Source organism: Patagioenas fasciata, chromosome 2, assembly GCF_037038585.1.
Source record: "Patagioenas fasciata isolate bPatFas1 chromosome 2, bPatFas1.hap1, whole genome shotgun sequence".
NCBI lineage: Eukaryota > Metazoa > Chordata > Aves > Columbiformes > Columbidae > Patagioenas > Patagioenas fasciata.
In genome coordinates, this window is record NC_092521.1 from 36,750,053 (window position 1) to 36,959,960 (window position 209,908).

Sequence of the window (209,908 nt, forward strand, 5' to 3'; positions counted from 1 at the left end):
GCTTCTCAATACTTCTCAAAAATTCCATGCTGCCTTCCTTCGCGAAACAATGGAAAGGGGAATACTTAGGACAGAAGGCGGGGGGGAAGTAATCTGTCTCTTGAAATCTACTTTTCCAGAAATACTTTAATCCTCACCCTCCTCCCTGCTAGCAGAAGACTGAAAACAAAAGGGATTTTACAAAACCATTTTAGCTGCTTTTGGTTCTACCTCCACTGTTCCTCTTGGTCTTCATCACGACCGTGTAGAAATCAGAACTTCCTTCATGTACAGACAACTGCTCAGTGAGGTCTAATATTCCATCAGCTTTCAGTCCTATGAAAGAAACATTCAGTGCAACTCCTCAGACCTTTGGATCCCAACCGTAGCCAGGAGCTCTAAAAGATCAGGTGGGGTGGGGTGGGGGGCTGTTTTTTTGTTTTGTTTTTTGTTTGTTTTGGTGTTTTGTTTGGGTTTTGGGACACACACACACGCACGCACGCACGCACAGAGGGGAATGTGAGAAATGATGAATGTTTTGGATCTTCTTGGGGCAGTAACAGCACCGGGGCCCAGAAAGGGATTTTAATGCCTGTATTTGTTCCAGCATTCACAAAATACAGCTGCCAAAAGCCGGAGACTACTGCTCATGCAGGTTTCAGTTTTCCACTGGTTATAAAGATAGACTTGTCAGCAATGAACCTAGACTTGTGCCTGCATTCTCAGCAGAGATTCTTATTATAAACATTTATTTCTAGAAGTTTAATTTCTGTTCTCTTGCAGCAGCATATGTAGGGCAGCTGCACTAAAAGGGTCAAAGATGCCCAGCCCCCTCCTCCCCAATTTACTTCTTGCTTACAATAAAGAGATTTGGAGTGGCCATATTATGAAGGGTTTTATTGCTGACATTTTGTAATACATTGTTACCATTCCAGTCTTTAATATGTAGACTAAAAAAATAAACCATAGATCTAGAAGTACACAGTATTAGTTTAACCCATAATCAATATAGCAACTGATCCAAAGGCACCCAGGCACTTTACAAAAAAAAAAAAAAAAAAAAAGAAAATGTAATTTAAATCCATGTTTCAAGAATATTTAACATTAAATTCCAAAGGTTACTTCTAATAAACTCAACTATCCACAGAGCTGTTAGTTGGTTTTCAAACAAAGCTCACTGAGAGATTCTGTGTATGGCTGTATTTATATGTAGTATTTCAAAGCAGTAATGTTCTCTTGTGCTTTATGAGACGTTACAAACAATATATCCTTCATTTGAAACACGTGTGCAATACTCAATGCAGAAATTAAGTTCATTTTTAAAGTGTAACACAAGTATAACCGTATACATACACTATATACAGGGTGTTAAAAAGTTAAAAAGTGTTAAACCTGGTGCATGGTACAGAGAGGAGACACACACCCACAGGAGATGTTGTGGATATTCCAATGAAAAGTCCAAATCCGAGTACTTGGCAAAAATGTCCCAGCTACTTTGAATACTCCATTGGACTTTCAAATAGAAGCAGACATTATTTCTAAAGAGTTCCACTCTAGCCATATAGGATTGCTAGCATGGAGGTGTTATTTCTGGAGAAGAATGTAAGAAACTACTCCTTGACTGGCCCCTGGACAATCTGACATTTCTTGCTGGAGTGAGCATCTGCATGACCGTGCATGCTGTATATTCATTTATACATACAGAACAGGAAAACATAAAAACACATCTTCTAGCAGGAAAAGGGAAACATTCCTAATAATACATTTATCTTGAGGAAAACTTGATTGGTATGTACAGTATATACATAAAAAACCCTACACAATTGTCAGCATATAAAAATATGAGTTCAGTATCTTTTTATACTTCAAAACCTAATGATGAAAAATCCAGGTATCCTGAGACACGTATGTACTGTGCATCTAACTGACCAATGCCAGTGTGCTGCTGGAGTACAATTAGAAAAGCACTACCTGCATTTATCAACAAGTACAGAGATAAAATACATAAGGCAACGCATTAGCTTGAGAAACTCTCCTCTCTCCATAACGTTAAACAAAAATGGTGCAAAATATGCGTAAAATGCTGGCAGACGTATGAAATAGCTGTAAAGGAAGGAGTACGGAACAATATGTATATATACTACAGCTACTGATTTCACAATTTAAATGAAAATAAATGAAAGATACTTTCCTTTTCTAGCATCATGCTTTACCATGATGTATATAGTCACACTCAGGCAATTGTCTTAAATATATATATATACACTACATCTGACAATGAATTAAAACCAAAAAAATCACTGTTGTTTGCTTGTGAATTTCTCTGGGTAAAAACAGATCAATAAAACTGGTTCATTTTTTTCCATTAGGGGATTCTAACAAATGAAATGAAGTATGATTACTATGAATTCTCACCAACTTAAGGCTAATTGTTTTGGCTCTAAAACACAGAACAACAGTTCTGACCACTATTCACTGCATTAAAACAAACAAAAACCAACCCGAAAATCTGATGCATTTGCTAAAATCCAGTGAAAATTATCTACAAAGGCCAGTAAAGATTGCAGCTCTCTCAGTGGATGTAAAATTGGTTGGTTGGTTCAGCTGATAGCAGGAATATTTACTTTCAAATGGATCCCTAAACACAAAAATGTTGAACATTGAGAAACTAGAATGTCTACATTTTTGTATTCATTTACATTTACAATCTACAAGCAAAATAAATGTTACAGAACACTTAATTTGGGGAACTGGACTGAATCAGTGGCCATTTTCATAGATTAAAGACTGTTTAGCATCCTATTGTCCATAGCTGACAGTTACAAAGACAGGCCAAACATCACCAGCTCTACCTTAAAATCAAAATCAAAGTTTTCTCCAAGTATGAACCCTATGGAAACTTCGCTGTTCCTTGGCCCTTAACCCTCCCTTCCCAGCTGTTAGATCTCCTATACAGGCCCCACAGACCACCAGTGAATCACAATAGTCAGTATTTGGTAATGTACGTCTCTAAATCTTTGAATTTATTCCCAGAAGAATTACACTCATCTTGGATCAGAAAGTAGAAATTACATAGAAAATGCTTTCCCTGAATGGGTACAACACATTGTCCTAAAACCAGGCTGCAAAATCTGTTGCTGTAGAAGCAAAGATGTAACAAGTTATGGGTGTCACAGTTCTTGTAAATCATCAGTCTTGGTCATCTCTTCTTGTCATCTGTAAGTCTAAAAATTTATGAGAGGATACACATACTGTAGTGAGAATTGATTTTTTTTCACTCTGCAAGTGCACCTTGCATAAGGAACAAATACATCGTCTACATACATCAAACAAGATAAACAGCTTTAATACTGAACAGATGTAAATTTATAATTTAAGAATGGGATTCTCAGAGGTCTGTCTGATGTCATCAGAAGCCAGCTGTGTTAGAATGTGCAATGCGCTCTGAAAACAGAGGGGCGAGAAAAGCAGCTTGAAAAGCTGCATAATGTTTCAAGTGAACACTGTTTTTTGAAGGAAAATTTGAGAAATTAGGCACCCACTTTCCATAGACTGTCTGTGGGACATTTATGACCATTTTTCTCTGGAAATCCTATCTTTACATACTACCTGTGATCCCAGAAAACCAGAGCTTGAGCTTCTCAGCCCCTTTGATACCAGGCTAAAGAGATACTTCAGTTTGTAGTATGGGTCACCAAGGAAGCTTGTAGTGCTGAGCAAGTTTTTGAAAACTGCCTCTATGGGGTGAAAAAGAATAAAGAGCTAAAAATCAGATACAAAAACAAGAGGTCAAGATTTCTGATGCACAATCATGAAACAATAGCCAAAGAATTTGGTCCAGTGACCAGCTCATAACTATTTGTTCTTCAGTGTTTATAAATGACTATTACACCATGTTTTCAACAATGAAATTAATTGCAAATTACCATATTATATAGGGAAACAATTTGGCATATTTGCACTCCGACCATTTTCAATGCAATTAAAAAGTGATGACTAGTTGCATGTGTGCATGCAAAAGATCTTGTCCTCTACTTTATATTTTACAGGATTAGCAGCTCCATGCAGTTGACTTGCCTTGTTGTAAAAAAACAAAACTCATGTGGGCAAATCTCAGAAGAAGATGGGAGCTTGTGGCCGGGGCTGACACCGGCGCCATCCTCGGCACAAAGAGGTTGTGGCTTCTCTGGGCTCCCAGCATCTGAACAAGCAGAAAATGAAACACTTTTGCTGCTTTTGGCTGGACTGGGAATTCCCCTCATCAATACTGCCTCTTGGAATAAAACACATCCAGAAATATGAGATCCTGACTAGAAGACCAATTACAGAAATTCTGACTCTTTCTTAGGTACAGGAATTAGGTCATCCTCGACAAAAAGAGTAAGCTTCTAAAGAGTAAAACTTCGTTTTCTAGGTTTTTTGTTTGTTTAATAAAACCATTGTAGTCCCACAGCTTCCAGTAACTATGAAAGAGTGTAAACTTCAAAGCACAAAGGTAAAACTGTTACTGAAGAGTTCATTATTGCATGTCTTCATTATAGTTTAAGGCAAACGTTCAACATTTAAGGATGCACAGGTAACTGATTTGACAATATAAATATATACATATTGAAACTCATATATATGCACAGACGTATGTATCTGTGGATATATAAAAATATTTATTTTCTTAGCAAAGTTAAAGTCTGTGTAAAAAACATTAAGAATACTGAAAAAGGTAGGAGCTCTAATTCCTCCTTTGGAGAAAAGTAACAAGTCCCCTAAATTTCCTATATATGAACACTCTCTGCAAGAGTACAGCTCATTTTGAACTCTCATGTATTTCACTGTGGATTGATATACTTGAAGATTTCATAAATAATTAGATAACATGCAACAATTATGTTGTGAGGTTTGGTTGCTACAACATAACTATAGGCTGCTGTTGTACAAAAAATACATTTTATTCAGACAGTGTATGTCCTACTTTAATAGAATGTGTAGCTACTGCTACAAGTAGAATTATTTGAGAATAGTTTTTGTTTTCATGTGTTCATAAATGAAACCTCATTTGGGGGCATTTTCTGTGAAAATTCTTTGGCCAAAAGAACAGCCAAATGCAGACAGATTTTCCCTGGGCCCTCTAAATACTCAATACAATGCCAAAATAAATCTACGACAATTACCACTCCAAAGAACTGTGCTATATGAAACAATTCTGGCAAAATATGGGAAATGGTAGCATAAAACATCAAACCCCCAAACTGTGCTGCAACTTAAACCACAGACATTTCCAGTTAAACATAACAATAGTGCCTCATCCTCGCCTTGAGTAGATTTGCTAGTATAGTGTTATACAGGAATATACACAACTCTGGAAAACTCGGAAATGCAGAGGAGCAATAATGTAAAACATCCATTAGACAGAGTCTGAAATGCAGCCTAACTATGAAGATCAGACTTATACTTCTTCTCCTTCATTATAATGGCAACTGAAAAAGGGCAAAAACTTCACGTCATATGCCATATATTAATAGGTTCCTCTCTAACAAAATATGACAGAGGTTGCTTAAGACACAGCTGAGTTTACTAATTACAAGCACAGGTTCATCACAGCAGTCTGCCTGCAGCCTCTAAACACAACTGAGATGAGCTTTCCACTTTTAAACCTCACTTATCATTGAAACAGTAAAGTCATCGTTCTGAGAAATCATGATGGTGACAGGAAAAAAGGGATTATCAGTGCAAAGGGCCCCATATGAAGTGCATGCTCATTTTTGAGCCTAGTTTATCTAGCCTTTTATTCCTTCCACAAGAACGCATTCTGTCGAGTGTACAACTGAATTAATTCTCTCTGAACAAAACGTTTCCAAGCTGGTGGTTATAGCTATCGTGTGGCTGAACAAGATACATCAAATGAATCAGATTCCAGTGTAAAATTCCCAAGGAAGACTCCTGTCCTACTAGTGTAAGGCCAGAGTGCACAGATTCCAGAAATGCTTTTTGGAAGTCATTTCTCAGTGCCAATAGAGAACATTTACGGTATTTCTTTCTTTATCCTGAGTAAAGTTGTTTTGTTTGGGTTTTTTTTTAAATTTATCAAAGCCCAAGGCAGATGCTGCTATCATGCAGTTCAATTTCATCATATAGTCCCAGTATCCTGAAGGCCATTACTGGATTATTTTCTGGAGCAATTCTCCTCATTCTTCTCCAACAGGTGGTGGTGGCTGGCATAGCTTGTATAATCTGCCAATGACAAAAGAACAAAGCAATTGTTATACTGAGAGTTTGGTCATTATTAAAATTGGTAAACTTAAGAAACACAAACTAAATCTAAGTCTTTCTGCATTGCAAAATAAGAGGCACTGAATTCGGTTTGGTAACATTGGTGTGAGCCCAGTAAAATCTTGTTTGTGAGCATGAATGTTTGTCTTGAAAGTGGTTACCATTAAAACACACATCTTTAAGTAATCTTATAAAGACATTCCATTTAGTCAAGTTCTCACATTTCTGCACTGAAGACTCCCTTCGGGAGAAAGTTAAGTCTCCATTAATCCAATTAAGAGTTGCTGCTCTGAATTTCTAAACTGGAAATGCTGCTTGAATGCAATTGCGTCCATTTTTGTTTTGTTTTCGCACAGTCTGACCTCATACTAACACAGTTCCCCGTAAAGCTGATGCTGTTTGAAGAACCTAAGACAAATGTCAGACATGTGACATGCCAGCATAAAGATTTACCCTCTCCCCCTGCCCCATTTCCACATGTATGAAGTCAAGATCAGCAAGATTAAGTTTAAATGATTACCTGACTGAAATAGCCACTCCTTCATTTAGAAAGGCTTCTGAACTTCTGTTAAACCCTTTTACATGGACTTGATTATTAGCAAGCGTTTGAAATTTTAATGTTAGGAATACTGAAAATGAGCAGCAATCATTCTGACCTCAGGCTTTCTCTTCAGTAAGTGTATCTCCCCTGCAACCACAGCAATTAGAACCAGCAACAGACATGATCTCATTTGGAGATTACATATTTTCCTCTGTATCATTGAAGGAACAGCAAAGAGAAGAGACCAAGTGTGTCACGGGAAGGAGAAAAAGCATCAGAATCCAAAAATGAAGAGACACAGCATGTGCATCAGCAATTAACATGAAGAATCTCTGGTACTAAAATACCAAAGCAATTGAGATGGCAGTTTTGGTAGGTCTGGCTACAGGCAGGGTGGTGAATCACCCAGTGCCTTTGGTGCTAGGAATACATAAGGTGCTCAGGGTTTCTGAGTTCTCCAAGGGTATTTTGCAAATTTGCCTGCTAAACGTATTAGTTTATATTACTCCATTTTAACTAATCATAAATTTCAAAATCATACTGCAAGTCAACACAGAAAACAAAACTCTGTAAATGTGGCTGGGCTCCACAAACAATCCACAATCAACAGGCTGGTGCCTTCTTACCACGATGCTCTGCTGCTGAAATTATGTGAGGCACAGTATATACAGCTGCCCCGTGAGTATCGAAAGCCTCTTCAACATCCAGGCACATCTTGTCAGAAAAAGCCTCCTGTGGCTATGCAAGAGTAGGGCAGGATCGCTGCTGTTCAGTTTTCAGTTCCCTTAGGAGTTAAAACCCATAGGACACTGACAACACACAATGGCTGTGGGCTAAATAACTTGTCTCTGAATCTCACTGGAAGCAATTACGAAGCAGTAGGAATGGGGAGCATCAGTTCTGTCAGCCAAACAGCAAGTGTAAACCTGCTTTCAAACCTCCACCATATTGTCTTCTGAACATCACTGGGCTCTTCCACATTGTCATCCAGCAGATTCAGAAATGTGATCCTTTAAGGTCACATTGTGTAGACACCATGTATTTATTCGGAGCCATACATCAGCCAATACACACATATCTTGTATTTGCATACCAATGAGAGAATAAGAAGGCCTGATCTTTATACAGAAAAGTATGCAGAGGAAAAATAAACAGGGACTATTTGAGTTATTTGATTCTGCTGGTGCAATAAAACAGTAATATTCAAAGCTGGCAAAAGGCAGATAAAATTACTGTCAGAATCTCATCTAAATAATTGCAGTGGGATTAGTTCTTGATGGTGTTTTAACAAAATCTAATTTCTATGGAACAATGAGTAGAAAAACTCAGCGCCAAGTACCAAGGTCCATGTATGCTTCAGGTTAAACGGTAACCATTGGATTACTTGTCTTGGTATTACTTGTCTGGGAATTCTGAAGCAAACTAATAACAAGGTTGCATAAACCCCTAAGGAGCTGCAGTTGCTGAAGATGGTACCGAGCAGAAGCAGTTCTGGGTCAACATATACGGAACATCTATTTGAGACTGTATGAACAGATCAGCTGAAAAAAGACAGAAAACAGCGGCAACTGCAGAGAACTGAGAACACTGCCAAGTGACGTTAAATGGAACCAAATGTAATGGCAAAATTATTTTCAAGGCAAAGAATTGAGCACCCACAGTATTGTTTACCTATAAATCAAAAATATTGTTCCTGCTGATAACAATTCTGACTTGTATGACTTATCTCTCCCATGGAACACCAAATGCCCCAAACACTTTGCTCAATGAGATATTCCTGTGACACTGCTGTGGCTGCTGACTGGCGAGCATGCTGAGTGCATCTGGATGTCTATTCTATGTTCTAGGAGCTCTCTCATAACTTTTCTTTAGCTTTGAATTGCAACGTTGTAGGAGTGTCAACTGGAAAGAGGCAATCTTTTCTCAACTGGTGCAAAACCAAAAAATATCTCATGGCTATAAGAACTTGGATTTTTCCTATATCACAAAAGCTCTGAATCTAGATAAGTGCTTTTTCATTTAGAGGTGGGAGAACCTTCATTTGCAACAGTTCTGTGTCTGTCTCCAGAATTAGGTCATGAAAGAGGAGTCCATTTAAGGCCAAAATCATACAGTTAAAAAATGAAAAGACTTCTCACAGCTTTTACTGTAATAAAATGTTATTTTACTGTCAGAGGTTCCCACAATGCAAGACAGTTGCTTGGGCAGTTTTGGTCCTGGATCTGCTCTAGGCTAATCATTGCTGTGAGAAGGGACGGTTTCATCTGCTGGTAAAAGCCAAGTCTTTATTGTTGATGAGTTTACTTCAGCCCCGGTACTTCAGTTGGATCTTATTTAATCTCCTTTATGGGTCATGCAAGATGCATATATGCTCCAACAAATGCTGCTACTCAGCAACTGAACAGCAGCCACTACTCAGATTTACACCTTGTACTCTTAAGGTACACCCTTTTCTAGAGTGAGATTGAGCACGGGCATGAACAACGTGCAGTGATTTATCACAAATTATGAGCAGTAGCCTGACTCCCTACTGGGGGAAACTGGGACACCTGAGAAAAGAGGGACAAATAGTGAAAGAAAAAGTTCAGACTGTAAATGGTCAGAACCCAGCAGACAGACTCTCTGTGAGGCTATGGATAGCGTATGTGTTCATTCACATGGTTACCTCTATCAGAGATTACTAATTCACTGTTTCCCTACTGAAATTTAAACACCACAGTGGGTCTGTTATGTATTCCACATAACTGTTTAGCATTCAATGTGTTATTGTTAGTCAACAAAAAACATTATGTTTTAAATTGGTAAAAAAAAGTTTAAATTAGAGTTAGATTAATAAAACCTCTTCAAGATAAATCTGAGAACATACTTGTTTATTTTCATTTATAAATACTGGGCTTGTTAAGAAACATTTCAGGTAACTGCAATCCATCACAGCATTAAGAAGCTGGATAAATATAGAACAGTTGCATTTTTCATTCCAATGGATGTTTCAGAAAGAGACAAAGAAAGGCTACATCATCTCTAAAAGCAACCAGAACACGATTTTGCTGAGATACTGCAGTACACTATTTCATTAAAATGGCGTTATTGATTTAGTTCCGAATATTTCCCCAAAACCACTAAACATCACAAGTGATAAAGGACTTACTCCAGTGTTTTCATAATTAACACGAACAAGGCTTCATTTTTCAAAACTGGGCACATTTTGAAGTGCTACAAAGCCTGAACTTCTGCAACTAATTAAGTAAAATTGTATGGCTGAAAACACAGTGGATTTTATATACATTAAAACTCAAGTCCTACCAGTTAGTGCACCATACAGTCAATGTCTCCTGTTAGGTTTTGAGCAGCTAGGACAGAATTTGGCACAACTAGACAAAATCAAGCTCTAGGACACAAGCAAGCAGTTACCTTGGGACAGACTGTGGCGTTCGATCTCTCACTCCTAAATTCTTGGCTGTGTTTTGCACTCTCGCACCCTGTGAAAGAAAAATAACAGTTTCGCTTCATTTATTCCAACACAAGTTAGAAAGTTTTCTGAGCTTTCTAGATGAACATAACTGTGATTATAATTAATACATACGCTCCATGTCCCGAAACAACTCTCTTCTAAGGTGGGTAACAAGAGAGAAACATGCAGAAGAGAGACAAAGATCTTTGCACTTGTCTTTAAATAAATGCATATATGTAAATCTTATTAACATAAAAGACATAATTTGAAAAAACACATTCAAGATTTAAAACAATTCTTGCTTCAATTTGTTTGATTTTTGTCACCATTCTTAGTAGAATGACATGGATAATAAAGTTCTTTTCTGAAATGTCATTTATTTCCTATGAACTTTGGAACAAACAAATTCTACAGATTATTTCCTGTGAATAGCTTTCTAGATAAATCTAAAAAAAATGGCCTAAATTGAGCCACTAAATTAGGATTATGAAAATGCAGGTCCTGATCTTCCTTTATAATCACAGGATCACAAAAAAGTCAAGTTGGTAGGAACCTCCTGAGATTGTTTAGCCCAAAGGTAATGGAACTACTCCTACATTTGTACAGTCATAAAATTATTTCAGCCCTTTGAAGGCAACTGCGAGGCTGATGAGGCCCCGGTGAAAAATGAGCTTGACACCCCTGGTTTAGTCCAACACCCCTGCCTAAAGCAGGGTCAACTAGAACAGCTGGTCTCTCTGTACCTCAGTCGATCCTTTGAGAAACAATAGTGAAAACACTTTTACCTGACTCATCCAGTAAGGAGGAAGTTGATAAAACATGCACAATATTCATATACCGTGATGGTGCAAAATACAGACTTCTGCAAACAAATTAACTTAGACATATGAAAGAACTTTGTAAATCTAAAATTGCACTTCAAAAGCTAGACCTCATGATTTAAAAACAAATTTTACTATCTCTTTATGTTTTCTAACATTTTAAAGGAGATGGAAACTACTTGTTTCATCTGTAATCCATACACTAATGCTCCCTTTATTTCTCCTTCTGGACTACCTACATTCAGGACAAAGTAACAGAGAACAAAAAAAGACAAACTCAGAATTCTTACTGTGAGATCTTAGATTGGTGTGAAACACCAAAGATCATTTACATTCTAAACAGAGCTGCAATGGCAGCTGCTCATGATGTAAAAATGAGGTATAATAATTGATTCAATAGGTAGAGAAAGACCAGACCTTGCATTTGACTGAAATCTGGTACCCAGGTAATTTAGAAGGTATTAGCTCACTGTTCAAGGCTCAAACAAAAGATGAAACAGGCTGCTTGGTTACACACAGGTGAGTTCTTACAGTTCATGTAAATCAACGTGTGCCACAAAAAATACTGTGTCCTTACATTTCTTTTAGGAATAAAACAGCGGTAAAGACAGAGAAAATACCTAGAGTACCTACAAAACCAAAGGCTAAATATAAAGGTGATTTTACTAGCTTTAAATCTAGCCCAGTAAGCTTGACTACAACAGTTGCAAAAGACACATGACTACAGACCATCACAAACATGTCTTTCCCCACAAAGTCCCCCAGAATTCAATCATTAGTCACTCAATATTTCCTCTGTTTAGCAGTGAGTATGTATCTAATCAATTTCAGTGATTCTCTTCTTTCCCATCTCATCTTGAATCCCCTAATAATTTCCCATCACTAACCTTGTGGAAGGAGATGTACATCTTGGGTACAATCTTTGCTTGCTGTGTCAAGAACCACTATTTTCATTTGGTTTGAATCTGCCAGTTTCATTTGATGCCTTTACTTCTGCACTGGAGGACAATGGTCAGTCCCCATCCATGCCATATGTTCTTCAGATCTCTGTCATATCCTTCTTCACTCATGAAGCTGAACAACCCCGGAGTATTTTGTCCTGTCTATAAACCATTCCCAACCACTGATTTTTCTTTTTTCTGACCTTCTCTGTACCTTTTCCATTATTCTATATCGTTATTGAAGGGATCAGAACATCAGACAGTTCAAAATGAAGGGTCATGACAGCACCTGTCATAACCTAAACCATTATAACTTCTGATTTGCTTTCTTGACAGTTACTGAGAATTGAGCTGATGTTTTCTATCATGTCCTGAGGTCTTAAAGATGAGATGCAATGGCTGACTCACAGTCAATTATTTTGAATGTGAACTCAGAATTTGGTTTTTTTCCCCCATGTACATCACTAAAGAGTTATCTGCACTGATTTTCATCTGCCATTTTATTGCTCAGTCATGAAGTTCTGTAAGATCTTTGGTAAGTCTTCACAGTTACTTCTCCTCTTTAATAAAAACTTCAAAAGAGTTCAGAAGAGAACAGGGAGAATGATTAGATAAGAAAATAAAACTGAAAAGATCAGATGAACTGATGTTCTTCTACCTACAAAAGTGATGGCTTACCAGGGAAATTCTCATAAAATTTGGGACAGACTTTTTAGCAGGGCCTGTTGCGATAGGACAGGGGGTAAAGGTTTTAAACAAAAAGAAGGTATATTCAGACTAGATATAACGAAGAAAATTTTTACAATGAGGTTGGTGAAACACTAGAGCAGGTTGCCCAGAGAGGTGGTAGATGCCCCATCTCTGGAAACTTTCAATATACTAAAAGGCTACTGCTAAAAAGGGAGCAAAATCTGGTCTCCAAGTCTACAGTATAATGGACAGAAAACATAAAACTTACATTTAAGGGGAAAAAAAAAAAAGAAAAAACCTCAAATGAGGCATTAAGTAAAACATCCTAAGGAAAAGGTTAAGAAAACTGTGAAACAGACCATCTGGGCAGCACTGTGCAGGCATCTCCACTACCGGAGGTCTGGGAACAGGTAAGACAAGTGTCTGTCAGGAACTCCATAAGGAGAGCTGATCTGTTGTTGGTTACAAAGTTAGACATGTTGAGTCCAGACCTTCATCACCTTCAGTGTCCTTTCTTCAGTGCCATTTTCTAAAATTTTATCATAATAAAGAAACCTCATCATGACAAGACTGCTGAGACTGACATGTGATTAATGTAACTGAGAGCCAGAATATGCATATACATGGGAAAACTACCTAAATTAATCACATGTAGATCCTGGATGTCAGTGCTGTGATTACTTCTGAGAACAAAACCAGTCTATTTTTACTTGCATCACTCACTAGACAAATTAATTTTAGTATCCTGCTCACACAATAAATCAAATGCACTGATAGAAAAAGTAGTCTCTCTTTATACAACCATGTAATTTATTGTTTAGCAGGAGAACAAATTAGACTTTACTTACAGGCACTAAATTCTAATTTCTTTTGAGGAAAAGCCCCCAAGAATTCATAGCAACTTGCTACATGACATCTCTTTGTCTCCACTGAGCACCACTATGCTATTTCTATTTCAATATACTGTTAATTCATAGTTCTCCAATACTATTCTTATAGCTATGGCAATGTAAATATTGACACTTTTTGTATCATGTAGGCCACAAGGGGCAGTTGTGCTATGCGGGTCCAGAATGATTCCGCCTGCGTACCAGTACTGCCAGGGCACTGGAGAAAGATCCTGGCAGCTCTGAGGAGGCACCACCATCCATCTGGACTCTTATATATGAACTAGTATTCTCACTGCCATGAGGAAAAAAATGATAGGTTTATTTTCAAGCTACACACTAATTTAAGGATAGCAAGAACCAGTCACATAAAGAAAACAGATTCTCTTTATGTCCTGCTCAAAGAGCTGTAAATCAGTACAATTCTTATGAGAATTATGCAAAATGTAGGGCTGTTATGACACTCATGAAAAGGCATGAAAAATGATTACTCAGAAGACAACACAAATTCTCTCCTAGCCTTTTCTGTCTACCAGCTTTTTAGTTACGCTTCTTGCTCGGATCAGAGCCCTGTGCCCTCCTGCAGCTCCCTCCCCAGGCCTCTGTCCCCTCCACACTTTGCTGTATCCTGAAGACACGCTCCTGTCAAGATGCTTTACACAGTATTTTGTGGGTACAGAAGTTTATGTGAATAAACATATATGAGCAAGTAAAGTTACTTAAAGACAGTGGGGCATTTTCTCAAAATTTTCATTTTAAAAATCAACCTAGACTCAATTAGCAGATGAAAAACAGAAACCACTTAAATATAACCATCCTACAAACCCAAATTCATTCCAACTCTCACAAGTTGGTCTCTTTAGTTCTCAAAGAACAGGTGCTTGTGAATACCTAATTACAACTGACAGAGCAATTACTTTGAAAACTATTCCAACAATAGAGTCAGGGCTATTATGAGTCTTGTTAAGCATGATCATGACCTCATTCAATTGAAAAAACAAAAACAACAAAAAGCCCCACAACACTTCCTGGGGCCATCCATTCAATCAGGTGTCTGCAGTTACTCAGCACTGGTGCCCCAAGCTGGAGGAGGTGTCAGCTTCCAGATGATTTCCCCTTGTGGAAAGCTGATGCTGGTAGGAAACAACTGTTCCTGACTTCTCCAGAAAAACAGGTGGAGTAGATGTCCTTTAATGTGCACCTCCCTGTGGCTACTATCTTTATTCCACAAAAGATTCAGGGTGTAAATAGGATAATACAGTTTTTGTTTGGTTGTTTTTGTTGTTTTATATTAAGCCAGGTAAAAGATACACTTACTGCCCTTAACTAAATGTTCCACATCAAACTCCAAGAAGCACTTTTTCTTTTTCCTCTCCAAGTTTTATGGCCTGCATTATGCTTCTCACAGTGAAATCCCACAGATAATTTAAACATTAAAACCGGAACACGTTTCTAGAAAATACCATAGTGTGTTGTTGAAATTACTCCAAAACATTTAGAATTTAATGGAGGGTTATATTTCTACTACAGAACTTCAAGACTAATTTAAAATTACAACAAAAGATTATTACTCTATTAAATGCTGTACTGGTTTCCTGCAAGAGGAAAAAAGTGTGAAAAAAGTCCAGCTTGATACACCAGCAGACTTTTTTGCAGTGTCTGTGGGTGGTATTGAGATATTGGTATCTTTACCAGCTATTGATCACCTGCTGTTTTACTTCAGAGAATGCAGCCTCACTCGAGGCTTCTTTCTACATCTCTATTTGAGCAAGTACAGGAACAGCTGCTCAAAACTGTGCAAGGTACTTTCATTTTGTCTTTCATTTTCATTTAAGAAACTGCAGAAAATCCACAAATGAATCAGCATTTTTGAAAAGGGTCTAGAACTGCAGATTGAAAACGTACCCTTTGACAGCATAGATCCCGCAAGCAGACCTATGTGAAACTCTACGTCCATCTTTTTTGATTGCAAAATGCCCAGATCCTCCTCTTGTCTAGGAATTCAGGAGCAGACATATCAACCCACACAAGCAGTATACTCCTTATACAGCAGTAGCTTTCTTTTCAGGTCAAGTAAAAGCTGTGATTTCTGAGCAGACCTACATGATCCAGTTCAGGAACCTTGAGGGTATCGATTCACCACATAAACTTAATTTATGCACTGAACAAAGCGAAAGTCCGATATGAAAAGGAATAAGACTAACTACTCTCATGTATCCATGTTAGGCAGAGCACTTTAATTGATCCGAATCTATGGCTTGAGAATATCTACACAATTGCTTTAACAGACTAAAGGTTTGATCTAGCATATGTGTATTTTTATCTACAGCATGTTACAAGTAAAGTACAGCTGCTTAATCATTTTCATAACTAAACCGTGATTGCTGAACAGAACATGTAGCAGAATTAATGAAAACAATAAAATTAGATGCAAACTAAAAACCAGAAATTATGAGCCTTGTCTTATCTGTGATAAATTGTTTCAATAATTCATTATCTTTTTTTCCACGTCAAGATTGAGTGCCTCCTGTATCTTGTTTATGCTTTTGTCATGAGGTTGAAAGCTTCCACAGGCTGGGATATATGTTCCATATGCACACAGAGTGATGAAGCCCCCCACTCAAACTCTCTTTGATCAAATGAATAGGTTGAGCTCTTTAATCTTCACTTCATGAGCCTTGTCTAACAACCTCTGCATGTCGTGCTCCTCCTCTGAACACCTTCCAAGATTCCGAACAGCTTTTTCAAAGTATTTATCTGATAACAAGATACTCTAGGAAAAGTTGTGCCAACAGATTGTATCCCTCATTTTCAGCTGTTACTGTCTTTTAATCCAGCATTTTTTTGTCATACCTTAGCACTAAGAGTACATGTTGAGATGGTTATCTATCCACAGCAGTCTCTAAATCCTAATATTCCATTATGACCAAAGAGTGAAAAAAAACCATTTTGAAATAAGTGTATTGTCCTCAAGAATCTTGCCTGGAAAGTTAAGAACCACGGTATTTATTTTTCCCTTTCCCTCCTACACATCCCCTTCATTCAGTATATGAGTCACCTTTTATGAACAATAGTTAATAATCTTAAATTATTTTTATGGATACTATATATTAAAATAAAGATTGTCAGACTATTCTGATGTAAGGTGATGCCACAGCAATTACTATACAAAAATCATTAATTAAAATCATAAAATCATACCCCTGTAAAATTTATGATCCATGCAGGGAAAGAAAGAATCTGGTTAAAAACAGTCTGTCCATTATTAAAAAATATGAGCAAACAAACAAAAACACAACAACAACAAAAAACCAAAACCAACAACAAAAAAACAACCAAACAAACAAAAAAACCCACAACAACAACAAAAAATAATCACAGAATCACAGTATGTTTGGGATTGGAAGGGACCTTGAAAGATCATCTAGTCCGATCCCCCTGCCAGAGCAGGAACACCTGGATGAGGTTACACAGGAATGTGTCCAGTCGGGTTTTGAATGTCTCCAGAGAAGGAGACTCCACAACTCCCCTGGGCAGCCTGTTCCAGTGTTTTGTCACCCTCACTGAGAAGAAGTTTCTTCTCATATTTAAGTGGAACCTCTTGTGTTCCAGTTTGAACCCATTATCCCTTGTCCTACCATTGGTTGTCACCGAGAAGAGCCTGGCTCCATCCTCGTGACACTCACCCTTTACATATCTGCAAACATTAATAAGGTCACCCCTCAGTCTCCTCCAAACTAGAGAACAAGCTCCCTCAGCCTTCCCTCGTAAGGGAGATGCTCCACTCCTTTAATCATCTTTGTTGCCCTGAGCTGGACTCTCTCCAGCAGTTCCCTGTCCTTCTGGAACTGAGGGGCCCAGAACTGGACACAATATTCCAGATGTGGTCCCACCAGGGCAGAGTAGAGGGGAAGGAGAACCTCTCTTGACCTACTAACCACCCCCCTTCTAATACACCCCAGGATGCCATTGGCCTTCCTGGCCACAAGGGCACAGTGCTGGCTCATGGTCATCCTGCTGTCCACCAGGACCCCCAGGTCCCTTTCCCCTACACCGCTCTCTAATAGGTCATTCCCCAACTTATACTGGAACCTGGGGTTGTTCCTGCCCAGATGCAAGACTCTACACTTTCCCTTGTTATATTTCACTACATTTTTCCCCGCTCAACTCTCCAGCCTGTCCAGGTCTCGCTGGATGGCAGCACAGCCTTCTGGCGTGTCAGCCACTCCTCCCAGCTTGGTGTCATCAGCAGACAGTGCACTCTAGTCCCTCATCCAAGTCATTGATGAATATATTGAATAGTACTCGTCCCAGTACTGACCCTTGAGGCACTCCACTATATACAGGCCTCAAAATATCACAACAACAACAACAACAAACCCACACAACACCTTTCAGTCAAGAATAAAGGAAGAGAATTTAAAAAATAATACGCAAAGAAAACTCACATAGACTTTACACAACATTAAGATGAAGGTTAAAAAATACTCAGTCATGCCACTGAGAGTTTGATGCTAAGCCAGGAAACATCCAAATCTTCCTTCCAGGGAACACCTTACCTGTTTGCGCATGACATCTGTGGCCTGCATGATGTACCGCGGGGGCAGCCCGTGGCTGCGAGCCAGAATGATCGCCTGCTCCAGGGTGACGCTCAGAGTGCAGCTGCAATGGAGGACGGAAGTCAGTGATCTGACAGCAGTCATTTCCTTATAATAACTGGTTTTAGACAATTAACTTTTTAAAAAATGTTATTAATAAAAAGATTACAGAATAGACCTGCCCCCATCCTTCTTATGCAGGCATCAGTCTGAACACTAAAATGTTTCTTAAGCAGAAAGGGTTAAGGACTTTGAATGTAACAAGTGTTCCTGCTGACTTACAACCAAATGCATTTGCCTTGATTTACTGGGGTTTTTTGTGGTTTGTTGTTGACAAGCGCAGAGAGAATGACAACTGAATGACAATAATTTTTTTTAATTATATGAATCCCTTCCCAGGTGGTTTCTGCAGATGTTATCTCTCGTCCTCCACTGTTAATGCAGACCCAAGCTTTGGTACCATTATTCTGACTGCTTGCCATTAATTTAGCTTTGTTATTCTCATGGCCCGTTAGTGCAGTTGAGTCGAAAATTTAGAGACATTTATCCCTTTCAAAAAAGAAAATGAATACGGCATTCCTTCAAATAAACTGTCCTCCCCTTCTTTGCCAATCTTTTTCAAGCAAAACACTTGAGGATAAAAACTGATCATGGTACCACATCCTAATGAAAATGCTGTAATTGCTTTGTCAGAGCAACGAGGAAAGTTTCAGAGCTAAAGATCTTGCTGGAAGACAACCTGTCATCATAGCAGACAAGAAGTAGTAAGGAAAGTAATTTTGGACATGCCATCTGATTTCAGCTGTCATGGGGTGGACAAGGTGGAGAGTTGGTTTCCCATACAATCAAGACCAAAGCTGTAGAAGACTCATAGATAAAGGTAACACAACTGAGTAGAAAAAGGTATTTTTGGGGAAGTACAACATGTTTGAGGGCTGCTATCATCCAAGCGGTGAGAGGGGCTCCATTTGGCACCAGTAAGCTGCTTGATGGTTTTTCTGTTCACAACCAAAGTACCGCAACATTCAAATCTCTTCAACCAGAAACATGAGGTGGACAGAAAATGATCCTACCTCACCAGAACCTGACAAAGGCTGCCTATTTCAGGTTCAAATAATTAAACTAAGAGAAGTGGTTAAAATAGACTTTTGAGTAGCCTTTTGGCAAAATCCCGACCAAAAGATTCTCTATAGCTTCTGTTAAGCGCACAGAACAGTGTGTTTCAATCACAGACTCATCTTGCTGAGAAGATCTGTAGGAGGAAAAATGTGTCTGCACTTATTTTCTTATGGAAAAAAAAAACCAAACCCTGACACGTTTTAAATACCGCTTAAGTAAATTTATGGACTGTAAAAAGTTTCACACTAGTGAATGCAGAAGATATTAAATTTGATCTGTAGCCTTATTAATGGCCTTTCATTAAAAATTTATAAGCTAAGTGATTTTCCTTGGTAATGAAAAAAATTTTATTCCCCAGTTTCTTGTATACACTGACCTCAGAGTTAACTTGAAGCAAAAATCTATTGCTCGTTTGTGTTATACGTTTGATTAAGGTGCATGAGAGTTAAATATTAGACTAGAAATTCCAAACACTGTGTTTTCATCTTGTCTTTGAAAGGTGAAATATTGCACAAATAAAGTACATGCTCATAATATTTGCTGGAATCAAAATCTAACCATCTAACCTTCAAGAGCAGACTGCAAAGGCAGCTTTGTTCCATTGACAATGGGAAAAAGCAAAAATATCTGAAATCTAATTTGACAAGTGTAACCTAAGCCAGAGAAAAAGGGTAAAAAGTCTCTCTGCAGGTATAACAGAGGTTAATGGGCTCAAAGTACAGCTTTCAACCAACTAGTTACTCAGCCAACTTTCCCATAAATCCCATCTGCCTGGAACAGAAAAGACTGAAAGAACAGCAAAATCATATTGTGCACGTATGAATCAAAACTAACAAAAGAACCTCCTAAATGAAGGTCAGCTTAAAGAATTAGGTGCAAATGCTGATCTTGTGATCGGAAAAGACTGACAGACTGTTCTCTGTCCAGAACCTGAGGAAATGGCTGCTGATCATGAACACTATGAGCCACCCACATTTTGACAACGCCAACCATGATTCAGAAACGAGGTTGCCAAGTGTGTAGATAATGACATAAGCACAATGGAAAAAGCAGATAGAGAAATAGGAGAATTAGGATTTCCTTAATAGGCTGTTATGGAGGTAGGCAACGACGACAATACAATCCTGAACGATATAAGCTAAAATTTAAGATCTCACCTCAAGGCAAAAGAGAAGAGTAATCTTAAGGACAATATTTTTAACATATCCCTAGGAAATTAGTAGCAGAGACACTCAAGCAGACAGCAGTGATGATGTTAGCTATTATCACACCTCTTAATAAAACATTTTACATCCACGGTGAAGTCCTACAGTGATGCTGGTTAGATACATCCACTGTGTCTTTTAAAAAACATTCTTACTTGTTAACATGTTAAAAAATGTTAAAAGAGTATGAGTGGCATGATTGCATTTCAATACAATATCACTAGATTTCAGGTTCCTCTTAAGGCATGTAAAAGGTCTGATGAATGGCAGAATTAAATATAAGTCACTGCTATGGCTTTTGTCATGTAATAATGAAATAAGGCTATTACTTTCTACATGCAAACAACAAAACCACTCAAATAGCTTCATTTTAGTTGAATACTGAATCAATGAGATGGCATGTCTAATAAAACTGATCATATAAACCTTCCACAGTCCTATGCTAAACTGACTCACGAGTAAAGACACATTTACATGCTAGTGCTTTCTTTCAGCTCTTCAAATACAGTTTTTTAATTACTACATATTTGTTATCACAATCAAACTGCCCTGGAAAACAGCTGTGAAAGAAACAAATGCACACACAGAACATCAGATGGAAACGTGGAAAAGTCGTAACTGGAAGTACTTCAGCAACAGGACAGCCAAGCACAGAGAGATCAACCAAACGCAAATTTAAACCAACACAACTTGTACAGTTCTATGAAATGATGCAAAAGCTGGGAATTCCTCATATGGTAAGACTGTTCTAGTGGTCTGAGCAAGGTTCAGTATCAAGGATTGTCAAGAAATGTGAGCAAAATGTAATCATCCACTCTTCTTCCCCGTTTTGAGAGCTGATAAGCAGGTAGTATTGAAGTTCACAAAGCAATCTGGAAGCAGTTCTGACCACTGAAAGTATCTGGTCATTTGGATGCAATCAGTCCAGACAAATCAAACAAGGAAAATATTAGGGGAAAAACTCCTTCAGTTCTCTCATAACATTCTGTTATGGGAAACATAAACCCCAAATCCATATATTTTACTGTGTAAACAAATAAAAATCTGTTCTCATTCCCTCTCTTTTACTCTCATCCCTCCTTTTAAGTCAGAAAAACAAAAGACCCAAATTCATCATCTCAGAATTTATGTCAAAATCACAAATTCCTTGCCTTGACAGATTACCACAGCAAGGCAGCACAGACGTTTGGCTTTCCCAGCACAACTGGGCTGAGAATTCCTCATTTCACCCAGCTGGTTTCCAAGGAACAGAAGGGGCTGCAGCTGCTCCCAGCCCCTGCCTGCTACCCCCAGTCTCCCATCAGTCATGACAGTATTGATGTGAAGATTAAATACACACTTTCAAACATTTTCTGCATCATACCACCCTGAAAAAAGAGGTTAAAATATTTTCTATCACCAGTAGAGTCCATTTGTTTCTGACTGGATGTAATTTTTACTAAAGGGCAGCAAATCGTCTGGATAGACGTACATTGACACTGAAAAATAGGGTTGTGAAAGAGGAAAACAGACTCAAATTTTCTATGAAATGGATTATTTTGTGACAGCTTATTTAATGTCACCTGAAAGGAAACATAAGCTGAGTTCATGAGCGCTACCTACAGAGCTGCCACTCAGTGAGCTGTACATCTATGTTAATAGCATAAAAAGAATATAAATGATTCAATTCATTCCCAGCTTTCAATTAGGATTCCAGCCATCCTGCATCCAGAGATGCATCAAAAAAATTAGAAAAATGCCCTGAACAGAAAAGATGAGGTGAAACAAATTGGTTTAGTAGTTACCACAGTAAGAGGTGCTGAAATGAATTATGTTCTGACTATGTGAATAGGAGAAAAATATGAAAAGGATGCATGTACAGTTAGTCTAATTAAAATCTAAAACTTCCACTCAAAAGGTAATTAAATGCTGTTGTCTTATTTTAATTACTTTTTTCCCATGCATCATAAGTTAATCATACCTACATTTGATCATCTTTTAAACAAATTACACTATTTAGTATTCATTTGTTTCTGCTGTCATTTAAATTAATGCTTATAGAGCAGCTATCATTTATGTCAGTGTATGCAGCAATTAAAAACTTAGTACTAAGTTGAGTCACTTTGGGATAAAAAGTTTTGGGGGTATTTCTCTATAATTACAAGTGATGGCTGGGTAATAGGTACTGATTCTGGAGAGCAACCCGAAGAAGGAAGTAGGCTATGATGAACGTAAAAAAGAGAGGAAATGTTGTTCAAGACTATAAAGAAATAAGCATTAAAAGTGTAGGCTTGTCTGACTGAAGACTCTCCCACACTTTCTAAGCTGTTTTCATTGTGGGAATATGTCTCCAGGCAATTAAATGGAAGTTTGCAGTCCCTGTGCCCATATACTGAAGCCTTTGCTGAACAGAATTTCATCTCTGAGAGAGAGAGGGAACTTGGGCTAGTCGACAGGTATTAGAGAGAAAATAAGCAAGAATTTTGTACATTAAACTACAGTATTGTGTTTCACAATTACAACATAACTCTAGTGGAGTTCAGGACAGTTTCAGTTCCTTTATGAAAGAACTTTCAGTTCCTTTATGGGCTGAACCCACCCATGAAAGGTTAGTCCAAAACTTCTCTTATTTTTGCCAACATATAGCAAGCTGTTACTCTGCATGTGAAATATATTTATTCCATTATGATGGTTCAGCAATCATAAACAAGGCTTCAAAAGTTGACTGTGAAAGATACTAGACCACAACACAGAAATACAATAGATAGTCCATGGGACTATCTGCCTTTTATCCATTAAGCATCAGCATCAAGAGGTTTCCTTCATTAGAGGCACCACTGTGATTACAGTATATCAGTATATCCCAACTCCTGTCCCCTGACAGGATGTTCAAACCCAGCCCTACCAAGTATTTTTGAACACAAGCTACCAGCAGAGCTCTGACTTGCTAAAGTAGATGGCACGATCTTCTCAAGCTAGAGAATCAGTCTTGGGAGCTAAGTATACATCAGCCATATTTCAGACCTAACCTTGGTTAATGACTTCTTTTGTAGTTTACAAACACAGTTTTAATCAGGTTTATTCAATTCAAAATTAGTAATTTTTAATCCTGAAGCATGCAACATGCAGTAGGTATTGATGATTCTTTCCATAGTTTATTTGGAAGATTACTATCATCCAATCTATTTCCAGAAATAAAAGGTGACTGTTCCACCTTTTCCAAGACAGAGAGCTTTTCAAAGAATAATGAAAAAATAAACTGATTTTCACCACACATCTTCTGTAATTGTTAAAATACTGCACAGAGCATCTTTACAGCAACATTATTTCTGTAAGACCTTGCCACCTTTAATCAGCTGGAAATGTTGCAAGGAAGCACTTCTACCATTAAATGTTCTCTTTTTTGGACGAAAGAACAGCGTTTCCAAAAGGCCTTTTGTTTGCTCATTCTCAGTCATACTTTCAAAACAAACAAACAAAAATCTAAAGTAATCTGAAAATCCAGCTTTGGCCATTATCTTTTGTTCTGTGCAGAAAGATTTTCACATTAAAGGCTTCTTCCCATTTAAGAAGGTAAGTCAATCTGCTAGAAAACTGCAATTTATTTCCTGTCTAGTACTTGTTAAGGTTATTCAGGTAACTCTCTTCCACCTCAGAATTCAAAGAACATTTGGGTAAGTTTTTAATGTTAGATTGTTCGAGAGGACCTATTCTATTTTTCTCAGATTCTACCAAAGACCTGGACTGCAGATAAGGTAATACTTCAAGAACTGAAGCGTGAGAGAATGATTTTACATAGCAAGGTGATTGAGCTGTGTGTCAGCCTTGGTGCTAAATGTCTGTCCTGGTCCATTATGTTAAAAGGAATCCAAATAGGAAAAAAGAACACGTTGAAATCCATACTAGCAACAAATTAGATCCATCTTATCTGTCTCAGTGCACTTTATGCACTTCTCTGCATTTTCAGATTGCGTTTTAAACAAAATAAGTGTCTCAGAATTCAAAACACGCAAGAGAACTCTAAGACTATAGTCCTTCATGCACATATTAGAGATAAACAAAGCAAACGTGCCAGATTGGCTATGAAAGGCAAACATAAATAAAAATAAAATTATCATCACTGTAGAAATAACCTATTTGTGCTAAATGCCTTGTTTATATTGTTTTAACACAAATTATCACATATTTTACAAGTAAATAACTGTTTGCAAACAGTAACCAGCACAGAAGGAAGTATGCCAGTATCTTAAATTATTTTATGAAAACAGAAGTTTATGTCTCAGTAGGTAAGGTATCAGAAAAATACACTAACTGTAGACAGACACAAGAAAACTGTCATTAAGAAAAAAAAAGAAGGGAATCTTGACTAAATGGGAAGGTAGCAGGATTAAAAGCATGGTTTAGACCAGAAGGCTGGAGAGGAGTAAGGCTTAGTCCTGCAACCTGTGCTGACCTGCCTCCTGAAAGCTGTCCCATCAACCTCAGAAAGCCTTCGTACTTTGGAGCTAATACTCAGCCCGAATACAGCTGCAAAACTTCAAGGAGACTTTTTTTTTATTATTAATATCACACAGTCATTGAGCTCAGAACTAAATTCACAGAATTACAGAATCGACTGGGTTGGAAAAGACCTCAGAGACCATCAAGTCCAACTCTTGGTCCAACTTCAGTCCTCTTACTAGATCATGGCACTAAGTGCCATGGCCAATCTCAGTTTAAAAACCTCCAGGGACGGTGAGTCCACCACCTCCCTGGTCAGGCCATTCCAATGCCTGATCACTCTCTCCCTTAAAGAATTTCTTTCTAATATCCAGCCTGAATTTCCCCTGGCAGAGTTTAAACCCACGCCCCCTTGTCCTACTGCTAACTGCCTGGGAGAAGAGACCAGTTCCCACCTGGCTATAACTTCCCTTCAGGTAGTTATAGAGAGTGATGAGGTCACCTCTAAACCTCCTCTTCTCCAGACTAAACAAGCCCAGCTCCCTCAGCCTCTCCCCATAGGTCTTGTGTTCAAGTCCCTTCACCAGTCTTGTTGCTCTTCTCTGGACCTGCTCCAGCACTTCAATATCTTTCCTGAACTGAGGGGCCCAGAACTGAACACAATACTCCAGGTGTGGCCTCACCAATGCAGAGTACAGGGGAAGGATCGCTTCCCTTGTCCAGCTGACCACGCTATTTTTGATACAGGACAGGATACCATTGGCCTTCTTGGCCACCTGGGCACACCGCTGGCTCATGTTGAGCTTCCTGTCAATTAGTACCCCCTACAGATAAGTTTCTAAAATAATCTAAAAGGAAGAATTTTTACTATAAAATGTCTTGAATAGCCAGAATTCCTAATATTCACCTGGTTTTATCTGATGCACAGACAGGCAGCTGGCCGTGCTGGACAGCTTATGGCGTTACTCTGCTTCGCTGTGTGGAAGATGGAGCAGGTTTAGCGGGATGGCAGGAGCGGTGCCAGCTCCAGGAGACGCATAATCAACCCTTGGCAAAACCTGCCTCATCATTCAGCCGAGCTCCTGCCAGCCAGAACCCCACTGCTGGAGGGATGGCCACACTAAGAGGAGACTTTTTGCAAGGGAAATTAAAATTCAGAAAAGAAAATAAGACAGTGATTTTTCTGGGGCTCATCAAGCTTATGAAAGACTTCTTTTCTCTCGATCCTCCAGGAAATACAAAATTTTAAATAAACTTGGGATTTGTTTCATTTGGATGCTTTAAATGATTGCTTTGAGCCTGTAAGGCCTATGGTCCCTGAATAGACTTCTGCAGCTGCTGCACCTAATTTCATTTTGGCATGGAAAGAGGCTAAGGCATGTCTGTGCAGTGCAGTCTCGCTCTTCTCCCTCAAGCAGAAGCAGCATCATGACTCAATAGAATTTAAAAGTGCCTTTCATCACCTACATTTGTGCAGAGTGATTACAACTTCAAACAGAAAGAGCACAAGTAAAGAAAGCAGAACATTGTTTACAGGGTGACAGCTGAGTGGCAGGCAGAAATATAATTATGGATGATAAAAAGGGGAAAACAGAAATCCGAACTATTGATTTCTTGGATTAATTTAGAGCTCTGTTCCTGATGTTGATCAACAAGGCATGTTCACTTATGATAACCTAAGGGGAGTTCGTATTCACATATCACTTAGGACAGTGAAGGTTAAAGGGACTCATTTTTTCGCCCATCCTTGTTTTTCTGGACATCAACATATATTTGAAAAGAACTGCTGTCTGAAATAGATATAGGATTTCAGGCTCTAAAGTAAATTGGTAAACATATTGTCATAATAAAAATCAAAGCAAAGCAATCACGAGCAACTCAAAATCCCCAGTATTATCTTGGATATAGGGATGAAAATATGAACTCTGTCAAGCTGTTTTAGCCTAGTGCAGTGTAAAAAGCAATTTAATATGGATCACAGAGAAGTCAGAAACCAAGACACTGCTGATCCAGAGATCAGCCATCACTGTCAAAGCAGACAAAGCTGCTGTTTCATAGTTCTTGGCCTCTTCTGCACTGGACTGCCACCAAGCACCTCCCTCCCAAGCTATATCTGGGATTTGCTCCTGGTTAGAAGGAGAGGAAAGGTGGCAGAAACCTCCCGCTCTGTCAACCTAAGTTGAGAAAACACAAAAAGGGCTCTCCAGGCAGTTCAGTGAAAGACAAAGAAATTCAGTGAGGGATGGTTCATCTATATTTCGATTATATTAATTATATCTAAATTCTGACAGATTAATGGTTTGCTCAGTTCCCACTCCCCATGAACGAAAGGAAGATGCTGACCAGCAGAGCATCCTGGGCTCTTCCCCAGACTCAGGGAGTCTGTCCCAATAGACAAGCACAGAAATTAAGCAAAGACGAGTTAGTTTGTTTTTAAAAAAAGCATACACAAATTTTGCTCTGAGTCAATTATTCTTCATTTTTAGGATGATAAGATGATAAATGAAGAATATGCTTTCAAAGTTTAACCTGCAAGCACAAATCACATCTTTCCCCCATTTGCTTGTCTGGTAGTATCTGTATAATACCAGTTTTCAACTCATTTAATATCCATAACATTGTGTCTAAAAACAGTTAGGGATCCTTGGGCCTGGGCCTCCAAAATGTTGATTTCTGCCACTGATCACAATAAAACACTTCACGGCATTTCGTTTCTAAGAACACAGGAGGCCAGATACAATGCTGAACGCAGAGATAAATATCCTCTCTTGCTGCAGATCAGTAGCTTGAACTCTACAGAACTGACTTACATTTTGCGTGAGAAAAATAAGCATTAGTTTGCATTTGCAAACGAGCATTATTTTGCATAATTATCTGCCCTGATTAAATAATATTCCATCCACCAAGCAGAAGAATTAAGCCTTCAAGATTGCAGGCAAGAGGCAAAACCATCCGTGTCTACAGGACTTGATCCAGCATCTTATTCTTCCCTCTTCTGTCCTCCTGACAGAATTTCATGGTGCTGCAAGACAGTTTCACTCTGCAGAGCAGCAAGGGGAGCAGGTTGACAAAAACACAGCGGAATTTGGCAGCAGACATCTCAGGAACAAAATTCACGCAGCAAGCCTACTAGCAGGAGACAAAACACCCTTTCTACCTGTGCAAAAGCAATTTCAGAATGCCAAAAAGCAGAGTCTGCTTAGTGCTGGACTGTAGAGATGTGGTCTGGGAGGTCAGAAAGAGAAAACCAGCACTCAAAGTGACTTTATGTGACTTTTTATGAATTTGAATTCTAAGGAAAAACTTCCTTATTCATTGAGTTTGTATGCACAAAAGTAATTTCAGGAAAATGTTGTTAAAAATCTCCCTCAACTTTCACCACTTCGAATAACAGTGGAAGAATCCCTTCCAGTCTCTCAATGCATGAGTTTTCTTTTGAATTTATGGAAATTCAGGGCAAAAACTCTTTGAGTACCTATAAAAATCTCAAGTAATGCATTCCTTTTTCCTGAAGGGCCTATCATAAAATGTTTCTGATAATGCCAAGAGTTGATGTTTCTTTCTCTGAGCAGATGGTAGCCACAAAGGCAGTTTTAATACACAAGTGAAGTAACAGTATTTTGTATAATAGCTCAAATGGACTCTCTGTAGAGCAGAACTAGTCAGGCTTGAGAGAAAAGTGGTTTGGACATTTATGTAAATAGGTGATGTTGAACACTTTAACATCTAGATCAAAAACCACACAGAACACATTTAAACACTACTCCTGTTGCTTGAAATTCAATGTGTTGGTTTTCTGCTATTTTGGGAGGGTTTTTTAGATATATTAAATAGACGTTTAATAGTTGATACCTGCCCTAGTTTTGTGCAGAAATGTGCTGAAGAAATTACATTCATCTAAGAACAGCTCACACTCAGAATCAAGCATACCAGCATACCATCTCTTACTCAATCATCAAATTATTCTGAATACTTTGTGACCAAACACACTGTGGGTAATAGTTTACTGCAGCTATTAAAGTTGCTCTGACTTTATTCTTGAACTACAATAATTTTTTGCTCAAATATACTGGCAAATTCAGAACCTAATCCATGAAATCAGAGTGAAACCCAGAGGTAGTCTTTTTCAGCTTTATAAAAAATGGCAAAATTAAGCCCAAAGTCTCTTCTGATCACACAAGATGTTAAACTGAAACTGAGACAAAGAGCCAGAGAAAAGCTGTATAGCTTCATGGTCTTCTGAAAGGACAACTTCATGTCAGCCCATGCTACATAGTATTTCCATCTTCACTTGATACAGTGACTAGTGTTCAATAATACAGCCTTTTTCTGTTGCTGCCTAAAATCAAGTACAGTATAGAGCATGATATATAGTTGTATCAGGGATAGAGAGTAATACAAATAGTCTGTTGCAAACTTTGTTAACTCTTAACAAAGAAATAGCAAGCACTGTTTTCATACAACCTAATTGTGTTGGCTATATACAGAGCTTTTCCATTTTCCATAACTGCATTGCAGTTATGTTGCTGTTCCCCCGCCCCCCACCTCCTTCTCAAAGCTCTTTTAAAGAAAGGGCATTACTTAAGTGAGGAGAAAGTAATGCTCATTCTAACACGATGTACCAGGTAACCAAGTCTGCTAAAATAAGGATTTGCATAGATCAGAAACTAAGCAGCATATTTTTAACATAATGCTACCTATAATCCACAGTTTGGAATTCTTATAGGAAGAGCAGATATTTAGCATCAGATTCTTGGTTATGTTTATTTTTTATTTGTTGTGTTTTTTCTCCCCTCTCCAATTGTAGTTGTGCTTTTTTGGTAAAATGTACAAAAAATTATCTGCTCGGCTGGAACATAAACATATTGCTGCCTTTGATGAATATCATTAAGTACTAGAGAAGTCTATAATGACACTGTTGTCATATATTCACGTCTATTAAAATATCTTAGCATTGACAAAGATCGGTTGATTACAGCTCAGTTCATTTTTTTAAATTATATTAATCACACCAACTGTTCTACAGACCGAACTTCTACTTATCATAAGGTACACCTGCAAAAATTTGTATCTCTTCTGTTTCATTTTTTTCCTTGAATCAAGCTCTTCTACAACTCCCCTTAGTATCTGAAGCAGATAAAAATTTCAGCATTTTTTGCCTGTATTAGGAATTTAATATAGTATGTTATTCACCTCGGAAACCTTCCTTTTTCTGCTTCAGCAATTAAGATTTCTGCCTTTTACTGACTTGAATGAGGAACAATCCATTACAAGTGCACAAAACAAAACTGCGCTGCTCATTTCTGTCAGTCACTGCAAATACAATTCTACATTTTCCCTACAAATCATTCAAGTGCACCAGATATTTAGTCTAAGATTATTTAGTGTGAGACCTCTCTAGAAATAAAAAGCAGCAGCTTCCAACCTGCAATGACTGAATGAAACAAAGGGAGGGAAAGAAATGGTCATACCGGTGAACTCCGCTGTTGCACATAATGATGTGACAAGCTCCAAGCCTGCTGCAGAGCTCGGAAGACACGGAGAGCAATCCCACGCCGGAGGCGCTGCAGGCGGTGTAAGCGCAGGCAGCCGTGCGCTTCGATCGGATGAAGGACCCGATCAGTCGGTAAAGCTCATCCAAGCAGTTGAGAGGCCTCATCAGCTGCAAGAGAGGAAGAGAGATTTGAATATTTGGTACTGAGAGCACATGAAATGGTCTTTTAGGGCAGCTCCTCACAGACACAGATGAAACGGCAGGGCTGGCTGAGAAAGCAGAAGCCAAATTCCATAACAAATACAGAGCACACAGTCTTCTGTTACATGACCTATGACAACTTTTCCAGACTTTTAAATTCTTACCATCACTGACTGTTTCATTCCCAGTCCTGCCCACAGAAATGTTTTTCACTTCAACAGACCCATCCATCATTGCCATTTCCATTACTGGTATTGACAAAGAAGGGAAGCCATGAAGAGGCAACCTAGTAACTCACTGATAAAATCAGCTTATAACTAACGTAACACTGTCCTTTATTCGTGCAAATGTCTAGTTCCTAATTCTGACTAACAACATGGAAAAGTAAAAATGAACAAAAGTGACAAATATATACTACAAAACAAGAACAGTTAACTGTAGTGAGATTTAAAATAAACTCAGCAGTACTAGGGAAAATATATGAACCACCTAGTAAAGAAGGCAGCTTCAAGTGGAAGGCTGCTCTCAGAAGAGGAACCTTCAAGAGTGGTTCGTCAATAAAAAAGCACCATTTTATGGTGCTTTGTGTAAAGGAGACATTCACAAGACAGTTTTGCAGACCTCATAATTCCAAATTCCCTATTTTCTTTATTCCAAAAACACGTGAAGATTCCAACAAACCGCCCTGCTACTCAAAGAATGAATCTCGTGAAAGACAAATTCATTCTCTGAATACAATTTTGACTATTTAGGGAAGTGGCAGCCTGACTTGCCTCTATATGAAGGTTGCTTCATAGGAAAGCACAGAGGTCAGGTAAATCAACTATAACAACCAGCATATTTAAACGCGGGCACAAACCAGCATGTGTCCTCCTCCCCTCCCACGCAGTGCAGCCTGGATCTGAGAAGCAGGAACTATCAGTTAACACCCATGCTGGATAATATCGGCATAAAACTTTAGTCTGTCATAGGGCTCAGCTGATGATCACAGTATTTCTCAAGCCACAGCAGCTCAATCGCATTTGAAGTCAGTGTAGGCAAGACCTGAGGAACTTCTTTTTTCACCCACTGGGCTGCAATACAGGCATTAACTCTCCAACAATAGGAGAGAGCATTAAATGAATTTTCATAGCCCCTGGGATCGCTCAGTCCCAGAAGTTTAAAGATAGATGAAAGCATTTGAAGAAAGCCTAAATGAGGTGGCTCAGAAGAAAGCCTTCTGAGCAGGATGCTGGAGGAGTATTTAATTTGGAACAGCGCTTCCAGTTTTCAGAACAAAGAATTTCTGCCTGCACCTGCTCTCCCCCCACCCTACCCTTCTGCCCCCCACATGCTCCCGGCACAACTGCATTGCTCTGAAAGCACGGTGAAAAAGGACAGCTACGGTCACCCTTCTCCAGCAACACTTTTTGATACAGAACTACATGGCACCACATGCCCCTAAACCACAGGTGGGACAAAATGCTGCAAGAGAGCTCCTCCCTTCCCTGCCTCCCCCCAGCCCAGCGTTAATTCAAATTTTTGGTGGAATTAAGAAAGCCTCAGGAAAGGATTACAATGACACAGTGTATAACATGCAAAGTTTAATTAGGCACTTGACATTTTTATTTACCTTATCTATATAAGCCGCTTTGGATGTTGAATTTGGAGGCAAGTTGGACTTGTCCAGGTAGAATGCCCTGAAAGAACAAACAGAATAAGGCAAAAACTATTAATTGTTTAAATGCCTGAACAAAACGTATGGAAAGTGACTATTCTTAGACACTATCCTAAGGCTGGATTTATTTTATTTTATTTTATTTTTTTCACTATTTAACCCTAAGAGAGGATCAAAGAATAACACATGGGTAAACAGGCACTACCACACTTTCTTTCAAAGTCATAAGGAACATTTTTTGTTCTGGAGACAAAAACTGTCCCTTTGCCCTTTGACAGCACAGTGCAAAATTTTAATGTCTAGATAGTAGAAACACTGGGTCTGAAAGTGATTTTCACCAAAGCTATCCATGAAAAGGTTTGTGGCAACTGTCTGGATTTTAATAGTGACTTTGGGAACTTGGCATATAAACAGTGCCTGAGCCTCATGCACTACAGCTTTTCTATATTAGCTGCAAACAACCACAATAACATAAAACCAGAATCCCAAACATGAAACACATACTGACAGAGGAAACATACACAAGCTCACAATACAAAAAGGAATTAAAAGGCAAAAACCCTGCAAGGGGCAAATATGCATCATACAAGCAAAACTGCATTTGGAATGTGTGTGCTCGTGAATGTTCACGCAAATAAAAAACAAACTGCCTTCCTTTACAATTCCTGTACACTTCTTTGAAAATGAATTAGTGCATGAAAAGAAAAAATCCAGAGACAGCTGTCATTCACCTGCAGAACACAAACATGACAGAGCAAGCATACTTACTGTATCAAGATTATCTATTGTGTACTAAAGCTTAGCAACCCACATTCTCCCACTTCCTTCTATAACCTTTCACTTACCAATGAACAGTACTAGAAAAAGTCTAAAAAAATGACAAAGGCAACATATGTTGTTTTAAAAGTTTGACTAATTTCTGTGTGGCACAACGGAAGCTGACATTTTGTACAGATGGCTTCCATGCTATCCTTCTCTCATAACACGTGTAAACTCTTTTTCAACACCAGAAAGGAAGAGCTTTAGCAAGGAGCACCCAGGAAGCACGGAGCTCTTCTCCTGTCTCCTTCAACTCAGGAACCTTAGAGGAATTTTTTTTCTTTCTATGGTATAAGAAAATTAATTGCTTACCACAGATGATCTATCATTAAACACCTCATAGGCAGAGGAAATATCTTAAGTATCTGTCCTGGTTTTGTTAAAAACAAGACCAGTTTCTCGTTTAGTGAATTTTTCTTTCAGTTAAGTTCTTCTAAGTAAATTGCACTTTTCTGAATTTGGCTGCATGTTTTTTTCAGACACTGAGCTCTGGAGCTGATAACAGTAGCACTGGCATGCAGAAGAGGCCCAGGTTTAGACTTATCACCATGGGAGCCAAGGTACCTGATAAATTTTGCACGTCCCATAAGTGAGAGTGGCGTATTTGTAAGGAGGGGCGGACAGAACAGATGAGTAAAACTGACCAAGTATTCCATCCCATACGCCCTGTGAAAGTGGGAGATCAGGAGGGTCTCTCTCTCTTCGACCATGGCCAGCATCTGAGGAGGTCCCTGCCTGTCATCTCTGTGATCCAAAGCCTGGTTCCAGTCCCTGCATCCCTGAATCCAGCTCCGGTTTGCTGCGGAGTCCAGCCCAGGACTTCCAGCTACTTCTCATGCAACCACAGGCAATGCTGCACTATGCTGGGAAATTCAAGATTGGTTTTGTATATTTTGTATTATTTTCTATACTTATTAGAAGCATTAGTGAAGCATTTTTAAATTTTCCAACTTGCAAGACTCTCTCCCTTTTCTTCCTATTACCTTTCCTTACTGGGAAGGGTTAACAGAGAGCATCTACCATGGTTTATTGTCACCCTGCAGTAAACGCTGACAATATCTCTCCAACACAATCACAGTTTCTCTGCCACTGTGGCACCACTTTGGACAAAAAACCCTATTGCAGGGGGGTTGGACCAGGTGATCCTTAAAGATCCCTTCCAATCCAACCCATTCTGTGATTCTCTGATCACAAAACTTTCATTCTCTTCTGCTTGAAAAGCTCCTAAATCCTGCTGGGGCAGCTGAAAATAGAAACACCTGGTAGGCTTCCCTGCCTGGACCAGGCACTCAGTGAGAACCAGGCAACAGCTACTACTGCAGCAATTCTGGCCAAGGGTAATATAAAACAAAACAATAAAAAAAACCCACTGAACTATGGAATGTGTTGGGGAAAAAGAAAAAAAGAGAAAAAAAAAAAGTTTCTCCAGTGGAAATCTCAAAGCACCACTACGATCCAGTTCCGCTGCCTGTGCACAAGGAGCAGACCTGACTGAAGGTCACACCTGAGCCACGGACCCAGGTTGGAACTATGGAGTGTGGTAACCAAATTTCATTTGCAATAAAATATAAACACTGATAAGTATGCATTCTTGCATCCTAACTCTCAAATCACCTGGATCTTCCAGTCATGAAAACACTGATTCATACAGCATACATGGATAAAAACTGCTCTCCTCACTTTTTTATGGTTTTATCCGTCGTAGAAGGTATTCACGTTGTTGCACACTTGGAGAGCACGGCTGTAGCCTGCAGATTTGAAGAGACTTTTATTCTTCAATAATCTGGAATAACTGAGCTGATAAAAAGATCAAGCCACCTTTAATTCTAGTAGAATTTGCTTCCCATAGCTTTGCAGTTTTGAAAAGCATCTCCTTCCAAATTCAAGGTTTGAATTAATCCTCTCAGAAAGTACAGAAAAGCAAATCAGTTATTCCATTAAGCCTGTTGCATGATCCAGAATGTACTCGGTGTCAAAGGAAGCCAGCGACTATTGGAAGGAAAAGAGGTTTGCAGAGAAAATTACCTATACATCACTTTGAGTGGCCGCAGCACATAAAAGCTACATCAGCAGCATGAGACCAACCTTTTTCTTTGTTAGCAAAGCTGAAAAACAAAGCATCACCCTGCCGTCCATTGAACATTATCAGACTGAAAGCCTATACTGTTTTTTCCTGTCATGCCACAGGAAAATCTGCTTCATTCAGAGTCTGTTCAGCACTCCCATTCTCTTTGGACTGTTATTTCAGCAAACTCAGCTGCATTAAATGAAACCAGAAACCAAATATAGAACAGTACACACATTAATGGAGTACATGGAAAATAATCAACTTGGAGTACAAATTGAAGCAACATGGACACTAGAAATGGGATATACAATTATAGGAATTACTCCATTAATTCAGTCAATAATTCATTAACCTAAAGAACAAAGAAAAATCAGCTATACACAACATTAATTTTAAATATCAAAATACACTGTTAAAAATGAAACTATCCCCCCACCAATCAGATTACACTCCCAGATGTTCCTCTAGTGCTTTATTTTTATTGCTTTTCATAAAAACTGTCTTCAGTATTTTACAGAACATGACAAACTGTGGACAGCGTATAAATTTCCAAAGCACTTCACTTAATTACTAAATGCTTGTTAAGGTCCTTAATCATATTTTATGGGAAAAGTTAATGGCAATCTTGGCATGGTGCCCAATTTGGACAATATTTTCTAATCCATTTGAAATGAACAAGAATGAAATCATAGTTCTTTGTCTGCAAATGTGATGGTGGGTTTGCTTCTAAAAGCTTTACAATTTCTATAAGCTGTAGCAGAAAAACCTTTCTTAAAAAAGAAGGTAGAAAATCCAATAGGCATTCAAACTATGGGAGATTATTGCTGTGTTGAACTTCTGTAAAACATCCCATATGTAAAATATCAAGTAATGGTCAACTATCTCAGGAAAAGCTTATACTGGAAAAAGGTAACAAACATCTTAGGGCTCCAAAAGAAAAATTTCTCACAAAATGAATGCTTTCCCAAGATGTTTTCCCAGAACTCCAGTACAAAGGAGATGCGGAAGTACTGATGATTTCTTAGCAAAGCATTTTAAAGGGTACCCTCCAAAACTGACCCGGACATATAAAATCCTGAAAATTTGAAATACTGAACCCTACAGAGGCTTCAAATCTGTGGAGAGACACATTCCTGCAAAACTTTGTACATGCAAATCATTCAAACAAAGCCAAACTTCTAGTCTTGCTCTCCATTTGTTGTTCCAGGAAGCCAACGGGGTTATCCTAGATGGTGATAATCTTTCTTCAAAATACAACAACAGTAAATTTGGAGAGGGGGAGAAGGAGGAGGGCAGGTTCCTGGGTTATGGCATTAAATAAAGGCAAGTTAGTGGTTCTGCTCTAGAAAGGTTTTGCTTTGATATTATAGCAAAGAATTTAGTCTTTCATAGTTTCTTCATCACTGTGGCATACATATAAATCAATTCATACTCTCCTCAATGGAAGAATGGAAATATATTTCAACTCTACTTGATTTTCAACCCCTTGATCACGAGATATTCAATACGATGTAGATAAGCATGGTCAGCAACACAGCAAAAGATACATCAGTACACAGGCGCCGACTCAGGAACTGCTAGAATTAGTGCCCCTAATTATCTTCTTCAGCTCAAACTAAAAAGCATGTATTTATGACTTAAATAAATAATATCTCTGTGTATCTGCATAACTACACATACACACTTTTGTATTTCTTTAATAAGTCTGTGTTCTGCCATTTGATTGTTAATTATACAGGTGAGCATGTGTTGGGTGTATATTATATATGTATGTATACACACATTTGGAAATACATTTTTATATATGTATAATATATATAAATTCAATTGTTTTTGTAGTACAAAGTATCCTCAGAAAAAAAAAAAACTATTTGCTGTCACAGCAAACAATATAAGTATTTTACATTGTTATTTCCACTTAACAGTAAACCTCAATAAATGATCAATTACCAAGTATAATTATCCTTTCAGCCCATACTAAGACCTAGGGATTTTAAACAATGTGTCCTAACATCTTTGTCAGCGATATAATCCTATGTACACTGTCATTAGTAGTTAGAGAAAGGTTTAATTATAAGAAGACTTCCATGACAGTATCATAACTTTAAATTTTCAAAGAGCATACATGGTAATATTCTGACCTTTCACAACTATTGTGCAAACTAAAGTGCAGAAAAGAAAGTTTTAACACCACGTGGCTCTGAACTTACCATGGGTAATTCATATCTCTCGTGTAATATCACAGTAAGCCCTTCTTTTGAACTCGGCACTGCTGAGGCCCCACCTCAAATCCTGTGTTCAGTGTTGGGCCCCACACTACAGGAAAGACATTGAGGTGCTGGAGAGAGTTCAGAGAAGGGCAACGAAGCTGGTGAGGGGTCTGGAGCACAAGTCTGATGAGGAGCGGCTGAGGGAACTGGGGCTGTTTAGCCTGGAGAAAAGGAGGCTGAGGGGAGACCTTATCGCTGTCTACAGCTACCTGAAAGGACATTGTAGCAAGGTGGGTGTGTCTCCTCCCAAGTAACAGGAGATAGGAGGAGAGGAAATGGCCTCAAGTTGCACCAGGGGAGGTTTAGATTGGATATTAGGAAAAATTTATTCGCCAAAAGTGGTGACAGCCATTGGAACAGGCTGCCCAGAGAAGTGGTTCAGTCACCATCTCTGGAGGTGTTTAAAAGACGTGTGGATGTGGTGCTTAGGGACATGGTTTAGCGGTGGACTTGGCAGTGTTAGGGTAACGGTCGGACTCCCTGTTCTCAGGGGTCTTTTCCAACTAAGATGATTCTACAATTCCTGGCTTACTACAGGCACAAAGTGACAAACCAGCTTTTGTCAGTCTCTGCTGTAACTAAGCAAACAGCACTGTGTGAAACAGTGTGGTCTGTGGGGAGGAGGATGTGACTGTAAGGTGGGACAAGCAAAATACACAGAGAAAAGAGAAGAATAATTAAATTTAGTTATTCACAGAAACACCTATAAGTGGGGAGGGTTGCTAAGAAAATTTCAAAAAATGAAACTTAAGGGCTTTCTTGGCAACTGTTGGCTTTAGTGGAGTAGACTGGGAGCATAACTTGGACACTGACTTGCAAAGGAACAGACCTGCTAACGCAGCAGGCACATCACAGCCTTCCTCTCAAACCTTTATAAACACACAAGCAGGGGACTGTAGAAATGTGAGCATAGATATGTTAAGACAGAAAGTTATAAATGACAAAAAATGGAAGAAAATACCATTTGCTGTATGTAACACTGCCCACTTTTCACATGCTAGATTTTAATCCCTGCTTTTCCATGAATCTAGTCTTCATCATCTCTAGCTACTTCCAAGATCACTTGAAACCACCCTATTTCATAGAATCATAGAATGGTTTGGGTTGGAAGGGACTTGAAAGATGACCTAGCTCCAAGCCCCCTGTCTAGGAGACACCTTCCACTAAACCAAGTTGCTCAAAGCCCCATCCAACCTGGCCTTGAACACTTCAAGGGATGGGGCATCCACAGCTTCTCTGGGCAGCCTGTTCCAGTGCCTCAGCACCATCATGGTGAAACGGAAGCTCCTGGGCCACAAACCAGTTACAGCTGCCTTATTGCTTCTCCCATCATTATCCAAACAGTCAAATCCACACTGAACCCACTAGTACTAACTAATTGCTTCCACATTTGCCTTTCAGACAGTGCATGTCTCCTTTTTGGCTCCTCATATTCCAGACATGCAATACACTGTTAAAAAAGACAAGATGCCAAATAGTCATTGGGTGGTCAGGGTTTCTACTACAGCCACAAGCTGTACCAGCTGCAGATTTGGGCTGGATTCCTACCAGTGACCAGGAGCAAAGGCTCCACCTCTGATCACTGCAGATGAATGTTCTCTGCATTTGCAGAGGACAAAGGAAGCGTAAGGAACCAGATGTCCACCTCAGGGAGCAAAGACTCAGTACGTATAATCTATCAGGACATTATTTTCAATTTCAGAACACTACCTATAACAAATACTGATCATACTTTGTCAAAAGTCTAAAGAAACAATGAATTTACACTCACAGTAAGAGCATAGCACTGGAAGAAAAAAAAATAAGCTATATTCAAGCCAGCTGGCAATATCTTTTAGACCAGCTAGACAAATTTAATTTACTTTGTCCGGGATCTCTCTATTCTCTCTCTGGTCTTGTTTCACTTAGATGCAGTGAATCTTACTTTCTGTTCTACCTAAAATGCTTCTCATTAAGTTAATCAAGAGACAAATTTAGCTATTATTTCCTTGTTATGTCCTTCAGAGTAAATGCTTTATTTTCAATCATTCCTTCGTAAAGATTCTGCATTTAGTGGGAGTTCAGCCATGAGTATCTAGTTCATTTGGAACCACATCTTAAAAAAATCTAAAAGGCATTAGATTTCCAGGTTTTTTAGTCATATAAAGTACCTGATAAATTTGTGTATGTAGCACTGCTGTCCAGTTTGACTGTTGCCTTTTTAAGCACAAAGCAACACATCAAATACCTAGTACTGAAAACAGGACAAAAGTAGTTTACCTGCTTTATAAATATCCCACTGTACCAAAAAGAATGTATTTTCACGGAATCACTCTCTGAAACCTGAAACTCTCTCCAGGTTATCTTTTCTGAATTCGATGGCAATGACAAAGTGTTAACATTGTTCATTAACATATCACTCACTGAAGTGGACGGACATGAGGGAAAGCAGAGCTAAGACTAAAATCAGAGAACAACAGTGGCACAAGGAGAAGCAGCATAAGCTGCTTAACCACACAAGCAATTTGGTTTGGAAAAGCTGGAAACACTGGGGGAAGAAATCTGCCAGTTTTAAGGTGGATAATGCATTTATTACAGGAACTGATATATGACCTGGTCTTTTCGATAATGCAGGTACTGTCTTGAGGACCCATGAGTTTGTTCCTGAGACAGACAAGTTCTTCCTTTCATCGTAATTAACTACCTCTATATGGATATGTCCTTTATGTCATTGCATCTCATTTATACTGAAGTAACTATTAGAGAGTTTTAGTTCAGCCTGAAGCCACGAGTGCCATCACATCTATTTTCTGCCTTGACTAAATTATACAGGATACAGAAAACATCAGCCTGCCAAGAAGCCTGCAGCTTGAGAAGCTGCTCTGCGTGTATATGTGTATAAATAAAAAAGATGTTATATTCCTCAGACAGATTTTGTTCCGTGCTTACACAAATTCTAGGGGCAGAAATAGTTTCCTTTTCTTGTCTTTTTAAAAATTAAGAGGAAAAAAAAAAAAAAAAAGAACAACAACATGAAAACCTCGTGGATTATAACAAGTTGTCTCTGAATAAAGAATTATATTAAATCTGCCATAATTCTGTGGAGGGCTACTTATGCAATAAAATAAATACAGAAGGCTTCAAGATAGAGAAACTGTTTCAAGTTACATTGTAAATGCAACACTTTGAAACAACAAATATTACATCCAACATAATCAGATGTTCAATGTAATGAGGGCAGTTAGCTAAATCATTCGTCATTAGATTCCCTGATTATAATTGCTTCCTTAGCGTAACAGACTTGCATTTACCTCCTAAAATGATCACCAAGAAAGCAGCAACATAGAAGAAAAAAAAAAACACACAAAAAATGGCCTTTTCCCTTTACTGCTTGGTTTAATTTTTTTTCTATTACTGCTGTACAACGGGCTACAAAAGTGGCAATCACTGTGGACGCAGCTGAGTTCAAAGAATAGTTCCAAATCAGACCCAATGGCAAGAAGGAAATTTTTTTCCAGACCCTTCTTTGTCTATTGATGACCAGGCAAGTTAATTACTACACAGTGGTAATTAGCACCCACACCAGGGGCGGGGATGGATAGCAATCCTCAGTTGTCTTTTCCACAGCATGATCCTATCTTTGGAGCGAAGAACTGGGTCATCATATAGTCAGGGGTGTCACAAGAAAGTACCATGCTGGGATAAAAGAAAAGTTATGGGAAAGCAGAGCTCTCCTCACCTTCCTCTATTATTTTGCTTATTTCCCTCTGAATATTCCAAATCCAAGCCACCATAACATTGTGAACCAAATTTTACAAGTGTTTAGATGTCTAAATGCAAGCATAAGTGCTGAAAAGGCATTTAAAATGTTTATTAATTTAAAAGCCAGTGATTTCCGTAATTTCTCCTCAGCTAAAAATCAGCTTCATAAACCAAACAGGTACATTGATGTGCAGTTTTAGGCACCTGTATCCCTCTACAGTTTGCTCTTGCTGTCTGAACAATGTGCAGCGAAGCACACTGCAGAGACCCAGGAGCTGGCAGCACATTTGGTGCAGCCCCAGCCCTGCGCCCCACGGAAAGACCCATGCTCTCAACATCCTCTCTGCCTTTGAGATGCACCGCTCATGCACACAGATGCATCCAGCAAAAAACTCTTCAGAGCAGATGTGTCTGGACTTTTCTGATTAAGAAGCTAACCAGGAGCACCTATAGAAAAATGCATTTTAATAGAATGTCATAGGAGGAACCCTATTTTTTTTTCCCAGAAAGAGAATTCACACACGCACACGCAAAAAGACTAATCTGATAAAAATGTCAATTAGTCACAGAAAAAGGAACACTGGAAGATCAACCTTCCTTAGTACTGTAGACAAAAAGTCCCATGCTGGGCCATCAAGTCCAAATCTCTGATGACAATTTAGACAAACATTACAAAAGTTGTCATTCCTACACTCATCAAAGACCATTTTTAAAATGATTTTGCAGGAAGCTAATCCAAAACCTGAGTTCTCTGAAGACAGAAACTGTTCTCATATACAACCGAATGTTTTATCCTAAGGTCCCTGTTCAGACCAAGAATTGCCTGAGTTATGGCCATTCCACTAACCTGTCTGCCAGGGCCTGTCCCACCTTCCAACAGGCCTGCATTGCAATCAATTTGGTCACAGTAATAATCAAGATTTATTTCTGTGAGACATAATAACTACCATACTGAATCTCACTCTGCAGGAAAGAGAACTTTATGAAACACTAAAATCATATTCAAAGGACAGAATGTATTTTAACTAAATTTTTAAACCAGTAACATTTCAAAAACTACAAAGTTCACGCTCATGGTTTCACAATGACCTGACTCAAGATTTGCAGGAAAATACTTAAAACCAAATAAGCAGTCCAAGTAAATACAGTTCATTCCCTCAGTTTTTGTTATTCCTATTGACATTTGCAGTAGTTATGGATTCAAACACCATTGTGCCCTGTACTGTTGAAGGAAAGTGGTCTCTGGTGTCTGTAAAAGCAAAAGGACTGATTTGAGATGGAAAAAGCCTGTTCAAATGGCAAGGACCACCAAGGGAGGAAGATGCGGAAAGGCAAGAGGAGGCAGGAGAATACAGAATGGGCTCACGTAACACCAGCCTCTGTTCAGGTCAGATACAGAGGTTCTTTCTGGTCCTCTTCTACATCAGAAGACAACCGCTGAGCTACAAACACACAGTAATAAAGATCTTAAAAATCTCTGCTGACTTAATTATTTTCACTTGGTTGTACTGCATATTTCTCATTAGCAAACAACTAGATGAGGTTAAACTTACATCACTGGCAACTACCAGCCCAACTTGCAAACAGAATTTGAGTATAACTGTTCTTTTCCCTATCAGTGTCAGAGAAACAGAAGTGGCGAAATATAAAACGCAATCTGGCTGTGAAAAATAAATCCAGCACCATTAAGAATAATTGTGGGCCAGATGTTGAAGATTTCCAAGCAGTTTCAGAAATTTCATAAACTGTTATGTTTTTTAAAAAATAGCATCTTTATACAGTTAAAGGACTTCCTACATACTGCTGGGGCAGGGGATGTTGCCTGAGGAATTTTAGAAAAACTCAACTTTAGCTGGCCTAAGAATAAAAGTTCCCTTAGGGTTAAGTTCTCTTCATTCCATGTAAAAATCAAACTCTGTAACTGGTTTTCAACTGTCTTTCATACATTCTCATAAATAGTTGGCGTAGTATTTGCAAAAGCTCCAAAGCAAGAACCAGGAAAGACAGAAGCTCTTATGATGCCCAAATCAGTGTCATGGAGAACAACTTTACACTTGGATTTATTGTATCGCTTTTGGTACTGTGGAAAGGGTGGTCACAGTTCCATAGTAATGAATGAATTTCACAATAAAAAGCAAGGGTTCAGCTTCTTGACTTGATATCATTAAGGTTATCGTTCCTGAAATGCACTGAAATTTACTGATATACCTCTTGATTAATTCAAATCAATAATTTGAAAATGAATTATTTTAAGGCATACATCAGTATCAGATTTGTGACCCAAAAGACACCACATTCCTTATAAATGTTCTATGTACTTGAAACTTTAACAAGACTTTACCGCAAGTAATTAAGAGAGAGCTGAGCAAATGGACTACTTATTTTTTAATTATATTGTCCTGCTTGGGTATATCCCAAGTCAGGCCAACATGGCTGTTTGCATGATCATACACAACAAAATGGTCTCATTATTATCTGAATGTATCAGGAATAAGAGAAGCCGAACTTGCATCAAGAGTTCTCATCAATGGATGACTGCGCTTCAGCGTCATTCCCAACCAGTGGTTTCATTCCCACTAGTCCCATCTTCTTCTCACACTACTTTTTCCTTTGCTGTTGCTCCCATCTACTTTTTGCTGCTGTAGTGATAGGTCGATTGTAACACGGTCATCAGATGGTGATTTCACAAGAAGGCAACACATTCCTTTTCTATGGAGAAAGAATGGTTTGTGGATTGTGTCTTGAATGACTTGTTTTATTACTAATAAAGTGGTTCTGCACAGAAGATTTCTTCCATGTGAAGAGTTTAAGACAGTATTATTGCACTTGAATATGTTTCCAGGGAATATTCAATTTCACTTTTTCGTTCTTCTCTAGAGCAATTACCCAAATGTTAATAGTTTTTGTTGCTGTAGTTAATTTATTAGATTCTCCTGGCTAAACACCTACACAGGCTAACAAATGGCAGAACATGAATGAAGCATCTGCTTTTCTGTTTTTCCTCTTCACATTATGTCAGTGAATTCCTGAAGCTGTTTGTGCCTTAGTTAAGAAATGGGTAGAGTTCACCAGAAACCAAACAAACAAAAAAATCAATTACTGAATGTTCTCATCAGACATTAGATGGCTGGAAAAAAATTCCAATATTTTCTATGCTTGTGACTGGATACAGCCACTCACATTAATTTCTGCTGAATGCTAACTTTTTCATACTAACTTCTTGCAAAACTAGGCCTCAGAGGTTAGCAACTGATCAGAGCTGTGCGACGTGACCCCGTAAGTGGAATGTACCTCATTAGAGCCACAGCATGAACAGAGGTCCTAACACACAAGGTAAGTAAGGTCAGGGAACACTAGAGCATAAAGTAAGGAAGAATTTCTTTAAAGGATTTTCATGGGGGCTAAATTGGGCCTATTCGTAGAAAAAAAAAAAACAGCACAGAAAGTCTTGCCTTGTCCAGCTGATGGAAATCTCTCTCCAACACTAGCTGACTTCATCTAGGCCAAATACTGGCATGACCAAAGTTTTCTGTAAAGCTGATTTATAACATAAACCTTGTCAAATAAAAAGTCAGGAGGAACTTTTTTCCAAATAGCAAGTAGTAACAAAAGAAGGTGGAAAACAGACTAAATAAATACTATATTTGTCATTAATATAGAAGTGCACTGATACAAATGCACAAAAAAAAATTAATTATACAGTATTCACAATACAGTTGGCTTTAAAATAACTCTTCCTATAGTATAGCTTAGATTAAAACAGAATCTAGGAAGTCCAGTGTGTTGATAATGCATTAGAGAAATACCTTTACAAGATCCATGAAGAAAACCTTCCAAAAACAGGAATGGGCCAACAGGTGAAGGAATTCGAAGAAGAGATCCCCATTTATCCTTTCCTCTTCTCCACTGTCCTTAGCCTCTTTTTTTTTGAAAAAATCTCTTTTTCTCTGCTGCTTTCAAAAGCTGCCTAACAGTTCTAATGAAATGATGATAGTCTTTCCACCTGATTCAAGAATTTTAAAAGTGAACAGACATGATTTTACTGCAGTTCTTTGCACTCTTTTTCTTCAACTAATGTACAAATAAATGTACGTAAATAGGTGTTTTGCACAGATACAGTAAGATGCAGGAGTGGTCTATGTGCACCTTATCATCATTTTACTTCACAATCAATAGATTATTTTGTATACCAGAAATTCTGTCTCTTTGTGCAACATAAATACACATCTTTACATACACTGGCAAGTATGCACTCTTTCCATACCCAAAGTTGATCCAAATATGTTTATATTCCCATTAGTATGGAGAGAAAGAGAGAGGAAGATTCTCAGCTCTGAGGAAAACAACACTACTTTTAAAGTCATATTCTACAGACATTAGGTAACTATGGTCTGCAAAATCAGGTCATAATGTTTAGCAAGTCCAATACTCCATTTGTGATCAAGTAGACATTTCCCTTTCTATATGCATTAGTGAAACAACCTGGAGGCAATTACAGCTATAGTTTTCATGGAAAAACAATTTTTTTAAAATTAATTTAACAGTGCAGATGTCAAAAAAGTCAGAACCATGAATCTTGGATCTTACTCAATCATGCACCAAAGCCAATCACCATACTATGCATTTCAGTATAAAGATGTGTCATAGAAACTAAGCTGAAAAGCAGAACTTGGTAAACTAATCTCAAGAAAGTTGGTTTATTACCCACCGTAGTTTCTGGTTATACTGCTTGACTTTTTCTAGTGAGGCTGCATTAATCTGAGCTTGAAATTCTTCTACTGAGACACTGTCTCTGTAATAATATCCTTCCATGCTCTCCAATGCTGTAAAAAGAGAAAGGATAATGCAGCAGAGAAAAATCAGTATTAAATATTTAGCATTTGCCTTCTTTGTAGTTTTGTTCACAGACTAGTGAATTACTTTTTAACCTTGAGGCTGTGACCCCACTATGCATTGCTGAGTTGTTTCCATATGTCATCAAATCCATACAGATCCCTCTAAGATTTCATTTACAAGAAAAATTATATTTCTTGCCCTGTGGAAAATATAAAGGAGAGAGCTAGTCTGAGTTCTGTTGCCCTAATTAAAGTACTCCTGCCCTATGAATGTAAATGTGGCTTTCCGTTCCAGAAGAAAACAGTATAATAGAATGAGCTGGGGGTAGAGGAGAGAAAGGACTGAGGTACCAGTTACTTTCACAGAGGGAGATCTAACAACTTATGAAGTCTGATTTTGGGATATGTGGAGCACTTGAACCTCTAGTTATTTGCACTATTAATCTGAATGCTGCCTTCTGGATCAAGTAAAGTGAACTTCTCTCAGTCTCTGAAAATGCCCTTTTCAGGGATCAGGTAAGTTTCTGAAGTCAAATACTATGTCCACCTTTGTTGTATTCACTTCACCAAAGCAAGGACGAATATTGCTACCAAAATTCAGGAACTAAAGAAAGAATTCCATTAAAGCAAGGATCATATGTCCTCCTTATACATGACCATTGCACAGAAAATAGAAGAAGAAGAAAATGAATGCACAACCATTCCATTGTGGCATGCTCTTCCTAGCAATAGTTTTCGTAAGAAGAAAGAAAAATAAAAAAGAGCATTCCTCCAGTCACTTTAAATTATATACTCAGGGAAGTTTAATCTTTTCTTTAACGAAGCCAAAATGAGTGTTTGAAAAGTTCTCAAGAAAACTTGGACTGGGAACATTAAGATCTTCATATTAAGAGGTTAACCTTATTATAACAGAAAACACAGGTTCTTGGTGAAATAGGTCATCTGGGGAGAAGCATTAAAGATTCTGCAGTTAGGAATACTGCCACCTTAATAATCCATACACATTCTAAGAATTCATCATTCTATCAGAAAATGCAAGCAATAAGCAGACTTCTAATGGAAACATGCTGCGGTCTTACAGCTTTGGCTGCACACAGAATATTAATTCTGCTTGTACTGCTTAATATGACCAGTTAATAAATAATTCATTCATTGTGAAAGAACATGCAAATTGCACTCCCCTTCTGTGATTTCAGAGTTTGTAATTCTACTTCTGCGCAAGAAAAACATTAAATTTCAACAGTCATTCTTACATCTTAACTTCCTTGGTGCTACGTCACACCAGAAAGCCCCCACAAAAATATCCACTGAACTCCATTTGTAACAGTATGTTAGTTCAAACAGAGTTGGTAATCTTAGTTTACTGGCATAAAGTTGGTTTTATCCAATTAGACCACCCAGCCCAGAAACTCAGTGGTCTGCTGGGACTGGCTGGAGCAGAGAGTTCTGCCTCCTAGGGCACTGCAGGGCCATACTCAGGGGTGCCTGGCAGGGAATCCCACTGTGGGATTTGGTTCCCCCCTTTATGAAAGGGTTTAACGTTTTTTCTACCCAATATATTAGAAAGCTCTTTGGTAAGGAAGCTTTCCTTACAAACACACACGTGATCCACGGTATTCTTGATTCAAAGTTGGAATATTATGGTCTGAATGCATGGGCAACTGAATGGGAGAAAAACCTGGGAGGATGGAGAAGGCTCAAAGGATAGTAGCTAATGGGACACGATCTACCCAGGGGACCATTACAAGCAGAATACCACAAGGATCTATGCTGTTCAACATCTTCACCGCTGACCTGGAGGAAGCCCTTCAGGGGCACTGACAGAGTGCCCCCTTGTCTAGTTTGCAGCTGATACCGAAGTTGGGGAAGCAGTTGATTTAGTCAAGTGCATGACAACCTAGAAAGGGATCTGGACAGGCTGGAGGAATGGGCCAGCAGGAACCTTCTGAAACTGAACAAGGACAAATGTTAAGCTCTGTAGCTGGGAAGGCAGAGCCTAAAGAGCAGCTCTATTGAGAAGGAGCTCAGGGTCATGTTAGAGAGCAAGCTGAAAAAGCACCTGCAGAGTTCTCTGGCAACTAAGAAGGCTGGGAGCATCCTAAACTGTATTACCATAAGCACAGCCAGCAGACTGAAAGACTGCTTGTCCTCACTTTACTCAACACTCATTAGATAGCATCTTGAATGCTGTGTCTAGTTTTGGGCCCCACAGTACACGAAAGCTGCTGATCAAGTGGAAAGAGCTGAGTAAAGAGCCATGAAAATGATCATGGGATGGAGCACATGCTCTCTGAGAAGAGGCTGAGGAGGGACCTGAGCTTATTCAGCCTGTACAAGTGATGGCTTCAGGGGTGACCTGCTAGCCAGGTACCATTAGCGACCAGGTCAACAAGAAGCCAATGCCAGGTTCTTCACAACGGTGCATGGTAGCAGGACAAGAGGCAACGGGTGTAAATTGAAACAAGAGATGCTTCAACTCAATAGAAAGAAAACACTTATTCACCATTAGGGCAGTCAAGTAAAGAAACACGTTACCCAAGAGGCTGTGCAGTTTCTGTCCTTAGGTGTTTTCAAGATCCTACCTGCTAAACATCTGGGCAACCTGATGCTGTTGAGGACAGGAGGTTGGACTAGAGACCTCTTGAGGTCCCTTTCAATCTGAATTATTCTAGGATTCCATGAAAAACTAAAAAAAATTAAAAACCCTACATAATTAAGAAACTAAGTAGCAAATTTAAATAAACTGGATTTTAATTTTAAATAAAGTTTCTTCTAACTAAGCTTATTTATTGCTGAGATCTCAGTTCTAACAGAAGAAATAGAAAAATGTGAACACCAACAGCAGTGCCTCAACATTCTCAGATCCCAATCCTGCAAATCAGGATTCTTTTGACTGTATACACTTAATTATGTGGTTGCACAAAACTGTTTGTAGAAGTGGAGTGATACATAATATAGTCTAGATAAACATTTTTGAACTGTGTAAAAAGTCTACAGTCCCAGTCCTGAAAATACAGACTTGTGATTTTAGGCATGGAGCTACGCAACACAGCACAGAGCAACACAGAGATGAAAAGACTGATGTGCTCTGACTTGTGCCTCTGATAAAGTGTTCCAAAACCATGATTTTCTAAATATTCCATTTGAAAACATCATAAACCATTGTATTTTAGGAAGGAAACAGCTTAGCTCTGTTAAGTTTGGGAAGCAAGAATTCACTTCACAGAGGAACTTACAGAAGATTTCTACATTTGCAGCTAATAAATCTCAGTTAAAGATGGGGATGTACCGAGTAAGTTTGACGGCAGCTCAGCCAAACCCCATAGGAAAGAAAGAAGAAATAGAATACCAATTCACTCATTAACGAACAAAAAAAAGAAAATTAAACACTAGGATTTAACTTCTTATCCAGGACTTCTTACCCTTGGAGTCTAATGGAGAATTATGGAGGGGGATCTTTGAAAATTAAAGAAATTTGGTATAATAAAGAAAAAAGAAATCTTCTACATTACTGAAAGTTATTAAGCAGATGTAGCACTTGAATGAACACCCTTTTCCTTTAGCTGACTACAAAGCAGCTTATCCTAAGACTCAAATATTTTGGGCTTCTGGAAACAGAAAGGGAAAAAATTCTGCAAAATAAATTCTGCAGCACGCTGATTCCCCCCCCGAACCCAAAAAAAACCCAAAATCCAGTATTTCCAGGTTTTCATCAGAACCAAGGTATTTTCTGTTCTCTTTCATGTTTCTTTCTGTCTGCTCTACTGAAAGGTGTCTCCTGCTCGGTGCTCTCATTTTCCCTTATAACTGAAATCGGTCTGCTCAACAGAGATACACTGAAGTCTGTCTTTACTGGTTCGTTTAAAAATCAGACTTCAGGGATCTTATATTTAAAATATTGCGTGTTTTAAGTGTACAGTAAGTTCAACTATTTCTCCATGTATCTTACTGTTTGCTGTTTCCTTTTACATCCTCCTTATCTATCAGAGACCAAACCCTCCTCGAAACCCTCATTGTATGCCTGACGTCTGCATGTTCCCCAGAGACCCAGGCAGCCTTTCGCAAGGTACGGAGTTACTTTCAGCTCCTTCAGAAATCAAAGGCAGCTCAAGGCAATCAGCACCTCGCACTCTCCATTTCAGTGAATCAAACCCCACGCTCCTGATGAGTGTAATGACACTGCGGCTGATTCGGGCTGCCTGCCAGTTCTGAACAGGCTGAGCATCGGCGCCAGCATTCATCCCGCTGGTAATGTTTGCAGTGTTGTAACTATGAAAGCCTGAAAACCTTATTTAAGCCTTCCTAACATTTTAAAGAAACAAAATTATCAGGGGATAACAATCTAGTGCTTAAATTTGAAGTAACAGGAAAAGATTTCACATTTAGCATGCAAAACACTTCTAAAAGCAAGCTGTATTGTCTGACTACGGTCCACTAATGTCTACAAAGAACAAAACAATATTGATACAAAAGGATTCATTCTTTGGTGTTGGAATCATACAACATGTATAAACTTACAAGTGTATAACCGTGCCTCTACATTTCTATCACAAATCCCACTATTTCTTAAATTCATATTTTAATTCAAAGTTCTCGATAAATGTCCACATTAAACAACATATTTAAATATAAGCATTGTGTCCTTATAGTCACTAACAATTTAAATCAGACTGAATAATTAGGGTTTTGAAGCAAGTTAAATATTATGTGAAAGACTTCAGGCGGGGGGAGGAATTCAAATGCAAATTACCTTGTGAAAAAAGTACTGGGTGGATTTTAAATCCCCCTCCATTCTTCAGCCTTTGAGGAAGCTGCTCAAAATGGTAACTGTCAAGGTAGAAGTAAACCTTCAGGGTTTGCCGGCTTCCTTCTGCTTGGTATGTGATTGGTACATCTAAGAATACAGTCAGTGTTATAATTTCATTAAAAGCAATTACACCTTTTCCAGAAGCTCTTGCACCAAAAATTCACACTGTTAGGTAAAAATCACACAAAACTAATACGTGCAGTATTTTACATTATACTCGGTGTTGCTGTGGTCACTTTTGGCCTATCCACTATCAGGAAGTAGAGAAAAAGTGACACTGACACCTTTAGCCATATTTCACATGCCTCCCTCAGGTGCACGATGTTAAATGTCAGTGTGAGATACAGGGTCAGATTCTTTTCCAATTTGTGTGTGACAGAACACAAATAAATATAAAGTAGCTACAGCATATTCATTAAACTATTATTAAAAATCAGGATTCAACTGGGAAAACAGAAATATCTGTGGTAGAAGATATGAAACTATAAGAGCACATTTCATTACACTTTGACAAGCCAAAAGTCAATGCATCAATTGGTTTAGAGTTCAGCGCAACCATCAGTATTGGTTTTCAGTTACAGTGATTCCATAACATACTCTGTGTGTATTATACCAGATGATCAGCATGTAATAACCATTAGCAAAAGTCAATGAAAATTTTCTATTTAGCTAAATCTCTCAGAGGCAGTCAGTTTAATACAATTTAAGCTTTGTATGTACTTCTTGTTTAAGCATCATTTTGATACGTAAGTCTCCAAGTTGTAAAGAAGTAATAATAAAATTTAGTAATTTGCATTAATATATTATTATGTAGTTTTTACACTAAGTGCTTCAATTATTTTGTACCTATATGTAAAACACTCCAAAGGAACATTTTTCACTATTTTTGTTAATAAGAAAAAGACTTTTTTTTTTTTAATTGATTCTGTAGAATCATAAAGGGAAGGGAAACCAAATTTGCCAGTTGTCTTCTGTAACCACAGTCAGGATGACCCTGGTGGCAGCACTTAAACCAACAGGAAACACAGTTTATTACAATCCTAGAACACACAGACTTTCCAGTTATTTCTGTTTTAGCACAGACACCTCAGCTGGAAGATGCAGCAATACAAACAGTTCATAACACAGGCATGAGGTTAACTCCCCATCAGCAGGCCCTCCTGTAACTGTAGTTCCATATTGTTACCTGGCTTGGCAAGGTTTCTTTTTAAAACAAACACTCTGAACATGGTCCTTATTTGAATTATACAGAAATAAATACGGTTTCATATAGGCTAATTCCTACTTGACTACCAGCCCTGCGCTACTGAATTCTTTGGAGCACAGGCAGCTTTGTGGAGGAGTTTTGTGTCTTCTGGGTTTGGTTACCGCAGAAGTTCTCTCATGTGTGGTCTCGATCCGGCAAGGGAATTGTTTTAGAAAAGCTTGATGTGAAGCAGACATGCCTTCCTCCCTTCCCAGGGGATTTATGAGACTTATGAAAGAATGGGAACTTTTTGCTCACTAAACAAAAGTTCACTGCAGGAAAACCTCTACTGGCTGAAAATATATTAATAAAAGAGTGGCTGAAAATGAGAGAAGGGTATAAACAGCAGACTGAGAAGACAGTCCCTTCCTGCGAGCTGGGCGAGCACTGGGAGGGAGGGTTCAGGACCCTGATCGTCTGCACCCACAGGTCTTGGAGGAAGTTTCTTGCACAATTTAAAGCCATCCTAATAGTTTTTGTGCCTCCCTTCAAGGAACTCTTCTGAGATCTACTTTGTCCTTCAGACAATAAAATGAAATTATTTTTATGCTTCTCCATGTTATCTCAGCTGCATTTCTCTATTAAGACCTTCATGCTTATTTTACACACGACTCTTCAATAACAACTAGTCTTACAGGGACTTTCCTGATGTAGTTCACGGAAAACACGCTTAAGCAAATAGTTTTGCCCTCAAGGTTACTGACACCGCCAGACAATGATTCTGCATTGTTACTGATGGTAGCTGTATTTCAGGAAATCTAGGAATATTAGGAGAGCTACAGATCAACTACTTCTCCATAATCTCAAATCATATAATAATCCCCATGGGAGGTAACGTTCTAGGAAAGAAAAATGGTACAAATACAAAAAATGTTTCCGAACAGTAAAACCCAGATATTAATTATAATTACTCACTTGCGACTAGTGGTTCTGGCTCTGATTGTCTGAAATAAAAAGTAACTTTCTCCAAGTCAAACAGTGCAACCAACGTATCTTCCAGCATGGCTTGCTCATCAGCCTAAAAAAGGCAAAAGAAAAAGTGAAACGGTCATTTCAGCCAGACTTTTTCCCTACCAGAAATAATATCAGAGCACGACATAAAAATAACTTCAGAATGTTGCACAACATTTCACTGGTGCAGTGCATAACCTAATTAACTCCTACATAATGTTTCGATCGGCACTTTCCCTTTTATTACTAGTCCAAGATTATTAAAATGAATGTTATAATTTCACATAGTAAATTAATAGATAATTTATAGCTGCCACTACTTCTCAAAGCTTTTAACCTAACAATACTGCAGTTCTTCTTTATGTAAGAGTACAGAGCTCAGGGTGATTTGCACCTTCACCTCCGAAAGTGTAGATGCAAATCAAGTATGTAGATACACCAATATTCTGATGTGCACCTACGGTTCACTCTGTGTACTCCTGAGCTAAAGGGATAGCTGAAGAGATCCAGAATAATTTACCAAAAAAGCTTCAGGAAGCAAATTACTAACTTCTCAGGACACTTTACGGAACCTTTAAAAAGGAAAATAGTAATCTACAAGTATAATTACCTTGAGTTAAAAATGCAGAGCAATTATAGCAGAAATCAATAATCACTTAAAGTAATTCTATTCTTTACACAACCTCCCCCTAGCACCTTAAGCTAGCAAGAGACAAATGGAAATTTGAGGCATGCCTTTTACCTCCTCTAAGAACTGAAACAGTAGGAATTCAAAGAATAAACTAGCTGCCTATAAAATGAGGATATACTTTAGCTTACTGAATTATAGAAAGGAAAAACACAAAACAAAACAAAAACAAGCTAACAAACCCCCCCATGATTTTCCCTAATCTATACTGAAAGGGCAATCTCCCTTGTATTTATCAAAAAAACCAAAGATGCTAGAAATGCCTTGTCTCCTGGTTGAATTTAGTAAGTCCGTAGGGACAGAGCAGTTTTATCAGCAGAACAGTCTGAAAACCATTCAGTGACATGGGAAATCTTTGCACAACTGCTCATTCTTTACTGAACTGTGGCCATAATGAGAGTAATTTCCTTCAAATACCCTTGTTTAAAATAACACGTATAATTTGTAAGCAAAATAGTGCTGAGATGGTATTGAAAAAGTTGCCTTTAAATACTTTTCCCTTGGTTAAGAACCGTTAGAAGAGAATTTATTTTCAATTCAACAATGCACACTGCTGGTATCTGATCATGTGAAAATAGCTAGAATGCATTTTCACTACAAAAGAAATCTCTACAGAAAAATCAAAATTATTCAGTGCTATAAATTCATGTTTTGTGCACATGAAAACACATAAAACAGGCAGCAACTGAACTGACTCTTGAACTCTGAGGACTCCAGCACCAGGACATGTTGGTGCTGGATGGTACTAAAAGGCATCCAAGACTCAAGACATGAGCCTGAGTTCCCCCGACCATGCTGTCTTCACATATTCATCCTGTTTCTCTCAAGCACTCACTTGATCTGTTTTTAAGCTGCTTCCCTCATCCTGACACACCCTGTCCCACACAAGCTCAAGTCAACGCTCTCCGACAATACCACAGACTAATACTTTATGATTGTGATTTAGAAATACCTTCATTTTTATTAAGCTTTAGAAGCAGAAGAGATTATCAGGTCAACTTGTCAGCAATTTGCTAACAAGAAAGACAAGGCAAGAAAATATGACCTTTGATACTAGGAACATTGCCTGTTATTTGTGTGGACCAGTGTAATGTAGCAAATCAGTCGTTTTCAGTGAGCAACTCCAGAGGCTGAGAAGACTGCCATGAAGCAGACTGCTTCCCAGTTCTTCAGGTTAGCAGGAACCAGCCTGGTGTGAGAAGCAGCTTAAATAGCTGAAGAAGCACTTTGGATAACAGGGGATTACAGGACTACAAAGCCATGTCTCTTTTTAAAATTGTTTCCTAAGCCATGGCTCTTTGCCATGTCTTATGAAGAAACAGCAGATTTCCAATTATCCTGACAGGCCATGAGGATTTGCCCTTCAACAGGAGCAAAACAGACCACCCTGTCTACTCCCCCAACCACTAGAGACCTATCGGGTTGTTGGTTTTGTTTGTTTGTTTGTGTGGCAGGGGGTGCTACTAAAATTATCCACACCAGGTATTTTATTTATTTTGCATTGCTGCTTATTGTAAACTGAAGTGGTGGTTATCACCTAATAAAACATGCACCCCTAGGGAACAGCTATGATAGGGGTGGGGAGTCAAGGGTAAGCTCACTATCTGCTAACTCAAAACAAACATCATACTGTCTATGTGGAAAACCTATTTCCCATATCACACACAAACACTTCCCATATCACAAACAAACACTCCCCATATCTGTAATTATCTAAATGGCAAATTTTACAAATAACAACTAATTAAGTAACAAGCTAAGCAAAAAAGGCACAAAAGACCACATTTATAGCTAAGACTGTTCAACTGTGCCCCTGGTTCAGAGAACAAAGACGGGCTGTGGCCAAGCACGTCCCATGAGGAGTCTTACCAGGTTAGGCGAGAGCAGGGACTGGAAATGAAGGAGAAGACCCGCGCTGGCAATCTGTTCCAACCACCTTCTGCTGGCCTCCAGCGTCTCCATTTCATATTCCTTGTTGTTGTCAAACATCTGATTTAAGGCCACCATCAGTTGCTCTGAAAAAGCGCAGACCGTGGCCACTAGGCTCTGACAGAAGACCATGTCTCGCCTCAGCTGTATCTCACTATCTGTGATGGGTAAAAGCCCAAAGAGGAGGAACAAAAATGGAGCAGGAGATTAATGAACAGCAAAGGACCTGGGCTGGAATATTTTTCTTCGTTTTAAACCCACAGCATTTTAATGTAAAGCAAATGACAAGTTTACAGCCTAATGTTATTCCCAGTAAACAGCAACACTGCCATTTTCCACATTAAAATATTATTTTACAATTCTAAAATGGTATAGGAATGTATTTAATATCTGGAATTTAAAGTGGTTCTTTATAAACAATGCACGTTTATCTTGTAGATTTTAATGTATATTCCATCAAGTCTATGTACTTTTGATGGTGATGGATGTGAGTCAGATCTCTTTGCTGCAAGGTGAGAACCAGCTGGGCACAAAAGCATTTACTTTCCCAGGAAAGCAAGGATAGGCAGAAGCTCTTAACATGACTACAGCATCTGGTCAATTCCACAGCTACCAGCTGGGTAGGTTAGATGAAGACTGTCCACTGTCAAGTGCAGACAAGGCACATCGGAGTGTTGCTACCAAAACACAATATACCCAAATACTATATATATATATATGTATATATGAACATTAAAATTATTAAATAAGCACAGAGCAGCATCACATATCCAGGAAGGAGCAGAGATTTATGGTGTCAGGAGAGTCCAAGGCAGGTCCCTAGGTAGAAGTCTATGGAACCATTAGCAGCAGATTTAAATTAGGGACTAGCTAACCTACCCATTTAGTCTGAAGGGCAGAGGCATTAGATGAACTAAAGGTCAAAAAAGTGAGAAAGAGATACACATTCTCAGTAAAGCACAAAACTGTGGTGATAGATATTCAGTGCTTCCTTCTCTTTTCTGAAGGTCTTCAAATATTTTTATCATTATGAGCCGTTACGCAAACATCAATCACAAATGGTACAGGTAGACTTAATCTTTCTTAGTGCAAGAGAAGAAGATGAGGTGACATTGAGGTCTTTCCAAATCCTACCGTCTTTGTCCGCACTTTTAGATTCCTCTGCCTCTAAGAGGTTTAGCTCTTTTCCCACCTTTCTCTATGGAGCTGGCAAGACTTTAGATGACCAGATAAGTAAGCAGAAATAATTCTGTAGTCACAAAATTAATATTGACTTTAAAAATACGCTTTTATAAGACTCCAAGTATTTCTCAAGGTAACTTCATTCTGTCTGTTTCCCTTCTGAGATCATCTTCAATCTTTTCCTTGACTATTGATAACAGTGACCACTCTTCTACTGTCATTTTGATTCCATTTGACAGCCTCTCTGGACCTCATGAATGCTTCCCATGAATGGTCTAACCCCTACTGCTTCTGCACTGCGACTCCTTGCTTTTTGTTTCGATTATTAAAATTAAGCTCTCTCCTCGCCTCTCTCTCCAGTCTCTCAATCTGTGCAGATTCCAGTACAGACAGAATCTTCATCTTTAAGAACTCCACCCATCTCCAGCTTCAAAAATCCGCTGGCATCTGCATGGTCAAAAACCTTCCAATGTGACAGCAGCACTCAGGGATTTGAGCCCAACACACATTCCCTCTCCTCGCTTTGCTCAAGTTTATCTCTGTTTGTCTAACAGCAGCTGACCCTCCATGCCTTCCTCTGCACTGCCTGCTGCTGAAGCAGCCCTCTTGTGTCTCCAACACCTCATTTCCAGATCTCATTTAATACTACTTGAACATCAGATACTGCATGCAAGAGCACTAAGAGCTCTTTTTACAAAAAGATCTTTTTATACAAAATAAACCACAGAATTTACAAACTTATGAAACCATGTAAATAGGGAAAACCGCTTCAGAAAAGTCAAGCCTGAAGCATTTCCACAAATGCTAAAAACTTTTATAATATTTGGAAGAAATCTGACAAAGAATTCTTATATTCCTCTTTATAAAACAGCTGTTACGTGTCATTTAAAAATCATGAAATAATAACGCATTCATATAGCTGCAAGATGGTTAAAATAATGAGCTTTTACAGCAAAATGTGACTGCTTACCTGAAGACTTATGCACCTACAAACTGTAGAGAATCTTCTGCCATAAGTATTGTTTTCTAAATACTGATTTACTGACATTTATTTCGCAGACACACGTATTTATTTTGTGTATCTGAAACTGTATGCTGTATGGGGTCGTGATTGAATAACACACAGAATAATCAGACCCCTTCCAAAAACGAAAGACTTTAAAAAAAGTATCTTCTAAAACAGATGAAAGGCAAGGCATGAGTTAAAATAGTAAGGTAAGCCTGTAAATAGATGGAAATTAAAAGAAAAAATACAGCAAATAGGCAAAAACCCAAAAAGAGAAAGATAGCAGAAGTACTGTGGAGAAGCTCAGTGATCTAGTAGCTACTTCATCTGGCAAGATCCAAAGTAAATGACCAGAGAAGGTATTTTGCATTAAAAAAAAAAAAAAGTGCAATGTTTGTTAGAAATGTCTTTGGAATAGCTGTGTTCTTCAGGAATCCTCACTGTAAACACAGGGGTAAAGTTGTTGATTACCAAGTTTCTATATCTGAGTTTCTTCCCCCTTCTCTAAACACAGTACTCTGTCCAAAAGCAAAAAAAATCTCAAAACATCCACATTCAATTGCCTCACTCCCAAAACAAGTAAAATTACCTGTATACTCAAGAAGTGCCAAGAGTATTCGTGCCTTCACCTCTTAAAGAGAAAAGAAAATATATTGAGGTCATGGTTAAAAATGTTTCATCATCATAATAATGCATTTTCAGTTTCTCGTTTTACACCAGCTTAACTCCAACTTATTGTACAGGCAATCCTGATTTACACCTACAAAACAGTAATGAGTCACAACTTCCAATAGGTTTGAAATTTAAATAGTTTGAAATATGAATACAACTTGGATGACAGAACAGACAATGGAGTCGACCGTATCAACAGCACAGTCTGGATTCTGTGTGTACTTGAATATCTCCATGAAAAGCCAGAATCTTCCCCCAAGGTGACTATGCTCAAAATGAAAACATTTCAGGCTGATCTCCATCCGTGCTGTACACTCACTGCAAAAAGAACTGGCAGTGCTTATGCTTCTGAAATGCATGCCCATGGTATCTCAAATACAAGCATCAAAACATTCAAAATTACTGGTTTTGCTTGAAAATTGCCTGAAGATAGGTCTTTGCCTTAGCCTTCTGTCTTCTGGAAAAAAACTTCCAGAGATTAATAACTTCACATCTTGGAGTCTGAAAGTAGCTTAGTAACTGAAAATACCATATAGGGAAATACAGCTTTTATCTGAAGAATTTAGATATATTGAGGCTACTACTTGCAGCTTGTTTTCGATGAGATTTGTTGAATCTCTGAATTCAAAGGCATTTGAGGTATCTATAAATAATTATTTCCTGTTTACGGGAAAAACACAGGACATAGCAACTCTCCTTTATCACTGCTGTAAGTCTGCGTTTCAAAATACACCCCCAGGCAAGAGAGTATTTTTAGGTTATTTGTGTAAGTAGAGACTTACCTGGGGTTGTAAGTGAAGCTCAGATGTCAACTGTTTGCTTTCCAACAAATTCCAAATGCTATGGAAGTTTCCACCCCTTCTTGCTACATAGCATATGGAAGGAAATAACTCCCTTGCAATTTTGCTTTAATTATAAGATTTGTAATGCAAGATACCTTCAACTTCTTTTACTCTTAGACATTCCTTTGTTTGTTTTTTTTTTTTTTTTTTTTTTCAAATCGTGCTATTCTGCCATTCTGACCATGGCCAGTAAAGGTTGGATTTTCGTCTTGTTTCTCACATTTAAGAATATTTTTGAAATAAGACTGAGATTTGCACCGCATGGTTTATGATTTAAGTTGAAATACATTTTTTATACCTTTGGCTGAAAGGCTGCTTCACTCTTCACTTGTAATTTATATTATAACAGATGTGAACTCTCTCAATTGTGTAATATCTCCTGTTTAAACTTAAAAGTATTGTGCTAGCAAAACAACTGCACTTCCTCATGCAGTTATAGGACTAGCTGACTAGAAATCTGACTTGATCTAAAATATTTCTTCTTTTGACCAAAAATCTTACTTTTTTTTTTTTTCTTTAAGAACAAGCAACAACAGGAATTCCTCCACCTCTTTGTTCTCTTTATACCCCTCTGTTGTTATGCTGACTGGCTTTGGTTTTACTTTCCTTCTGAAGGGTCCCTTTCTTTCCATCCATCATGTTGATTTTCCTGGTTCCTACTCAAGTCATCCCTCAGCTCTTCCTCTTGTGCTTTCCGATTCTCATGTTACATATCTCACATACATCTAGAATCCTGTACCTACATTATTCTCTATTCAACAACTGTTAATTCCTGCCCTGATAACTGTTCTCTCCTTCACGAAAATCAAGCACTCCATCTTTGAAGATAACTTATCTTTATTGGCTTAACAACTTAGCAGGCTCAGTCACTCCAAGAAATATCTTTAATCTTTTCTTTAGTTACTTAGCTCCAGATAAACCCTCCTAGAATCCATGTACTATTTCAGAGAACTGCAATTCTATCAACTTGCTTAGCCTTCTAGGGCTGCTTTTTACTACAACCATAGAAAACTTTTCTATCTCTAATGACATGGTAATGTCAAAGAAGGTCTGGTGGGTGTTTGTTTTTTTTCTGGGGTGTTTGTTTGTTAGGGGTTTTTTTTGGTTGGTTGGCTGTTGTTGATTTTCTTCTTTTTTTTTTAATCTGTGCAAACCTTCACAGCTTTTAAAAATTGTTCACCCAATCCCAATACTAATAAAAAGAAAACTGACAGACCAGAACAATCATCCCCACGTCATTCTAAGTTTTCCCATTTCTTCATACTTATTAAAAAAGGTAAGAATCCCAAGATCCAGGACTTACGTCTCATTTTTGCGGGGCTTCCATGTCACCTTTTGCTTCAAAGCACTAATCAACCTATCTAATACAATGTGGTCCCTTCCAACCTTGTATTCTACGATACAATGCGACATAACAATGAGTAAAAAATTACAATAGCCTGAGATATTTTTATGAAAATGAGTTGGTTTTTTTCAATGAGGCGATGCATTCACTGAAAGCATTGTTCATTTCTTTAGTATTCACCAATAATAGTTAAGTAAGTTTATAACAATTGCAGGTTTTAAGTACAAGAATTCTTTTGGCATGGCGAACAAAGCTGTGTCTGTGGTCCCCTTTGACTACTTCCTCTAGAACCTGCTAGAAGAGACAAATAGGTCTGCTTTCCTCAGTTATTAAAATATTGCCTAAACAAACATGAAGATTCTCCTAAAATCCCAAGACTTCGTTCGATTTGTTTTCATACGCCCAACTAAGCAGTAAAAATAGGGGGCGTCTTTTGTTTTTTTCTAAATCAGGTGAGTAAGAGGGAATCAGGGAGGAAAATCTCTGTACGCCATGTTAGGCTTTTAGCCAGAAATAGCTCAGGGTAGTACTAGTGTTTCTTCTACATATCCTGACCATTTGTGAACACAATACATAAAGACAACACTAGAAAGGTGAAAAAAAGAAATGAAGATATGAAGGGAAAATTTAGCCACTAAAGCATTTTTAACCCTGCTGCGTGTTCATCTGATTTCAGTTAGATCCGCTGCTGGTTGTGTCTCACATTTAATTTACACAGGCTTAAGCCTGTCTAAATCACAGCAGTCTCCCAAAACTGCCTGAGGGGCACATCTCTGCCCTGAATCTTTTCAACACATGTATCTGTCCAGACACGCCTTGGAAACTAAGGCTTGAGAAGCAATTACTCAATTCCATTTTCATGTTTCTCCTTCATGCTATTTGCGCCAAGGAAGCCACAAGAACCTGGGCTTTCAGGTATCCTTTACATCACACCAACTCCTTAGTTTCACAGGCAAATCAAAGTTATTATGAAGATGTGGATCATAATTCTGCAGAATACTTCTTAGGAACAAGTATTAGTGATACCAGTTTGAAGGGTGGTGATGGTGGAATAGGAATCAAATCAAACACCACAAGAGAATAGAACAATGTAAAGAGTAATGGTGAATAAAAAACCTAAGATGATAATTTTACCTGGAAACTCATGTATTTATTTATGAAGATGGCACAAAAGCCAGTTGTTGGAAATCTCTGACAAAAGCTCAGGTGCCATAGAGGGAAAGGGACAGCCAAGAATATTTAAGATGGGCAGACAACTTCTCAGACACAGTGATGAGAGAAAGTAAGGCAGAGTGTGTGCTCTCCTTGAATGGCACAAGAACAATGCCTTTTACTATTTATCTCTCTGAACTATGCACCATTCACAAGCATGACAGTTGCAATAAAGTTAGTTACTATAATTTATTAACAGGGAAAACCGTTTTTAGTCCTAATTTCTAAAATACTAGAAAATGCCAACAGTTTTATTGTTCTGTAAACAGTGAAATTCCTTCTGATAAATGTCACCATTACATTAGTGTAGCATTGTAAAAAGGGCAGTTTCGTATCATAGAGAAGCAGTAAATCATTTGGACCTCGCTGAAGTCTCCCACAAAATTTTGTGGTAGATTTAAAACTAAATTTAGCTGAATACCAGCTCAGTACTGAGGGTATGGGGCCAATGTTGAAATGAGTTAAGTCTATTAATTCTATTTATGGGTAAACAAACTGTGTGAAAATGGTTTGTTAGGCTTGGCTTCAGAACAGGCGCAATGGACTGTTAAAGACACATTTTCATTCTTCTTGAACTGTGAAAGAAAATGCAATTAATACTTGAATATAATTTGATTTAGGCTGAAGAAAGATCTGTGGAAAAAAGGATCAAAAAAATATTTATTCATTTTTCACTCAGTGACAGCCATCAATAAATTAGAATATGTACTCTTAGTTTTGGAGAGTCAACCCACTGTGATTGACTCCAAAACCAGGAGATATTTTTGTGGTTGTTTTTACAATTTTCTAACCCAGGGTCTGAGAAATGATTGTATCTGAAATGAGAAATACCAGAAGTCAGAGGAGGAGGAGTTTGTTTGGTTTGGCCAGTTGGGTTTTGGAGGTTTATCTTAAAACTATTCACAAGGTTCTTTTCCAGTGATCTGAAATTCAGCAGTTGATGAGACACCATGGAAATTAGCCAACAAAATAAAAGCAGCTAAGCACAAGCACAAATCATTTAAAGCTTGATCTGACAAGTTTTTGTTCCCATGTAGATTCCTAGTGCAAGTAGTTTCATACAAATAATTTTGCTCATTATTTCTGTTTCTCTATCAAACAGCATGGGAAATAAAGCAGAAGCTATACGCAAGATTTTCTGAAGAGAAAATCCCAGTTACTTTCTTATGAAGCCATGGAATGGAGCAGAAAACCGCAGCTCACATAGTCACTTGATGGTGAAGAGGAGCAGAGTACTAGTGAACTTGTGATGGAGGCAGGAAGTGAAAAGCAGAAGACATTTGGCTTCGCAGCAGAAGAGGGAGCATGATTTTAGTTGGATAACTATTTCAGATCAACAACAGATAAGAACAAGACATGGGAGAAAAGCTATCTTGCAGAGTCTTTATCTTTCTATTTAAGATGGTAGGAAAAAAGGGAGTTAATTTCAAGGACAGCCTCATTTTGGTCCCACCAAGTTCTGTGACGAATCAGTCAAGCCCACTGGACTTCAGCAGCAATTGAAATAACGCTGCACATGCAACATATGGCTCATCTGTTTTCGCTTACCAGAAGAGATGATTTTCTCTTTGGTATCTGAAGACAGCAGGGTGAACACGAGGCAGCTGAGATATACTCACCTACCTTTGCTACTAAGCAAACAAAGTCCTGAAATTAAAGCACAGACTACATGGTGTTCAGCAAACCTTTCCTTGCAGCAATGTGAAGCAGTTGTAACTTTCCCCTTCCCTCCCCCAGGCTCTGTATCATTAAAAAAAGCGTTTATTTATGATCACGTTGTTCTTACTAACCTTCAACAAATTTTCTGATATTCTGGGCAAGACTCCGGACGCTGCTGGGGAGGTTCCAAGGGTCTTGCTTGATGTGGAGTCGTAGCCTCTTTGGACAGTTAAGCTTTGGTTCAATTTCCTGCTGAAATTCTAAACAAGGACAAAAATAATTTTCTGCTTAAATCTCCTGAAAAAGCCACAGTAAGACATTATTTCTTCCTAAATGCTTTCACAGCTCAAGGAGGTGTCAACTTATTTAACTCTAAAGCTAGGGTGACAGCCTTCTAAGCTCCCTACGTAGTCAAAGGAGAGAGAGAGCAGCATTCCCAGACATGACTCTTTCTGAACCAGGTATGTCAGATAGAAGGTGCCTGTCTCTATAGAGTAAGCATGACCCTGGAATTTTTAGAGGTCAAATTAATTAAATAAAAAAATTAAACTTAAACCAAAACTACTTATTGCTTAACCTCAAAGTGTTCCTTGTACACTTCATGAAGATGGTGCAGTTCAAGAATAAAATATCTGACTTGTTCATATCTTGTGTCTAACCAAACATTTATTATACCACTGAAAGGATAACATTTTGTTGTGCGAGTCTGGCAGGTACTTCAGGTTTTGTAAAACCAGGTAACTGGGGTACAGTAATTATGCTCTGTTGACTTCAAAGGATTTTACTTAGTTAGAAAAGCAAAAGATCCACCCTCTGATCATCTAAAATTAGTTTTCTTTGCTAAAAGACAAATCATTTATAAATCAACTTTAAAAATAAAATATCTATTAAAATACTAAAATTCTGGCATTAGTAATAAAATAGATCAGAAATGGCTTCAGTAGTTGAGACAAAAATGTAATAAAAACACCTGCAATATACAAAATCTGTTTGTTTCTTCATAAACCTTAGCAATCCTTCAGTCAGTTCAGAGTCTAAAATTTAAAGCTAACTTTCCAACAAACCTGAAGTTTTTCAGTTGTGCAATGAAAGTTTAATAAGCCAATTTGCAACTGAGACCTACTTAAGAGGAATTTCATCAATAATTGCAAATTATGCCAAGATTAAGCAATATCTGTTCTTCAACATCCAGCTCAAGGACTAGATAGGAGACACATCCATGCAGCCTTCAAGCTGCTTTTTGATTCTCGTAGATAGAATTAGATGTTACCTTGGAGGCCTCGACCTGGTGTAAAGTATTTTGTCTGCTCGAAGGCCCTCATCACAGCTGGTCCTTTCAGAAGATTGACAATCGAATCAACCTGTTGGGATCAAGGTTTTCTGAGAAAGATGTTTTTTATAACCACAATTAGAAACTGTTTCCTTAAGAAATATGGACTACAGAAAAGCATCTTTGGATTCTCTCTTACCTAATGACTCTAGTTACAGTAACAAGTTCAGGAATGTTAGACTAAATCTAAGGACCTGTTTAATTTGCAGTTTTGAACTGTTTACAGAAAACTGAAGGAGAATGAGTAAATACATACCATCCCAGTAAACAGTGGAAAGCAAAAGTAAAAAGAAAAAGAAGTATTTGCTAAAGACATCTTAGCTCAAGGATGGACATTAGTATCAAAGCCAAGAAAAATAATCTCATACTTGACCAAAAAGATGCTCCAAACAACTATGGAGCTTGTCCTGTTTATCATGGGAGATTCGAACACTTATGGGAAGCTCATCACCTGAAAAATATTTTGAAATGAAAAATTGTTGAGAAGTTTCAGCATATTTTCCAAAACCTATGTAGTTTAGATAATCTGCTTTGCACACAGACTGATGTGTTGGCTTTCAGCATCATAGTAACTGTTCTCTCTACATATTTTGCATTTAGTAGTCACTCGATAATACAGAAATATCTCTTAGAGAAAGGACCATGTTCAAAACCCAACTGGACATAGTCCTGGACAACCCGGCTCTAGACGATCCTGCTCAAGCAGGGGCTTGGATTGGATGTCCCTTCCAACCTTAAACATTCTGTGACCAGAAAACATGATTCTTCTATGCTGGAGAACACCCTAAACACCAGACTAAATGAACCTAATATAGCAAGACCACAAAGTCACTCAAAGGCATTCGCCATAAAATTTTTATATGGACTCTATAGACAATTCACAATCTTAATGTTCTTACTAATTAAAACATTCTGAGAGTTTAGTAATTCAACAAAAATACAGCATCCAAACCCTGTATTTGATATGAAGCTTTTAGTCATTTCCTAAGAAAGTACAAAGAAGGACTCCCAGGTCACTGCCTTCAGTCTCTTGCTCTCTCAGACAACGAGTGATGCAACCTGAACTCTTGTAAAAGGTGTGAAAAATTGAGCTTAAAACTGGTTTTCTTCCTGCAGTGACAGATAAGAAGTAGCCCCTTCATAATTTATAATCCAAATTTATTCATGGTCAATCTAGACTCATTTTTCTTACGTCAGTGATACAATTAAATAGCACTTTTCTCTCCCTGACTTTTTTTTAAGCTCCTTTAGATGTCCTTACAGCCAGTAGTTATAGCCCTTCACAGGATTCTAATTGTAATAGATGGAGCACAGTGCCAAAGAGCCTTGATCTGGAGTTAACCAGGTTAGCTTTGGAACTAGAAGAAAATTAAGTTGTCAGGAGAGTGGGAGTTCCACTGAGCAGTGTTATTTATCAACTCAAACGCTGTATCTGTGCTTGGCTAGCACAGATATATTCTTTTAGATACCTCAGCTTGATGCTGCACAAGTGCATATCAGCTCATTTATGCCTAAAGCTGAAGATACAGACCCTAGGTCTCCTCTTTTATTTATGGTTCTTTATGTTGTCATCATTTTCCTCTGCATCTGCTCAGCTCTGTAAGTACCTATCATTTCTGGAAAGTAGTTGCCTAGAATTGCATTATTCACAAGGCATCTCAGATACCTTGCATAATGTCTTTAATACTTTCCTATCCCAATGGAAAACACAACCTGATACAACCAGCAATAAAATCTGCCTTTTTTATGGCCAAGTCTCACTGGTGGCTCATATTCGACTAATATGCCTGGCTCTTTCTTTTCCTAAATCATTCCCAAATGGTAAGTTCTCAGCTCAGAGCAAATATTTTTTGTTATTAGTCCCTGAGTATATGACCTTCCACTCCAGGCAGTTAAATCCCATCTCATTCCTACTAGCAGCTGCATTTATTTAAATTCAATTTGTCATGGCATAAACAGTAATGTGCTCCTCTGTGGTCTCACATTCCTTCCTACAAACATACACAGCCATATCCTACCGTCTGGGTGCTGACACAGGCCTGAAGAGCATTCCACACTCACCTGAAATGCTCCCTACTCTGTGCAACACAACACACTGTCAAGGTCAAGGCATCAGTGTAGTTAAAAGCAGTGACTCTAAGCGCTCTGACTAATTCAGGCTGTTCTCAGAGAAGCTGGAACGTCAACTCTCTTTCACAGAAGGACTTAAGTGCATCACTAACTAGGCAGAAGCAAAATGATACACTTCTGTTACCAAGGAGGATGCTTTTTTTTTTTAAATAACAAAACCACCAGGCAAATGAAAAGAATAAAACAGAATAAAAGGAACATATGACAGATTCATAGCTGACTTTTCTAAACATACCTGAATCCATTTCATCACTGTGAAAATAAGAACTGCATTGGCTGCTACAAATGCTGGTGAATGAGGCAATGGAGTTCCTATTGCTGTTGCAATCGCTTGGAAAAACAAAAACAAGAAACAAAACAGAACAAGAAATAAGGTCATGTCCTTTAATTCAGGCTCTATATTGAAGTTACGGAAATTCTTTCCCTTTTCCACTTTAAATTTAATTATGAGATGGTCTGTACAATTCTTCAGCAACAATAAAGATCCCTGTACTTAGGGTATCATATAATTTGCAATCCTGGTAGGATGCAGAGGACCAGATTCCCAAAACAGGTGATTCAATTGTCTCCCTCCCCCTTTCATGTGAACAGGAACTTGCAGAATGATATAATACCCTTTCAATGCAAACCAACTAACTTTTCTTACACAAGGGACAGTTTTTGAAACTGTGGCATCAAATGTTTTAGCAACTCCACATTTAAATTCCGTATTCCTAGTCCATAGCTAACACAAATTATTAAACAGTCTGGTTAATTACTTACAAACTAGAGTCTATACCAGGTTTAGAATAGACTCGATCCATTTCAGTAGCAACTAAACTCAAACTGAAAACTTATTTCCCTGCCAGTCAGAATATTTATTATGACCACGTCTCCTCCAGTTTTTCGTTTTGTTAAAGGTGCACAGACATTTGTATCTGTAACTTCAGGAAAACCTTCTATGCATACAAAATGTCACATCTGTCTATAGTAAGGAGGTTTGGGGATTAAAATGTCTATTTTTCTTCTGCTCATTTCTCTGCTGTAGATATTACACTAATTCACCTCATCTTCGCCCTCAAAAATTAATTGTTCTGTACAGAAAATAGAGAACATACCTACCTCCAAAGCACAAACAGAATAAAACACAGCCTTTTGTACTAAAACTCCTATTACAATAATTTTGAATTCAAAGTCTTCAACAGAGTTATTTAGCCACTTCACAATGATTGCTTAGTTTCAATGCAGGAAATGCTTAAGTAATTATCCAACAGAGGGAGACTTATAAAACCAAGAGAATATGAGATAATGTACAAGTATACCTGAAGGATATTTATGTATTATGATCTGTTTTTTCTTCTATGAATCGAGTATACGCATTCCCTAAGATACACACATCTATCTTTTACATATTATGCTGCAGGTATACGTGTAGCCCCTACTTGTTTTATTTTTGTAAATACAGAAGTGATCTTTTACCAGTTTTGGCATACTGACTTACATTTTCTGGCTAAGTTATATGTTTTGGACCTGTAGCCAACCATGTAAATGAATGGGGATAATTTATAAATGAAGCAATATGATATATAATTAGTCATATCCATTAAGACATCAGTAACAATGTGTTCCTAACAGAGAGTCAACAGTCCCAAGGAGTATTAAGAATCTCTGGCTGGATATTAAGAAATGTTCTCTAACACTATTCACTTATTAAAGTCTCCAAAGAGAAGGTGAAGGTTATTTAAAACTGGATTGTGCAATACATGAGAAAATAAAACACAGGAAAATGAGAAACAGATTAGATGTATCAGCTATATCATACTGCATTTTTGTTGTGTTATATTGTAAAGTTTATAATGAGACCGTACAACACAAAATGAGAACACTCTAATGGATTAAACCAGCCTACTAGCTCTAATAATAACCACAGCAGTATAATGGGATCTGGAGATTTTAAGTATTGCCTAATATAATTATTTAAGCAAAGAAACAAAAAAAATCCAGTCTCACTCCAACAATTGTTCTAAATTCACAGATTTTATGATTATTCTGCATATGGAACCCTGTATTTTATCACCCCTAAACAACCACAATGGATTATATATGACTGGAATCAGAATAAATAAAATATTTTAAACTAAGAGACACTCATGTCTTAAGATACACCTTCTTTCTCCACACTCAAATCTTGTGCCAACTGGGTAACTTCCCAACTGGAAGAAGCACAGGCCACTGGAGCAGCTCCTGGACAGTCAGTTTGACACAGCAGGGCTGTACAGAAAACCTCAAACACACTTCAGCACTTCACTTGTGTGTTCACCATGGTTAGAACAAGATGGACAAATTCTGTGCAAATTATCTCTATATTTATTTCTGTTCAAATTTGTATGTATATTTCTGTTCCTAGTCTGACAAAGAGCTCCTATCTACCATGCTGCAGTAATCAAATATTAGCTTATGAAAGAGATCCCAGCAACAAAGCATTCTGTGTAAAAATGATGACTCTACTGAGATTCTACTTTCTGAGCATAATAATGAAACACGATAATGAACAAATAATGAAGCCCTGGTTTTACTTGCAGCTAAAATTTTAATTTAGATTTTGTATCATGTAGTTAACCAATTCTCTTTAAGCAGTAGAAGAGAATCATTGTAAGACCTATGCTTGCTACAACTACTCCTTCCTTTTAAAAATACTATCTATTTTTATTCACCAGAAACTTGATGCATTATGAATTCTAGAGATGAGATGATGCTACAATATTTAGAGTGGAAGAAGGTGCAGAATATATGTTGAGAAACAGGTATTTTTTTGTTATTTAGATCAGTAAGAGTGGTGGCTCTAGCATATTGCTTTCCATCGCAGATACTTGGTTTGTTTGGGGGGAACACAGTAACAGAAATGATTTATGCTTTTTTTAAGATGGGTTATCTAAAGCAAAGCTTTACAGCTCTGGTTGTGATATCCTACAAAGCTGAGGGACACTAAGATCTAATAACTAATCTCTACTCATTAAGTTTATTTTACACATCTTGCAACACATTTTGATGCTAGTTATCCTCTGTTAGAAATTTCAGATGTCAGAATCATAGTCTTCACAGACACTTGACAGTCTAAAAACCCACAGGTTTCATTCAGTTGACAAAAATACTATTAGTAAAGTTACCTGTAAGAATCTCTGTTGCTGATGGTATCATGACCAGAATCTTCTTGTTCATCACCTGTCACACTGAAACAGACTTTCTTCCCATTCCTTTCCCCCTTTTCATTATCACTGTCCGCTGGTACTAAAGGCTCAGGCGTTTTACGTTCTGATTTGGGAGAATATGTTATTGAAGAAAGAAGGCTGCAAGACAAACAAACAAAATCATGTCTTATACAGTGAGCTAGGAACAGGATAACATTTCTCATCAACGTCCTTCAACTATTATTCTACAATATGTGAAGGGAACATCTTAATTCAGTCCATACCTATTCGAAGCAAGGGAAGAAAGTGACACATTCCACTGTTAAAAACTGTAACAGTGAAACCCACTAGCATTACTAAATACTCAGTCTGGTATGAAGCCAATGATTCTGGCTGGGGAAGAACAGCACATCCTTGAACATCTGGGGTCAAATTTTAACCAAGAACCATGTACTTCTCAGCACAAATCAAGAAAACCCAAAGAAACTGTATCTCTGTGAAAAGCCTGTGTTTTATCAATTACTACTGCACCGGACATGCCAGCCTGCAACACGAGCTATTTTACTATGACATTTTAAGAATACTTATTAACATATCTGTGTATTTCCTGATATTCAAAGTGTCTGAGCCACTTTCACTAGTAAACCTGATGATTAATCTACAAGCTTCTGTGACAAACACAAAAGTGAAATCCAGTCGAGAAGAGAGAGCAGTGCAGACTGCTACATTTAGAACATACACAAGTACTGGAAGCAAAAGATGCATATTCTTGGGTGATTAACTCATTGAGATGTTCTAATTTACTTTCAAGATCAGAACAGCTATAATGGGCAATTGTTCTTTAATTCCTATTACTCAAACACGTCATTAGAATGACATTTTCAAACTAAAATTTGGATTTCAGAGGCAACGTTTTTCTTGAAAAAACTACCTTCTAACTACCTGAAATCAGAAGACATTGAATTTAGATTCCCCCCATCCCCTCTGTAAAGCACTTGGACACAATAGCAGGGTTTTACTGTAGGAGCTGTCAGAATGGTCAGCTGGCAAACTTTCTACCAAAGGCATGGTGGGATTCAAACATGTTACACATAGTTCTTATTTTTGAAGGGAAACTAAAAGGAGATGCATATCTTTTGTGAACAAAAATGCTGCCCTAATGGTTTTTAAAGGGCTGCACTTAGAATTCCTTCCTTTAGTCTTATTTCTCAACGCACATATTAGCACTGTTACATTATGCAAGGGAGGAATTCTGATTTTAAGTGATTTAGAGCTCCATCTTAATTTTGTGGGGACCTGCCAGCTGAAGTAATTAATTCTTAATCCCAACAAAGTTAAGTTTGTTCCGATACAGTTACACCAGTACTGAGCTACCAAGTACTCTGCCAGAAAAGAACCTGATCACCTTGAAAGCAGAAGTTTCTGGACTCAGAGCAGTGACTTCTTGCATACAAAAAACGTGTTCAATACCATGTTCAACTATAATGTTTTTGAGTATATACAAATCATTTCCTGACTCTCAGGAATGGAAAGAGTTTGAAGACAAAAATTAAGAAACCACGTACTTTGGAAATGCAATTGGGTGGATTATCCCTATAATGCTGTCCGTTGAATGTATAGCAATGATTAAATACCGCAAATGGTGTATCAAGCTTGGTCTCATTGAATTTATGACCTGATAGATGTTAGCACAGGGTTTGACATTAAGTTTAGGGAAAGAAGGATGGTAATCAAAGCTTTTTAGCAAATCCTTTCATTATTTCTGCATAACTTCCTCTGGCTAAAATCTAACAGATATATATTTATCGTATATATAGGAAAATTAATGATCTGAACTGCAAATGAAATACAGAAAAACTGTACAGAACGTTGATCTCAGAAAAATCAGTTCTTTGTACTTTTAAAACTTATTCTATAAGTATAAAAAATTAAAAGGGGTTCAAAAAAGGAATCAGACAAATTCACAGCATACCATTCTAACAGTGCTCTTAAAACAAAAGGTCCATTCCAAGAAGACCTTGTAGCACTGCCTGCTGGAAGATGAGATGAGGTAAGGACAAGGATTAATCTACACTATTGACTTTTCTTGTGTTCCCATTACCATCCACTTCTAGGAAAACAAAAATGGGCTATGGGCAGATCCATTCTGGTAGCTTCTTGTGGATTTTTTTTTTTGGTTGCAAGAAAATAATCAAGAGCAAGAAACAAGCATAATGAACTACAATGTCAACTCCTGAAAATATCTTCCCCTGAGTAATTATTTGCAAAGACACAGACAGGCTATTATATCCTCTTCTTTTATGTGACTGTTAAGTCACTGCTGCCAAGATCTCAGTAAAAGACTGATAAAGGGAGCTGGAGCTTTTCCTGAGGGAGCTTTTCTATTTCTCTCAGCAGGCAGCCTCTTTTTCTAAGGGAATTTATTTTTGCTGAACTACCACGTACGAAAACTGGAACTTTGGATAACAGAGTTCTGGAGCTGGTTGTTCTTGAGGGCACTGAAGTGGTCTTAGAAACCTAGTTTGGGGAGTCTAAAACACACAAACCAAAACCTGGATGAAAAAAAAAAGAACTTAAAAAAAGCTTTTTCTTTGTAAACACAGCATATGCACATTGTATCTTCTTTGGAGTTGGGTCTGCCCCAAACAAAATTATCTTAGATGCCTATCTCTCATAGGATAAATATGTGAATATGTGAATGAGTAGTCACTAACAGCTAGAAAGTCCCTGTAACTCTGAAGAAAATTTCCATTAAAACAAATTTGAGTCTTGACCAAAACAATCCTCATATGTGGAATTAATCCTGTATGTAACCAAAATCAAGACAATCCTAAAAGTATGTCACAAACAAACACAACCTGCTACAGTCAGTTGAAGCATTAAAAACTGATAGCCACAGGCAGTAACAAAAAAACCTATGCAACCTGTAACTCCTTTGCTTTTTCCTTACCCCACAGAGGCTCGGAAAATTTTCAAGCCTCCTGTATACTCCCAACAGACATCTTTCCAAAAAGCATCTGGGATCGAGGGAGCACACTGAGTGTATGTGAACCAAGAAACAGCATAGTCACCAGGGAGAAAAAAACTTGAAGGACTTATCTCTGTATAACACCTGGAATCAATGGTTGGTATCTGGCAATGGAACTAAAGAAGTACTGGGATACTATTAAACCACTTGAACGAGGAGCCAGCAGAACTTTGAAAGGCTGTGGAAAGTGGATGTGGGTATTTTTTTGCATCTCTTTCCATCAGTACGGTACTTCTTATACAACTCTATCTCACCAACAAACCATTACAGAAGTTACTACAAAGATAATGGTAGGAGTACTCAGCCTTCTCTTAGACATCCCCTTCCCATAATACTCAAGCTCTCACAGACCTGCTTCACCTGCAGACAAGGTGAAACACTTGCTTTTCAGTTCACTTTCATTCACAAACAGATGGGAGAGGTTGGGCAGGTAACACTGCCCCCAGATTTCAGGAGTTGAGAGAGAGACCACTACTGACCTCAACACAGAGCAGAGACATCTATAACAGTGATATGAAAGAGCAACAGTTTTTCAACAGTCCTGTTATGCAGGGTACCAAACAGTCATTCAGTAAGCCAATTGTTCTATCATTCAATAGCACATAAATTTAGAATTGTGATGTCATGTTCATATTTTCTGTCCTGACAAAATCATAATAATGATGATGGCTCACAATGATTAACCATTTTAGGACAACTAAGAAACAAAAGACAGAATAATAACTTTTCTCTCAAGAGTTAATTAGCAGCTGTAACTATGTTCTAATAGAATACAACAAGTACTGCTGACCTGCTCACACCCAGTTTCCCTCTTCCCTGTTCAGCACTTCTAAGTACTATAGGTCCCTTTGGCTGTCCCGTTTCCCGTACAGAACCACTTTCCTCCACAGTAATTATGCTCTGGCACTCCACTCAAAGTCTGGGAGGAATAAAGCCTGAAAATCTCAGTCTTATAAACAGCAAAAGGTAAGTCTTCGAAATGTATGAGGGGAAAAAAAAAAAGTGAACCCCTGTAGTTACTGACACAACTGTGCAACTCAAAATTAATATCTGTGTATATATACATATATATGTATACACTTGTACACACAGTAAATATATGTGTGTGTGTGTGTATTTATGTATACATGTGCATGAAAAAAAGGCTCAGAACTTCCTGTGCTTTTGCATCATGGGCTCTAGGGAGTGAAAAGGAAAGGTGTGGTAGACTGGTAACTGGAACTTCCTGAAACATTGACTGAACTTCCATATATAATTTTCTGGCTTCCTTGAGGAAAAGTGACAAGACAGGCTTTACAGACGGTCACTTTTAAGTGCATCCATGCACTGCAATTATGTTCAATTTAATTAACATCTTCAGCATGATACTTAGCAGAACTATGTAAAGACACAGAAAACATTTTCTTTAAAAAAATCTGAGGCCACTCTTACCTTCATTCCTATTGCAGTATATAATATGACTTATTACTGTGTAATGGTTACATTACTATGAGAAGAGCATGAAAAAATCCCCACTCTGAAATAGCTATGAAAGGACAAATCACTGTACAGTCATCAAAATAAGAGGAGAAGCAATGATACACCACTTTTCCTCATCGGAGATCATGAAACACTGCCTTTTAAACTCAAAAATTATGTTATTTGTATTTTCAAAATGAATAATTTCTAACATTTGCATTACATATGGGATCTTTCGAAACTGAAAGACCTATCATCCTTCTTCATCTTCATCCCAACACAGCAAATAGCCTAGTAGTCAACCCACTTAGCTCACAAAGGGAAAAGCCAGTTTTAAATCTGTCTCCTGAATTAGGACAAACTGTGATGAGACCCTGGGTCTCCCACATTCAAGCTAAGTGTCCTAATCACTCAAGAGTAGCTCTCCCTAGACCCATAGTTCTTCGTTAAGGCCAATTTGGTTTTGGAAAATGTTCAACAAATTAAAATTGTCCTATGCATGAAAATGCCTTACTTGCAAAGTCATCTCCCGACTATCCAGCAATACCCGAAACGTTCAATAAAACCTATTTTTATACCTCTGCCCGTTGTTTCCATTCCTAGTGAAATTTTAGATGACATGTGGGCCTCCTGTTTCTCTCATCTCAAAATGATTAGCATTTCCACATTCAAGAGAAAAGCTACAAACTAAAGTGGGGAAAAAAAATCAGGGATGCTAGGGGAAAAGAACAAAATATAATATTACCTACACCTAAGTTCTTTGCCTTAATTCTATCTCAACCCAACACTGATCCTACACTGCACAAAAACAGTTCACACATGCATCAGTATCTTCAATGGAAAAATTAAAGGCAGGTCCAGAAGGTAATATTTACTTACTCATCTATTTGACAGACACATGTTTCCATCTCTTTCAGTGCAGCTTGTAATTTGAACAGTAATTTTTGATAGACATCTTGTGTTTCTAAATCTTCTTCTTTTAAGAGGTACCTCAGACCATGGCCCTCTTGCTGGCCAAGAGACTGCCCTGAAGGAGCAGCCATAGTAGTAATGGTATGTTGGACATAGATCATGGGATTCAGTTTACCTGGGAATAATCCAAATACATCACATCATTATCTTTTTTTCAACATACATTTCGAAGTTCATAAAATACCCAACAGACAGTGAACTCTTCTCCTGCTTAAAGCTTCATGTAATGATTTAATTTTGTATTTTATTTTGCATATCAAAGTCAAGCTATTTAAGGAAAATACTACTGTGAAATTACGACTAGTATTTATTATGCTTTAAAATAAACCTAAGTATTGAAAACAGAGGGATTTCATAAAGCCTTGTCCTTAATTTTAATATTTGGGACATAAACCTAAACCAGTTACCTTTTACAACTCTGTATCAGAAGCACTGGAAGTAGTTCTTTCAAGTGCAATGGACTTACCTTGATCAGCGTTCTTATTTTCCTTTTCATGTGACGAATGTTTTCTGCTGTCTAACTGTACACCAAAGGCACTACCGAGGGAAGTTGAGGTTTTAGGGTAAGACACTTCCATCACATTGATATGGCAATTGGTTGGACAGAAATCACTGCTGTGAAGTGGTGAAATCTTTGACTTAGCTTGTTTGAAGGTAGGCCAAGCTCTGTTTTTCAATACTCTTGAAAACTAGAAGGGGGAAAGAAAACAACATTTTTATTAACAGCTTTTGATGCGTCAGCACTTGGCTGACAAAACTTGTGTACCTGACTAGAAAACAAAAGTATATAATATTTCAGGCAACCTTGACTTCAGACATCTTGACTTCATACTTCCATCTTCCTCTATAAGGGAAAGAAAAAGTATTTTTCATTTTATATTTCTGAGAGGTTGGGTTTTGAAGTAAGTGATATTTATAATTGTAATTAGCCTTGTACCAAGGAAATATAATTTATTTTCATCGCACCATAGTAAAATATGAAGTGTTTTCCTGGGGAGAAAGTCTGGAAATGCTCTATGATCCAGTGCTGTACTACACAACATTTATAAACATCTGCTGACATAGATGTTTTCAAGTCAATGTCTTGCAAAAAAATCTTAAATTTTTACCTGAGGCTATAATAAAAACAGGATTGGAAGCTATGAACTATGAATTTCATATTCAGGAAGGATTAAGTCCTTCCTAATGGTTTCCTGGGCTGCATTAGCAGAGCTGTTGTCAGCACGTGGAAGGAGGTGACCCTGCCCCTCTACTCAGCACTGATGAGGCCACACCTGGCGTGCTGGGTCCAGTTCTGGGCTCCCCAGAAATAGAGACACACGGGCATACTGGAGAGTCCAGCTAAGCGCCACCAAGATGGTTAAGAGACCGGATGATCTCTCCTGTGAGGAAAGGCTGATAGAGCTGGGACTGCTCAGCCTGGAAAAGGCTCAGGGGGATTTCATCAATGTATTCAAACACCTGAAGGGAGGGTGCAGAGAGGATGGAGCTGGGTTCTTCTCAGTGGCGCCCAGTGCCAGAGCCAGAAGCAATGGGCACAAACAAACACAGGAGGTTCCCCCTGAACATCAGGAAACACTTTTTCATTGTGAGGGTGACCAAGCACTGGCACAGGTTGCCCAGAAAGGTTGTTGGATTTCCCTCTAAGAGATACTTTAAGTGCCATCTGACACAGTTCTGGGGCAACCATCTCTAGGTGGCTCTGCTTGAGCAGGGCTTTTGGACAAGACCTTTGGAAGTCTCTCTCAACCTCAACCATTCTGTGATTTTGAGTGATTCTGTGAAGCTAATAAACGTTAGAGCATAAAAACTGCAAATACCATAGTTTACAGACTTTGCTACTCCACTACCTCTTTTCTCCCCCATTGTATCAGCTCAGCAATGATGAAAATGTTTATGGTATAATTCTAATACAGTGCTTAGTCACATCTCCTTCACTATAACATCAGAAATTTTGTGCACATTCTTGAACAGCCTTACATATATTTGTTTTTTTAAGGTGGGCTGACTGACTGAACTGTACCAAATTTGGACACTTAGAAAATACACCTATTTTAGAATCACAAAAGTCATGAGATAAAGCTCTCCCACTGGAGAAGAGACTTGTCAGTCACAAGTAGGATTTTTGTCAAAATACGTCCTTTCTGCTGCATTTTGGTTTTAGGGGAATTTTTTTTTCTGGAAAAGACACAATCAGTTCCAAGTCTCTGGTATTTTAATCACAGTATCTGTCCAGTCGAAATGTTGCACAGACCTACCGCAGATACGCAGCATAGCTCATGCGTAAGATTATTTTCAAAGTTAATTTGCAAAGTTCCCTCTCCGATAAATATCAGTACAAATTCAATCAGTCAAGTTTTGACTAACACTTGAGTTGAACAAAGGTATATCCCTTCTGAGTAACAACAGGTTTCTGTGCTAGGATTTACATTGCTGCTTATTTTGGTGTCATATTACTTCAGCCTGATGAACATTTGACTGATTAGTAACATTTAAATATTTATATCAGAATAAGATCTGGAAGGTTACAAGAAATCCAATTATGGAATTGTTTGAAGGCTGAAGAATGTACAAATAGTTAAGAAGGGCACTAAGGACATTCAGTGATGAAAATGTTCTTGCAAGCAGTACATATTTCACATCTCAATCTCCCACACATCCTGCTCCAGAGAGACCAAATGCCTGGCTACAATTTAATCAGGTCATAAGTCAGGCCTAAAATTCTTCTCATATATGTGTTCAGAAACATCTGGGACTCATGGCACTGCACTCGAGGTCTATTATGAGCAAAATGTTCTGATAATAATAATAGTAGGAACTGCAGAAATCTACAGGGTTTCTATTTATAGAACTCAAACTTTCACAGTGAAACCAGGAACCAAGCCGGGCTCAGGCGCTCTAAAAGTCTCCTGTAACTATGGTTACCCTTACCTTGCCAAGAAAACGACATATCTATTCCTGAAATTCACTGCATTACTAATTGTCATTAAAAGCTGTAACTGTGAAACTACTGATTTTTGAGCAGATGAGCTTGGAAGTGCAGTTTGTATCAGCAAGATCTGCTTCTAGACAGTATAAGCACTATGAAAACTTCCCCGAGGCTGTTTGTTTCACACCCAGTATAATATAATAAAATTTCATATATCATTTTGGCCTCCTGTAAAGAGACTGTACATCATGCTCAGATTTTTGGCTATGGGAAAGGTAAACCACCTACACATTACTTGAACTCCAAATACACTATTATTAATGTTAAAACTAATAATTTTTTTTAAAATATATTTTGAATTTTAATTAAATAGAAAACACAAAGGAATATAATTCAGGCAAACAACTGACACATCAGATGTTTGGTACTGCAGCATCAGAAACCTTTTGATGTCTCCTTCTGTTACTCAGCTCCTCAGTTTATTCAATTTCTTGTCAGACAGCACCCTAGAAAGTCTTTGGAAAACCACTTTTTGGCCTTCATCCTACTGAAGCTACAGATTTTCCTTACAGTTTTCCCTCCTTTTCTTCGAAAAACAAGCAACTTTTCCATGCAACTTTTAGAACTGGGTGAAGCTTCTACATTGAACCTCTTTTTCCTTTTTGTTTCCTTTCAAGTTTTTGCATATTAACTCTCAGAACAGAGCAGTTTGTAAATGTCTCAACTCAGACCCCAACTGAGATAAGACAGGGCAGAGTCAGTTCTTTGTTACCATTTCGGGCTTACTTCAAACTAGTTTCAATCCCCAAGAACTAGTTTGTATGGGAGAGGAACCAGAAGCCAAGATGAGAACGTAAGTTTGCATTAACAAACTGGCAAATGGTTGATTCATTTATGTCCTGCTTAGCAAAACAACTACAGAGAAATACACTGACTGCAACTAGAGGTCATACTTTATTCATTCACATCTCATTAATTTAGATGTCAACTGTATGAAAATCAGCACTTTCGCCCTTCTTCTGTGCTGCATGTTTTATTAACCCAAGTTAATCTAACAATTTACAGAGTTATTACTATTAAGAGTCTTGCTAGAATTTGAAGGACATAAAGGATGAATAAAAGGGTAACAATTTGGTATTTAAAATTAAGATGGAAGATTAGAAGGAAAAAAAATTCAGCTGTTATTGCCTCATTTTGGTTAACATCTGCAAATTCACTAGAGTATTGGTTTAAGGCATTTATGAGAATGCTGGGCCTTCTGTGGGAAATATGCAGTTGATTGTATCTGCAACTGAAGACAGCAAACAACTAAGGATACAATCTACACAGTGTCTAAATAAGGGATAATAAAGAGCACAGTTTGAAAAGAATTTATGCAGTTACTCAGTTCAGGCATTCACACCTCAAAATAGCTAAACTTTCATCCATATTTTTGTCATTGCAATAGACATTTTGAAGAGTTATTCAAACTGTACCACATTCCCTTGTTTCTCCCTTAAAAGAGAAATATCACCAAGCTCAGGACATGCAGGTTGTACCTTTTTATAGCTAGAGATTCTTCGGTAGATATGCTCAATTTTCTCACTGCAGATGACACTGAATTTACTTTGAAGCTCGGTGGGGATCACTTCATTTAAGGAATTGAGGCTGTTGCAATTCTGCACAAAATGTTCATCGCTTTTTGCCAGTGCTTCAAGAATCTAAGATAATAAAAACAAAAGCAGTGTGTTATGAAATAAGATGACTAAGAAATCCCCTTACTTAATATCCCTTAGAATTAAAGCTGAAAAGCCTGATAATCAGTTGCCTTTTAACAATACAGGTAATGCTGCATAACAACCATTAATGAAACTGGGGAAGCAAAGAGGTTTCTTTAAATCTATCTCCTGCATAAATTATACCTATAATAAGCACTTTTATTTAACTTCTCATGACACTGTCTGATAATGGATTTACTACTAATTTCCTACTAATGTAACCACTACGGCTCCTCTAAAATACATTATCTGCTGTATTTACTTGAACAGCACATATTATGCAAAGCTGATGAATGAATTCATTACTTGTAGCAAAACTTTGGTTTTGCAGTAAAATTGATACTAACACATCGAAAAAGCATAGAAGAAAACTGAGTGCGATCCGCTTATATATTCTGCATATATAAATGGGAGATGGAGAACTAAAGAAGCTATATTGCCCAGCAAAGACTCAAGTTTTCCTAGGACAGAAATACCACCAGCAAATGATGGTGATAGAGAACTGAAAGAAAAGGCATGTTGAAGAGGTGAGGGTAGGATGCAGCCCTGGTGTTGGAGTCAGAGTTACATTTCAGGCATTGAAATTCTCTGTGTTAGGAAACTTGGAAGATGCCTCCTGCTAGTTGGGTCCGACTCTGAAGACGTGTTTGAAAAACAAAATACACCCAAAATAACTTTCTAAGACAGGCACCCAAAATCCAGATTAAGGCCTCTAAAGAACTAAAGAGCTACTCAAAGCAGTCTGGACAAACAACACATACAGTATGACTCCATCATGGGACTTAGGTCTGTAATTCACTTCTGCTACAATTTATTATTATACTATCCACCATCACAGACTTAATATACGATTTATAAACTCCACCAAGGAGTTTAGAAAAACATGATAACATAGAGAAATTTTGAAGTGCAAAATCTGAAGTTTTTAAGAAGTCACAGATTAAAAAGTAGTAGATCCTGAGAGAATTTTTTTCTCAGGTCCCCAGCAGTATGAGTTAAGGTAAGTCTTTAACTCTTCTGCTACAGTGTTTAATTACTGTATTAAACATCTCAGTCCCTTTGGTCATACTTCTAAGCCTCCTTTATGTCGGATTTAATTAATAATAGAAATGAAAATAATTCAGGTGAGGTTTTTTGCAGCTGTATATTAAAATAAGTGCATTCAAAACCAGTAACTTCTGCAGCACAGCTTTGTGCTAGTAGTTATGATGAGAAAGCGTTCGAAGATCTGCACAATACAGGAAAGCAGCCTGGGATTACTTCACTCCCCTACTACATATGATGCAAACTAGAGATGTTTAAAAACGCAAAGTAACAATAAATACACAACAAAGAAAGAAGCATATGGAGAGAAGGATAAGACCCCACTGAATGCACAGAGTTTATGTTTAGAGTATTTAAAACCATTTGTAGACAGTTATATTTGATGAAACGCCACTGCAATTTGTACTATCACCTTTGAGCTAAGGGACCTTCTTTTTCTACCAGTGGACCTTTTGTAGCCATTTAGACCACTATCACTTGATATAAACTTTATATTATTCTAACATAGTCACATTACATTCCCTTCTTGTTTTTTAATAATTTCTAAGTATTTATTGAGCCAGCCTAAACACTAAGAGTGATGACACTGCACTATTTAAGGCCAGAATCAGTGTGCTGAAAGTACTTCTTTACTTAACTACTCCATACAGAGCAATGGAAAAATATTTCATAAGCCATTAGAAAACAATACACTAAACATTTTACATGAAATTGTGATTACAACAAGAATTAACATCTTTCAGGCCAACGACCTGAAGCACTGACTAGACCAGATCTAGCAAATCTCATTGTGCTGGTGCATGAAGTTACTCCCCTGTCTGTCTACCTGACCTGCTCCAAAGTGAAATCAGGGAAAAGAAACAGGTGCCCATGCCTCATTCATTTCAATAAGTGATCAGTACTTTAGTTTATACTTCTGATGGAAGATCAGCAGAAAAAGAAATGTGCAGATATCAACGCACTCCCCAAAATGTAGGCTTTCATACTTTTTATTAAGTGTACTTTGTTAGCATGCATGTCTGTGTGAAAAGATAAAAACAAACTTAGTAAAAGCTATATGACTACATTATCTGTCAGTTTGGCTCAGACAATGACCAGATATATATATATATATATATATATATATATATAAAAAATCACATCCCCTTTAGAGCAATCACAGATTTTGCCATTTAGAAATATTCACAAAATAAAAACTCCGAAGTAAACTCTGAAGTTGCACTTGTATTTTTCTTCCTCTGTGATATAACCAATATATGCACAGGTTTATTTAACTTTCAGACATAAAGAAGACCAATGTTGCACTACTCCTTTTACTGAAATAAATTTTGAAAGTTGCACATGCAGTGCTACTGAAATTAAATAACTTTTGGAAACTACAGCCTACCTTCACCAAGTTACGACACTTCAGTGAGTCTCTGACTTTCTTTCAAGTTTTATTCGATAATTAAGAAAAAGCAGAGAGGGGCAGGAGGAACGGAAGACTTTCATTTTCTTTAACATCTTTTCAGTTCAGAGGCTCAATTTATAACCTCGCCATGACTTTGTTTGCCTCCTCAGTACTCAATCATCCTTCAAAATGTCAGAGGGATAGAGGTGACCAAATATAAGGTATTAAATACATATAATTCTAAGAATAAGCAAAAGACAGAAGTTGGCCCACAGGTATTAAGCATAATAAGAATTAGTACATACAAAAATTGCTTCATACCTTTGCAGTCAAGCTGAAAAATCCCTTCGGTTCAATCATCTTTTCTAACACGTGGCACTTTATTCCAGCTGTGCTGTCATACTCATAAACTACTCCATACTCCAGATGAACATTGTCAACAGTCAAACTCACATGATCTTTCTTCCCATCAATTATTGCCATAGTGTTAAATTTGTCGATTACCTCTAGAATAAAGAAAAGAACACGAATCAGCTGAGGAGGGTTGGCCATTGAACTGAAAAGGACATTGGCATATGTTCTAGAAACAGGTATTTCAAATCATTCTATTTAAAAAACACTCATCAAATACCCCAGCTACCAGCGGAATGACTTAATAATCAGAACACCAGTAGGTTTATGGATGCTAAAATACTAGATTGCTGAAGAGGCATGGACAAGTCACTGTAGTCTCTCTTTACAAACAGTTATTGAAGGGGACAAATTCAATTTTGTTTATAATCCAGAGAAATAAAAATCAACAAAAAAAAAAAAGGAAAACTGAGAACTTCTAAATAAACTAGAAGAAAATGACCATGCAAAGTGTCAACATTCAGAAATGAAAGCACAATATCAGCATTTACCCAGAGAACATAAATACGTTAAGTCTCTCTTTAATCACCATGATGCATATGAATGCAGTTTTATCTAAATGTTAATTGTCTGAAAATAATCTGAAGGATAGCTAATTTCTCACGCAGTAGTGACTAACACATCTAATTTAGCCTTAAATTATTACTAGTGGTGAAAATAAATCAGGTAATTCCTGGTATTATCTATTCTATGAATGAAAATTGAACAGATTTTCCCTTAAGTGTACACAGCAGCTTTTTCTGAAAATGGGAAGTAAAATAATTTTCAGAGAACAGCATGTTAAATTTACATCTTCAGAATACATAAAAAAGCAAGTCCTTATGTAAATCACATCTTACAGTCTGCTTGCAATTTCCTTTCTGAAAACAAAACCACTGCCTATATTTTCCTAGCTGCTACACCAACATCCTGAGCAACAACAGAATCAAAACAAGCATCATATACCTTCCACTTTGCAGTCAAAGGCATCTCCTCCATCATCTCCAGAGGGCTTTGTGGTTGTTTTCTGAAGATCTTCCTGTGCACTTTCAATGCTGTTGTAAACCCACTGTATAGAATCTTGCTAAAAAACAACAGAAAAAAGGCAGCTAGGAAAAGCTTTGTAATTGCAATAGATAGCAATTTATTTCACTGCTATGAAACATGAAACAGATGTTTGAATTCCCTGATTATTATCAGCATTATTGCCTTCTGAACTCCAAGTTGAAAATAATATTTTGAAAACTGTAGAGAATTTTGGCTTTGTCTAAAACCATCTGAAGTATTTTGTTAACTAATTTTTTTTATTTCAGAGTATACTGTCACAAGACAGTATGAAATCTGTGACAGCATGACATCTATCAGTTGCATGTCTCTGCCAAAAATAATTTAAGACATTTCAAATCAAACTGTAACTTGAAAAATATTTGGGAGAAGAAATAGTGAAAAAATAAAGACAACCAATTTTTGCATTGCTCCATCTGCTGTGCATCCACAAATTTACTGGCAAATATGGAATACCAACCAAAGACACAGTATCTCCAGTTAATCTGTCACCTACACATCACTGACAAGAAGAATATACACTGCAGCCTTCATTACCTATATTTGCCTTGACTATAGTTAGTTTACAAGAAGTTTTGCATCTATCAAACTGATCTGCAAAGCCCCCAAAAAAGACAGAATCGCGGGTCCCAAAAGTCCAGCATCTTATGTGACTGACATGTCACGACAGGAATCTTGGCTGTGTCATACAGCCTATGAAGAAGCCACACGTACACCTTACATCTTGTTCTCCCCCCCTCACTTACTCAGCCACATGCCCTTGTGGAAGGGCCTGTCAAGTACGGCATCTCCAGACTACTCTTCACCTTACACTTCAAAAGAAGCTTGACAGTCATTTAATCACTGCCTCTCTAACAGCTACAGTAGAATAAATGACACAATTATGACCAATCTGAATTCAGAGACTTTAAAAATAAGTTTGTGGAAGAATTCAAAGTTAAGGAAGGATACCAGCGTTTAAGCTAAATATTACAACTTTCACACAAAATGTCAAGTACCTCTGATTATGCTTTGTTAATATACAACATCCAGCTGCTATCTTCAACCCAATAATCATAGACGACTGAATGTTTGAAAGACTAAGCTACTCTTTCCCTCTAGTTTCCCTAGATTCATGTATGCCTCACTTTTCCCCAAAAGGCACTGAAATATTTTAATAAGGAAGCTTAACTTTCAGAGCTCTCTGTCGATTGTTGGAAGACACCTGTGCAAAAGCTGATAGACAGAAATGCTTCTGAAACCCATACCTCTTCACAGGTACACCTCAAATCCTGCTGCCTGTTTATGGAGTCCCACAGGTCTGACTGCCACTATTAAGATATACATGCCAATCTCTAATAGGAGATTACATTATGTCAAAGGGTTCCTTCATTATGTAAACATAACATGGCCTGATGGAAGGACTAACCACTTAAACTGGAAGCCCCTCTTTCAAAGTTAACACAAGACGTAACACAATATGATTCAGAGCGATGTTCTCCACAAGCACCACAGAGGCACAAACTAAGCATAAATCTGTCACATCATGGTTAGCATTACTGCAAAGAAACTGTAATTCCAAGAAGTAAAATCTGCTTTCAATTTTCTTTATCCAGACAGAAAGAATAGAAACATTGTCCAACAGAAGTTACACTGCTATTCACAGTGCAAGAATCTGAAATGAAACCTCACTCTCTAGACAAGCAGGGAGATTCCTCACCCTGAGAAGTGGAACATGCAGGAAATATAAAAAGACAATATAAAAAGACCCCTTTCAATTATGCAATTGCCAAGCGCAGGGGAGCCTGTAGTATTCATGCTAATTAAATGATAGGCTAATGCACTGTAGTTACAAAATAGGAGAAATCCATAGTCATCTTCCAAATAATTAAAAACTGAAATTTCTGAATAGGAAATGAAATTTGAGCTGCCTTGACACCAGTGGGAATACTGCCATTTATTTCAGTCTAGACAGGTCTCCCCTAGTATTTGATAGCACTATATCCTAAATGAAGTTTTACTTGTCTGTCTGAGGGATTTTAATTATGATTTGCTGAATTATGATCAGCTACTTTTTAAGATTGAAATAAAACACAGTTATGGACTCCAACATATTACACAAGGGGATTAAAAAAACAAACACACACACACACAGTAATTTTGCATAGCAAGGCATTCATGCCAGACAACATTAATCAATCCTCTTTGGATGTCATTAATCTCTATAGGAACTCTATAGTTACACACAGAGAGAACACATCTGCTGTAAATAATTTACTTTCTCTTTTATTCTAGGCAGTTTTGCTACTAGTGAACAAAGCACCTTCTCTTTATTAGAGCTCATCTTCCTTTAAAAAATAGGCGAGCTTGATCTCAATGTGCTATGTAACAACTTCAATTCTGTATCAGAGTTTAAACACAAACATCCAGACAAACATTTTCATAAAGATTGTATTTGCATGACACAGTTCCAACTACCGCTTATTTGTAATTCTTATCTCATATCTATGCAGTAGGTGTGGGAGAAGTATTTCACTCTTGATTTTAATTGGATTTTTCTTCTCAATTAACATGCACTGGAAGTGTTTGTGAAGTTAATTAATTATACTGGTTCACAGTTTATGAAAAATTTGCAGGGACTTGGAAAAATTACATTATAGAATCCAGCTGGTTTTGGTTTTCTTCCTTAAATTTGTGTCTTGGACACTTAAGATTAACACTTGCATGTTTACACTAAAAAAAGTGAAATTTTGAGTCCGTGAATGTATATTTATTCCCAAGACTAGAATGCAACGGGAACACAGAGGGAGACTTTTATGGATGGAGTATGTGCATTGTGCTCTCTATGTGCCGAAGTGTTACAAAATTCTGGAAGAAGTTCAGCTTTTTGCATCGCACTTTCCTGTTGCTGAGCAGGCAGCGAGCTGTGTAAATCTCTCTCCATCATGATGGGCATATACCTCAGAATGCCTTCTGCACAGAACTGCAGAAGCATTCAAAATCATCTTTCCAATGTTCCATATGCAAAAAAAATCGCTGCAAGCCTAGAGATGTACTTCAGTGCAGAAATTAAATAGACCTCGAACATCAGCAAAATATTGAGCAATCTTCAGCTTTTCTAATCCAACTGCTTTCCCTTCACTTCTATTCACCACTCATTTCCCCTCATCCCACTCAAACACAACAGATATGCGGACAGAGATACACAACACACTGTTTGCCCTGACCAAAAAATAATTTAAAAGAAAATCTGCAAGGGTACGAGATGAGACATACCTGCATTGGCCGCCTGTACTTCCTGCATGCCGTGACATGCGCAATAACACTTGCATGAGTCTCTTTGCTGACATTAATTCCATTCACTTTGATTATGCACTGGCCAGGGTGGAGACCTGCTGCAGCTGCTACTGTTCCTATTAAAAAACAAAACAAAACAAACTTAGTTAACTGACTTCTTTTCCTAAACATCTCCTTTAAAACTTACAGTCCAAAGGCCTCATTTTCTTAAATCAGAATCTGCTCCCACTGATACTTCTTGCATACTTCCCCAGGTCACTGGGTGCTTCTGCACTCAGGCGGACTCCATAAAAAAATATGTTCCCCAGCAGATGATTCCATTAACAGAGACCAGACTACTTTCAAAAGGCTGTTTCATAAAACCAACATTGATTAGTGATATGAAAATGTGGAAAATATGTCCTAAAGGATTTTAAAAGGATTAAAAAAGGCCCTAGCTTGAAACTCACTAATTATAACTTTGACCACTTCTACTTCAAATTCTTTTATATGCTCCAAGATTATGAGTTTCTTTACTACTTCAGGTGTCTCTGTCTTACATACAAAGCAGAACATACTAGAATTTCTTGTTAAACATTAAGTGAAATATCCAAACTCAAAGACATTTCCAAGGATCTTGTTTCTTATGTCAATATTTTTTACCAACTCAGTTATAGCAGAGTGCCTTACAGCTTTAATCAAAGGATAATCAAGTAGGATATCTCAAATCTAGTTATTTTTTGGGGGAAAAACAAAACATTCCCTTTGAGCAACATAAAATATATGGTTCGGTGATTTATCTTCACAATGAAATAACCACCTTGGGAAAATCTTCTGTCCACTGAATAGGTACTATAAAAATAGCAGCTGTCTTCAAGTCTTTTCAATGTGACTCAAGCCCACTCCTGAAAGACAGCCTGCTGGAGTATGACCTTAGTTCCAGCTATCTGAACATTCACCTCCTCCATGTCTCTCTTGATACTGCCACGAAGGTGCCAGGGAAGTCAAAATGTATTGCCTGGAGACTGCAAGGCTGAGGTTCAGAAGCCAGCCGCTATGCAAGAAAGGCTACACTGAATTTGCAGGGCTGACAAAGAGAAAAGCTACATCATGACTTGTCAGCTGAGCATATCTGACAAGGAAATAACTTAAAAGAATAGACGTGGATTCCCTCATTTTAGGTACTATAAGCTTAGATGATAGCTGCATTTTAAATCTAATATAAAAAAAAAATCTTTGGAAATGACACCAGTACAACTATTGCAATCCTCCCCCTGCAAAAGATTTTTAAAAAAACATTTAAATGGGCCTCATTAAGTATCTCTCAAACAAACAAAAAAAAAATCTCTTCAAAAAATCCAAGGTCAATTTAGCAAAGTATTTAAGCATATGCTTAATATCTCTCAGGTTTAGTAAACCACACATGCAAGCACTTCAACACTGTTGAGGCTAATTGGAATAAAGTATGTGCTTAATGAATAAGGATAGGCAGTTGAATTGAGATCCAGGTGCAGAAATAATTATCATATCAGCTCAACAGTCTGTAGTTTATTAGACTTTCTCTTGAAAATCTAATTTCTGGCACCACAGCCTAGAAAAAGAAGTAATCGAGCTCTGTCCCAATACGGCTGCTTTGCAGATCTGTTCTCTCTAAATTCCTCAGCTACAAAGGGAGGAGGGGGTAAAAAGGACACAACTGCCACACAACAGCTGAAAATACAGTGTCAGTTTGCTCTACCATGAACAACAAGCAACAGCAACAAAGAATGCTTCAACTTCTTCTATCGCTGGTGCACCAGTCAAGAACATAGTGAGTTATGTGTGGCAACCATTTGACAATCACATGACAAAACAGACAAAAGAGTATTTAGAGGGAACATCTGCAATTACTAAGACAGACTGGGTCACTAGCACCCTTGAGAAGATTTGTGAAAAGCACATTTTCTGTAAAACGTTTTCAGAACACTGCAGAACCATATGGCCACCTAACAAATTAACGCTCAGGGAGAAGGTGATTTTGCATCCATCAGCTACTCCTCAGTCTGTGAAGAATGCATGGCCTTAACTTTCCTACATTTGTATAAATGCATATCAAAAATTAAAAAAAAAAAAAATCTATCCAAAGCTGACAAAGTAAAAGAACACTAAATAATCTTATTTCATTTTATTTAATATGTTTGTTATTGGAGGGGGGATCTAAGGTGAATCACTGGACCTAATTTTGATTTATCCCAGCCATGCCACTTCTCTATTAAGTGTGTATTTACCACTACAGCTCTTACAGCTTACCTCTCCCAACAGCATGGACGACTGATGGCCCAAAACCCCGAATTTGGAATCCAAGTCCGTCTGCAGAGTCAGGAATCTTCACTGTCCTGATACAAGCAAAGATTCAATTTGAATGGAGTAAAAGGTAGCATTTTGTTATTCAAGGTAAAAGTGGACAGCAACAAGTAGCTCACAAAGGTGTTAAAGAGTCCACACTTTGATTCAGTTCACAGTTACAGATACAGCACCATTCATACTCCAGATATTTTGCACCACTGACATCAAGAAGAGCAGCAAGCTGAGGTACCAAAACCAATCAGAGGAAGGCAATACTTATTTGCAGGGAGATTCAATATGCCATTTATGACCAAAGCATCACCATAGCTTTAAAATTCCTCCCAAAGGGACTGCGATTTAGGTAAGTTGCCACAGCACAGCATCACTGAAAGCCCTTGGAAGGCAGCTGGTGTCTCAGCCAAGAGGACAGAGCCTGGGGACCACAGAGCACGGCAGGCCTGGTCAGATGAGCTGCCGAAGACTTGCAGAGACTAGATCCGTATTACAATTTGTTAGCATCTAAGTCAGGGGTGTCAAACTCATTTTCACTGGCGGCCACATCAGCCTCACAGTTGCCTTCAAAGGCAAGTAGGTAACTATTCCTGCATTTACACAGTCCTAAAATTACATTTGGCCCTTTGAAGGCAACCGCAAGGTTGATGTGGCCCCCGGTGAAAATTATTTTGACACCCCTGATTTAAGTGTCTGCTTGGTGAGTACTATTGAAAAAATATTTTGTTGCACAGTTGCTCAGAAATACTGCAAAGTATTGAGTTTTCTAAAGCAAGAATCACCTACTACTGTTCGTTAATTTGTAGGCACATTGTACTACGCTCCCGTTTGGTCTAAGTGCGACAGTAATAAACCAACTGACAAACATAACCAAAAAAAACACAGTTCTGAGAATCAAAATTCACATCTGTTCCTAAAAATGAAGCCCCGAGCTCACCCAAAGTAAGCAAGCATGCCCACACGATATCAGCTCAGGTTCCAGAAAAAGCATAGCCCTTATCAGAGCTAGTCAGGTCATGCATAACAGTGCACTGAGTTAACTTTGCAGCCTTTACTTCCAGAGCCAGCTCTGTTATTATTCGAGGGATCTTTGCCCTGAACTCCATTTGCCAGTGCAAAAGCAGAAAAAAAACCCAAATCGATGCTGAAACCGATTTTAAAATACATTTGGACTGTAATAAGCTTGATTTACAGCTAGTTTTGAATAACATCATTGCATCACTTCTTGTACTGTCATTTTTTTTCTGGTATACATAATGTTCAACATTTGATGACTACTATCAGTGAGGTGAGATCCAAAATCCATTTAAGTATATAATTTTTTAAAATATTAGAACATTCTTGAGATTAATAAATTTTCATGTGAAATATTTCATTATTATATCATCATGTACTACACTTACATATTAACTAAGGTTGATACTACCTACATGGTTTCATTCTGAAAATCCTTTGTGAACATGCTAATGAGCTATGGAAGACCATCACTGGCAGTTTAGGCTAAGAATTAGGCTAAGACCTGTCTCTTCTGCCAACGCAGCTGTGCTAGCAGCAGCTCCTGACAAAGAGCAGGTAGCACTGAGAAAAGAACTCTTCAGCTCCTCGGAACTCCTCATGTACTAGATCATCTCCATCAACCTCGAAATTCACCCACACTTTCACTGGTAAGTTGTATCAGAAATTAAACCAAGATCTATACTAAAGAAAAGCCAAGATATGGTTTTTATGTTTGCTACAACATTAATATCTACTGGTGTGGGGTTTGGGGTTTTTTTTGGAGTATCTGTCCAAATGATGAACTTTATGCCACTTTTCTTTCTTTACTCTTCTCCCATTTCTGGGTGCCATTGTATTTCTCAACACACCTTTGCTTATTAAGAGGGAAAACAGGTTGTCATTCTAGCATTGAACCAGTGCCATTCTCAAGGCACCCCGTGTGTCCTTGCTGGTAACACGGAGTGGCTCCTCTGTACCCTACAAAATTTGGTCAGAATTACTCCTGACCACTGTTTCTCACTCCCTTCTTTCTTCAGTATGTATAAACTAGTACCAACTGCACTACCTTTATTAATAGACCTATGCCCATTTACATACTTACTGAAGCCAGCCAGTAGGCCTCGCTTTTTATTTATTTTACATAACAAAAAATGCATTCAGGTAGGAAAGGTCAAACCTGTGTACAGAAATGCATCTGTTAGATAAAGATGGGGAGCTCTTTACTTGCTCCTGCTGTTTACACAACCAGCACACAGGCTGAAGTGTCCCATTAGATCACAGAGTCTGACTTCTGCCAAACCAGCAACTAAGTCCCAGGCAGAGCAAATTGTTTAATAAACACTGTGAGAGATAAGTGGTCAAAACTATCCACATAGTCAAGGAAATTTCATTTACATTTACAGTTCCTGCATGTATTTAGAGTGGCAGAGCTGATGGTCTAAAGCGCTGTTGCTGACTGACAAATGTAATAAAACAAATTCAAAGCAGACCAAATGGCTTGAATTTACAAAGTCAGATTAGATACAGTATTTAAAGTAACTTCAGAGCAGTGCTGTCTGAAGTTCCACTGGTCTTTTAAAATTCACTTCTTAGTTTGTAAGAATTTCCCCAAAGGCACAACAACTTACTCCCGTGGCTTAGTGCTCACAAGAACCCGTAGGGGCTTTCTGCTGTTCAAACACGCTTTCAGGAAACAATCCACTTCACTGAAGGGGCGCAGAAAAACCAGGTCACCGTTAATGGCAAAGATTTTTTTCCCAACTTCCAAGCCTGCCATCTAGAAAACAGTAACAGTTGTGTGTATGTTTGCCTTTTAGAATCACTAGCGTTATATTTTCTTCTGCTAGCACGCAGCCTCAGTAGGAATAATGACATGCACGCTTCCTTTACATTCTTTATGTCTCCTTCACAGATCACACACAAAAGACTTACACCACAAAATGTTTCTAGAACTGGTTAAATTGACGTGAAGGTACAATAAACACACATTCTGAAGAGACATAGATATAAGACCTAGTCTTAATCAAGATTTTATGACAGTGCCACAATATCAGTTAATATTTGGAATATTTAACACAGTTTTCACTGGGCCCATTTATTTTTTATGATGCTACCTAGTTTGTCCATCCATCAATCTCCAAAGAAAGTAAAGCCTTTTTTCATAAGGATTAATGATTGATATTTTAGTAAGTGAGCATTTATTAAGTGCCAGAACAAAACAATATCCTTAAATGTTTCATGGCCTTTGAGCCAAAGGTATGGCAAGCCAAATTGCATACAGTTTTTAAACCCTGGTCTAACATGAAAGGAACTGTAAGCAGTTGGATGGCAGGAGTACACAGAGTGGCTCAGGGCACAGGCTAAGCCTTAGCACCATCTAAGGTGATTGTAGAACCTGACTGCCAGAAACCACCCTGGACACAGCTCTGTGGCTTGTATTATATTACTGATTCGCTGTATTACCTTTTATCTTAAATTTCTGTTCCACCATGAGATTTAGAAACGCTTGAAATCTAGGTCTAAATTACTTCTATTGTAGAACAGACTCATACTTTATGTTCACACATACAGAGACTCCCATGCAGTTCTGCAAAACATGAATGTACCCAAAGAGTATCTACAGCAATACTAACAAATGGAAAGGCTGTAACTTATTCATTCAGATTCTTAAATTCTAGACTTCATCCAAAGCTTGATACATCCTTTATTATGAAATATATCAAGTGCAACTCACAGACTAGATTTATTGATTTCATATTCCACCAAAAATGTTTATTCCACTCAAGATTAATGTCAGCACTGGAATAATATAAAATGTATAAAAATAAAATGATACATTTTATATCACCACTCAGTACAACAATTTACGTGAGCAGAAACTGATAATGGTGAGAGCAACATTAAAAAAAAAAAAAAGGAAAAATATTCATGATCACAGTTTTCTTGAAAAGTTGTCAGTGTCACCTTCTACAACTATAGATTTTCCTAGCTGATGTACAACACATAGACTTGTGATCAAGTGAATAAAATAGGGAAGATAATTTATTATACTTGATACCTCAGCATTTGATCCTTTTTCCACCACTTTAATAATTGGCACCTTATTTTTATCTTCTAAACCAAAACCGTAGGTGCCCTCATTAGATCTAATCTGAAAAATAAAATTGTTAAAAATATGGTTCAGAAAGGCATTAGGACGAGCTAAAGTAAATCCCCATTATTAAACAACAATACATAGTGCTAATTTATTGTCACTACAACCAATTTTTTGACTCAAAGCAGACAATCATTGCCTTTCACTCACCAGTAATGATTTGGCTATGACATTTTCCACGACTTTCAGATCATGTTTCATGAGTCTGTGCTTCATATTTGACCCTTCCATTTCTTCATCCGCGTAAAAACGGAATAGCAGTGGTTCATCCTTAAATTCACTTTTCTCTAACACTATATGATATAAAACCACACATATTAATCCTTTTTCTTTTCTTTTAAACTTTCAAATATCTTTCATGAACCATAAAACACTGAACATGTATACACATATTGAATGCTAGCAAACTGTCTCTGTGTGTGAACCTACGTACATCTTCATTCTTAACATAAACTAGGATTTTTATTTGGATCTATTACAAACAGGTATCACTGTGCTCATTTTCAACTACAACATCTGGATTCCACCAAGCTGAGGAAGACACATTAGCCTGAAATGGTTCTAGTGAAAATTCCAAACACAGGGATTTTTCCTAAAAATATTTTTAAAGATTATTTTGAAAAGTTCTGTTGGACAGCTGCTAGAGATGCTCACCACCAAGTTCTGGCAACCCCCAGGTGGTGAAGCATGCCAAGTTCAGTACTAGAAATTGGTTTGGTGGGATGTGGACGAAACTGGCAGACGGACGAAGTTTGCGGGTTCAAAAATTAAAAGAAAAAGAACAAAGAGTGCCGGAGAGGAAGTTAATTCTCCTTCCTTCTCTAAACAAGTTGGTAAGAAAACCGTTTCTTCCTCTTTTCATTTCAGTAAATGACCTACTGCTTCAATACTTTCACTGAAATCTTCCCTCTGATGGTAGTAAGAGTGACCTTGTTCACCTCATTTTTGGTACTGCACATATCTCTCCTCTCCTTTCTTCTTTGTTTGCCACTGTCCTTATGATTTTCTCATTTTTCTACAGTCCATTTTCTCCTATTGTCATCACGTCACTTTTTTAAAGTTGTGCTCCATACTTTATTCACTTCCTCCAAAATGTCTCACTTATTTTCTATGTATTTCCTAATTTTTTGAAGTCTCATCTGTGCAAACACGTATTACCTGCTTAAGAAATCTCTTTCGAAATGTCTAATAAAACTGCTTCCCCTAAATCTTCTAGAAACTGAATTTTTCCGTACCTGCTATAACTTAAACTGAAAATGCATTCAGAGCACACAACAGCGATTTTTTCTTGAAGACTGTAGCGCAGGTCTCTTCAGCAATACAGTGAAATGACTTCCTATCCCTTCTGTAATATCTTTACCAGCCCATGCATTCCCTTCCAAGTATGTAGACAGCATTAAATAAAAGGTAAGCATAGTTTGTACAGAATGTACTTACTTACCATGGTGCATAAACCCGTTATCACAAAGAGCTACACCAAATATCATCGCTTCTTCCCTTGTCCGGCAATCCCCCTGTTAAAACATACCATATTTTTCAAAAATATTTTTCAATATAGCAGCAAAATGGATTCTATGCATAACATCACAGGTGTGGCAATGATTGTATATCTACCACCGCCACCTTTATATATGCACTTATAGCATACACATAAAACAGCATATACATGTTTATCACAGAACCACAGAACAGTCTGGGTTGGAAGGGACCTTTATGTAGTAATACCTCTTTATAGTTACAAATAAATATGTAAACATTTTAGTAACACTGAACATAATAGAATCTGAAAGTGTCCAAGGTTTTAACTTTCATTTTATAAAACTGGTACACATTGACTGAGTGAATAGGACACCTTGTTCTTGTTCCTAGTCCCCTTAAAATAACACAGAACTAATGACAACAAATTAGTAGTGACTTTTATCCATCTAGTCAGGAAGAGTTTTTCAGAGCCTATCCATTTCGTTTTAAGCCATAAACAATATTACATGTTGAATCAAAAAGCTAAGTCCCATTAACACATTTAAAGTTAAACTGCAAATAAAGAAGATAAGCACAAAAGGCATGAACAGTATGGCTGCTGACGGCTGATTTCTGTTACTTTAAGAAGATTACACTCACACACGCTGTTCTAATAACCCTTACACAAAGTGTTTCCATGCTATTCTGCTTAATACATCACTACTTTTCAAATTAGAACTCAAATGCAAAATGGACATAAATCCAAAGGTTTATACTTGCCTGTGCAATCAACCAGTCTATGAGTTTGTTAGCCATGACAACAGATTTGTAGGTTCTCAAGTGATAATCTTTATCCCTTTTTAAAATAAAAAAAAATTAAAAATTAAAAAAAAAAATCAAACAAAACCTCAAAAGAGCCTAACAGGAAAAAAAAAAAGTATATTTTATAAACAAGTTAGTGCAAGGATTGAAACATTTTTTAACATTTCAGAAGTTGCCTCTGGAGTAAAAAAAAAACAAGTTGACCCTTTCAATGTGGATAGAAAGGAGGCTGACCAGATCTTACTTGAGCGATAGCATCACTGGAGTAAAGTCAGTTGTTTTGTTAAAGCTGGGACTCTCCAGATGAGGTAATGGAGTGTATTAATACATACAGTAAGCATACAAGCATATCCATCAGAACCTAGAAGGCTCTAAAATTCTGTTACAAAAGGTCATATTGAATGGAATTTGCAATCATTTAATGATTCAGTTATGCTTTTTGTCATGATAGCCTTTCAATCTTGTTTGATTACTCCCAAGAGACCAATGTTGAAAGGATGGATATGGTTCCTACATTCAAACACAGCATCTTCAGATTATATACTTCTTCCAAATGACTCTTTATGGACTTCCCAACTGGACTCACCTAATTACTGGGGTAAACAGACTGTGAAGGCGACAGTACAGTCGTACACCCTGTTACAGAGAAAGATAATGTTACTTAACAACACGTTCACAACACTGAGAATATAAGAGGAATGGACGCAGTAAGGAAGCCTATATGTTCTAAATGCCTTCATTTGGGTAGTAAAAAAGTCTGTTCAAATTTCTACATATTTTCATGTGCCAAGACTTAATATTTCCAGATAACAATATTGATTAATAAATTATCAGAAAGAAAACATTTCCAATCTAATCAAAGTTTCACTGAGACACAAGCAAAAAGGATAAACTTTAAGGTAGCACTACATTCTGCAAGTACAGTACTTTCAAAGAAAAGTACACCAACCCTGAAAGATAAAGCAATGTTTCCATGTATTAAGGTTTTCCCAGTCACTGGTTGCTATTCTACACACAAAATGAGTAATTAAAGTAAAAAAACGCTGTATTTGATTACATGCATGAATACTTCAGGTACAAACTGAAATGACAACTAATTTTTTTTGTTTTAAGCAAAAAGATTCAAAGATTGGAAATGTTTTCAATTAAAAACAAAAAATAAAACATTTGATGGAGTTTAAGAAACTATCATCAGAATATGTTATTTTAAAACACATTAGTATTTGTTAGCAGACTATCAAAAAAGAATTAAGCTTTTAACATGCAAAAAGAACCATGGCTGACAATTATAAGCTGTAGCAAATTAGATTCCATCTTCCTTTGCTGTGCCTGTTAGTTCAGTGCTGAACATTTTTCTAGATATACCTTAAGAACTGAGTACAGAAAATCGAATACCCGAATGCCAACATTTTCTACCACCTCAAAATCAGGTAACTTCATTCAATCATTTTGTTATGCTCAGTAATGTAGTTGGACAGCACTGTCTATCTGTGTTTAATCTACATGACTGCAGATCTACTGCCTTGTTAATGCACTAATAAGAGACACTCAGATTTAGACAAAATTAGAAACAGTTTTCTACATACAGCTTCATATCTATTAAAATGGACTGAAAAATACATTAGACTGAAACATCAGCTTCAGAATCACCCAGAAACACAGGGAATGCATCCTGCATATGAAACCATTAACAACAAAAATAACTAAAAAATATCAAACTTTATTTTTTTTATTTAAAACATGTAACAAGCCAAAATCTTTCCTTACAAATGGAAAACTGAACCTGAGTAACTTAAATACAGAGATAAGCAAGTGTCATGGGAAATTATTTATCCTAGCATAAGTCTTTACATTATTTTTCAAGCGGAACCTCCACCTGTGATATGGTCTCCCAAACAAGAGCAACTATTCCATTCCGTACCTTAGAGATCACATCCTGCATCTCATTTCTGGGGTAGTATGTTCCATCGTCATATCGGAATCTGTACAGCATGTGTTCGGGTTTAAATTGGTGCTTATCTGTAACTAAATTTTAAAAAAATAGGTGACTTTCTGAAGAAGTCAACAGGAGAGAACAGGATCAGCATCATTTCTTCTAATAACAGCAATATGTAGATTTCAGACAGGGAGGGCAGGAAGCCAAATTAGATCATCTGCCCTCCTTTATGCCACTGGTGACAATATTTCTCGCTACATTTAAGCACTCCAGAAGAAACCAAACAATTTCAAGTCACAGGGCAGAGTAAGAAAGGCAAACAGGCAGGTAACAGCCTGAAAAATAAAGCACTTAAATCTGTTCTAGTCATTAGCAGTTTTCAAAAGCTTGTCGACCAAACAGCCAAATTAAGCTTCTTTTGCAACTATTCATACTATTGTCCCACATTATTCTCTGTTCTAATTCTTGGAGAGGCCAATCTCAGATGAATCAACAAAGATACGAGCCCTCTACAACACATCTGACCAGTCTTGCACTGTGAAGGAGAGGGAGAGGCAACATCATCCTCTATACACACCCAGCTGAAGGTCTTCAGTGCAAGAGAGGCCATCATTACGAAGGTGTCGATAATCATTTCCCCAAAGAGCTATGAGAAAGGATCTTAACATGGATTTCCAGAATTTCACAAGATTCCAATGACAGCCTCACAACTTCAAATGTTTTGTCCAAACAGTCACATCGCATGATACAAAACTTCTGGCAATGGTACTACAGCAATTCTTTCTGAAAAACACCTGATTCATTTGATGGCTGAGGACAGCACCAGGCATTAGCACCATCGTAGGATAACCATCTTGTATTAATTACTGGTTTGCTTGCAGATGTGAGCTTTAATTTTGAAACTAAATTTGCATGTCCTCAACTGATAAAGGAGGCTACTGTAATGTCTTCATTAATCAGAGTAGCAGACCTGACAGCGTGAAGTAATTCTTCTGTACGTGTCTTCCTATCCCAAGTGACTAAACCATCATCCCTTATTCTTTTCAAAAAAATTTAGTTAGGCACCATAAACTCTGTATATTAAGGTGCCTTCTGTCTGCGTAATTTTTCATGCCCCTTCAAGCTCTTCAGTACCTCCACACATCATTTGATACATGGACATAAAAACTGGACTTCATATATTAAGTGATTTCACCAACGCCATGTGCAAGAGCAAAATAACTTCTATGCCTGCATTTGATGTATCTACTAACAGTAAAGCCCAGGACACTATTCCAATTGCCTTGAACTGATGGTTCATGCTAAGATGATTATCCAAAATAACCCCTAAGCTCTTTTACGTACCATTGCTCCTCAATACATCAAATGTAGGCTACAAAATTTTCACATACAATGCCTAGTATAGCTATCTAAATGAATTTAATTGATTGAGACAATTTCACTCAGAAAAAAAGATACCTTCTAGTTCTGCAATTAAAAATAATTCCCTGCTGTTGGAGACAAAATATATTACACTAGATTAGCATACATCAAGAGTTTTTAAAACCATCAACTACAGAAAACAGAAAAAAGCCACCACCTGGACAGTATTCCGTAATGCCAGATTGTTCCTCACTGTTACAGAGATGCTCAGGGAGAGAACCAGGGCCACAAAGCACTCCTCCATCCTTGCGTGCCCACAAGCAACAGAGCAGGCTCTGCCCTCTGCAGAGCACAAGCACCGCGCTGGCTTTGCAGCCCCGAGCTCTGGGAAGCGAGGAAACCAGACAAGGATGCTTCCAGCTACAGTACTGTGTAAAATAGCACATTTATCCAGGGAATGCTCTGAGGGAAGCTGCAAATCATGGAATAATGGCTTTTTTTTTTCTTTCCCCCAGGGGTTGTTTTCTGTGGTACAGACCTGATTTGGCTTGTTCTACTCGCGAGGAAGGACAGACGATCCATCAGCTACTACATTAACATGGAAAACTTAAAAAAATTATGAAAACATTCAGCTTTCTCTATAGCCTTCCTTTTAAATAGATTCATCTATATACTTGCAAGGCCAGAGTTTCAAACACTTAAAGTTGATAAAATGCTGCATTATCACTAAAGCAAGGAGCCCCAAGTTGTTTTGTACACTGCTCCTGACAACGTACCTACACTTTGCGTTGAGATAGATATGTATATGGCACACATTAGAAAAGGAAATTGATCCAGGTTTAATCTGGTCTGGTCTTTTTTTTGCATGTATCATCCCAGAATACTGCACAGCCACATAAACACCTATTGATTTTAAAACATATTCAGACTATTTTTGTAACCACAAAGCTCGTTACTGCCTTGAGAGGAGGCTTCCACTTCTAATCATCAGCAGTAAGTGACTGGACAAAGTATCTCAGCCTATTGGTTGATATAAGTCATTCCATGTATTAGAGAATTACACTGGATGGATTTAAAACAGCAACATATAAACACATTTTTCCATTTTGCAAAATGGAATGAAAAAAAAAAAAAAGGAACACCATAACTTTTGTACTTGCAAGAGTTCACACAGCAGGAAGTAAAACAATGCCCATCACAACATGGGTCTGGCATTGCTAGAACGAAGCCCAGCACAGTGAAAATAATGTCCGACACAGTGAATATGCGAAGTCTAACAAAGCCCTCTACAACATTTGCAACGTGAATAACAGCCAAACTTTCTTTCTCCCTTGCTCCCTCTGTGAAAACAGATGGTTCATTCAACTTTATTTTAAGAATTCTATTTTCACTGAACCACAGCTGGATTCACTATACAAAGTAGCATGTCTGGCTCACATTTCTATGCTCTAATATAATTACCCTTTTATCTCACGAAATCACACAATATTCATTTAACTCTGTATTGAGAAAGTCTACAAGTGTATTTGGATATGAATTACAAGATCAGGAGAAGAATATTTGGCAACAGAAACATTCCATTGAAAACAATTCTGTGTGTGTAGTAAACATAATAGCATCTGACATTTGAATGATGGCAGAGGAAAATCATGTAGACTGACATTAAAGAATTAAAGACTACATGACTACTGACGTATAATGTTTTTCCTCCTAATCTGTGCATGTTTCGAATGCACACAGCTAAGTGGCACCCTGTTACCATAGCTTTCTTTCCAGACAAAGACACTGAAAACATAGTGGCAAAGAACTTATAAATTATGTATTAAATTCACTACTGACTAAACTACGTAAGTTTTAAAATGTATATTATCAATAATTCCATCCAAACTTACACCCTGGATCTATGCTGGAACTGAAGCTAACTTCACAACTGTTTACTATTTTTTTTAAGGGACTGTAGCTATTGTAAGCCAAATATGCCTTCAAAACCAGAAGTTTCTCCAGTTTACTTGTATGGTCTTGTTGGCCTAGACCTTGTAAAAGGACAGAGTTGAGGACCTGCTCTGGTAAAAGAAAAAAGTCGCCAATGCAAACTACCTCCAGAAATCAAACCTTCTTATTCGTTTAAAAATCATTTCAGTGATACTTCTCTCCAGAATGAACTAAACACAGCTGACTGAAAGTTTCAGCATGAAAAGATCAATGTTAGTAACTACAGAATGCAGTGAAAAATAAGGTCTTAAAATTCAAAAGATTAAACCGTTGTGTTCTAGGTTGCATTCCACCAGTTCCACTTGTAATACCTAACAAATGAGTAGGCACAGTTATCAACAGTCAACTGTGGCTCACTCTCTTCTACAATTCTTAGTTAAAAATATACGCCTGAAAAAGCCTGGCCTTAATAAAAGGTTTAAATCCTTAAAAGCAGTCTGTGGTTCTCTGTTCCCCCGGAATTTATTTTTGCTTACAAGAGAATAGCAGTATTTCTCTAGGTGCCTGCTTGCAATGTTGTGATGCCAACAGCATAGATGTAATCTGATTAAATCAATGGAGCCTCTCTCAGTAAATCTGCTAGGCAGGGACAATGGCCCCATGAGGTCCATGCAAAGATATAATGCAGATTCAACAAGCTGTCTTGCATTATCAAACAAAATTAAGGCCATTCTAATTACAACAATTACCTTGAAAACAAGTAAGTTAAAACTGATTATATTTACCATGATGGATAATACCGTTCTCTAATAAAGCTTGGCCAAGATGAACACCTTCTTCAGATTTGTGTATCTCTCCGATTTCCAACAACCAGGACACAAATTCACTGTATTAAAAACAGACACACAAAAAAAACCTTTAGATGTACCACCATATCTACTACATTTCCCTCTTAGTTACTTGTGTTTCTTACTAGCCTAGTAAGTGATTCTTAAGCCTAATTATCTTCAGAATGCCATATCACCTTTAAAAAACCCACTCATTTAAACTTTCTAGTTAATTCAACATAAACACATATGGTTTCCCTCGAGATGTCTTGCCTTTTTTGTTTAGAAGTATCACCTTTGCACATGGTGCACCATTAGCAAGTTTGCTGATGATACGCAACTGGGAGGTGCTGATGACTCTTCTCAGGGACAAGAGGCCTTGCAGAAGGATCTAGATTGACTGGAGCATCGGGTAATCGTCAATGGCATGAAATTTAACAAGTCCAAATGCCAGATTCTGCATCTGGGATGGAGTAATGCTGGGCACAAGTATAAACTGGGAGAGGAGTACCTAGAAACCAGCCCTGCACAAAGGGGTGCTTGTCAACAGCAGCTCAACAGGAGTCAGCAGTGTGAGCCCTGACAGCCAAGAGGACAAACCACATCCTGGGGCACCTATGACTTTCTCCTCCTCTTGCATTTAGTCTTCCTAAGCCATAGGTATACTACAACATTTTGAAGATTCTCCTGACATTTTTTAAACATGTAACCTGCATTTTGAAACTCTGGACCTGACGTTCTGGCAAGAGGAGGATGGAAACAGTTTTAGAGACAGATTTTTTAAGTGAAATAAAGCAAAACTCTAAACTAGGCACTTCAGAGACAAAAAAGGCATTAAGCAAGTTGGGAATTATTTCTTTAAAGAAACTATTTAATTGATTTTCATGTTTGCAACATGTCTTTGTAGCCCTGTCCCTTTAAAAAGCTACTCTGCAATATGAGTACATATCCATAAATTTCTGGCAGATCAATTTCCATTTTGGCTAAATTCTGGGAGGCAAATAGGCCTAACAGACATTACAAATAAAGTGTGGTTTCTGCAGAATCCCAAAGAAGATTTAAAATGTGTTTTTAGCTGGTTAAAATTTATGCTATAAAATGCACATAATACCTTCCAAGAAAGCATTTGGGGAAAGTGGTTAATTTCCTCTTCCTGTCTTTGATGAGATTCCCTTGTTTGCACATCATTTTGTAAAGTCTTTCTCCTTGCTCAGAGATCATCACCCAGGTGTCCTGTTCCATGCCCAATTTTAAACCTGCCAAAAATGTATTAAAATTTTATGAAGTGATATTGCCATTATATTTCAATATCCTTCCCAAAAGGGAGAAGCAGTATCGGTATTTTACATACAAAAATAGTAAAGCAATTGTTTTCCATCGTTTTTTCAAAATCAAGATTCATCTGTGGACATCCAATATTCATAAAGCATAATCAAATTTTATCTATAATTTCCTCATAGTGAAGTTAAATTGTTGCTGAAAATGTACATCTGTACTGACATCACCATTGATACTGCAGTAATAAATGCTAACACTGATTTTCAAATTTCAGTATACAAACATTTGCAAGCAAGTAGTCATGTCTTTCACAAGTTTAAAAGAAAAGTGACTTCATTTTTTTCTTACCATGTGACAATAAAAATGTTTTCACATAAAGGAAACTTTTTCAAATTTCCAACAAACAAGTTATCTGTTATACATTTGTTAGTTTCACAAAAGATTGATTCACCCCCTTTCCACAAAAGCACCTACACAATCTCATTTTAGTTGCTTCAGAATAACTGACAACTATCAAGGGTTTTAGTTCAGTATTTATTATTTATTTTTTTCCCAATTCTCTTCTTGATAAGATCATTATGCTTTCTGGATAATAGATGCTGAAAACCAGTTTCTGTTGAATTATGCATCCTATTGGCTACTCACAGAAGCTTGTGCTTCCAAGGAATACCACAGACCTTCATATCCCATGCACTTTCTCCACAGGCAATTATTAAGTCTGGACAAATCACACACCTCTTGGATGTCTTATGTATGTGTTCTCTGTTTCTGTTCAGATTTTCACATTTTTAAAATTATAACTGTACATAACGGATCTGAGTAATAGTCTGCCACTTCTTAAATTCTGAAAAAATAGCCACAAAAATCATACTTGTCGTGAGAAAAAGCTAACAATGGTATTGGGAACAGATATCAGAGTGTCTCTCTGAACCTGATAGTGGTGATGCCACGCAAACAGATAAAACCTAATTTATTTCTAACAAAAGAAACCTTAACCAAAATACTACTTTTGGAGCTTACTGGATGTTAATGGTTTTTATTTGTATTGACCGCATCAGGTCATCCCAGCATCCTCAGCCTTAAAGATTACCACCTTTTAAAAAAATTTCTAACTTGCTGAATGTCCCAGGTGGTTACGGGAAAGCGCCCCAAAAGACTTCCAAGCAAAAAGTTTCCAATTCAGCTTGATTTCTCCTAGCAGGAAAAAACAATCTATTAAGTAGTCCCAGATGATATTTCAATTACAATCGCTGAAATCTCTGCTAAAGTACTTCATTTAGTACATTCTCTCCCTTTTGCTCTATGGATTCCAAATTAAAGTGTAGGTTGGGCTTCCCTAAGTTCTCTGAATCGCCGGGTCTCCCAATACGAATGGCCCAGCAAGTCCCAGCCACACAGCACACTCGAGCTGGGTTTCCCTGTCTGGCTCCTGCTCCACACGCTGCATCTCCCTGGTCTGCAGCTCACTGCAATCTGCCACTCACACACTGCACAATGAGGAGGGAGTCACTCACACCAGCCTCACTCCCAGCCCAACAGATCTGGCAAGTCTGTGCATTCAATTGAGTTGGTCTCAGACTTACAAAGGAGATAAACCACAGTTCTCGCATGTGCAGCCACTCAGACTTCAGTGTAATTGCCTACATAGATATATATACACACACAAAAAGGCTCCTTGTCTCACTAAGTAAACATACAATTAAAGCATCTGAATGTTCACAGTGAATGAGAAAGTGTTTATACCTACATTAGGACAGAGTATTTGAATTCTAAAAAAATAGCTGTTTCATTCCTGAGTCATTTGCCAACCTGCATGCAATTAAGTTAATACACCCTGCTTTAGAAGAGGTATTAACACAAATTTTGAAAAAAAAAAAAATAATCACTGTGCTGGAAGAGATGGATAAATTCATAAGCCAACAGACAAACTGAGATATTCAAGAATACTTTTGAAAACACTGTGTTCCAAACTGAGTCTAAGTGTGTCCCAAATCCTCTCCTGCTCTGTCCTTTTCCTCTTTAGTAAGTTGCCTCCTCGATGGCAAACCCACTGCAAACACCAGAATTAAAACAATTCCCCAAGTCACAGGATGATAAAATCCTAGGTCCTGGCTTGACTTTGGGAAGGTCAGCTCAGACCTCAAGCTTGGCAAGGTTTACCTCAAACTCACCTCCACTACCAAATGCTCAATAGAGTAGTGTGAAGTGGTAAAAATGCATCAACCTAAAGTTCTCCACTTTTTCTATTTCCTACCTAAAGGTATCAAGAGTCAAGAGAGCCAAGAAATTCAAGAGTGAAGTGGGATTTGGTAAAAATCTTTGTAGCCAGGCTCAGACAAAGCCCTATACAGAAGCAGACAAACCTGGGTTTTGTTTAATTTGAAACCATCTCTACCACATTGATTTTTCATTTGTTATTTTTAACTGTCAATGTTTTAGTCCTCCAAGGCATCTTTTTAGCTTTTCTATTATTAATTCCCATTGGCACTGTTAATTAGGCAGTGCTCTGATACCCTAGTCCAAACTCTGGTCCCGTGGCAGAGATGTTCCACAAATATCCAGTATTCAACTTTAGAAGATCAAATGAAGTATTGTTACTCTCCATTTACAACAGAGGCACAAAACAACAGGCCACAGGAAATCTGAGCCAACCAGAAAAAGAATCCCATATCTAACTACAAGGTCACATCTTCTTTCAATACCAAGGCTCCAGACATCGTTACTGATTAGGATACTTTAGCTTAAAAATGAAATTAGCTCCAGAAGATGACGATGTGTCATCTTTCCCTGGTTCTACTTTGTGCTGGTTTCACCTTCAATGCATGAGGTTATTTGTCGTCACATTTGAGATCAAGATTATATTTCATCCAAGTATTCTTACACCGTAATTCAGTTATTCAAAAAGACAGTTGTTTGTGAATGGTGATTTCTTACTTTCTTGGGTAGGGGAGAATACATGAGGGATGGAGTTTTGGGTATATTCTGTGCCATTTCCTGGTGGATCATCTGCATGGAGATCCAACATCGAAAACTCACTCATGTCAGTGATTCACATGTCCAGTCATAAAAGGGAATCCATACATACAAATCCCACAAGGCATTTAGGACAATTTTTGCTGGTTTTACTTCCCCTCAAATAACACAAACCATAATACTACACAGACCTCAATGAAATTATTACAATTTATACTGGATGAAGATAAGCTGTAAAACTGTAGGTTAAATCATCAGCCCATTTCCAGGACAGCTTTCACTAGCAGCATACACGATTCAAGCCATTATGCCTTTCCCAGTACAAGTTTGATTTATTTTTTCCAAGCTGGTATTCATAAACCTTCAGCTGAACCTGACACTACAAGTTGGCCGAGCAGCTGGTTTTGCTTTTCATCTCAACATAAAAAATACCAGCATGGCTTTCTGGCAAAGCAATGCAAGGCAGTTTATTAACCTACCTTTTCTTCTCTCTCGCTCTTTCAAAATAGCTTCCAGCCATTCTTGTTTCTCTTCAGGGGTTTTTGCCATGCACACAAACCATTTGTTCTTTGCTGTGTTGTGGATCTTCCAGCCATTAATGACAGTGTGGCCACTGCTGTGGTAGTCAGCTGGGAATAGATAAAATGGCTTAAAGAGCAACAACTTTTAAAAAAGCAATAGTCGTTACAATTATTAAGAGCTCCTATCATGATAAGCAAGGCTCAGGAAATACAGAAGAATAAAAATGTGCCACTTGTGAACTATAAGTCAATAAGCTGTACTTTTAACTTTTAGCACATAATGTCCATTTTAAAATGTAACAGAGAATTGCCTAGCATAAGGAAGAATGTATAAACTCATTAATAAAACAGGCAGAGCCCTATTGAAAGAACAGATCACGGTACTTAGAGCACTTTTGTTTGTGTTAAACTGTAATAAATAAATAAATAATTCCTTAAAAAGCAACATCATGGTTTTGCTCCTTAAACTACTCAGAGCTGCTCTGCTGATTGAATGATTTACTACTAAATTTTTAAAAGGCTAAATATTCAGTTTGAAGAGTAAGCAGATCATATGTATTTGATGTATCTTTACTGGGTACTTGAATAAATATATATATACATTTACTTGTTTACACAAAATGAAATATAATAAAAAGATTCACTATGACCTTAAAAGAATGCACTAGCAAAATGCATATATTTATAAATATGTTCCTAACAAGCCAGTCTTCAGTGTGCACATTATGGGGGAGAGGTAACGACTGTTGATCTTAGATATCTTGACCTTTTGACGCTTAACTTTTAAACCACTATGCTATTAAAAAAAGACAATTTACTCCTTATTATTCTGTCTTTATCTACATAACATTCTATTATAACATGCAAGGCCATACACATTATTCAGAAATTAGCTAAACAGACTCCTCTCCAAAATTAACACCCTTGAATATCCTCAATTAGGTTTATAGGCATTTCCAGGGGGAAAACTTGTAAGGCATAAGTGTCCCATGACAACAAATAGATTTTTTTGCATAAAATACAGATTGAAACTACAACTAGCAACTAAAGTACAAAATATTAAAAAAATCAAAGGTCAACATTCTCTCATCATGAACTTTCATTAAGAGACAAGAAAGTCCTAGGGCCAGCCCAGAATACTGTAATAACCACAGAGCTTTTTATTTTGTATAAACTCTTTCATAATTCAGTACTATTTTGTCTAATGAGATGGGATTTTCTGAAACTGAAACCCTTGCTGAAATGCTTGCTAAGGTTTATCATAAATCTCAGCAGACATGTTAGTATCCTTTCAATAACTCTGCATTTTAATTAGATGGAAAGCAGCCAAGCTTTGTATACTGGGCTGGGAAATGTCAGGAACTACTAGAAAATCATGAGACTGATGGCTAATTTCTAAACCAATGAAACTTTCTAGTACTCAAAGTCTGTAAGAAAGTGCAAGCAGATCTATGACAGGGAAAAGATGAAGTTATTCTTCCAACATCATGTTTATAGCACTTAACTATTTATAACATTTTTATTCACATAACCTATGCACAATAGTGTTTGTCTCTTTCAAAAACTTTCTTGAAAGCCACTCACCATATCATTTATGCACTGTCAGAAAATCAGAGTCAAAAGTCAGGGAAAATAAAGCTTCAGACAGAAGCTTTCTGCTGACAGACTACAGCATTTTGGAGATCAGAGGCAGGAGAGCTACTGGAGGAAGGAAGGTTAAGGACCCTTCGTATTATTTAAGCATATACTTGTAAAGCTTGCAATATGGCACTAGCTGTGCCTTTTTGTTTATTTATTAAGTTAGAGGTTAATACATATAAAACTACAGGGTGATATTTTTCCTGTAGTCTTTATTACTGTACACCCATCATCGCAACACCCGTGTTTGGTACGGAAATATTACGAACTCTAAAGCAGTGAACCACAGCAGTTAAAATTGCAGCCAAAAAAACAAAAAAGACAGCTCGGGCTCATAAACAAATTGAAATCCTCCCATGGATTTCTGGACAGAAATTTGGTGTCAACTTAGTAGTTTAATTCAGAAAAAATGGCTCATGCAGCCACTTCAATAACTCAATGGGGAGGTGACATTTTAAACATGCAGCTTCCTTGGCACCTGACTTTCTGTAACTGCAGGGCAATGAGCACAGGCAGTTTGACATTTACCTCATACCACTACAAGCTCACTGAATTCTGTGAAAAGCCCAATCACCTAGCCGGGTACTGAGGCTATATACAGATGGCAATGAGTTCAGGAGGAGGAAATCGGGTAGTATTCACCCAGTTTTGCAAAAAGAACCCACCGTGGTGATGCCCAGCTGGACTTCAGCCGCAACAGCCCTGCTTTCACTGTTGCTCCTCATGAGCCTCATGACTTCAATTTCCGAAGGCTCCCATGAGCAGTTTGTTCTCACCAGTACCCTTTTCAAGAGGCTATGGGCATGGATTTCAGCATTACACTATCATCCCATATGAACTCAGACCTTTTTCGGACTGGCTGCTGCACAAAATCTGGACAAGAGCTGCAGATGGGCAGCCAAGAGGTGTGCCTGTTCCAACAGGCCAGCTGCACAGGATATACACACACTATTCACCGAAAGGCAACCACAGCCGCCAGTCAGGCTAAAAAACTTATTTGCAAACCCGACATAATAGTTAGAGAAGGAAGAAGAGCATGAGACTTCAGGTTGCCCATACGAAGTATGAACAAACATGTTTAACAAGTCATTAAGCCTCCAACTTCCCAAGAAAAGGGATACTTGGTAATACACTAAAGCTTGTGATTTGTTCTGTAACATATTGTTCAAAATTCGAGACTCAAACCTTTGAGAGATGCATAACAAGCAATTTGTTACAGCCATATACAACAGAATTTGTTTCTTCCCTTAAAAAAAACAGAGAAACCTCTGTACTGAAGTACTGAAGTTTCTCAGATTTAAGGTTCTTAGGAGCACTGATGCTCAGAAATACCACGGAAATAATAGCTGTATAATATCAATTCCCTTCCTCCTCTGTATACTTTGAGATGCAGTCTCTGGTTATTATTGTTATGTAGTGTTTTCTCTATTTCATGCCTCATTTCACGAAAGCAGGCGACAGAGCTAAGATACTATAAGCAACCATAAATCTGGTATTTCCTAAGTCTCAAGTGCTTGCCTTCATAAACTAAACAACATTCGTTTAATGGCTGATGAGTGCCTTTAGAAATATACTTTTCTCTCAAAACTGAATTTTAAAAAAAGGAATAAAAACTACACCATCACAAAATATACACCTTTCTAATACTTCCAAGTGGTTGTGCGGTCACATTGTTTTAAGAACACAAATTGTCTGCCCTGGTAAGTAATATGCATTCCACTTTAATCAGTGCAATCAGAAAAAGGCAGAGCGCTTCATGACGCTGAAACAAAAAAAGAAAGCTTCCACCAACTGCACTGCTCAGCCAAGACCTAATTTCATCAAAGAAAATTTGCTTTTCAGAAAAAGCTTTGTTAATTTCTGTAGGCATGTCATTAGCATAACAATAAACCACACTGAGAATCTGTTTTCCTATTTCCGTGCTTCTACTTACAAACAATGCAGACTACATTCCTATATCTATCTACTACACTGAGAGCAAATGCTCTTGGTTACCCTGTTCCCTGCAGCCCTGTGGTTCCTTATACCAAGTGAGCAGAGGATCCCAAAATCTATGATAAAGAACTGTGCAAGTGTCATCTAGACTCAAGTCATTAATGCAGAGACCCATGAAGAGTACATGAGAAAAGTTATGCCTAGATATGAAAGCAGAAGCACTCTGCACTCAGAGCTCGCACTCTCAATTAAGAATTATAGAAAGTGATGGGGAACAGATGACTAAGGATAATAAAATAATACAATACCAAAAAAAGAACACGCAAAGCTAATGTGAATGATGCTCAGACGACCAGACTACTACACTTGGCAATGAGATGAGACAAAAGAACGCAGAAGAATAGTACTGGGTCACAGTTCAAATGCGGATGACTAGAGAGGATGAGAAACAAGACATCTGGGTGCAACGAATGAGAACAGTACAGAAACTGAGACAGCGGAAGGTTAAAGAAGGGCATCAGGATCTGTGTGAAAGGAAAACTATCAGTGTGACAACAGGGAATACGCTTCTGACTATAAGGAAGGAAAACAGGTTTTTCTTTAAAAAAACAGAGAGGTGGTGTCAAGAGAAGGACATAAAGGTGCCACAGGTCATGGAAATAACAGAGAAATTTCCATATTTCAAAGAGAACTATAGAAAGGAGGAATGATTATTTTAGGATATTGGACAAACTGAAATGGAGAAGGTGGGAAATGCGAGGATATGATTAAAACAGAAAAAAGGCAGGTAAGAATAAAATCAAAATAACCAATTAACTGATGTCTCAAAAATGTGAAAAGGATGGATTTTAGAAATGTTGCATACATAAAAGTGACAGGATTTGATATGGGCCAGGAGAGCAAGTGGGAAGGAAGCACGATAGCCTCCAGTGCTGTGTGTGAGGCTATAGGAAATGGGGACGGTAGCAAAATTTCCTGTGGTTGGAGGAAATCGGATTCCTCATATCTGCAGTGGAGAGGAAGATGATTTGTGCTTTGTCAAATTATACTTGAAGATTCATTGAGGAAGAAAACAAGGAAGGAAAATGGACCGTGTGAAACAGATCAAGGACTAGATAGCTAGGACAAGCAAATGAAAAAAGCTACAACAGATTTGAGAAATACAGGAGAAACATGAAAGCAGGAAGGAAGAAATATTTGCTAAAGTCAACGCTAAGAGCATGGCAACATCTGGGATCGGAACCAGTAAAAGAGAAAAGTTACAGAATTCTCAGAATATTCATAATGAAAAAGATGGCTACTATGAGTCTCTGTGGCCACAGTAATGTCAAGAGTTACAAGTAAAGAGACGCCATCTCAGAAAGTGACATAACGGAAAGAGGAAAACTTTTATTTCTAAAGCATATATAAGGAAGATGAAGGAAAATAAATGAAAGGTAGTCAAATAATACAGGACATAAAAGACTGAAACACCTGTCTTTTTAGCATAAACAAAGTGCTGAGATTTCACACAAATGAAGTTAATAATTGGGCAGAAATACAAGCAAGGGAAACAGCAGAATATGGAACATTGGATAAATTATATTCAAGTCAACGAGGCGTGACGAAATTCACTATAGTGCACCCAGAGATATCTAAACCACTAACTAAATCAGTGGGCCTAGTGAAGAACGTAGCCCCAGACAGATGACATGGAGTTTTTACAAAATAGTCTAGTAAAGAGAATGAATCAAGTATGACCCCACAGTGCTCTACCTTACATTTAGCATTTTCCAACAGCTTTATCAAGAGTTTAAGTGGTTCAGTAATAACATAGTTTGTTCATGGAACCAAGGCAAGAAGCATTGCAAGAGCTTTGGGAACAAGACTTGAGCTCTGAATGCTTAATGAATTGTGGAAAGACTAAGATAAAATTCAGTACAGAAAATAAAGTAATTATTAGCTCCTATCCTCACACAGTGACACACTGTAAGATATAATGGGAGAGACACCAGTACTGCACAAAGTGATCTGGTGTGGTATTCTAGAACACAAACTAAAAAGCTGAGAAATAATGCTCTCGGAAAAGCCATACAGTCCCGAGATTAGTAACAGACATCCCACATGCATCAATACAGTAATTATGATGTGCTACTTGGCACCAGTGATGTTTCAGCTCTGGACACCTCATAATACAAAAGATTCAAACAAGTTTTAAAAAAAAAAATGAAACAAAGGACACAAAAAATAATAAAAACTGAGAAAATATGACCCATGACAAGAGGTTGAAAGCCTTATAAAGAAGAGATGGAGGAAAGACAAAAAGCCTTCCCATAAACCAGTTTGTTGCAATAAGAACAATAAGAACAACAGTCAAATTGTTCTCCAAGTCTACCCAGAAGAACAAGAAGTGAACAAACTATTCTAAAAACATGGAACTCAAGTTTAGGGGAAAAAAAAATCTTATTTTTTAAGAAATATTTAACTTCTGTGAAGAACTTCTGTGAAGCTTCCTTAAGCTGTACAATCCTTGTTGTTAATGCTAAATTTTAGAAAGAAGTTACATTAAAAAAATGCTTGGAATCATAGCATATCCTGAGTTGGAAGGGACCCACAAGGACCATCAAGTCCAACTCCTGTTCCTGCACAGGACAACCCCACAGTTCACACCATGTGTCTGATGGTGTTGTCCAGTCTCTTCTTGAACACTCTCAGGCTTGGGGCTGTGACACCTCCCTGGGGAGCCTGTTCCAGTGCTCCACCACCCTCTGGGGGAAGAACCTTTTCCTAACGTCCAACCTAAACCTCCCCTGGCTCATCGTCCTACTGTTCCCTCTGGTTCTGCCACTGGTCACTAAAGAGAAGAGATCGTCTCCTCCCCTTGTGAGGAAGCTGTAGACTGCAATGAGGTCTCCCCTCTGTCTCCTCTTCTTCAGGCTGAACAAACCAAGTGACTTTAGCTGCTCCTCATTCGGCTCCCCCTCCAAACCCTTCACCAACTTTGTGGCCCTCTTCTGGACACTCTCCAGTAGCTTTATATCCTTTTTATACTGTGGCACACAGAACTAATCCGTTGTAGATGGAGGGCAAACCTAACGTTATTTTAAAATAGGGAGAAGTAATACATAACTTCCAGAAATTGCCTCCAGACCTACATATTTGCAATGCCACCCACTGCAGGTTTCCCACCACTTGTTTTTCAGTTCTACATTGAAAAGCCCAAAATTATTATTAATTGTAAGGAAATAATAATTTTTACGCTCAAGGGTTAAACTCAAGGTCCCAAAACAAAAGTTTACCTTTGTAGAAATACTTTGGGTTTTCACCTTTCTAATGTAAGCAAAATTTCAAGCAATCATATGGATTATATCCCTAAAGCTGTTAAAAAACCCCACTTCTTTTTCTTAAAAAGCTGCGTTACAATTTCAGTATTTATAGTGTTCAAGGTTTTACTCCAACAGAGGTAGCTTTTCTGTTTGCTTTTATTAATACAAATATATCACGTACCTAGGGATACTTTATTTAGGAGTGCTGGAATGATGTAAAGTGAAGTTAAATACACAATTTCAGTTGAGCAATAAATGTCACCTTATTTTATTATTATGTTCGTGTTAGTGTAAACTAGTCATCTATGACCGCCCAGCTAATAATGTACAAAAGCAATGTTGTGTCACAGAAGTTGAACTTTCACATAAGCAGACAGTCCTTCTAAAGAGGCATCTTACTCTAAGTACAAGGAGCACGCACCATTCTCAAAGAAATCATGAAGCTGCATTTGATTACAGCACCTCGAAAACACTGCTCTGTAAATGAGCAACATGAATATACTCACCTGTTCCATCATCTACATTCTCTACTTCCATCACTTCTGTGTTAATTCTGCCCCGAAAAAGGTAACGATGCCCATCTGTAGACGCTTTGCTGTTCTTCAGTCGCCTGATAAAAAAAACAACAGAGGAGCAGGTCACCCATCACTTTTGCTCTGTTTCTGCAATGCTGCCTGTACATGTAGCATTTAAAGACTGCTGTAAGGACCACAAGCCATTTGTACCTGTGCAACTGAACGGTGGAGACCAACTGCTGAACGGGACACTGCCGGTGCTAAAACAAAGGTTGGTTGATGTGAGAGTTTATAAGGAAAGTTTCATTCTGTAAATGTCCTGTTCCAGCACTGGTACTTTGTGCCGCTGCCTAGCACCAAAGACAAATTACCACACTGGAAGGACCTTTCCTGCTAACTGGTTTAAGCCTCCGTATGCCAGTCAAGAAATTCGACATTAGGGTAGCATGACTGAAAAAATGAAATAAGAATACCTTTGGATATAAATCTTGACCTACACACATAAGTCTCATAATTGGGATTTATGCATGGAAGAACTACGAAGACATATTTACTTCCTCATATAAGAGTTAACCAAGAATTATAATTAAGAATTGCTGAACTTTTTATAAAGTTTCACAGTGACATAGTCCAAAGCATTTTGCATTGCTATTACTCTGTTCACAGAGAAGACAAAGCTTTTCAAGAATTCCAGTTCTGGGCAGCTTTTCCCACCTCAGATAAGCCAGGGGGAACATTTTCTGAATATTCTGCCCTATAATGATAATTAATACCATGTACCAAACAAAGACCAGTTCATGAGAACTAATGATGATCTGAATTCTGACCTTCACTCATTCCAGAGAGGTACTAGTTTCAGAAAATCACCTGCCTCTCAATCATTACTGTCTAACAAGTAACTCTAAGTTCCTTATTCAGAAACTGAACAGTATTTTTTAAGAAAAAAACACAACAGCAGTAAGCATAAAGGTTCAGTATCATGCTTTTTCTCTCTCAAGTGAGGTAAATCCAGTAACTCCAGCAACCTTTGTACCTATGCACCCAAATTTAGCAATCCATGTTTATACAATTCAGCAGCAAAAGGATGCTTAGAAATTACATATAATACCTTATACCATAAAATATGAAAATTTTTGTAAAATTCCCAAAATACAAACCTCCAGTGAGCAACGCTCTCTTTACCTACTTATCAATCAATACCCAAAGTATCTTGCTGGTATATAACCAATACATTTGATTAATCTATCCAGTAATATGTATTCAGTGGCTACTCAATAACAGTTTCTACATCGAAGAGACAAACTCAAGCAGTTTCAAGAGGGAAACCTATATGCAGGAGAACCCTTACTTTTTAGACGCATAAAAGCACCAGACGTTAACTGCAGAAGCTTTTTGCCGAACTAAGGAATTGTTCCTTGCAAGCAACGGCTTTCTGGCTGTTTTCCCTGATTAGAAATACAACGCTTGAAACTCTTCAATCTGTAGAGACCAATTTTATAAACATAAGCTACAATACCAATTTGTTCGAACTAAATATTCAGTTTGTTTACCACTCCTAAAAAAGGGTGACAGCATCACATACAATCTGTTGTGGAAGACTGACAAAACAGATTCCTTCTCACTGTACTCCACCATTTGGATTCTGCATTCATATAATTTTTTTCCAATGTTTGAATTAAATTCATTTCTCTTTGGATGATAGGTCTCCTCTAAAAATGCTAACTTTTATATTTCAATTAACTGCAGCAAACACTTCGGTGTTGTTCAGATATTGTTATGAAACAGCATACAGAGGATTAGCTCTACTGTGAGAAAAAACAGATTTTATAAATTAATCATTTACCTGTGCTTTTTCTTGCAGTAGACCAAAAGGTTATCAAAAAGAAAAAATATTCTCTCTTGGATATTTCCTGCTGAAATTTTCAGTAGTAGTCCACTTCGGAGCATTTCTGTGCACGTGTCTGTGATGTTGGACCCCTAAAAGCAATTGTAAAGATATATATAGAGATAGATAGATAGACAGACAGACAGATAGACAGACAGACAGATTTTTTTTTTTTTTTTTTTAAATTCTGTGAGAACTGAAAGAGTCTGCATCAAATAAGGAGAAGTTTCTTATACAAACTCAGAACTGTAATGATTTTCAGGCAACAGCAAAAAAATCAAACTCATGGTAATTATTACATTATAATTAAATAATACTATCTAATGCTTACTCAGTGCTTAACACCAGCTTTATATTCATTTCATTGCCATTAACTGGGGTTATTTGAACAGATAAAGTTTAATCACTAAATTTTCCAAATTATATTACATCTGTGCATAAGACATCTCCTGAAAAATTAGGCCAACTTTATACAATTACTCTTTTCCTCAGTAACTTCATTATTTAGTCAGAAGTGTCAGAAAATGGGGATTTACAGATATAATCTATGTTAAAATGAGTTTGCAAACTGAAGTAATCTGGAACTTGAACATCATCAAGAGTATACACTTCTACACTAAATTAAGCTTAACACAAAACTGAAAAACAGCAAGATTTAAAATTCAGGCAAAGTAAATAGTGGCTCATACAACTACGACTGTTCAGTATACTTCTTAACATACTCTGAAGACATGAGATTTTTCCTAAGCTTGAAATGTGTGGGATGAAATTTCCCATGGCTCATTTTCGCTTCAGGCAGATCATTCTTTCATGTGAAAAGAGGCAGGCATTTTCATAAAGGTTAATGTAAAAGAAGAAACTTTAACAAAAGACAACAATTTCCCCAAAATACTTCTGTGAAGAAGTCTTGGTATTTCTATCCCTTATCAAGGAACTCTGTGCCTTGAATTCAGAGGTGTATTTTGCCATTCTGAAAATCCCTGCTCCTGCGGGACAGAGCTCCTGTCCGTGCACTATACACATCCAGACACACAATCCTGTGGATAATTCTGTGTGCTGGCTGCACTCAGAGCTCCAGGAGCTTCGTAACCAGAGGCAGTCAACAGTCAGCTTGGAAACCTGCAGAAGCCAGGACTTTCCTTTCATCTACAGATGTTATGAATGACTTACGCCTGCAATAGCTGTAGTTACTTCCTCTGCTTGATATAACCACAGTAGCCCAAAGAAAAATGCATCCAATTAAGAGTCAAAAAGCAATCATGGGTTCTGCTCTTCATCTTACCCTTCATCCTTTGTACGTCACAGCCCTGAATATTGGGCAATAGCTCAGACTGTTCTAAAGAGAATGCAGACTGTTTACAAAGACGATAAGAGAGATTGCACCATCACACTGGAACATAATTCAGGTCTCCAAATAAAGCAGTTTCAGTATCAGCACTAACCACTTCTGTTCCCATTTAGGTTCAAATGAGCCCAAAATGAATGTCATCTATAGCCACTATACCATACTGCACTTCTACCCCCCTCATCCTTAAGTCAACGAATACCCACCTTTGACATTAAAAAATGACCTATATCACCTTGAGATGAAAAGCAGCATTTGTTGGTTTTAGTTGTTACAAAAGCTAATTATGTACATATTCTGGGCAAATTTCAGTCAAACCAGGAGGATCTGACCATACTGATTCAGTAGCCAGCATGTTAACAGTGAGAAAGGCCAGGCTGGACGGGGCTCTGAGCAACCTGATCTAGTTAAAGATGTGCCTGCCCATTGCAGGGGGGTTGGACTAGGTGACCTGTGAAGGTCCCTTCCAACCCAAACTTATTAATATTCTATGATAGGTCAGTAATTACAGATAGTAACTTACTTTCCAGTACTTGCACATGGGCACAGGAAACAAAATAGGGGAAAGCGATGAAAATCCTGGAGTATGAACCAGAATCTCTATTAAAATACTACTTGATGAAATGGCAGAATGGAAAGGAACATAATCCCCACACTTTGTCACTACGTTGGCCTGTGACTCAGATTGGGTTGTTCAGTTTCCAGCTTACAAATAATACAATTTTATTTTTTCTTCTCTCACTGAAACATCCACGCAAATTTTACTGACAGACTCCTTCAGCTGCTGAGCCATTCTCCAGCTGAGACAGCCACCTACACAAGTTCTGAATTCAGGCCAATAAATCTAACCACTTAGGAAATTAAGTGAGAAAGTCATTATAGTCAAAATTTTATTTCTTGAAACAGATGTTCCATTTTTCCATGAATCTGTATTTTTATCATAATAAACACAAGCTTCATTTTATGACACTTATGTATAGGAATTCAAGCCATGCTTTGATCAGATTCTAAAAATAGTCTTTATTTTTTTCCCTTTCCTTCTAGTTGGGGCCAAGCAATGTGCTAAGCATTTCCTTCTGGAAGGAAATCTCCAACAAGTTTGTCTCTTTATTTTTAGGTGATTCAGAAAACCAGATGTTTATTTAATTAAATCCACTCTCATACATTGTATTCAAAGATTTTTTGCCTTGTTGTTGGGTATCATTCAAAATACTGTTAGGTCTTATATATGCTCTGGAGTTCTTATAATTTCAAAGACTAATCATTCATTATGTTTGAAAAAGATGCGTGATTTTGCCAGATTGGGCACCCTGTGGTTGCCATATGATCACAAACCTGATCAGCTAAGTACAATAAACGCCACATAACTCTACTGAAAACATGCTATTTTAAGACAACTAATTACACCATTTCAGAGTTCAAGAAGAAGTGAAATCCTAAAATTAAATTGGGGGCATAACAATAACCACAAAACCCCAAGGCTGGAAGGAAATTACTATGTTATGGTTCACAGAATACATTCTGAGCACAGAAAGAATAAGTCTGTTCCGCATGTTTCTCTCCATAGTGTTACCTTTGCTCATTAATATATTTCCAACTGCAAACATATTTACTACTGTATGTCATATTAAGGATTCAGAAGAAACTTATTGTAGCAAAGTGGATTCTGTTTTCACGGTCACACGTTTGAGAACAGTCAGTTCTTCAACAACTTATATGACTAATAATGCATGGAACTTTATACTTGAGTGTTCATTAAGATGGATTTGGCAAATATTTATAATACTCAGGCACTGCAAGCAAGTGGGAGAATTTTAACCATTGTACTGCAGTAGAAAACTTAATTTAAATGTTGAAAATAAGAGGAGTAATGTCAGTGATATGCAATAACAATTATTTAACAAATTTCCTTGCCATAAAATATTCAGCAACGTAAGCACTTAACTTTCTACTACTTCTATCATGTAGTTATTGCACAAGCATGTCTAATGCATTTTAATATACACATATACTAATCCTTCCAAGTTATTGCTGATGACAAGCAAATTGAAACTTATTTTCACCTAGTCTAAACAAGAAGCTGTTAAGATACTTGCTTCTTTTGGAAAGTGTTAGGTCAACTAGACCTCCTCTGAATTTAGAGGTTTCCTTTATCTAAGCAGTCCTTTATTTTTTAAAATCCTACAAACAATATCATGCAATGAGTACACACTGTCATTTGTCTTTAACGATGGGGGGTTTTTTTTGAGATTGAAGATCACAACTAAACGCAGAAAGGTTTGTCTGAATACAGACCAGCAATTATATAGCTTTTGTACTGCCCAAAACTCCTTTTCTTGAGGCACAGAGAATTATTGTGGAATGTGTTATCTTGACTGTCATGTACGAGAAGACTATAGCGCCCTGAACTCTGCCATAAGAGAATTTCTCTGCTCTAAATTATACCTGCCCCAATTACAGAAATGGAAGAGCAGTTCCTGAAAATGCTGCTACAGGAAAAGTGCCTTAAGCGATACATTTCAAGTCCCACAATGCACTGAAAAAACATGAAGAATTTTGATTACAGTAAAATTAGTTGCTTAATCCATGTTTTGAATGAACCAAATCTTCCCACACTACTCCATTAACAACAAACCAAAGGTTTGCGCAAGTCCACAGATCAGGAGACTTCACGTGGAGCAGACTGGAAACAATTCTGCAGTGTCACCGGCAGTACTCAGGAGGTTCTTTGTTCAGTGTGATTTTTATGCTTCTTTCAGACAGTGGCTTGTTCTGCTGAACCCTCCTGCAAGGCAGGGGGAGGCTGAAGCCTCTGCTGCAGAAACAGAGCAGGTTCAACAAACAGTAGGCCTGGTAAAAGCAGGAGATGCAGGGAGAAAACAGAGCTGTGTATGAATTGCGTTTCTGCTCTGTTATCTATTACTATGAGTGTCTACTTAAAAGTTGGCTCTTTGAGTCAATATTCTAATTTTTAGTAGTCAGACTTCTTGGGCAACTGTCAGTTAAAGTTCAGGTGGGTCTATCTCAAAGCTTTCTCTAATTCAGTGTCCCATCAGCATCCCTAAACTTTTACCTTCTCTGCACTGTACAAAGGCAATTCCACACTATACAGTTGAAAGATCGGTCTTAGCCTATCAGCCTAATGTGCCAAAAATAAATTTCTCTTGCTATTTTTTCCAGTCAGCAAGCCTTCCACAAAGCTTAAAGGGATAAAATCTCTTCTTCTAGTTCTTAAGCAGCTCTCTCAGGAACAGTAGTAGTACATCTCAGTAAAGTATTCAAAAGAGCAAAGAACTACTTCCATGTTGAAATTTGTCTCTTAAAAAAACCCCATGTATCATATTCAAAACTCATTAAAAAGAAAGTTTCTATTACTTGCTTTAGATTTCTTTTACTTGGACTTCATATGTGTTTCCTTCTCACCTCAGCCTGGGCAGCTCAGACATTTTGATGAAAAATACCCAAGGCAATTTAAAGATACATGTGTCTACATTTACCTTTCTGTATAAAACAGTGCTCAAAATAATACAAAAGGAAGATTTTGGTGCTACAACTTCTCCATCATGCTGTTATCTAGGGGAAAGGGTGACTCTTCTGGTTACTCTTCAAGATTTAACTCAGGAACAAACCTATGGTTACTTCCTAAAACTAAAGCACTAAAGCTCTTCCATTTGCAAACTATGAAGAAAAAAAAAAAAAAGGTAAACCAACAAAATATATAGTCTTACACAAATTCTTTTGAACATATTTACATTTAGCTCAGTCAGTAATAAGAGACTACCTAGGAGCTGACAAAAACTAATGGGCTCAGGGCTCAGCCAATAATAAACAACCAGAATTTTTTTCAACCAGGCAAAATGCTGTTCAGCAGTCATTGACGGCAATTAAATCAGAGCAGCAGTTTCACGAGGATTTCCAGATCCGCATCTGTGTGCACATACGTGTTGATATAAATGACCACTATTCTAAGCCAAACGGTAAACATTTGCACTCTTTCCTGGAAATCTGCTATTTTATACAGCCATTCTCCATCATGGATAACATTTAATTTACAGAGTAGATCCCAAATAAAAGCTGTGATTTCACAGAACTGAGGAGCTGACAGTACCCTCAGGATCACAAAAAGAGTGCAATACATGCTTGTCGAAAATGTTACTCTCTCCTCAATAAAGAAAGCAACAAATCTTATGACAGTACCTCCCATCCTTCAATATGAGACTGCCATTCTTCCAAAAACTCTAATTTTTCCATTTGTCTCTTGGCTTCATTTATGTTGGAACAGACAGCTTTCATGGCCTGGAGGGCTTCCATTAGTGCCGCATAGTCACTGTGCTTCTTTGGAGTCCGCTTCAGTAACTCCTATTGAAACATTAGAAAAAAAAAATAAATAAAATAAGAAAAGAGAAACCTGTCTTTGATCTCTAAATGTAAATTACAGGAGGCTTAAATTGACTAGGATCCAAAAATCAAAAAGTAGTCAGACTTCTCTTTTACTGGGTAGAAAAGTAACAAATCCTGCAGCACTGTGTCCTATTAGGACACTAAAACTCAGAGAAATAGTTTACTAACAATAAAAGTAATCACTACTTATTAATAAGTTTGCATTTCAGCTACTTTCTCCCCTCAGCTACGTTTGTTGGGTTTTTGGGTTTGGTTTTGGTTTTTTGATGATTGTTGGTTTTTTTTATATTCCACAGGATGGAACTGTTCAATAGCAAAGATAACAATTCTGCTTTAAAATGTTAAGTTTACTGACGTCAAAATTAACATCTGCCTTTCCTGCAACTCACGGCAAACCCCATGTTCCTTTAGCTCCACACTATTGTTTAAACTAGTGCAAAACACCAAAGCACTGAACAATAGCTTAGGTGACTCACTGATTTCAGGTGGTTACTGGTAATGGCAGCCATACCAAAAAACAAAAGGGGAGTTGCCAGTATTCATTTGAGATTTCCCAACTCAAACTACCACATACCCATTTACAGCTGGACAGACTACAGCCTTCAGTGCATACCCTGACTGAGGGATGGGTACGTTCCTCCTGGAGTCCTAACCCTGCTGTCACCACACCCTGTACTTAAATTTAACATAAATATATTAATATAAATGTATCCATGAAGTAATTCATTAGTCATTTTCCCTTGTTTTGTCTCTAGAGCCTTCACTCAAAAAATAGAAGACAAAAATAATGTTAAAACAGGCCAAAGGAACTGTAAAACCACAGATATCTGGGGATGACTCAAATCTCATTGCAGTTATTATATTCTTTAACTTGTTTTAAAAACGTTTATTTTAGCATCTTCACTTATAGATTTTTGTCAGTGCAATGAGATGCATATGCTTCATAACTGGCAGTGTTTCAGACCTAAATTCACACATAGGTGGTGAAAAATACTGTCCAATAATCAGGTTTCAAGTAGCTTCTAGAGCAGAATCTGCTCTGGCTTTTCTCTCACCGTTTGAAACAATAAACAATATTAAACCTTACTTTGTTAAACATAAATTTGCTTTAAATGTTTGCTTTTCTGATGATTGTATTATTTGATTTCCTAACATGCAAAAAATGTCAGTAACACAGAGGTTTGAATATCTAATGTTTATCAGCGCATAAAACTTAATTTAGAAAGTTGTAACAGTAAGATAAGAATAAACATACAAATGTGCATAGAACCACCTACAGCATCTTACTGTTACTCTACAGTTTTTCTTACAAATAATTTCCAGAAACATTTTTAATTTACGTTTTGGTGATGGTAAGTAATAATCATGAAAGCGTGTCACTAACAAACCCTGCTACGCCAAGCACTTTAAGCAAGGACATGGTCAAATCCAGCTGAAATCAGTCTCATTAAACTCCCTCAGTTTGCTCCCTTCTGTTCAACAATGGAGAGGCAACCTTAGAACTAGATGCAGAAGGGAGCTAATCATCTTTCCCCAGCCAAACTCCTCAGTCCTTTTAATACTGATGTCAGAAGACTTGCCATTGGCTTTAATGAGAGCAAGTCTGGGTCCAGTATCTAATAAAGAGATTATTCACTGTCTAGAGAGATTGTTCCTGCAGTTTGGAATTATGCTTAGCAACCAGTTTTATACAGAAGTATAAAGTCCTAGATAAAAATCTTGTAAGTACCTTCAAAAGAAGGGGATACTTGCATATTCTCTGTATTGGCGTTACTAGATATCCCTCCAATGGTACATCTGTGTTCTTGCGTCCTCCAAGAAGCATGCAATTCTAGATTGGGAACAGTTTCAGAAATTTAAACAAAAATCACAATAAAATGATCATAAATAAAGACAAGGGCACATGCACGCAGCAATATTGGCTAAGCTATATATCAGTTAGATACGTATGTTAACTATGTGATGAGGGAGGTTTGCAGGAGTGTCTAAAGAACAGGCCTGAACACACGCACAGGCAGGTACATTCACTATCATACATGACATGGAAGCTTCAGTGGTGTTATGCAGGCATAGGTATCCTCTTCATCCCATCAAAGAGTTGTCTTTTTTAAAGTTTAAAAATGAAATAATGTAAATAAAACGCTAAAAATACGCTTTCGCACTTCGGTATTTTCAGGGTGACCGTTATAGGTGCTGTTTGTTCCAAAAGGTCTGTTCATGACAGTAAGTAGTACCAAAGATGTTTTGGAAAGTTTTAATATGGCCATCTAATACACACACCAAGAAAGGCCTTCTGTTTACATACTTCTATATTTAAATACAGTGTGCAATGAATAAAATATCCTCAGTCGTGAGCTAAAGAATATTGGAGTTTTGCAAGACATGCAACTATGGAAGCAGAGAATGAGATATTGGGTGGAAGCATCCATGATAAAGCATCTGCGAAAGAGAAAAGGATAAGGGCCATTTGAGATAATGAAGTATGCAAGGGACACCACAGCAAACATCTGAAATTGCTGGAATTCAAGTGTAAGTACATAGAGACCTAAGTGATGACGGAAATTATTTTTTGGAGAGATCAGAAGGAATTGTGATGCAATGATATGAGATAATCTACCGCTTCAAAGAGCAAGATGTCTAAACTGAGAACACTAAACAAAAGCAGTTTAACGCAGCCAGATGGTATGTTGACACAGGCCACAAATCTGGATGTTGACACATTGTTGATGGAACAGAGGCTCCACAACTGGGTGGTTGTTCAGCTCTGCATGTAACTCACAACACACATATCCCAACATCAACACTGCCAGAGGGATCTCTACACCCACGCTCAAGTCTCTGCTTTGTACTTCATGGTTAACCAGCTTCTGTCTTATTCTAAAGGATCCTTTATCCAAAGGAATCTCAACCTTCCAACGAAAAACCTTAACTGATAAAGACTGAGCAGGATAACGGCAATGCAGACTACAGGTTTATACAATGACTGTCTCTATACATAAAGCCTCCAAAGTCTGTTTTCAGCTCCTGATTATTTACAGATAATCATATCTCTAATGACCTGAACTGTTCTGTCTGGGTAGAAGGCTTCAGTTGTACTTTTGAATTGCATAGTCAGACCTCCTGTTCTCTAGGTTAGACTGTTGCCATTTGTTCTACAGACAGGTCCTGACTCAAGGAGGAACCCAAACCAAATGCGAGAACCCTGTGCATGCACCCCAAGTACATGACACTGACACACCATGAACTGCCACAACTACATGCTTGTCTTCCTTTCTCACAAAACAAGTTCTTTGCAATCCTTCTCAAAGTATATTGCTTTTTGTCTCTGTAGTCAGCATTCAACCTGTCATCTTGAGCCTGGCCATGCTGCTCTCAATACAAGAACTGTGCGTGGAAAGCTCCTCAATGTGGGACAAGGTGAAGGATACTGTGTCAACTGCTAAGGAAAAATAGGACAACGTTGAAGCTGCTTTTAAATATGAATGGAACACTGCTGAACAAGAGGCTCTTAGCAAGAAGGCAGATGGCACTTCATGTCACCCAGTACACCCTACAATGAGGAAATTCCCATACTGCTCATTAACCCGGCTGTAAGTAAATGCAGTTAGGGAGTCAGACCCAGTATCTTACAAAAATGTAATGAGCTGCAATAGGACAATTTCATTAAGGACTCTGTCAACAACAGTAATGAAAGCCTACTCGATGCTAAAAATAACTAATACAATTAAATAAAACTTGTGATAGTGACAGCACTGGCATAATTTTTTTTTAATCACATCTGTGATGCTTTTATCTGCAGTCCTAAAACGCAATAATCAGTTCTGCTCAGTCTGAAATTGGATATCATATCTGAGGGTACCTTCTCAGGCATTTAAGTTCCAATAAGGCCCGCCATGTCAAAGCTGACCTTGTTCTCACAGACACCATGAAGGAAAATACAACAATCATTCCATACTGAATCCTTTTAGCAACCAATGTCAGCTATTACGAAACTCAGTATTTACATGGAAACTGGTCTTGCTGTGGGAAAAATCATGAGAACTGTCATACTTAACATTTTAAAACCCCTCTTTATTTGTCTTATAAAGTGAAAAACTAATTGTGTAGCTGTTTCTTTTGACCCCAGATTAAGTCAGTGTCTAACATCAGGATGGCTACTCCATGATCCATAGCAAAATGTTCTTCTCCCTGGTGCAGCTGTGGCTACAGTATCAGAATGTGGACCTTCTCTTCAGAAGTTCTGACGAGCCCTTAAGCTTTCTCTGCCCCTCCTTATATATCTCACCCTACTCTTTTTCATTTCTACAGACACGGCTGGATTTACACCTTTGCCTCTTGGCCAGCAAGCTCAAGGCACACTTGCTAATGCCATATTATGCACAGATCCACGTGCAGCAGTGAAAGTGTGATAAACACAACCCCTTCCTCTGGAAACACCACCCCCAGCTGAAACTGCCTGCTAACCACTTGCACATGTGCCTGTAGTTGTTACATGGTGGAGGTAATAGTGCTAACAATTCACTATCCAGTAAAAAACAAAACAAAACAAAAGAAAAAAAAACCCAGCAGTTCAAAGTTTATTTACCAAAAGAAACGCCCGCACTGTTCTTATTTTGTTAAGGTCAAGCAGAACTTTCTGTGCCTTCTCGTGGTTACTGCAGTATTCATCATAGATACGGAATTTCTCTTTCTGCAGAAACAAAGAAATACATTGGTTTTCACTTGCAATTTTGATTTTTTTTTTTTTTAATTAATAAAACATGGGATTAACCCTTTTCAAAGATGAATAGCTAATATAGGAAAGTCAGCTCTTCCTCCTCCATTTACTATTTGAGATCCAGCTTTAAATTAGAATTATGAACAGTTTGGAAGCATCACTTGGGAATTTCAATCATAGAATGCCAGGTTGGAAGGGACCTCAAGGATCATCTGGTCCAACATTTCTTGGCAAAAGCACCGTCTAGACAAGATGGCCCAGTACCCTGTCCAGCTGAATCTTAAAAGTGTCCAATGCTGAGGAATCTACCACTTCCTGGGGGAGATTATTGCAATGGCTGATTGTTCTCATTGTGAAAAATTTCCCTCTTGTGTCCAATCGGAATCTCTCCAGAAGTAACCTGTATCCATTACCCCTCATCTTTCCCATGTGACTCCATGTAAAAAGAGAGTCTCCATATTCTCTGTGACCACCCTTCAAATACCAGAACACAGTGATGAGGTCTCCCCTAAACCACCTTTTCTCAAGGCTGAACAAACCCAGTCCTCTCAGCCTTTCCTCATGCAGAGGCTGTCCAGTTCTTTGATCATCTTTGTGGCCCTTCTCTGGACCCTCTCCAGCCTGTCCACATCCTTTTTGTGTAGCAGGGACCAAACCTGAACACAGTATTCCAGGTGTGGCCTGCCAAGTGCTGAGTAGAGCAGGATAATGACTTCTTTGTCTCTGCTGGTGATGCCCTTGTTGATGCAGCCCAGCATCCCGTTCCCCTTCTTAGCCGCAGCAGCACACTGGTCACTCACACTGAGCTTGTTGCCCACGAGGACCTCAGGTCCCTTTCCATAGAGCTGCTCCCCAGCTGGGTAGGTTCCAGCCTGTGCAGCACTCCTGGATTATGTTTTCCCAGGTGTAAGACCTTACACTTGGCTTGATGAAGTTTGTAACATTTTGCTGAATAATTTGAGAGGCTGTACTATCACAAAACACAGGATTAAAAAAAATCAGGAAGAAAATGCATGAATGGGTTATTTGCTGACACCATTACCTATTTTGTCTGCAAACACTTGTTTGCAAATACGATCCATACTTCTGCAGAGTCAAAAATTAATGTTACTGAACTTCCGTAAAATGTTTCCATGAACCTTCAATAATTTTCTTCTCCCAAAACGAATAAACAAAGATGTAGCAAATAAATGAGACTCTAACAAGAGAGAATGATGAAACATAGACTTTTTGTTAGGCCTACAACTGAAAGCAAACCAACTTGCGTTGATTTTGCAGAGCTCTGTAACACTGACATCCTTGTTTTGCTCCAACAGGAAAAATAATACTCCTAGAAACCATTACTACAGGACATACAAACATACTTGTGGAGGCACTGCAGTTGTGAGAAGTAAAATATCTTCACAGTCCAGAACCATGGAGATATTTTACCCAGAATACACAATTCTTTGTTAAATATTAACATTTTTTGCCTAGTATCAAGAGGAAATAAAAATAAAGCAAATTATTACTTTTGCGGCTTCACGTAACCCTGATTATTGCACCTCCATCTCAGGTATAGGCACCAGGCTCATCCACTCTGCAGGGCTCAGTTTGTCAGCCTGGGCTAATTTGGTGAATATAAAATTGATAAAACAACAAAAGTTTGCTAATTTGATATCTTCTTTCTTCATTTTCCTCTCCCCCCCCCCCTTTTTTTTTAAATAACAGTAACCAAGAGATGACCTCAAAGTGCTCAACATTGAGCAATTAAGTCCTGTTTTGTCCTCATGACTATATACACTCATCACAATGACAGTAATTAATAAAAGACCATTCATAAAGGAAAAAAGTTAAATAAGGCTATAATAAGAGCTAGCATACATAATGAAGAAAGCAGGTTCCAACTTCATGCTGTGCATTAGGTTCTGGCTGTAAGCACTCCTCTACCAGGGACAGGAAGTTTTTGTGAACTGCAAGAATATCTTCAATATTTGAAAACAACATCTGCAAAAGAATAAAAGATACATAAATAAAACATCAGATACGAAACAGAAGAAATATGCAATTAGGAGACCAACCTTAACTGTCTCTTCTGTGACATTTTTATCCACTTTGGCCGTAGCCCATTGGATCATTCGGTGAAGGAAAGCCTGCATGAAAAAAGACAAATAAGGAAAAAGTTATTTCAGGAACAACTTTCGGCATTTTGCACTTAGAATTTGTTTCCTAAATTTCTTATGCTTTGGATATAGCGTCACATCAGGATATTATCTGGAACCTAAGTAAGTGGTTTATTTACAAAAAACTTAGTAGTCCTGTTATCCTAACATGATATAAAATCCTATCCACATAGTGTTTAAAAGAGTTAAACAGTGAAATATTAATGAAGCTGAGAAACTGAACATTCTCTGAAGTACCACTTCCACCTTGCACTCATAATGATCTCAAGCAAGAGCAAAATGAGTCATTTTCAAAATATCACTCTAGCACGTTACAAACTGACTACAAGAAAAACCAAATTAAGCCACTAATTTCTACATTAAAAGTAGTTAGGAGATACTACTATGAAATGTAACTTTTACCACAGTAACCACAAGTAAGATTTTTGATGTATTAATAATCAAATCTATTGTAAGTAAATTGGCTTAAACAACAGTCAGCTGCACCTGGTTTTGCTTAACAAAAATGTTCACTCTTCCCTTGCCAAAAAACACATTCTTGGGGATCGAATGAGAAGTTAGTAATCCCACTAATGAAATACCACAGGAGTAAGTTTTCATATATTTAACATTCAAGAACTGGAAACAACAAGAAGACAGGTACAGTAAATCATTCCAAAATATACAAATCACATTTCAGGTACCAAGGGTATAATTAATTTTTAGTAAGTAATTCCACTACAAAGACTTGGGTACGTTCTGCAAATTTCTACAGATGGCAGACTAAAAATCTTACACTGACAGTTCTTCACACAGACACTCATATTCTTCAGTCATTAAAAACTGGCACCACAAGTGCACAAATGTCATGGCTTTCCTAACCATTTAGCTCCAAGTCATTGTGCATTGTACACTGTACACAAAGTCATCTAAATTCTGGCGTGGTGCAAATTCCATAAAAGAGGCAATAAATAACCCCTGTGTGGAAGGACAGCAGTCACAGCATCCCTTTTTTTCTCTCTGCTGGGACTTAAACATTTTCATTCCCAAGTGCAGTGATCCTTTCTCTGTTAAAGCAAGCTATGTAACTGGCATTACACATTCATTACTGAAGAGTCAAATCTAGTTACTCAGGACATAAACAGAATTAAGTTTGGAATATTTCCAGCATATTGTATGTTTTATATAACTCTCTCCAGTGATGTAGATTTTCTACTTCTTTAAATCCCTCTTTTCCCTGTGCTTTCTTTCTAATGTTTTATTGGTGGTAAAAAATGTCACTAATTCATTTGCAGCAGTTTGCTGCTGGTGGACAACAGCCCTTTATATCCTTCCTTGCTACAAATATCCCCAGGGGTTAGGGCAAATTTGCTGTGTGCATCGCCTGTACGGTGTACAGCCAATCCCACCGAGAGTGAGAAAGCCTGTTTAACTGTGTGACTAAATTAATTTTTGAAAGCTTTCACTAAACCAGCCAACAGTATTAAATATACTTTAGAACTGAGAGCAACAAAAAAAAAAACCCAAACCACACAAGAACTACCTCTGAAGCTCGTGCTTGTTTTTGCTATCTGTAATCTCTGTTCCCATTATTTCCCCACAGACCAAACATACTGCTTGTCCACACTCATGTTATCCCAGAAGATCTTCGTTTCCTGGAACTGTGAAGGAAGGTGAACGTTCACTTGGCTGAAGGCGAAGCTGAGCGCGATCTGGGAGCTCGGGGCAGTAGTTATTCTCGAGTGATTCAAGACACCAGCCAAGAGTCATGAGGTCAAGAGGAGTATACATCAGCTGCAGTAAACAGAGTTGTCCAAGCAGCACTGCCCCAGAGCCCACATCTGCAGAGGTTATCAGAAACCGAACTCAAGAAAATCCCAGCTCTCACAGAACCCAGGCACAAGTCACTAACAAAGGCAGGGAGACCCAGGATGCCTTCAGCCCCTTCCAGCAACTTGGTGCAAGCCAGGCCAAACCATGTCATTTTTGCTGTACTCATACTGCAGGGGTAGTGCAGTCACTAGCAGTTTTTCCTAAAGATTTGTCCCTAAACACATATTTGCTTCCTGGAAAGAAAAAAAAAAACCACACCACACATAATGCTATGTCCCACAAATCAACTAATGTGACCATTTGAATACTTCAGGGCACTTACATGAGAGCACTACAAAGCCACAAATACCAAAATAATTGTAATAATCTCTCATTTCTAGAAGAGTGGTGTAAGATAATTCATGGGAATGCAGGTAGGGATGAGGCTGTCTACCTTCATCCGCCTGCCACCAAGACCCATCCTTGGTGGAGTTCACACAGTGTGGTGTGAGCAATGCAAAGCAAAAGTGAAATTCACGTTTCCGTGATGCAAATGCCCCCATCAACTCCCTTCCTGGAACACAGAGACACCACTGACTCCATACACACAATACCTCTGCTCTAGGACTCCGTCAGGTAGAACAGACAGCTATCATCAGGCAGGAGGATGGAGAAGTAACTGCTTTTGTTACAGTGTAAAATAACTTTAATCCAGCACTGTGACTACGGAAGGATAAATGTCTCTGAATTTGAATTAATATACAGTAGGTCTTAAAGAGAGATGACTACTCAAGAGACTCCAAAAATCACTTGAACATCAACTGAGGATAACCAAGAACAGTTCTTGGTTAATCAGTAAACAAAGGAAAAGCAAGTGATTTGTAGGCAGCTTTAAGGAGGATCCCAACACAGAAATATCAGACCTTAAAAGGAAAATATATAAGAATGCTCTGAAAGTACTCAGGAGTTGACAGCTACTGAGCTAACAGAAAACAGTTTATTGAAGCTTTCGAAGGTACACTACATAAACTATTACTAATGGTAGAAAAAACACATCTGTAAAAAAATGAAAGAAAAGCAAAATGGACACCTCAGCCAATTTAGGATTCACTAAAGAACCAGACAACACCAAAAAAAAAAAAAAGTCAGAAGTTCCCCTGAAATAGCACCAAATGGTTTCTAAAAATTCTACCAGAACTTCAAGTTTTCTGCTCGAAGTCCAGACTCATTACTGAGCACCACATTGCACAAAGGAGCAGAGCACTACAAACGGCAAGGACACAGCTCAATAACCCCTGCTCCTGGACTGAGGAAAAAACAAACACCAAAAAACTCCAAAGTAAAGAATCAGCTCAAACCTAAAGCAATTTCATTTATCATGCATACATGTCAGTAAATCATGACTCAGTTTTGGTTCCTGGAGTATCCTGACTGTCTTGCAGGGGTTATTTCAACTTCCACCTACATTCATGTAGATGTTTCTCAGCACATCAAGCACTGAGACTAAAATGTTATCTCTCTGCACTCTGGGATTCCAGACCTTCATCACCTGGATGGCAATCATCAACTTTCTCAAAAGCTTTTTAAGTGGATTCCTGAGTTCCTTTTATATTACCTTCAGTTCTTATTTTTCTGAAGCATCAGTAAAGCCATATAGTTTAAACATCACATAATTTTCCAAATTATGACCTTGTGCTACCAGCATTCTGTTGTACATTCCTACAGTACAGGGATTCACCCTTGCAGCGCTGCCCCAGCAATCTCTGCCAACCAGACTCTTGCAGATTTCCTAAATTCAGAGTTAAAAGAAACCTTCATGAAACATTTCAGACGAGCAAGTTGGCTGAGTACCATCAAAAACAGTCTAAATTTAAAAGATCAGATGAAGAGGAAAGACAAAAGACAGGATGTTTGTTACTTACATTAAAAAAATAATCCACTTCTGTTTCTCAGTTTTTAGACCTGTCTATGGAAAACTTTGTCATTCTAGGAATATCCTTGACTCATTCAGATTTCTACAACCCCTGGTTCTGCAAAGTTTGAAGTTCAAAATAGAGATCTAGACTTCCTTAAGCATCCTTCTGGAAACTTCATTAACAGAAAATGGCATCTAAATGATCACTGTATAGCTGCTTTGGGGAAGAAATGGCCAAAAATGCTGAGAAAATTCTAAACACAGGCGCATCTTTAGAAGTCCCATGATTTAGAAGTTCCAAGTTTGATGACCTCACAGACCAGAACATGGGCTACTAACTGAGCCTTCTGGAGTAGCAGAGCAGCTACATGTAAAATATCTAACAGTTTAGGGCTAAGGTACCCTAACTCTGCTCGGGTCCTACTGGGGACATAAAAACTCTATTTCTGGCTATGACTCAGGGTCTTTGTACCATGCTGGTAAGGAGGTGGGTAATTCACCTCTACCTTTGAGAAACGTGGCATTATATATAACTATATAGAATTATATAGAACATTTTGAGAAGTTTCCATACTAACGATACCAACGAAGATAAGTACATAATTTTTTCATGACTGGGTATTTGATCTTGCGAGGTCCCTTCCAATCCCTAACATTCTGTGATTCTGTACTAGACCCTGTTTGTAACTCTTTTACCCTTTACCTAACACTGCTTAACACAGTACAGGAAACATCAGGACTGAAAATTCAAACATAAAGGCTGAAAATCCAAATTCAAGGAATCATTAAGAAATCCGTTCATTATGGCAAATAAACACTAGCGTGTCTGCCTGTCTGTTGATCTGCTGCCATTTCGCGATGCTGCATGTTTCACAGAGAACACACACTGAGTTCCTGTTCTGGGGATTTTACTTCTGGTCTTATCAAAATAAGAGTAGTGTTGTTGGGTTGTTTTTCTCCATAGTTGCTCTCTGTGTTGTTAAAAAAAAATAAAAGCATCAGTGCTACAGATACCACAAGAAGCTGCCAACAGCACAAACGACTCCTCTGACATCTGGAATGAAATCAGGGAAGACAAAGAAGTTTGCCTGCAGAAGAGTCCCGGGGCACAAAGAGTTTTTGCCTTCACAACAGATAAGAAATTAACTCCTGAAATTATGTTAGAGCACCTGGATCACAAAATATATGTAACTATTTTTCTGAAAGCAATCATCCTACTTTCCTGAGACTAGAAAAAAATATTCTTTTTCATTTGAAAAAAGAACTAAAGAAAAAGTTCCTTATTTTTTTCCCTTTGTATTTCTTTTAACATTGTTTCTACCCTTCATACTGTAATAAACGAAACCAAGGTGGACTGTGAAAACATAAATATTTTTATAAGGTCACTTCCTGTATGTTTTCACTTTAAGAAAAACAGTTCAACTGAAGCACCTAATCTATCATATTGAAGCCTGCTGAATAAAACTAGCAAGATGTCCATTAAAACTGAACAAAATTTTATTTTACACAATGAAAAAAGACAAAATCCTAGAAGAAACTCACAACAAGAAAAATGTTCATATATTACAATTCTTATAATTGTCTATGATAATAGGCTTATCTTCACAAATTTAGAAACACAAAGCTGAAATACTTGCAGGTTTTGTGTTTATTCTTTACATTCTCAGTATAGCTATAGGTATTTGGATGGCAGAAAATATTTTCCTCTTTTCACAATATTCCAAATGATCTTAGAGAGAACACAGAGACCTAAACTTGGGAAGAAAACTGCTCAAAATTATAGGTGACTAGCCAAATGGAATTTCTTATAATGACTAATTGAGCTCACAGACATCAATGCAGTATTTTCCACAGCAGCCTGAGGTTTTGCACGCTATAATTAAGGCACATCAGATTCCAAGTCCCAGAAGAACACCGTGTCAGTTTCGTCGAAGCGCTTTTCCTTGATTTTGCCCCAAAAAAACAATTTTGGCAGAGAAGTCTCCAGCAGCAATAGCAGCTGTGGTGAGCGTTGTGTTCTTCCCCTCCTCTCCCCATTAACCTGTGCCAGGAGCAGAGGCAGTGGCTGCTCAGACTGGCTTCGGCTGCTGAACAAAAGACTCTTCTTCCCTCTCCAGTAACTCACCAGCTGAGGCACCACCTGTTTCTCCCATCTTGCCTGCAGGACGGGATGAATCACAAGCAGCAGAGGCAGCATCAGCCAAGGTCAGATGTGTTCTTTCTCCCTACTGTACTTAGAGCGACTTTCAAAGCTGCCTGTAAGGACAGGGGAATAGATGGACCACATCTGCAATATTTTCCATTCTAGTGCTCATTTCCTTTCACAACTGACCAAACTATTCCCTTCTCCATTCATCTGACCCAAAGCGGCATCAGTCTGTTGAAAAGAGCATCCCTGGCATCCTTCCTTCAAATAAACATAAACTCAGAAGTAAACACCCACACATAAAATGAGTGCATTGAAGAAACATGTATCTTCATAACTTTCTCACACATTCTAAGTATGCTGCCACATTATGCGATAATCTTCACCCTTTCTCCCTCCCTTTTAGTATTCTGCTAAAGCTTTTCTTTATTATATCAGAAAACTTCTGCCAAGAGAAGAAAACCTTTCCTCACCCTGTCCTCTTTCTCAGTCATCTTTTCTGCATTTCTCTAGTCACTGACAATATTTTTCAACTTTTCATTGCACATTTTCTTCATCCTTTCATGCCCACTGAGACTCCCAACTCAGTTTCCTCCTTTGATGAAGAAGTGCCCCCTAACCTGATCTCCCCACCTCTAAAATCACCTGAGCTATGACTGCACTTTCACTTTTGATCCCTTCCTCCCTTTCAGCTCCATAGCAGATGAAAGCAAGAGATTTATAGTGAAAGTCCAGTTCCCCTCAGCCAGGCGGGAAGTCTGATGTCTCCACCCTCTTCCTTGTACTGAAACTATTCTCAAGAAGATTTAGTACAAGCTTTTCCTGGCCCAGATCAGATGATATCTGTTCCTTTTTCTCCCCTGATATCAAGAAACCCGTCACCCACATCTTCATTTTGGGTTTTCTGAGGACTAGCTATGGTCTTGCTGGTCAATACAAGTTTGGTTGAAGAACAACGATGGAGTTCCTCACATGCTTACATTTAAGATCACGCCTAAGTAAATTCCCAAATCAGAGGCTGGATGTCAGGGTGACTCACACATGCTGCTACAATCTGAAGCCATGTGCAGAAAGCTGCTAGAAAATCATCTAAACTTTTTCTTCATTAAAATGTAGCTTAAATAGAGCTTTAGAGAAAGGCCACACACTGGCATAAGGGGTGAACCCCATCTGCAAGTTGAGCAGAAGGTAGAGTCTGTCTAATATCTTTGGCAAATATTTTATGCAACACTGATTGCTGCTAATCCCACTGAAAATGCAAACAGGTTAGATTCTGGTCTCAGCATCACCAACAGAGATTTTTTGGCAAGGATAAAGAGCTATTTGCCTGTCCTATGTGATTTTTGGAACAGTCTGCTGGGATTGCAACAGATAAACTAAGCAAATGAGGCATCCATTTCAATAAATGTTTTGAGCATGCTACTGAAGAAGTACAAGATTAACCCTTATTGTAGCTTTAAGATTTTCTGATGAAGAAAAAGACACTCCAGATTGAAAAATGTTCACATGTATGTGGAATTCCCTCTGGTAAGACATCACCCGGTCCTGTTGGTGCACGTTACAAACTGAACAACATACCGCTAATCATACAACTGATCTTGTATCACTCAGGTGGGAGTGGAAGAGAAATGACGTCTACAAACAAAGTTTACCCCTCCTAAAAGTCAGCAGTTTCCTGAATTTACAGAACATGAGGTCCTTACTGGGAAACCTCCGTGAATTCACCAGCACATCAAAACAAGAAACTAGGAAACCTCAGAGCATCTGTCCACCTGGAAGTAACAGCATGTTCCCGTTAAATTGCAATCATAATTAGAAGACAATCCATATGTTCGAAACCTTTGTATTCATACTACAGCTTTTGCTTCTTCTATGCAGACACGTCTGCTTATTCTAATCAATAAAAAAAATCTTGAATTTTCATTTAATTTTTGCTCCCAAAACGATGATTTTTCTAAACTTTTTCTTTTTAGTAGAACACTGATTTGGAAGAATTTGACATTTCCAAAATATTTCGAGACAAATTTTAATTCTACAGAGCAAATTCCATTTCTTTTAGCAACTCATTAATTTCAGAAAGTGTAAAATGGTCAAGATGATAAATATATTTGTCACAAATTACACCTTTGAAAGAATCTTTTAGATTTTCTGATTCAATTTGATAAATAATAATTAGAAAACACAAAAATATTACAAGTCACTCTCTGATAATTTCCCTTATCTTTCCAAAGTTCATTAACATCTTTGAAAAGAGTTTTTAGCCTTTTCTGACTCAAAAATATCAACCAGAATTAAGAGACCTATAATCTTTATTATCGATTATAAGAAAGAAATCAGAAATAACACATCACATCTCTACTTTCAGAATTAAAATTTAAAGCTTAATTCCTATTGCATCTGAATAAGGGAAGAAAGCTGACTCAGTACTAATTAAAATGAATTATTAAGTCCATAATTATTAAAGCAGCTAATTTAAAAAAAAAAAAAAAAGTTTTACCTAGAAACTGAGAAAACTTGAAACTACCAATAGGTGATCACAATGGAAGCCCACCAAACCCTTTTTACCTGCTCAGTTTTCAACACATAACCCATTTTTTTCTAATATTGGATTATGCAGTCCTTAACTGTGAGTTTAATGTTTAATATGGTTAGATGCTAATTAGGAATTAGTGTGTTTGAGAGTTCTACAATTTTTATTGCCAGCGCTGTATAAATAGGGTGCACTTCTCAAACACTATTCAGTGCCAATTCTGGCTGCCATTTGGATTTGCACACTTATGCCAAGAAAAACACAAAGCGAAGAGTACGAAACAGCAGTTTTCTACCCCAGTTTTAATTCTACAAGGAAGCTGTAGTGAGTGCAGTACTTCTAAAAAGTGCCCTCCTGATCACAGAAAAAGAAAAGCAGAACCACCCCATTTAAGTTCTTTTCCGATCAGTAGAAATCAGAACGCTTCCCTACATAAGGAAATCTCTCATGTCTGGGATGCATGCCCCCAACTCCTATCACTTCTCCTTTAGACAGGACCCAGGATGATCAAATGGTACAAAGTTATCAAGCTCATATCATGCAACAATCAAGTGTCACATTTCTGAGTCTTAATAAGACAGACTTATTTGGAAAAACTCCCAGACAATGATATGAACTCTGGGTTTTCCCACAAATATACCAAACTGAGAACATATTTGAATTCAGGTAGATAAACCAAGTAGAAGTCCTATATGCCTGCCCTGTTAGAACTGCATGAGTTTGCAGTTTTAAATGTCGTCTTCTTTACCCCTGCCTCCAAAGTTCTCAGAATTTCCTTGGAAAACTAGATCTTCTTTACAAAACAATTCTAACACAGAGAGCAGGATCTCTTTATAATTAGGTCAAAAAGCAGTTTCAGCTCTCATATAGGAAAAAAAAAAATAATATTGCATAATCCATGGAAAAAGGTCTGATTATAGCTATGTAAGTCTTGCAACCTGCCTTGAAATACTATTTTTTTTTTACTTTGAACTGGGACTAAAATACAAAGAACAAAATTGGTAAATGAAGAAACTATCAGCTTCTGAAGATTAGATGCCTGCATTACTTGTCTCGACTCCATTCCAACAAGAATATAACCATAACAAAAATTTAAATTATTTAATTTTACACACAGCTTCCTACAAACAAAAGATTGTCACATGCTGCTATTGCCTGCCATGGATTGGTTTCACGAATTTTCATCTGTCTATATGGTTTTGAGCCAATTTCCATGGAAATACAATCATTAATAATATTTTTTTCTGGTTTATATTTGATTCATGAGATGCTTGAACTGTGTAAATGCAAAGCACAGTTTATCTTTTATTTCTTTATTGTCCTGATAACTATCAGAAAATGTATTTGATTAAAAAAAAAATCAGCTCTGACTTTTTTTCTTCATGCAACCATCTAAACATCTGCTGAACATTAATTATATTACAGGACATTTACATGCTAATCTCAGTTTACATCCATCAAGGAGGTTTCATTTCTTGAAGGATACAATGATCACCAAGAACATGATTTTAGAAAAATAAATGGACCGTATTCGCATCCAGAAGAGAGCTGCAGAAATAAAGCCATGCCATTTGAATTTATCCACAGTGGCTGGATTGCCTTACTGTCAAATAAATTTGTAATTTCAAGAAATATGGACCTGGATTCTACATGAGTACTGGGGAGAAATAACCCCACACACACTCCCATAGGCTTTCCTTCTCTCACTGTTCCTTTCCCCTCTTTCTATTCAAGCACAGATTTTTTTTTAGGTTTGTTTTTGGGGGTTTTTTTAGGTCTTACGGTCTATGGTCTGTCTTTGGCTTTGATGAGTGCCCAGTGTAATTGCACAATTTCACTGAACCGTCTGTGAAGCATGTGTTCTCCAGGAACACAAAGATTGCAAGGCTGTTCTTGCTCCTTTCATTAATTTTTATAAGGGAACAGAAGACAAAACCTGATTAACAGTGCAATTTTCACTGCCTTCTTAATGAAATTTTTTGTTTGAATGCTGGGACCTTTAGATGAGAGTTCCTATTACTACCTTTTCCTGAAATAAGAGCCTCATTCTTCTAGGTTATAATCAAAAGCTTTAAACCATCCTTCATTTGAAGCAGAGAGGATTGGGGCGGGTTTTTTTTTTTTTCCTCTTTTCGATATTACATCTGTAAAAAAATAGTACAAGGAAAACTGCCTCTCCCAATCAGTCCGCAGGGACAGTTTGTAAGAGCACTACTTAAATCACTCACATCACCCTCCTCACCAAACTGTGTGCACCGCAACTGCAGACAACTACAAGCAGAGCAAGCTGGTGTCAACTGCCATCTGTTAATACTCAACCAGAGTTTGACAGCACTGAACACTGCTCATTCCGGGACACGCTGCTGCTTACCAAGACACCCACATCGATTACACAAACTCAAGTCTCACCGAGTCTTTCCACATAAGGTTACACAAGGATACGGAACATTTTTTTATTCTTATTATTTTTATTTCATTCATTAATTTGCTGTGAGGAACGTACTTTCAGTTGCTATCCTGCAAAGAAAAAAATAATTGTCTAAACCATTCAAAACCCCAGACACCAGACTTCTAAGAACAACACAAGGGAACAATGGTGTTAGTGTGACCAGGAAATCAAGAAACTATAAATAAATATCAAGTATTGTTTTCCAGCATCTTCAATAGTTTTAGATCCTGCAGTCCTTCCTCTGGGTGAGGAAATGACGCCTCCACAAGTTTTTCTTATGTCCGTAACAGACCACTGCAGTTTGCTACACCTGGGCAAACTGAAGGCATCGAACTTGCCGATGGTGAGCCAGGGACAGGCCCATCTGCTGGGCAATATGATCTGCTGGGCAATATGATCTGCTGTGACCACAGATTCATTTATTGACTACGAGGTGCTGCTCTTCCACTACAAAGCCCGATTGCCCCCTTTTAGGGAACAGGGTACAGTTGCCTCAGAGATGACCAAACCATCTGAGCCATGGCACTGCATGAATATACTGGTAGAGATAGCTTGAAAATGCAGGCAAAATTGCTTCAGGAGCAATTCCATGGCTACAGAGCAGCTTTCGGAGGAGAGCTGACGTCAAGATCGGGTCTGACAGTCTGCAGGTCTATACTTGATCATAGAATCATAGAATAGTTTGGGTTGGAAGGGACCCTCAAACTCATCTAGTCCAAATCCCCTGCAATGAACAGGGGCACATTCAACTAGATCAGGTTGCTCAGAGCCCCGTCCAGTCTGGCCTTGGAATGTCTCCTGGGATGGGGCGTCTAACACCTCTCTGGGCAAACTGGGCCAGTGTTTCACCGCCCTCATGAAAAATTTCTTCCTCATGTCTGGCCTGAATCTCCCGTTTAAAACCATTACCCCACGTCCTATTGTAATAGGCCCTGCTAAAAAGTCTGTCCCCATCTTTCTTATAGGCCCCATTTAAGTACTGAAAGGCCTCAATAGGGTCTCCCTAGAGCCTTCTCTTCTCCTGGCTGATCAACCCTAACTCTCACAGCCTGTCCTCACAGGAGAGGTGTTCCAGCCCTCTGATCATCTTGGTGGCCTCCTCTGGATCCTCTCCAACAGGTCCATGTCTTTCCTGTGCTGAGGGCCCCAGAGCTGGATGTACGACTCCAGATGGCGATCTCACCAGAGTGGAGTTGAGGGGCAGAATCACCTCCTGGTCACACTCCTTTTCATGCAGCCCAAGATGTGGTTGGCTTTCTGGGCTGCAAGTGTACATTGCCAGGTTATGTCCAGCTTCTCATCCACCAGTACCCTCAAGTCTTCTACAGCACTGCTCTCAATCCCTTCATCCCCCAGCCTGTACTGATGTCGGGGGTTACCGTGATCCTGGCAGAAACATCTTCATCCTCCTTCTTCCCTTAGATCCTGCCTATAGGAAGGACCAGTGGCAGGGAAGCATGTAACACAGAAAGGCCAGGGCAAGACGTCCTATACTAACATCATTCCAGACATGTAGTATTCACAATTATACCAAAAATGAAAGGAAAAAGAAGAAAAACTCGTGGGAAAACAGGTTTGTTTAAAATTAGGAAATACCAGCCCAGAAGAATAACTAATACTTCGCACATGCAAATGAAGGAGACACTACAGTAACAGGCTGAAATCCTGTCAGAAGGAAACAAAAAGAAAAGCAGATTGCTTGGTCTTTCAGGTTTAATCATACTTTCCCCAAACTGCCTGTTAAAAAAAGTTGCTAATTGCTAGACTTTGATTTTTTCCAGTGGCATGTGAAAGAAACTGGGACAAGCACAGAGGAGAGCTGCCAAATCCAGAGAGTTAGAAAGTTTCCATGAGCATTTTTTTTAGAAGAGATGGAGTTTCATTTCAAAATATTTTTCTGGCCTCTTCTACTGTAAAGATTGCAGTGCAATGTTTTACAGAAGGGATGCTATCTATATAGATAAACAAAACCATAATTCCCAAGAGATGTGACCTTCATCGTCCATCCTAAAATAGTGTGGCCAATTACATAGCAGCAGCCCACATCCTTAAAATATGTTTGACTGAATTATGGCACTAAGTGCTAGTCTTGAATTCTTAAGTTTGCTACAGACCGCAACCAACTAGAAGAATAAAATATACAACTAAACCAAACAGTTACATTTGTCAGAAAACAAATTCCAGCAACTAAATGGTGACATGGTAGTATGTACTGTTGAATTTATTGTTCTTGTTTAAAAGAAGAGCTCAAAAAATGCATGAACTGACTTATTGTTACATCAACTTGAGCATTAAACTACATGCTTCCAGGAAGTTTATCATCCTGTTTGCTGACTATAATTTGGCTTGTTGTGTTTTGATATCATGTTCCTGTTCCTTCAACTCACATCCTTCAAACCAGGCAAGCACTGGAGTCTCACTGCCTGTACTCCAAACACTTAACCAGCTCATAAGCTTCCTTGTCCCAAAGATGCTGTAAAGAAAGTTGTAGGGCAGAAACAGCTTCACATCTTCCCTCAAATCTGAGAGAAAGACCAGAACTGTGACTCATTTGGCTGAAGAAGAGTAACAAAAATGCACCTATGTGAAAAGAATCCTAAATATACTGGACATTTACTGACAAAACAGTGCAAATATTTAGGTAACAGGATGTTAATCTGATAAATTGTCATTTAAAGAGAAAAACACTGCAGGTCCAACAAACAAAAAGATTTAAAGTTTACAATTAGGCTCTATTGGTTGGATGTTATATTTTAATCCTATTTTTAATGTCATTTTTATGGAATTTCCTTTCTTATAATACACTGCTTCACCAGAACCACTAGTAACAAATATGCATAAGCACAAATCCACAATACAGTCTCAGTTCTAATACTGCCAGTATCATTTCTGCCACAAGGATAACTCTTTGATGACCAACATGGGATACTGATCACTACATAGTTGGTATTTTCCTTTCATTTCAGTGGTTTTCTGCAAATTCTGTTCTAAGTCTGGGATAATAGGATTAACTCTACCACACAAAAGCTACAAAAAATTTAAACCTTATCAGTGATTCTGTAAGTCCTCTCTCAATGATCAACTCAAAAGCAGCAACTTTTGAAATACAATAGCCACCAGAGAAAACTGATCTCCTTTTTTAATAAGAAAATCAGCTGAACAACATGAGTTCAAATATTAGCATGAGAGAAGAACAATTTGGTATTAAAGAACATTTCTTTCTCTCCTTTGTATTCTCTGCCATTACCCACAAAGCACAATTCGCATTTTACTTTCTGTGTAAAGAAACTCAGCATCCAGGACTAAGACAACTGAAGAAAAATAAAATTTCAAGGAATTTTGATAATATGGCAAATACTGTGGGTTTTCCTTCTGAATCCTGAGTGGACAGGCATCCTGGTTATAAATAATAGAGAAACGCAACATGCATTGTAATAGAAAAGCCTTCGACAGACGCCTCCATGTAGTGTTAAGGACAACATAGCAAGGCCTTAGCACACAGAGTTGTCATCCATGAGGGTGGCCTCATTTTCTGAAGGGATGGGTGACATCCAGATATTGTTTCTCAGCTATCCTTTTAGACAGCAAGGACACTTCTTTTTCATTGTCATCCAAAGAAATGGACCAAAGGAAAGGAGCACAATTTCCTGCCTATTTTGAAAAATCAGAGTTCACCTAAGGAACAAAGCAGGGTGGAGACACAACACTACAGAGTCCTTCTGGATCACAATAAGTGATCGGAAATAGGCAACACTCATGCCACACTGACTTAGAGCAACCAGATACGGGTCAAATAAATAAATCTAACAGACAAATTTAAAAAGTCTCCATGCATTCAAGAGGTGGGATAAACTGAAGCCAAATACCCAGTGAACACAGAGCTGCTCTTGGCTGAGCATCAGCATGCTTTGCAAGGCAAGTGCATCGGAAGGTTTAGTGGCCAATGTACTTTTCCTGGTCATGTGATTATTCTCCAGCATTGAACTGTGCATTTTCAGACAAAAATGGGCCTTTGCCATGGACCAAGGCAGGAAAATTATCAGATTAGCAGCTAGATGGGACTGGGAAGGCAACCAAAAATACAAATCCTGTCTGTCACACAGTTTGTAAACAGGTAACAGTGACTAACATGGCTTTACATAAATATCTTTACATAAATATGTTCAAGAAAGTAGAACTAAGTCATTCTGTAAATACCCCACAATACTCTGTATTTTTGGTTCTGCTTCCAAAACCAGAACATCAACTTGGAAAGATTTCATGACACACTCCCATTTAGCAAATGTGAAAGAATATTATAATTGCACAGCCAGCTCCTCCCACAATACCTATTTTTGTCAAATTTCTTCTGCACGTGAAAAATTCCAGCAGCAAAATTCTGGATTAGAGCACACTGTGAAACCAGAAGGGTTTCCGAGTGCAATTTGCACAAATCTCTGTGCAAGGCTGTCAGTCTGGCATCCAACCTAATAGTTACTTGACATTCTTCATTTGAGCAGTATGCAAAGGTCTGGAAATTTCCCAAACTAAAGAACAAGCAAAGTCGTCCACAGACATGAGCCTCGTGCTCCTACACAATCATATACTTATATGCTCCTCTCAGACCACTGTTATCAGAGAAACCTCTGAGAAAACATAACAAAACAAATCTCTCTTCTTCCTGATGCATTCAGGATTTATTGGAACTGAAGGCATGTTTCCCCTCCCCGCACAAGGCAAGAAAAAGGGACCTGCTTGCTTCTTATCTTCGCCCACAGTTCCTCCATTACCTACCACAGGAACAAAACAGGGCAAAGTTCTGCAACAGCCCTTTTTCTAATTTTTTCCATTAATTCCATGATCTAGATGAAACTTTTAAAGTTTACATCTTATGTCCCTCCTTCTTAGCAACTAAGCAGACCACTGTTTTTCCAGTGGGTCATCACACAATGTAGTGTAGGACAGGCAGATGGAAGCTTCTTAAAGTCCAAAACCTCCTCTGTATCCAGTGGGAAAAGTCAGTGCATACTGCTGTTTTTGAGAAAGGTGCTCCTGGTAATTCGTAGATAGTCGGCTCACTGAGCTATGGGCTATTTGCAGCTTCTTTAGGTTAGGTAGTTAAGATTCATACAATTCAGATAAAGTAATAGTCTGAATGAGGTTGGCCCACAGTACTGGACCAGTGAGTGCAACGTTCATGTCAAAGCTCCCATGATCACCACACAAGAACTATCAGCAGTTCCTTCAGGCTATCCAGTCTCACAATTTCCAGTTCCATGAAAATCTTCACAAAGGTCTGATGCATCTCGTTCCTGAGATTCCTGGGCACTAAAGACAAGCCAAGTAGACACAATCCTCCCAGGTCCTGTGTTTAGACTATGTATGTGCTTTGCAGTCCTTACGAATGCAAATGGATTAATTTTCAACCACAGGAAAATATCCCTGGCTTTACTGTTTGCCTCTGGTTGGAGCGAGCACAAAACTGAAACAGCTTTGATAGGAAGGAGGACCTGCACTCATCTGCTTTTGCCTTGCTCCTATGAACCAAGTCTTGTTCTCAGAGAAGTGCTACACACCTAGTCATCGATTTTAGTGAAAAAAATTACTTTGGAAAGGTTAACATTTAGTCATCAGTTTCCAATGTTTATCCTGAGTTGACAAATTTTGTTTATTGACCACCTTATGAATAACTTGCACCAGATTGTGCTAAAAGCTGACTTTCACTGTGCCTCCAAGTATGCAGACAGGACTGTACCTCCAAAGTGCTTTGCTAGCAGCCTTCACACTCACAGAAGCTGATACAAATATATCAACTGTTATCAGATCTACTACCATGGTAAATAAAATCAACACATTCCAAGTACAAAATAACAATAGGTTCTCTAGCAATTTAAAACCAGCCTGGGAGATGGCAGAAAGACAAATATCTGAGTAACAATCACTAAGGTTTCAGAAGCCCATAGCAAATTTCTGGCCTACTCAGTTATTTGAATCAAAGAAATAATAATCATTAAGCGCTTTCTTTACAATTCCTTTATCTCTATATAAAATATAAAGACTTCCTAATCAATCATTTTGAATGACCTTTCCAAAGAAGTAAATAGTAGAGAGCGGTCAGAGCCAAGGATGTTACATGGGACATTAGGATCTTAGCATAACAGCCTCTGTTATATAGCCTGAAACACCAAATTTGTTACAAAGTGGAGTAATTTCTCACTAACCAAAGCCACTCTACAGGGAGGCCAGACTGCCAGATCATAGAGATTTACAAATATGCTGTATCACATGAGGAGGCCCTATAGGTGAAACCAGCCAGGATATCTTTAAAATGACGCATAATTGAGAAGATAGTCTGTTCTATGCTACTGGGTTTTAGTTTTGTGGTACTGTTGCCATTGTAGGTAGCTGGTTTGTTCCCTTGGTTGGCCTTCCAAATGGTCTAGTCCTACCCCTGTAGTTCTCATGCTACAAGATGAATCTCAGGGGAAAATAATTGAATTCAGCCACATATTTTTAATAGATACATCATGTTACCCATTTCAAGTATGCTGTCTGTATGATGTTAAGCTAGGTTATGCCAATTAAAAAATAAAGCAAAATGTCAGTGCTGCATTTTGTCAAGATATCATCACTTGCAGCACTCCATCACACATGCCCAGGACAGTAACACTTTTTTTAGCATTTTGGTTAGATGATTACAGCAATTTTACAACATGTTTTAAAGTCCTCTTGCATGATTCCCAAGTATCTGGGTTAGAACTTCAGGATCAAGTTATTTTGCTAATTGGGTGTTTTAGAAAGCACAGATACTCTTAATGGAATATATTCTTCAAACATGAACTTTCAGTCAAAGCCTAAGCAAGGCAAAATCCAGCATCGACATTTTACTCTATCTTTTTGCTTATCCATAAGGCTGTATGATAAACATAGCAGATTCAAGTCTCAAAAGCTCATAAAAGTGCTGGTTAATTAGATATTTGGGATGCAAAAGTAACTGCTTTTCGACATAATTTAATGTAGTATTTCAGAAAGGGAGTAATCCTTGACAGAGTGCATTAATTTAACTTGGAACCACTGGCACGTTCCTCTTCTTTCCCCATCACAACACAGTCAGACTGAGGAACTTCCAAGGTCCAACATTTTCTTCTAAGGTCCTGAAATCAAAGCCCCCAAGACCATTTCACTCAACCTTAAAAAGAAAAAAAAAGCCAGAGAAAGCAGCCAGAACAATGAGGATGTGCTGATGCAAGCAGGAACCCAACTCTCTTTTTCATGTTAGAGGAACACCCCTCTCAAAGAGGCATTAGGTCAGAGACCTCAAAGGTAAGAAGCTAGCAGCTGACTCCGGGCTAAAACAATGTCAAGGACAGTCTCTCCTTACTGTACCACACCAGAGAACACCCAGCACTAGTGATGCAACATCAGAGAATCAGTACTTCCACCTCCTTTCAGCATTAGTCAATTATCTTTGCGGTTACCCAGGTTATGTCTTAAAAGGAAAATACCAAGTCTTGTGAAAAAAAAAAAAGAATCTTTAAATTATTTAAGACTTGGAAGCCATGCTTTCAGAAGCACATCCACTGCCCAGAGGATGGAACCTCAGGCTGTGCTTTCCCTGGGTTTTGCCACACCAGCCAGCCCAGTGCGGCTGGCCAGGCAGCGCCATGGGATGGGGGTCTCTTGGGGAGCTCTGCTAAGGTGTCCACAAAGACAGCAAAGAGCTCTGTGGTTTCTGTTCTGAGTGGGCCCCAGTAACTGTTCAGTCAGTGCTACATATATATGTATCTATATATATCTCCACACACTATACCTAGCGTTTACTGCAGGCTTTTTTTCCCCTCCCCTCCCTTCCCCTCCCCTTCCCCCCTTTTTTTGTAAATAATTAGTAAGAAGTTACAATAAAATGCCACAGCTGAAAAAAAGAAAGAAGTCAAAGTGTCATGGACATTAACCACACAACCAGTTCACTGCTTCCATGGAACTGTGGGAGCACTGGGCAGAATGGTGCACCCTTCCTGAATTTACAGATCAGTCCCACAGACACCAGACCACTGTGAATTACATTTAGCACATGGATACAGCAGAGAGAGACGCTCTGTAGATCTATAAAGAAAATAACCACGGTAATAGTTTTCTCCACGTATAACATATTTGATGTAATAAGATAGATTAACTTCTGTTCATTTTTTCCAACCATTCCTAATCTCAAGACGATAAGGCTGTGAAATACACCTTTTTGGAGATGGTAGCTGTGAGAAGCACTTCCGAGACTAGTGCTGAAGCCCATCTTCTTCCTATTAACAATTCAAAGTCTCCAGAAAAATACAATCTACTGCAATAGCAAATGAAATTGAGATGTGAAGGTTTCCTTCCTTTAAGTGAGTTAAAAATCTAAAGAAAAATGAACTGCAACTACTCTCCCTGCAGACAACACCGCAGGTAAGGACATGTGGGAAACAGCCACCTTTGCAGCAGGAAGATCCTCCATTTGCTTTTTCCACACAATGCAGGAATTCAGCACCCTGAGAGAAGAGTGAACATAGTTTAGGCTTGAACTCTATCTCCAACCCTGCAATCAGAGCCAGGGAGCCTGGCATCAGGTCAGTCCCAGCCTTTATATTTTAAAAAAAATAATGAAATGAAATGAAATGAAATGAAATGAAATGAAATGAAATGAAATGAAATGAAATCAGAGGAACTCTACAGTGATTAGAAGGTGTTTTTCTTTCACTCCCAAAACATTAGTATGAATGAAATGCCACTTCTTCAGAAGTAAGAACTTGCTTTCAATGGCCTTCTTAATCTGTACAAGGCTCTACTTCTAAGAGCAACACTGAATGATGACTAGTATCATCATCTGCCCTATAAATGGCCAGTATTTGAGAATTCTGTCAACCTGCTTCACAAAGGTTTCTGACCCATATAAACCAATTCCTTCAACAGGGATTAAAGAATTGGCTAAAGTGGTGGGTAGGTTGCCAGAGATGATCTTTAAGGTCTGAAGACAACAGCAGCTGCTTTGGGTTTTCTCAAGAGTAGCACAGCCAGCAATCACCTTTGACTTTTTATACTACTTACTGACATAGTCTAAAGTAGTAATAGTTCCCACTTCCTTTTGATAACAACATGATCTTTTGCTATATGGTATTATCCTACATGTATCCCCCCTACAGAAAAGTCCACTGGCTGACAGTGGAAAGAAGACAGCACTGCCAGGACATCTCTGTGACAGGGCTGCCACCGCTGCCTCCCACATCTTTTCGTAGCAGGTAGGGAAGTTGGTACAATAAAAGGAGGAGCTGAAGTATATTTCTGTTGCTTGCCTAAAACTACAGTAAGAGAAATTGTACTTATTTTTTTCATTAAACTATCATTTTCATGCTGTCTTGAAAGCTTAAAAAAACTCACACACACATATAAATTACTATCTCAGACACGATGGAATTGTTTAAAGAGCATTTTTATCAACAGCTACTACGTAAACACCTTGTTTCCTAAAATCACCATCATCCGCTGTATCTACAGTTCATTGTTAATTAGCAAGCTCACAGAATCACAGAATGTTAGGGATTGGAAGGGACCTTGAAAGATCATCCAGTCCAATCCCCCTGCCAGAGCAGGAACACCTGGATGAGGCTACACATAAGCCAGAAATTTCAGAGTTCAAAATGCACCACACATGCCTGGAACAGGCTACAACAGTGAGTCAACCACTCAAGTTAAGGAACTTTGTGGAAGAATTTACCCACTGAGCAGTGTACTTAAGAGCACTTCTGAACAAAAAAAAAAAACCTGCAAGAGAAGTTACAGAAAGATTAGGACAGGAAATAAATACTTACAAATGTTAATACTCTGCCTACAGACCAAATTCCAAAGTTTATTAAGTTTAACCATAAATTTGGACTTTCTGCATTTACTGTAGCATGAACTGATCCTTGAAATAAAAATAGAAATTCCTTTCAATTCTTTTTCAATTAACTGAGTTGATTAGCGTATTTCATTATGGAAATACTTCTGCCTGTGTGCACGGTTTTATATCCTTAGAATCTGAAGATTCAAAACTATTCCTAGTTATTACCTCTCTGACTGTACTGTCATCTGATGCAAAAAAATAGTGATGTAGAACAATTACATAAACCAAACAAACACACCCCTACTACTGCCAAACTCTGATAACAATCTTACGACGAGCATCAGTTTTTTGTTGTTTAAAATCAACTTAAAGCAGAGAACTTAACACTTAGCTGTGATCATCCTATCAACCAGACAGCACAGGATGCACTTAAGGGCATCTGCTTATCATCACCACATCTCACCACAGATTTCTACAAATTAATTACTTTTTTAGTAAAACTTAAGTATAATATTTGAACTGTAACTTTCTATTTGATTTTTTAAAATAAATCCTTGTAGAAGCAAAATAAAGATTCAGCATGTTGGAGCATTATAGCATTCTTAGCCTCTCCTCCCTTTTCATAGGTATTTACAGTTCTGTGGAGTAGGATGAAAGAGAAACAGTTGAGGCTTTTGGTGTTTTGGTTTGTCTGGAAATATCATTACGATGAGCCCGTATCTCAGACCACTGGGGTTTGGTGCTGCAAAGAGCAGGACAGGACCTCTGTGCTTGAGTAATTTGTTAACAACTTTGTTTAGATAAGACACATGCCTGAAAGTTTTCCTGTTGGAAATGTCAAACCCCTTATGGATCTTATCTCCAGTTCACAATGAATTTCAGTGGGATACAGTCTTCAGACCCCCTTGACCACGATCGGAAAACACTAGGCTTCATTCTAAACTAAGTTTAGGAATTACGGTATTCTTTTTATAAAACATATACAGTCTCATCATCAAGAATAATTAATATATTCTCTTTAACAAGTTCTTGGGTGCTCCACTAAATATTTCAGGGGTTGAAAAATTTTACAAATGTTGAAAATGGCCAGTTTTGTTCCCAAGTCTATATGTTAAGAAGCCAGATAATCTGTGCAGCATTAGAGGGATGAGTTGTCCCTTTTTGAAGCATAACTAGGAAAAAAACATTTTACTTTACATTTGTAACTGTCAAACTATATGGAAATGAAACAAAGGAAATAATTCTCCATGTGTAACGAAGCAATGGCAAAAATCTTCAATCCTTTATGGAGCCTGATTTTTTGAAAATGTGAAAAATGGTGAAATTCCACAACTGCCTGTTGGATTTTGTAACGATAAAGAATTCAAGTAATTTTACTAACACACACTGAGCTTCATAAGCCAATGAATATGGTTGCTGATATCTCTGACCTTCAATTCAAGACTCATGGAATCTCAGGCACAACACATTGCATTCTCAAATATATTAACATGTTGGAGACATCTTTAAAGCATCACATCTGGAAAAAAAAAAAAAAAAAAGAGAAGTCCAATTCATATCCTAAGCTTCAAGGGAGGGAATGGAGAATCACTGCAGCCCAAATCGTATTAGAAAGGAAAATGCCAGAGCATAATTATTTTTAATTGGGTCCCCACTAACAATGAGAGCACTTCTTACCACTTGAAAAATAAGGCAGAAATATTAGTCTAATCATCATGATCCAGGGCACAGTTGTAACCACTGTTTCATTTTCAAACACTTTCTGGGGTCTTTTCTTCTCAATATCTTTTTTATTGGGTGCAAATAATTTAAGTGTCACCTCTCAATTGTGCCTTAGTACAGTTGAGTGTGTTTAAGGACTAACACAGCTACACAAATATTACAACTACAAAGACTTATTTCCATTTTTAAGCGTCAGAAGAAACTGCAGACAGCTTAGTGCAATAGAGGGGAAGAAGAATGTCCTCAGATGGCAATAATAAACAAACACCCTTTTATTCTGGTCAGACTTAGTAACGATTGGGCACGACAGTATTTAGCTCATCCTATGAATTTAGATCACTAAGATCTTTTATTCTGATTCATCATCATCTTTAATTTCTTGAAATATTTAATTTTTTCTCATGCACTGAACTCATAACTGTATCACTACTGGAATATTTCTGACCATGTGGTTTGGAAGAAATTTTAGTAACTTTTACCTATCAGCCAATACGACGGTCCAGTCTCATTCCATACACAAAAAAATGAATCTGTTGTGGCTTTAATTCCATTTTACAAAACAACTGAGGCCTAGACTAACCCAAAACCTGACAGTATACATCACATCGATCATACAAAACAATCCACAAAACTATTATAGAAAACAGAAAAAGACAGCATTTCAAAAGTGACTGTTACTCAGGCATCTAGGTAACAATAGGGGGAAAAAGTCTGCTTAAAAGTCTAGCTCTGCAGACCTGATCAAACTCAGCAAAGCTATGACACTACAGGAGAAGATTATTTGCTCCATGTATTTCAAGAGCTGATAAGCAAATTCATTTACTAAGGCACACAGACTACTTCCATCTTTAGAGCATTAATAGTGAATAAGTAGGAATGCTTTTTGCAATTTTTTCAGCTACCCACAGAACTCTGTGACCTTACTGGAATCTATTTTGTCTTCCAATTAACAGCTTTCATTCATTAATGTAACTTGGGGGCGGGGGAAGACAACCAACTCACACATTAAAAATTACACATTTCTAATTAGAGACATACACAAAAACATTACATATGAAAACAGGTATGGATCATTTTCGAGGTTAAAGAGACACTTGACAAAAAGCTGATTACAGTCACACTGATCATTACAGCTTTATTCTAAATTCTCCATAGAGCTTTTTTTGTCTTTACAAAAACAACAACAGCATCACCGCCCATCCTCCAAACTGAAATCCCATTAATTAGCTAGGCAGCGAAGTTTCAAAGCATACCAAATGCTTACTAGAGCTCACTCTGCTATTGTGTTTAACTTTGAAAACAAGTCATGATGAGGGACATCTACACGGAAAGCACCCTTCAGCTACAGAAAAAAGGTTTTAATCTGCCTAGAAACTGGCAACCGCTCACTGTGTTTTCTATACTTTATGTTATGTTTCTCTGCCCACTGGAACGAATTGGCTGCTATGAATGAAAAGAAACCTTGCATCTAATCAGTGGCATGAATTTAGACTGAAAGCTGCTGTGCAGGACTTCTGTGAAGAGTCTGGGCCCTCTGCCATCCTTGTGCTTGTGAATGAAACGGCGTGAGCCACATGCCCTCCTCCTCCTCCTCTCCCCCAGCTGGGGCCTTCACCTTTCCCTTTGCTGGGGGGACTGCGGAACCAACAACCCTTTGCTGGTGAAACGACCGTGACCCAGAAAGGCATTTGGTGCCATCAATGCGCTCGCTCGAGACATCTCAGCTGCACTTTCCATCCTGCCGCTGTCGCTCCAGGTTTCTGAATCAACTTGTGAACCAGCAGCAAGGCAGCACTCCTGACTCGTTCCCGTGATAAATAGGCCCCTAAAGTGATCTCTGACCCCCCTGCATGCTTTTCCTACATTACTGCTGACCCTAGAGACTCTGCACGCCGCTGCCCGTACAGGTTTGACTTTGTTTTTTTATCAGGACGTACTGATCAAGAAGAAAAACCAAACAAACCAAAGAAAACTTTATTACCAGACAATTGCTCTAACAGCAAAGTCCCTATTCTTCTATTCATTCATAAGAACTACCATATGTTTTTGATTAAAGTACTACAGCCACCAAGTTTTCAGGAGATACAAAATAATACAAAATCTGTTTAGGCTAACAAAATTCCACATTTGTTTCAAAATTGGTGACAGGCATGCTACTTAACCAAAGAAGTTCATAACGGGCTAAATTTTAAATTTAAAATATTGCTGAATCTGAATAAAAAGACAGCTGCTGTCAAGTAACTCATTTAATTAACTCAAGAGCTGAGTCAGACTTGGAGAATGTGCTATTAAATATTTCAAAGAACAAACAATGTCTGTTACAGATATGTATTTGTTTAGCTCTCTTCTATAGTTTTTTATCTATGTTCAAATACTACCTAGAACAAGTTCAACAATCAACTTTTAAAACATTTTTAAATACAAAGACTTGAAACAGTAGGAATACAAACATCATTTTCCACAGAGTTATTATATTAATGATTTTCTCTCATTTAAAACACAAATTTACTAAACTTCCTAGCACGTCATTCAGGTTTACCACTTCCACTTTCAGAAAATTTTTACTATAATATCCAAGTTTTTCCATTCCAGGAGAAAAGCTCTTTTCATAGATCTACCCCCAAAAATTATGCAGATATGTTTCCATTGAAATAGTAAATATTACTAAACCCTTGGGCTTTTGCATTTTTCATCAATGAACACTTGTACTTTGCTAAACTGCTTTGAAAAGTAGCTCATTTTACTAAAAAAAGTATACTTTACTGCATCTCAAGTAACCTACAGCAATATGCGAAGACCACAACAGATGAATTCCAAACTGCTAAGGAAGCTTGTGGCTTCCAGCGCGAGGCACTTATCTCCACCACACACGAGAAACTTTCTCCAAGCACAGGACCAGTAATAGTCCAGAGGCAGCTTCCTCAGCACCTCTCTTCATCCAACACATTTTGCATCTCTTTGTCCCCTAGTCAAAGATACACCAGACACCAAAACTGCTGGTGAAGCATGAGGTAGTATTATACTTGGTCAGAAGTTGAGAGACCGGACTCAAAAGCTGTCTTCAGAGGAAGATTTCATACCAGAGGATTCACTGTAAAAACAATGGACTTCTACTGTCATCACTCCCATGCCATGTCACATGACAGATCCTCAATGAAACATATTCCCTGGCTGTTGCAAAAAATTGGGATTGGTCAAGCAAAGATATGATTGTGGCAGGAAGTAGAGTCAGGATTAATTTTTTGGCTAACCGAAAGAGTAGGGACTGGCCTAGTTGTACCCAATGTCGTAACACTGTTGCAAAAATTATGTCTTTATCTACAACATCAACTTGATCCTATATATCTATATCTATATATATATATATTAAAAAAAAGGTTGTTCATACAATGACAGTGAAAACAACCAAGAGGAAGAGCAACAGGGTTCACAGAACTTCAACTGACATCAATCACCGGCACTGCAACGAAGACTGATCATGTTCTGCTCCTCTCTGTCCAACTCACTTGACGTGAGCAGTGAAGTATGTTAACATCTACTAATTGTTTGAGTATTTCTAAGCTGAAAAACATATGTTCTGCCATGTAAACTGATACATACCTCTGCATAAGTCATTAGCCTTTACATTCGGAGCAGAAGTCTCTACTGCTTCAGCAGACTAACCGGTAATAATAATACATTATGTAATCCTCAGAGTTTCCCAGAGCAAGAAGCTCCACTTTCCTAGTGTTTCACAACCATTTCTAAACAGCCAAGGAACAAGCAGGAAGACTTAGGAACCCAGCTTTTCAGTCCAAGTTCTCTATGCAGAGTGCACTCAAGTGTTCTTACGTATTAATTTCTACTTACAGTTTTTAGCTTTTCCTGCCTGTCTTGCCTTGCTTACCATTTCCACTCCCAGCTCATAATTCTGTTGATCTCTCCTGTTGTGCTCCTTCTCCCTGATCCTGCATTAATCGACACATTCATTGAGTGGGAGAAGAGGCACAGAGTCTTTCACAACTCAGCTTTAAGGTTTGGTACTGAAAAGGTCCAGGCTATCAGAGACATAACTGCTTGGAAAATCCTGCTCAGGCCAGTGTCTCTGGACTGGTATAGGCTCAGTGGCGGTAGAGAGACGGCAGATGAAGAGTGAAATCAGTGCAGTGGTGTGCAAGACGCCAAGAACACCGAGTGCAAACAGATTCTGTGGGCAGCGACAGTGCAGGCTTCTAATTAGCCTCCACCACGCACTTCAGAGCTTTTCACTTGGTTGAACTGACTGGATCCGCACACAAGAGTAAAAGCCAATTCTCCAATATTAGGAAAATAACCCCATCCCATCCTCCATGTGCCTCCCTCTCCTCCATGTTTAATAAAGTTCTACAAAATATCAAGGTGCCGGTTTCCTGACCAAACGCATGCAGAACTCTATTCTTGCATCTTATCTTTTTATTAAAAGCAAATGTAGCGTGCTTTACTGACTTGGCCATAGAACAATAAAGATATGCCTTTCATTTTTGCCAAGTGCTTAAATACATGCAGAATGAAGTTAACACTCAGTGTGCTGTAGGAAGTCAGTACCATCATATTTTCTCTATACTTTAAAATTATTAAAATATGAAAAAAAGTTTAAATACCTCTTTTCACCTTAAAAACTTTAAATACTACATGAGATCATTTAAAAAAAATAAATGAATAAAGCACTATCTAGTTACCTTTTGCTAATCTCGAGCACATACATATCACTGAAAGGCACCAGTTCATAAACTGTTAATACCTGAAGTGTATCTTCTCTCATCCCATTGTTATGTTTTCCGTGCACTACCTTTGAATTAACCAGTCCTCTCCTTTATCCATTTCTAGAACAGTTCTCTCAGTGAGGTTCCCAAAGCCCGCTGCTCTTTCCCCCAGCAGTATCAATGGCTACTCTCTCATACCGGTGATCCTGTTCAACAGGACAGCAAATCATCTGCCCTCATCATGTTTTCTTGCACTACAGCAGGCCAGTCTACCTTACACAAAAGTAGCCAGAGGTTCAGTATTTCAGACACACCACTAGGAGACAGCTAAATTTACCCTTCATACTGTTCCCCTAACCAAATCGTGGAGATCCGTAAAAAGCTTCCAGTGTTCATCGGTGGACATTCAAAATTAAAGTTACCCGTAATTATCAAAATGTCTGAGCTAAGAAAATAAAATTCCAGACTCTCAAGTCTCTCCTTTCGCAACTCATTATTGGCAGGGCTCATGGTTGCTGTAGCATTCAGTCTCTGTCTCTGGTCCTCCCCGTATTTCATTCAGCATTGACTGCAGATGGCAGTCATCAGAATACCCACCCGCAGCCAGAAGTGGCACCGCTGACTGGAACAGCATGGTTTGAGTTCCAGCTCTTCCAAATAATGAAAGCCTGAATGTACCATAAATAACAAGCAAACCTCAGAATAACCATGGCATTTTGAGAATGCTTATCCATTATGTGTTATCCAGCACCACTATCAGAATACACAATCTACAATACGCATTAACAGTCTTTTTGGCTAATGTAAATTTGGACTTTCAAAGTAAATATTTATTTAAACTAAGACAAAGCACTTCCATTATTACACTAGAGTTTCAGGATAATGTTAACTTCTTAGAGTTTTTTTGAGCTACAAGTACATACAGTAGCTCCTGTAAAAGTCTTTAGAAACACAGACATTAAGTGCACTTCTGGAAACTTAAATATTTTATTCATGGTCACTCAACAAATTCATTTTTGTGGTTACCAAAGAGAGGTGACAAAAACTGTCATCTTTTATCCACATTAGGGACAGACAGAAAAGACTGAAAGCAAAAAAAAATGGAATATGTATAAAGGAATTCCTTCCAGCATAAGAACAGTTTTCAAGGGAAATCTACAGCTGGAAATTTATAGACAAATCTGATGGAAATCTTGGCTGTCAATGTAGTATCAATAAAGGGATCACAAAAGGAAAAAATCTATTGGCCAGCATTTAGGAAGGGTATTTGACTTAATACGGTAACTGAGGGAAAAAGAGACAAAAAGCCTCCTAACAAGGGTGCTTTGAATCAGTCCTTGAAGTATTTTCTTCTCCCCCACTAACTACCAGATAAACAACTCTTAAAATAGGCATCTCTAGTAGATGCCTCAGGTTTAGGACAGATGTCCATCCATATCTACATATATACATCTTAATATTACAAAACCATAACTCCTTTATTATTCTGATTTAGCATTGCTTTGTCCACCTCTATCTAAAAAGAACCTGAAAATAAAACTGGTATTAGACAGAGTGGGACCAACAGCCTGTTCCCTACCTCCCTCCAGAATTTAAGGTAAGTTTGTTTTCCTGTAATTTTCAATTAACAGGACAATCATAAGTATGAGCATACAAATTTAGAAGGTTTTGTGCAAAAGCTTGTTTACAGAAAATTAGGGGCAATCAAGACATATTTTCGTTCTTCCATTATCAAAGTACTTACCACCAAAGCCATTCTTTCTCATTGAGGGAAAAACTTGACACAGGTTTTTTAATTAAAAAATCAGAGCAGCAGTATCCAATTTCCCAAGGTCAGGTGGCAAAGTCCTGAACAGTGGTCATTAAAAAGGCATTACAAAAACGATAAAATGATCAAGTGCAGGTACACAGAGAGGCTGAGATGAAGCGCTTTGCCCAAGTCCTGTCCCCACGTGAGCAGGTGGGAGCAGCACGAGCGCTGGCAGACGAACTCCTTCACTCTGCACCAGAAGCGCTGGAGATCTGAAAAATAATCTGAAATTCAGCCAGCAATCTGGTTCCTCAGCCCTTTGTTTTAGCCTGGACATACCATCAGGCTACATCATCATTTATGTTAACTATCCTTTTTTTTTCCCCATGATATTAATCATCCCCTAGAATGAACAGATTCACATGGAAAGCTGACTTTTCCCTCTCCATACCCTGGACACAGCCTATGCACATACAGCTATAGAAACCCAGAGGCGTAAGGACTAATGGCAGGTTGATGGCTGCTATGGACGCCCCCGTCCACAGGGATCACCTCGGGATTTCACAAGGATTTTGAAACCTCCTTACACCATTTATCAGCGAATATTCTCCCAATACTGGCTGCAACCCTCAAATATTTTGAAGCACTACCTTTAGCTCTCAAGCTCAAGTAGATTAGTTACCATTAGTCTGTAGTGCTTTTTGAACAATTTTATTGTACACTTTTAATCAAAAAGAGAAAAACTATAATATAACACACTCTTTCCATGGATTCAAAAGATGTGACCTGAATTAAAATGAGATGTTATTAAAGTCCATGGACCAAGCTTTTTTTTGTTTTTTAAAAAGGGAAAAAAAAAAAAAAAAAGACAAGCTTCCAGAGAAGAAAATATGTATATAATATTAAACGGACATAAAATAAAGGGAGAAAACGAAAGGCTTAAAATTTGTTTTAGCAATGTTTCTCTAACAAAATGTCATAAACAACTATACTTATATATGAGGTCTGGTAATGACCCACCATGGCTTTACAATCCATGTAATATTTTGGGATCTGTGTGAATTAGAACTGGAGACCTGCTAGGAACGGTGGGCTAGATACATCTGTATATGACAGTATACTGAAGTAGAAACCTATTTATAAAGTGATTCAAAAAGCCCTTACATAGAAGGTTAAGATTTGACAGCACCTGTGGTAGCCACTTTAAGCTTTTCCTGTTGTAATTTACTATTTCTAAATGCAAATACTGAAATGTAATCAAGACAGGTAGAACAGACAGTAAAATGCCTGTGAAGAGTTTAAGAGAACAAAGCATGGGTCTTCAATGGAGATGACAGCAACATCACATGTTAATGAAAACCAGTTCTTTGTGCACTCAGACTGAAGAAAGCTTTACCTTCCTTGGGGCCAAACACCTCTTCGCTATCTGCAGAAAACAGGAAACTTTCCTTCCCATTGTTTCTGTCTGGCCTGACTATTGTAACAGTTCAGTATAGCTAAACATGGGAAAAAGTCCCTTTATTTCCTGTGAGGACAACCTCACAGCATATGGGAAGAAATTAACACACTCATAGAGAATATAATTGCCAACTTCCAGGCATTATTCTTAATAAACAGAGTCTCACGCAGTGTCAAAGAGAAAATGAATGAGGAGTAACCTTAAAGTAAACAAAAATTAAAGTTATTGCTATTAAGTCTTCACTCTCCTCCCCCTGCTCACATAAATAATGCTTCCAGGTATATTACAACATATTTAAATGTTGTAAACACATCCAATTATTTTTTTTAATTTCCATTCATTAATTGCAATATTATTATTAATGGTAGTTATGTGTTGTCTTGTGTAACTGAACTACAGAACCAACATCTTACTAGAAAACAGACCTCCCTACTTAGAAAAAACAGCAGAAAATATCCTTCTATTTAAAAAGTCTCCTATGTAATTCTAACCCACAGGAAGATCTCAAATCTGCCAAAAATATTTCCAACATTATGAGGCAATCTAAAACCTATCACTTTCAAAATGTTAAATCAGTCAGTTCACCTGAAAACCCGGAGGTCTCTTTTACTGGTAAGCTTGAGATCAGCTAAAGACAGCTAATGTTTTGCTCTCTTTATGACAAAATTCTCAATTTTCTCTTGATAATTATTGAAACTATTTTATTGTAAAACAAATGAAAATAAACACACAAGAACCAAAAGCAAAGATGGTATTTTCACACCTCAAGTTGACTGCATTTGAAGATGCCTAAGAAACTGCATTTCTACCACTTTATTGCAGCCACACTCACTTCAACCATCCAACAACAGAGTTAACTTCTGGGACCACAAGTGGCACCTAATTTAACACTGCAAAAGCCAGTGGTGCCTGTCCTGTTAACACAAATACAATACCAGGAAATCTCATCACATACTTGACATGTTTCAAAGGGGTCTTTTGTGTGCTTTCTTATTTTTCAAAGAATCAGTAACCATTCCCTCTTCCTTTTCTACCGTGTTCATGCATTTTTTTCTTCATTTCCAGTATTCTCACTCTCCTATTTCCAGAGCATAGTTTCTCCAGAAACCTCACACTTCTCATTCTTCATAGTAATTAGTGTTGCTAACTACTGACATCCTTCACCAAGCACTCTTTCCACACCTTTTCCCCACACGCTGTTTCATGCTGAAAAACAGAATGGTTAGAAGGAGCAAACAGCAGCTGCAACTCATACTTCAAGCATCTTCCCCAACCTCTAAAAATAGACTGGTTGGTGAAAAAGTAATTGCAGTTTCAGACTGTGAATTTTAAATCATTATAACTAGGTTCAAACACATCTTTATCAAAATAGGAACTGTTACAATCAACACATTTTTGCCAACAAGAAATAAGTTTGTTTATTCCTGTAAAAATCCATGCTTTGGGATGTGACCAGCTCTTGGAAAGTATTTCCTGCATCCTGCTGGTTGTGGAAGCGTTTTCTCTGCAAAAAGTTGTCGAGATCCTTGAAGAAGTGGTAGTCAGTTGGTGAGTGGTCAGGTGAATATGGCACATAAAGCTAAACTTCAGAGCCCAATTCGTTCAACTTTTGCAGTGTTGGTTCTGCAACGTGAAGCTGGGCGGTGGCGTGGAGAAGAATTGGGACCTTTCCTTCGACCAACGCCAGGTGCAGGCACTGCAGATTTTGGTGCATCTCATCGATTCGCTGAGTGTACTTCTCAGATGTCGTGGTTTCACCAGGATTCAGAAAACTGTAGGGGATCAGATCAGCAGCAGACCACCAAACAGTGACCATGACTCTTTTTTTGGTGCACATTTGGCTTTGGGAAGCAATTTGAAGGTTCTTCTCTGCACAGCCACTGAGCTGGTCATCACGGGTTGTCATATAAAATCCACTTTTCATTGGACATGATAATCCCAATGAGAAATGGTTTACTGTTGTGTAGAAGAAGGTGAGATTTCAAAATGATGAGTTTTTTGACTTTCGGTCAGCTCATGAGGCACCCACTCATCAAGCTTCTTCACCTTTCCAATTTGCTTCAAATGCTGAATGACCATAGGATGGTTGACGTTGAGTTCTTCAGCAACTTCTCATGTGGTTGTAAGAGGATCAGCTTCAACAACTGCTCTCAGTTGGTCATTGTCAACTTCTGATGGCCGGCCACTATGCTCCTCTTCTTCAAGGTTCTCGTCTCCTTCACAAAACTTCTTGAATCACCATTACACTGTACATTCATCAGCAGTTCCTGGGCCAAATACATGGTTGAGATTGCGAGTTGTCTCCACTGCTTTACAACCCATTTTGAACTCGACTAAGAAAACTGCTCGAATTTGCTTTTTGTCTAACATGATTTCCAGAGTCTAAAATAAATATAAAATAAACAGCAAGTAATTGGTAGCACAAAAACATAAAGAAAAGTGCATTAAAACGATGTATAACATAACGACATTTATTTAAGAATGTATTCCAATACCAAACAGCAAATTTCAACAATGCAAAAAATGCAATTACTTTTGCACCAACCTAATACCACTTTCAGTATTTAAAGGTAAACAAAGAGAGGAAAGCAGGGTCTAAGTAAGGTGCTAAGTACAATTTGCAAAAGAAGGATAAGTAGAATTCTTTAACATCTTCTGGTACAATAAAAACCATAATTCAGTACCTCAAACATCTTTTACACACATTGGGGTGTTAATTTTTACCCTCGGAAAACCGTTGTGCAAAAGATTAAGAACCAAAACAGGGTGATGATCAATGATACTGACACCACAAAAATTCATCCCAAAGGCATTTGAAAAATGATCAGAAGTATGAAAGGGGTTTCATAACAGGAATAATTAGACTTTGACTTTTAATAAGTAGTAACACAAGTACGTCGTGAATTTTTCAGGGAGGACATTTAAAAGAGCAAAATGAATTATTCTGTGGGAAGCACATTCAGAAGTCACTGTTTCCAAGAAAATACAAACTGTACAAAAATACAGTAGGAAAACTCAGAAGTTACTTAGTTTGCATTCAGGCCCTACATGCACAATCTCCAATACAGACAGCTCCCAAACCAGTGGTGCCTCAAGCACACCCTCCTTAAGTAATACTACTAACCATCATTACAAAAAAAAAATATTACCGTGATAGACCTGTTATTAAATCTATCACAGCAATTCACAGGTTCATTGCAACATCTCTCATTTTAGGTCTTAAAAATTAGCTTGTAGTATACGATAAACTGGTATTTTATAAGCTTTCAGGAACAAAACGCAGCAGGAACTGGAAGGAAGGAAGCGGCTATCATTATAAATTTACAGTGGCCATTTTTACAAATGCATTCTATGAATCAGGATGTATTTACTGTCTTCCTGCTTTAGATGGCTCCTGCAAAGTAACTCCCCACCAGACAATAAAAGGATAAATAGGAACTAATCAGCAATTAATATTTTAGAATTGATCAAATACTAACGCTATAGGTATGTGCCACTTTCCCGTGCCTCTACCTTATAATGCGTTGGTATCTTTTTAAATATCTTATACACTGCATCTGTTTAAGTCTCAAATGCCTCCATGACTCTTAAAGCAAAGCTCCTTCACCGCACTCACACTACAGAATCCAGAGATGTTGTCTCAAAGCATCCGTCATGTGCTATTTCTTTGGCACATCTGGATACACCATATGCTTTAATTCCTTGGGTAAGGTAACTTAGCACATACTACGCAATAAAACAAAGTGATTTTCCAGTCTTGTTACATAAATTCATAGAATCCCAGAGATCAATAATTTTTGTTATACAGTACATCATTCCAAGTTTATAGCTTTGTGCTTTTAGTACTCTTTTTTTTTTTTTTAAATGTCACAGTAGGGATTAAAAACATGGCCAATTAAGTTTAGAGAGGAACCCAAGAACATTCTGAAAGTGTATTAAGGGCCAGAGAAAAGAAATCTTGCTTACCATTCTTCTTTTATATCTAGAACTTTTAGCTTATTTCACTAAGAAAATAATGGGAAGTTGATGATTCTTATGGTATCTTTTGGTAAAGAAAATACAAACTAATGACTTATTTCAGGGGTTGCTCCACTTTCATGGTGTTACCTAGTAATCAGTATTTGATTTAGTTTGCAATCTGTAATTCTTTAGCTGAGTAATAACAAAAAACCAGCTTTGTTTTAGATACACATTCATCATGTTTTAAACTATCATGCTTTCTGGGGTGAGGGGCAGTGAGGACACAAATATAGACAATTCAGGGTCTGCCACTGGATATGTCTCAAAGTATCTCGTCTACTTCATCAGTTTGTGCCCATCACAACGTAATCTTTCCAAAACAGATACCTGGCTACCAACCCACCCTGCACGGCTTGCCAGCAAACTCTTTGTACACAAGCCCCAAGATATACATCTCTGAAGGTTTTCTGTAAGCACAGCTTCATCGAGTTAGCAAGGCTAAGAAATTAGGCTTTTCAAAAAAATGGACATTTACAACACGTATAAAAACAATCCCAGCCCAAGTGAGAAAACTGTCTTGCAGTTTAGCCTTTCTGACTTACAGTTCCTGAAATATGCCCAGCCATTTCAGCTGGGGACTCAGAGGTCACAACCACAAATATATTCCAAGTGTTACCTTCAGATTTGTTTGTCATGCTGTCAAGTACATGACACTACTCACTGTCCCTCAGCCACACAGACCTGTCCAGCCTATAAGCTCTGACCAGCCACTACCTATTTGTATTTTCTCAGTTACTTTTTGTGATGTGAATAAAAACATCCTTATTATCTACCAAGAGGCTGAAGTCCCAGGTACAGAGCATTTCCCATGGCCCAGCTCATACCTAATCAGCTACAATGAGGATTAACTGCATAAATCTCGTGGATAGCCCTGCCTGGTCTAGATATTCTCTACGTTGGCAGCTTCTTTCTCCTTTTAAATTCAGCCTGCCAGCTGATTGCTCTGGCCTAAACCATGCTATTTCAATTGATTGATAGCCCTCACGAAGCTCTCAACACCTCGCTTTTAAATATTACAGAAGACACCATGCACACATCTCAAGCAACTTGGCTCTCCAATACACTGCCACATTCCTATGCAGACCACCTACAATATGTTCCTAAACACGGATACCCAAGTTATTATCCAAGACTTATCTAAGAGCGCTCTGTCTCCACTGATGCTCCTCTATCACAGCGTGTTTGATTTAGATACAAGGAGACTGGGATTGCTCGGTCAACATGTGAGAACACATCTATCCCTCACTCTAGGAATGACTCAATTTAAACAGTCTGAGATATTACAGAGGGTAAATTAGAAAAATCTTATTTAACGTAAATTCACCTGTCACTTGATCTACCTTTTATAATAGGCAAAACTGTATTTAGAAAGCAAACATATAAATACATATAATGGATTCAAATTTCAGGTGCAGGTATCAGCAAGTACAGCCAGATTTCATTTTAAAGCAAGAATGCATATAAAACTTCCCAAGGAAAGTCAAGGAGTGGATTATTTACTCTGCTCCATTCAGCATAATATTGCCCATTTTTCAGGAGGCCTGCATCACACAAATGACATTGAAATAAAGCAAGCCACCCATCATATTACTGTTCTCTCTACCATTCTTCAGTTCTGGCTGTTTCTGCTACCCATTCTCCTCCATGAAAATGCTCTCCAGCCTTGAACTTGAAAAGCATAGAGAGCTCATGAGGTATGCCAGATGACTTGGCAGTCAGGCTGCCAAAAGCCCTAAGGAGAATCAGGAGGTTGCATGGGAAGTAAAGTAAGTGTCAGCCCGTAATAACCTCAGTTCTGTCCCTACAACTAGATAAATTCAGCTGTGGACAGTCTATGAGAGAATCACAGGAGCAAAAACTCTTGCACAAAATGAAGCTGGCTTTGAAGAATTATCCTTGCAGTTTCCCAGACATTTTAAGTAGACACCCATTCTTCTAGCATCAATTGTATTTAAAGGGAAAGGACTGCTTTGTTGACAGAGTACTGAACTAAAAATCAAGACATCAAATTATATTTCTGGCTCTGTCACAAACTTCCACTGAGATGCAAAAATCAAGATCTGTCTCCACATTTCCCATTGTAGAACTACTCAAATTTGATTTATTAATTACGGCAAGGCACTGAGAGATCTCCAAATAGAAAATGTTACAAAAGCACCAGATTATGTTTCCTATCCAAATATAATACAGTGGGGAAAAAAAAAAAAAATCTGTATATCTGTGTTTCCTCTTGGATGTTGAATATTTGTTTGCCGAACAGTATGGCCTGGCGATTTGCGTGGCAATTTCAGAGGACAGAGGAAACAAAGTAGAGGTGCAACCCTGGAAAATGTGTTCTCCTAAAGAGCTGAAACTCCAAGACAGTCTACCTTTTCCTCCCACATCAGTAAATTGAAAAATTGATGTGTCATGCAGTTGGAAGGGATCTGTAGAAGCCATCTAGCTCAAGCACTTGAATGAAACAGTGTCAACTAAACAGGTTTCCCAGTCTTGCCCAGCTGAGCTTTGAACAAGATATAGAGATTCCACAGCCTCTGGGCAACTTGTTCCAGTTTTCGACCATCCTCATAGTAAAATATATTTTTCCTCATGGACTGAGTTGGAATTTCCTGTTCTCCAGTACCTGTCCTTCTTCCACTGTGCACCTCTGTGAGGAGTCTGGCTCCACGTGCTCTATATCCATCCACTGCAGAGTTATAGACAACAAAAAATTTCCACTGAGGCTCCTCAAGGTTGAAGAAGCCTTGTTCTGACAGCCTCTCTTTGCAGGTAATATGTTCTAGGTCCCTCCTCACCCTGCTCACCCTTCACTAGACTTGCTTCAGTAGCTGAATTTATTTCCTGAAGTAGGGAGCTCAAAATTTGAGTCACAAAGGTCTCACAACTGTGGAATACACTTCCCTTAATCTATTGGTTACACCCTTACCAAAACAACCTGGGATGCTGATTGTTTTCTGCACTGCAAGGGTGCACTGCTGACTCATGTTCCAGTTCTTGTCCACTACCACTCCCAGAGCCCTTTCTGCAAAGCTGCTTCCCGGCCCCCAGCCCATCCTGGTGCACAGCATTATGCCATTCCAGGTGCAGAACTCCATGTTTGCCTTCACCAAACTTCACGATGCTGCTGACAAGGACGATGAGTACTGCAGCCTGTTCAGATCCCTCCGACTGCTGAAAGTGCAGCTTCCTATTCCACCATCATTACTGAAGACATGATACAGAATTGGTTCTTAAGGGACACCACCGATAACTGGCCAGCACTTGTACTTTGTAATGTTGACAGCTGTCCCTTGAGTCTAACAGTTTCACCAGTTTCCTATCCATCTTATTGTCTATTTATTCAGTCCAAATTGGTGAGATCTGGATTTAAGGATACGATGCAGGACTCATGTCAAAGGCTTTTGTTAAATCAAGGCAAACAATATCCACAGCTCTCACCAAGTTCACTGAGCCACTCATCTCATTATAGGAGGTAAACAGGTCGATGAGGCATGATTCACCCTTGATAAATCCCCAGAGGTGGCTTCCAATCACTTTCTTTTCCACCAGCTGCATGGCAACGATTTTGAAGATGATTCACTGCATCACCTCTCAAAGGACTGAAAATCCTTTTCCTTGACCTCCTGAAGCTAAGTTTGACATCTGTGTTTTCCTAGTCATCAGGAACTTCCCACAACCACAACCATTCAAAGATGACAGACAGGCCTCACATTGCCACTGGCCAGCTTCCTCACATGCATCCCATCTGATCTCATACTTGCGTATATCCAACTGCCTTAAGTACTTTGTGCTTTCATTCACTGTTGGCAATGACACAGTCTCACAAAATCTGCAAGTAAGCTTCAAGAGGCCTAAAGAAAACGCTTGTCAGTGAAAACTCGAGGAGAAAAGGCATGGAGTACCTCAGCCTTTTCTACGTCCCCTTTTCACCAGGCTCCCTGCCCCACCGAGCGATAGGGACACATTTTGCTTAGCCTTCTCTTTACTACCCATGTACTTAATGAAGTTATTTTTGTTGCCCTTCACATCCCTCATTTCAATGCCAGGTGAGCTTTGACTTTGCTATCTCCATTCTTGCATGTCTTTATTTTCCTCCTAAATAGCTTGTTCCTAAGCCATCTTGAGTTCCACACCAAATCACAATCTGTTCACCAAAGAGAATGATAATCCCAGTCAGTTCAAAACAGAACTGAACCAACATGCATATAGTTTAGAATTAAAGCAAAAGTAGTTAATTCCTAAAAAAGAATACACGTAAGTTCTTAAGTACACAAAGTTACTAGTATTAAAAGGTAGAGCCTAATTATTGGGTAATCCAATTCCTTTCAAACATGGGCACAAACACTTAACATTCAGGCAAGGTTATACCCTTCTACAGACTGGCAAGTTGCCTCTACCAGTATCTTAGGTCAACTATAGCCAGTTTTAATTTATTTTGGCCAAAATACAGTTCCTTTTGGTTTCCAATGTGAAGAACTTCTCAGTTCCTCCTATAGTGTAATACTGTTACTAACTTAGACTTGATCTTCTTTGACAAAATTGTTCTTCCTGCTAGCCCTACCAAAAAAATAAAAACCAACCCTGGAATGCATAATTTCAAAGCACTTGGTGTTTTAGAATGGTGACAAAAAATACTATGGAAGAGGGATGAAAAATATGCCTCCATAAATATCTGAAATTACTGCAAACAACATACTACTCAACAGTGTTAGTCTCCATGTCTGGATGTATTGACTGATGGTCCCCTCTAAATAGACTATTCTAAATCAGCATCTCACACTATGAACTTGTGAAATATATGTGGCAGGAGAGTTAAGACTGAGCCATAAGGCAGGGCAAAGGAACACCTGGAACACTGCAAATATGATGAATCACAATCAAGAAGTTGTACAACACCCTTAAGCATATCATGGCCTTCAGCATGTCTTAGTCTATAATAAGTCTTAGGAACAGAAGTTTCTTAAATGGTATGAGACAAAGATTTCTCCTTTCAGTATTTAGACTTTTCACTGACCAGCTAAACAAACCACCTTCTTCTTAAAGAGTAGCTTTTCACAATATAGTCTAAGTGCATCTGAGAGCATAAGAGAAAATCCATTAGAAGCATAAGACCCTACACATCCATATAAGATAAGACTGTGCTTGAAAATTCTTCTGAAATATTCTGCTTTTGGCCACCCCCATATCTTGCATGAACTCTGTGTTCTAGTTAGTAGAGATGCGAATGAGCTTTCTTGCTAATCCAGTCCATAAAGCAAGTGTTCAGACTTGGGGGCGGGGCTTATAAAGAAATAAACAGCTTTTAAGCAGTTACCTTTACTTTGATAAAGTCAAAGAAAAATAGAATACCACATTCACGTTTTTTTGTAATGCTTAAGCAGGTTAAAAACAGCAGAGAATGGAAGTGAATGGAAAAGATATTGACTTTCTATGGTAATTGTGTTTGCACTTCCTTTTGACTTTTTCTGATGAAGCAGCCATAGAATGTTGTTTTTCTTTTCCTGAAAGAAAGGAAATCACATAACCTTATCAAAAAATGCAGCCAGCTAAAACCCTTCCCTTCCATTCATTTAAATCCCTTTAATAAAATATAAATGTAATTATGCAAACCACTATGAAGTCACCAATCATTACTGTAATTGAGATACATATTTAGGGAGTTGGACTCAATGATGCTTACGGATACAGTCCAACTTGAGATATTCTATGATTTTATGATATATACACACACATGTTACTGTATCAAACTACAGCCATAAAAGGTAATTTAAAAGTGGCTCTTTTGTGAAAGGTCCAACACCTAATTTCATCATCTGACATAACCATTTGAGGAGTTTCAATTCAGGACACAAATACTTTATTGGTGGTCAGGGTTAGTAACACTGAATTTGACTAAAGTTTACCTGGAGTCTCAATTACTATTAATCACTCGTCCAACTAATTAGGTTGCTCAACAATCAGAGAAATATCTATTGAGCCAGGAGAGAGGAAAGGCTCAGCGCGGCAGGGAAATCCCAATCCTGAGGAGCCACATAGCCTCTGAGGAAGCTGGGCAACAAAACTTATAAACAACAATCTCTTTATGCCCACTGAAAAGCAAGGATTCGGCTTCCCTTAACAAGCCACACATTTAAAGGAAACTAACCCTTGTTGCACTCCAGTGTAAGCAGAAGAGAGGGCAGAAGATAGTGCAGTAGGATCTAATAGAATTAAACTCAGATTTGAGAGTTAAGTGGCAGAAACGTATATATATATTCACAGACAAGACTCTGCAAATCACACTACAGTCTACATAATAACCTAGCTTTTTTTCTCCTCCCCAGCTGCTTAAGGATCTAACCAGTCACCCCAGCTGAGGCCATGGGGTTTTGGAAGGCTTACACAAGTGCTAACACCTGCTTCTATTCCCATCAACGTCAAATTTGTCAGAACACGAAACAGCACCAGAAAAACAATCCCTGTCATAGAAAAATAAACTCTACTTCCATGGATACCCCCTGAAGTACCAAGTGTAGCAGATCTATTAAATTTCCAATTGTATTCCGAAATAAAATTTCCTCCCCCCCCCCCCCCCCCAGAAAAAGGAAAAAAAAAGATAAATTTACCTACTGTTGTGCCTAGCCTATTTCCCTGCAGCGTACCTACATTCTGAAAGTTTTTCATAGTCTGGTTTACCTTTACTGGCCAGTCAGCATAAAGCACAACCATAAAAATTAAGCCTTACCCTAAGTTACAACGTGACAAATTAAGCCACTCACTTCTTAGCAAATCTTTACTATTAAATACTTGTTAATTTCTCAGCAACTTTTACCTTCAGTTTTACTGGTCTCTTTACTACTGTTATGTTGAGGGTTCAGGTGAACATCCTGATTTATGGAATGAATTAAACAAAACTTATTTTTTTAAACATTTATTAAAAAGTCAAGTATATTATCCAGCATAAAATCATGGACCAATGAGAATCTTGGAAAAGTTTGTGTAGTTTTACTCTAGTTAGCTAACAGTGTTTATAGAGCAAAGTAGGAAATGTTCATTATGTTTACACAGAGCATATTAAATACAAACACTCATTTGCTGTAAAGAATTAAATAGATCGGGCACATATTTATAAAGTCACAAAATGTTTTTTAAAAGCATCTTTACCATGAACAGTCAAGGCAATATTAATTATTCAGTTGGATAACGTAATTATTTTAGACAGAGTATCCACTAATTGTTGCTTTTTCTCCAGAAAGTGCATTTTGGTTAATAAATAAATAAATAAATTCTCAAGATTCTCCTTTATCCCTGCAAGTACAGCTTCTCTTCTATTGGAAGACAAAGATTTTGCCATAGGAAGATGATACGATCACCAGAGAGCTCACTCAGCAGCAGAAAAATCCCAGTTGCTAATTTGGCCAGTAAAGTATCAACAGTTTATAACAGAAACCTCATATTGCAACTCATTATAAACTCCATCTGTATACACAGTTTTCAAAGACATTTTAGCACCTTGGGTAAATTCCTCCTTCATAATGTTTCTTTCTTTTAAGAAATGTTAAATGCCAACAAGAAAAGCTCTGGTGTTGCAATGACACTCCAAATGTTATGGTGAAATGTCTGAAGGAAAAGTTTAAACCTTTCTCCATAATTTCCTGTGCACGGCTCCTCCCTCCAGCATTGCTGTGACCAGTGGTGGATTCAAGTTTATCCACCTCACATCTGTTTACATACCTCAATCAAACGGGCCCAAAGTTGTTATGGCTCACTATTACTGATGTCTCAACATACTGTGCAACTATAGTTTATTACTGAAGTTTCAAGAGATCCGAAAGAATAATATTAATACAACCAGACCTTTCCACTCAGATTTGATAAGTGATGAGCGCAGATTAAAAACAATACACTGTTATTTACATGGCCTAAAGTCAAAAAGAAGAGGTTAACGAACTTCATGTGGGCTAACTACTCAGCTACATCCACCTAATAAAATAAATAATATATTAAATCTTCTGCTTTGCATTTAAAGCCTTGTAGACTTTTGACAGAAAACACAAACCAAACTGCTTTCCACACTGACAGTAACTGGATGATGACGAATCACAGAGTAGAGGAACAAAACTACTTTAAATAACCAACCAGAAATCTGTCCTCAGTGAGATGCTCTTTAATTCCAATATAAAGTGAAGAATCCGAATACACCTAACATATAACATACATGTTTCCAGTGCAGGGAAACCAAAGCATTTCCCCTGTTGACAGACACCAGCAAAGTCACTTCCTCATCATGACCTCTTGATTGTCCAGGAGGCCCCAAGCTGTACCTGGCAAAGCCCCATTTCCCCAAGGTGACTGTATCAGCAACAGGGGTCTCCTTCTCCCATCACTCATGTAAATCAGGGTTACACTTCACTTCCACTCCTGTCTGTGCTACATACTGCCCACTGCGACCATGGAACTTTTCCTCAGACAAAGGGGTCATGCATGTTATCAATTCACTTCACAAGATCTTACAAAGTACTCGGGAAAATTATGTGCATGATGAACATCATGCTTCCACACAAATCCCACTTTCCCACACAAGAACAACTGATTCAAGGAAACTGAATAATTTTTCTGTTCCTTAATTTACATGCCTCCTCAACGGGGCATGTAAATTTCCACAAAGTGGAAACTGCAGTCCAAATCAGTGAAGAGTTCACTCTCTTGACCACCACTACTATACAAGTGCTAATGTAATTTTACATGTGAAGCATACACATCATAAAAGATTACATTCTGTAACCCCACAGAAGAAATACCCTGAAACCAGAGGGTTTTTTTCACTTAGAAAAGTGAATACTCTGTCCCTATTACCTACTACAGTGAAACTGCAGGTGCTCCGTATGAACTGTTAGGAAGACTATAAACGGCTTCAGCTTCTCAGTCATAAATGAAACACAGTTTCTACCGCAATGGGCTCCACTGATGGTGTTGAGGCAACCTGGAAGCCTAACTCTTAACTTTCATTGGAACTTCAACCCCTCAGGCTGCTTCTACTTTAACAAGATGTCCTGGAAAACAGGATAGGGGTTGGGCAGAGAAACAGTCAATCCTAGGAGCCCACACTGTTGTGGGTGGGGGGGTCACTTCAGAGTAGCTCTACTCTACTCCTAGGAACTGCACACTCATTAGCAGCCGGATGTGCTCCTACAGAAAACCTTCCAGTTCACAGATAACCTAAAGGAACCCAGACTCTGTGTCCAAGACCACCTCATGAGGTGACTCAAAATAACCTGGGACAGTGTTTGTTTCTCAGAAGAGCTAGTCCTAGGTCTGACAATGGTTTTAAGAAAGGGAACCATAAGCCTAGGACGCCTAAATGGGAGGATCTAGCCTCCGGATCAAGAAGTAACCATAAGAAAAAGTCCAATGATGGCTTTAATGGCTTATGTAAAATAAATACAATGGTGTCTGTACTGGCCCTAGTCCAGTGGCCCTCAGAAATCCACCACCACGGCTGCTCTCAACAGCAGTCCGAGTGGGCAGACCAAAAGCAAGCTCAGGAGCTGTTTCCTCAAACCAAGGCTGAGGTACAGTTAAAATGCATCACATTTCCCTGGGAAGGATTGACATCTCTGAACCATCACTTGAACCCTGTTCACAACCATGAATATGCAAAAGTTCACGTAGAACCAGGTATTTAACTCCAGCCCTCCTCCCTTTCTCCACATTATTTAGATCACCTTGATCCAAACGACAAAACGACTTATCACTAAATTCAGTATATGGATGCAATTTCAATATGTACAGAGACTGCTCTTCAGAAGGAGCTGAGCACTTACTGCTTGAACACCAATATCTGTTATGCCTTAAACTGTTGAGTCCAAAATTAAAGATATTACAAATCTTTGAATTTTCTGAAATTATCTAAGACTCTGACATACACCAAACTTGGGGCTTAACGTAAAATATTGAAGAGCATTCCCTTAGGATAGATATTTTTCTACAAGTGGTAAAATCTGATCGTTAAATGGAAGCAAGTGAAACATAATCGCGTGGCCACTTTCTCAAATGTACATGTTAAAACTTTTTTTTTTTTTTAAACAGAAAACACATTGGACCATTTTCATGGTTCTGCTGAGGACAAACATATGGAGAAAATAAGCTACTCTGTAGATCTTATTTCACTTCAGTGTCTGTGCTTTTATTCTCCCTGTCACAGCCAAGTTGAGAATGTCCTCTTTCATGATGATAAGCAGAAAGTTCACAGATCTCAAGGCAGCAAAGCAGGAAGTTTGCAGTTTGAAGGATTCCCCCTCTTCAGTGGGACAGGGGAGAGAAAAGTTTGAGTGGGCTACTGTGAAACCTTTCTCAAACTTAAGCAGCTGATTTAGACATACTTATCTCAACAGGGTCCTAAAGGGATGCCACCACGACCATGCACAAATGAATCCCTGCCAACATTTATGTAATACTATGTGACTTCGTTTTTTTGAGAGAGTGAAAACTCCTGCCTTTCTGACTAGAGTATTACCTGGCACAAATAATCCTATCAACAGTGACAGACAGATGTAGAAAGATGCTAAAACTGCTGCAACTCAGCTCTCACCAGAACGCGCTACCTTCCCAGCTGACCCTGCATCACAAGACAGGAGGGAATGCCACATGTGGCTTTAATGCCAAGCAGCTGCTACACTCCAGCACCCCCTCCGGCCTCCTCCTCACCCCCCGCACCGCTCTGCTTCAAGGACTATCCCAAGTAAGGGGGCTGCGGCGCCCTGCCATGAACACAAGCCCACACACCTCCGGCAGACCTTAACCCAAACACACTATCCCTTCAGCCTCCGTGCCCGGACAAGTGAGATCAGGCTCTCCCAGGAGAGCACCTGGGCTGGGGGAACACACGACCCCTCTCCCCAGCCATCTCAAAACCTGTTCCTCTCCCTCCCTTTCAAGCGGCCGCCCCGCAGAGCTGGGGGCAGACAAGCCTCTCCCGGTGGCGGGTCCCGCCGCAGCCCGCCCGCTCCCCGCCGTGGGCGCCGCCTTTCCCGGGGGCAAGCGCGGCCCCACGGGGCCGTGGGGCGAGGCGAGGCCCCCTCTCCGCTCCGCTCACCGACACCAGAAACTCCAGCGTTCCCACGTAGTCCCGCTCGGTCTTGAGCAGCTCGTTGAGGACGCAGACGCGCAGGCGAAGCTGCTTCTCCAAGTCCTTCCCGCTTTCCCCCTTGCCTTCCCCTTTGCTTTCCTCGGTCATGGTGCAGCGATGGGGAGCGGTGCTCCCAGCCCGGCGCCTTTCCCGGCTGCAGGCAGCGCTGCCCGAACGCCCCGGCACTGCGCTGCGGACAACAAAAGACCTCGCTAAGTTACATAGCGGGGCCGGGCTGCGGCCGGTCCCCAGTGGCGCAGCAGCCTCAGCCCCTTCTCACCCAGCTCCGGCAGCGGCCCGAGGTCCGGAGGCGAGGAGCCAGCCCTGTCCGCGCTGCTTTCCCGTCAGGAAAGGGACACAGCCTGAAGGAAACGAGCGGTCACTGGTTCCCAGCTCGCCCTGTTAGCTGAGAGGTTGGAAAGCCTCCGCGGCAGCACAGACTTGGACATTAATCAAAAGCTTTGTATCCATGTGACTCCAACCCCTTCCCCCCCTTTGCTAAATCTCAGGAAAAAGGAAAGGAAACAACTTCAGGGAGGATTGCGTGCCAGCAGCTGCCTGTTTCACACACAAGCTGCGAGCTCCAGTTTGAGGCTAATTGGAAATCTCCAACAACAGAGCACAAGAATTATAAAAATGTCCCAGCAAGTTGGCTGGCCGGGGAATCAGCAGTTGTTTTTGTTTTGGTTTAATCAGCAAAAGAACTATTTCAACCACCCTTTCCACACCTTCCCACGAGATGTATACTACAATGTATATTGTAACTGATGTGTATTTACAAACATGTGCTTCGATACCCTTCTGAACCAACAGAGCTAAGCTGGTACAAAAAGTACACTTTACAACAGGTACAGCGAAGTTCCTCTGAGATGGGAGGAGTCTTTATTGAAACAAAGTGCTGTAAAATCCTCAGGTTATAATGTTTTCCTGTCTGCACTGGAAGTTTAGATTTGCACAATACATTAAAAGAGTAAAAAGTAATTCAGTACCATTTTCAAACAGTTAGCAAAAAGGTATATCGCTACTTTATACAGGAGGAACCGATTTCTTGGAGACTCAAATACGTCAGGGCACTTCCATGTGTATTTTGAGACCCCTGTTGAAAGCTGCAGGTTTCTCTGCCTAGCTCTTCAATCTGTGACTGGAAAGAAAATCCAGATCTTCAAGATTCCATATCAAAGTATCTTTCTAAACCTGCAACATCCTAAGAAGGAGGAGTAAAGTGAAAACCAGAGTGTAAAACTCTTCTACAGCCACAGTACAAGCTGAGGCAGAAAGAAGAGTCCTTACTGGGAGAGAGTAAGCAGAGATACTCGTGTTCTGGTAACCAGACATCATCTAGCTATTTGCCTCAGACACCTTTTGGGAAATAGAGAATACAGCTCCCACAAGATGATTCTCAAAGAGCAGAAACAGAAAAGGCTGTTTCTTTGAATGTGTCCTACTTTCCTGCATCCTCCTGTTCCTAAGCACACACGGTCCCTTGTATAAACCTAGTCAAGAAGCAGCAGTTGCTGGCACTGGCTCCACTACATGTGTCCTGCTTGGCCATTTCTGCATGTGCAGACTAGCCTGCAAACTTGCATACTGACCCCAATGTAGCTCTTTCTTCAGTGGGACACTAGTCCTCAATGGGCATTCCAAAAACAGACACTGGTTTTCATGAAAATCAGAACTTCATGCTTTTAAGGACCTTACTCCCCTGCCAAATCTGGTTCAAATGGGCTGATGTGTTGAAAACAGTCTGGGGCAGAAAAGACACCACCATTCAATCATTGAAACTTGTTTTCATAGGAGACCTGTCTAAAATAGACAGCATGTCTGATGATGAGCTCAAAACGTTTTCACCCTCTCAGGTGGACTTCACCAGTGAGTCCATGGAGGAGATTAAGTCCTTCACACTTGCTTGCACTAGCACCAAGAAGACTGATGCCGTGGTGAAAAGACAAAGGGTGATCCACTGAACCCCATGCTGAAGTTTTCTCAAGTGATAACCAGCAAAAGCATCTGAAACCACTGGAGTAGAACACCACACTCTTGCTTTCTCACTCCTGAATTCATGTGGGTGCCCTTTCTCCAGCAGTCATAGCCACATGCCTTAAACTAGTTTAATCTCCTGTCAGCAAGCACCCTCTTTCTTTTAGGAGAAGAGAAATAAGGGACCACTACAATTTCTGATTTTGTTCATTCCCCTTCGCTCTTGGCTTCAGCCACATGCCATTAGTTGTTAGAACTCACGTGCACACTCACAGACCAAGGTGAAGGCTGAAAGAGGCAGGACCAGCAGCCTACTGTCTTTTTCTTCCGCATCATCTATAGTGGTAAGAATCCCTTCATGTTTGTCATCTCATTGCCACGAGACCTTAAAGCCAAAGTGATCCTTGTCCTAGTTTACACTCCTGCTGCCCTCACACAGCTGATTCGTGCTCCTTCATTCACACAGGCAGCTCCAGCTATTTGGGACAGCAGAAGTATTACTGATGACACAGTTTCGTTTCGGTTTTTTTATGACTCATTTAAAGCCACTGAACCCAGCAAAGCCCACAGCAGATGGGCAGGGATAGGAAAAGTATTTCTGAGTAGCAGACACAATCTGCAGAAAACATAGGTGCACACAAGCTTAGCCAATTTCCCTGACAACCTGCTTAAAGTAGTATACTAAACAGAAGGGCAAATTACTCTTTTCCCCTAGTTTCAGGAAAAAGTTGAATTGCTCCAATTGTAGTTTTCACTACACCAAAATTAGGGGGAAAAAGGAATAAAAAGAAAGGTAGAGCAAATATACATGATGAAAAGTTTCAGCCTGAACAAAATATTTTGAGCAACTGAAGAGCAGATTTTACACTGTGATGTATCAAGGAACCTGACTAGTAAATAACACTACTTGTCTTAAACACAGAAACAAGTTATTTAAGACACTATATTGATTATGCTAGCATGTGAGAGACAGCAATTCTTGCTCCATATGGGGAAGCCACAGGTTTGGAGAAACTGCTGAAATCAGATTGTTCCCATGGGAATGCTATACCTCCAGAATGCAACAAGAGCTATTTTGGTCCAAGGGTACGTGATGACCAGATTTGAACTCTATTTAAAAAGTATTGTTGAAAAAAAAAATAAGGCACCACACAACTTTAGGCCTATTCACAAAATTACATAACTGAGGATGGATGGGACTTCTCAAGATTATCTAGTCCAATCCCCCTGCTCAAGCAAGGTCACCTACAGAAGGCTGCTAGGACAGGTTGTCCAGCCAAGTTTTGAGTATCTCCACAGATGGAGATTCCACAGGCTCTCTGGGAAATCAGTGTCAGCGTTTGCATTTGACCGGTGTTCTATAGTCTTCTCTTGTGTTCAAACAGTTTCATGGTTTTCAATTTGTGCCTATTGCCTCTTGTCCTGTCAGCAGGCACTACTGAGAAGAGCCTGACTCCTCCTTCTTCACTGCCTCCTATCAAGAGATACTGATTTTGCCCATGAACCTCCTCCTCTCCAGGATGAACAATCCCATCTCTCTCAGCCTCTCCTCATATGTGAGACCCCTTAATTCCCTTAATCACCTTCATGGTCTGTGGATAGGTTTCTATTAGATGGAGATTTGTTATTGAACTAGCCAGGCCCAAAGAAATTTCAAGGCCACCTTGGAAAGCTGAAAACAAGATCTGCTGCGTAAGTAGAACAGTTTAGCAGCTACATGACGTAAATCAACAGACCTGTCAGCAGTGAAACTCAGGCACGTGGGCAGCTCATGAACATAGATGATATCCAATCAATTAATGCACACTTGGAGCATGGACACGTGATCAGGAAATAACTGCATATATAAGGAGGCTTGTTTCTGTAATAAATGGCTTTGCGTGATTCACATTGAATCAGAATGCTGAGTCCTTTATTCACTCCAACAATGGTCCTATCTGATGACCTGGAAGAAGTTTACAGGTATTAAAACCCTTACACATGACAGATAGTAGTAATTAAACTTCAACAATCTGCCATGACACTTGTGTGCTCCAAGGGAAAGCCACATAGATTTGTTTCTGTGTTGCTACTGAATGATGGCTATCAGTAAAAGACAGCTCCAATATCACATGTGAATGAAATCAAACACTCAGCAGGGCTTACTATCTTGTATCACAGCACTGTAAAGGACTCTTCAGTCCAGCTGGGAATTTAAAATTGTCTTCTGCTCAGAGAAAGATGAAATATGTTTCTAAAGCCATATCAATGGATGGGATGGCTTGCTCTGCTGGCTGCTCACCAACACTGAAGACTTTTCTCCCTCCAAGGGACCAAGTAAGATACACCAGCCACTTCTATTCACCTTGTAGAAAACACTTCAGAGGACTCCTTTTCTCCAGGTAATACTGATAACACAGCAATTTCTTCCACTCTAACCTTCCTAAATGGTCCACGCAATGCAGAAATGGCTATCAAAGCTAAACTGGTCATTTTCCTGTAGCAATCTTCACTACGAGAATTAAAAAAAAAAAAAAAAAGGCACATAATTCTTAAGAGACCCATCCAAGAAATGTGATTAACAAACACTGAAAAAGTTCACCTGAATAAATAGTTTGTTTACAGGTCGCTATAATACCATACTTTACAATGAAAAGTTTAAATGTACAGGATGAGCTGTAAACTGTTACAAATTACATGTTGGAGGGTGGGTAAATCAAGGAGTTATCTTCTGATACATTGCTGTCTGCTCATTCACCACAGAGTTTACACTAAACCAGCTTTGCAGCCACAGATTTTAAAGAGAAGTTATTATTTGTACAGAATGGACCAAAATAATCAGTTCTGTAATCTTCCCTTACGGCATTTTTGAAGGAAGATGGAGTTAGTTTAACCACAAAGACATTTAAATGGCACCAAGCACTGTAAGTTTGTGCAGACAACATAATACAATCATCAACACAATGCCTACAGTGAGCTCATACACTCAAAAGATTGCTGCAGGTATTCTGAATACCACTTACTTCTCTTAAAAACAGACTTTTTTTACCCCAAACTGCTACAATATTCCAAGTATGAATGCACTGGACTTCACACAGTATTTCCACGAGCCTCTAATAGTGGTGCTTGTCTATCCATGAGTCTTTTAACCATTTTATTCCCACCAGCACAAGGGACACAGAAAACATGTATAGCAAACAAAATCGTAACATTCAGCTTTACTTAGCACGTAAAGAACTACTGCATGACCCAAATCTGATTTATCCAAAAATAAATCTAAAAGGGTATATACAGATTATAATTCTTAACAAAAGGAGTTATTTGTAATTCAATTAAAGGAGAGTATTTTACTTTCCCTATAAGAATCGATTGGGCCTTTAAGAAATCCTGCAGCAAGAAGCCACCTAAGTGTTATGATGGCAAGTGATCACTATAGATGCTTTTTCTTCAGAAGGCTATCTAGCATGAGTAAGCATGTCTCCAGAACTCAAGACAGGAGCACAATTCATTCAGATACCTTTTGAATTTAAATTGACATTAAAAGAACATGAACTAACACGAAAGAACGGCAAGATCTCCTCAGAAAACTTTAATTAGCTCAGGAAAAAACTGACCTTACATGGAACCAGCACAAAGAAGTAAAAATGATCTCCCCAAGGTTCAGCATCAGCTTAGAGCACCTTGATGAAAGCTATTTAAACCCCACCCTACGTGGTATCTAAACAGAGGGACAGAACGGAAGCTGTGGACAATTACTCCACCTCACTTTCAAGAGGACACCTGATTACAGCTTCTTCACACTAGACATTTAGCAACCCTTTTTAAAGATGATAGGAAACAAAACCAACATTAATTATAAACCATGCAAGATGAAATAAGCTGAATACAATTTATATACGTAATCTCAAAAAACCTCCCACATCTTAGTGAGAAATAAAACAAATTCACTTTAGAGTATACAAGGTCTTTCACGTTGCTAGCCAGATTTATATCGCTCTGGATTCTCCAAGGGAAAGAAAGAATAAATGATGAATTAAACCATCTTTTTTTAATCTGCTCATGAGAGTTCTGCAGAACAACCAAACAGAGACTCAGCACCAGGGCTTTATGTGGAAACAGTGGCAGAAAAATGACGACTACTTCGACTTTTGGGTAACAGGCAGTAAACCAAAATTTGATATCAAGAAAAGCATACTGAATTTCCATTTGGTTTACTTCAGGGTAAAAAGAAAAACACTCTTCTAATAAGAGGAACCTAATTACAAGCTTTCAGGAGAAATGTTAACTGACATACAGTGAGTTCTCCAAAGACAACAGCACATTTGTTTGTTTATAGTTAATCAGAGGACAGTAACTCATACATAAGTTTCCAGTACTAGTGGTTGAAATATTATCTAAACATGCCCATCTATTCTGCAGTATTTAGAAGGCGGAAAGAACATTAGATTTGTCAGCTGGTCCAAGCTATAAGACAGACACCTTGTATCTGACTTTCACAGGCAGCCTTTATACCTTAGCAAGTGCATACATGTAGACCCACTTGAAGGCACTTTCCACTCTGCTTGGAATACCTTTGATACAAGAGGTCATTTTATCACATCTAAGAACTTTTGTCCATCAAAGTGCAAAGACTCACTACTGTTATTCAGAGGCTAATACATTAAATATTTTACTTAATAAAATCTTCCATTTGCTGTTCAAAAAGTTGAATTTTTGTCAAGTATTTCAGTGTTCTTACTCTTGTACAACAACTTGGAAGATTAATTTCACCTTTTTTCAAAGTGTAAAATTAGTCAGTGATCTCTCTAGTCATTGCATGCACAGTGTAAGGTACTGTCCATATTTGCTGAAAACCTTAATTTAAGCAAGGCTACTAACTGGGTTATTTTTTTTTCCATCTTGCTTAAATTGCTGGATGAAGTGATACAGGAGCCTCAAATACCAATTGAAAGCCCAAGAAAAAAAAAAAAAAAAACAACAACAAAACAGACCTCTCAATTCCTACTTTATCAGAAATTATTTGTTATGTTCACAAATGTCTGAGAGAGAGGGTGGAGAACAGACACATAGAGGTAACATGAAGCAGATGTCCAGAAGCAAGCTATACATACATGTGAGCAGAACGCCAAGTCACACTGGTAATACCAGCACAAAACAAACAGCATTTGACTCGTCTCAAGATTTCTATTTTGTTTTAAGTAATCAGTACTTGCGCTCGATTTCTGTCTCTGCCAAAGCAAGAGTAAATACAGACTGTTCAAGTTATGATGTGCTGTAAGGTATGTGGCAGCTACACTGCTTTCTTCTCCTAGTTTCTTTTGCCATACAACAACTTGCATAGATAATAAAAAACACCTGAGACACTGAGTTCACTGGTTAAAGTTGAAAGTATGGAAGAAACTGCCATTAAACTCCAGAGATTTAATGTTGATGATGCCCAAAGCAGATATTTTGTATTTCTAACCCTGCAGAGAGTACAAGAGTAGAGAGAGTAATACTTCGAAACCACAACAAATCAGGGGTTCTAACATGACCTATCAATCAAGAAAAAATGAACTTTAAACTAAACTGAAAAATTAATTTGAATTTTATTATGGTTGACACATTTTCTTTATTAAGGAGCTGAAAGAATGATAACTACTACAGAGAAATCTAAATATATTCTTCCCTAGGTAAAATTGTTTCTGTCAGAAGATGGAACGTCTGCCAAAACGAAGCCTTTAAAATTCTCTATGTATTAGAGGTCATTACCAGAAAAGCAGAGCACGTACAGCAGAGTATTCATTCGCTATATCTTTATGTGAAAAACTGAAACCATTCTGTTTGTAAAAGCAGGCATTAAGAAAAATCTGAATGATAAGTTTAACACAGTGGCAACTTACTATTTTATAGCAAGGCATTTCACAAACTGTGATTTGTATGTTCTGATGTTCTCTCTTCATTTGTCCAAACAGGGAACAAGCCCAAGCTCCACAGTCCAAGCCATGTGCTTTAACCATGAAACAACATGACACAAGGTTAGATCATCAGCTGACATAAATCACCATAATTCCATTAATTTCACTGACCATTAAAGACACAAATGAAATATGGACTAGCAGTCTAACCCTACTCAAACTATCACCTATTTTTTAGCTATGTATGTGAAAAAGAACAAATGTTATTACCATGGAGTTGTAGTAGTTATTTGGATGCAGAAATGTGGCTATTTTTCAGAGTGTTCCTAATATGAATATATGTTTCTCCTCTTGGAAGAAAAGGACAGAAAACATTTAAAACAAATAGAAAATCACTACCCCAAAAAATTTGTGAACTAAACAAAATCACACAGATTCCTTTGCAAGTATACTTAGTTCTTCAACCATAAAAGGTTAACACATTAATTTTAAATATTTGTAGAAAACTTTCAATAAAACATGATCATTTGTTCTGAGTCACTTTCTTTATAATATTCCCTCTCACTTTTACCTATCATATGTGTATGACTTGACCAATACATTCACATCATTTGCCTCCAGTGAGCTACAAAATATCAGCCATACCAGTACTAACTGCTTTCAGTCAAGACTGATTGAACAAGGATGTATAACTTTCTATTTAAAAAGAGACAATCTTCTTTATTCAGCTCCTCTGTCTTCCAGGCTTTTGTTTCCATAACACAACGATTGATATATCACTTGCTATTTACTTACAAAAATGAAGATTTAAGCTGGAAATACTGATTTTATACAGTAGAAAGTGAAAAGATGCAGTATTATGCTTATTTCTACCAGAGTTTAACCTGAACATCTAGATCTTGCAGTCAAGTCACACTGACGGAATTCTGAAGTTTCTTCAGATTTTTTTTTCCCAGTTTGTTCATATGTGACACTACGAAAGCAGGTTACATTGGGGGTGGAAGGATCTCAACCTGTCAATTATCTCACCTTTCCTCCTTAGCTGATGTTCCTCCAGAAGCCTCTGATACACACAAATATAGTATCTTTTGGCTGTAAGTTTTCCATTTTTCCAGAGTCTTCTGCACTGACTAAACACTTCTGAGACTGCTGTGTTTATTTTTTAGAAGCTTCTTCTATGTAGATTTTTACCTGATCCTTGTGGGATGATCCAAGTGACTACCACTCAGGCATTAAGCAACGTGACTGGGGTCTGGCACATGTTTATTCTCTTACCCTTTCTTCAAGGGAAAAGGCCTATGCTGTTAAGTTTGGGATTAAAAAAAATAAATAAAAATAAAAATCACATACCAACACACAAATATCGGTATTTATAACGGAGGAAGAACAGTCAAAGCACCACTCCTTGCAATTCAGGCAGAAGCTGGTTAAGACAACAACAGTCCACAATTTTGGGCCAAGTTAATTCAGCCCTTTAAGACTATGACAGTCTCTTTTTTCGACATGTACACCTAATAATAGAAGTGTTTAAGAAATACTCTGCCTGGGTAAACATAGACTTTGAGGTTTTATCTCTTTTCCTGGTACCACGAGACCTGATAAGAAACAGTTCTGGATCCAGCCAAGTAAATCAGACAGGATTCCTCCAATCTGTATGTTTTTATCTGTAGCTCTAAAATTCCTTTTGCCTGGCCCCTCTACCAGGTGTCTGGAAGGAAGTACAGGAACTGTTACAGTAGCATATAACCAAAAACATCATATAGGTGGAAGGGACATCTGAAGCACTTCTAGATCAAACAATCTGCTCAAACACATACAGTTAGAGCAAGCTACATAGATGAATTTTTAATACCTGCTTCTCTGGGCAACCTGCTGCAGTGTTTCACTACTCCTATGGGGTTTTTTTTCTCCTTGTAGAGCCAGCATTTTCCATGTTCTAACTTGTGTCTGTTGCCCCTCATCCTCCCACTGTACAACTCAGAGAAGATTCTAGCTCCATCCCTCTACACGTGGCCATAAGAGTTACAGAGAACAGCGCCACTGCCACCTACTCTTCTAAAGGCTGAATAAACGCAGATGGTTCTCTCAGACCCTCTGCATACACCATGTTATCCAGCCCTATAAGCTGTCTGCTGGACTCATTCCAATGTGTCAGTGTCTCTCTGGTACTGGAGAGCCCAAACTGGGTACAATGCTCCAGCATCAGCCTCCGATGTGCCAGACACGGGGGAAGAATCACTTCCCTTCACCTGCTGGCTACATTCTTGTTCTTATTCTCAGGGCAGTATGACATCCATCACCAAATAACTTCACCTTACGAAGGGAATGCAGGACTTGATGACTATGCTGATTTTAAACCACTTTTGTTCTGCCAAGAAGAAAGAAAACCTGAACCAGAGCCAAGTGGTGTCTCAGTGTTAATCTCCTCTTGGTTATTAGCTAAGTTTAGCATCGTTCTATGGCTAACAGAAGTGTTAAAGGTCAGCAGCAGTATAATGCTGCTCTGAAACAAAAGCTCACTAGATGTAAGATATAAATGTGCTTTCTGGTGACAGCACACTGATTTATCTGTGCTGAAAAATCAGTAATTTGAATAAAAGTTCGGTTTGGAACAGCAACCATTTATGGCCCCCCATAAAAGCTGTGTAGCAATAAGTGCAGTAAGGCAGCCATGGGAATGGATGATTGGGAATTTCCTGTGGAAGTAGCATTTTTATTTTCCACAGTAAGAACTCCCACTCAGCCACTATGACATTGTTTGGAAACTAGAAAGTTTCCTGTACAGATGTTCCATGAGCGCTGGAAGGAACTGCAGAAATGTTTGTGTGGCTAAACAGCACACAAACACATTCTGTCAACAATATGAAATTACAATTAAAAAAATGTTTCAATATACTGATGAAGACACATGGCTTACTGGCCAGGAAGCAGTAAACTAAGAAATGAATCTGCACTCTACCACTAAATTGTTGTAGAAGCACCACTAAGTCATTCCACTACGTGGACCCCTACGTTCTTACCAGCTATTAGCTCCATTCGCGCATTTGACTACCACTGACCCTCACATCAATACAGGCTTTTTTTTTTTTTTGGACAGCTGTTATGTTTTCATAGACCTTCATAACTCTCACTTCCTTGCTCTCATAATGTCAAAAATATCTGGTGTTTTTTCCATAAAGTACATCCCACTGAAAAGAGACAAATTTTTTGCTGTTGTAAACTGGAAGTATCAGTGAAGGACAGACACTTCTCTTATACTAGGGCGAATTTCACCACAGGAGATTAAACAGTAACACCCATGCAAATCACTGCAAATTGTAATATTTGATAGGCTTTCCCATCTCAGACAACAGAATTTATTCTGTTAAAGTAATAGTGTTGCCTCAGTATTTATCATTTCCATTATTTTTCAAATGACTGCAATAGTTAACATTTTATTTTTACTTTATGAAGGAGTTTATATACAACAGTAGCTCAGCAGTATGATCTACTGTCCCAGCAAGTTACCACCCCAGCGAGTTGCTCACCCCATGCTAGTGCGGTTGGCTTCCTGTGAGAGAGCAGCACACAGCTCTGGTATCTACTCCATGAACGCTTAATAACACTGGGTGCAGGATTTGGACTTCCCACAAGGACTGGTGAACTGAAGTGTATCCAGCAAATGACAAGAATGATTGCAGAGTTTGATTTGAGGAGCTGAGCAGCATAGTTATATTGAAAAATCTGAGATTCCGAGTAATAAGCCCTGGATGGTCATGTTGCACGTAAGACAAAGTTGAGCCACTTGCAGTGTACAGCTTCAAAACCCAAGGCTTGCACATCCCTTGGTAGAAAATACTGTTTTGTCAGTCTTTGATAAACCATGACACATTTGGCAACACAAGAACTTTATCTGGTATCATTACTATATATATCTGGGACTATTTAGCATAGACTGGCACTTGGTAACTTGGAGAAGAGAAGGCTCAAGATAGAAGGAGGGGCAGATCTTGTCCATGTATACACATATCTGAAGGGAGGCTGTAAAGGAGAGGGAGCCAGGCTCTTTTCAGTGGTGCCCAGTGCCAGGACCAGAGGCAACAGGCACATACTGAAACACAGGTTCCCTCTGAACATCAGGAAACACTTTTTCACTGTGAGGGTGACCGAGCACTGGCACAGGTTGCCCACAGAGGTTGTGGAGACTCCATCCTTGGACATGAATTCAAGAGTTGTCTGGACACGGTCCTGGGCAACCAGCTGTAGGCAGCCCTGTAGGCACAGGGGGGTTGGACCAGATGATCTTCAGAGGTCCCTTCCCACCTCAGATGTTCTGTGATTCTGTGAACTGCCAGGTTCAGAGTGTTTTGATTACTGGCACAAAGTCCACATGGAGGTGAGTTACTAGGGGTATACCTGGGGGCTAATACTGGGTCTCATACTATTCAGCCACCTCATTAATGATCTGGATGATGGGACAGAGTGCATCCTTTGCAAGTTCACATATGACATAAAACCAGGAGGAGTGGCACCTCAACAGGCTCAAGAAAAAGGCAGAGAAGAAACCATGAAGTTCAATGAAGTCCTGCACCAAGGAAGAATAACTCCATGCATCATTACGCACTGGCAGCCAAACAGCTAGAACACAGCTTTGCAGAGAATGACCTGGAATGGATGAGATTAACAAGAGCCAACAAGATGCTGCAGCTCCATGGGTAAGACCAGCACAGAGCAGAGGAAAAATGTAAGAAGAAAGAAGCAGCAAAGAAAAGAAATAAGGAGCAGCAAAAGGAAACCCCTATACACTGATCCCAGCTGCCTGTGTCACCTATCACCTCACAAAATGGACTGGGAGTAACCCACAGCAGTAATAAGGGGAGTGAAGTCTTTAAATGTTTGTCCTCTTTCTCGATACCCACATCAGTAATTGTTTATGTTAATTGGCAATAAATTCTTCAACCGGAGTCTGTCTTGCCCATGACTGCCTTTTGACTCCTGCACAGCCATACCTACCAGCTCTCAAGCACCCCCTTGACATTTCTCCTCACGTGCACACACACAGCATCTGCCCTCAGTCTCAGGAGTCTCACCCCACTGTTTCATACAGACCATCAAAACTTGCCTTGAGCTGCTCGCAAACAGCACCTGCATTCCAACAACTAACAAACCCACCAGAATTCTATGCTACCAGCAGTGCCCCTGATACCAAACACTAACCAAGTATACTAGACTCTCTAGTTGGAAAACCTTTTCTGCATGTTAAGTCCTTCTGTGTGGAATTCAATCTCAGGTTGTTACTCAAGTATGTAAAAGTTGCTTTCCTATCTGAGTCTTGTTTCACTTGTGTGCTGCCACATCATCTGTGGCAGCCCATCTGGCATTTAGCTCTGCAGAGCTGGAGCAGAGCTATTGCTCCAGATTATCTCTGCTACACTGTCCTGATCCTTCCTGCTCTCTTAGTCACCCACAAGAAAAACCAGAATCAGTAAGACAACATCAGCAAGCCACCAAAGCCTAAATATACTTGCTCTGTTTTTTACCTAGAATTTAGCTGTATTAACTGCAGCACTTCCACAACCCAAACCCTGCAGTTTCTGCTCAGTAAACTCAAACTAAATACAACACAGCTGCTGTGTGATCTACCAGTATGTCACCTAACTGAACAATTCCCCCATCTAAAACAACTAGAGGAAAAAAAAAAAAATGAAGCAACTTTACTATGAAAGCAATCATTGGCCTTTAGAGTAAAGTACAGGGTCTGGTGTCTTCCCCTAAAACTACATGTGCGTAATAATAGCTGCGCTGAGGATCTAAAGAAATTAAAAAAAGAAGTGGGATACAATCTATTCCACAGGAAAAAAAGAGAAAAAAGAGTTATATATAGATCAGGAAATCAATAATCTGATCTATATCCATTAGAGGCTATACAGGAGACAATGACAGAAATGCAGTCAAAGTGCTGTCTCAATGCTCGAAAACAAACTGGTTAGTTACATTAGTGAGCTCAGGATAACCACAGCAAGACAAAACTCCACCCAATTTCCTTTCTCATTTGGAGGTAAGAAGAGAGGTATAGGATCCTCTGTCTGGGTTTAGATGTCTGGATGTCATCCTGGACAGCTGGCTCTGGGTGGTCCTGTCCAGGCAGAGGGGATGGACCCGAGGATCTCCAGAGGTCCCTTCCCACCTCAGCCATTCTGTGATTCTGTGTTCTTGCTTTCGTATAAACTCATAGTGATGACACTCCTTTACCATTTTAATCTTCAAAAATTCACACACAGGAAGTTCAGGTTAAAAGTATTGGAACAGATACAATTTCTGTCAAGTACAGACACAGATTACCTTCTTGAATAGAGAACAGCCCTCCTGGACTCCTTTGCCCTTTAGGACTGTGTCCCAAGGGACTCTGCCAACCAGCCTCCTAAACAGATCAAAGTCTGCCCTTCAGAAGTCCAAAGTAGCAGTTCTGCTGACCACCCTTCTAACTTCTCCAAGAATAGAAAACTCAATCATTTCATGGTTAGTATACCCAAGGCAACCTCAAACTGACACACTGCCCATGGGTCCTTCTCTATTTACAAACAACAGATTGAGCAGAGCATCTTCCCTAGCAGGCTCACTAACCAGCTGTGTCAGGAACTTGTCTTCCATGCACTGCAGGAGCCTCCTAGACTGCTTCCTCTCTAGAGGAGACTCACTCTCTAGTGAGCGCAGAGGAGGGTGACAAAGCTGGTGAGGGGTCTGGAGCACAAGTCTGATAAGGAGCAGCTGAGGGAACTGGGGCTGTTCAGCACGGAGAAAAGGAGGCTGAGGGGAGACCTACCTGAAAGGCGGTTGTAGCATGGAGGGTGTTGGTCTCTTCTCCCAAGTAGCAAGCAATAGGACAAGAGAAAATAGGCTAAAATTGTGTCAGGGGAGGTTTAGATTGGATATTAGGAAACAATTATTTATGGAAAGGGTTGTCAGGCATTGGAACAGGCTGCCCAGGCGAGTGGTGGAGTTACCATCCTTGGAGGTGTTTAAAAGGTGTTTAGATGAGGTTCTTAGGGACATGGCTTAGTGCTAGAGTTAGGTTATGGTTGGACTCAATCCTGAGAGTCTCTTCCAACCAAAATGATTCTATGATTCTACATATACTTCGTCAAGGTCCTGAGGGCACTTACCAGCCTTGCCCCATCTCCCTGGGTCTCCCCCCACCCTGCCTATGGTACAGGAAGCATTTCAGCTCCCTGGGGCTCCCTCCACCCCACCCACAGGCCAGGACTCCTTGTGAGGCCCCCGGGGCCATCAGCCCCTGCTCCAGCGATGCCACAGCCAGGCTGGCATCCAGCTCCCCACAGCCCTGCCCAGCCATGAGCTCTGCTGACCCAGGCCCCAGTGATGTCCCAGCCCAGCCTTTGCCCAGTCCCATCATCACAGCACTGCGCAGCCATGTCTGACCCTTGTTCTCCTCACCATGCCTGATCCTCACTCCCAGCTGCAGGCCCATGTCCCAGCCTGGCCTCATGACCATGGCCCTGCCTGGTGGCCACTGGACCCAACTGCAGACTCTCCCTCCACCACCTTCTGTATTTTTATTCCTGTGCTATCAAAACAGTAGTGATGCTGCCACTGAACGGTGTTTTTCACATGCAGGTCCATGTTTTCTTGAAAAGCCATCGCTTCTTTTCATTCTGCCCTAAGTCATCTGCATGCGCTTAACAGCACTAGTCCCGATGGCAGCAATGAATGTAGAAACTGTTCAGGAGCTTGAAATAATGAACAACATGGAAAGACTCTTGAGTTGAAAGGTTTGTTATGTGATTGCTTCTCTCCCAGAGCTTTTTGCTTTGGAAGTGAGAATTCTTTTTCTTTGACACTTTTCTCCCAGCCTATTATTACATGAAGACTCTACTTTGCTTTTAATGATATTTCATCTCCTAGAAAACACCCCTTTTTTTTTCTTCATGATCATTGCTTCCTTTGCTACTCATGCATCTGCTAAAAAATGCAAGTTTCCCACTATAAAAATATAATTCTACCTTGTATTTATAAACAAAGGAAAATGTATTTGTCAAACATACACTGTGCTACAGCTATCCTGTAGCTCATCCTCCAGCTCTCAATTTTCAAGTACTTAATGAAAAAAGATAAAAATAAATCATACTAAAGAAATAAACATACAACTTCTAAATGAGTATTTGTGTAATCTACCCAAATACAATTCTCTGAAGTCAGAAGGGACCAGTCACACAACCTGTCTTCCAATCACAGTGAAGTCAACAAGAGTGCTTTAAGTTAGATGTCTGTCGTTCATGCACCAATCACCATATGTGAGTAATTTCCCAAATAAATTCAGTATTAAATATATTCTTAGTTAGCATCACTAAATTTTACGCATTTCTTTAAGTGCTTAGCGTCACTGCCTTCAAGGCAGAAGAAATGAGAATATATACCTTGTTAGAGGGCACTTGCAAAGTATTTATCACAGAATCACAGAATAATTGGGGTTTTTTAAGGCATTATCATGATAAATTTTTGCAGTCATCTTAGGGTTCCAGAGACTGGGCCATGCATTTTCCCTATGTAATCCACATTTACATATCCTGAGGGTATTTCTAGGGAAGCAGCAAAATTCAACTCAAACACTGAATGTAATTTAAAGCTACATAAATTAGTCTATATTTTAATGTTATAAAATTGTGGTCTAAATTATCACAGAGTTACGCTGAATACACTCACATGGATTTTGATGGAGTTCTTTTGTTTGGTTTGGATTTAGTGGGTGTATGCAGGAGCAATGTACTTTCACAGAATCACAGAACAGCTGAGGTGGGGAAGGGACCTCTGGAGGTCATCTGGTGCAACCCCCCTGCTCCAGGGGGGCCACTTACAGTCAGTTGCCCAGGACCATGTCCAGACACCTCTTGAGTATGTCCAAGGATGGTGTCGAGGGTTTTGATTGCGGAGTGACAATAAAACCATGGCAGATGTATTGTTAACCCTCTCCCCCCTACTTCCCCCTTCAGCCCTTCCCTCTCCCCAATTCCCACTAAGGACAGGTGATTGGGAGAGAAAAAAGGACAGAGAGGAGAGTTGGAAAAATTAAAAATGTTTTACTAATGCTATTAACAAGAATAGAGAAAAATAATACAAAATATACAAAACCAACCTTGAAAAGTCCCAGCAACTGCAGAGCCAGCACCCAAAATCCTGGATCGGACTCCACAGCCAACCGGAGCTGGATTCAGTCTGTCACTAGGCCTCAGTTTGCAGGGACGACTCACAAAGTCCTCTCCTAATGTCGGCCATAAGGAAAAAAAGGACGAGATCCTCGTGATCTCCCACCTTCATATGAAGTATTCATGTGAATGGGATGTTATACTCAGTTGGTCAGTTTCTTGGTCACCTGTTTCTCATTGCCCCTCTCACGAGATGTCCATCCATTCTTATTGCTATGTTTAACAAAACACATATCTGGTTTTCCAGGAAAATGTAGCTAATATGAAGGCTTTAGCTGACAGGCAAATTCACTAAAAGAGAAACTTGTTTTTTAACAAAACCAGGACAGATGGATACTCTACAACCTCTCTGGGCAACCTGTGCCAGTGCTTAACACAGAAGTTTTAATATGGTGGATAGCAGAATTATTATTCTGAGTATTTTTCCATCACTACACAGACTTTTTTTTTATTCCTCTATTCTATCAACTAACTGCCAAACAGCACTTCCGATAATGTTTTGTTTTGGTTCTTTTTTTATGCTTATTGAAAGATTTAAATACAATTTCCTTGTGTGCAAAAATGTCTGGAAAAAAAAAGCAAAAATTCAGAGATTCTAATGTGGCACCAGAGAGTGAGAAAAAAGTAGCTCTGAAGCAGAAACTGTTGTCATGTTCACCAGCACAGTTCACAAAACTAAAAATATATGAGAACTATGAAAAATGTTCATGAGGAACATTTGAGTAAAGCACAGAACAAGCTGAGTCATTTTGTGGAACTCAACTGAAGGAACAAGAGCTCATTGATATGCCACTGGAAAATATGTTTTAAATGTAGTCAATCCACTGCCAATATTGTAATATTGTCGTAGCAACTGTAATTAGGAGAGAAAAACATTTAAGAGCATCTTGAGCACTAAAAACAAGTGAAGTGGTGATGGTGCCTCTCTCTGGTCATTAGCTATCTATCAGATGCTGTTTGATCATATTTTTCATAGCTTGCAGACTGATTTACACTGTGTAGGAACTTAACCCACAACATTTTAGATATCAATCATTACAGCTCTCCAAAATGCATTTTATCATTACTTGATTTCCCAGTAGAGTTACAGACACATCCAGCGTATTTATAGATCTTCCAGTGCTGTCTAGTCTGGGAAATGAACTATTTTTAAAATGTGTTTGTTTTGGTTATATTTCTAAACTGATGACTGAAACATTTTAAATACCTAAATAACAAATAAGCATTTTTTTGACATTTTCTCACCAAAAAAACCCTTCTCTGAGTTGTGTATGAACACAAATTGATAGCACCAACAGCTGAAGAGCAAGTAAGAATAGATGTGCAGATAAGAGAACTGCCCAAATATCATTTACCATAATCACTAGGGAGCACGGATTTTTATCTGAAATCTTGAATTAAGTCTCTAAGTCCACATTCGTTACAGATAACAGTCAAATTTTCAACATAAATGCAAAATAAAAGCATGAACTTACATCTTCTCTCATTTATTTTAACTAGCTAGGCCATAGAGCCCTTATCACATAAAGAAATGTAGATAAGTCACAGTGTTCACAGCTCTGTCAGCTTTTACAGGTGTAATGGCTCTGGCTGGGACAGAGTTTATCTTCATCACAGAAGCCTGTATGGCTCCTTTTACACTGGTGACCAAAATAGCGTTGAGAGCAAACTGATGCTTTAGCTATTGCTGAGAAGTGCCTGCCCAGCATCAAGGCTTTCTCCATTTCTCACCCTGTCCCTCAGTGAGTGGGCTGGTGGTGAGCAAAAGGCTGGGAGGGGACACAACTGGGACAGCTGACCCCAGCTGAGCAAAGAGATAGTCCATACCAGATAATACCACACTTAGCAATAAAACTGAGGGGGAGTTTTTCCAAAGCAGCCTTTGCTCAAGGATGAGCTGGGCATCAGTTTGTGTGGTGAGTGATTACTTTGCATCACTTGTTCTTTATCTCAACACGAGTCTTCCATTCAGATTTTCTCTCCCATTGAGCTGTGGATGAAAGTACGCAAACAACTGGAGGCAGAAGCTTGCCTTGCCAACCAGGGTCAGTCCACCACAGCAAGTTTCACAATATCTCATTTTATTTATTTTTTAATTGTTCACTGTTATCTACTGATGGAAAAATCCCGAATTGTACTTACATAGGTCAAGGCCATTCTTAAGTTTCAAAAACCCTGGAGATCAGTTTCATATTGAGTTTCTTTCCTTAGTATTTACATTTGCAGAGACCATTTTGCTAGTTCTTGCTTGTTCAGATATTATAGTATGTCATGCAACATTGACTTTTTAAGTCTGCTTTCAGTCTGAGCTGGAGAAATGAACTTCTTTTTCTATGATTTTTTCAACTGCCTTGGGTTGCCTTGGGTTCAGAGAACATCTGGAGAATGATGCTCTGATTTGGGGCATTTATACAGTTTTATCTCTAACAGTAGCACCATTGATTTTAAAACCAATTAAGTTAATCAGATACATAATTGGCAAACATTCAATCTTTAAGCAGGGCAACAGGGATGCCCCCAGCAACTACAGGCCCATGAGTCTCACTTCCATGCCTGGCAAAATTATGGAGAAGATTATTTTGGGAGTTATTTAAAAACACCATAAAGACAAGACAATCATTGGTCCCGGCCAGCATGGGTTCATGAGGGGAAAGTCTTGCTTAACAAACTTAATTTTGTTCTACAACTAGGTAACCCACCCAGTTGACCAAGGGAAGTCTGTCAGTATGATCTTTTTGGATTTCAGTAAAGCCTTTGATACTGCCTCTCACAGTGTCCTCCTGGACAAGATGTCCAGCACACAGCTGGATAAGCACACAATGCAGTGGGTGGGCAACTGGCTGATGGGCTGGGCTCAAAAGGTTCTAGTAAATGGGGTTATGTGGGGCTGGTGACCAGTCACTAGTGGGCTCCCACAGGGATCAATCTTAGGGCCAGCAGTCTTCAATGTCTTCACAAATGAATTGGATGCAGGACTTGAGGGAACACTAAGTCCGCTGATAACACAAAATTGGGAGTAGCTGTCAACACTCTGGAGGGAGAGAGGCTTTGCAGAGGGATCTGGATGAACTGGAGAACTGGGCAGTCACCAACCGCATGAAGTTCAACAAGGGCAAGTGCCCCATTTTGGACCTGGGACACAGCAACCCTGGCTGTACATACACACTGGGGGACGAGATGCTGGAGAGCAGCTCTGCAGAGAGAAATCTGGGGGTTCTGGTTGACAGCAAGTTGAGCATGAGCCAACAGTGTGCCCTAGCAGCCAAGATGGCAACCATGTCCTGGGTGCATCCAGCACAGCATCGCCAGCTGGGCAAGGGGGGTGATTGTCCCACTCTGCTCTGCACTGGTGCGGCCTCACCTGAAGCACTGGGTGCAGTTCTGGGAGCTGCAGGATAAAAAAAGACAAAGCTATTGGAGAGTGTCCAGAAGAGGACCACAAAGTTGGTGAAGGGTTTGGAGAGGAAGCCATATGAGGAACAGCTAAAGTCACTTGGTTTGTTCAGCCTGGAGGAGACTGAGCTACAGAGGAGGAGAAGGGGCAGGCACTGATCTCTTCTCTCTGGCGGCCAATGACAGAACCCAAGGGAATGGCAGGAAGATGTGCCAGGGGAGGTTCAGGTTGGACATTAGGAAAAGGTTCTTCATCCAGAGGGTGGTGGACACTGGAACAGGCTCCCCAGGGAGGTGTCACAGCCCCAAGCCTGACAGTGTTCAAGAAGAGACTGGACAACACCCTCAGACACATGGTGTGAACTGTGGGGTTGTCCTGTGCAGGGACAGGAGTTGGACTTGATGATCCTTGTGGGTCCCTTCCAACTCAGGGAATTCTATGAACCTGTATGTTCAAAACAGTTAATTTACAGTAAGATATTTTTCTGTGTATCTCAGCCAGCTAATTGTGCTCTTATGCAAAGACACACTGCTAATTCTGAAAGCATTCAAAAACATTTCAATATACGTTTTCCCGTACAGCATCTCAAGAAAAAAAAAAAAAGGCATTTCTCTTATAGAAAATCTAAAAAGTTTGAGGGCAAAGGGCTGGCAAGTACTGGATTCTCCATCACTAATAAAGAAGAAAATTATATTCTCCGGTAGTTTTGATTCTCCTATATTTCTATATTTTGTAAGCCTTTGATTAGTAAGGTTTGGGTCTTCCTGCTTAAAATTTCAAGAGAAAAAAAGATGTTTTATAGACACATACTTTCTGAAAGTAATCTTTTGGTAAAGTAACTCATCAAGAAAAAGAAGACTCCAAGGAAAGAAAACAAACTAATGAAAATAGGTAAGATCAAACAACCTATAACAAAACTCAGTTTTAGTAACTGTAGATGTTCACTATTGTCATGAAGGCATCCCAAAAAAACAATTTAGCAGGCAAGAAACTCCAAACAGACTTTGTTCTAATCAGGGCTATTTAGCAGTAAAACAACTACAGAGTTAATCCAAAATTACTCAGCACTCCAACAACATAATAAAACACAAGGCTCAGATACTGGCTCGGAGTAAAATTACTACACAGCTGATTCAAATTCAGGGGGATCAGACCCCAAAACTCCTGAATGATGATTCAAAATGCACATCTTCCCACTCTGTGTCAAAGTGAGGGCTCTCAAGGGTCCCCAGATCACTTACCAAGCCAGTAAGGTGCCTCAGTCACCCATGAATGCCCTTGAAATGGCCACTCCCAGAAGAACCACTCCCCTCCACACGCCCCCACCTGCAAGAACAATCACTTGCCCCAGCAGGCTCTATTTATACCCTCAGCCATGGTCATTTATGGGCGTGGTCGCTAAACAATCTCTCAACCAAGACATCTCATTGGTCAAGGGCCCTGTCTCTCAACCAAGGGGTGTGTGCATGACCATAGTGGTCCCTTAGCCTAGAAGTTTCTGTTGCTTTTGGAGGAGGGTGTGGGGAGCTGTCTCTGGCACACCGATGTCTAGTATGTTTTAATGATCTTTTTCAGCTTGTACCCTTTAATTATTTCAAAGGCAGCATAGAAAGAGAAAGAACATGGCAGACTAGCTCATTTTTGCCTACTTTTAAGTTAATTTCCTCACTCTTGTTTACAAGAATAATAAAATTAACATTTCTTGGTCAATGATGGCATTCTACTGTCTGTTTGATCCTAAGTTTTTAACTTTTTTTTCTTTCTCTTCTACTACTTTTCTTAGTATTCTAAAATGAAGTCCTAGAAAATTATGAAACAATGCAGATTCATATCTGACCAAGTAGCTTGTTCTTCAGTGTGCTGAATTTCTAGCCACTAGCAGTAAAAGCAGAACTCGGGGGGTTTTATGCTTTTTGGAAAGGATGTTAACCAACTATTGTGCATATCTGTAAACACAGGGAGCACAACGTATTCAAAGTTCTTTGCTGACCACATTAAGATTTTTTTTTACCTTCACATCTTTATTCTGAGGCAAGGATTCATTCATCCCTTAACTATCATTCACCCATTACATCAACAAAATAATCAGAGCTTATCCAGTAAGACAAAGCTCCAGGTTGTGCACCTACCAGCACTAGCAGACTAAGCTACTTCGTAGCCATTACATGCGTCTGTGACCACGATATAGTGTCACCTGAGGTCCTTCTATAGATTTATCACTTCAGTACTACTTTCAATCCAACATCTCTTACCTGAAGTGAAAAGGATTCAACTTTACATCACAAACTACAAAAACAACAGGCAGGCCTTGATTTGTCATGCAGTTTTAAGACACTGCTGACTTTTAGAACCAGCAACAGAAACCTACACTCCAGATGTCCAGAAAGGCATATACAGATGTATCCGTGTAACTGGAAAGACAACTCCATCCAGGAGATAAAAATCATTCTTTCACACATAGCTGGTGTAGGAATGATTTGTGTTATAAATCTGATGGGAAGGGTCTCCCTCCTTGGAGGGAAAATAAAAAAAAAGGCAAGCAGCTTCTGTGTATCATTTAGTACAAGGGCCCTCAAGTAAAATTCCTCACCTTACTCTGTACCCAGAAGTGAATGGACTTAATAGTTCACTGCTGTAGTTAAGGTTTTACATTTTTAGCTAGAGATGCTAAAAGCTCTGTGTGCCTAAATAAAGAAGATGATTTACTTTTTTCCAGCCATATCAATTAGTCTAACCAAATACATTCTCTTTCTTTTCAGTCATTGCTTAATGATAACCTTGGTAGTCATGGATGCAATGGTTACTAAGATTATGGCATCATGAGTCTATGGCCTCACTCCTCTCCTGTCCTTGCGCCCAGCTCTACAAACATAGGGTCTGCTTTGGTTTAATGTTGTTATATTTCTGTTCTTTTGTTTTGCTCAATGTATCTCTTCCATATACAGGAACCATGATAAAAACAACACTGCCACCTCAACACATCCACTCCTAGATACTAATTTCTTTACTCACTTCAAATAAGAATGACTCAGAAAAAACTGTTTTTCTTCTGGAACATGTTCCATCCGTTCTACTTGTCGTGCCAATAATGATTAAGAGAATTATTTCCATCAATAGTCTGTAGCTTAAATTACGTGTATCAAACAATACATGTCCTACTTTCATATCTATTTTTATCTGGTTTTCATTAGGACTTATATTAACTTATTTCTCCTTTAATGATACAAATGTCACTTATTTAATGTCACTTGCATAGTTACTGAGGAAAAGGAAAAAGAACTGAGTGTCGTACATAATTTACAATTTCTTTTGATTAATCATCTCATGTTGGCAGAACTGCTCATCTTTCATGTAAAAAGCTTGGGTACGTTGCGTGGTTCTACTGGACTGACACCATATAAAAGCTACTGATCAATTATTCATACACAGATTAAAGTTAATTAAAACTGTAATCTTGGAACATCAGGAAAATATAAAATGACCAAGAATTATTAACATAAAAACCTTCAAAGAAGTTATAAAAGTCAAATTCTCAGCTACAAGCCTACTGTTACCTTTTTGGTCAAAAAAATCAAAGGAAAACTTATTTTCTGGAGTTTTTTATAAGGTCATTCATTCTTTTGCAATTTCAATTAATTCTGCCAAAGATTTCAGAGAATCTTGTTCCTATTAAAGGAGACTATTTCAAGGGAAAAATTGCAAAAGTAGTTCACAGGATCAATTCACAGTTTTATGCTGACCTCAAGCCCTATGCAGTCCTCTCATGACTAAACAAGGCAGTCTGGAGCTAAACATTTCCTTCTCTGTTCATGGTGTTTAGGATCTGTAACATTTATCTCTTCAGTTCTGTCACCAACTGGGGGGGGTGGAGAAAAAGCCTAGCGTTGTGGAGCAACATCATTCTGTAATAAGAGCTCCAAAGAGTTGTCAGAGACTCCAGTCATTCCTTTCCCTATAAGTTTTGGCACTCATTTTGGTGAGGCTGAGGGTATAATTCAGGAAATCCAGGTAACGTGCAGGCAGTCTCTCACATGACACCTTGTTTTCCCCCAAGAGTTGGTGTTCTGTTATGATACCAGTAAGAAAGGCACTCAGACTCTGAAAGGTGTAATTTAAAATTCTATTTATTAGAGATAACACTATAATGAGAGAAAAGCAGAATTAATCTTACGTCCCATTAGATGCTGGGAACTCCGAGTGGTGTAGCATCAAATGAGCCTCCGATCCATGCGTGGCACATCATGCAGACCCCATCCATAGAATTTGGACCATTTGAGCTATTATATGATTTTATTGCAAGAAAACAATTCATATTTGTCATTTCTGTTGTCAGATAGAAAGGATGTTGGCATGAGAACTTCTTGCTGTATTTTTAGATAAAGGCAAGGCCACGCAGGTGGCTTGATTGGTGGTCCGCAGTGGTTGCTGCCTGCAGGTTCCCTGTTCACAGTGAGCTGGTGAAGTCCATCCCAAAGCCAAGGGACATGGGCAGCACAGCACCAGCCTGCAGGGAGGGCTGCAGGTGCAGCACAGCGCAGATGAGCCCTGGGCCTGCTCAAATTGACACTTTGTGGATCACTAACTCCCCAATGTACAATGGTCTTCTGGTCAGGATCACTACACACATCCTTCAGCCTGTTTCCCCTAAAACATTTGTGTGGCTAATGCTGTATTTTTTTCCAGACGGACAATTTAATTCTGAAAGGCATTTACTTTTTTCCCTAAAAGCCATCCTGAGGGCTCCCTCTCTCATGGCTACTGTACTTCTGCAAAAAGAGAACAGGTCTCCTCATACAGCTACCAAAAATTCTGCTTGCACCATCCCTTCTCCTTTCATGTAACTGTAAACCATTAAATACATCATGTGTAAATGAGCATTAAGTCGATTTAAGTGCACAAACAGACAGGTCATTTTTTTCCACACCTTCTTGTTCAGTTGTATTCAGCGTTTATGCACCCTGTGGCTTTTTACTCGTTTTCAGCCTTTCCATTCACTCCTTTCACAAACAGAACATGTTCCGTATTTCTTCCAGTCAGTTCTACTTGTATTCACCTCTGCTCATCCCAGCTGTGCAGAAAGAGGGGTTTGCATGCAGGCGCGCTTCGCGTGCTCACAGCCCCTCTGTCTGAACACGCATCCTTCTTTACTTCTATGAATATAGGCAAGACAAAATACAGAGAGTGAATATGATGCTGTATGAATGTGTGTGTATCTATGTGCATGTGTGTGCTTTGGTGCATTATAATCCACAGGCACACACACATATACACATGCACTTGCCTGGGTCCTGGAGTAGAAGAGGCCACAAGCTCAGCGTGATGCAAAACCATGTCCCCATAGGGAGAGAAGGAAACAGAATTATTGTTCCACCTGCAAGCTGTGACATGTAGGATCTTTATCACTGCTGCTCTCAGGGTTGAGCAGAGCTTAAATTCAAGGATACATTAAACCTTCTAACAGCATAATCAAAGTCTGAAAATAAGGAAGGCTGAAGTACTGTACCCAGAACTCCCTGTACATGACCCCCAGGGAGGGTTAATTTGATGTCCTGCCCATACAAGTCGCTGTTTTCTCTACTAATACTCAAATTGTGGTGCACCAGAAGTAGCCATAGAGAATAAACACTGTTTACCTCTAAGCAGAGAACATATAAGCAACCAGGGCCATATTCCAGCTTTCCCTACGCTGGACACTTAGTGCTGTCGTGGTGCCTACTGTGGCATTTGCAGGCAGGAGATCAGCACCCCAGTTACACTGGCCACAGCACAAGGCAGACACGTCTTGGTCAGTGCACGGACAGGAGTTGTCAGAAAGCCTAGGGTTAGGAACCTCTGGTAGGTATCTATAGAAATGTTTCCGTACCTGTTCTCACTGAAAGTAAACTTCAAGCCTAAGGTGTGACGAATGAGGTATGGCATCTTCTGCCATGGGAGAGAAAAGTGAGAGGGGCACACAAAAATACCTGTCGTGTCTGTGACATGCTTGAAGGGCCACATGCCATTTTGGCTTAAAACTTTGTTTAGTTTCATTAGCTCATTAACTAAGTAATATTCAGAAAGTCAGTCTCTCCTAGGGAAGGCAAATTTCACTTCATTAATACTCAGAATTAAAATAATTCAATCACACAGGAATGCTGATTTTTTGGTGCATCTAGTGCATCCTTTTCATCACCAACACACTTCAAAGCCAATGTACTAGTGTCATAAGCGCTGCTAATTTAATCACTAATTAATGAAATACTGCAATCAGAAACCTAGCATACCAAGTCTTTGAGTCTAAATGCGAAATTATAGTCAGATTTAAATAGTTCAGTTGTTCAAGTTACTGCAACAATCTTTGAATTCATACATTTTTTAATAGGATGAGACAATCTGACTGTCAGAAATGCCATTGCCCAAGCACAAACCTATGCATACTGTAGGCACTTCTCAGTTGCCTAGTTCTATTTCAAGCCTTCAAACAGCTGTTGGGTTTGTTGTGATAATTCATCATCACTAATTTTCACAGTTTTTATTTCACTTTTTTTCCTCCCCCCCATTACGGTCACAACACCTTTAGTATCATAGTTATTTTCTAAATCCAGCTTGCCTCCTCTTTTTTAATAAATATACAGAACTTGTAATTGTGAAAACAGGAACCAAGTATAACAACAGATTCTGATGTTCAAAGACAAAGTTCACCTAAAATGACACTAAATACCATTAATTTTGCAGACTTGGTTCAGCAGGTTTTATTAATACCGTGAGAGATGCTGGGGACCAACCTCCTTATTCTTTCAGCTTATCTGGGTGCTGTTTGAAGAAACCGGCAGGAAAATGCATCTGCCATTACTCTTGCTATGTAGTGCCCTCTTGTGGTTTTGTGTCAGAAAATAAACCCGAAAAGAAATGCCGCGGAGTAAGAATATGAACCCACTAGGTTGTTTTTCTAAGCCCTGTGAAGGCTCTGTACATGCTTGAAGTCGGTCACAGAAGTGGGTCCGCAGGAATTCACACTTAGGCATATATGTGAGCGTTTACAGAACTGATCTCCAGTTAAGCAGGAATAAATACATTAACAACACTTTGCACTGTGTTTACTTTAAATTCAAATTATAGCTCTTTACAACTTCAGGGAATACCTATTCATGTTTTTTACATCAAAATATCTCATAGATTGGAATTTGATAATTTCAGCTACAAAACTGTATCTTTGTATCCATTATAATTGAAAACCACTTTAATTAATGAAAGCCTTAAGCTACTTCAGAATCAAGACCCATATTTTAAAAAGAAGCCAAAGTCTACAGAGGTCTTTAATAGGCATTTATAAGTAATGTAAATAATTCAGAACTCATGTAAATTTATGATACATATCTTTTTAGGACAAGAACGGTAAAACATGCAAATTTGACTAACAGAAGGAACGTTTTATACAAGCTGCAGAAAAGAGTCACTTCAATACAGCTGACACATTGAGCAAGACAGATCTGCAAATATTCTAAAAAAAATTCCTTTTAGCATAAACACTGTTGTTCATCCCATGTGAAAATATGAGTTTCTCTACAATTCAGTGTGGTCCTGAAAATCACCTACTCTGGGCCTTTTTTTTAATCATTCAAGCTGGGTAACTAATTTATCTCTAATTTGGGGATTTCATAGTTGACTGACTTTTTTTAAAAACACAAAATGCAAAATCAGATGTAGTCAAAGGCATGCCACAGGAAAGATCCTTCAATCTATAAAGCGTATGGATAAAAGTCAGTGTTAATAACCACATTCAGCCCAGTCCAAAAAAGTCCCATATTCCCTTCCAACTCCTTCCCCAATTAATTGATTTGCAACTAATTCTGAGAGTCGCAAGGAAAAAGATCAGAAATTCTAAATTAGCATGGTTCACTACAGAATGATGAAACAAGCCCTGCCACTGATCAAGTAACATAATACATACATTGTTTCCACCATATTTTAAATCAAGGCTTCAGAACAGGGTAAATTCTTCTTTATTTGTCCGCTATCAAAAACGTCTGCATCCCACAATGCTCTCACGAGGAGCAGATGGATATTTGACAGGAAAATCAAATGCTAACGGATGGATTTTAATCCATATAGTAATCTCTGTTATCACTCAAATCAAGCGATCTTGACCAGCAACTTCGACGGGAAATAAAATCAAGCCTGTATTGGAGACGAATTGTTCCATTGCATGACCATCTCCAGACATGACAAGGGATAAGACAGTTCAGAGTTCAGTGCTGTACTGAAACTGATGATCAAGCCCACCGTCTGAGTTTGTTGCCAACATCTAGGGGCAGATAAAGGGTATGGATTGCCCCATGTCAGCAGCATTTTCTTCCTACGTGCTGGAAAAAGCTCTACCAGAGCCTTTCTGCTACCCAGTTGAGTCTGTCCTCCTTTCTTCCTAGTTCCAGGAACCTGAATTTGCAGGGCTTTTCAATGGCTTCATTTAGGATTTAGCTTTTGTGGGATTGCCTGTTTTTAAAAACACATTGGGGAACAGATGGATAGGATGACAATTTTGCATATCTGTGCAATATAATTCTTTATGGATCAAGCTGACAGACTTAAGTATTTCTAATTCACAGAAGTGCTTTTATACTTTTTATCAGCATCAGACACTGAAGCTAACTTTCAGAAGCAGCTAGAAGTAAATAGCTATAGATTTTAGAATGAGTAGAAGACAAATGCACTTCAGGGAATTTCAATTCAACAGGAGTCTATTTGAGCTTTCAGTTCTTTTATCCAGGCATCCTTTAGAGCCAACTAGAAACACTACCGAATAAGTGCAGGAAAGTTTTCCCTCTCTCGTGATCCAATCAAACTGAGTAGGTCAGCTTTAGAAAGGAAAGTGTTCTTCTGTTTCCCTTTGAGACTCATACTTGTGCATTGATGTGATATTCTGGTTTGTGCCTACTCTTTTCTATTAGCACAAGAGGTCCCAGGCTCAAGAATACTGGTGTTTTTGTTTGATCTCCCTCACAGTAGTAAAATCAGAGCAAAAACAGGATTCAGGAGAAGAAAGAGTCCATAAAGAGCTTTAGAGACTTGTGAATTCCAATGATTTCCATGGCAGTAGCAGAAAACAAAATCAGGCTCATTCAATGTCCTTCTATGGTGCATTGCTTCCTTCCTATGGTAGATGGCACTAGCAGCATCTATTATCAAGATTACCACTTTCCACCTAAAATGCTTGGTTTAGTTGTTTATAGCTTTGCCAATTATCAGTAGTTTGGCCTTAGATTTTGTTTCCAGGACAAGTATCATGTCAGCTTGAAATCTGAGGAGCAGGGTAGAGAGAATGAAAGGAACAGACTTCAATAAAAGTAGTTCAGCTGGGTAGTCAGAATTGGCTGAGGCTGCTTTTGCCTGTGTTAGGGAAAGAAAAGAAAAAAAAAGTTATCTTGTTTTGTTAACAATTCTAGCAGTTTGTTCTTTGAAGTAGGGAGTTGAACTTCAGGTAGGAAAAGGATGGGAAGGGGGGAGTGCCAGCCACTGTATCGAGAATGTGGCCTTTCATCCTTTTGAAAAATCCACACAAATTTGTAGATTTTAAGTCCACAAAGAACTTTGTGTATTAAGATCCTGTGCAGAAGCTGAGATCCTAGCAGTATATTTTCCCATCCAGTCCATCTGTACCCAAGCATGCTTTAACCCCATCTGAGCAAAAGCATTTTGGGCATGGCGGTGGTTGGCTGCTGCGGGCTGGGTCTGGTCTTGGTTCAGGTGTGTGCACAGAAGCTGAGATACCTATGGCCTGTGTGCTTTCAGGAGCACCCATCCTGGAATCATTTTCTGCAGGCCAGGAACACACACATGTACACACACAGAGCAGGATCAGCATCCAGACATGCCCTCAGGGAGGGCTTTGAAGGAGCTATCTGAGAAAGGGGAGAAAACCCAGAGGCAAAGGGAAGTGCAAAAAGAATACGAGATTATGGGGTGACCTATCTGTGGGCAAGAGAAGACACACAAATTCTGACACCCAGGGGAGTCGAAAGTGGGATTTAAGCAAGCACATGTGCTGAGTGCAGAAGTATGTACACAAATCTCAGGAGATGCAGACAGTTGTCACTCAGCATTAGAGAGATAAAAAAAGACCATTTAGTCATCCAAATGTTTGCTGTTATAGTAGAGCACTGAACAAATAAGGGCCTTATAACCCTTTTTTGATACATGGACACTGTCATCTTCATCCTTTCGCCAGTAGTACCCTGTTACTGACTAGTTCACATTCACTGTCAGGAAACTTTTCCTCTGCAGGAGAGGAAGGATTAGCAAGGTGCACTCACCTAAAGCCTGTAGGCAAAAATCGGAACAGAGTGCTATCAAGAAGAAAACCAGCATTTGCCATACTATATGAGATGTGTGAGCTACATAGGACAACTTAGTAACTTCTCTTAAGTTTAACATGGCACGAAGGTGAAGTGCCATGGTCAGAAACAATAGCTCTTTTCATTTGAATCACACAGCTGAAAAACTATAACCCTTCTTTCCAAGTACATGCTACTTATCAATACTGCTCACAGCAATTTTAAGAAAGTTCTCATGCTTAGAAGCTGCTTTTCAAACACTGTAGTCACTAGTACTGGTGAACTAATATTGCATTTTTTACAAGGAAAACTAGAGCATCTTCAGGGGAGGTTATATAAGTCACAGTGATCATGTAAATCTAACACATTATTTAATTTAAAAATTTATATCATATTATGTCCTGCTGGCACGTAAAAATTAACGAGGCTCCCATTTTTAAAAAGCTGTTAATCATCTGTTTTAAAAGTAAGCAAGCCCTACATATTTGTCTGACAACACTGCTCGGAGCAATGAGATATGCAGCCTTGCACCTCCCACTGAGGTGAAAATATGGCAGGGTAAAAATTACTGTTCAAGTGGATCAATGGCTCAATGTCTGCACGGACACTGGTAACAAGTGGTGTCCCTCAGGGGTTGTGCTGGGGCCAGTACTGTTTAATATCTTCATCAATCACATAGACAGTGGGATCGAGTGCACCTTCAGCAAGTTTGTGGATGACACCAAACTGAGTGGTGCGGTTGACACACCTGAGGGATGGGATGCCATCCAGAGGGACCTGGACAAGCTCAAGAAGTGGGCCCATGTGAACCACATGAGGTTCAACAAGGCCAAATGCAAAGTCCTGCACCTGGTTTGGGGCAAGTCCCAGTGTCAATACAGGCTGGGGCAGGAAGGGATTGAGAACAGCCCTGTGGAGAAAGACTTCAGGGTACTGGTGGATGAAAGATTGGACGTGAGCCAGCAATGTGCACTTGCAGCCCAGAAGGCCAACTGTATCTTGGACTGCATCAAGAACAGTGTGACCAGCAAGTCAAGAGGTGATTCTGCCCCTCTACTCTGCTTTGGTGAGACCCCACCTGGAGTCCTGCATCCAGCTCTGGAGCCCTCAGCACAGGAAAGACATGGACCTGTTGGAGAGGATCCACAGGAGGCCACCAAGATGATCAGAGGGCTGGAGCACTTCTCCTATGAAGACAGCCTGAGAGAGTGGAGATTGTTCAGCCTGGAGAAGCCTCTGGGGAGACCGTGTTGCAGCCTTTCAGTACTTAAAATTGGCCTATGAGAAAGATGAGGACAGACTTTTTAGCACAGCCTGTTGCACAAGGACAAGGGGTAATAATTTTAAACTCAGGGAGGGGACATTCAAACTAGACATGAAGAAGAAATTTTTTACAATGAGGGTAGTGAAACACTGGACCAGGTTGCCCAGAGAGGTGGTAGATGCCCCATCCCTGGAGACATTCAAGGCCAGCCTGGACAGGGCTCTGAGCAACCTGATCTAGTTGAAGATGTCTCTGCTCAGTGCAGGGGGGTTGGACTAAATGAGCTTCAAAGATCCCTTCCAACCCAAACTATCCTATGATTCTATGAAGTGCCAGTAAATCAGCACCTATAAATGATAATCTGATAAGTGAAGTGTATTCAAAGGGGATATGTCACAAAAGTGATGGAATGGTGATCAGAAGAGAGTGTGATGTTCCCAGGAGTTTTGAGAAAAGCAGGCTATGACAAAAATCTTGAGAGTGCTTTGCATAGGTGAGAGCTCCAAGCAATTTGGAGAGTGACAACCAAAATATGGAAAACAGTGACTAAGTTGTTTTTTATGAAGAGACAAACAGGTGCATCAGAGAAATGAGGTCTACAGATTTACTGAGATTTTCTGTGTTGTTGATCCTCTATTTCATGCCAGAAGACAGCTCTGCTCTGCTCTGAAATGCTAACTGGGAAGTTCTTTAGCAGCATTGTTAAAGCAGAAAAAAAAAAAGGTTCATACTGATGGCTTTTGAAAGTCAGGTAAAACCATCTAAGAAAGCTGCTGTCAGTTTCACAGAATCACACAATGATGGAGGTTGGAAGTGACCTCTGGAGGTCATCGGTTCCAGCCCCTCCACTAAAGAGCTGGTTACCCAGACATCTTTTGAATATCTCCAAGGATGGAGACTCCACAGCCTCTCTGGGTAACCTGTGCCAGTGCTTGGTCACCCTCACAGTGAAAAAGTGTTTCCTGATGTTCAGAGGGAACCTCGGGTGTTTCACTGTGTGTCCATTGCCTCTGCTCCTGTCACTGGGCAGTCACTGAGAAGAGCCTGGCTCCATCCTCTTTGCACCCTCCTTTCCGGTATTTATACACATTGATAAGATCTTCTTTGAGCTTTCCTTGCTCCAGGCTGAAGAGTCCCAGCTCTCTCAGCCTTTCCTCATAGGAGATATGCTCCAGTCCCTTTGTTGGATGTCTCTGTTGTGCTGGGGAGCCCAGATCTGGACACAGCACTGCAGTTGTGTGCTCACCGGTGTTGAGCAGAGGGGCAGGATCATCTCCCTTGACCTGCTGGCAACAGCCCTGTAACATAGCCCAGCACACTAGTAGCCTTCTCTGCTACAGGAACATATTGCTGGCTCACGGTCAACTTTGCATCCACCAGGAACCCAAGTGCTTTTCCTGCAGGTTATCTTTGGTTTCTCCCAGTAACATTTTTGCTCTCTATCTTTCACCAGCTGCTTCACCTCTTTCTTCCTTTCCTTTCCATTAACTGAGAGGCTTCTAGGAACTCTACGAATCTTCAGACAGAAGACAGAAAATTAACCATAGGTTGTGTAAGGAGACACAAGTTTTCAAAAGCTGAATTTTCAAATAATAGAATATTTAGATGAGTTTGGTTAACCTGAAGTTTAAGTTGTAAACATAAATACAGTGGGAGAAATTTAAATGTGACCCAGGTCATAATTAAACAGCTGAAGATGTGAGTGATTTGAATTGGTAAGTTTAGTAGTGATCATAGTGGTAAAAACAGATGCTAGATCATTTAAAGGCTGTTGTTTAATTACACACACTTACATTTTCCACACCCTTCTGTTCTTTTTTTCTGTGCATCTGACATGAATCCTACTCGAAAGTATCATGCCAAAGGCACAGCTTTAGCTTTAGACAGGGTTTCCCAAGGGAGGAAAAAGCAGAGAAGCACTAAGGCAGGGTCCTTGCAAGCTCCCCCTTGCTGATGCTGGGGCAGGGAAGCAGGGTATGCTCCCCAACACAGGGTCTGTCCCGCTGGCCTGGGTGCCCCTCTGTCATTCTCCCCATCAGGGCCCAGGACAAGAGCAGAGTGTGAGGGCAGTGAGACCTGGGGCTAGTCCCAGGCCAACACCTCCATTATCTCTTGGCCCAAGAAAGCCCCATGTCCCCCTGACTGCTGTTACATCTTTGCTGTGAAGCAGTCTTCACCTCCAGCTTTGCCCAGCCATGTTCCATATTATTCCTCCAAACCTATCTCAGCCATGCTGATCTGTACCCCACAAGGACCAGGGGAATGGCAGCTACCCCATATGAGTATCACCAAATGACAGAGTGGTTGAGGTTGCTGAGTACAATAAGACAGACAATACTGTGTATTTTTTCCTAATGGTGATATTTTTTCTATAAATGTTGTCGATATTGGGGGAAAAAAAGGAAAGGAACAATATAAAATTTTAACTTTGTTGTTCAGCTTCAGCTGAGAGCTAGAAAAAAACATAATACTTATGTTCTTTTAACATTTGGAGCAGGGTGCTCAAGCAGAACCTAGTGAGATGGGGAAATTAAAATTAAAGAAGAGCATGATGTACATTTGCACATATTCTGTGGGGATTTAGATACCAGTGATTCAGCACACAGTGTGAATTTAAAAAGAGAACTTTGCCCAAAACATATAAATAAGTTCTTCTCACAAGGAGCATTGCAGTTTAGTATATACCCCAGCTTATATTGTATGCTCCAGGCGTTGAAGTCTACAAGGTCAATGATTCAGCCACACTGCCAGAAGTCTCCCTTGTGACAAGTCACCTTGTTCCCACATGGTTATGAAACAAGAGCATTGATGGTCTGTCAGAAATCTGTTGGGTTTTTTTCTCTCAATGTTTAGTTCAGTTACAGCTACAGGCAAGTGTGTGAATGACAACCCTGGTGTGAATTCACAAAGAGGTTCAGCTGGAGCAGAACTGGCATGAACCTCCCAACAGGGTCTTATCAACATCCATCAGCCCAGGCCTGCAGTGACCTCTTCCAGCACTGAGCTTCCTTTAAATCCAGTTTAGGCAGCAGTTTCTGTGATGGCCAAGGCTTGCAATGCTGACAGCTCTGTTGATGTGGCCAACTGAATCAAGATCACCAGCACATTTCACATAGTTCTCCAAACAGTAGGTAGATGCTTAAGTGTTGGTCATTATCTATCCAACCTGAAATGTGTTATTAACTGATGTTTATGTCCATAATGACTATTATTTGCATCTATATTATTACCTTATTAAAGACAGTTCAGGGAACTATTCCTAGTAAGATGTTCAGGCCTTGATATTAGTAGTTAAATTATTCCATAAAGCAATGAAAACTCTGCAAACAGCAGGAAGAAATCCAAAGGGATTGCCTAAAAGCTAAAATTATTCTGTGAAGACTGCTGTCTCCATGCTCCCTTAGTATTCAGCAGTGAAAAATAAGTTTTTTTGGGCACAGTTCAACACAAGACCAACTTTAGTCACCCTTCATCTCCCTCCAGAAGAGTCCC

At 38.7% G+C, this 209,908-nt stretch overlaps 1 protein-coding gene across 3 annotated transcripts; it reads right to left on the minus strand.

The window, feature by feature from the left end:
• Nucleotides 1–2,971: 2,971 nt before the first annotated feature.
• On the minus strand, nucleotides 2,972–174,838 carry PREX2 (phosphatidylinositol-3,4,5-trisphosphate dependent Rac exchange factor 2). Of its 3 annotated transcripts, none has more exons than XM_065830622.2 (41): nucleotides 174,676–174,838; nucleotides 174,363–174,580; nucleotides 128,852–128,923; nucleotides 128,655–128,777; nucleotides 126,660–126,764; nucleotides 123,804–123,905; nucleotides 121,871–122,032; nucleotides 116,287–116,420; nucleotides 114,435–114,538; nucleotides 107,009–107,158; nucleotides 103,390–103,534; nucleotides 102,237–102,337; nucleotides 98,143–98,246; nucleotides 96,808–96,857; nucleotides 96,180–96,255; nucleotides 95,383–95,455; nucleotides 94,092–94,234; nucleotides 93,846–93,938; nucleotides 92,416–92,564; nucleotides 89,744–89,829; nucleotides 87,455–87,591; nucleotides 84,101–84,218; nucleotides 83,066–83,250; nucleotides 80,092–80,253; nucleotides 76,091–76,313; nucleotides 75,532–75,739; nucleotides 70,146–70,325; nucleotides 67,235–67,329; nucleotides 65,238–65,320; nucleotides 64,810–64,900; nucleotides 63,671–63,799; nucleotides 58,399–58,440; nucleotides 55,562–55,779; nucleotides 52,969–53,071; nucleotides 50,751–50,894; nucleotides 45,874–45,988; nucleotides 32,223–32,289; nucleotides 30,387–30,577; nucleotides 18,134–18,236; nucleotides 10,196–10,263; nucleotides 2,972–6,204 (listed from the first exon to the last, which is right to left on the minus strand). In XM_065830622.2, the coding sequence occupies exons 2-41, from the start codon at nucleotides 174,501–174,503 to the stop codon at nucleotides 6,159–6,161; spliced, it is 4,821 nt and encodes a 1,606-aa protein (XP_065686694.1). In that variant the 5' UTR covers nucleotides 174,504–174,580; nucleotides 174,676–174,838; the 3' UTR covers nucleotides 2,972–6,158. The 3 variants fall into 3 exon arrangements, with proteins under 3 accessions (XP_065686694.1, XP_065686693.1, XP_071660137.1); XM_065830621.2 differs by having other exon boundaries at nucleotides 174,363–174,585; XM_071804036.1 differs by lacking the exon at nucleotides 93,846–93,938 and having other exon boundaries at nucleotides 174,363–174,585.
• Nucleotides 174,839–209,908: the final 35,070 nt, after the last annotated feature.

Bases quoted from the DNA above. Each gene is read 5' to 3' on its own strand.
- PREX2 (XM_065830622.2), bottom strand. From the start codon at position 174,503: ATGACCGAGGAAAGCAAAGGGGAAGGCAAGGGGGAAAGCGGGAAGGAC. The intron at 123,906-126,659 runs GTAAATAAACTT...TTCCCAATCTAG, and splicing joins CAGTGCGGGCGTTTCTTTTG to AATTGCATGCTTCTTGGAGG. The intron at 83,251-84,100 runs GTATATGATGCT...TCTTTATTCTAG, and splicing joins CTTTGACTGCAAAGTGGAAG to AGGTAATCGACAAATTTAAC.